This window comes from Salvelinus alpinus, chromosome 14 (assembly GCF_045679555.1).
Source record: "Salvelinus alpinus chromosome 14, SLU_Salpinus.1, whole genome shotgun sequence".
Classification (NCBI taxonomy): Eukaryota; Metazoa; Chordata; class Actinopteri; order Salmoniformes; family Salmonidae; genus Salvelinus; species Salvelinus alpinus.
Window position 1 is genome coordinate 30743884 of NC_092099.1, and position 288358 is coordinate 31032241.

Genomic DNA, 288358 nt, shown 5'->3' on the forward strand with positions numbered 1-288358 from the left:
GTGGCAGCCACTTGCTTATCTTAGTGGCCTTTGGTGTGTGTGTGTGTGTGTGTGTGTGTGTGTGTGTGTGTGTGTGTGTGTGTGTGTGTGTGTGTGTGTGTGTGTGTGTGTGTGTGTGTGTGTGTGTGTGTGTGTGTGTGTGTGTGTGTGTGTGTGTGTGTGTGTGTGTGTGTGTGTGTGTGTGTGTGTGTGAATAAACACTTGCCGGAGGAGTGGGCTTGTGGTCACTGCTGTGCTCTTATTGGTCACTAGGCAGACTGTGTGTAATGTGGGAATGGTAGACACTGCAGCTCCATCTGTTCACACTCACATTGTTCAACCCTCTTGCCTTGGGACCAGACTGCAGCACTACCAAACCTAACATGCATTGAGTTGAGTTGAGTTTGGACCACTGTGCTACAAGGAAGCTTGTTTCACTTCACCATTTTTGGATTTTTTGTCACTTTATTTATTCTCTGCTGGATACAGAGAACCTGGATTTTTATGTACCAGTGTCAAGAAGTCCAACCTTGGAGAAAACTTGACAAAGCTGAGACAGTCCCCCTGGCATGCTGGAACGACCAAAGGTTTTCTGTCAGGAGCATATCTTTAGGACTTCCTTCTGTCTTTGTATTGCTGCTTTACTTTTTCCTTGGAGCCTGTGGTAAGTCTTTTATGCTTTTAATACATTTGTATATAGGCAGTTGCATAGGTTCATATTATAGTTATAGCAGGTGTAAAAATTACATCTGAAATCTCATTGTGTTTTGTGTCTGGTCTTGCAGTAATCCACTGCAGTTTGGTGCACAATTGTTCATTTTTCCCCTCAAACCTTTTCATACATTTTTCAGAATTGATTATGTATGTTGGATGAAATGTTTTTGTTTTCTGAATTATTGGTGGTAAACTAAATCCTAAATTATCCCAGTTTGATGATTTGTTCATTTGATAACTCTATGATATGTACATTGATAAGTAGCCTATAATTTATATACTTATCAATACAAGTATACTATCAGTAAAACAGTAAAGACCTGCTGATTGTACTAAATGTAGCTATATATTTATCTTTGGAGCATAGCAAACACCAGGGAATACACACATAGACATAAAACAGTGTCAGCATAGACAACACAAGATGGTGTAGAAGCTTGTCATTTTGGGCTAAAGTTACAGTTTAGGATTGAAATAGAATTATTGAATCCATCTAGTCAGACGCTTTCAGAGTCATCAGTCTTCATGTTTAATGACAGGGAAAAACAGGTCAGGGATTGCTGCCAATGACAATAAAACTGCACAAGTAATTGTTTTAAATTAGGGAACTTACTGTTGCTAAGTGTGACAGCCAATGCAAGTGAATTGGTTGATGAGTTTTCTAAAAACTCTGTCGAACTCTCGTTAAGGATTGTGACTCTATGTTTTATAGTTATAGAAGTTATAGAATTTTACTTTCACATACAGTAGTCTATGATGCAGTGGATATTTTGGGAACTAATTGTCAAATGTTATCATCTTGGGGGGAAATTAGACAAGGAAAGGAAATATGTTAAAGTTATCAGTGTATTGTGCATATGAAACACACAGAGAGAGAGAATGGGGAGCAAGTCAGAATATAAAGTGAGTGAATGACTGAGCATGGACATGTGCATGTCTGCGCTTACGGGTGAAAGTGAGGTCTACTCCCGGGTCACATGATGGTGATGATATGTATCATCCTCTACTGTTTGCGCTCTGTAGAAGGACGAGCAGGACAGGACACCAGTTGCCGTGGTCCCCTGTGGTTTCAGAAGGCATCTGTTGCCCCTGCTGCCTATACACTCCCCCTCTCCCCATCTCTCTTTCACTCCTCCTACCTCCCCCCTTTGTCCCTGGCTTGGTGCAGACTTCAGAGTGGCATGGCTCAGCATTCTGAGTCTGACGTGGCCAAGGGGACTAGCCCAGGTCAGGTCTGCCCCAGCCCCAGGGGAGATAGCAGGGCCCTAGGGGGCTAACCCTGGCTCTCTCCCTCAGCAGGCTGGGACACTGAGGAGGAGTTGGAGGCTGCAGCATCTGCTCAATGTAGTAGGACCTTAACTCCCACCTCTGTCTCTATCTCAGTGGTCATTTTCATGTCTAGATCTAGCTTGCCCTGTATTCCCATATTTCCATCACATTCTTTATCTTCATTTTTATCTCTCTCACCAGCTCCAGCTCCAGCTGGAAGTCTAGAATTACCTCTACCTCCACGTATTTGCTGGGAGTACAAGAGGGGAGAGCAGGTTTGGAGGTTCTAGGACTGCTAGTGCCTGTGGTTATTGTTTGCAGTTTGGCTAACAGTTGTGTAGATTTTGTGAGTCATTGTTTTTCAGGAGGGGAAGTAAGGGCATTTGGGGAAAATATTGAATAGAAACTAGTGGTAAAGTCATCTGTAAGTACCCCGGTTCCAATCACAACTCATTGAGCTGATATATTAGAGATTACATTTCTTTTTTAGATTTTAGATTTTATTGATTTTATTTTTATAGTGTCTTACATCTTTAGGATACCAAGCACACATGGGATTATAAGACACTGTATTTGTGGTAACAAAATAAAATTATCATATATACCCAAGCTGGGGGTGGAGCCACAAAAAAATCTGAACTCATCATGAGGGGGCGCAGTTGCTTTCCGGTCTGCGTACACACGTTCTGTTTTACAGCTAATTTGCTGCAATTCTACACATGTTTCCATAGGGTGGAGAGAAATGTTTTCGGCTAATTGAGTGACTATCAGTGACGGACATAACACGAGAAAAACTGCTGATGCACAACCACATTTCTAAATTGCACCTTGTGTATTCTACTATTTTAACTTGCAACAGTAAATTGAGACCCCGAATGAGGAACTCAGTCGGGGGGTGGGCCTTCAAAACGACTTCAAAATAGACTTCACCCTTGTCTATTACTGGCCAGTTTCCCATCCCTGATATATACAGTGTATATACACACTGTGTATACCAAACATTAGGAACACATTCGTAAATATTGATTTGCACCCCCTGTTGCCCTCAGAACAGCCTCAGTTGTTGACTACAATACTTCCTACAGTTGTGTCAAGTTGATTGTATGTCCGTTGGGTGGTGGACCATTCTTGATACACACGGGAAACTGGTTGAGCGTGAAAAACCCAGCAGCATTGCATTTCTCGACATAAAACTGGTGCGTCTGGCACCTGCTACCATACATCGTTCAAAAGCACTAACATTTTGTGTCTTGCCCACTCACCCTCTGAATGGCACACATACACAATCCATGTCTCAATTGTCTCATGGCTTAAAGTCCTTCTTTAACCTGTCTCCTCCCCTTCATCTACACTGATTGAAGTGGATTCATCAAGTGACATCAATAAATTATCATAGCTTTCACCTGGATTCACCTGGTCAGTCTATGTCATGGAAAGAGCATGTTCTTAATGTTTTGTACACTCAGTGTTTATGTGCATTTATAAACAGGGTGGTTCGAGCCCTGAATGCTGATTGGCTGATAGCCATGGTATATCAGACCCTATACCACGGGTATGACAAAACATTTATTTTTACTGCTCTAATTATGTTAGTGACAAGTTTATAATGGCAATAAGGCACCTCGGGGGTTTGTGATATATGGCCAATATACCATGGCTAAGGGCTGTGTCCAGGCACTCCGCGATGCGTCACTATATACCACACCTCCTCGGGTCTTATTGCTTAAATAGACAGTGCATTCGTAAAATATTCAAACCCCTTGACTTTTCCCCATTTTATTACGTTAAAGCCTTCTTCTAAAATTGATTCAATTGTTTTTTTCTCTCATCAAACTACACACAATACCCCATGATGACAAAGCAAAAAAAATGTTTTTAGAAATCTTAGCAAATTTATACGAATAGAAAAAACTGCAATATCTCATTTATATAAGTATTCAGACCCTTTACTTTGTTGAAACACCTTTGGCAGCAATTACAACCTTGTGTCTTCTTTGGTATGACCCTACAAGCTTTGCACACCTGTATTTGGGAAGTTTCTCCCATTCTTCTCTGCAGATCCTTTCAAGCTCTATCAGGTTGGATGAGGAGCGTTGCTGAACAGCTATTTTCAGGTCTCTCCAGAGATGTTTGATTGGGTTCAAGTCCGGGCTCTGGCTGGGCCACTCAAGGACATTCAGAGACTTGCCATGAAGCAAATCCTGTGTTGTCTTGGCTGTGTGCTTAGGGTTGTTGTCCTGTTGGAAGGTCAACCTTTGCCCCAGTCTGAGGTCCTGAGCGCTCTGGAGTAGGTTTTCATCAAGGATCTCTCTGTACTTTGCTCCGTTCATCTTTGCCTCGATCCTGACTAGTCTCCCAGTCCCTTCCCCTGAAAAACATACCCACAGCATGATGCTGCCAACACCATGCTTCACCGTAGGAATGGTGCTAGGTTTCCTCCAAACGTAACGCTTGACATTCAGGCCAAAGAGTTCGATCTTGGTTTCATCAGACCAGAGCATCTTGTTTCTTAGAGAGTCTTTAGGTGCCTTTTTGCAAACTCCAAGCGTGCTGTCATGTGCCTTTTACTGAGGAGTGGCGTCCGTCTGGCCACTAATATAAAGGCCTGATTGGTGGAGTGCTGCAGAGATGGTTGTCCTTCTGGAAAGTTCTCCCATCTCCACAGAGTAACTCTAGAGCTCTGTCAGTGACCATCGGGTTCTTGGTCACCTCCCTGACCAAGGCCCTTCTCCCCCGGTTGCTCAGTTTGGCCGAGCGGCCAGCTCTAGGAAGAGTCTTGTTGGTTCCAAACTTCTTACATTTAAGACTGATGGAGGCCACTGTTCTTGGAGACCTTCAATCCTGCAGAAATAATTTGGTACCCTTTCCCAGATCTGTGCCTCAACACATTCCTGTCTCGGAGCTCTACGGACATTCGACCTCAATGCTTGGTTTTTGCTCTGACATGCACTGTCAACTGTGGGACCTTATATAGACAGGTATGTGCCTTTCCAAATCATGTCCAATCAGTTTAATTTACCACAGGTGGACTCCAATCAAGTTGTAGAAACATCTCAAGGATGGTCAATGGAAACATGAAACATTTTGAGTCTCATAGCAAAGGGTCTGAATACTTATGTAAATAAGGCATTTCTGTTTTTATTTTGAATACATTTGTAAACATTTCTAAAACATGTTTTTGGTTTGCCATTATGGGGTATGTAGACCGCTGACAATTTTTTTTAAAGGTAATCCATATTAGAATAAGGTTGTAACGTAACAAAATGTGGAAAACTTCAAGGGGTCTGAATACTTTCTGAAGGCACTGTATATATACACTCATACGAAAAACAATTGAAAAACCAAAACCTGCAATTTTAATTATATACTTTATCTTGTCGTATCTTCTTCCATGCTTTGAAAATACAGTTTGCAACCAGGATCTTATTTTCTAAATAATCATTAAAGTTTCTCTTTATATCTAATCCAGAATAGTTCTGGTTTCTGTTGTTGCATTTGATCAAATAAGGTCAAATAAGGCTTAAATCATCATATAAAGTACAGTAAAATAAAGAAGCAATGGACACAGTCCTCTATATACGAGTCAAAGGACCAAAGGGTGTTCATTGATCTGATCGCAAAGCCTTGAACCTCGCTACATTCTAATATCAGTTCAGTGTCTATTCAGCCGTGGTCTTTCACATCTAACTATAGTAACATCACTGGACTGTGCACTGCACTGCACTGCTTATCTCAAAGACGATTTTGCATATCTTCTTACTGATACAATTTCTCTCATATTTATGCAACTTACAGAAATAAGTCTGTCCCAGGAAGTTATAGGGAGAATGTGTAGATCTGACCTCATTATCCACTGGTTGTGGAAGATTTTAATCGTGTCTGTGTTTGTTTGGAAGATTGTTTGTGTTACAAATTGTAGGTTGTGTGTTTATGCTACAAAAGAGAATAGGAATGTGTGTGCTTGTGTTGGTATACGTGTATGTGTGTGTGTGTGTGTGTGTACATGTGAGTGTGTGTTGTATCATGTTTAAACACTTGCGAAATCAGTCTGGTGAGCAGTGACTCGGGCTCACACCAGTACGTCTGTTCTGATTCTAACAGGGTCGTTGAGTGCGTGTGTGAGTGTGAGTGTGAGTGTGTGTGTGTGTGTGTGTGTGTGTGTGTGTGTGTGTGTGTGTGTGTGTGTGTGTGTGTGTGTGTGTGTGTGTGTGTGTGTGTGTGTGTGTGTGTGTGTGTGTGTGTGTGTGTGTGTGTGTGTGTGTTTGAATAGCCCCAGCCTCCGTCTGTGTGCGCCACACGGCCTGCGGAACAATGCTCCGTCGGAGGAGTCCAGATTGGGATGGCAGCTGCTTTATTTGGGGATGGCAAGCCAGACATACTTTAGCCCCCCCATATTGCCCACCACCCCCAGCCCCTGACCCCCCTCACACACACATATGCACACACTGTCGCTTTCTTTGTGCCCCTTTCTGTTGTTGGAGGGTTAAATTATTCCATCTCTCTTGTTGCATTAATGAGGAGCCACAGTGAGGCAGCAGCTTGGTTCTGAGAGGCAGGTCAATAGGGGTACTGAGACTGGTAATGAGACCCTACCTTTACCCTACTTATACATGCATGCAGACACACACACACTTACACACACTCATATACCAATCCAGAAATTCCCTCAAGCTTTGATGTGCAGTAGTTTGGTGTAACTTAAAATACATGGCTATAGGACAACTGTTTGTGCGCATTGATGAAATAAATCAACCCAACTGAATTAAGCAAGTGCTGGCCTCCTTATATGCCCATATCATGGGATTCTTCCTTTCATGTCTTATTATAAACCATTTTAAACACTGTGTATTGAGGAAATAGACTAAAGCACATTCCACCCTTGTCTCTTACCGTCCACATTCCACCCTTGTCTCTTACCGTCCACATTCCACCCTTGTCTCTTACCGTCCACATTCCACTTAGTCTGCAACACAGTGAACACAGCACACACATCCTAGCCTACATAACATGCTTAGATATACAGTAGAAATATATATTTTAATACAGTAAGTAAGTGAAGCCCATGCCTGTAAAGCAGGAGCCCTGGGCCCCCAGATTAGTGTGTCACTGTGCTCTGATGATGCTGGGACACATGTCCTTTTTAAAGGGGTCACTGAACAACTAGGAGGCAGGTCCATTAGAACAGTTCTTTCTCTGTTTCAGTCAATCACAAACCCCTGCGGGGACTGCAAGCAACACCTGATCCTAGTTTAAATATCAGGTGGTGGATGGTAAGAGTTCCCCCCAAAAAAGCATTCATACGGCATTCTCCTGTATGGGTGTAGGTGCAATGTAGAGTATATTATTGTGGGCCAAGTCAGCTATGTTTGTGTCTTGGCACGGTGTGTTGTTATCACCAACGTTGTTTGAGAGCTTTTCTGACGGCTGAGCTTAGCACTGCAAAAATGCAAATCAGTGGAAGTGAACAATGGAGATTGTGGTTTTAAACTTGCCTTTTTGGAAATGCTTGTGGTGTGTCATTCAGCCTAATACTTGAGAAGCTCTATTACAGCTCAGGTTACTCACTAAGAGCAATTTTGTTCCACTTTTAAGGTTACCCCCTGCAGCATGGGTGTTGGAGGGGAGGGCTGAGTCCAGTGATTGACACTGGCTGTTATAAAGTAGCTCAACAAGTTAGAAAATGTGACTTAAATCACTTGGGGGCTAATTGTAGCATTATGAAATGTTCAGGTAGAAAAACACACATGTGGAAACCAGTCTGACCAATGGGGTAACTTTTTTGCCCAGCCCTCTCCACCAGGCTTCCGTCCCAGGACTGGTCAGAGAGCAGCCCATCAGCAGCAGTGACAGTGGGGTTGTCCAGGGTCATCTGAGGTCAGAGGTCCGGGGTCAGAGGCTGGATGTATAAGACGGCTTCATGGGCCTGAAGGACCATCTGGAGGATGGAACAGGCCACAACTTCAATCTGGGGCTGGATTTGGACTACCTCCATGTGGAAGGCACCGACCGCCAGGCCAGCTTGAGTGCCACAGCCGGCACCCACTCAGGAGTTTTGGAGGGGGAAGAGGCACAGGTGGGAGGCACCCATAGCAGTGTCAGTAGTAGCAGCATCAGCAGTAGTAGTAGTAGCAGTAACTCCTCTGAAGAAAGTGCTGCGTCGGACAGCGAAGATGAGCGGGGGGTCCACCATGGCTCTGGTTCTGGCGCTGAGACCCCCCATCCGCACCCCTGTCACCCTACTGGAGTGGGCCTGCCACAAAGCCACCCCCCTAGGGACCCCAAACTCCCCACCGACCCCCTCACAGAGTATCGCTCCAAGATGGAATTTGCCCTGAAGCTGGGCTACTCTGAGGAGCTGGTTTTGCTGGTGCTGAGGAAGCTAGGGCCTGACGCCCTCATCAACGACATACTGGGAGAACTGGTCAAACTAGGCACCAGGACAGAGACGGAGGAGGCAGGGGACTCTACCGCATCCCAGTCGTCCTCCTCCTCCTTATCCTCCCCCTCTCTGGACTCCTGCAGACTGGACTGCTCCTCCCAGCTGCTGTTGGATGACAAGGAGAACATCAGGCCTGTGGTGGTGGATGGGAGTAATGTAGCCATGAGGTGAGTCAACACAAACTGCTGCTGCATTCAGAAACACTTTACTCAGGTTCCTTTTCTATCTGCAAGACCTCATACACTGCTCTTTTGATCTATAGTATTATACAAATAAACAAAAACACATTTGTGTGCGTTTCTCCACAGTCATGGGAATAAGGAAGTGTTCTCCTGTCACGGCATCCAGCTGGCTGTTGATTGGTTCCTGCAGCGTGGTCACCGTGACATCACTGTGTTTGTGCCCGCCTGGAGAAAGGAACAGTCCAGACCGGACGCCCTCATCACAGGTAAACCAGCGCTTCCATGTCCACCCCCAACATCCCCCCTCCAAACCCACACCACCTTATTTTGTTCAAACCCCACCCTCACACCTGTTCTAAATCACCTCTTTCTCCCAACATCTGGGTCTTCTCTTAACTATCAATGACAATAACACCAATAATACATTTTTGGTAATTGAGGAGGCTCAAATTTAAGGTCATTAACCATGAAAAAAATATTTACTAAAGCGACATGATTAATCAATTTGCTCACAATGTAATTTCCCTTCATTTAAATGGAGTAACACCAATGAATCTTTGTATTTAGACATACCAAATGATCAATGGAATCCCTTAAATTCTGACATACTAAAATGGTCTAAGATTTGGTACTGTAGGTTACTTTCTAAATGGAATCTGTTACAGTTACTAGTTAGTTACCTGTCCAAAATTTGAATCAGTAATGTAATTTTTGTATTACACAAACTCAGTAACGTAATCTGATTACTATCAGTTACTTTTAGATTACTTTCCTCTTAATAGGCGCAGGTTAGTAGCTGGCACAGCCACAAAGTCATAAAATCTGATTTTAAAGCTAACCCTAACCCTAACTTTAACCACACTGCTAACCCTAATGCCTAACATTAAATTAAGACCAAAAAGCTAATTTTTGTTTTCACAAATGTTTACAATATAGCAAATGTTTACTTTGCAGCTGGCCCATCTAGCAAAAATCGCTCATCCCAATAAATGTCAACCTGCTTAAGAGGCATTAGAATAAGACAAAAATGTATATTACCAATTGAACATCTATTGCAAGATAAATCAATGTTAGAGTTTACATAGCTGGCCATAAATGGATGTTCCGTTTTACTTTATGGGTTGGTTATGTAGGCTTCTACTTACCCATTGATGTCTACTACATATAATAATATGATTAGGATATATCTTTACATAAAAAACAACAACAGAGTCTGTCAGATTTTTAGTCATTCCAATTGATTTAATAGCCATTTATCTTCAAAAATAGGACTTGGAAATATGGAAATCTTGATTAGACAAATTGTTTAACCTGAGCATAACCCAAAAACTAAGGACTAATTAGCCTAGTCTTTTGTTTATGATTTCTTTTGTCATGGAGGACTCATTGGGCTCATTGCTTCAAGTTGAAAAATAAATATTGCTCTCAGATTGGCATGCTTTGAGCACAACAGAAAAGTGCTATTTGCATGTGAAAAATGTATTCCATATGTTGCATTTGCTATAGGCCTATTGTTTATGTTTTTGTTGGTGATCATTTGCAGCGGTTTAAAGGAGTAGTTCACTATTTTAGTTTAATGGCTTTTTTAAGGAGTAGTTCACTATTTTAGTTTGTAATGGCTGTTTAAAGGAGTAGTTCACTTTTAGTTTGTAATGGCTGTTTAAAGGAGTAGTTCACTATTTTAGTTTGTAATGGCTGTTTAAAGGAGTAGTTCACTATTTTAGTTTGTAGTGGCTGTTTAAAGGAGTAGTTCACTATTTTAGTTTGTAGTGGCTGTTTAAAGAAAACTGAACCATGGATTATAGTTTCTCCTGAGTGGCGCAGCGGACTAAGGCACTGGATCTCAGTGCAAGAGGCGTCACTACAGTCCCTGGTTTGAATCCAGGCTGTATCACATCCGCCCGGGATTGGGAGTCCCATAGGGCAGTGCACAATTGGCCCAGCGTCGTCCGGGTTTGGCCGGGGTAGGCCGTCATTGTAAATAAGAATTTGTTCTTAACTGATTTGCCTAGTTAAATAAAGGTTCCATTCTCCTGGCCCATAGACTACTTTCATTGTGAGGAACCATCTAACATCAAGTTGTAAAATAGTAAACTACTCTTTTAATCCCATCAAAAGTGTGCAAGTTTGAGAATGTCAGTAAGGTTTATAGAATTTTCTTTTTGAATCAGCATTCATGAGATTGAGCAATAGGCTAAAAGCCCATTCTTAAATGAAACTTGTTTTTGACAGTATGGAGCACAATAACACGAGGGAGTTTAGAAGGGAGGAATTCAAACTGTTATTCCATAGGCTGTGATCCATACTATGCAGCTGTTCCAAGAGAACATTTTTCACTGGCTGTCCACTGGGTCGTAGGCTATTCATTACGTCGATTCTGTTGCAAAACATTTCTTAAATGGAAGCAAATGGAACGAAATGTGGAGGGACCAACCTGAATTTGTCCAATAGAAACTCTTGTTTTGCTCTTTTTGCTTCGATTTGGTAAACGGTAAACGGTTTCCGTAATGAATACACCCCTGGTCATAAAAACAATGATTGATAGGCAGCTTATATTTCTTCAATTCAACCATCATTGGGTTAAAATACACATATTCACATTTGTGAACAGCCATCCACAACAACCACAATCCCTAAGGCGCAAATAGCTAAATGAGAGAGCAGCAGTGTGTTTCACATCAAAGCCTTTTCTTTTGGGGTGTTGCTATAGGCCACCAAGTGCTAACAGTCAGTATCTAAATACTGTGAAATGCTTGATAGTGTATGTGATGTAAACACAGAAGTCTACTTTCTTGGATACCTGAATTTTGACTGGTTTTCATCAAGCTGTCCAGTCAAGGGGAAGCTTCTCCCTATAACCAGTGCCTGTAATCTGGTTCAGGTTATTAATCAACCTACCAGGGTGTTTACAAACACTACAGGAACAAGATCATCCACATGTATCAATCACATTTTTACTAATACTGTAGAACATAGTTCTAAAGCTGTATCCGTAACCATTGGATGCAGTGATCACAATATAGTCTATATCCAGGAAAGCCAAAGTTCCAAAAGTTGGATCAAAATAGTGTAAAAGAGATCATACAATTTTTTTTGCTGTGACTCTTATGTGGATGATGTTAAAAAATATGTGTTTGTCTGATGTGATTAATAAGGAGCATCCAGACGCTGCACTTGATGAATTTATGAAATTGCTTCTTCCAATTATTGATAAACATGCACCTGTTAAGAAACGGACTGATAGAACTGTTAACCATGGATTGATGTGGAAATGAAAAACTATATGATTGACGTACCAATTTCATGGCACATGGTTTATGAACTTAGATGCAAAACGACATTGGATTCAAAACTGAATTTTTTTCAATTTGAATTATTATACAGACTTTTTGCAACCAATGTAATGTTATTTATATGGGGGATACAACTTTTTCAGCTCTACAGATTTTGCTGCGAAGAGGCAGAATCATTAGATCATTTGTTTTGGTACTGTCCATATGTAGCTTGTTTTTGGTCACAGGTCCAGGAATGGCTGAAGAATTGTAATATTTACCTGGAGCTACCTCTGCAAATAGCACTACTGGGCTTTCTGAAAAGTCATAGTCAATCAATCAACAATATAACAATACTTTCAGCAAAAAAATGTATTTTCAATTTACAATCTGTAGAAACAATAAGAATAGACAGTTCAGAACATTTGTGAAACATCACAGCACAGTTGAAAAATATATGGCAAATAGAAATCCAATGTGGATGGTGTTAAGAGATAGATGGGAGGGGTTGAATGGAGCTGAAGGTTGGGATTAATAACAACTAATAACAACAAGATTACTAATGTAAAACATACTGTGCCCTTAAAACCTATATAGGTTAAGAAACTTTTTGTAAGAGCACAGTTTGAAAGATATGGCAAATAGAAATCAAAACGGATCGTCATCATAAATATATGGGAGAGGTTGAGGGTAGAGGAAGGACAAGAGTAAAAACAAACAAAAAAAAACTATTGTAAAATTGGCTGTGTCCATAAAATGTATATAGTATGTATATAGTATGCCTAAGCTTTGTTTTTCACTATTTTCTCCAATTGGGGGAGGGGGGTAGGGTTGGAGGGTAGTAAAGGAAATATATATATTTTTTAAGATATGTATACAGTATGTATATGTATTTATATCTGTATGTATCTGTATGTATGTATATGTATATAAAAAAAAATATTTATATTTATATATATATATATGTATATATATATATATATATATATATATATATATATATATATATATATATGGGGGATTGGAAGTGATGCAGACAATAACATTGATGGAAGCTACAATCTATCTGCAATATTAAAGCTGATCTACCCCCTAAACTTTTGGTAATGATGTGACTCAACTTAACAAAAATAAGAAGAAACTGTATTGTGAAGCCAAGATCAATGATATAAAGAATGATGGAAAAAACTTTGGAGTACTTTAAATAAAATTATGGGCAGAAATACAAATTCAACTCCATCTTTCATCGAATCTGATGGCTTATTCATCACAAAACCATTTGATGTTGCCAATTATTTTAATGATTACTTCATTGGCAAAGTGGGCAAACTTAGGCAGGAAATGCCAACAATGAACAGTGAGCCATTGTATTCATGCATAAAAAAGAAAGTTGGAATTTTGTAAAGTTAGTGTGGGAGAGGCAGATTTTTTGTTTGTTATCGATCAATAATGACAACCTCGTGTCATTTACAACTTAGATGGAAAGCTACTGAGGATGGTAGCTGACTCTATAGTCATATCTTTAATCTGAGCCTAGAGGAAAGTCTTTGTCCTCAGGCCCGGAGGGAAGCCAAAGTAATTACGCTACCCAAGAGTGATAAAGCGGCCTTTAATGGTTCTAACAGCAGACCTATAAGCTTGCTGCCAGCTCTTAGCAAACTGTTGGAAAAAATTGTGTTTGACCAAATACAATGATATTTCTCTGTAAACAAATTAACTACAGACTTTCTGCATGCTTATAGAGAAGGGCACTCAACATGTACTGCACTGACACAAATTACTGATGATTGGTTGAAAGAAATAGTTAACAAGAAGATTGTGGGAGCTGTACTGTTAGATTTCAGTGAAGCCTTTGATGTTATTCACCATAACCTGTTGTTGAAAAAACATATGAGTTATGGCTTTTCAACCCCTGCAATATCATGGATTCAGAGCTATCTATCTAAAAGAACTCAAAGGGTTTTCTTTAATTGAAGCTTCTCTAATGTCAAACATGTAAAGTGTGGTGTACCGCAGGGCAGCTCTCTAGGCCCTCTGCTCTTTTCTATTTTTACCAATGACCTGCCACTGGCATTCAACAAAGCATGTGTGTCCATGTATGCTCAACTATATAGACATCAGCAACCAGAACTAATGAAGTCACTGAAACCCTTAACAAAGAGTTGCAGTCTGTTTTGGAATGGGTGGCCAGTAATAAACTGGTCCAGAACATCTCTAAAACTAAGAGCATTGTTTTTGGTACAAATCATTCCCTAAGTTCTAAACCTCAGCTGAATCTGGTAATGAATGGTGTGGCTGTTGAACAAGTTGAGGAGACTAAATTACTTGGTGTTACCTTAGATTGTAAACTGTCATGGTCAAAACATATAGATTCAATGGTCATAAAGATGGGGAGAGGTCTGTCCGTAATAAAGAGATGCTCTGCTTTTTTCACACCACACTCCAAAAAGCAATATCTTGATTATTGTCCAATCGTGTGGTCGAGTGCTGCAAGGAAAGACCTAGACTAGTTAAGCTGCAGCTGACCAAGAACAGAGTGGCACTTTTTGCTCTTCATTATTTGACCTAGATAGTCAAATAAAATAAAATGTTATTTGTCACATACACATGGTTAGCAGATGTTAATGTGAGTGTAGCGAAATGCTTGTGCTTCTAGTTCCGACAATGCAGTAATAACCAACGAGTAATCTAACCTAACAATTCCACAACTACTACCTTATACACACAAGTGTAAAGGGATAAAGAATATGTACATAAAGATATATGAATGAGTGATGGTACAGAACGGCATAGGCAAGATGCAGTAGATGGTATAGAGTACAGTATATCCATATGAGATGAGTAATGTAGGGTATATAAACATAAAGTGGCATATTTTAAAGTGGCTAGTGATACATGTATTACATAAAGATGGCAAGATGCAGTAGATGATATAGAGTACAGTATATACATATGAGATGAGTAATGTAGGGTATGTAAACATTATATTAAGTGGCATTGTTTAAAGTGGCTAGTGATATATTTTTACATAAATTTCCATCAATTCCCATTATTAAAGTGGCTGGAGTTGAGTCAGTATGTTGGCAGCAGCCACTAAATGTTAGTGGTGGCTGTTTAACAGTCTGATGGCCTTGAGATATAAGCTGTTTTTCAGTCTCTCGGTCCCTGCTTTGATGCACCTGTACTGACCTCGCCTTCTGGATGATAGCGGGGTGAATAGGCAGTGGCTCGGGTGGTTGTTGTCCTTGATGATCTTTATGGCTTTCCTGTGACATCGGGTGGTGTAGGTCTCCTGGAGGGCAGGTAGTTTAACCCCGGTGATGCATTGTACAGACCTCACTACCCTCTGGAGAGCCTTACGGTTGTGGGCGGAGTTGCTCTTATATTCAGTAGTTCCTCCCGACTGTATGTAATGAAACCTAAGATTACCTGGGGTACCAATGTAAGAAATAACACGTAAAAAAACAAAATACTGCATAGTTTCCTAGGAACGCGAAGCGAGGCGACCATCTCTGTCGGCGCCGGAAGTAGTTAGTTTGTGAGTGCTTTTGGTGACAAGCCGAATTTCTTCAGCCTCCTGAGGTTGAAGAGGCGCTGCTGCGCCTTCTTCACAACGCTGTCTGTGTGGGTGGACCAATTCAGTTTGTCCTTGATGTGTACGCCGAGGAACTTAAAACTACCCCCTCCACTACTGTCCCGTTGATGTGGATAGGGGGGTGCTCCCTCTGCTGTTTCCTGAAGTCCACAATCAAGTGTGAGGTTATTTTCCTGACACCATACTCCGAGGGCCCTCACCTCCTCCCTGTAGGCCGTCTCGTCGTTGTTGGTAATCAAGCCTACCACTGTAGTGTCGTCCGCAAACTTGATGATTGAGTTGGAGGCGTGCATGGCCACACAGTCGTGGGTGAACAGGGAGTACAGGAGAGGGCTTAGAACGCACCCTTGTGGGGCCCCAGTGTTGAGGATCAGCAGGGTGGAGATGTTGTTACCTACCCTCACCACCTGAGGGCGGCCCGTCAGGAAGTCCAGTACCCAGCTGCACAGGGCGGGGTCGAGACCCAGGGTCTCGAGCTTGATGACGAGTTTGGAGGGTCAGATAAAGTTCGTTCAGGGCCATCGATGTGTCTGCTTGGGGGGGAATATATACGGCTGTGATTATAATTGAAGAGAATTCCCTTGGTAGATAATGCGGTCGACATTTGATTGTGAGGAATTCTAAGTCAGGTGAACAGAATGACTTGAGTTCCTGTATGTTGTTATGATCACACCACGTCTCGTTAATCATAAGGCATACCCCCCCGCCCCTCTTCGTACCAGAAAGATGTTTGTTTCTGTCGGCGCGATGCGTGAAGAAACCGCTGGCTGCACCGACTCCGTTAGCGTCTCTCGAGTGAGCCATGTTTCCGTGAAGCAAAGAACGTTACAGTCTCTGATGTCTCTCTGGAATGCTACCCTTGCTCGGATTTCATCAACCTTGTTGTCAAGAGACTGGACATTGGCGAGTAGTATGCTAGGGAGTTGAGCGCGGTGTGCCTTTCTCCGGAGCCTGACCAGAAGACCGCTTTGTTTGCCCCTTTTACGGCGTCGTTGTTTAGGGTCGCCGGCTGGGATCCGATCCATTGTACTGGGTGGAAGGCAAAACACAGGATCCGCTTCGGGAGAGTCATATTCCTGGTCATAATGATAGTGAGTTGACTATAAGTTGCTCTTATATTCAGTAGTTCCTCCCGACTGTATGTAATGAAACCTAAGATTACCTGGGGTACCAATGTAAGAAATAACACGTAAAAAAACAAAATACTGCATAGTTTCCTAGGAACGCGAAGCGAGGCGACCATCTCTGTCGGCGCCGGAAGTAGTTAGTTTGTGTGTGTGTATTGATATGTAGGCTAGCTGTGCCTTTTGCATTTAATTTTGTTTTATGTAGTTCTGTCTTTCAGCTGTTGTCTATTAATGTTCTGTATTACAATATGTCATGTTTCATGTTTTGTGTGGACCCCATGAAGAGTAGCTGCTGCTTTTGCAACAGCTAATGGGGATCCTAATATGGGGATCCTAATAAAATACCAAATACCAATACCAATGTGTTATGTAGCCTATAATAGGCCTGTGATACACCACATGGCCAAAAGTATGTGAACACCTGCTCATCGAACATCTCATTCCAAAATCATGGGCATTAACATGGAGTTGTTCCCCCCTTTGCTACTATAACAGCCTCCACTCTTCTGGGAAGGCTTTGCACTGGATGTTCGAACATTGCTGCCGGGACTTGCTTCCATTCAGCCACAAAAGCATTACTGATGTTGGGCACTGATGTTGGGCGATTAGGCCTGGCTCGCAGTCTGTGTTTTATGGCGTTGAGGTCAGGGCTCTGTGCAGGCCAGTCAAGTTCTTCCAAACTGATCTCGAAAAAACATTTCTGTATGGACCTCCCTTTTTGCCTCCCTTCTAGTCATTGTCACAATGAAACAGGAAAGGGCCTTCCACAAACTGTTGCCACAAAGTTGGAAGCACAGAATCCTCTAGAATGTCATTGTATGCTGTAGTGTTAAGATTTCCATTCACTGGATTCTAAGTGGTCTAGCCCGAACCATGAAAAACTGCACAAGACCAATATTCCTCCTCTACTAAACTTTACAGTTGGCATTATGCATTCGGATAGCTAGCATTCGCCTGGCATCCGCCAAGCCCAGATTTGTCCGTCGGACTCCCAAATGGTGAAGCGTGATTCATCACTCCAGAGAACGTGTTTCCACTGCTCCAGAGCCCAATGGAGGTGAGCTTTACACCACTCCGGATGACGCTTGATATTGCGCATGGTAAACTTAGGCTGGTGTGCAGCTGCTCGCCCATGGAAACCCATTTCATGAAGCTCCCGAAGAACAGTTACTGTGCTGAAGTTGTTTCCAGAGGCAGTTTGGAATACGGTAATCAGTGTTGCAACCGAGAACAGACAATTTTTACGCGCTTCAAACGTGTGCAGACAGGAAGACGCATTAATCTCAGTTAAAGCATCCGAGCGAGCGAGACAGCGCCCTCTCTCTCAGTATGTGTAGATCATGTATCTGATGCTGTCTGGACCATAACAGTATGGCATGTCATACTATACGGAACAAAAATATAAATGCAACATGTAATGTGTTGGTACCATGTTTCATGAGCTGAACTAAAAGATCGCAGAAAAAGCTAATCTCTTTCAAATTTTGTGCACAGATATGTTTACATCCCTGTTAGTGAGCATTTCTCCTTGGCCAAGATAATCTGTCCACCTGACAGGTGTGGCATATCAATAAGCTGATTAACTTCTCTGCGCTACGGATCCCTTTAGTGGGATAATTTTCCTAAACAACCGCTGAATTGCAGGGCGCAAAATATTACTAACAATATTGATAATCATGCAATCACAAGTGAAATATAGCAAAACACAGCGTAGCTTGTTGTTAATCCACCTATCGTGTCAGATTTTGAAAATATGCTTTGCAGCGAAAGCAATCCAAGCTTTTGTGAGTGTATCAATCAATGCTACAACAGCTAGCCCCAAATTAGCATGGTCACGAAAGTCAGAAAAGCAATAAAATTAATCGCTTACCTTTGATAATCTTCGGATGTTTGCACTCACGAGTCTCCCAGTTACACAACAAATGTTATTTTTGTTCGATAAATATTACTTTTATAACAAAAAAACGCCATTTGGGTTGCGCGTTATATTCAGAAAACCAAAGCCTCGTTCTGTTCGACGAAAATTCCAAAAAGTATCCGTAATGTTCGTAGAAACATGTCAAATGTTTGTTATAATCAATCCTCAGGTTGTTTTTAACAAACATAATCGATAATATTTCAACTGGACCGTAACCTATTCAATAAAAGAGAGAAAGAAAATGGAGAGCTACCCCTCTCGCGCGCAGGAACTATTCAGAGGACACCTGACTAGTTTTGAAAAATCTCGCTCATTTTTCAAAATAAAAGCCTGAAACTATGTCTAAAGCCTGGTCACAGCCTGAGGAAGCCATTGGAAAAGGAATCTGGTTGATACCCCTTTAAATGGAAGAAAGACGGGCCAGGAAATACAGATACAAAAAATAAAAAAAATCACTTCCGGGTTAGATTTCCTCAGGTTTTCGCCTGCAGAATCAGTTTTGTTATACTCACAGACAATATTTTGACAGTTTTGGAAACTTTGGAGTGTTTTCTATCCTCATCTGTAAATTATATGCATATTCTAAGATCTGGACCTGAGAAATAGTCAGTTTACCTTGGGAACGTTATTTAAAAAATAAAAATACAAATCTGACCCCTAGCGTCAAGAGGCATGATCATTACACAGGGGCACTTTGTGCTGGGTACAATAAAAGGCCAATCTAATGTGCAGTTTTGTCACACAACACAATGCCACAGATGTCTCAATTTTTAAGGGAGCGTGTAATTGGCATGCTGAGTACAGGAATGTCCAACAGAGCTGTTGCCAAATAATTGAATGTTAATTTTTCTACCATATGCCGCTTCCAACGTCGTTTTAGAGAATTTGGCAGTCCAACCGGCCTCACAACCGCAGACCATATGTAACCACGCCAGCCCAGGACCTCCACATATGGCTTATTTACCTGCGAGATCATCTGAGACCAGCCACCCGGAGATGAAACTCACAAGTATTTCTGTCTGTAATAAATGTTGTCGGGAAAGACTCATTCTGAATTGACTGGGCCTGGCTCCCCAGTGGGTTGGCCTGGCTCCCAAGTGGCTGCGCCACTGCCCAGTCATGTGAAATCCATAGATTAGGGCCTAATTTATTAATTTCAATTGACTGATTTCCTTCTATGAACTGTAACTCAGTAAAATATTTGAAATGATTGCATGTTGTATTTATATTTTTGTTCAGTGTATTTCTGTCCAGACAACATGAGATACATGGGCTAAATATAGAGGGGGGCTGTTTCACATGCTTGGATACTTTCTCCGGTGACATAGTTTCAGTAGAGAGGAAGAGGCGAAACGAGATGGCTCACTCTCGCCAAAATCTGTGCAGAGTAAGCCCAATGCGTTTCTATGGGCATAATTTGGACACTTAAGCTTGTCGCCTGCCTTCCGCTTTTGGTACAAAGACTCCAATTGTTAGGGAGGAGACATCATCTCGTCATTATATACAGATCTCTGGTTTCAGCCTCTTGCAAATTGGAAATGAAAGTTGGCAGGATCACAGTGCATTGTTAGGATGCTGGATTCCCATAAAGTAAATTGATGTTATGACAAAAATGATAGGCTATAATTACTCCTATCTAAATAATATAATATAATTCAACTTCACTAGGGAGCATGATTTAGCCACAGATGATCGTTAGCTTATTTTTTAATTGGCTGTGGATTGTTTCAAATCACAAGTGTGTAGGCCTATGCATATTTGGGAGGCCCGCAATTTGGGTGTTGTGCATGGCAATAAGTCTAGCTGATTGAGTTGCGGCTTTCAGTGATAAGTATCTAAAATATGTGTGAGGATAATGTGTCTGGAGTATAACTTAAAATGTTGCAACAAGAAGAAGGGGAGGTGTGTGTGGTAAATATCTGGCGTGTCTCTCTCCAGAATGCAAGCACTCAGTTGTCTCCTGCCAATTCTTGGGCATTCATTGTGTGAATTGTTTGCCCTTTGATTTTTATCAATTTCCCCTTACATATATCACCAGTAGGTCTAATAAACGTACCGTTCATCCCCCATCATTTGGTTACATTAATTTCTGTTAATGCATGTATTATTTACTGTCATTTATCGTTCTCATTCTCAGACTGGAAACGTTGTTCACGGAGTTCACAACCTGCCACAATTGTGAGAAACAAGTTGAACCATTATGAGTTTTGTAAATTTGTTTGTTCATTGTCTATTGTTTGTAGTACTCCATGTGAGCAATGAACATGTGTCTGAGCACGCCTGAGCACACACAGAAGTAGGCCTACCTGGCCTTCTGCGTGCAAAAGTAGGAAAGCTCCCATTTGGCAATGTCTGATTTGTGATTGTTATAATTCACCACGTCCACCACTAATAAGTTGAGCTTCTCAGTCATTTTGACTTCACCTCACACAGTAAGTCAACAAAGTCAGTTATTTTTAACATTCATTGCGAATGATAGTTCCTCAGTACTTTAAAAATCTTTTCAACACTTCCGGCCTCAATAATTATCAAGTCTCGGGTGTGATAGAGCTAAATATAATGATCTGATGATTCCATATATCCAGTGGAAATGTCATAAATAAACAGCTGTCTGTCCCGACCTCACTGGTGCTGGAAATTCTGAGGGCCCAGAATAGGCTAGTTGATATAATGTTGCATGTTTGCTAGTGACAGCTTCGGGCTGACCCAGTTGAGGATTTGATACAATGTTGAACTTCACTATAAATAGCTCAAGTCAAGACAGAAAGAAAGGGAGGCAGACAGGCGGAATAGAGGGATGAATGTGAATAATTTTCTACTGGTTTTATTTGTCGGCTTTAGGCTTATGTATTTGACTTTGTTGACGAAGAAGTATTAGGCTTACTGCTCTGAGTTCTCTGAGTTCTATGCGCTCATTTCTTTAGCCACCAACGGATCACAGTGCATCAATGTGTCCATATGGCAGAGTCTGGTGCTCTCACCTTAGTTACATTTTAACTTTTACATTTTTATCGCTTTACTTCGGATTTTTAGGATTAACCACGTGATAATGATGTTGAGAAACAAAAACAATATTTCTATAATGAAATTGTTCCACGAAAATGTGCATATAATAATAAATAATCATAGCTGGCACGCAAATCTGCTGAAATGTTAGGATAAATTGTAAGCTTCCCCAAACTTGAAACTCACGAGCTGCCTATGGTCTTTACTAAAAAAAAAGATAAAAATGCATCTTATGGAACAGCGGGGACTGTGAAAAGACACACACAGGCGCAGACACACATACACATGATAAGACACATACTATACACACATGTACACATGGATGTTGTATTGTAAATATATGATAGTGGAGTGCCTGAGGATACACACTAAATGTATTGGGTAAAGTGTTATGAAACGTAATGTCATTATAATATTTTAAATTGTATTTAGCTGCATTAATGTTGCTGGACCCCAGGAATGGGGATCCTTAATAAATACAAATACAAATACTATAACACCCATTAAAAAAATTGTGAACATGCAAGCGTACATAGGAGGTCCCGTGAAAGAAACGTGCCCACCTATAGAAATCAAAGGCCCGTCCAACTGATTTGTTCTGGTTCCAGCCCTGCATAGTGGTCTCTGACTTGTGGTCAGACTTGCTCAGCCGGAACAAAACTTGTGCCTTTTTTCAATGCTGATTTGAATGTCATTAAGAAAACAGAAAGGAGTTAAATATTCTTTGGGCAAACATCCTTTCTAAATTTAAAAGTAATCCTAGAAGTAATAGTTTTTAAAAAGTATCTGTAATCTGACATACAATATTTTTTGTTGGTAATGTAACGGATTACATTTACAGTTTTTTTTGTAATTCGGTGCTCAGCAACCCGGCTAATTAGATTTTTTTTCCTCCTAAATATAGACCCCAATAACAGTTTGCCACTGGAGGGAACGCTGAAGGTCCTTGTCTTTGTAATTACTAACACCAATGACATAAAATGCATGGCTCTATTCGATCTGTATGGTGGAAGTTCAGCATCACAGCTTAATTGAAATTTAAAGGCAATGTTCCCACGATATGCTGCATGCAGTAAACACTGCATAGGTCTACAGGTATGTTGGCTCAATCTGAAATGACTTTTGCATTTCTAGCTTGCAATCTGTAACACTTAGGTACACATGTTATAGTCGTTGACTTTCTAGTACTTACCTACTGGGCACAGACATCAGTTCAACGTCTACTGTAGTTTTGATTTACATTTTGTTGAGTTGTCAACTAACGTGAATTCAACGTGAAATCAACCAAAATGTCACCCTGTAATTGGATTTAGGTTGAAAGCTGGGTGAAAAAAACACGAAATTCTCTTATGCTGATGTCTTTTGCAAATTCAATCAGTTTTCCACGTTGATTCAATGTCATCCCATAAAAGTTTGGGGTTGAAATGACGTGGAAACTCTTGATCGAAACAGTTTTTGACCAGTGGGTACTTTCTTTTCGTTTACATTCAAAATTATAGATAGATATCTAAACATTTCCAAAACATGTCACTACAACTCTACTCATTACTACTGAAACAAGCCAATTTGCTTGCCCTAAGAACTTTAAACAATTAATCAAATGTTCTGCAGTATAAAGACTTGTATTACATTCAATATAAACAAAAACATGTATGATGAGAAACTCTTTGTAATTTTTAAGTGTTTTTCATGGTTGCAAAGGCGTGTGACGCAAATGACAACTCAATTCAAGAACAACCCTGTTGCCACTCTAGACTGTATATACTTGTTTAACATTTAACCGATATCATGTCTGATTTTCATATTGGTGGAAATTACATTAATCTTTTCTAAAGGCAAAAGTAGAGCCTGGTTTTAAATATTGTTAAGAAGAGACACACACACACCTTAAATGCTGGAGGGCTTGGCTCATGAATTCATTGGTTTTACATGTCTTACCCTTACCCAGATCTCCAAATTCAAATACACTGCAGGTGTCAGAGAATATTTCTGCCGGCAAAATGCATGCCCCGTCTCTCTCTATCTGTCTCTCGCCCTTTCTTCCTGTTCCCCCCCTCTCTTCTCTCTCTAGACCAGGAGATATTGCGACGTCTGGAGAAAGACAAGATCCTGGTGTTCACTCCGTCTCGTCGGGTCCAGGGCCGCCGGGTGGTCTGCTATGACGACCGCTTCATCGTCAAGCTGGCCTACGAGTCTGACGGCATCATCGTCTCTAACGACAACTACCGGGACCTGGCCAATGAGAAGACAGAGTGGAAGAAGTTAATTGACGAGCGGCTGCTCATGTACTCATTCGTCAATGACAAGTAAGGTCCCACCAAGCCTATAACTATTAGTATCTGGAGTTGTTTTTCCCCGGGGATTGATATGTGGATGTTGAGTGGTTATCTGACTGTGTGTCTGGTATGTGGTTGTGTGTCCAGGTTCATGCCTCCTGATGATCCTCTGGGTCGCCATGGTCCCAGTCTGGAGAACTTCCTGAGGAAGAGACAAGTGATCCCAGAACACAGGAAGCAGCCCTGCCCCTATGGTAACACCTAGCCATCCTCTTATACATTATTCATCCAGCCTCCTCTGGCTTGTCTCATGATTGAGAGTTAACCACCCTGTATTCTCTAAAGGGAAGAAGTGCACTTACGGCCACAAGTGTAAATTCTACCACCCTGAGAGAGGCAGTCAGCCCCAGCGCTCTGTGGCCGACGAGCTGCGTGCCAGTGCCAAGAACTCCTCTTCCTCCTCCACCTCTTCCTCCAAGATCCTGGGCTCTGCTCTGCTGGTGAAGAGCCACAGCATGTCCAGCAGCTCCAGTGCAGACGGGCTCCCAGAACCCCACCGAGCCGCCCCAAAGAGGCGGTCGGACCCCGGGCTGTGCACCCCCTCCTACAACGACCTCCTGGAGGAGCGGCTGGGCGGGAGGACCAAAGCAGAGGCCCGCAGAGGTAGTAGCAGCAGCAGTAGCAGCAGCTGTAGCAACAACCTCCTGGTCCCTGCCCCTGGGGGTCCTCCTTCCAGCCAAGGCTTCTCTCTGCAGGATTGGAGGGACCACAACGCAGGGAGGAACGGCTCCTGCAAAGCTCCAGGGCTGTTGGGGCTTGGTCACTCTGAGTCATATCCCACCTGTGAGTCCCCAAAGCTGGGCTACAACTCCCTAATGAGGGCGTACTCCAGCCTAAACCTGGTGGTGCCACGGAGCCCCGAGCGGCTGTTCCCAACTGACCTACGGACGGGCTTGCTGGCATCTGACTGCAGCAGCGAGGGCAGCATGAGCTCTGACTCCTTCTCCCCTGACCCCCTGCTGGAGGATGGCCTCAAATGCCACCACCCCCATCACGACCACCATCACTGCTCCAGCCACTACCCACACCACACCAACCACCCGCCCCCTGGTCTGACCCTGCACCCACATGGAGGCTCCCACCATAGCTACCCCCTAGCTCAGAGCATGGGGAGGCCACAGGTTTTCAGCTTGGAGGATCATCCCTCCTCCCTTCACCACTTCAAGGCCCATCTTACCTACCTTTCTCCCCATCTTCAGCACCCATCTGTGGGGAGCAGCTCTGGCTGTTCTGAGGACTACCCTCCCCAACCTCCACCCCAGACCTCCAGCCCCCACTGCCACTCTCACAGCTCAACTCTGGGGCATAACCTGGGGGGCTCCACCTGGCAGGAAAACAACAGCCTCCAGAACTCCCGGCTTTACGAGCACTCCCCTGTCCGCCCCAGGAGGACCTACCCTGGGATGGGACAGGAGCAGCGGCTGGCCAGCTGGGACCCCCACTACCAGCAGCTCCTCCAGCCCTGCTACGAGGCCTTCAACTTCCAGTCCCAGCCTGAGGGCCACAAACAACCCTGGCACTCTTCCTGGCCCAGGGGGACACACTCGCCCCATCCTCAACCCCCTTCCTCCTCCCATCCTCCACCCCACCCCTCCATGGATCCCCAGCACCAGGGGGGAAGATGCCAGGACGTGAGGGATAAGGTGTTTGTCAACCTATGTAACATCTTTCCTCCAGAGCTGGTGAAGGTGGTGATGGAGAGGAACCCCCACGTGATGGACGCCCAGCAGCTGGCTGCAGCCATCCTGGCTGAGAAGTCCCAGGCTCGCTACTGAGTACTGACACTACTGTAGTAGAGGAAAGAAGTGGCGTACCCAACTCTATAGTCCACCCAATACATCTACGATGCAGGGGGAGATGTTTTATTTTTTACATCGAATTATATTTTTTAAGGAAAATCCGAGCTACCTTATTGTTGTCCTTTACTGTTGTGCGGTATGAGACCACCTCAAGCACTTAAGGTCAGGATTGTTTATGGTGTGTGGGTAGGAGTGAACATGTGTGTCAGCGTTATTTCAGGAGACTCTTTGAATGGCATGTGTTGCTTAAATGTATTTATTTTGTATGTTTTAAATTATTTTTATTGTCTTTATATTTTGTTATGACACTTTTCGTTGCTTTTTTTTTATCAACATGTTACATTTTTGCCAATCATATCATAGGGGGGTTCAATGCTTCAGGGTGCTTCAGATTTAGGAAAAATCCTGAGGTGTCAACACGGGGTGAATTCTGGGATTCCAAATCGAAGGTATTGTTTGTTGTCATAAACATGTTACTTCCAAACATTTCAAACTAAAAGACAAAGCAAATTCATAAATCTAATCTACACTGATTTAGTTGTATCCCTGTAATTTGTTCATTAACGATTCATAAAAGCAGGTGGTGAATTGAATAGCGTTGTTGAAATATTTGATGAAATTCCCCTTTAGAGAAGTGAAGCGCAGGAACTCCAGCTGTTAAAGGCCTGGTAAAGTCCATGTGAAAACCCCAGAGCATTGTTTACTCTAACAGACAGGAGCTAGTTCCTCTCTGGGGAGAGCTCTGAAGCTTACTTCACAGCTTGAGAGATTGCGATATTGATTTTCGCTTTCTTTTTTTAACCACTTTTTTGTCCTCCAACAACCATTCTGGCCATTGAAATCAGATGGTTCTTAAGGATATGCAAACTAGTGCAGGTGCAGGTGTTTATCTTAACGTTTTTATTTAAACATATGAATGTGTTAATTTATTATTGTCCCTTTGTCCTTTTTGTTATGTGTGAGATTATTTTAGTTGAAGGGGGTTTCTGTTGCTAGGGTTTCATTACAAGAGAAGACATCAGGTGTAACCATCCAGACAGACAGATGGTGCTGTACTGTAACTGTCTATGTACTTAACTCTGTGGACAAGGTAATTCTAGCCTCTACCTCCTGGCTTAGAATCCATTGTAAGTTGCCACAATCGCTCAGTGAATAGAAATAGTTAGGCAATGACACCGTGTTGGGAAATGCCTTGCTCACACACAGCAGGGACTACATCTACCCATTACAGTCCAAAACACTGGACGTGTGTTGCCAAGGTAACCTGACCACTACAAACTTTAGTGGCCAAGAGAATCCCTCTCCTCGTTGATACAAATTGTATCCTATTAACTTAAACCAGATCATTGTTTTATATGAGAATATGTATACAAAAATATTTTGAGATTTATGTGCCGTAATTGGTCACATTTGTTAATGTTCTAAAATATATTTTGGGAAATGTTGTGTGTTAAGAATTATTAGGGAAAGAAAAGGCATCAAATGCAATTTCTTCCAACTACTGTACTGTGATTGGTGATCAACAGACAGATAAGACAGAAAATATTGGTTGTTGTTTTATTATCACTGATCTGAAAGTGTGTTTTCTCATTGGCTGGTCACAATCTAACTCAGGTCACAGTCATGTGAGTGTGACTGTGGGGGTCAGCTTTATGGGGAAGCAGAGAATTTTTTCTTCCCCATCAGCCCCTATTGATGGTCATGATCTTTCACTTAACATGTTTTTGTACCGTAGTTCTCAGCTCTCTCATTAAACTAAGCCTATCCCTTCAGAGGATCAGTGGAACACTGCTCACTTGACAAAGACAATACTTACTCTCTGGAACCAGTTTCTCAACATGACAACAGCCAAAAGGTTAAAATATGTTTGTTTTTTGTTTTTTTACATATAAGAAACCATGTCCATTCACACAGTAGTATTACATGGCAAGTCACTGAATAGCAGTGTTCTTTTCTGTTCCCCTGAGTTGGTTGGCATATTAGTTTTGAGCTGAGTGAGCATGTGACATTGTGGCCGAATAAAACCGCCACCCAAGACTTGACGTCTAGCACCTTTCTAAAAGAAGAGCCTTCTCAGGAGCTGCAGGGCACTGTGTGCCGGGGGTGGGCAGAGGAGTAAATGCCTCTACTTTATTAAACACATCCGATGATAGTCTGAACCATGTTCAGTTAAACATTTATTTTTCCATGTCCTGATTTTTTAAAGAGGTGATTTTGGAATTATTTGTGATGTATTTTTAAAAATCAGCATTAAGACATTTTAGGGAAATTGTTTGGGTGGTTTTCCTCACCGTCACTGGATATAGGCTGTACGGTACCGTTCACCTTTTGTATAATGAATCACCCTTTGATGACGTGAGGTTCAGTTTGAAGACAGTGTATGTATATGTGCTGGGTTTTGGATATAGTACTGGGTTGAATTTCTTCCACCATGGACATTTTTTGGTCATTTTGGAATTTGGATCATAATTGGTTTTATGTCATTGGTCTGACTGGTTGACTTCTTATTCTATTTGACTGCTAACTGTTTGTTTAATTTGGCCAGTCTGCATCCAGGGCCTACAATTCAAGCAAAACAAATAGATTTTAATGTGTCAAACTTTCCAATGTCAAGTATAATTTATTTTCATATTCATCACTGCTGTGCTTTAAATCCAACATAATTTGTGCTACAATAAAACTGTTAAATATAATAAATGTCTTACAAATGATTGTTAAAAAAAAATTATCCACAAAAATAAGGTTGGGATTCGGGTATTCTGTATTCTGTCAGGGACCAAAGCAATTGGCAAAATAATTGAGGGTTAACTTATGTTTCTGAATTATGATGCTGCTTTCTTCACAGGTCAACATGGGTCATTTCAAGCCAAAATGGAATCTGGGGAATGGAGAACAAGAACTGTGGCCTGATGTGATGTTGATGTTTTGCCTTAGTGACTGTACTGTACTGTATGTGAATGGGAGGAAACACATGTTGCAACAATGAGCTTTAGGTACTGGAACCCCAGAGCATGTGACTCTCTATGACACTCTGGCCTGTAGCAGACTTACATGCCAATTCAGGGAACTGTGGCCAAATGGTATATGTTGACTCCTTCATGTTGAGATGAATAATAAGAGCAATAAAGACCTATTCAAGCTTTCAGATGATGACGTGTCTTCATTTTTGGGGATGGGATGGGTGTGCTGCTAAAATGGTGCTCAGGTTCATTAAGATAGGATGTTGATGAGGCGAGTGTGTATCATGTGACTATGATAGTTCAATGATCTAGGGTATATGTCAGATAAGTGTATTGTAGCCTACAGTGAATGGGTTGACAGGAAAATAATAGTAATTAACTAAGGAATTTAAATAACACTTAAGAAGCCTGTCATGTCAACATCGTTGTTTCGATAATAATGCTAGGCTTTACTGTACCTTTAAATGTCAAATCGAACCGGCCTAACTCAAATATTTTTTCTTTCTTCAAATATACTATTTCTTCCTCCCATAAGCATTGTCGTACTGAAAATAATGTCTGAATATGATCCATACATACAGTGCCTTCGGAAGTATTCAGGCCGCTTGACTTTTTCCACATTCTGTTACAGCCTTATTATAAAACACACAATACCCCATAATGACAAAGCGAAAACAGGTTATTAATTTCTTTTTGAAAATGTATAAAAAATTAAATACCTTGAATACAGTACTAGTCAAAAGGTTGGACACACCTACTCATTCAAGGGTTTTTCTTTATTTTTACTATGTTCTTCACTATTACAGAATAATAGTGAAGATATCAAAACTATGAAATAACACATATGGAATCCTGTAGATAGCAAACAAAGTGTTAAACAATTCAAAATATATTTTATATTTGAGATTCTTCAAAGTAGCCACCCTTTGCCTTGATGACAGTTGTGCACACTCTTGGCATTCTCTCAACCAGCTTCATGAGGTAGTTACCTGGAATGCATTTCAATTAACAGGTGTGCTTTGTTGAAAGTTAATTTGTGGAATTTCTTTCCTTCTTAATGCGTTTGAGCCAATCAGTTGTGTTGTGACAAGGTAGGAGTGGTACACAGAAGATGGCCTTATTTGGTAAAAGACCAAGTCCATATTATGGCAAGAACAGCTCAAACAAGCAAAGAAAAAAAACAGTCCATCATTACTTTAAAAACATGAAGGTCAGTCAATTCAGAAAATTTCAAGAACTTTGAAAGTTTCTTCAAGTGAAGTCACAAAAACCATCAAGCGCTATAATGAAACTGGCTCTCATGAGGACCACCGCAGGAAAGGAAGACCCAGAGTTACCTCTGCTGCAGAGGATAAGTTCATTAGAGTTATTAGCCTCAGAAATTGCAGCCCAAATAAATGCTTCACAGAGTTCAAGTTAAATACACATCTCAACATCAACTGTTCAGAGACTGTATAAATCAGGCTTTCATGGCCGAATTGCTGCAAAGATACCACTACTAAAGAACACGAATATGAAGAAGAAACTTGCTTGGGCCAAGAAACACGAGCAATGGGCATTAGACCGGTGGAAATTTGACCTTTGGTCTGATGAGTTCAAATGTAAGATATTTGGTTCCAACCGCCGTGTCTTTGTGAGACGAAGAGTAGGTGAATGGATGATCTTCACATCTGCGGTTCCCACCAGGAAGCATGGAGGAGGAGGTGTGATGGTGTGGTGGTGCTTTGCTAGTGACACTGTCAGTGATTTATTTAGAATTCAAGGCACACTTAACCAGTATGGCTAGCACAGCATTCTGCAGCGATACTCCATCCAATGTGGTTTGCACTTAGTGGGACTATCATTTGTTTTTCAACTGGACAATGACCCAAAACACACCTCCAGACTGTATAAGGGCTATTTGACCAAGAGTGATGGAGTGCTGCATCAGATGACCTGGCCTCCAAAATCACCCGACCTCAACCCAGTTGAGATGGTTTGGGATGAGTTGGACCGGCGAGTGAAGGAAAAGCAGCCAACAAGTGCTTAGGGTATGTGGGAACTCCTTCAAGACTGTTGGAAAAGCATTCCTGATGAAGCTGGTTGAGAGAATGCCAAGAGTGTGCTCAGCTGTCATCAACGCAAAGGGTGGCTACTTTGAAGAATTTCAAATATAATGTATATTTTGATTTGTTGAACACTTTTTTGGTTACTACATGATTCCATATGTGTTATTTCATAGTTTTGATGTCTTCACTATTATTCTACAATGTACAAAATAGTACAAAATAAAGAAAAATCCTTGAATGAGTAGGTGTGTCCAAACTTTTGACCGGTACTGTAAGTATTCAGACCCTTTGCCATGAGACTCAAAATTGAGCTCTGGTGCATCCTGTTTCCATTGATCATCCTTTAGATTTTTCTACAACTTGATTGGAGTCCACTTGTGGTAAATTCAATTGAATGGACATGATTTGGAAAGGCACACGCTTGTTTATATAAGGTCCCACAGTTGACAGTGCACGTCAGAGCAAAAACCAACCCATGAGGCCGAAGGAATTGTCTGTAGAGCTCAGAGACAGGATAGTGCCGTGGCACAGATCTGGGAAAGGGTACCAAGACATTTTTGCAGCATTGAAGATCCCCAAGAACACAGCACCCTCCATCATTCCTAAATGAAAGAAATTTGGAACCACAAAGACTCTGCATAGAAGAATGGGAGAAACTCCCCAAATACAGGTGTGCCGAGCTCGTAGCGTCATACCCAAGAAGACTCGATGCTGTAAATCGCTGCCACAGGTGCTTCAATAAAGTATATTTCAGTTGTTTTAATTTGTTAAAATAAATTAGCAAACCTGTTTTTGCTTAGTCATTATGGGGTACTGTTTGATGAGGGTAAAAAACTATTTAATACATTTTAGAATAAAGCTATAATGTAACAAAATGTGAAACAAGTCAAGGGATCTGAATACTTTCCCGAAGGCACTCTGACATCTGAAATGTAAAATCAAACGGATGTTACACTTACTGTGGTGATAAAGTTGAATGAATAGCCTATAATGTGTCGTCATCTTTCGACAACCCTATATGAAAGGTAATATCTCTGGAAAAGTTACTACAACATTACATTTTTATTTTTTAAATGTTTTTAACTAATGATTAATGGGTTGAAAGTTATCTCAAGATGATAAAGGTTAGTAAAGTACATAAGGATAAAACTATTGATATTTACAATTTAATAACTGTTTTTTCCTTTCAGCAGAAACACCAGTTGTAAATTCAAGGAGGTGGCTGACCTGATCATTCCTTACATAACCTTGATTTAGAAAACCAACGTGGCTAGGGCGGTTTTGTGGTTCTTTTATTTTCCCCATTCTTACATGTCTGGAAGGTGATGAATCTGGAATGTTCAAAATAAACAGTTCATCATATCACTCCATCCATATAATATTGGACTGCTGCTTCCCTCCCATTTGGTTTTACCTCATTCAACCTGGGGATGAACACTGACTGACTGGAAATAAGAAATATACATGGAATCTTTATTGTGAACGAAAATAAATAAATGATAAATGCTTCAATGGACGATAAACGACACAAAGGTATAGGTCAGAACGAACAGATAAACGCTGTTGTCAAATTCTGGAGGAATTAAACCACTGGTTCAACACCAGCTGACCCATGACTGACTAGAGAACAGCTAACTCACCACAGTTAAATATGAAGCCGAAATTAAATGAGGCAAATAAGGCTGTTTTGTTAAAAAAAGAAAACTATTAGAATTCTTCATCTAATGGCAAACAAATAAACGGTAAGGTACGGTATTTAAAGCTTTACATACAAGCTTGCCAGCGACATCAAAAAGTTAAACTGCAATTGTTCCCTCTCAATAAAAGCAAGATATCAACCAATTTCTCTATCCATTCTTACATCAGACATGCAAGCATTAAATTACCCTTTGCTCATGGAGAAGTTCGCTTCGACAGTATGTTGCTTGCCATTCCAGATTAGGCGATTCCAGATGTGGTTAGGCAGAGCTCTAAGCATGGAGCAGTTTGATTGGCCATCCGCTAGTGGGCAGAGCTTTGGCAAGGCATAGTTAGCGGGACATTGAATCCACACACCTCTGGCCTTTTTGCAAGTAGGGATTTGGGGGAATGGGACGGGAACGGGCAGGTTTTGCTGTACACAAAAACAAGCCGTTGTCGTGGCAATGCAAGGGTGGGAGGGCGAGGTCTCTCACATGGACTCAAACTCGTCGATGCGCTGCTTGGTGTTGCCCTGGCGGATCTGACGCAGGGTCTTGTACTTGTCCCTCCCAGCCTTCACGTTCTCCGCATGTAGCATGTCATTCTGGGTCTTCTTGGTGTCGTCCCTCGCCTGGGCCAACTCTGAACTCAGAGCCTGACAGAGGGAGAGGGGAAGAGAGAGAACACTTCATTTTGATAGTTGCAGACAGGGTCTATAGTTCAACAAATTATCAGCAAATTGTTGATCCATTAACCCAAACACTTGGCCTAACCATAACCCTAATTTTTTTTGCAGTTGATAGTTTGAGCTTCTAGGGGTCTATCCATCCTAATGGCATCTTAGGCTTCTGCACACTCCTGGATTGCATCCTACCTGGCAGGTCACTACTACCAGGTGGCGTTGAGAGGATCTGTGTCTGCACCACGTGCTCTCACTACTGGTGTTCCCGTGGGCTCGGTTCTAGGCGCTCATCCTCTTTTCACCAAGTTTTTTTTCTCTTTACATCATCACCATTCTCTTTACACCAAGTCTCTCAACAGTCATATGACATGGTCATGGTCTCTATGATGATTGCTATGCGGATGACACTCAACTACTCTTCTGCTTCCCTCCCTTCTGACACCCAGGTGGCAACACGCATCTCTGCCTGCCTGGCAGACATCTCAGCTTGGATGTCTGACCACCACCTCAAGCTCAACAAAACAGAGCTGCTCTGGGAAAGGCCTGCCCGCTCCATGACCTCTCCATCACGGTTGACAATTCCTCGGTGTCCCCCTCCCAGAGTGCAAAGAACCTTGGCGTGACCCTGGACAACACCCTGTCGTTCTCTGCAAACATCAACACGGTGACACGCTCCTGCAGGTTAATGCTCTTCAACATCCATAGAGTACAACCTTTTCTCACATAGGGGTAATTCCAGGAATTGAACCCACTATCTTGGCGTTGCAAGAGCCATGCTCTACCCACTGAGCTACAGAGGACCATTGTGATGTATTGTTGCCTCACCTAGCTATCTGAAGAGGAATGCACTAATTGTACAGTAAGTCGCTCTGGAGAGAGCGTCTGCTAAATGACTAAAATGTTAAATGTAAGTGAGGCCATGTCTTCATTAGCCTACCTGCAGCTGTTCCTTGACGCGTTCGTTCTTCTGGGCCTCTGTGATACGTTCCTCCTCGCTGTGGTGGCTGGTGACCCCATCACTGTGCAGCTCGGTGCTACCCTCAGCGTTCGTCTCATCCTCCTCATCGTGCTCTGGCGCAGGGGGTGATGACATCACAGACTTCAGCTCCTCTTTAGTCTTCTCCAGGTCCTCCTGGGCTGAGATGGCCTAGTGGGGAGGGGTTAATGTGGTTAATGTGCGAAATACTGTCACTTGGCGTTCAATAAAGTGCTTATCTATTGTATCGTATATAACTATCACACAGTACTGACACATTTCAATACTCTATTTGGATCCACAACAGGTAGAACAAACACTCTTGCTTTCACACACAAACTCATACACCAACACATTTTAAGATACATTTGCCAAAAGACAGGGACATCTGTATTTAAAGGTAATGCACGTGTAGGGCCTGAGCAGGCCAGAGACTTGTAAAAAGCAGTAAAACATTCATGCACACAGTAACGGGTTAACATGCAAATAAAAAGGACAGACACACACAATGAAAAAAAATCCTCTCCCACAATTTCAACCTCAGCTCCCACACATACACAAAACTTTTTGAAGTCATTTTATGAAAGCTGTTATATGATTTGGTTTGAGGTCACAGACACCCACACATTTAGACACAGAGACCATTATAATAATGCATTAGTTCAGTAAGCGCAGGGGGCATGCGGGAGTCAGGGAGAGGTAGAGGAGGTAACTGTTACTTTGTGTTGCCATTCTGTCGCTTCCTCTTCCTTTTTCCTTTTGGCCTCCTCAAGCAGAGCGATTTTGGCGGTGAATTCTCCTAGCTCAGCGGCCTGCGAGCAACAAGCACAAGACACCCTTCTGTCACACACACACACCCCAACACACTGGCCACCAGACTGCAAGAGTTGGCCATGGCCCACTCTCCTCCACATTAAACTTAATGACCAACCAATATCAATATAAATTGACAAATGGTTCTGTGGTGACTACTGTTATCATGGTATACCACCTATGAAATATTACCTGGAATACCAGAGAGAGATAGGCTGGTGAGAGGATAGAATTCCCCCCATTAACAACTCAATCGCACATATCTGTCAGCACTCTAAAAAGGTTACTGCCTCAGGGCCTTCCAACACAGCATCAAACCAAATGCATCAATGTTATTTCCCTACGCATAAAGAGATAGTTCGCCCAAATTACATTTTGGTTTCCTTACCCTGTAAGCAGTCTATGGAGAAGGTGTGCCAGCAATTCATGCTTCGCTATTGTTTACCTGGCCACAAATCAAATCAAATGTATGTCCAAATCATCTACTTGCAACTTCATTGAGCTATACAATACATTTTTTGATATTTTAGGATGATTTGGACATGACGTGCATGACTTGCATTGGAGTTGTGCCACAATGGCCAGAAACAGTAACCAGGTAAACAAAATCAAAGCATGGATTGCTGTCATACCTTTGCCATAAACTGCTCACAGAGTAAGGAAAGCAATATGTTATTTTGTAATTTGGGTGAACTATCCCTTTAAACCAATGACTATCTCTAAATAAGACAATAATCAGTCATTTGGAGCTGAAGCACAAAGTTGAGCTATGCGTTGGGCTTAGGCATGTCAAGTTAAATACCAAGATGAGGAATAACCAAATCACCTGTGGAATGCTAGTAAAACCATCCATAAAATCTAGTGTGACCAGAGGAGGTGTTTACAAAAGTCAGTCTCACTTATTTACATACAACTGTATGTATTGACATGGTGATAATAGAGCAGGGACAGGGTTATTACAGTGATGATATGTCTAAGCAATAAGGCACCTCAGGGGTTTGTGGTATATGGCCAATATACTATGGTTAAGGGCTGTTCTTAAGCACGACGCAACGCAGAGTGCCTGCATACAGCCCTTAGCAGCAGTATATTGGCCATATAGCACAAACCCGAGGTGCCTTATTGCTATTCTAAACTGGTTACCAATGTAATTACGGCAGTAAAAATAAATGCTGTCATACTTGCCTAGTTAAATGAAGGTTAAATAAATAAAAATACCTGTGTTATTCCGTCTGAAATAACACGGCTGTCAACCAATCAGCATTCAGGGCTCGAACCACCCAGTTTATAATGTAGAATAGAGAATTTACAACTGTTTTAGTGTGATAATTGCACAATTCAGAGGAGATTGTTGACTTAGAGAATTACTGTATACCTGCCTACAGTAGGTATATTTACATGGTTAACTACACTAAGACCTATCCTTCCTTGACGTAATCAATAAATAGAAAGCAGAGTAAGGTGTCTTATCATATTGCATTCACTAATCATTTCATATAAGATCAGTGATTTTTTTTCAAGGAAAGAAGTATGCACTGAAAGTATGTTCAGTAAACGGGGCCCTGATCCAAAGCGTGACCCAGACTGGTGATGTGATGTGTTACCAGTTGTTCCTGGTTCTTCATCTGGTCAGCAGCCTGTTGAACCAGCGCTGCCTTGGCCTCCTCTGCTGCCTGTTTCTCTTTCTCCAACCTCTCTGCCTCCTCCTTCGCTCTCTTCCTCTCCTGGTCCAACTCCAGGGCCCTGCGTGTCTGATCCTCCAGCTCTGTATGAGCATGCACAGAACGACACAGACAGAGACAGACAAAGATACACACACAAAGGACAACAATTTATGACAAATATACTCCGATCTGAGCAAGAATCGCACCCATCTTTCCTGACATACATTCACACAATCTATATATGTTATGAAACAAGAGGAGTACTCAAATAATCTCCAATGGAATGACAGTGTTTACCTGAGAAAGGCCTCATCTATATTATAAAAACAGATTTCTAGAGGCACCATAATGTCGGCACTACAGCCTCAATGGCTAATACTTGTATGCTATGTCCTGTCCTAACAGAAAAGCTGTGGTGCAACAAGTCAAGGGCCAACAATAGAGAGAATGTTCCCGTAACATGATATAACAGCTGGCAGTGTCATCCTATGCCCATCTCTAACTGATATCCCATTCCTCACTCCTCCTGATAAGAGGCTAGGATGCAAATTGTGTAGCTGTGAACTTGTTCTGTGGTAATTGAGTGTCTGAACACCAGTTGTGTACTACATTGGGTGTTAAGGCGTCAGCATGCTTCAGTTCGGCTGGCGCCTCAGCTAGCTGAACCGAATGAATGTGCTCGCATACTCCCTTAAAAGACCTTCCCTTGAAAAACTATAAAAAGGCGTCCATTTTGAGACGCCGTAGACAGTATACATTTCCTAAAAATAGTCAGAATTAATCGAAAATAACTCTGTCATATAACTCTGTCAAAAAATAACTCTGTCAAATAACTCTGTCATAATCTGTCATTAATTTTGACATTTTTGACAAGGAGATCTTAGTAGTGCAATTTTACATCTAACTAAGTTGTTTGGTGCAGTATTATTATTTTTTCAGTGTGGCAGAACAGCCGAAAAAAAGTCTAGAATGAACAAAAATGGCACAAAATGTCGTCATAATATATATACAAACTCTTGAGAATTGTTTCGGCTTGGAAGCACGCGGACTCCTTTAGTGTAACACCAAGGTGTTGCTTGCAAGGTTAACCTATGACATTTAAAAGTAAGTGAGAGAATGCAAATCAGTAATTTTTCCTCTGAAGTTGTATCCTTAGCGTGTGTGTGTGTGTGTGTGTGTGTGTGTGTGTGTGTGTGTGTGTGTGTGTGTGTGTGTGTGTGTGTGTGTGTGTGTGTGTGTGTGTGTGTGTGTGGATACCTTTCTGGGCCTTTAGCGTCTGTTCCTCAATCTGTCTGAGTCTCTCGATCAGCTCATCCTTCTCTTTCTCCATCTTCTCCCTCTCTTTCTCTGCGTGCGCTCGTTTTTTCTTCTCGTTTTCTAGCTGGGCTCTGTAAAACAAAAGACGATGAACATGCCTGGGCTAATAATATATTCTAATTAATTAAACTAATTGTAGAATATATATATATATAAATAATATTCAATATCAAACTATATTTTTATGTATAAAATATTATCATCACAAAACAGGTACAACATTCTGAGATGCTTTACAAAAAGACAAGACACACAAAAATGCACATAACAGTATTGGAAAAACTACTAAATTGTCATACTTGAGTAAAAGTGAAAAAGTAAAAGCTATACATAAAATTCCTTATATTAAGCAAACCAGATGGCACAATTAAAAAATATATGTTTTTATGAACAGACAAAGGCACACTCCAACACTCATACATTAATTACAAACACAGTATATATATTTGTGTTTAGTGAGTCCGCCAGATCAGGGACAGTAGGGATGACAACGCGTTATATTGATAGGTGTGTGAATTGGATAATTCTGTTCTGTCTGAGCATTTGAAATTTAACGAGTACCTTTTGGTTTCAGGGAAACTGTATGGGAGTAAAAAGTACATATTTTCTTTCGGAATGTAATGAAGTAAAAGTAAAAAGTTGTCAAAAATATAAATAGTAAAGTACAGATACCCCCCAAAACTACGTAAATAGTCCATTAAAGTATTTTTACACCACTGCATACAGAGATATGCAGTCTGAAGACCATCCTGATCTTCAGAGAGCAGCTGTCAGGATAGTAGATCAGACTTGTATCTCATTTTCATTTCATTTCCCCGTTTGGGAATCAAATAAATACAGAGATTTACCTTTTTCGTGGTTCTAATGCAGACCAGACATATTTTAATACAATGCTGCCCCTTCTGGTCAGAATCACAACCACATGTCTGCATGTGTTCGCCCAGTACTGTACCTCTCCATCTGTTTGTGGTGTTTCTCCTCCCGGGCCTGGGCCTTCATCTGCTGCACCTCGATGGTGTCAGGCTTCCTCCTCCTCATGTACAGTTCGTGGTTCCCCATGCACAGCGCCAGGACACGCTTGTTGATCCGCAACCGTGGCGCGTAGAACACAAAGTCCTGCAGGGAGAGGAGGAGGGGAGAACAGGGAAGAGGAAGGGGTTAACTCAATTTACAGGTCATTTACAGACAGTGCAAGGTGGAGAACAGGGAAGAGGAAGGGGTTAACTCAATTTACAGGTCATTTACAGACAGTGCAAGGTGGAGAACAGGGAAGAGGAAGGGGTTAACTCAATTTACAGGTCATTTACAGACAGTGCAAGGTGGAGAACAGGGAAGAGGAAGGGGTTAACTCAATTTACAGGTAATTTACAGACAGTGCAAGGTGGAGAACAGGGAAGAGGAAGGGGTTAACTCAATTTACAGGTCATTTACAGACAGTGCAAGGTGGAGAACAGGGAAGAGGTAGGGGTTAACTCAATTTACAGGTCATTTACAGACAGTGCAAGGTGGAGAACAGGGGTGGACAACTCTACTCCAATATTATTATTATATTCTCATTGTTTATTGTACATTGTGTTGTATTATTTCCTCCCACCGTCCCCTACCTTCCCGGTAGACGGATCCCCTACCTTCCCGGTAGACGGATCCCCTACCTTCCCGGTAGACTGATCCCCTACCTTCCCGGTAGACGGATCCCCTACCTTCCCGGTAGACGGACTTACTGGGGCTTTCTTGTCGATGGGTTTGATGACAAACTTTTTGTCGTTGAAGGAGATGTTTCTGATCTCGCTCCAGGGGAAGCCAATCTTTGGTGTCAACCTGGGGAGGAGGGAAGGGAAAACACAGACTGTCTCAACACTATGCTAGTACAGTAATATGCAATGGGAAGATAACTACCTATCTACAGTACATTACTTGTTACTTTTATTTCTTATTCTTATCCGTATTTTTTTAAACTGCGCTGTTGGTTAGGGGCTCGCAAGTAAGTATTTCACTGTAAGGTCTACACCTGTTGTATTTGGCGCATGTGACTAATAACATTTGTTTTGATGTCAGAGTAGTACAAAACGAAACTAGAGGTACCATCCATGGCCATCAGAGGGCGATAGTGTCATGGAGTATATCAAATAAATAAGTGGACAAATAATTATTCCACATTGTATAAATCAGTATTGCGTACTTGTCCTCATGTTCGTAGATATTGAGTCCCAGTGCATCCACACCCAGCCACAACTCGGTTCCCTTCTTGTTCTTGATCTCAAAGTAGTTGACTCCATACATTTCCAGGTCCTGGGCTATCTTCAGATACTCCATCACTGAGTCCTCTCTGTGTACACAAACACACATTAGAAAGTTATAACTTATGTAGAGGAGAAAGTGTGATACAAACACCCTCATACAAAGCCACACACACACACAGACAGAGACCCTCATACACAGACCTACCTGAGCATGCCTGTGTGTTCCTCATGCCAGGTCTGTATTCTGTCCTCCCACTGTTCCTTAGTCAACTTATGCTGCTCCAACACTCTGCAGAACACACACAGGGTTATTCAAACAGAGCCACAGTAGAGGCCTGGCATCAAAAGACCGAACAGATTTATTGTGAGGGAGTTGAGCCACTTTACTAAAGAACAGCTCATTTAAGAAAGAACACACTACCTCTGAGGGGGACAGAGAGGGAACAGAAAGGGAACAGAGGAATGGGTATGAGGTACAGACCTCTGTGGCAGCAGGCGGTCGGAGGTGAGGTAACCAGGCTTGTGGACGTCTCTGTTGTAGTCTGCATACTTGGCCTGGACAGAGTAGGAGGCCAGCAACACGGCAGTCTCTGGAGGACAGTAGTTCTCATCGTTCAGGATGGCCTCCTTCACCTGGAATGGGCAGGGAACACACACATGCTTGTTTGAATTCTTTGTTTGGATCTGCAATGTACATTGTGAGTACAAAGGACACACTGTAGAACTGTGTGTGTGTGTGTGTGTGTGTGTGTGTGTGTGTGTGTGTGTGTGTGTGTGTGTGTGTGTGTGTGTGTGTGTGTGTGTGTGTGTGTGTGTGTGTGTGTGTGTGTGTGTGTGTGTGTGTGTGTGTGTGTGTGTTACCTGCAGGAAGAAGAGTCTCTGCGTAATCTCCTGGATGAGTTCCTCAGACACGTCCTCAGGGAAGAACTTGGCTCTGAACTTGAACTGCAGAGGGTTCTCCTTCTTTACATCCTGCTGCGTCACCTTCTTATTGAGTTTGAGCCACGTGCTGTAACCTTTACTGTCTGTGTACTGCAGGCCAAAGAACCACACCTCCCGGAGGCCCACTGTCTTCACCACCTGAAAACACAAAATGCATCAATGATTAGCAGGCTATCTATAGGTGGGTTGTGTGTGTGAGGTTGAGGGTGGTCTTCTCTGTGGGGATGTATGGAATGGGGCCGAGGTATTCAAGCAATGTTGAACTTTGTTTGGAAGGCCAAGTTGGCAATATGGCTAACAAGAAGGAACCAGGGGCAACAAACCCAGAGTTATCATTAAAATCAAATCTTATTGGTCACATACACATATTTAGTAGATGTTATTGCGGGTGTAGCGAAATGCTTGTGTTCCTAGCTCCAACAGTGCAGTAGTACCTAACAATTCACAACACACAAACCTAAAAAGTAAAAGAATGGAATTAGGAAATATATAAATATTAGGATGAGCAATGTCGGAGTGGTACTGACTAAAATACAGTAGAATAGAATACAGTATATACATATGAGATGAGTAAAGCAGCATGTAAACATTATTAAAAAGTGACTAGTGATCCATTATTAAAGTGGCCAGTGATTCCATGTATATAGGGCAGCAGCCTCTAAGGTGCAGGGTTGAGTAAACGGGTGGTAGCCGGCTAGTGATGGCTATTTAACAGTCTGATGGCCTTGAGATAGAAGCTGTTTTTCAATCTCTCAGTCCCAGCTTTGATGCACCTGTACTGACCTCGCCTTCTGGATGGTAGGGGAGTGAACAGGCCGTGGCGCGGGTGGTTGATATCCTTGATGATCTTTTTGGCCTTCCTGTGACATTGGGTGCTGTAGGTGTCCTGGAGGGCAGGCAGTGTGCCCCCAGTGATGCGTTGGGCAGACCACACCACCCTCTGGAGAGCCCTGTGGTTGCGAGCAGTACAGTTGCTGTACCGGGCGGTGATACAGCCCAACGGGATGCTCTCAATTGTGCATCTGTAAAGGTTTGAGGGCCTTAGGGGCCAAGCTAAATTTCTTCAGCCTCCTGAGGTTGAAGAGGCGCTGTTGCGCCTTCTTCACCACACTGTCTGTGTGGGTGGACCATTTCAGTTTGTCAGTGATGTGTATGCAGAGGAACTTGAAACTCCACTGCGGTTCCGTTGATGTGGATAGGGGCATGCTCCCTTTGCTGTTTCCTGATGTGCACGATCAGCTACTTTGTTTTGTTGACGAAGAGGGGGAGGTTATTTTCCTGGCACCACTCCGCCAGGGCCCTCACCTCCTCCCTGTAGGCTGTCTCGTCATTGATGGAAATCAGGCCTAATACTGTTGTGTCATCTGCAAACTTGATGATTGAGTTGGAGGCGTGCGTGGCCACGTAGTTATGGGTGAACAGGGAGTACAGGAGGGGGCTGAGCATGCACCCTTGTGGGGCCCCTGTGTTGAGGATCAGTGAAGTGGAGGTGTTGTTTCCTACCTTCACCACCTAGGGGTGGCCCGTAAGGAAGTCCAGGACCCAGTTGCACAGGGCGGGGTTAGTATGGTGTTGAAGGCTGAGCTATAATCAATGAACAGCATTCTGACATAGGTATTCCTCTTGTCCAGATGGGATAGGGCAGTGCAATGGCATCGTCTGTGGATCTATTGGGGCGGTAAGCAAATTGAAGTGGACTAGGGTGTCAGGTAAGGTAGAGGTGATATGATCCTTGACTAGTCTCTCAAAGCACTTCATGAAGACAGAAGTGTGTGCCACGGGGAAAGAGTAATTTAGTTACCTTTGCTTTCTTGGGTACAATGGTGGACATCTTGAAGCAAGTGGGATGGTCACTGCGCGATGAACAGTGTGGAGACATTTCGGGAGGTATGGGGGCTCAGGGAGAGAGGAGGCTGGAGAGGAGGGGTTGGATGTACAGTTGTAATGTGGTGCTTGCTAGTGTATTGTACTGTGTTTGTTGTGTAATGTGATTGTGTGGAGGATCGCAATGTATTTTTATAGGGGTGGAGTGGGGGGCTGCTCAATCTGAGAAAATGTTGTATTGTTGTCCATTTAACAGGATAAACAGACGTAACCGCATGACTGCCCGGCTGTCCCATCTTCAGTCATCTGTTCATTCCACCCACCCACACACACAGTGTATTCGGAAAGTATTCAGACCACTTGACTTTTTCCACATTTTGTTACATTACAGCCTTACTCTAAAATTGATTAAATTGTTAATTTTTTTCCAAATCTACACACAATACCTAATAATGACAAGGCAAAAACAGCTTTTTATAAATTTTTGCAAATTTATAAAATATCACATCAAATATACATAAAATATCACTGAAATATCACATTTACATGAGTTTTCAGACCCTTTACTTAGTACTTTGCTGAAGAAACTATGGCAGCGATTACAGCCTCGAGTATTCTTGGGTATGACACAACAAGCTTGGCACACCTGTATTTGGGGAGTTTCTCCCATTCTTCTCTGCAGATCCTCTCAAGCTCTGTCAGGTTGGATGGGGAGCATCGCTGCACAGCTATTTTCAGGTCTCTCCAGAGATGTTCGATCGGATTCAAGTCCAGGCTCTGGCTGGGCCACTAATGGACATTCAGAGACTTGTCCCGAAGCCACCAATGCGTTGTCTTGGCTGTGTGCTTAGGGTCATTGTCCTGTTGGAAGGTGAACCTTCACCCCCAGTCTGAGGTCCTTAGCGCTCTGGATCAGGATCTCTCTGTACTTTGCTCCGTTCATCTTTCCCTCGATCCTGACTAGTCTCCCAGTCCCTGCCGCTGAAAAACATCCCCACAGCATGATGCTGCCACCACCATGCTTGACCGTAGGGATGGTGCCAGGTGACGTGACACTTGCATTCTGGCCAAACAGTTCAATCTTGGTTCCATCAGACCAGATAATCTTGTTTCTCATAGTCTGAGAGTCCTTTCGGTGCCTTTTGGCAAACTCCAATCGGGCTGTCATGTGCTTTTTACTGAGGAGTGGCTTCAATCTGGCCACTAACATAAAAGGCCTGATTGGTGGAGTGCTGCAGAGATGGTTGTCTTTCTGGAAGGTTCTCTCATCTCCACAGAGGAACACTGGAGCTCTGTCAGAGTGACCATCAGGTTCTTGGTCACCTCCCTGACCAAGGCCCTTCTCCTCCGATTGCTCAGTTTGGCCAGGCATCCAGCTCTAGGAAGAGTCTTGGTGGTTCCAAGCTTCTTCCATTTAAGAATGATGGAGACCACTGTGATCCTGGGGACCTTCAATGCTGCAGAAATGTTTTGGTACCCTTCCCCAGATCTGTGCCTCGACACAATCCTGTCTCGGAGTTACACGGACCATTCCTTCAACCTCATGGCTGGGTTTTTGCTCTGATATGCACTGTCAACTGTTGGACCTTATATAGACAGGTGTGTGCCTTTCCAAATCATGTCCAATCAATTGAATTTACAACAGGTGGACTCCAAGTTGTAGAAACATCTCTAGGATGACCAATGGAAACAGGATGCACCTGAGCTCAATTTCGAGTCGCATAGCAAAGGGTCTGAATACTTCTGTAAAAGTTTAGTTTTAATACATTTGCAAACATTTCTAAAAAACCTGTTTTCGCTTTGTCATTAAGGGGTATTGTGTGTAGATTGATGAAGAATTGTTTTTAGTTCATCCATTTTAGAATAAGACTGGAACGTAACAAAATGTGAAAAAAGTCAAGGGGTCTGAATACCTTCCCGAAAGCACTCTCTCAACAAATGGATCCTAAATAGCAGAAGTGGATGAGTATGTGAAGTAGCTATGTGAATAATAATATTGATGCATATCACCATGATGCCTATTTTTGTGCTATAGGAAAAACAAGTAATATTCGATTAAATATGTTATCATTGACGTCATGAAATTATCAAATGAGTCTTCTTTATTGTGCTCATTTTACTATAATTCAGAAATGCAAATACACACACACACTACAAACCACTCCGTTGCACTCAGCTCTGCGGACATACTCTCTCTCAAAAAGAGTCTCTACACTGGGCCAACTGTTGATCCTAGTCTGACTGGCGTCCGTATCTAAGCACACATGCACACACTGCTCCTGTCTTTGTATTTATAACACACACTCTGACAGACAGAAAGCCTGACTCACCGGATCTCTATGTCTCTCTGTGTATTTGTCAGTCACCATGGAAACCAGCTGTCCAACACTGACTGAAGCAGGCCCGATGTGCTCCATCAGCAGCGAACAGCAGTTGGTGGAGATGTTTAACTATACCTGTGGGGACCAGCAGTTCCCACAAGAATAGTAAACAAACAAAAATTGGACCAACTGGTAACATTTTGTGAGGTCAAATGCTATTTCTAGGGGGTTTAGGTTAAGGTAGAATTGGTGTCAGAATTAGGTTTAGGGAAAAAAGGATTTTGAATGGTTATAAATTGTTAAACAAGTGTGTGTGTGTCTGCACGCACGTGCATGCGTGTTGTAGTGAGCATGACCGAGTGTGCATGTGAAAGTGTAAGTTAAGGTCAATGGGGTCCAATGACTGAGTGTCGCACACACTCTGATGAGCTGTGAGGGGAACCAGCAGAGCCCAGTCAACAGAAGAGGATTCCTGTTGAGTCAGAGCTGGGTTCCCTTCCAACACTACAGAATTATCTAGTCGCATTGGGGAGAATTGTCAGACAATCTTTGGAGTGGAGCCGCAAATGACTACTCCACTCCACAAATTTCTTGTTAACAAAGTATAGCTTTGGCAAGTCGGTTAGGGCATCTACTTTGTGCATGACACAAGTCATTTCTCCAACAATTGTTAACAGACAGATTATTTCACTTGTAATTCACTGTATCACAATTCCAGTGGGTCAGAAGTTTACATACACTAAGTCGACTGTGCCTTTAAACAGCTTGGAAAATTCCAGAAAATGATGTCATGGCTTTAGAAGCTTCTGTTAGGCTAATTGACATAATTTGAGTCAATTGGAGATGGACCTGTGGATGTAGTTCAAGGCCTACCTTCAAACTCAGTGCCTCTTTGCTTGACATCATGGTAAAATCAAAAGAAATCAGCCAGGACCTAAAAAAAAAATTGTAGGCCTCCAAGTCTGGTTCATCCTTGGGAGCAATTTCCAAATGCCTGAAAGTATCGCGTTCATCTGTACAAACAATAGTATGCAAGTATAAACACAATGGGTCCACACAGCCGTCATACCGTTCTGTCTCCTAGACATGAACGTACTTTGGTGCGAAAAGTGCAAATCAATCCCAGAACAACAGCAAAGGACCTTGTGAAGATGCTGGAGGAAACAGGTACAAAAGTATCTATATCCACAGTAAAACGAGTCCTATAGCGACATAACCTGAAAGGCCACTCAGCAAGGATGACAACATCATGTGGGGGTGCTTTGCTGCAGGAGGGACTGGTGTACTTCACAAAATAGATGGCATCATGAGGAAAGGAAAATTATGTGTAAATATTGAAGCAACATCTCAAGACATCAGTCAGGAAGTTGAAGCTTGGTCGCAAATGGGTCTTCCAAATGGACAATGACCCCAAGCATACTTCCAAAGTTGTGTCAAAATGGCTTAAAGACAACAAAGTCAAGGTATTGGAGTGGCCATCACAAAGCCCTGACCTCAATCCTATAGAAAATGTATGGGCAGAACTGAAAAAGCGTGTATGAGCAAGGATGCCTACAAACCTGATTCAGTTACACCAGCTCTGTCAGGAGGAATGGGCCAAAATTCATCCAACTTATTATGGGAAGCTTGTGGAAGTTCAACAATTTAAAGGCAATGCTACCAAATACTAATTGAGTGTATGTAAACTTCTGTCCCACTGGGAATGTGATGAAAGAAATAAAAGCTGAAAGAAATTATTCTCTCTACTATTATTCTGACATTCACAAAATAAAGTGGGGATCTTAACTGACCTAAGACGGAATTTTTACTCGGATTAAATGTCAAGAATTGTGAAAAACTGAGTTTAAATGTATTTGGCTAAGGTGTATTTAAACTTCCGACTTCAACTAATATATATATTTTTTTTTTCTCACACACACAGGCTCTTAACTAGACCAGTCCAGCTCCCAGCCTTGTTGACACTCAGTAGTGTGTGTTTGTTGTACGTTAACCCCATGCTTACCTGGTCATTAAGCTAGTCTGTAAGTGAGTATCGTGAGTGAGAAGTAAATTAACCCCATGCTTACCTGGTCATGAAGTTAGTCTGTATGTGAGTGAGTGAGCATGAGAGGTGAATTAAAACCATGCTTACCTGGTCAAAGAGCTGTTTGCCGGTGGTGTTGGGCTGAATGGCAAACTCCAGCTCTGCATCCATGGTGGTGACACGCACATTGATCTATACACAGACACACATGTTAACGTCCCCAAAGAAACGTTTATATGCGTCACAAAGCCCACGTGGCAGGCTGCTTCTTTACTTTACTTTACTTTTACTCAAGTATGACAATTGGGTACTTTTCCACCACTGCGTGCACGAGGAGAGAGGATCTATCAGGAGTGTGCACAAGGAGGACATATCAAATAAAATGTTATTTGTCACATACACATGGTTAGCAGATGTTAATGTGAGTGTAGGGAAATGCTTGTGCTTCTAGTTCCGACCATGCAGTAATATCTAACAAGTAATCTAACCTAAGAATTTCACAAGAACTACCTTATACACACACAAGTGTAAAGGAATGAATAAGAATATGTATATAAAAAATATATGAATGAGAGATGGCATAGAGTACAGTATATACATATGAGATGAGTAATGTAGGGTGTGTAAACATTATATAAAGTGGCATTGTTTAAAGTGGCTAGTGATACATTTATTACATCCATTTTTTCATTATTAAAGTGGCTAGAGATGAGTCAGTATGTTGGCAGCAGCCACTCAATGTTAGTGATGGCTGTTGAACAGTCTGATGGCCTTGAGATAGAAGCTGTTTCAGTCACTCGGTCCCCGCTTTGATGCACCTGTACTGACCTCGCCTTCTGGATGATTGTCACGACAATTTTCAATCCCAATGATAATAACTAACAATTATTTAAGCTTTGACTAATCCCAGAGGTTTGTAAGACCCTGGGTTTACAATTAGGCAAAGACTCAGCTTATGCAAAAGGTCCGTAAAGTTTATTCACGAGAAAGTTCTAAAATCCATAATACAAAGACATGCCATTTTATAACTCATACGTACATACACACAAACAGTAGGTTTTCACTTCCAAGCTGGCACTTCCAAGCAATCACTTCCAACTGGCAGTTCCACCCTCCCGAGATTAGAGGAACCTTGACAGGACTCCCTGTCCTGTCGTAAGTTTCTCAGAGTTCTAACCAGGTCAGGTCATAAACAGTTTAAATTGTTCTCTGTGTTTTCTTAGTCACACACACACACACACACATTTCTACTTGTCTCGACCAAACATTATTAGACTGAAGTTTATCATTTTAATTCATTATACATGTTACATAATGAATAATTAGACAAACGTAATTATTAGATTATATACGTTACATAATCTCAAGGGTGGAATTCTTTAGTCATTACCTTAAACATATAAATTCCCTTATCAATGATAGTGGGGTGAACAGGCAGTGGCTCGGGTGGTTGTTGTCCTTGATGATCTTTTTGGCCTTCCTGTGACATCGGGTGGTGTAGGTGTCCTTTGCCCCTGGTGATGCGTTGTGCAGACCTCACTACGCTCTGTAGAGCCTTACGGTTGTGGGTGGAGCAGTTGCCGTACCAGGCGGTGATACAGCCCGACAAGATGCTCTCGATTGTGCATCTGTAAAAGTTTGTGAGTGTTTTTGGTGACAAGCCGAATTTCTTCAGCCTCCTGAGGTTGAAGAGGCGCTGCTGCGCCTTCTTCACCACACTGTCTGTGTGGGTGGACCATTTCAGTTTGTCCGTGATGTGTACGCCGAGGAACTTAAAACTTTCCACCTTCTCCACTACTGTCCTGTCGATGTGGATAGAGGGCTGCTCCCTCTGCTGTTTCCTGAAGTCCACGATCATCTCCTTTGTTTTGTTGACATTGAGTGTGAGGTTATTTTCCTGACACCACACTCCGAGGGCCCTCACCTCCTCCCTGTAGGCCATCTCGTCGTTGTTGGTAATCAAGCCTACCACTGTAGTGTTGTGTGCAAACTTGATGATTGAGTTGGAGGCGTGCATGGCCACGTAGTCATGGTTGAACAGGGAGTACAGGAGAGGGCTGAGAACGCACCCTTGTGGGGCTCCAGTGTTGAGGATCAGCGGGGTGGAGATGTTGTTACCTACCCTCACCACCTGGGGGCGGCCCGTCAGGAATTCCAGGACCCAGTTGCACAGGGCGGGGTCGAGACCCAGGGTCTCGAGCTTAATGACGAGTTTGAAGGGTACTATGGTGTTAAATGCTGAGCTATCAGGACGTGAGGAGAGATGCGCTATGCTAGAAGAGCATGAACAATTAGAATGGCTGCTAAAGAATTGCAGTAGGTCAGGTATTATTAGAGGATGTTGACATGGTGGTGGGTCAGTGAATGAGCAGGTCAGGACAGAGCTGTCGGAGTATTAGCGGGTTACGGGTTTGGTGTGTATACACAGTACTGTGTCTATGTTTGTGTTGTGGATGTTAGATACGGTTAGGAGAGGCTGTATGAGGGGCTAGTGTATACACAGTACTGGGTCTATGTTTGTGTTGTGGATGTTAGGGTTAGATACGGTTAGGAGGGGCTGGTGTATGGGTCTATGTGTTTTGTATGTTAGGGTTAGGAGGAGGCTGTATGAGGGGCGGGTGTATACAATGCCTTCGGAAAGTATTCACACCCTTTGACTTTTTCCACATTTTGTTACGTTACAGCCTTATTCTACAATTATTATTTTCCCCCCTCAATCTACACAATATGCCCCATAATGAAAAAGCAAAAATGGGTTTTTAAAAAGTTGTGCAAATGTATAACAAATAAAAAAAATGGAAATATCACATTTACATAACTATTCAGACCCTTTACTCAGTACTTTGTTGAAGCACTTTTGGCAGAGATTATAGAATCGAGTCTTCTTGGGTAAGACGCTACAAGCATGGCACACCTGTATTTGGGGAGTTTCTCCCATTCTTCTCTGCAGATCCTCTCAAGCTCTGTCAGGTTGGATGGGGAGCGTTGCTGCACAGCTATTTTCAGGTCTCTCCAGAGATGTTGGACCGGGTTCATGGCAAAGAGGGACTTTGCAATTAATTGCAATTCATCTGATCACTCTTCATAACATTCTGGAGTATATGCTAATTGCCATCATACAAACTGAGGCAGCAGACTTTGTGAAAATTTATATTTATGTAATTCTCAAAACTTTTGGCCACAACTGTATATAGACCTGATAGAGCTCCTGTGGCCCAGTCAGTACATCAAATAATACACACACACCTGCACGTCTCTGGCTCTCTTTCTCAGACCATACCACTGTTGTCTTCAACAGTACACTAGGATAGACACACACACACACGTCAGAGCATCATCTGATGGTCTGAAGCTGGACTGTCTGAGGCTGGTCAGAGAGAAAAGCCTCTTAACACAATCACAGGTACACCTTGTTCATGTCCAGACTGCTGTCTAGAAGAGACAAGAACTGGGTTCAGATGTACTGTATGCACTGTGTCTGTGTGCTTCACTGGTGGGCAACAACGTGGCAGACACCTTGCGGGATGGTTTAATGTAAATGTTTAAAAACCTGCCCCACACCACTAAACCAGGATTTAAACACTGACGGGGGCACAGAAAACAATTTATGTAGGATTAACCTCTTAGGCTGTGAGATGAATAACACTGCATCATTAACACGATGGACCACAATGACACTGAGGAGTTCTGACATTGGAGCTACAGGACCTCAAATCTTGCATGTAGACCACTTTTTCCCCTTCAGCACAGTGGTCCAATTGAACACGACAGTTCTATGTATTGTATACATAGAATTATGATCTGGCGTGGATGCTGGTTTTGGAGATAATTATGATGCTCCACAGGGGAGACAGACTGAGGGTTAGGGAGGTATGGAGCTTTGTAAATATCCTTTCCTTTGTGTCGTAGCAGTGACACCCATCCTATAGCCAAAAATAGCTATTTCTGTGAGGAAATAGTTTAATATGTTCGCGTGTGTGCGCAATCGAGACCAAGAGAGAGCGAGAGAAACTGAGCAGGAGACGAGAGAGACTGACAAAGGAGAAGAGCAGACGGAGCAAGATGTCTCAGAAGTGATAGGAGCTAATCCCAAACTGACAAACCACATGGAGCGCAGAGCAGTGCACAGTGAATACTAGAAACCCTCATTCTCTGACTGCTATACATACAGTAGCCACGTCTGCTAGCTAGGGTCGGGGTCAATTCCGTTTCTGTTCAGCCAATTCAGGAAGTAAATTGGAAATGGGTTAGAAAAATCAGGCAGAAGAACAGATACCATCTCTATGCAAGCAAGTTTGTGTGTGTGTTTTCGTTCAGTACCAGACAGGCCTAATTAAATGCACAGCTGTTTGTTGCTAAGCCGGTCACCAGGGGCTTTAAGGCAGAGGACCAGACTTGGGCTTTACTCCTTTTCACCACTCATCCATCCTCCTCCGGCACACCCTTCACCTTCCCATCATCTACTTCCCCCCACTATAACTCACCACTCCTGTCCCCTCTTCCTTTCTCCTCTCTGCCTTCCTCTCACCAATCCAGTCCTTTCTTTTCATCGCCTTTCCTGTCCACTTCTTATCTACCCTCAGGCCTCTCCCGTCCTTCCCCTCTCCATCGAGGCAGTCCCATTATCTCCAGGTCCAACAGAGCTAATCCCCACAGCCTGGGCCAAAGAGACATCCTCCTAACTGAAAGGTGGAGGACAGAGAGAAAGAGAGAGAAAGGAAGGAGAGAGAGCTGGCCAGAGAGACTAGGAGAGGAAGACAATAGAAAGGGGAGGACTATAAGCACATCAAAAGGTAGAGAAAATAAGGAGCACGGGAGAGCGAAGGTAGAAGTGGGGAGTGGAGGATTATGTAGAGCTTACGTTTTACTATGTGTGTGGGCTAAGGAGAGGTGGAGGGAGGGAGGGGATGGGTGAGTGAACTTCACACCTGATAATTAGATTTAGTGACTTGGATAATTCCCATTATATTAATGAAAACGGGGTTATGAAATATTTAAAGCCTGACTGTGTGTGATTATATTAATGAAAACTGGGTTATGAAATATTTAAAGCCTGACTGTGTGTGGCATGGTCGGCGGGCACAGGCGTGCTGGTGTGGAGCAAAGAGTAGTGAGATGAACCAGAGGGGCAACCTGCAAAACGCCTCAATAAATCAATAATGCATCAAGTCCCACTGCACCCCACACCATAGCTCTACAATGGTGATACATGCTTACAATCCACGCACTTGCAGTATACAGATCTAGTCACATCCTAGTTAAATAAAGGTTAAATTTTAAAAAAGGTACAAAAAATGTATCTAATAGAAAAATATCTAACAGTGATATTTACACTAACAGTGAAATGCTTACTTATGGACTCTTCCCAAAAATGCAGAGGGGGAAAAAAAGGGAAATAGAAAAATAATAAACGAGGAATAAATACACAATGAGTAATGGCTTTATACACTGGGTACTAGTACTGAGGCGATGTGCAGAGGTACGAAGTAACTGAGGCAGATATGTACATATAGTTAGTGATAAAGTGGTTAGGCAACAGGATAGATGTGCAGAGGAATAAAGTAATTGAGGTAATTATGTACATATAGTTAGTGATAATGGTTAGGCAACAGGATAGATGTGCAGAGGAATAAAGTAATTGAGGGAGACATGTACATAAAGGTAGTGATAAAGTGGCGAGGCAACAGGATAGATTTGCAGGAGTACGAGGTAATTGAGGTAGATTGGCAAAAGTGATAACTAAGTGGCTCGGGGAAGTCGGAAGTTTACATACACCTTAGCCAAATACATTTAAACTCAGTTTCACAATTCCTGATATTTAATCCTAGTAAAAATTACCTGTCTTAGGTCAGTGAGGATCACCACTTTATGTTAAGAATGTGAAATGTCAGAATAATAGTAGAGAGAATGATTAATTTCAGCTTTATTTCTTTCATCACATTCCCAGTGGGTCAGAAGTTTACAAACACAGTATACTGTATGGTAGCATTGCCTAACTTGGGTCAAACGTTTTGGGTAGCCTTCCACAAGCTTCCCACAATAAGTTGGGTGAATTTTGTCCCATTCCTCCTGACAGAGCTGGTGTAACTGGGTCAGGTTTGTAGGCCTCCTTGCTCGCACACACTTTTTCAGTTCTGCCCACAAATGTTCTATGGGATTGAGGTCAGGGCTTTGTGATGGCCACTCCAATACCTTGACTTTGTCCTAAAGTCATTTTGCCACACCTTTGGAAGTATGCTTGGGGTCATTGTCCATTTGGAAGACCCATTTGCAACCAAGCTTCAACTTCCTGACTGATGTCTTGAGATGTTGCTTCAATATATCCACATAATTTTCCTTTCCTCATGATGCCATCTATTTTGTGAAGTGCACCAGTCCCTCCTGCAGCAAAGCACCCCCACAACATGATGCTGCCACCCCTGTGCTTCACAGTTGGGATGGTGTTCTTCAGCTTGCAAGCATCCCCCTTTTTCCTCCAAACATAACAATGGTCATTATGGCCAAAGAGTTCTATTTTTGTTTCATCAGACCAGAGGACATTTCTCCAAAAAGTACAATCTTTGTCCCCATGTGCAGTTGCAAACCGTAGTCTGGCTTTTTATGGCGGTTTTGGAGCATTGGCTTCTTCCTTGCTGAGCGGCCTTTCAGGTTATGTCAATATAGGACTCGTTTTACTGGGGATATAGATACTTTTGTACTGGTTTCCTCCAGCATCTTCACAAGGTCCTTTGCTGTTGTTCTGGGATTGATTTGCACTTTTCGCACCAAAGTACGTTCATGTCTAGGAGACAGAACGCGTCTCCTTCCTGAGCGGTATGACCCATTGTGTTTATACTTGCATACTATTGTTTGTACAGATGAACGCGATACTTTCAGGCATTTGGAAATTGCTCCCAAGGATGAACCAGACTTGGAGGTCTACAATATTTTTTCTGAGGTCTTGGCTGATTTCTTTTGATTTTCCCATGATGTCAAGCAAAGAGGCACTGAGTTTGAAGGTAGGCCTTGAACTAAATCCACAGGTACACCTCCAATTGACTCAAATTATGTCAATTAGCCTATCAGAAGCTTCTAAAGCCATAACATAATTGTGTCATGCACAAAGTAGATGTCCTAACCGACTTCCCAAAAGTATAGTTTGTTAACAAGACATTTGTGGAGTGGTTGAAAAACGAGTTTTAATTACTCCAACCTAAGTGTATGTAAACTTCTGACTTCAACTGTACATATAGGTAGGGATAAAGTGGCTAGGCAACAGGATAGATAATAAAAGGGTAACAGCAGCGTATGTGATGAGTCAAAAGAGTTAGTGCAAAAATGGTCAATGTACAGTGGGGCAAAAAAGTATTTAGTCAGCCACCAATTGTGCAAGTTCTCCCACTTAAAAAGATGAGAGAGGCCTGTAATTTTCATCATAGGTACACTTCAACTATGACAGACAAAATGAGGGGAAAAAATCCAGAAAATCACATTGTAGGATTTTTTATGAATTTATTTGCAAATTATGGCGGAAAATAAGTATTTGGTCACCTACAAACAAGCAAGATTTCTGGCTCTCACAGACCTGTAACTTCTTCTTTAAGAGGCTCCTCTGTCCTCCACTCGTTACCTGTATTAATGGCACCTGTTTGAACTTGTTATCAGTATAAAAGACACCTGTCCACAACCTCAAACAGTCACACTCCAAACTCCACTATGGCCAAGACCAAAGAGCTGTCAAAGGACACCAGAAACAAAATTGTAGACCTGCACCAGGCTGGGAAGACTGAATCTGCAATAGGTAAGCAGCTTGGTTTGAAGAAATCAACTGTGGGAGCAATTATTAGGAAATGGAAGACATACAAGACCACTGATAATCTCCCTCGATCTGGGGCTCCACGCAAGATCTCACCCCGTGAGATCGGGTCAAAATGATCACAAATGATCGCAAAAATCCCAGAACCACACAGGGGGGCCTAGTGAATGACCTGCAGAGAGCTGGGACCAAAGTAACAAAGCCTACCATCAGTAACACACTACGCCGCCAGGGACTCAAATCCTGCAGTGCCAGACGTGTCCCCCTGCTTAAGCCAGTACATGTCCAGGCCCGTCTGAAGTTTGCTAGAGAGCATTTGGATGATCCAGAAGAAGATTGGGAGAATGTCATATGGTCAGATGAAACCAAAATATAACTTTTTGGTAAAAACTCAACTCGTCGTGTTTGGAGGACAAAGAATGCTGAGTTGCATCCAAAGAACACCATACCTACTGTGAAGCATGGGGGTGGAAACATCATGCTTTGGGGCTGTTTTTCTGCAAAGGGACCAGGACGACTGATCCGTGTAAAGGAAAGAATGAATGGGGCCATGTATCGTGAGATTTTGAGTGAAAACCTCCTTCCAACAGCAAGGGCATTGAAGATGAAACGTGGCTGGGTCTTTCAGCATGACAATGATCCCAAACACACCGCCCGGGCAACGAAGGAGTGGCTTCGTAAGAAGCATTTCAAGGTCCTGGAGTGGCCTAGCCAGTCTCCAGATCTCAACCCCATAGAAAATCTTTGGAGGGAGTTGAAAGTCCGTGTTGCCCAGCAACAGCCCCAAAACATCACTGCTCTAGAAGAGATCTGCATGGAGGAATGGGCCAAAATACCAGCAAAAGTGTGTGAAAACCTTGTGAAGACTTACAGAAAATGTTTGACCGCTGTCATTGTCAACAAAGGGTATATAACAAAGTATTGAGATAAACTTTTGTTATTGACCAAATACTTATTTTCCACCATAATTTGCAAATAAATTCATAAAAAATCCTACAATGTGATTTTATGGATTTTTTTTCCTAATTTTGTCTGTCATAGTTGAAGTGTACCTATGATGAAAATTACAGGCCTCTCTCATCTTTAAGTGGGAGAACTTGCGCAATTGGTGGCTGACTAAATACTTTTTTGCCCCACTGTATATAGTTAACCAATAACTACCCGGACTAACTATTTAGCAGTCTTATGGCTTGGGGGTAGAAGCTGTTCAGGGTCCTGTTGGTTCCACCTGGTGTAGAGGTCCTGGATGGCAGGGAGCTCGGCCCCAGTGATGTACTAGGCCGTACACACTACTCTCTGTAGCGCCTTGCGGTCAGATGCCAAGCAGTTGCCATAGCAAGTGGTGATTCAGCCAGTCAAGATGCTCTCAACGGTGCAGCTGTTTAACTTTTTGAGGATCTGAGGACCGATGCCAAATCTTGCCAAAGAGATGTTGTCATGCCCTCTTCACGAATGTGTTGGTGTGTGTGGACCATGATAATTCCATAGTGATGTGGACACAGGAACTTGAAGCTCTCGACCTGCTCCACTACAGTCATGTTGATGTGGGCATGCTCAGCCCTCCATTTCCTGTAGTCCACAATCAGCTCCTTTGTGTTGCTGACATTGAGGAAGAGGTTGTTGTCCTGGCACCACACTGCCAGATCGCTGACATCCTCCCTTTAGGTTGTCTCATCGTCGTCGATGAGGCCTACCATCATCATGTCGTCGGCATACTTAATGCTGGTGTTGGAGTCATACACGGCCACACAGTCATGGGTGAACAGGAAGTACAGGATGTGACTAACCAGGCACTCCTGAGGGGCCCCCATGTTGAGGGTCAGCGTAGCGGATATGTTGTTGCCTACCCTCACCACTTGGGGGCAACCCGCCAGGAAGTCCAGAATCAAGTTGTAGAGAGAGGTGTTTAATCCCGGGTTCCTTAGCTTAGTGATAAACTTGGAGGGCACTATGGTGTTGAACGCTGGACTGTACTCAATGAACAGCATTCTCACATAGGTGTTCCTTTTGTCCAGGTGGGAAAGGGCAGGGTGGAGTGCAATAGAGATTGTGTCATCTGTGGATCCGTTGGGGCAGATGGTGTTGATGTGCACCATTTCATGGCTACAGATGTAAGTGCTACGGGCCGATGGTAACCTGTCTAAATGACTTTGGCGTTCTTGGGCACAGGGACTATGGTGGTCTGCTTGAAACATGTAGGTATTACAGACAGGGTCAGTGAGAGGTTGAAAATGTCAGTGAAGACACTTGTCTGCTGGTCATCGCACACTCTGAGAACGCGTCCTAGTAATTTGTCTGGCCCTGGGCCCTTGAATGTTGACCTGTTTAAAGGTCTTACTCATATCAGTTATGGAGCGCGTGATCACACAGTCGTCCGAAACAGCTGGTGCTCTCATGCATAGTTCAGTGTTGCTAACCCCAAAGCGAGCATAGAAGGTATTTAGATAATTTGGTAGGCACGTGTCACTGCACTGCTCATGGATGGGTTTCCCTTCCTAATCCGTGATAGTTTGCAAGCCCTGCCACATCCGACAAGCGTCAGAACCGGTGTAGTAGGAATTTGATCTTGGTCCAGTATTGACACTTTGCCTGTTTGATGGTTCAGGGCATAGCGGGATATCTTAAAAGCATCCAGATTTGAGTCCCGCTCCTTGAAAGCGGCAGCTCTAGCCTTCAGCTCAGTGCGGATGTTGCCTGTATTTCTTGGCTTCTGTCGGATATGTAGGTACGATGCACTTATTAATGAAGCCGGTGACTGAATACCGGAACATATTTCAATCTGTGATAGCGAAACAGTCCTGTAGCTTAGCATCTGCTTCATCGGACCACTTCCGTACTGAGCGTGTCACTGGTACTTCCTGTTTGAGTTTTTGCTTGTAAGCAGGAATCAGGAGAATAGAGTTATGGTTAGATTTGCCAAATGGAGGGCGAGCTTTGTATGCGTCTCTGTGTGTGGAGTAAAAGGTGACAAGTACACACACAACAAACAAACAAGTACTCACTCACACACACAGAGAGAGAGAGAGAGAGAGACACAGACAAAGAGACAAAGACACTGCTAACCAAGCAGAGCCATTGAGAATATTATTCAGCCCCTAGACTCCCTGCTGTGTCCTCCCATAGGTTGTCCCTCCAAATCTAGTTAACAAGGAACCCCTTTACAGCAGACAGAAAAACAGGCACACCTTTGGACACCTATTGAGTGATGTAAGAGGAATAATCCCCCATTAAAACATGCCCAGAAGAAAGAAAGGGTCCTACACAGAAACCCACTGATTTAATGGAGTGCCCCAGGCAATCTAGAGAGGCCAGAGGTCCCTATATCCACCCTTTTAAGAACACAACAGACCCGTCTGCCTCGCTCCCCCAAAACACACTGCAATATGATGGAGGCATTATTTACTCTCACCATGTCTTTTTGTGGAGTGTATCTGGAGGGGTCACTTAGACAGAACCTCTTACAGTAAGTGCAGACAACAAAACGTCTGAATGACAGGCCACGGTATTACAATGCATTTAGTCTAACAATATGTTAACATATAAAAATGTTTGATGAACATCTTTCCCCTACGGGCATCTTGGGGATTAGTTGGATAATGTATTGCCCAATCAGCAAAATGTGAACAAAGGTCTCTCTATCAATCTCTTCCTCTCTCTCCATCTCTCATTCCCTTTCAGTCTTTCGCTTTCTCTATCCATCTCTTTGTCTCTCTCACTCTGAGTCTCTGTCTCCCTTTCTCTCTTTTGTTCCCCCTCCCTTTATCGCTGTGCTTTCCATCCCGTTCTCTCCTCTTCCCCTTTCCAAGAAGTGGAGGTGGCCCCATTCTAATTCCTCTCCAGTGTGTGTATGTGTATGATGGAGTAGCCATGTCTGTAGAGTAGAGGGTTTACAGTGCTTATGTAAGATCTAGACCACAGGGAGTCTGTCTGTCTGTCTGTCTGTCTGTCTGTCTGTCTGTCTGTCTGTCTGTCTGTCTGTCTGTCTGTCTGTCTGTCTGTCTGTCTGTCTGTCTGTCTGTCTGTCTGTCTGTCTGTCTGTCTGTCTGTCTGTCTGTCTGTCTGTCTGTCTGTCTGTCTGTAAGCTCTGAGCCTGTTAGAGACACAAGAAGCCTGTGTGTGTTGTTCAACAGAGTAGAAAGAGGGCTTTGTGTTTTCTACAAACAGGTCTGAAGTGGGTAATCAGGATTGTGTTTGTACTTGGTGTGCGTTTTTGTTTGTGTGCTTGTTTGGGGGGAGGGGGGTGCGTGCATGTGAGCATTTGTTACAGTTAGGTTAGATGTGTTTTAACAAGTGGCTGTGATTCCTGCATGGTTTGACTGATACTTTGTGACAAAGCCTCAGGTGTTGAGGTGGAAAATACATTGTGAAATCTCACAACATAACCTGAACATTCACGTCTCCCGTGAATATTATTATATTCCTTTATACATCTTTATTTGTATCCTTTCTCCTGAGGTGAGTCTTACCGGTTTGGGCATCTTTGTCCTCTCTCCAGCCTTGCCCTTCCGCTGAGAAAATGCAAACAAAAGGTCCTCCGCCTCGTTGCCTCACCCTGGGCTCCACCGCCTGGAGGAGTGAGCAGAACCGTTATTATTAACACACACACATATATATATATACATATATATATATACATATATATATATATATATATATATATATATATATATACATATATATATATATATACATAACAGAGACCCACATGGAAAAAATACTACAGTTTACTATAGAATATTACAGTACTTACTATAGAATTATATAGTAAACTGTAGTATACTAAACTACACACTGTAGTAAATACTACAGTAATGTTTGTAAAAACACTACTTTTTAAAACTATAGTAAATACTACAGTATTCAATATACCCTGCCCATTCCCTTTCCCCATATCGCAATTTGTGCCACCTGAGAGTGAGAAACTTACAGAAAAGTACATACCATACATTGTGTCCCTACAAGATATAGAAAAGAGCTGAAAATCTGAACTATTCATTAAGACCCAAGTCCTACCTGCCTACAGGTTATGGGGGAAAATATATTTTATTGACCTGTGACTTCACCACCCATCTCAGGGCAGCCATAACCTGTGACTCTGTGAGGTCATAAACTAGCATCTTGTGCCAAACACAGGTACTCCCTGTAAAGCCAACTCACTCAAACTTGCCTGGCAGAGAAAATATATAATGTGTTACCTGACCCCTCTATTCACCCAAAGCCGGAGGGTCACTCTCAAACGGATACAGCTTCCAGGTCACCATTCATGCAGAAACAATGAGGCTCTGCTCTCCACACACACACACACATACAGTGGGGAGAACAAGTATTTGATACACTTCCGATTTTGCAGGTTTTCCTACTTACAAAGCATGTAGAGGTCTGTCATTTTTATCATAGGTACACTTCAACTGTGAGAGACGGAATCTAAAACAAAAATCCAGAAAATCCCATTGTATGATTTTTAAGTAATTAATATGCATTTTATTGCATGACATAAGTATTTGATCACCTACCAACCAGTAAGAATTCCGGCTCTCACAGACCTGTTAGTTTTTCTTTAAGAAGCCCTCCTGTTCTCCACTCATTACCTGTATTAACTGCACCGGTTTGAACTCGTTGCCTGTATAAAAGACACCTGTCCACACACTCAATCAAACAGACTCCAACCTCTCCACAATGGCCAAGACCAGAGAGCTGTGTAAGGACATCAAGGATACATTGTAGACCTGCACAGGGCTGGGATGGGCTACAGGACAATAGCCAAGCAGCTTGGTGAGAAGGCAACAACTGTTGGCGCAATTATTAGAAAATGGAAGAAGTTCAAGATGACGGTCAATAACCCTCGGTCTGGGGCTCCATGCAAGATCTCACCTCGTGGGGCATCAATGATCATGAGGAAGGTGAGGGATCAGCCCAGAACTACATGGCAGGACCTGGTCAATGACCTGAAGAGAGCTGGGACCACAGTCTCAAAGAAAACCATTAGTAACACACTACGCCATCATGGATTAAAATCCTGCAGCGCACGCAAGGTCCCCCTGCTCAATCCAGCGCATGTCCAGGCCCGTCTGAAGTTTGCCAATGACCATCTGGATGATCCAGAGGAGGAATGGGAGAAGGTCATGTGGTCTGATGAGACAAAAATAGAGCTTTTTGGTTTAAACTCCACTCGCCGTGTTTGGAGGAAGAAGAAGGATGAGTACAACCCCAAGAACACCATCCCAACCCCGTGAAGCATGGAGGTGGAAACATCATTCTTTGGGGATGCTTTTCTGCAAAGGGGACAGGACGACTGCACCGTATTGAGGGGAGGATGGATGGGGCCATGTATCGCGAGATCTTGGCCAACAACCTCCTTCCCTCAGTAACAGCATTGAAGATGGGTCGTGGCTGGGTCTTCCAGCATGACAACGACCTGAAACACACAGCCAGCCAGGGCAACTAAGGAGTGGCTCCGTAAGAAGCATCTCAAGGTCCTGGAGTGGCCTAGCCAGTCTCCAGACCTGAACCCAATAGAAAAGTCCGTATTGCCCAGCGACAGCCCCGAAACCTGAAGGATCTGGAGAAGGTCTGTATGGAGGAGTGGGCCAAAATCCCTGCTGCAGTGTGTGCAAACCTGGTCAAGAACTACAGGAAACGTATGATCTCTGTAATAGCAAACAAAGGTTTCTGTACCAAATATTAAGTTCTGCTTTTCTGTTGTATCAAATACTTATGTCATGCAATAAAATGCAAATTAATTACTTAAAAATCATACAATGTGATTTTCTGGATTTTTGTTTTAGATTCCGTCTCTCACAGTTGAAGTGAAAAATTACAGACCTCTACATGCTTTGTAAGTAGGAAAACCTGCAAAATCGGCAGTGTTTCAAATACTTGTTCTCCCCACTGTATATATACTATCTCTCTCCCTTCCCTCTGCCTTTCTCTCTCTCTCTCTGATACAATAGCTTAACAGAACATGGCATATAGGGCTCATAAAATGAATGACATGCTTCACAGTAACAAGCCTCTTCCAGACCCTGTCTGTGTACCCCTCACAAATCATGTTTCCCTCCTCCCTCTTCTTTCACACTTTCACTGCAGTTGTACAAGCAAGAGCAAAGAGGTTGCTAAACACATGTGCCAGTGGGTTTAGTGTGCATTTGTGGTGTATGTGTGTTTACAGAGCTGATGGCAACATCTCCAGCTGTGGTGTGAATGACACTACATAGGGTATACAGACAAATGATATGTTGCACCATTACAACAGCTGTGACAACAACTGTACTAGGCTCTCCTTATGAGGCATTTCAACTTCTGGAAACTTGTAGGAAAGGCTCACATGAGTGACAACGTGTAAGGCCTAATTCAACCCCCTACTAATACAGCCATAGGAGAGCAGAGTCTGGTGAACCATCCCCTACCTATTTAACCATAACAAATAGTGTTTTATTGTAATATCCTGTATTGTCTGGTTCATTTCCTGATTAATACAGTTCTTTGTTTCAGGGTTATCACGTTGGAATGACAGGGATGAGATTTCCCTGAGGCCGCTGGGAAACCAAATGCATCGCCAAGGTAACCAGATAGTATCAGTCTGTGACCCTGCCAGAGATGTCAGTCATGCTGGTTCAGAACACCCTGTACAGACTGTCACAGAGCAGGGCCTTATCTTTGCTACCTCTATAGGTTTACTGTACAGTGGTGTGTGAGGAGGCACACATGTGGAAGAAAAAGTGTCTGACATTTGAAATTGAACACATTAAATACAAGTATACTATCAGTGTTGTGTTCAGTTGCATAACCATGAGAAAAATATGGTTATGTATAAATGTTTAATGTATAAATAGTAAATGTACTATAGTCTTCCAATATTCAACTGGAGGGCAGTGTCCATGTCCAAGACTTCCGCCGGCACAGGATTATTCAACACACTATAGTACTGGAAGAAACATAAAACCTGCAGTAAAAAGGATCATGTTGGTAAGTCCTTTCTTAAATGAGTTGTAACCATAGAGAATGATGGAGGCCTCTAGTGGCCAAAAGGCAATTTTAGCATGAGCATGAGAGCTTCCAACATGCTTCCACTATTTTAAAGTAGTCAAAGTAGTAAACTGGGTGGGAATTGCTATGTGTTGTAGGCTCAATGGAGCTGCCCATGCTGACACAATCCATAATGGCACAGACAAAGATGAGTCCTCTATCTATTTCTATGGTTGTAACGCAGCCCCACAGGAGGGATGAACTGAGCAACAGGAGGGTTTGAGTGACAGGGGCAATGGCCAATAAAATATGGTGTCCCACTGTGACATGCCTAATTAAAAGCGTCGTCATAGCATCTGTTTCTGCCAGATGGTTTTACAAGCACCGTTATATGCTGCCAGGTCGCGCACTTCGAGTGGTGATATTCAAGGTCATGTTTGCCCCCCAAAAAATACATGAACCCATATTGTCCTTTGTAGAATCTGAAGTATTTGTCGCTGAGCGGAGACACGTGGAATTTGAATTAAGCTACTACCACAAAACATTTCTAAAACCACAGAAGAACTCCACTGGCCACCTTGGGGACCTGGTCGCGAGTGCGCAAAATAGGCTACAATGTAACAAGAAACGGTTACAAATACTGCACACGTATAATCAGCACCTGCAACAAAGTTGCAAACCGTTGTTTTTGTTATGGCTCAAAGGAGGGCATGTAACAGTTGTCATGAAAACAAACCAGGTAGTAGCCTACTTTCATTAATCTCATAGATTAAAAATATCCTAAATTAACACTGAACATTGAAAGCCTTATCTATGATAGCCTAAAGTGAATTAAATGTAACGTTAAGGTGAATGGAAATTACCAATTAGTTTGATGTTCGGTCACAGACAACTGTAGTGACATTTAACTGGTAACTTAGAGAACTTTTGAAATGTTTAACACTTAAAAGTTGTTCTATGGTCGATGGACCGTATGATCAGTAATGTCCTTGAATTAAACATTGAACATTATACCAAATGTTTTCACAATTACAAAAAGACGGGCTATAGAGAGAGCACATATATTATAGTTTACTGGAGCGGGTTTATCTTGGTAACAAGTCTACATTACGACAGCTATGGTCGACCACAGAGCAAATTCCCTTTATTCTGAGCTGTTTAGGAGCCACCAGCGAATAAATTCACCCGTTAAAAACTCACCTCAGTTGATCAGTTGAACTGCGTTCTGAAAACGGTAAACTGTCTCCCCGGGCCCACTGGGTAGCCTACTTTAAATCCCACGCGACCAAAATAGACCGGGTTGTTTCCCGTTAGACACCCCGCTATGTATGAAGCGACTGAGCCAGTTTCACCGCGGAGGAGGAGATGCTTTCAGTCAATATGGCCGTCGGACTTTTACGGTGCGGCGCGAGGCGTGGTTCATTGATGGAACACGCTCACTTAAAACTGGGTTGAGAGAGGAACATACACAAGCACAACATAAATGTGATAAGAGTCAACTTCAAAATGTCTAGCCTTAACTTAACCTACAATAACCTGAAGGTAGCCCATAGAAAGATGGACTAGAGACAACATTTAAAATATTTCTGAACAACTAATGCTTTTATATAAGTTGTGTTGAGATCAGTTTCAACGCAGTGTTTCTATGAATCACATTTTTCAAGGGGCAAAATGTCGTAAATGTATCTTTTAATTTAGGGGTTTCCGGGGATAACATATCTGGGGACTGCCAAGATCTGCTTGTGAGGATGAGACTTTAGAAACATAAGACCTATCAATTTAGACACTGACGTATTGTTGTTTTTCATGAATACATTACTGTATTACCAAGGAGGGTGTCAACAGGAAATGTGACTCACAGATGCTTCAACATAAAGCACATACTAATAATGAGAAAATATGACTGCAACCGGACTTCTCTGTGTATCTAGGCCAAGACACCTATCCTCACACCCTTCTGAGAATACAATAAGCCCACATTTAATGCACATATTTCAAACATGTCCTGGTTTACACACACTCTTCTCCCAATCACACAGTCTCAATTCAATTCAAAGGGGCTTTATAGGCATGGGAAACATGTTTACATTGTTTATTGTTTATTTCACTTGCTTTGGCAAAGTGAGAAGAAACAAAAAACAACAAAAAAAATTAAAATAAATGTACAGTAAACATAGCACTCAAACGTTTCAAAAGGATGAAGAAGTTTCAAATGTTATATTAGCAGCTATGTACAGTGTTTTTAACAATGTGCAAATAGTTTTAGTACTAATAAATATTGGTTTTATTTACAATGTTTGTGCTCCACTGGTTGTCCTGTTTTCATGGCAATGGGTCACAAATCTTGCTGCTGTGATTGCACGTTGCGGCATTTCGCCTAACAGATATACTGTAGGAGTTTATCAATGTTTCATTTGTTTTCAAATCCTTTGTGGGTCTGTGTGATCTGTGGGAAATACAGTGCATTCGGAAAGAATTCAGACCCATTCAGTTTTTCCACATTTTTTTTGTTCTGTTACAGCCTTATTCTAAAATAGATAAAATATTTTTTTCCTTCATCAATCTACACACAATACCCCATAATAACAATGCGAAAACAGTTTGTTTTAAATGTTTTCAAATGTATGAAAAAAATACCTTATTTACATAAGTATTTAGACCCTTTGCTATGAGACACGAAATTGAGCTCAGGTGCATCCTGTTTCCATTGATTATCCTTGAGATGTTTCTACAACTTGATTGGAGTCCACCTGTGGTAAATTCAATTGAATGGACATGATTTGGAAAGGCACAAAACTGTCTATATAAGGACCCACAGTTGACAGTGCATGTCAGAGCAAAAACCAAGCCATAAGGTTGAAGCAATTATGCGTAGACCTCCGAGACAGGATTGTGTCGAGGCACAGATCTGGGGAAGGGTACCAAAAAATGTCTGCAGCATTGAAGGTCCCCAGGAACACAGTGGCCTCCATCATTCTTAAAAGGAAGAAGTTTGGAACCACCAAGACTCTTCCTAGAGCTGGACTCCCTTGGTCAGGGAGGTGACCAAGAATCCGATGGTCACTCTGACAGAGCTCCAGGGTTACTCTGTGGCAATGGCCGAACCTTACAGAAGGACAGCCCACTTGGAGTTTGCCTAAAGGACTCTCAGACCATGAGAAACAAGATTCTCTGGTCTGATGAAACCAAGATTGAACTCTTTGGCCTGAATGCCAAGTGTCACGTCTGGAGGAAACCAGGTACTGCTCATCACCTGGCCAATACCATCCCTATGGTGAAGTATGGTGATGGCAGCATCATGCTGTGGGGATGTTTTTCAGCATCAGGAACTGGGAGACTGGTCAGGATTGAGGGAAAGATGAACGGAGAAAAGTACAGAGAGATCCTTGATGAAAACCTGCTCCAGAGCTCTCAGGACCTTAGACTGGGTTGAAGGTTCACCTTCCAACAGTCAAGACAACGTAGAAGTGGCTTTGAGACAAGTCTCTGAATGTCATTGAGTAACCCAGCCAGAGCTCGGACTTGAACCTGATCGAACATTTCTGGATACACCTGAAAATAGCTGTGCAGCGATGCTCCCCATTAAACCTGACAGAGCTTGAGAGGATCTGCAGAGAAGAATGGGAGAAACTCCCCAAAAACAGGTGTGCCAAGCTTGTAGCGTCATACCCAAGAGGACTCAAGGCTGTAATCGCTGAAAAAGGTGTTTCAACAAAGTACTGAGTAAAGGGTCTGAATACATACAGTACCAGTCAAACGTTTGGACACACCTACTCATTCAAGGGTTTTTCTTTATTTTTACTATTTTCTACATTGTATAATAATAGTGAAGACATCAAAATTATGAAAAAACACATGGAATCATGGGTACTATTTAATGAAGCTGCAAGTTGAGGACTTGTGAGGCGTCACAAGCTAGGCGTCACAAGGTCTCTCAAACTAGACACTCTAATGTACTTGTCCTCTTGCTCCGTTGTGCACCGGGGCCTCCCACTCCTCTTTCTATTCTGGTTAGAGACAGTTTGCGCTGTTCTGTGAAGGGAATAGTACACAGCGTCGTACGAGATCAGCAATTTCTCGCATGGAATAGCCTTCATTTCTCAGAACAAAAATAGACTGACGAGTTTCAGAGAAAGTTCTTTGTCTAGCCATTTTGAGCCTGTAATTGAACCCACAAATGCTGATGCTCCAGATACTCAACGAGTCTAAAGAAGGCCAGTTGTATTGCTTCTTTAATTAGCACAACAGTTTTCAGCTGTGCTAACATAATTAAAACCTGTTATGGCTGCAGGGGGCGTATTGGAAAAACTGGAAAATATGTGCCAATTTTCAAACGGCCTCTTAATCAATTTTTGCTCTTACAATATGCATATTAATATTAATATTGGATAGAAAACAATCTCTAGTTTCTAAAACCGTTCTAATTTTTTCTCTGAGTGGTACAGAAGTCATTTGGCAGCACTTTCCCTGACCAAGAAGTAGAATGTCAGAAATCTATGCTCGCTTCAACGTTATGCCTATACATGGTCATTATACGTAAGACCCTACGTACACTCCGTACGCCTTGCTCTGGGTGTCAAGAGGGTATGAGAGAAGAAATTTAGTGAATATCTTGTTCAGAGGTTGAATAAGAGCTATTTCTTTGACGTGACCGGAAGTGATATTGTCTGAATATAGTCTGAAGCGCGCGTCTTGGGAGTGATATTGTGTTCTGTTTTGCTGCTGTTTTGGACGGGAACAATCTCCGGCTGGGTTTTTATTTGATAAATGAGACCACATCATCGTAATGTATGTTTTTTCAATATAGTTTAATCAGATTATTTGAATTTTTTTCGGGAGTTTTGCGTGTTCCGTTCTCTGACTTTTTTAACGTTGGACAAATCCGTGCCAGTCGACCAGTGCCAATGCTAAGTGAGAAGGGACAGTTGCCATCCTGACTCCAAACAACGACTCATCTGGACAAAGGACACCCTGATCAACATTCTGATGAAAGATCAGCCAAAGTAAGACCCAATTTATAATGTTATTTCATATATCTGTCGTGCATGTCAACTGGTCGTGCGCGCCCAAGTGTGTCTGGCTATTGTGGCTATGCTAACATAGCGCTACATTTTGTTTTCGCTGTAAAACATTTAATAAATCGGAAATATTGTCTGGAATCACAAGAATCCTGTCTTTCAATTGCTGCACAGTATGTATTTCTCAGATATGTTTTATGATGAGTAATTAGTTATTTGACGTTGGTGTCTGTAAATGTTATGGCTGCTTTCGGTGCAATTTCTGATTGTAGCTGAAATGTAATTTATGATTTATACCATAAATATGCACATTTTTCAAAAGAAACATATGCTATACAATTAATATGTTATCAGACTGTCATCTTATGAAGTGGTTTCTTGGTTAGTGGCTATATATACTTTATTTGGTCGAATTAGTGATAGCTAGTGACGGAGTAAAAAACTGATGGAGTTAGAAAAGTGCTCTCTTTTGCTGACGTGGTTAGCTAATAGATTTACATATTTTGTCTTCCCTGTAAAACATTTTAAAAATCGGACATGTTGGCTTGATTCACAAGATGTCTACCTTTCATATGCTGTATTGGACTTGTTAATGTGTGAAAGTTAAATATTTAAAAAAAATTGATTTTGAATTTCGCGCCCTGCACTTGAAATGGCAGTTGTCATAGGTGTACCTGTGTGGGGATTGCAGCCCAAACAGGTTAAAAAAATAAATTCTAATGATCAATTGTCCTTTTAAAATGATAACTTAGATTAGCTAACCCTTGCGTGCCATTGGAACACAGGAGTGATGGTTGCTGATAATGGGCATCTGTCTATGTAGATATTCCATAAAGAATCTGCCGTTTCCAGCTACAATAGTAATTTACTACATTAACAATGTATACACTGCATTTCTGATCAATGTGATGTTATTTTAATGGACCAAAAAATTTGCTTTTCTTTCAAAAACAATTAAATTTCTAAGTGTCCCCAAACTTTTGAACGGTAGTGTATATTTAATATTTGAGATTCTTCAAATAGCAACCCTTTGCCTTGATGACAGCTTTGCACACTCTTGGCATTCTCTCAACCAGCTTCATGATGTAGTCACCTAGAATGCATTTCAATGAACAGATGTGCCTTGTTAAAAGTTTATTTGTGGAATTTCTTTCCTTCTTAATGCGTTTGGGCCAATAATTTGTGTTGTGACAAGGTAGAGGTGGTATAGAGAAGATAGCCCTATTTGGTAAAAGACTAAGTCCATATTATGGCAAGAACAGCTCAAATAAGCAAAGAGAAATGACAGTCCATTATTTAAACATGAAGTTCAGTCAATACGGAACATTTCAAGAACTTTGAAAGTTTTTTCAAGTGCAGTCGCAAGAACCATCAAGCGCTATGACGAAACTGGCTCTCATGAGGACCGCCACAGGAAAGGAAGACCCAGAGTTACCTCTGCTGCAGAGGATAATCTACCAGCCTATTAGAGTTACCAGCCTCAGAAATTGCAGCCCAAATAAATGCTTCACAGAGTTCAAGCAACAGACACATCTCATCATCAACTGTTCAGAGGAGACTGCATGAATCAGGTCTTCATGGTCGAATTGCTGCAAAGAAACCACTGCTAAAGGAGACCAATAAGAAGAAGGGACTTGCTTGGATTAAGAAAAATGAGCAATGGACATTAGACCGGTGGAGTCCAAATTTGAGATTTTTTGTTCCAACCACGTGTCTTTGTGAGACGCAGACTAGGTAAACGGATAATCTCCACATGTGTGGTTCCCACCGTGAAGCATGGAGGAGGAGGTGTGATGGTGTGGGGGTGCTTTGCTGGTGACATTGTCTGTGATTAATTTAGAATTCAAGGCACACTTAACCAGCATGGCTACCACAGCATGCTGCAGGATACTCCATCCCATATGGTTTGTGCTTAGGGGGACTATCATTTATTTTTCAACAGGACAATGACCCAACACACCTCCAGGTTGTGTAAGGGCTATTTGACCAAGAAGGAGAGTGATGGAATGCTTCATCAGATGACCTGGCCTCCACAGTCACCTGACCTCAACCCAATTGAGATGGTTTGGGATGAGTTGGACCGCAGAGTGAAGGAAAAGCAGCCAACAAGTGCTCAGCATATTTGGGAACTCCTTCAAGACTGTTGGAAAAGCACTCCAGGTGAATCTGGTTGAGAGAATTCCAAGAGTGCTCAAAGTTGTCATCAAGGCAAAGGGTGACTACTTTGAAGAATCTCAAATATAAACTATATGTTGATTTGTTTAACACTTTTTTTAAGTTACTACATGATTCCATATGTGTTATTTCATAGTTGTGATGTATTCACTAATATTCTACAATGTATAAAATAGTACAAATTAAGAAAAACCTTTGAATGAGTAGGTGTGTCCACATTTTTGATTGGTACTGTACAGTCGTGGCCAAAAGTTTTGAGAATGACACAAATATAAATTTTCACAAAGTTTGCTGCTTCAGTGTCTTTAGATATTTTTGTCAGATGTTACTATGGAATACTGAAGTATAATTACAAGCATTTCATAAGTGTCAAAGGCTTTTATTGACAATTACATTGTAAGGGCTGTTGTCCTCCTCTTCCTCGGACGAGGAGAGGAGAGAAGGATCAGTGGACCAATACGCAGCAGTAGGGAAATAAGCCATCTCTTTATTTGAAACGACGGCAACACGAAAACAAAACACTTACAAAATTACAAAACAAGAAAACTACGTAGACGAAAACCTGAACATGAACTTACATAAAACGTAGAACTCACGGACAGGAACAGACTACATCAAAACGAACGAACAGCCAAACAGTCCCGTATGGTACAGACATGAACGAAACAGGAGACAATCACCCACAAACAAACAGTGAGAACACCCTACCTAAATATGACTCTCAATTAGAGGAAAACGCAAAACACCTGCCTCTAATTAAGAGCCATACCAGGCAACCCAAAACCAACATAGAAACAGAAAACATAGACTGCCCACCCAAAACTCACGCCCTGACCATATACACATACAAAAACAACATAAAACAGGTCAGGAACGTTACAGAACCCCCCCTCAAGGTGCGAACGCCGGGCGCACCAGCACAAAGTCCAGGGGAGGGTCTGGGTGGGCAGTTGACCACGGTGGTGGCTCAGGCTCCGGACGCTGTCCCCACACCACCATAGTCACTCCCCGCTTCTGTATTCCCCTCCCAATGACCACCCTCCAACTAAAACCCCCTAAATGAACGGCCAGCACCGGGATAAGGGGCAGCACCGGGACAAGGGGCAGCACCGGGACAAGGGGCAGCACCGGGACAAGGGGCAGCACCGGGACAAGGGGCAGCACCGGGATAAGGGGCAGCACCGGGATAAGGGGCAGCACCGGGATAAGGACCGGCACCGGGATAAGGACCGGCACAAGGACCGGCACCGGGATAAGGACCGGCACCGGGATAAGGGGCGGCACCGGGATAAGGGGCGGCACCGGGATAAGGGGCGGCAGGTCCCGGCTGAGAGACCCTGGCAGATCCCGGCTGAGGGACTCTGGCAGGTCCTGGCTGAGGGACTCTGGCAGGTCCTGGCTGAGGGACTCTGGCAGGTCCTGGCTGAGGGACTCTGGCAGGTCCTGGCTGAGGGACTCTGGCAGGTCCTGGCTGAGGGACTCTGGCAGGTCCTGGCTGAGGGACTCTGGCAGGTCCTGGCTGGACGGCTCTGGCAGGTCCTGGCTGGACGGCTCTGGCAGGTCCTGGCTGGACGGCTCTGGCAGGTCCTGGCTGGACGGCTCTGGCAGGTCCTGGCTGGACGGCTCTGGCTGGTCCTGGCAGGACGGCTCTGGCTGGTCCTGGCAGGACGGCTCTGGCTGGTCATGGCAGGACGGCTCTGGCTGGTCATGGCAGGACGGCTCTGGCTGGTCATGGCAGGACGGCTCTGGCTGGTCATGGCAGGACGGCTCTGGCTGGTCATGGCAGGACGGCTCTGGCTGGTCATGGCAGGACGGCTCTGGCTGGTCCTGGCAGGACGTCTCTGGCTGGTCCTGGCTGGACGGCTCTGGCCCGACGGGCAGCTCAGTAGGGAGGAGACGGAGAGACAGCCTGGTGCGTGGTATAGGCACTGGCTGCGCTGGAGAGGAGGAAACAGCTGGAGAGAGAACCCGGAGAGACAGCCTGGTACGGGGGGCTGCCACCGGAGGACTGGTACATGGAGGTGGCACCGGGTATACCGGACCGTGAAGGAGGACACGTGCTCTTGAGCACCGAGCCTGCCCAACCTTACCAGGTTGAATGGTGCCCGTAGCCCTGCCAGTGCGGCGAGGTGGAATAGCCCGCACTGGGCTATACTGGCAAACCGGGGACACCATTCGTAAGGCTGGTGCCATGTATGCCGGCCCGAGGAGACGCACTGGTGGCCAGATGCGTTGGGCCGGCTTCATGACATCCAGCTCGATGCCCAACTTAGCCCTCCCAGTGCGGCAAGGTGGAATAGCCCGCACTGGGCTAAGCACGCGTACTGGGGACACCGTGCGCTTTACCGCATAACACGGTGTCTTACCAGTACGACGCCTTCTCACTCCACGGTAAGCACGGGGAGTTGGCTCAGGTATCCTACCCGACTTTGCCACACTCCTCGTGTGCCCCCCCCCCCAAGAAATTTTTGGGTCTGACTCACGGGCTCCCAACCGCGTCGCCGCGCTGCCTCCTCATACCAGCGCCTCTCTGCCTTCGCTGCTTCCAACTCCGCCTTGGGACGGCGATATTCCCCTGGCTGAGCCCAGGGTCCTTTACCGTCCAGGATCTCCTCCCAAGTCCAGAAGTCCTGGTTGCTCTGTTGAGCTTTCCCTTGCCGCTTGGTCCTAGTTTGGTGGGTGATTCTGTAAGGGCTGTTGTCCTCCTCTTCCTCTTCCTCGGAAGAGGAGAGAAGGATCAGTGGACCAATACGCAGCAGTAGGGAAATAAGCCATCTCTTTATTTGAAACGACGGCAACACGAAAACAAAACACTTACAAAATTACAAAACAAGAAAACGACGTAGACGAAAACCTGAACATGAACTTACATAACTAAACGTAGAACTCACGGACAGGAACAGACTACATCAAAACGAACGAACAGCCAAACAGTCCCGTATGGTACAGACATGAACGAAACAGGAGACAATCACCCACAAACAAACAGTGAGAACACCCTACCTAAATATGACTCTCAATTAGAGGAAAACGCAAAACACCTGCCTCTAATTAAGAGCCATACCAGGCAACCCAAAACCAACATAGAAACAGAAAACATAGACTGCCCACCCAAAACTCACGCCCTGACCATATACACATACAAAAACAACATAAAACAGGTCAGGAACGTTACATACATGAAGTTGATGCAAAGAGTCAATATTTGCAGTGTTGCCCCTTCTTTTTCAAGACCTCTGCAATCAGCCCTGGCATGCTGTCAATTAACTTCTGGCCCACATCCTGACTGATGGCAGCCCATTCTTGCATAATCAATGCTTGGAGTTTGTCAGAATTTGTGGGGTTCTGTTTGTTTGTCCACCCGCCTCTTGAGGATTGACCACAAGTTCTCAATGGGATTAAGGTCTGGGGAGTTTCCTGGCCATGGACCCAAAATATCGATGTTTTGTTCCCCGAACCACTTAGTTATCACTTTTGCCTTATGGCAAGGTGCTCCATCATGCTGGAAAAGGCATTGTTCGTCACCAAACTGTTCCTGGATGGTTGGGAGAAGTTGCTCTCGGAGGATGTGTTGTTACCATCCTTTATTCATGGCTGTGTTCTTATGCAAAATTGTGAGTGAGCCCACTCCCTTGGCTGAGAAGCAAGCCCACACATGAATGGTCTCAGGATGCTTTACTGTTGGCATGACACAGGACTGATGGTAGCGCTCACCTTGTCTTCCCCGGGACAAGCTTTTTTCCGGATGCCCCAAACAATCGGAAAGGGGATTCATCAGAGAAAATTACTTTACCCCAGTCCTCAGCAGTCCAATCCCTGCACCTTTTGAAGAATATCAGGCTGTCCCTGATGATTTTCCTGGAGAGAAGTGGCTTCTTTGCTGCCCTTCTTGACACCAGGCCATCCTCCAAAAGTCTTCGCCTCACTGTGCGTGCAGATGCACTCACACCTGCCTGCTGCCATTCCTGAGCAAGCTCTGTACTGGTGATGCCCCGATCCCGCAGATGAATCAACTTTAGGAGACGGTCCTGACGCTTGCTGGACTTTCTTGAGCGCCCTGAAGCCTTCTTCACAACAATTGAACCTCTCTCCTTGAAGTTCTTGATGATCCGATAAATGGTTGTTTTAGGTGCAATCTTACTGGCAGCAATATCCTTGCCTGTGAAGCCCTTTTTGTGCAAAGCAATGATGACGGCATGTGTTTCCTTGCAGGTAACCATGGTTGACAGAGGAAGAACAATGATTCCAAGCACCACCCTCCTTTTGAAGCTTCCAGTCTGTTATTCGAACTCAATCAGCATGACAGAGTGATCTCCAGCCTTGTCCTCGTCAACACTCACACCTGTGTTAACGAGATAATCACTGACATGATGTCAGCTGGTCCTTTTGTGGAAGGGCTGAAATGCAGTGGAAATGTTTTGTGGTGATTCAGTTCATTTGCATGGCAAAGAGGGACTTTGCAATTAATTACAATTCATCTGATCACTCTTCATAATCTTCTGGAGTATATGCAAATTGCCATCAACTGAGGCAGCAGACTTTGTGAAAATTAATAATTGTGTCATTCTCAAAACATTTGGCCACAACTGTATGTAAATCTGATATTCATTTTTTTATAAATATGCAAAAATTTAAAAACATTTTTTTTGCTTTGTCATTGTGGGGTATTGTGTGTAGATTGTGCCGGGAAAAACTAATTTAATCAATTTTAGAATAAGGCTGTAACGTAACAAAATGTAGAAAAAATCAAGGGGTCTGAATACTTTCAGAATTCACTGTATGTGTCTCTAATATGGTCATGCCTTTGGCAGGAGATAAGGAAGGGCAGCTCAGTTTCCACCTGATTTAGTGGGCAGAGCCAGGTCTGCCTATGGTGGCCTCTCTCAATAGCAAGGTTATGCTCACTGTCTATACATGGCCAGGGATTTTCTTAATTTTGGGTCTGTCACAGTGGTCAGGTATTCTGCTACTGTGTATTCTCTATTTTGGGGCAGATTGTATTCTGGTTTGCTTGTTTTTTTTGTGTGTCAAAAAGTTATATTTTTGTTTTCTCATAATTTGGTTGGGTCTAATTGTGTTGCTGTCATGGGGCTCTGTGGGGTCTGTTAGTGAACAGAGCCCCAGAACCAGCTGGCTTAGGGGACTCTTTAGGTTAATTTCTCTGTAGTTGAGGGCTTTGTGTGGCCATTGCTTCCTTTTGGATAGTTGTAGAATTTAACAGCTCTTCTGGATTTTGATCATTAGCGGGTATAGTCCTAATTCTGCTCTGCATGCATTGTTTGGGGTTTTGAGTTGTACATGAAGGATATTTTTGCAGAATTCTGCATGCAGAGTCTCTATTGGGTGTTTGTCCCATTTTGTGAATTCTTGGTTGGTGAATGGACTCCAGACCTCACAACCATAGAGAGCAATAAGTTATATTTTAGCCAGATCCTAATTGGGATGTCGAGTTTTACAGTATGTTCCTTTTGATGGCAAAGAAAGCCCTTCTTGCCTTGTCTCTTAGATCGTTCACAGCCTTGTGGAAGTTACCTGTGGTGTTGAGGTTTAGGCCAAGGTAGGTTTAATTCTTTGTGTACTCTAGGGCAACTGTGTCTAGATTGAATTTGTCTTTGTTGTCCTGGCAACTGGACCTTTTTTCACATATAGTCTACACATTCTCATTATTAGTCAGTCTCTGTTTACTGACGGTCCCTCACACTCCCACCACATCGTAACTGTCCCCATTCTGTATCGATGAGTCTTACCTAACTACTGATGTGGTTACTTTACACTCCATTACCACAGCCGTATTATGTGACTCAGTCTGTTTCTGACTCATTCATTATCTCAGTTTGTAGCTTGGCATCACTAGGCTACTTTGACATCACTAACTCCCAATACCAACTGCACTATCGCCATCTAGTGGGAATTTATGGCAATGTCATCCTACACTGCAGGTAGGCACTGCAGGGGAGAGCTACTGTAGCTGTCTATTGTGGTTGGTAATTTGTCAAAGAGATGACAAGAAATTGAGTTCTTGCTCTCTCTTTCTCACTCTGCCTCTCCCTCTGCCTCTCTCTCACTGGCTCATGATCTCTCTTGCTTTTCTGCTTTTTTTGCTCTTTTTTGTTTGCGCTCTTCTTATTAATCAAATCAAATTGTATTTGTCACATGCGCCGTATACAACAGGTGTATACTTTACAGTGAAATCCTTACTTATGAGCCTCTTTTCACTAATCGTAAAGCTGTTCTGAGTTTAGATAAACATCTAACCCTACGGCCATGAGCCAGACTCTTCTCATTGACTCAGTGAGGTTATTATGTCTGGGAGAATCTGATTCCATTCAAATCTTGTGGACGCCACAACAATCCACTGAATGTTCTTAGTGCAGTGGCCTCACTATTGGATTGTAGCTCAGTGTGTCAATATACAGTAGCCTACATCTATAATGAAATCTCTGCATTATACTTCCATGATGATGAAAGCTATGCATTGTTGCATGTATAAGACATCTGACTATAATATTGTATACTCTAGTCTAAGTATAATGACAAAGACATGAGGTGTATCTGTAATTTTTAGACATCTCAGCTGCAGTCCCTGGTAATTGTCTAGTCTTTTTATAGTATTGGGACATGGGGTGTGGCAAATGGGATTACGATCCCTCTCTAATCTGTCCCTGATCTTTGATTAATCCGTCCTCTCCTCCCCCCATCCACTCACTCAGTCTTCTGATTTACCTCAGTAGGTATAAAGCTACCCCTAGACACTGACCTCTGGTCAGTTTAGCAATTTCCACCTAATAGTTAAATGTGGGATTATGTGAGGGTAAACTGATTCTAGATCTGTGCCTATGGCCAAATTCTATCCAAAGTATAACGCTAATGCGCAGTCATACTGTATAAATTGACTTGAGGATTAATTGTTATTTAAACTGAAATCAAGGTTGCATGAGTGAGTTTAGCAAGTCTATGATTAAGTAAAGTCAAGTAAGTGCTTTGTGATGGGATTCATTGATATAGGCCTACAGTAAGTCGATTATATGGGCGGTAGCTGGTTAAGAGTATTGTGAGACCATGGGGCTGAGGTCAGTGTGGGGGAACAAGCCAAGATCTATGATCCTATTACTGAAGTGGAGACAGGAACAGGGTTGGGGAGTAACTAATTAGGCCTACATGCAATCAGATGCATGTAATCTGATTACAAAAAAACCAAACTAATCTGTTATGTTACCAGCTAAAATATTGTAATCAGATTACAGATACTTTTGAAAAAGTAGATGATTATCTTGGACTACTTTTACATTCAGAAAGGATGTTTGCAGGGAAAAAAATTAATTGACATCTTTCTGTTAACAGCTCTTGACATTCAATTCAGCATTGAAAAAGGCATGCGTTTAAGTTTGTTAAACCTGAGCGAGTCTGAAAGTAATCAGATTACGTTACTGAGTTTGGGTAATTTTAAAGTTGCGTTATTGATTCAACTTTTGGACCGGTAACTAGTAACAGTACCAGATTCCATTTAGAAAGTAACCTACAGTACCAAATCTTAGACCCTTTAAGTATGTCAGAATTTAAGGGATTCCATTGGTCATTTGGTATGTCTAAATACAAAGATTCATTGGTGTTACTCCATTTAAATGAAGGGAAATTACATTGTGAGCAAAATGATTAATCATATCACTTTAGTAAATTATTTTTTGGTTAATGACCTTCAATTTGAGCCTCCTCAATTACCAAAAATGTATTATTGGTGTTACATTTAGAAAGTAACCTACCCAACCCTGGACAGGAAACATAGAAATGAAGGGCAAGAGCCAAACTGCTCCACAAAGACAGGCATAAAGCCCCATATTGTTCCATAAGTAGAATTCTCAAGGTGTGACAGCGGGCCGTAGGCAGGTGAGGTTTGTTGGATACCATCTGTTTATGTAGTAATGCACAACATTACACACATTTACAAATACATTGATTAGGCCTAACAATAGAAATAACCAGGTTAAGAAATAACATGCAAAATGGTAATTACATTGTAAACATATTAATTCGTCTACAGGTTTGTTTCTTATGGATTACATTTTAGACTTAGACTTTGACCTTTTTTAGAAAATAACCATGAACTAAGGAGCCTAGTGTTTTTAATGAATCACGTAACCTATCTGGCACAATCCATGCTCCACACACACATAAACCCTGGGTCCCCTTATGCCCTATTGAGCAATTCCGAGGGAGGGAGGGAGACATCCACTTAAGGGTTGCAAGTGGGGTAAATGTTTTGTGGTGCTTACATTTCGCTCTCGCCTGGGTACATTGATACACTCCTGAACTTGCATCAATTGCTATAATTTTGGTTATTTTACATCGACGTTGGGGCAACATGTCGGTTGCGTCTGCATCAATACAGTTTTTTACTCGTTTGTTACGATATCGAACGAAATGTGCCGTTCCGTTTCACGCAGCATCTAGGATTTTAATATCACCATACCTGCCCCAGGTCTTTGGCGGTAATAAGGTGCTACTGGGCACCAGTGCACAGCCACTCAGGTAGGAAAATGTGACGTATAAATGTTATTATTTAGCATTCAACACTAGCCATGCCATAGAAAGACAGATTAAACTATTTTTGCATGTCAACTGAATGCACCTGATACATTTCAATTGGGCTATTCAACTTCAACATAACTTTGATCATATTTTATGAATGAGAAAGTATCCGATTATGGTCAGCAATATTTGTTCAGCATGTAACGTTATAAAGGCAGGATGCGTGGAAGTCCTGCTGCGTATATATGTGGCACACTTGTGCAGTCTTCAGATCTTTCCTACAGAAAGAGTAGAAATTGCTAAATGTTAGCAATTTGTAATCTTTCTTTAGGAAACATCTGCCGACTGCACACTTTGGGTAGCCTGCCCTGCTGTTGTATGATCTGCTTCCTGTTTTTTTATATTTTTTTTCTAAATTACGCTTGTCCCTTTGCCTGGTTATTAAAACTCCTTGCTTCGGCCAAACGCTACGCACACGCCTCGATCATACTGACAGTATTTTGCATTTTGGGACACCAGAAGTACATTCATTTCCAATGGAACGCTGCATTTGCCTTGCCGAGGTTGTTGTTGTGCGTTCTGTGTGGTGCATACGTTGGATTTATCGAACGTATGTGTCTACTGTATGTGTTGAAGGCTTGACAGAATTACTAGCAGAAGGTGAATGTTGAACTTTTGTTGCACACATATCCAGATGATACTGCGTACCATTTTGCGTAAAAAAAACAAATATCGGTATGATCGAAGAGTAGAAGTTTATTTTTCGAAATTAAGTATTTAACGAACATAGAGCAGCGGAATAATTCATTTTGTGTCGTCAGGCAATTTGTCCCCAGGGTTAAGCTTTATCCAATCACGGCGCAACAGTTTTTTTCTCTCCCTTTGTGCACGTGTCACTTGCAGTGCTATACAATCTCACAAGTTTTGAGGCCTAGCCTTGCAATATCAAAAACAGAGCCGTGTGCACAGCTCGCCAATAGGGCAAAGGGCCTAGCATGAAAGTGAAAGTGCCATGCTTTAAACTCTAGTAGAGAGAGTGATCAAGTGCACAATTCAGGGAGAAGGGATCGAGACTCCATACCAACATTGTCTTCTCACATATAGACACTAGAGGACAGCAACACATCACCATAAACCACTGTGTACTGTGGAGAGACTTCTTTCCCTTGTGGTTGAACTCACTTGGTTTAGTATTGCATTTTATGTATTTCATAACTATTTCTAGTTGTAGCCTATGCAGGGCCGTGCACAGACCATTCGGGGGCAGGTATTCAAAATGGGGGGGGAAATGCTTTCATAATTCAAATCTCCAAATTCATAAAATACCAAATGCCTCTTTAGCAAAAATTTTTTTTTTTTTTTTTTTTCATGAGGACTGCCACAGGAAAGGAAGACCCAGAGTTACCTCTGCTTCAGAGGATAAGTACATTAAAGTTACCAGCCTCAGAAATTGCAGCCCAAATAAATGCTTCACAGTGTTCAACAGACACATCTCAACATCAACTGTTCAGAGGAGACTGCGTGAATCAAGCCTTCATGGTTGAATTTCTGCAAATAAACCACTGCTAAAGGACACCAATAATAAGAAGAGACTTGCTTGGGCCAAGAACACGAGCAATGAACATTAGACTGGTGGAAATCTGTCCTTTGGTCTGATGAGTCCAAATGTGATATTTCTTGTTCCAACTACCATGTCTTTGTGAGACGCAGAGTAGGTGAACAGATGATCTCTGCATGTGTGGTTCCCACCATGAAGCATGGAGGAGGAGGTGTGATGGTGTAGGGGTGCTTTGCTGGTGACACTGTCTGTGATTTATTTAGAATTCAAGGCACACTTAACCAGCATGGCTATGACATCATTCTGCAGCGATACGCCATCCTATCTTGTTTGCACTTAATGGGACTATCATTCTTTTTTCAACAGGACAATGACCCAACACACCTCCAGGCTGTGTAAGGGATATTTTACCATGAAAGAGAGTGATGGAGTGCTGCATTAGATGACCTGGCCTCCACAATCACCCGACCTCAACCCAATTGAGATGGTTTGGGATGAGTTGGACCGCAGAGTGAAGAAAAAGCAGGCAACAAGTCCTCAGCATGTTTGGGAACTCCTTCAAGACTGTTGGAAAAGCATTCCAGGTGAAGCTGGTTGAGAGAATGCCAATTGCGTGCAAAACTGTCATCAAGGCAAAGGGTTATAGTTATATTTGGTTTGTTTTTAATCCCATCCTTCAGCTACCATCAACCCCTCCCATCTATCTCTGAACACCATCCAGTTTGATTTATATTTTGCCATATTTTTTTAACTGTGCTGTTTCACAAAAGTTCTGAACCTATACACATTTTACGGACACAGTATATTTTACATTAGTTATCTTGTTATTAATCCCATCCTTCAGCTACCATCAACCCCTCCCATCTATCTCTGAACACCATCCAGTTTGATTTATATTTTGCCATATTTTTTTAACTGTGCTGTTTCACAAAAGTTCTGCACCTATACACTTTCTACGTACACAGTATATTTTACATTAGTTATCTTGTTATTAATCCCACCCTTCAGCTCCACTCAACCCCTCCCATCTATCTCTGAACACCATCCAGTTTGATTTATATTTTGCCATATTTTTTTAACTGTGCTGTTTCACAAAAGTTCTGAACCTATACACATTTTACGGACACAGTATATTTTACATTAGTTATCTTGTTATTAATCCCACCCTTCAGCTCCACTCAACCCCTCCCATCTATCTCTTAACACCATCCATTTTTTTTATTTCTATTTGCCATATTTCATTAAAGTTCTGAATCTTTCTATTCTCATAGTTTCTACAGATTGTAAATGAAAGATAAACATTTTTGCTAAAATAATTACTATATTATTGATCAATTGACTATGACTTTTCAAATCACCCAGTAGTGCTATTTGCAGAGGTAGCTCCAGATAAATATTGCAATTCTTCAACCATTCCTGGACCTGCGACCAAAAACAAGCTACATATGGACAGTACCAAAACAAATTATCTAATGATTATTCGCACAAAATCTGCAGAGCTGGGATGGTTGTATCCCCCATATATATAACATTCTGTTGGTTGCAAGAATTTAGTACAATAATTTAAATAAAAAAATCAAGTGTTAATCAAATGTTACGCTGCTGTGGCGGTACTGTTGATATTGTGAAAAATGGTACGCCGCATAATTTGGATATGTGTGCAACAAAAGCTCAACATTCACCTTCTACTATTTTTGTCAAGCCATCTTCGATATATCCAAGGTATCCACCACACATAATGCACTGCAACTGCCTCTGCAACGCAATGTTGCAAGGCAAACGCAGCGTTCTAATGGAAATGAATGTACTTCTGGTGTACCAAAACGCAATGACACTAACGATGTGATCGAGGAGTTAAACTAGGTAGCTAGCTATACACACTCGACCGGTGACCACATCTCTCAAGCCATGCATGTTCAGTGGGTGTGTGGGTAAAATCTCAGGGAATGCCAATCCATATTACAACCTATGTGTTGTGGTAATTGCGTTGTTTACTCTATAACCTGCTAGTTCATATGCTTTAGCATCGTGATATACAGTATATGCCTAAGGCCGAGACAATAAGAAGACACAGTGGCAGAATGAATTCAACCACACCTTTTGTTTCATTACAAAACCAGAGAGCAAAATCTGTCTGGTGAAGTCCACAAAACATATTGCATGTAACAAACAGTTAAATGACCTACAGCATGCTCAAGCGAGGTAATGTTTCCGACTCACCCTATTTGTATAGAAACGCCAATGCCATCCTCCTCTTTCATGTTGCCTAAATGCTCTTTGATTTTGTCATACAGTACACACTTTTAGTTTTTGGTGTCCTAGGCTACCTGGCTAGAATTCTTGCTCGCTAGCCTAACTTCCTTTCATGGGCAACGATACGCCAGGCCAGCTAGTTAACATTAGCATACTACATCAAGCTACATGTTGAACTTCCATCCTCTCAGGCCAAGGGCACAATGTATGGATTTATGGTTGGATCTGAATCGCGGTTATAATCATTGGCCAGTATGGAGAATTAAGTAAAACTACAAGTCCAAATCTCCATCCATGACTAATTTAGGAAAGCCACCAGAGGACAACAACACAAGGAGATGCAATAATCTGTTTGGGCGGTATGCAAATTAGAGTGGGTCTAGGGTTTCTGGGATAATGGTGTTGATGTGAGCCATTACCAACCTTTCAAAGAACTTCATGGCTACGAACGTGAGTTCTATGGGTCTGTAGTCATTTAGGCAGGTTGCCTTTGTGTTCTTGGGCACAGGGACTATGGTGGTCTGCTTGAAACAACATGTTGGTATTACAGACTCAATCAGGGACATGTTGAAAATGTCAGTGAAGACACCTGCCAGTTGGTCAGCACATGCCCGGAGCACACGTCCTGGTTATCCGTCTGGCCCCGCAGCCTTGTGTATGTTGACCTGTTTAAAGGTCTTACTCACGTCGGCTACGGAGAGCATGATCACACAGTCGTCCGGAACAGCTGATGCTCTCATGCATGTTGTGTTGCTTGCCTCAAAGCGAGCATAGAAGTGATTTAGCTCGTCTGGTAGGCTCGTGTCACTGGGCAGCTCGCGGCTATGCTTCCCTTTGTAGTCTGTAATAGTTTGCAAGCCCTGCCACATAAGACAAGCGTCGGAGCCGGTGTAGTACGATTCAATCTTAGCCCTGTATTGATGCTTTGCCTGTTTGATGGTTCGTCGCAGGGCATAGCAGGATTTCTTGTAAGCTTCCGGGTTAGAGTTCCGCACTTTGAAAGCGGCAGCTCTACCCTTTAGCTCAGTGCGAATGTTGCCTGTAATCCATGGCTTCTGGTTGGGGTATGTACGTACATTCACTGTGGGGACGACGTCCTCGATGCACTTATTGATAAAGCCAGTGACTGATGTGGTGTACTCCTCAATGCCATCGGAAGAATACCGGAACATGTTCCAGTCTGTGATAGCAAAACAGTCCAGTAGTTTATCATCTGCTCCATCTGACCACTTTTTTCTAGGCCGAGTCACTGGTGCTTCCTGCTTTAATTTTTGCTTGTAAGCAGGAATTAGGAGGATAGAGTTGTGGTCGGATTTACCAAATGGAGGGCGAGGGAGAGCTTTGTATGCGTCTCTGTGTAGTGTACAGGTGATCTAGAATTTGTTTCCCTTTGGTTGCACATTTAACATGTTGATAGAAATTTGGTAGAACTGATTTAAGTTTCCCTGCATTAATGTCTCCGGCCACTAGGAGCGCTGCCTCTGGGTGAGTGGTTTCCTGTTTGCTTATTTCCTTATACAGCTGACTGAGTGCTGTCTTAGTGCCAGCATCTGTCTGTGGTGGTAAATAAACAGCCATGAAAAGTATAGCTGAAAACTCTCTAGGCAAGTAGTGTGGCCTGCAATTTATCACAATATACTCCAGGTGAGCAAAATCAAGAGACTTCCTTAGATTTTGTGCACCAGCTGTTTGCAAATATGCACAGACCACCCCCCCTCGTCTTACCGGATTGTGCTGTTCTATCTTGCCGGTGCAGCGTATATCCCGCTAGCTGAATATCCATGTCATCATTGAGTCACGATTCCGTGAAACATAGGATATTACAGTTTTTGATGTCCCGTTGGTAGGATATTCGTGATCGAACCTCGTCTAATTTATTGTCCAATGATTGCACGTTGGTAAGTAGTATTCGACTGTAACGGCAGCTTTCCCACTCGCCTTCTCCGGGTTTCGTTCGCTCGGATGTGTTTTCTGGTGAGATACATTCAGCATCTTGTGAATTGAAGGACAATTACGAAACACAGAGAGACTAAATTTTTTTGGGGGAAGCCTGGCTTCCCTTGAAAACTATGAATACACACCATTGTGAATGTTTGGAAACCGAGTGCAATCTCTGTACAGGGCAGGCTGGAGAATTGTGTAGAATTGCAGGAAATTAACTTTAAAACAAAAAACTCTCCACCGTCAAGAGGGGAGCCAACCAAACAATTCTTACGTTGGTCCCCCCCAAAAGGCTCGAGCTGGCCCTTATTGTTAGTGACAGCAGCATTAAACACTTTGATCTTAAGACTAAACCAAGTTGCCTGGTTACAATGAAGACTGTTTGCTTTAGGGGGGAGGACCATAGACTGATATGACCATTATTAAACTCTTGGTTTTACCGCTGTTAAACCCTATGACAGTGATTCATCATGTGAGAGTAGTAACGGAGAAAGTGTGTTGTTCTTATTGTCTAACTCTATAAACCAGAGCCTCTGGCCCACACAGTACAGCACACAGAAACAACCTTGTAAAAGTATTATGTGGATGGTGTTTGGATGCTGTGCTCTGGCAACCAAACTACTACACTGTTGGATGCTTAACAGACAGTGTTGCTTTCCTCAGATAATGAAGTAGAGTGTTAAAGAAGTTCCTACAGTATAAGATGAAGGGATACTGTGACCAGACAGAACTATAGCAGCACCATGGTTGGACCACCATCCACTAAAAGCCTACATAGCAGTGAAACTTTGTTTTTGTTTTTCTAGTAAAGAAAGTAACTGAAAAAGAAGTGAATGATGTGTGTATGGGTAGCATTACCTCACTGGTATACCAGACACCTTCCCAGCCCCCGAAAGGTGGGGGTGCCCACGAGCTCTGGAGGGCCCATGCGCCTGTCATCAATGTAACCCTCAAAAGTAATAGTACATAATTTCCATATGTACTAGGAATCTAGGTGTTTGTTTCTTGGGCTTCAGGAATGTGACTGAAAAAGTGACTCAGGCCTTGGTTTGTAATTTTTTTCTACTGATTGAACGTTTATTTTATATTATTTACCCTTTTTTTCTCCACAGTTTCGTGATATCCAATTGTCTCATCGCTGCAACTCCCGTACGGACTCGGGAGAGACGAAGGTCGAGAGCCGTGTGTCCTCCGAAACCCAACCAAGCCGCACTGCTTCTTGACACAATGCCCACTTAACCCGGAATCCAGCCGCACCAATGTGTCGGAGGAAACACTGTACACCTGGCGACCGTGTCAGCGTGCACTGCAGCCGGCCCACCACAGGAGTCGCTAGTGCGCGATGGGACAAGAACATCCCTGCCGGCCAAACCCTCCCCTAACCCGGACGACGCCGGGCCAAATGTTTTTTATTTTATATCACCTTTATTTAATCAGGTAGGCCAGTTGAAAACAAGTTCCCATTTACAACTGCGACCTGGCCAAGATAAAGCAAAGCAGTGCGACAAAAACAGATTTACATATAAACAAACATACAGTCAATAGCACAATAGAAAAATCTATGTACAGTGTGTGCAAATGTAGAAGAGTAGGGAGGTAAGACAATAAATAGGCCATAGAGGCAAAATAATTACAATTTAGCATTAACACTGGAGCGATAGATGTGCAGATGATGATGTGCAAGTAGAGATACTGGGGTGCAAAATAGCAAGAAGATAAATAACAATATGGGGAGAGGTAATTGGGTCTGCTATTTACAGATTGGCTGTGTACAGGTACAGTGATCGGTAAGCTGCTCTGACAGCTGATGCTTAAAGTTAGTGAGGGAGATAAGTCTCCAGCTTCAGTGATTTTGCAATTTGTTAGTCATTGGCAGCAGAGAACTGGAAGGAAAGGCGGCCAAAAGAAGTGTTGGCTTTGGGGATGACCAGTGAAATATACATGCTGGAGCGCGTGCTACGGGTGGGTGTTGCTATGGTGACCAGTGAGCTGAGGCGGGGCATTACCTAGCAAAAACTTATAGATGACCTGGAGCCAGTGGGTTTGGCGACGAGTATGTAGTGAGGGCCAGCCAACGAGAGCATACAGGTCGCAGTGGTGGGTAGTATATGGTGTTTCCGTGACAAAACGTGTGACACTGTGATAGATTACATCCAGTTTGCTGAGTAGAGTGTTGGAGGCTATTTTGTAAATGACATCGCCGAAGTCAAAGATCGGTAGGATAGTCAGTTTCACAAGGGTATGTTTGGCAGCATGAGTGAAGGAGGTTGTTGCGAAATAGACAGCCGACTAGATTTAATTTTGTATTGGAAATGCTTAATGTGAGTCTGGAAGGAGAGTTTACAGTCTAACCAGACACCTAGGTATTTGTAGTTGTCCACATATTCTAAGTCAGAACCGTCCAGAGTAGTGATGCTAGTCGGGTGGGCGGTGCGGGCAGCGATCGGTTGAAGAGCATGCATTTAGTTTTACTAGCATTTAAGAGCAGTTGGAAGCCACGGAAGGAGTGTTGTATGGTATTGAAGCTCGTTTGGAGGCTTGTGTCCAAAGGGCCAGATGTATACAGAATGGTGTCGTCTGCATAGAGGTGGATCAGAGAATCACCAGCAGCAAGAGTGACATCATTGATATATACAGAGAAAAGAGTCGGCCCGAGAATTGAACCCTGTGGGACCCCCATAGAGACTGCTAGATGTCCGGACAACAGGCCCTCCGATTTGACACACTGAACTCTATCTGAGAAGTAGTTGGTGAACCAGGCGAGGCAGTCATTTGAGAAACCAATGCTATTGAGTCTGCCGATAAGAATGCAGTGATTGACAGAGTCAAAAGCCTTGGCCGGGTCTATGAAGACAGCTGCACAGTACTGTCTTTTATCGATGGTGGTTATGATATCGTTTAGGACCTTGAGCGTGGCTGAGGTGCACCCATGACCAGCTCGGAAACCAGATTGCACAGTGGAGAAGGTACGGTGGGATTCAAAATGGTCGGTGATCTGTTTGTTAACTTGGCTTTTGAAGATTTTAGAAAGGCAGGGCAGGATGGATATAGGTCTATAACAGTTTGTGTCTAGAGTGTCTTTGAAGAGGGGGAGACAATCTTTAGGGATCAATCTTTAAGATTCCAATCTTTAGGGATCTCAGATGATACGAAATAGGTTAAATAGGCTATTAATAGGGGTTTCAACAATTTCGGCGGATAATTTTAGAAAGAGAAGGTCCAGATTGTCTAGCCCAGGTGATTTGTAGGGATCCAGATCTTGCAGCTCTTTCAGAACATCAGCTGTCTGGATTTGGGTGAAGGAGAATCGGGGGTGGGGCTTGGGCATGTTGCTGCAGGGAGTGCTGAGATTTTGGCCGGGGTAGTGTCACAAGCCGGCTCATAGCCTGTGACAAAAATGAGGGGACACGAACAGGTATAGGCCAATTAAAAGTTTTCTTTATTATAAACAAAACTATTAACTTTAAACTAAGAAAAAGGAATGAGGTGTGGAAGTATCATAATGTAAGGTGTATGTAAAGTGCATGGATGTGTGAATATGTGTGTGTGAACATGACTGAGTGAAAACTATGCAAAACTACAAAGGAACAAACAAAACAGGATCATACCTGGAGGAGCAGAGAGAGAGAGAGAGATTAGTGAAGCAGCAGTTTAAATACCCTGAGCCCAGGTGACTCCAATCACTAATGACCCTCCTCTGCCTGCAGGAGGAACCACCCCCTGCACTGCAGAGGGGTCGTGACACCCCCTCCTTAAAATGAGTGTCCCACCCTCAACCCAACTTCCTCCAACATATTCAAAACAATCCAAATTTCCCCAAAATCAAAAAAGGATACCAGTCCCGGCTCCTAGCAGTAGCCCCGTGTCCCCCAGCTGACTGTCCGCCCCTCAAACTCGGCAGGCCTGGTACCTGGGGAGCAATTTAAGAGGAAAGAGGCGCAGACAGCCCGTAGGGGTCAGCAGAGAAAAGATACAAGCTAGGTTAAAGGAGCACGGGACAGAGCATCAGCAATGATATCCTTACCACTAATGTGTCTAATATCAAGGTTGAATGGTTGCAAGAACAAAGCCCAACGCATCAGGCGCTGGTTGGGATTTTGCAGGGACCTCAGAAAAACAAGTGGGTTGTGGGCAGTGAACACAGTTAAGGGGGTCAACCCAGAACCAACATAGACCTCGAAGTGCTGTAAAGCCCAAATGAGACCAAAAGCCTCCTTTTCAATTACAGAATAGTTTCTGATACTTATTACATTTCCGGGAGAAGAAATGTATTAAATTTCCGGGAGAAGAAACTGACTGGACACTCAACATTGTCATCATTCTCCTGGAGAAGCACAGCCCCAGCACGGATTTGACTGGCGTCTACCTGCAATTTGAAAGGTTTCCCAAAATTTGGTGCTGCCAACAAGTGCCAAACACAAAAGAGCCTTAACTGCATCAAATGCCTCTTGACACTGGGTGGACCAGATACATTTAGCCTTGGCCTTCAACAGATTGGTCAGTGGGGACACTACTACCGAAAAGTTTACAAAAAGCACGGTAGTACCCCGCCATTCCCAGGAAGCGCATCAGTTCTTTCTTTGTGTAGGGCTGTGGGAACTGCTTCACAGCCTGTACCTTGGCTTCCACGGGACAGACAAATCCCTGACCAACAACAAACTCACATTTTGCCAAATCAACACCATTGTCCAACATACTGCACCTCTTTTTCCAATCTCTTCTCAGACACACGATAAAATCTGTTTGATAGGCTTAGCATCTCCGATGTCTATATCATGCTCAATTAAGTGGGTTTGCGATGGAGTGTCTTGTAAGACCTGGTTTGGCTTACTTGTGCGCTGACAAGTTTTAATAAACTGAGCTACATCCCGCTTTAAACGTGGCCAGAAAAAATAACGAAGTATGCGATCATACGTTTTACGAACACCCATATGACCTGCCACATCACCATGTGAAGTTTGCAACACTTTATTTCGCAAAGTAGTAGGTACAACTATTTGAAAGACTGGTTCTCCTAGACCCTGATCATAGTGTGGAACCCATTTCCTGACCAACAGCCCATCAAGAAGAAAATAACACTGAGCACTATTCCTCACCACTGAATCAGGACCCACTTTATCAAACAGATCAGCCAAAGTAGTATCGGCCTTTTGCTCAGCCATCAATGAATCTCTAGAACTAGTCAACTGTTCTGTCTGGAGTTGACTGGCAACTCAAGACTTTCTGGCTTACTCTCAATCTCCTTACGAGAGGCTGCGCGGGTAACCGCACAAACTGGAAATACCTCAGGAGACAGTTTTGATCCGGAGATTCCCTTGCAGGGGACACTGAAGGTTGCTTCTTACAGATGTTTAGTTTGCCATCTGCCCACACCTTACTACCTGCCAAGTCATTCCCCAAAATCATGTGGACTCCCTCTACTGGCAACTGGGGTCTAACCCCAACATCACCCTCTACTAGACCACATTTTAGGGTAACTTCATGTAAAGGACAAGAGAATGGAACTAAACCCATACCACATACCATTACACAACTGCCAGTATCAGACTCTTTAGAGAACGGCAAAACAGATTACAGAATAAAAGAATCTAAAGCTCCAGTGTCTCTTAAGATCTTGATTGAAACATTTGTTGCCATCTACCAGGGACACTACACCATCTGAAATAAAGGCTGAAAAATCATTGGGTCGACTGAGAATCAAACTCAACTAGTGGCTGAAACAGCTCACCCGGATGGTCAGATGCTGTAACAGGAGCTGCCATCACAGCACGTTTAACTTGACCTGACTGTTTTGATTTAAGCAGAGGACAATCTTTCTTCTAATGTCCTTCAACTAAACAGTAGCGACAGGTATTAGCATTAACCGGTGCTTTAAGTCCTCCAGACCCAAACTTCTGCTGAGGCCTTAGGAAAGAAGCTCCAAAAAAAGGTGACCTACTATTCCTAGGAGTAAAGTTTTTTTTATGGTACATGTCACTGTTTGACTCAAAATGGCTTTTATGTGTTAGCCTGTACTCATCTGCAAGGATTGCTGCATCACTTGGGGACTTAACTTTACGTCCATTCATGTATGTAGCAACCTGGTCAGAAACAGAATTTTTGAACTGTTCTAACATAATCAAATTAGACAGACCCTCAAAAGTACTAACTTCAGAAGCTGTACACCAACGATTAAATGCAGAAGTCAAATCACGAACAAACTCAGAATAGGTTTGTGAATCTAACTTTTTCCTGTAACGAAAACGTTGACGATATGCCTCTGGCACAAGCTCGTAGACCTTCAGAACTGCTGATTTAACTTGAGCAAAAACTTTACTGTCAACCTCACTCAGTGCTGCAAAAGCCTCACATGCTTTACCTGTAAGTACACATTGCAACATAGTCATGTCCAAATCTGACCAAGCTCTAACTTCCGCAATACGCTCAAATAAAGTATGTGTCTGGATCTGACTCATCAAATTTAGGCAACAAACAAAGATTCTGTGAAACATCAAACTGTTGTAGTCTTTCTGGTCTATTAGCATTTCTCAATCGCTCTCTCTAACTGTATTTGCAACAGTTCCCTCTGCTGCTCAAAAGTTAATGAAGGGCTAGACTGAAAACTTGCACCCTCACTACTAGCAGACTGACCACCAAAAACACCCATTTCCTTAAGACCCTGCTTTAATCTAGTTAACAGTCTTTTTTTTTTTAATTAACAATCTCAATCTGATAATGTTAAGCAATTTCAATTAACTGCTCCTTAGTACACAACTAAGGCTACCTCGGAAGGAGCTTGAACAAAACTACTCAAAATGGAAGACATTTTCCTCAACCAATACAACTCTTACAAATGCTCCAAAAAACACAACTCACCTGCTGTCAGTCTGGGTTAAAGGACAGGAGCCACACCCCACTATCCTCCAAAAACAAACTAACTGGCCCTGGTCTTCGTGCAGTCACATGTCGTGGGGTTTTATGCACACAAAACCAGTGGAGTGGAAAAGACAACCAGAAACTGGCGGCCCTCCCATAACCACGGAGGTGCTCCCGAGCCGATGTAGGGGAAAAGGGAAAGGGATGCTCTACCCACGTTCACTGCCACCTCAAACAAAAACACCACAAGCCTCCTATTGACACTTGCTGATAAGCCTGAACAGGAGAGGACTCCCACCTGAACAAAACCCAGAAAAACACAGAGTGAATTGCTTAGCTACCAAGCTAACTGAACCAAAAGAACACATGGCTCTCAACGCTCTCTTCAACAAAATTGGCCCAACCAAAACATCCCCTCTGCCAATTTTTTTTTGTTTATCTGAACTAAACTAACCCAAGTTAACTACTATCCCGGACGAGCCCCCACTTGTCACAAGCCGGCTCATAGCATGTGACAAAAATGAGGGGACACGAACATTCTTTATTATAAACAAAATTATTAACTTTAAACTAAGAAAAAAGAATGAGGTGTGGAAGTATCATAATGTAAGGTGTATGTAAAGTGCATGGATGCGTGAATATGTGTGTGTGAACATGACTGAGTGAAAACTATGCAAAACTATAAAGGAACAAACATTCGATGCTAATGCAGAACGCCACAGGATGTTTTTGTGCTAATCAAGGGCAGTCAAGTCTGGGGTGAACCAAGGCTATATCTGCTCTTAGTTCTACGTGTTTGAATGGGGCATGCTTATTTAAGATGGTGAGGAAAGCACTTTTAAAGCGCAACCAGGCATCCTCTACTGACGGGATGAGGTCATTATCCTTCCAGGATACTCGGGCCAGGTCGATTAGAAAGGCCTGCTCGCTGAAGTGTTTTAGGGAGCATTTGACAGTGATGAGGGGTGGTCATTTGACCGCGGACCCATGCAATGAGGAAGTGATCGCTGAGATCCTGGTTGAAGACAGCAGAGGCGTATTTAGTGGGCAAGTTGGTCAGGATAATATCTAAGAGGGTGCCCATGGTTACGGATTTAGGGTTGTACCTGGTAGGTTCCTTGATAATTTGTGTGAGATTGAGGGCATCTAGCTTAGATTGTAGGACGGCTGGGGTGTTAAACATGTCCCAGTTTAGGTCACCTAACAGTATGAACTCTGAAGATAGATGGGGGCAATCAATTCACATATGGTGTCCAGTGCACAGCTGGGGGCTGAAGGGGGTCTATAACAAGCGACAATGGTGAGAGACTTGTTTCTGGAAAGGTGGATTTTTAAAAGTAAAGCTCGAATTGTTTGGGCACAGACCTGGATAGTAAGATAGAACTTTGCAGGCTATCTCTGCAGTAGATTGCAACTCCGCCCCCTTTGGCAGTTCTATCTTGTCGGAAAATGTGGGGATAGAAATTTCAGGATTTTTGGTGGCCTTCCTAAGCCAGGATTCAGACACGGCTAGGACATCCGGGTTGGCGGAGTGTGCTAAAGCAGTGAATAAATCAAACTTAGGGAGGAGGCTTCTAATGTTAACATGCATGAAACCAAGGCTTTTATGGTTACAGAAGTCAACAAATGAGAGCGCCTGGGGATGGGATTGGTGCTGGGGGCAGCAGGGCCTGGGTTAACCTCTACATCACCAGAGGAACAGAGGAGGAGTAGGATAAGGGTACGGCTAAAGGCTATAAGAACTGGTTGACTAGGGCATTTGGAACAGAGAGTAAAAGGAGCAGATTTCTGGGCGGCAGTTAAGAGGCACCAGTTAAGCCAGGTGAGGTCACCGCATGTGTGGGGGGTGGAACAAAGGGGCTAACTAGGGCATATTGGGCAGGGCTGTGGGCTCTACAGTGAAATAAGACAATCACTAACCAAAACAGCAATAGACAAGGCATATTGACATTAGGGAGAAGCATGTGTAGCCGGGTGATCATAGGGTTCAATGAGTAGCAATAGATTATTCAGGAAGCCGATTCAGTAGTTGCTACTATGCTAGGCGAGCTAGCGGGCCGGCGCTAGCAGATGGTCCTCCGGTAACATCCCAACGGAAGAGACTGATTGAGACCACCTCGGAAGATCATGTCAGCAGACCAGTCGTGATGAATCGGCGGGGCTCCGTGTCGGCAGTAAGTAGGCCAGGCCAATTGGCAAAAGAGGTATTGTATCCCAAGAATTGGCTGGTGGACCTCTTCGGCTAGCCGGGAGATGGGCCTAGCTCAAGGCTAGCTCAAGGCTAACTGGTGTTTGCTTCGGGACAGTGACGTTAGCCAGGAGTAGCCACTCTGATTGCAGCTAGCTAGCTGTGATGAATCGGTGTACAAGTTCAGAGCTTGCGGTAGGAATCCGGAGATGTGGTAGAGAAAAAGCAGTCCGATATGCTCTGGGCTGATATCGCTCTGTGCAGACTGGCAGGTATTGACCGAGCTGAGGCTTGCTGTTGTCTGAGTTAACGGTGAAGACCGCTAGCAGTGGCTAACTGACTACTAGCTACATTTTACATTTAAGTCATTTAGCAGACGCTCTTATCCAGAGCGACTTACAAATTGGAAAGTTCATACATATTCATCCTGGTCCCTCCGTGGGAATTGAACCCACAACCCTGGCGTTGCAAGCGCCATGCTCTACCAACTGAGCCACACGGGACCGCTAGTTAGCTGGCTAGCTAGTTAGCTGGCTAGCTTCTGATGGGGGTTCCGGTTCTAAAGTATTAAAATAGCAGATCCGTATCACATTGGGTGAGGCTGGTTGCAGGAGAGTATATTCGGTACATAAATGGAAAGTAGATTTAAATATATATGGAAAAAACTAGATTTACATGAGACAAGACAAAACACACTTCCGACTGCTACGCCATCTTGGATTAATGTGCGCCGCGCCCCATGGGTCTCCCGGTCACGGCCGGCTGTGACAGAGCCTGGACTCGAATCCAGAATCTCTAGTGGCACAGCTAGTGCTGCGATGCAGTGCCTTTTTTAGACCACTGTGCCACTCGTGAGGCCCTACTGATGTTTAAAGGGATATCGGTGAACAAATACCTTGGTCAAGGCTATGATGGCGCCCGTGCGGTGAGTGGAGATTACTCAGGTGTTCAAAAGCCCATATCAGACCGAGACCCTAATGCTTCTTAGGTAGGTCTTTATGAGTTCAAGGTTTTAGTTTAGAAAACGATCTCTCTGCAGAAGTGACAGTTACAGGGATGGTAAAAACAGCTTGATTGTTGTAGCAACATCAGGGAAACTTGGCAGAAGGGTGTTTCAAATACAAATTCCGCAAAATCTTTAATTGAGCCTCTCATTCTCCTTAATGACCGGCCTCAACACGTTACGAAAAGAGATTAACTGTATAGGAAGCTCTGGGGACAGGTAGTCTGGATACTGGACAGCCAATAAATTGGCAGATTCAAACAGATGATCATCTTTAGCGGATAACAGTTCTTGAGGGCTTGAACAAAAAAATAGATTTCGTTCATACTGGTGAACCGGCGTTTGAGTTCTGTGGTTGCAATATCAACAGTCCCTTATCTCTGGTATATACTATGTGTACAAAATATTATGAACACCTGCTCTTTCCATGACAGACTGACCAGGTGAAAGCTATGATCCCTTATTGATGTCACTTGTTAAATCCACTTCAATCAGTGTAGATGAAGGGGAGGAGTCCGGTTAAACAATTATTTTTAAGCCTTGAGACTATTGAGACATGGATTGTGTATGTGTACCATTCAGAGGGTGAATGGGCAAGACAATAGATTTAAGTACCTTTGAACGGGGTATGGAGTAGGTGCCAGGTGCACCTATTTGTGTCAAAAACACAGCAGGGTTTTTCATCCTGATTCGTTTCCTGTGTGTATCAAGAATGGTCCACCACCCAAAGGACATCGAGCCAACTTGACACAACTGTCGGAAGCATTGGAGTTAACATGGGCCAGCATCCCTGTGGAATGCATTCGACACCTTGTAGAGTCCATGCCCTGACGAATTGAGGCTGTTCTGAGGGCAAAAAGGGTGGATGCAACTCAATATTAGGAACATGTTCTTAATGTTTGTACACTCAGTGTATGTTGGCATGCATCAAATCAAATTGTATTTGTCACATGCGCTGAATACAACAGGTGTAGACTTTACAGTGAAATGCTTACATTACAAGCCATTAACCAACAATGTAGTTTTAAGAAAAATAAGTGTTAAGAATGTATTTACTAAAATAAACTGATGTAAAAAATAAATAAAAAATACGTTTTTTTATTTATAATTAAAGAGCAACAATAAAACAACTGTAACGAGGCTATATACAGGGGGTACCAGTACAGGGTCAATGTGCAGGGGCACAGGTTAGTCAAGGTAATTGAGGTAATATGTACATGTAGGTAGAGGTAAAGTGATAATAAACGGAGAGTAGTAGCAGCGTAAAAATGGTGGGGGGGAGTCAATGCAAATAGTCTGTGTAGCCATTTGATTAGCTGTTCGAGAGTCTTATGGCTTGGGGGTAGAAGCTGTTAAGAAGCCTTTTGGACCTAGACTGTGCGCTCCGGTACCGCTTGCCGTGTGGTAGCAGAGAGAACAGTATATGACTAGGGTGGCTGGAAGGCTTTTTAGGGCCTTCCTCTGACACCGCCTGGTACTGTAGAGAGGTCCTGGATGGCAGGAAGCTTGGCCCCAGTGAAGTACTGTGGCGTACGCACTACCCTCTGTAGTGCCTTGCGGTTGGAGGTCAAGCAGTTGCGATGGTGCAGCTGTAGAACTTTTTGAGGACCCATGCCACATCTTTTCAATCTCCCGAGGGGGAATAGGCGTTGTCGTGCCCTCTTCACGACTGTCTTAGTGTGTTTGGACCATGATCAAATCAAATCAAGTTTATTTTATTTAGCCCTTCGTACATCAGCTAATATCTCGAAGTGCTGTACAGAAACCCAGCCTAAAACCCCAAACAGCAAGCAATGCAGGTGTAGAATTACGGTGGCTAGGAAAAACTCCCCAGAAAGGCCAAAACCTAGGAAGAAACCTAGAGAGGAACCAGGCTATGAGGGGTGGCCAGTCCTCTTCTGGCTGTGCCCGGTGGAGATTATAACAGAACATGTTCAAGATGTTCAAAATGTTCATAAGTGACAAGCATGGTCAAATAATAATCAGGAATAAATGTCAGTTGGCTTTTCATAGCCGATCATTAAGAGTTGAAAACAGCAGGTCTGGGACAGGTAGGGGTTCCATAACCGCAGGCAGAACAGTTGAAACTGGAACAGCAGCAAGGCCAGGTGGACTGGGGACAGCAAGGAGTCATCATGCCCGGTAGTCCTGACGTATGGTCCTAGGGCTCAGGTTCTCCGAGAGAGAGAAAGAAAGAGAGAAGGAGAGAATTAGAGAGAGCATACTTAAATTCACACAGGACACTGGATAAGACAGGAGAAGTACTCCAGATATAACCAACTGACCCTAGCCCCCCGACACATAAACTACTGCAGCATAAATACTGGAGGCTGAGACAGGAGGGGTCAGGAGATACTGTGGCCCCATCCGATGATACCCCCGGACAGGGCCAAACAGGAAGGATATAACCCCACCCACTTTGCCAAAGCACAGCCCCCGCACCACTAGAGGGATATCTTCAACCACCAACTTACAATCCTGAGACAAGGCCGAGTATAGCCCACAAAGATCTCCACCACAGCACAAACCAAGGGGGGGCGCCAACCCAGACAGGAAGATCACGTCAGTAACTCAACCCACTCAAGTGACGCACCCCTCCTAGGGACGGCATGAAAGAGCACCAGTAAGCCAGTGACTCAGCCCCTGTAATAGGGTTAGAGGCAGAGAATCCCAGTGGAGAGAGGGGAACCGGCCAGGCAGAGACAGCAAGGGCGGTTCGTTGCTCCAGAGCCTTTCCGTTCACCTTCACACTCCTGGGCCAGACTACACTCAATCATATGACCTACTGAAGAGATAAGTCTTCAGTAAAGACTTAAAGGTTGAGACCGAGTCTGCGTCTCTCACATGGGTAGGCAGACCGTTCCATAAAAATGGAGATCTATAGGAGAAAGCCCTGCCTCCAGCTGTTTGCTTAGAAATTCTAGGGACAATTAGGAGGCCTGCGTCTTGTGACCGTAGCGTACGTGTAGGTATGTACGGCAGGACCAACTCGGTAGGAGCAAGCCCATGTAACGCTTTATAGGTTAACAGTAAAACCTTGAAATCAGCCCTTGCCTTAACAGGAAGCCAGTGTAGGGAAGCTAGCACTGGAGTAATATGATCAAATTTCTTGGTTCTAGTCAGGATTCTAGCAGCCGTATTTAGCACTAACTGAAGTTTATTTAGTGCTTTATCCGGGTAGCCGGAAAGTAGAGCATTGCAGTAGTCTAACCTAGAAGTAACAAATGCATGGATAAATTTTTCTGCATCATTTTTGGACAGAAAATCTCTGATTTTTGCAATGTTACGTAGATGGAAAAAAGCTGTCCTTGAAACAGTCTTGATATGTTCGTCAAAAGAGAGATCAGGGTCAAGAGTAACGCCGAGGTCCTTCACAGTTTTATTTGAGACGACTTTACAACCATCAAGATTAATTGTCAGATTTAACAGAAGATCTCTTTGTTTCTTGGGACCTAGAACAAGCATCTCTGTTTTGTCCGAGTTTAAAAGTAGAAAGTTTTCAGCCATCCACTTCCTTATGTCTGAAACACAGGCTTCTAGCGAGGGCAATTTTGGGGCTTCACCATGTTTCATTGAAATGTACAGCTGTGTGTCATCCGCATAGCAGTGAAAGTTAACATTATGTTTTCGAATAACATCCCCAAGAGGTAAAATATATAGTGAAAACAATAGTGGTCCTAAAACGGAACCTTGATAGTTTGTTGGTGACGTGGACAAGCTCTCAACCTGCTCCACTACAGCCCCATCGATGAGAATGGGGGCGTGCTTGGACCTACTTTTCCTGTAGTCCACGATCATCTCCTTTGTCTTGATCACGTTGAGGGAGAGGTTGATGCTGTCTCATCATTGTCTGTGATCAGGTCTACCACTGTTGTGTTGTCTGCAAACTTAATGATGGTGTTGGAGTCGTGCTTGGCCATGCAGTCATGTGAACAGGGAGTACAGGAGGGGACTGAGCACTCGCCCCTGAGGGGCCCCTGTGTTGAGGATCAGCATGGCAGGGTTGTTACCTGTTTAGTCCCATGGTCCTTAGCTTAGTGATGAGCTTTGAGGGCACTATCGTGTAGAAGGCTGAGCTGTAGTCAATGAATAGCATTCTCACGTAGGTGTTCCTTTTGTCCAGGTGCGAAAGGCAGTGTGGAGTGCAATAGAGATTGCGTCGTCTGTGGATCTCTTGGGGCGGTATGCAAATTGGAGTGGGTCTAGGGTTTCTGGGATAATGGTGTTGTGAGCCATGACCAGTCTTTCAAAGCACTTCATGGCTACATACTTGAGTGCTACGGGTCGGTAGTAATTTAGGCAGGTTACCTTGGTGTTCTTGGGCACAGGGACTATGGTGGTCTGCTTGAAACATGTTGGTATTACAGACTCAGTAAGGGACAGGTTGAAAATGTCAGTGAAGACACTTGGCAGTTGGTCAGCGCATGCTCATAGTACACGTCCTGGGCCTTGACCTGTTTAAAGGTCTTCCTCACATCGGCTATGGAGAGCTTGCATGCATCATTCAAGACTAAATTGTGTGTAGTTTATTAGGTACACCCATCTAGTACTGCGTCGGACCCCCCCCCCCCCCCCCCACCATTACACCATCAAAGGACCTAACGAGTGCCAGGAAAACATTCCCCCCACCATTACACTACCACCACCAGCCTGTACCGTTGACACCAGACAGGATGGGACCATGGACTCATGCTGCTTACGCCCTGACCGCTATTAGCATGACGCAACAGGAACCGGAATTCATTGGGCAAGGCAATGTTTTTCCACTCCTCAATTTTACAGTGTTGGTGATCACGTGGAGCCGCTTATTCTTGTTTTTAGCTGATAGAAGTGGAACCCGGTGTGGTCGTCTGCTGCAATAGCCCATCTGTGACAAGGACCAACAAGTTTTGCGTTCCGAGATTCTGCTCTGCACATCACTGTTGTACTGCGCCGTTATTTGCCTGTTTGTGGCACGCCTGTTAGCTTGCACGATTATTGCCTTTCTCCTTCAACCTCTCATCAACAAGCTGTTTTCGCCCACAGGACTGCCGCTGACTGGATGTTTTTTCTTTGTGTACCATTCTTGTTAAACCCTAGACACGGTCGCGTGTGAAAATCCCAGGAGGCCATCTGTTTCTGAGATACTGGAACCGGTGCACCTGGCACCGACGATCATTCCACATTCAAAGTCACTTAGGTCACTCGTTTTGCCCATCCTAATGTTCAATCGAACAGTAACTGGATGCCGGTTTGCCTGCTTTATATAGCAAGCCATGGCCACGTGACTGTCTGTAGGAGCGAACCATTTCCGTGAGCCTAATACCTAATAAACAGGCCACTGAGTGTAATACACAATGTCTCAGGAAAGACTGTCTGGGTTGGCAATACTCGGTATAGAAAAGAGTCGGTCCAGCAACCTGGACATTCAGGCCATGGTGAAAACATTTACACACAAAATGAGGACTTCAGGAGACCAGGGGAGTCTCTCAAATTGGATTTAATTTGATTTAATTAAATTTACCTTGAATATTGCAGGCCATTTGTGTAGGCTGTACGTTCAACAATAAATAGTGGCTGAATTTATCCTCAAACCGACTACTCTTTTCCTCATTGTTAGGCTATTTGATGTGTAATTCTTATAAAAAGTTTATAAATAGCAGCTAAATACGGTAAGCTAGTGTTTTGAGGGTGGACTGACTGTATTATTTGCCATTAATAGACTGGTTTTACACACAACAACTTTTTATCCAAACTGGGAGAGAGTGAGAGGACGGCTCATGTCATGCAGGTTCAGGTAGCCTATAAAGGACAGTTTTATATTCAAAAAAATCTATTGGTAGCTGATTAGTATGCTGTTGCATCGGACATTTATTTTTACAATCTGAAATGTTTCAATTTCCAACTTCATTTACTGAAAAAGTAATTACATTATTGCCGCCAGCCAACAGTCTAAAAATGGCAGCATTGCGACACAGTGTATAGCTTTGTGAACCAAATAGGCCTACCAATAAATATTTATCCATTGCCCTGGCACCACAGAAAGCCTATCATCAATTCAATAGGCATGTAACCGCATAAACGTCAAAATTTCAGCATCTTTGACAGCGATTGGTAGTCTATACTTTGAGTGACTGTCAGGGTCCAGTGAAACTACGTTACGCCAGTGCATTACCTGCATACTTTGTTACCTTTTGAGACTTCAAAGGTAACAAAATATCCTGGCAACTCTAACATACGTCATGCAAACTCATTTTTAGTTGGGTTCAAAGGCAAGCCAAAATATTTTTATCCTGTGATGGTTTTGTATTATGTTATTCTTGGCTCACCTGAAAAGAACCCTGGTTCTCTCTCTCTCTCTTTCTCTCTCTCTCTCTTTCTCTCTCTCTCTCTCTTTCTCTCTCTCTCTCTCTCATTCTGTCTCCATTCACTTTCTCTATCCTACTCTAGGTCAGAGGAGAAGGTGACTGTCTATTTCATCAACCGCAATGGGCGGAAGATCACCACTTCAAGTGCCAAGGGCAACAGTCTTCTAGACCTGGTGGTCGAACAAAACCTAGATATTGAAGGTTTTGGTAAGTGTGGTGTACCTAGGGCTGTGATGGTCATGGAATTTTGGATGACATAATTGGCCTGCCAAATGACTGCGGTCAGTGTAATTTTTTTATTTTTACGCACATTATGCCGTCATAGAACTGGCGTCCCAATTCAAGTCAATGATAGCATAATGGGTGGACTGGCGGCCATTGCGAGGATCAAAGCAGGAATCGTACCCATTAATATGTGCTGTGATTCATTGATTCAACTCAACTGACATTACCAAATATTCCATTGCATGAGCCAAATCTGCATAATTTTAATGAACATTCTACACTGAACAAAAATATGAATGCAACATGTGAAGTTTTGTTCCCATGTTTCATGAGCTGACGTAAAAGATCCCCGAAATGTTCCATACACATTAAATGCTTATTTCTCTCAAATTTTGTGCACAAATTTGTTTATCCCTATTAGTATTTCTCCTTTGCCAAGACAATCCATCCACTTGAAAGGTATGGCATATCAAAAAGATGATTAAACAGAATTATCATTACACAGGTGCACCTTGTGCTGGGGACAATAAAAGGCCACAGTTTTGTCACACAACACAATGGCACAGATGTCTTAAGTTTTGAGGGAGTGTGCAATTGGCATGCTTACTGCAGAAATGTCCACCAGAGCTGTTGCCAGAGAATTAATGTTCATTTCTCTACCATAAGCCGCCTCCAACGTTGTTTTAGAGAATTTGGCAGTACGTCCAACCGGCCTCTCAATCGCAGACCACGTGTATGGCGTCGTGTGGGTGAGCGGTTTGCTGATGTCAACGTTGTGAACAGAGTGCCTCGTGGCGGTGGAGATATGGTATGGGCAGGCATAAGATACGGAGAACAAACACAATTGCATTTTATCGATGGCAGTTTGAATGCACAGAGAGATACCGTGACGAGATCCTGTGGCACATTGTCTTGCCATTCATCACCTCATGTTTCAGCATGATAATGCATGGCCCCATGTCGCAAGGATCTGTACACAATTCTTGGAAGCTGAAAATGTCCCAGTTCTTCCATGGCCTGCATACTCACCAGACATGTCACCCGCTGAGCACATTTGGGATGCTCTGGATCGACGTGTAAGACAGCGTGTTCCAGTTCCCGCCAATATTCAGCAACTTCACACAGCCATTGAAGAGGAGTAGGACAGCATTCCACAGGCCACAATCAACAGCCTGATCAACTCTATGCGAAGGAGATGTGTCACACTGCATGAGGCAAAATGCCTACCTTTTTTTTAAGGTATCTGTGACCAACAGATGCATATCTATATTCCCAGTCATGTGAAATCCATAGATTAGGGCCTATTGAATTTATTTAAATTGTCTGATTTTCTTATATAAACTCAGTAAAATCTTTGAAATTGTTGCATTTTATATTTTTGTTCAGTACACATTACCATGGAAATTATTGCATCACAATACCAGGCAGCCATTGCAAGTGTACCCATGAGTTTACCAGTCAAATTGCCAGGGTTAGCGGTTCCAAGCCTGTTCTATTCATTCTATTTCGAGGTGTGCTGCTGCTGCAGGGAGGGGGCTGTTGCATAGGCAACTGAAGACTTGTTTGCTACAACACCTTCCTTGTTTCAGCAAGAAGCAACAAAGTTTCATCACGTTGTTAAGAGTCCATGTTACCGCAGAAATGGACTCAACCACATGAATGCCCAGCCATCCCATCTTCAGTCAGTCAAAAAGAAACGGTTATGACGGTCTTCATCCATAACCGTCAGTTACACTGTTATACACTGTAGACTGCATGCTTATGGATACTGTTCGCATCCTGGCAATTGCCAATGTGGGTCCATATTTCTGATGCTGTGTTTATTTGATAAGATCCAATATACATTTCCTACAAGAAGCTGATGAAGAAGCCAGAGGATGACATGGCATTATTTCCATATTAGGGCGTGTAGTTAGACTGTCACTCTCTCACCAAGAGTGGCACTTTAACATGCTGCCCAGTTACCTCTGGCACTTCTACTAAATGTTTCCATGGCTTTATATGGATGAGCCCCAGCATCAAGCATTCTATCTAGACAGAGTGAGAGAACCGAGGGAGGGAGGGAAAGAGAGGGGGTGAACACAATATGCGTCAGCAACATCACCTTTGATGTTTGCAAGGCTTTCTTTCTCGCACTCTTTCCCTCTGTCTTCTCTGTCCAGCTCATTTCTCCTGCACGTCTGTCCTATTTAGGCATTGACATGATACAATCTGGATCCCTGAAAAAGCGCCATGGTAGAAAGAGGGGGAAAACCTGTCTGGGGTTCTGTCCTCCCCTGCAGATGTCAGGACTCCTCATCCTCCTGTCTAGAGAGAGGGGGAGAGAGCAGTAAACGAAGGCCACTGGAGGTGGAGGTCTATTTCTAGTCTCTAGTCTTGGGCGGTATACCGTATACCTGGGGTATTGGGGAAAAAGCCATGGGATGGTTTTTCAATACCGTTACGACTATTTCTTTGAATTTTTTCAAGTAATGTTCAGATTTGTAGCTACATTTTAAGTAAATACCAGCAGTCAACTTGTGCAATACGTTAGGAGATGAAGCAGATTGCGTTCTTCATTTCACCTTACCGTAGTTCCCAGTTGAGCCAGTTACGTGTTTGTTTGTAAATAGCATAACGGGAGAAAGCAGGAGCTGGTGAGTCCATAGTGTTCTATATCTATCTATTGGTGAGTCTTTATTGTAAAACGCACATGAGGTGACTGAGTGGCACAGTGGTCGAAGGTGTCACTACAGCCCCTGATTTGATCCCGGGCTGTATCACAACCGGCCGTGATCGGGAGTCCCAAAGGGCGGCACACAATTGGCCCAACGTCGTCCGGGTTAGGGGAGGGTTTGGCCGTGGTAGGCCGTCATTGTAAATAAGAATTTGTTATTAACTGACTTGCCTAGTTAAATAAATATATATATTTTTCTGCCAGAAGTTAGAGTTCTGGATGAGTTCTGTACAGCTGAAATGTTTTCCCTGTGCTTTCTACTACTGTTTTCTTCCCCCCTCCTCCGTTCTTCTCCCATCTGCTTTGTGTACACATGCTGGTCTTCCTTCAGAAAACCATGAATCACAACTTTGTTCATTTGCACAATTTGTCTCGTTCACTTTCGCTTCTAAGTAACCACACTCACTGAAAATTACATTGGGTAGCTACTAGCTATGCTTGTACAACTTGAGCTGGATTTGCCTGTCTTTGCAATTAGTTGGTTAGTTTTAGCTCGTTAGCATTTAGCTAATGGCATCTATGTGATTTGGCTATTACCTGTGCAAATTTTGTTAGCATTCTGGTAATAGACGATCAATGGGCTTTTTTTGCGTTGTTTGCGCCCCCTCATTTTATGTATGGGTTGCCCCAAGATTCGAACCCACTACCCTCGCGTTACAAGCGACATGCTCTACCAACTGAGCTACCAATGCGTGAACCCGCCTCTCGCAGAAGGAAGTCAATCCTGAATGGAATGTGCTTTTGATAGGCTGAACTGATTTTTGTAGTGTTTCTGGGCAGGTCCGTGGGTTGGGCTGGTGTAAAGCTTTCTCACAACCTCTCACCTCTTCCTCTCTCCTCACAGTAAAAACTGTTCCATGCATTAGAGTAGACATTAATCCAGTGAGTGCCTTCAGAACTTCATCCTTACATATCCCATAATGTATTTATTTTTTTCTCTCTCTTTCCCCCCCCCCCCCAATGTGTACATCCTGTGGTTTCAATCATATGAATGGAAAGTCAGTGAAGTCATTCCCCTCTAGGACTGGGCTGTTCTCTACTGATAGATCCTGATATACATCATCCCTTAACAGTTTGATTTTAAATGTGTGTTCCCCAGGTGCGTGTGAGGGGACCCTGGCCTGTTCCACCTGTCATGTGATCCTGGATCAGAAGGTGTATAACCAGCTGGGGCCCATCACTGATGAGGAGAATGACATGCTGGACCTGGCCTTTGGCCTCACTGATACGTGAGTCACAGACATACACGCACATTCCAAAACACACATTGGCGGGAAGATGATTCTGGCATATTAAAGGCCTCACAGACAAATGAGTGACACGCTTGCTGATGCATACACATCACATAGTATGTACTCTCTCCCACACACACTCACACATAGAACACCTATGAACATGTTGAGCCTGGCCCACGGCTTAACCTGCTGATAAATCACATTATTTCAGGTAGGCTTCCAGCCAATAGAGATCAAGAGGTTCAGTTGCCGGGTGAGATGAGCAGATTAAAGATAACCACAGTTTGATTAATATAAGATAATTGTTTCTTTCCTATTCACTTCACATTAGAATATAATTAGTTAGGTATGAAAAGGGTACTAATTCCACTCAGGTGACAAATCAAATCAGTACGATTATAATGCATATCAAATGTGTGTTTTCTCCCTCACATGTGCTCAGTCTCAGCAACGTGATGCTCTCAGCCACCTTGTATTTGAGACTCTTGTTTGTCTATAACATTTAACCTGGTCAAGACCAGAGTTTTCCCCTGGCTGACCTTTCACATATCTAACATGGTTTTCTGGAACACATCAATACCAGATACTGACTGTGGGTTTCTCTACTAATGAGGATGTGCTTCTCCCACATGACTCCCATCCCAGTTTAAGACTAACAGTTTACACAGTAACTCACACATTTGGAATGATAACATAACATGTTACGTAAGGTCTATTCACATGTGAATGTGAACATAGTGTATGTGCGCTTCTTATGCTAGTGTGATATTTATTTTATTATTAACCCCTCCACCACAGACTTTTAAGACTTGGTGTTTGCTTTAACTGTCTGTAGCATCAGATTAGATTTTTGTAGATTTTTATTTTATAAATGATTTTGTCACAAAGTGCATGAGACCAGCCTGGGCCTTAACCACAAAAGAGCCAAACCAAGGTGCTAGTGGGAAGGGAATAGATTGGACAACATGGTTCCCTGTTAATAAAGTGTGTGTAATGACCTTGTCCCTGTACCTGCTGTCTGCGGTCCTGCAGGTCTCGTCTGGGTTGTCAGGTCTGCCTATCCAGAGATCTGGAGGGCATAACGGTCCGTGTGCCAGACGGGGTGAACGACATGCGGCGATCTGACGATGCTGGACCTACACTGTAAAGCATCTTGTTGTTTTTACAGTATTATACAAAACTAACAGTAAAGTACTATATTAATGATTAATTGCCCTAAATCGAAATGCAATCTGGGTGGTTTTAGGTCTAACTGATTAATTGATACTATACAATTCCAAAGAAACTTGGTTTAACAGTACATTCCTGTTAAAAAGTGCTATATTTCCAATGGTACTGTAATTCCACCCCACATAATACTGTACCCTTCCCTGTAGTGGTTTCATGTTATTGTTGTTTTCATTAACATATTATGAGGTGTGCCTTGTAAGAGGCTGCATTTGTTCCACAGGTTAGTGAGAGTGAGGTACCAATTTAACTGATACAGTATGTGGTGGTAGTAGTGCCTCAACAATTGAATGTGCATACAGTAGGGGACAGATTGGAGTGGCAGCAAGTCTTAAACCTTTAATGGTTTAGTATTTGCCATGTTCTTTGGTCTGTTTTGCCCTGTATTTTCTGCCAGTTTAGAAACCTTTGTTAAGGCCTCTAGAAGTGCAAGTGGTATACAGTACCAGTCAAAAGTTTGGACACACCTACTCATTCAAGAGTGTTTCTTTATTTTTACTATTTTCTACATTGTAGAATAATAGTGAAGACATCAAGACTATGAAATAACACATATGGAATCATGTAGTAACCAAAAAAGTGTTAAATATATCAAAATAGATTTTATATTTGACATTCTTCAAAGTAGCCACCCTGTTCCTTGATGACAGCTTTGCACACTCTTGGCATTCTCTCAACCAGCTTCATGAGGTAGTCACCTGGAATGCATTTCAATTAACAGGTGTGCCTTGTTAAAAGTTCATTTCTTTCCTTCTTAATGCATTTGAGCCAATCAGTTGTGTTGTGACAAGGTAGGGGTGGGTATAGAGAATATACCCCTATTTATATATATACACATTACCGTTCAAAAGTTTGGGGTCACTTAGAAATTAAAATAACATCAAATTGATCAGAAATACACAGTATAGACATTGTTAATGTTGTAAATGACTATTGTAGCTGGAAACGGCAGATTTTTTTTGAATGGAATATCTACATAGGCGTACAGAGGTCCATTATCAGCAACCATCACTCCTGTGTTCCGCTAGTAACCTACAGTAAATAGCTAGTAACCTACAGCAAATAGCTAGTAACCCACAGTAAATAGCCAGTAAGCGAATGTCAAGTTTTGTTTATAGATCAAATATTTAGTATTGTTGAAATGCTGAAATAAAATAGTTTTCCTAATTATTAAGATCAATGCATCCACTCTGTATTTTATTTTTTACCTTGTCATTCTACCTTGTGTCACCCACGTTCAGGTAGGCCTAAGCTATAATACTAACTTTACAAAACATTTCACATTTATAATCTCTAACATTCTGAGCGTTCTTCCCCTGTGTTCAGCATCTCTACACTGTTGCACTCTTCTCATTTTGACAGACTCCTCCTTTCCCCCCTGAGAAATGTGTGTTATGTTGCCTCCGCTTTCCACTAGTTCTAATTGAGACAACTCAAAGATGGATTGTGTGGAATGTGTTGTCAGACTCAGAGGGGTTATTAGTGGGAGCAGTGGAAAAGTGGCTTTGGCACACTCAGTCACTCATCTGAGGTGTCTCTCAGTGATGACATCATCTTTGTTCTGAGAGAGCTGCTGACAAACACATCAATCAACTGTCACTCAGAGAGCAAGAGAGAGGGAGGTGGAGAGACCGGAATAAAGGGGTGAGAAAGGGTAAGACAGGCAAAGGTATGGAAAAAGGGGTTAGGTGACAAGGGTAGAAGGAGATGTGAGGACAGGGTTGACAAATAGAAACGTGGAGAGAGGTTAGCAAAGAGGTAGTAACGTCAGGGGATTGGTGAGATGGGGGCTCATGGGTAGGTACAAGTGGAAGGAAATATAGGTTAAACATATTCATACATGAGTCAGGATGAAATAGGGAAGATTGATTTACAGTTGAAGTCTGAAGTTTACATACACCTTATCCAAATACATTTCAACACAGTTTTTCACAATTCGTGACATTTAATCCTAGTAAAAATTCCCTGTCTTAGGTCAGTTAGGATCACCACTTTATTTTAAGAATGTGAAATGTCAGAATAATAGTAGAGAATAATTAATTTCTGCTTTTATTCCTTTCATCACATTCCCAGTGGGTCAGAAGTTTACATACAAATCAAAGTTTGTCACGTGCGCCGAATACAACAGGTGAATACAACCTTACAGTGAAATGCTTACTTACAGGCTCTAACCAATAGTTAAAAAAAGGTATTAGGTGAACAATAGGTAAGTAAAAAAAATAAAACAACAGTAAAAAGACAGGCTATAAAAGTAGCGAGGCTAGATACAGACACCGGTTAGTCAGGCTGATTGAGGTAGTATGTACATGTAGATCTGGTTAAAGTGACTGCATATATAATGAACAGAGAGTAGCAGTTGCGTAAAGAGGGGGTGGTGGGACACAATGCAGATAGCCCGGTTAGCCAATGTGCGGGAGCACTGGTTAGTATTTGGTAGCATTGCCTTTAAATTGTTTAACGTGGGTCAAATGTTTCAGGTAGCCTTCCACAAGCTTCCCACAATAAGTTGGGTGAATTTTCGCCCATTCCTCCTGACAGTAATTGAGTCAGGTTTGTAGGCCTCCTTGATCGCACATGCTTTTTCAGTTCTGCCCACAAATATACTATAGGATTAAGGTCAGGGCTTTGTGATGGCCACTCCAATACCTTGACTTTGTTGTCCTTAAGCCATTTTGCCACAACTTTGGAAGTATGCTTGGTGTCATTGTCGATTTGGAAGACCCATTTGCGACCAAGCTTTAACTTCCTGACTGATGTCTTGAGATGTTGCTTCAATATATCCACATAATTTTCCTGCCTCATGATGCCATCTATTTTGTGAAGTGCACCAGTCCCTCCTGCAGCAAAGCACCCCCACAACATGATGCTGCCACCCCTGTGCTTCACAGTTGGGATGGTGTTTTTCGGCTTGCAAGCCTCCCCCTTTTTCCTCCAAACAGAACGATGGTCATTATGGCCAAACAGTTCTATTTTTGTTTCATCAGACCAGAGGACATTTCTCCAAAAAGTACAATCTTTGTCCCCATGTGCAGTTGCAAACCGTAGTCTGGCTTTTTTATGGCGGTTTTGGAGCAATGGCTTCTTCCTTGCTGAGCGGCCTTTCAGGTTACGTCCATATAGGACTGGTTTTCCTGTGGATATAGATACTTTTGTACCCGTTTCCTCCAGCATCTTCACGAGGTCCTTTTGCTGTTGTTCTGGGATTGATTTGCACTTTTCGCACCAATGTATGTTCATCTCTAGGAGACAGAATGTGTCTCCTTCCTGAGTGGTATGATGGCTATGTGGTCACATGGTGTTTATACTTGCGTACTATTGTTTGTACAGATGAACGTGGTACCTTCAGTCATTTGGAAATTTCTCCCAAGGATGAACCAGACTTGTGGAGGTCTACACTATTTTGTCTGAGGTCTTGGCTGATTTCTTTTGATTTTCCCATGATGCCAAGCAAAGAGGCACTGAGTTTGAAGGTAGGCCTTGAAATACATCCACAGGTCCATCTCCATTTGACTCAAATTATGTCAATTAGCCTATCGGAAGCTTCTAAAGCCGTGACATAATTTTCTTGAATTTTCCAAGCTGTTTAAAGGCACAGTCAACTTAGTATATGTAAACTTCTGACCCACTGGAATTGTGATACAGTGAAATAATCTGTAAACAATTGTTGGAAAAATTAATTGTGTCATGCACAAAGTAGATGTCTTAACCGACTTGCCAAAACTATAGTTTGTTAACAAGAAATTTGTGGAGTGGTTGAAAAACGAGTTTTAATGACTCCAACCTAAGTGTATGTAAACTTCAGACTTCAAGTGTGTGTTTGTGTGTGTGTATATATATATATATATATTTATTTTTTTAGAAAATTGATTTGGTACTGTCACTTGTACTCCCTCTCCGGCCTCTAGGTCACCAGGCTGCTCCTTATGGCGCACACCTGTCACCATCGTTACGCGTACCTGGGCATCGTCAGACTCACCTGGACTCCATCACTTCCTTGATTACCTGCCCTATATATGTCACTCCCTTTGGTTCCTTCCCCAGGTGTCATTGTTTCTGTTTCATGTGTGTGTTGTTGGAGGTTCTTGTTTTGTATTACGTTTATTTTATTACAACACAACACTCATTCCCTGAGCTTGCTTCTCGACTCTCAGCGCACATCGTTACAGGTGCTAAGGAGGGAAGGACATGAGTCATAGAGTCTTTGAGGTACTTTAATAAAGACATCTTGTTGCCATTCCTAGAACAGAATAATCCTTTACAATGTGGACTGGTCTGTACATTGTAACAAATTACTCTGTTTAGTTACAACAACACTGTTCTTCTGTAGATCCCTTTCCATCCTGAACTGTACCAAAGGTTGGAGTGGAGATTCATCTCTGTCAGAAGTAAAGGATTATTGGAGGCTGTGCAGCACTGTTATCATTATATTGTACTGTAGCTACAGATTTAGGATCTTAATTTGACCAGTTTCAGGAAAATAATCCTGCAGCAACAGGAAATGTTAATTATTGTGTGGATTATAATTAATTTACATTTTTGTAGAGGTTGAAACATTCTTTGTTAGGGCAAATCAAGTCTAAAATTGTAAAGTGGAAATTACAAACTTTAGAAGCTTTTTAAACCTTGAATACACTAAAAGTGATCAAATTAAGATCCTACACCTGTAAGTGTATGCCTTGACACAAATGTACAGTAAACACAGAACCTTGTGTAACTGAAGAGTTACCCCTGAGTTAGGGTTCAAAGGTCAGCATAATAATAGCCACCCACTCCATCACATGTCTGACACACACACACACCCCTTCGTTCCATCTCTCCCTCGCAAGACCCATTGTCTGCATCTAGTGGTCACAGGGTTCCCTGGAAACTGGTTAGGTCTTTGTTATGGTCTTGAAGTTACATAAGTGTGTGCACACGTGCATGCGTGAAAGTGCAGGTCATAAAAGGTTTAGTAGGTAATTGGAAGAACCGTCCATTCTGAGTTATAAATCACACACACAGGTGAACGCAGGAAGAGGGAGGCGAAGGTGTCAAAAGTTAGGGTTGTCTTGTGCTCTTGGAACGGCTAACCATGAATACAGTGTTATAAAGATTTGTGTGTGTGTGTGTGTGTGTGCAGACGGACAGGGTCCAGGGGTATGTGAGCACACAAGTCTTTGAAGTTTCCAGGACATGTTCAGAACACAGCAAGATCAGACAGGGTTTCTGGGGACCTGTTCAGAACACAGCAAGATCAGACAGGGTTTCCGGGGACCTGTTCAGAACACAGCAAGATCAGACAGGGTTTCTGGGGACCTGTTCAGAACACAGCAAGATCAGACAGGGTTTCTGGGGACCTGTTCAGAACACAGCAAGATCAGACAGGGTTTCCGGGGACCTGTTCAGAACACAGCAAGATCAGACAGGGTTTCCGGGGACCTGTTCAGAACACAGCAAGATCAGACAGGGTTTCCGGGGACCTGTTCAGAACACAGCAAGATCAGACAGGGTTTCTGGGGACCTGTTCAGAACACAGCAAGATCAGACAGGGTTTCCGGGGACCTGTTCAGAACACAGCAAGATCAGACAGGGTTTCCGGGGACCTGTTCAGAACACAGCAAGATCAGACAGGGTTTCCGGGGACCTGTTCAGAACACAGCAAGATCAGACAGGGTTTCCGGGGACCTGTTCAGAACACAGCAAGATCAGACAGGGTTTCCGGGGACCTGTTCAGAACACAGCAGAGGCCAGGTGCCAAGAATGTACCCCACTGAGTACAGAGACATCAGTGTCACTGAGCGTTCCAGAAACGTTGGATCAACCCAGATTTCCATCACTGCTTGGCTGTTCTTCTGAGACTATGTGGCTAGTCCTGTCTTCCCCTCCCTCTCTTCTTCTCTCTTTCTGACAGGTGTCTTCCGCTCTCATATGCCCATAACCATCTCTACCTCGCGAAGCCTTGTGTCCACCTCAGATTCAACTCCTGGGGATTTGGTGTCCTGACACATTTTTCCAAGGCCTGTAAGTTTGCGGTATTTAGACACAAAGATCTCAAAACCCCTTTAGAAAATGACAAGTTTATCTCTTAATAATATGGTATTGTCCTACATTTTTGTTTTAAAACCTAAAGTGACCAGCCTGTAAGAATCGCCTCAATGGCATTTAACTTGGTCTGAAAACTATGAGAAATATTAGTTCTATCTCCTTTTTTTGACAAAAGTATGATATACTCAATGACTGCAATAATAAATATAATTAGTCTTAACATATTTAGAATGATATAATATGACACATATTGTCATAGTATCTCTCCCCTAAATGAACATCATATGCTGGGTCCCACAGCACATTACGTAGTGGGTGACTCATGCCTGCTTCTCATTGTAACAGTGTAACAACACCAGTATGTGTGTCAGACAAACAATAGCTGGGAGATTTATCCGGATTTCTGTGCAGGGAGGTAACATGTTATTCTGCGTGGGTCAAGAGTGCAAAACGAGGGAAAAATACTGTTAATGGCTGTTTTGACTGGGATTTGTAAGAGAGCCAGATAGTATCAACTGTGACTTCATCAGAGGGCCGTGAGCCAGCCAAGACACCTCACTGAGCAGCTCCCCACCCCGAACCCCCACCACCATCCTCTTAACTGGACCCAATCAAAACAAAAAGCAAATTCACTGTCTACAAGGAAAACAGAGAGGAACCGGGCGTGTTGGCTGCACCTGCGCTACGAGCAACGCCCCCCATAAAAATCCACAAACCCAGAGTGGAAAGAGTGTAGACAGGCGAGAGTTGCTGTCAAAATACCACCGCACAGATGCTCAGTGCCTCAGTGTATCGTTACAGGGTGGAGAGTTCAACGGCTCATTATATTGCCTTGGAATTCAACAATGGTGCCAATCAGAGGATGTTGTTAATAAGTGTGTCTGTATGGATGGGGTAGCCACTCTTGCGTGATGAGAAACATTGCCAGAGACCTGACAACTTTCGTTAGCTCTCCAGTCCCCAAGCTAATGTAGGCTTTAGCCCAGCTGGCCAACACAGTCTTATGACGTGCAAGAGACCGGGGTTTAGGCCCAGGTGGTAAAATAAAGCTGCACAGGGACCTTGTCAGAAGCCCTGTCATGACTCTGGCACATTCTGTCCTCTCCAAGGGCTCACAGTGTCAGGGAGAGTAGATCACTCACGTTTATTACAAATTGTTAGAGCCTCTCCTCTCCAAAATGTGACTTCTGAGGCCGGTTTAACTTAACAGACTCCCAGCGCATCAACAACATAGCTTCAAGGGTCAAACTTAAGAGTTTGCGTTTCCAAAGAACATGCTCTTGTACTAGCAGTGAATTCTAATGTGGTATGTTCTAGATAACGAGGGCCATGAGTTTTTCTTAACCTCCCTAGTTATAACTACTAATAACTCCATCAAGCTCCCTCACAAAAAAACCTGATTACTAAACCAACCATTCCTGCTTGTACTACTTCCCCACCTAGTTTAGCACCCCTGCAGAGGTGCTAGAAACAGACAAGCAGGCAGAATCAGTTGACTTCAAAATCCATCTAGTAGGCTTTACCTGACTCCTGACCTGAGAACTACACAGAGCTTGTGTCAAAGATGATCTATTATACTGACAAGATGGTCCCGCGATCAGGTGGGAGCATTCTAGCCAATGAGTGGGCAGATACGCATGTGAACAACAGGCACAACTCCGATATGAAGTTGTTTTTTTTCAAAGTTGCCAAAATGCCACATGCATCCACTTATATTGGTGCATTCGTAACAACCTAAACATTACGAAACTTCTATTCGATCAAATTAGCAATTACATTTTTTGCTGACCAAATTGGACAATCTCACTGACCTCCATACAAATATTCCTCACTTTATGGTCTTATTTTCATGGACCCCTCTCGCTTCGCCTCTTCCTCTCTGGTGTTAACTTGGGTCAACCTGTGTTAACCTGGGTCATGTGGGCCAGCATATAGTACCTTTTAGATTAGAGACTTAACACTTAATACTGGTGGAGCCATACAAAAGTAGTGTCATCAAAGAGGGGACACCACTGGTGACAAAGTGTGTGAGTGTGAGAGAGCAGGACCTGCAAACACAGAAATTGGTATAATCCTGAGAGTCAAAGTAGCTGTTAGATTTGACATATTTCCTATTCACAGCAACTGCTGATCATGACAAAAGCCTTTTTATTATGTCCTTCTATAATTGGAGAGAAAAACCTTTATCAAAATTCTACCACAGACTAGGGAAGATGGGCGGCACGTTTTATATCACAGCTTGTAGTGTTTATAAGTCTCTCAATCACCATAACAATAATATAGAAAATCTGAATATTTATGTTAACAATCAGCATCCAGCCCTACACAACACGTGCACATGTGCAGTCTCTCTCTCACTCACCTTTTGAGACAGGTCCAAGAAGGTGGGCCAAACCCGTGAGGTTCATGGCTCTGCCGCCATTATATAATTAGCTGTGTTTGGACTCTGTCTCCCTGTCTGGCTGACTAACTCTAACTCTAACAGACCTGTCTGTCCTCTGAGAAGCAGCACCTCAGTGTGAGTGTGTGCATGTGTGTGTGGACTCTGTCTCTACCAGACCTGTCGGTCTATCCTCTTAGACCCAGACCTACGTCACTCTGACACCAGAGACCATTACAGATGAGTTATTCATGGGAAATGTGATGTTTACATCGCACTGTGAGTTTGATGATTAATGCTAAACAGGTGTAAAGAGTTTACATTTTAACACTAATACAGTACTGTGCTTTTAGTATGATACAGTGTCCTACTTTATCAGTTCTGCAGGGTCGTCCTCCAGAACATCACCAAATAAGGCACAAAATAATAGAGAACCAGAAATTCCAAATTTTTGCCCTTTTTTTTTTTTTTTACAAAAACTCCATTCACCCAAGTCATTGAATGTTCTCTGTACTACCGCACGGCAAGCGATTCCAATGCACCAAGTCTGGAACCAACAGGACCTTGAACAGCTTCTACCCCCAAGCCATAAGACTGCTAAATAGTTAGTTAAATAGTTAAAGCTGCAATATGTAACTTGTCAAGAACTGCAATGCTGCTGGGTTTTCACACTCAACAGTTTCCCATGTGTATCAAGAATGGTCCACCACCCAAAGGACATCCAGCCAACTTGACACAGCTGTGGGAAGCGTTGGAGTCAACATGGGCCAGCATCCACGTGGAATGCGTTCAGTAGCCTGTAGTGTCCATGCCCTGACAAATTGAGGCTGTTCTGAGGGAGACGGGGGTGCAGCTCAATATTAGAAAGGTGTTCCTAATGTTTGGTATACTCACTGTATGTGAGTAGTGAGACACAGACACAATATGTGTTATGAACAGAATGCAACCTTTAAAGCTGCAATCTGTAACTTTTTGGGTGGTCCGACCAAATTCACATAGAAATGTGTGTTATAGATCTGTCATTCTCATTGAAATCAAGTCTAAGAAGCTGTAGATCTGTTCTATGTGTGCTATTTCTATGCTTCCCATTCTTAAGTTTTGTTTTTGCATCTTTCGGTTTTGTACACCAGCTTCAAACAGCTGAAAATACAATATTTTTGGCCAAGGAAAATATATTTCACAGTGGTGGTACATTGATTCTCTAAGATATACTTGCTTGTTTTGTCACAAACTGAAATTAGGTGAACTATTAGAACTTCAGCAACCAGGAAATGGCAGAGCAATATCTGCATATTGCACCTTTAACCTAACAGCTACCTGAACTATCTGCATTGACCCTTTTTGCACTAACTTTTTTGACTCATCACATACGATGCTGCTACTCTTTATTGCTAGTTATATGTACATATCTACCTCAATTATCTAATACTCCAGCACATCAACTTTATTACTTTTATTATTACATGTTTTACTTTTCTATTATTTCAACAATGTCTTTCTCTCTGCATTGTTGGGAAAGGCCTGTAAGTAAGCATTTCACTGTTTGTCTACAACTGTTGTTTACGAAGCGTGGTTCGAATAAAATTAGATTTAGATTATTTGATATAAAGAAAAATGAAGAATCTTGTTGGTACATAAAGATACTTTCACAAGAGCAATGTTTTATTATAATCCTGATCATTCATTTTCATAAGCATTAGACATCAGATATACCGGTAACTGCCAAAATACCAACATAAAGTGTCTTAATAGGGCGTTGGGGCACCACAAGCTGCCAGAACAGTTTCATTGCAGCTTGGCATAGATTCTACAAGTGTCTGGAACTATATTAGAGGGATGTGACACCATTTTTCCATGAGATATTCCATCATTTTGTGTTTTGTTGATGGCCACCGCTCCAGAATCTCCCATAAGTGTTCAACTGGGATGAGATCTGGTGACTGAGACACACACTCTAAGCTCCTTTGAGTCTCCTCTTTCAAAGTCACTGAGATCTCTTTTTCTAGCCATGGTATCCAAAATAATAGGCAACTGGGCATTTTTATACATCACCCTAAGCATGATGGGATGTTAATTGCTTAATTAACCCAGGAACCACACCTGTGCGGAAGCACCTGCTTTCAATATACTTTGCATCTCTCATTTCATCAAGTGTTTTCTTTATTTGGCAGTTACATGTACGTACATAATATACAAATGGTGCATTCTGTAGCAAATATACTCTATAGGACAGCAGCAGTATTGGCATCATGTACAAAAATACACATTTGATTTCTTACAGCTCGCACAACACTATATGTAAAGCATATGAACATAAATATAGACCTATACCTGTCGTTGATTCCCAGAGATATGGAAGAAAATCTCCAGCACAACCAAACAACTGCATCTACCATGACCAAGGGAAAATAACTGTACATATATGACAACATAAAAACGATATGCTACAAACATTGATCAGCCAAATAAAACAAGCCCAGAGTCTCTTAAAAGTCCTTTTAAACGTAAGACTCCTCTGCAAAGAACATTTGGTCAAAGTCGTCAACGCAAGGGTCGCTACACTTCCTGCTTTGCCACTCCCTCTTCCCCTGGACAAGGGCCAGAGCGACCTCCTGACTCCTCTGCAGGCACGCGCCTGAATCCGCCCGCACCTGTGAGGAAAAGTAGTCCCTCACTGCCCGCGTGGCGGAGGGAGAGAGGCAGAAGCGTGGCTCTGAGTTTGGGCCTGCTCCGTTGCGCTGCGGCTCAATGTCAGACACTCTAAGTCCGCTCTCAGGGAGCTGCTGACCTTTGACCCCGTGGGTCTGGGACTTGACCCAGGGCCTTTCCAGGGTGAGGCTGGAGGCCGCGTCTGTCACCATGGAGGGCTCAGAGGCTCTGCGAGGCAGGGTGAGGACCTTGCGGCCAGCCTCCATGGCCAGGGTGAGCGAGTGAGACTTCTGCCTCTGGAGGGTTAGTGTTGAGCCACTCTGTCCATAGAACACATCCTGGGGAGGCTGGATGACCTCACTTCCTGTTCCAGTGGGCCACTGGGTGACGTCACGTCCTGTGGGGGGTCTGTGGGTGGCATTGCAGGCCTGGTCATGCAGCAGCTGTAGCTCTCTGACAGTAAGGGGTTTCTCTGTGCCTCTGTAGAAGGGAGACCTACTCTTCTGCAGCTGTAGGATAGCCTGCTGGTAGGATGGAGGGCTGCTGGACCTCCTCTTGGTGGTCAACTCTACACCTTTACCCTCGGATGCTTTTGGGAGACTAACCCCTTTCCCCTTCCCCACTTCCTCCTCCAGGTGTCCATTGTCGGGTTGCCGTAGTGACAGTCGGAGGTTCCTCTTGAGCCAGGTGTTGGGGTGCAGTCCGTGGTGGGTAGAGGGTGTCCGGGAGGAATGAGGGGGCTGACTTTCACTCCAGTCCACTGTGTCTCTCTTTGGGGGTGAGCACTGGGGGGAGCGGGGTGAAAGGGGGGAGCGGGGGCAAGACTCAGCCAACAGGAAGCCGGCGCTGGTGACATAGTCTGTGGAATACTGGGAGAAGGCGGAGTCTAAGGAGCTGAGGGAGGAGCCTGTGGGGGAGGTTGCTGGGGAGGACAGGCTAGAGCAGCTTGCGTCCAATCGTAAAGGAGAGGGTGGGGTGTGTTTCAGCTTCCTCTGCCCGAGAGTTCCAACCCCTCCTCTTTCTCCACCTGCGATCACTTTGTCTTTCAGCTGCAGAGCCCTGAGCCCCTGAAACACTTCATCCTCCTCTTCCTCTTCCTCTTCCTCTCCCTCCATCGACGCGTCATAGCTCGCTTTACGAGACACCAAATGGTGCTTATCCGATTGGATGATCAGAGCTCCGGGGGTGTGTCCGATGGCAGGCTCTGAGCTGCGTCGTAACCTCCGAGGGCCCTGTGATTGGACATAGCACTGGCGTGGGCGTGGTTGCCGTAGGGCGGGGGTGAACTTTCTGGGTCTGGCAAGTGGGGTAATATGTAGGAGGTCAGCCTCAGCCTCAGGGTCAGGGTCGGGGTCACAGTCACTCAGGGTGATGACAGAGTCTCTGCTGCAGCTGTCAGGCTTGGCCTTGTCTCTCAGAGGATGGGACTCCTGGAAGGGCGACTCTGGGTCCTCGTTTAACTCGTTCTCCAGACTGTCATAGGACGAGTCATTCATCTGGAAAGAGGACACGTCTACGGAGGGAAGGAGAGAGGAAAAGAGAGAAGCGGGGGGAGGGAGAGAGTTAATATGCTAAAATGATTGTTATGACATGCGGTCCATTTTGATTATGTTATGGATTTCATATATTCCTATGTCCTTGCTTTGGAAATGTTGGAAATGTTGCACTGACTGACTATCATGCCAATAAAGCTGGGGTGGAGGGAAATGGAGAAGGAGAGAGTTTGAACAAACCTCCATTTCATTAGATAGACAAAGGGTTTGAAAACAAGCGCAAAGTGCTGTCATAGTCCCTAGCATACAGCTGCCTTCATAGAGGTTGGTTTAGGTCATAAAGAATGATAGAGGCCTCTAGTGGCCAAAGGCTGTTATAGCATGGGTGCCATTGAGGGATTTCATCATTTTCAACCTGGGGTGAGTTTTTGGTAATAAAAATACTTTAAAATCACCAGGAATTTATCTAAAAATGGGTTTAATTTAGGAAATAGGTTTCCAAGTATTCCCACAAATAGAAAAAAATACATTATCGTGTGATCTCTTTTTGGGCTAGGTTGTGGTCAATTTGCAGTGTACAAATTATTATAATTATGCTCCGCCACCAACCAGCCGCTCCAACAAAAATTGGTCCGTGGCTGAATCTAGTTGCCTATCCCTGGTTTAGGGGAGAAGAGGAAATTTACTGGTGTGTTAATGAGTGTTTGAGAGTGTACTAATCACTTTAATGAATGAGGTCAACATAGTGACCCCAATCAGCAGACCTCACAGAGACAATGACTTATGGAGAGGTCTGAGAGAACACTCAACGCACGCACACACACACACACACACACAAGCTAGTCAGGGTTAATCTACTCTATAATGATGATAATGTCTACAATACACAGAACCACTGTCTTGCCATAAACACACACACACTCATTAACTTTCTAAACCCTTGTGAAGACCCGTGGCAAATTAAACCACCTCTGTGTCGTTTCAGTTCTGCTTGGTTTGGGACCTCTCTTCCTCCCTCTCCCTTTGTCCCTATCCAACTTTATCTTATGACGTTTTCTCCAACCAAAACGAACAGCATTTGTTTAGAGCACTGTACAATATAATTTGCAATTAGATGTTGTTATTTCTTCAGTGAATACATTAAGACTTTGTTTACCTGATCCATGGTCGCTGCTATTGCTCTTCTGAGGGAATCCACTAAACAGAGAGGGGACGTCATCTCCCAGGACCTTCCTGCAGTTCTCAATCAGGAACCGAACAAGCTCACAGACCTAGGAACAGATCATAGACCTGGTTACACCTCAGTCACACAGGTCAATGACTGGTCCTAGATTAAGGCTCCGACTGCAAGTTAAAGGTTATTTCACAGGTAGTTTCCCTGGTATAAGAGATGTAAAGTCTTGCCAACTTTCTTACTGGCCACATATAGCTGATCAAAATTGACATAATGTAAATCGTCTGAACTCCTTTTTCTAAGATGAGAATCACAATTTAAGGAGAATTCAGAAAACAAAATCTGAGAAAGAATCTTGTCTGGTCCCAGATGTTTACAAACATATCAAACATTAATTAAACCCAAGTTACACAGTATAAACCTCCAAATCTGAAACACAAAATGTCAGTCATACTCCCAAACAGTCAGTTCCAGTCTGGGATTTGAACGTTTCCCTAGGGCAAAGCTGACTGTTTAAAAAAGAGTGATTATAAATGTGTTGTTTTTGTTAGCTTCTCTTATGGAGAGTCTACAGACAGAATGAGGTTATGGAAATATGAAGGAGACAAACATGGGGCCTATCTGTGTGTTGTTGGGCCAGATGTGTGTGTCATGGTTTTCACCATATGTCTGTCAGTCTGTGTTACACGCCTGTGTTCAGAGGGCTATGGGAGTGAATGGACTGCTAGAGCTTGGCTACGAATTTCACAAGCTAGTCCAACACAACGGAACTCCAGCAAGGGAAAAAGGCTTCTCTCGCTCCCTCCTTCATTGCGTCTCTCCCTGTATTTAGCCTGGTTCTGTCCATCAGAGGGGATGCCTATTTAACCCACTGAGGAAACATCTAGAAACTCACTCATTCATCCAGAACCTGTCAACATCTATGAAGGTGTAGGGGGACTTTTTCTGGGGTAAGCTTTTCTCAATCGTTCAAAAGCAAAGTTAGTATGTGTATCTCAGCCACCTTTTCTGACAAACACAGCACACAATATTTACTCAAGCCACTCATAGACTAACATGTCTGTAGGAGCCACAAACATCTAAATTAGAGCTGTGGTGGAAAAGGGAGCGGAAGTGGAGGAAAATAAGGGTTTGCATGTCAAGCGGAAGGAGAGCAGTGTTCCAGACTGCCCAGTGCCGTTAGAGACCAGACCCACGCCGGCCCAGTTTGACTTGGCTCCTTGTGAGACCACGACCAACCAGGGGAATGTCGAAATATCACATTTTTCCCCTTCAGAGGCGCTGGGGCCACGCATACAAACAAACAGAAAAAAAGTGTGTGTGTGTGTGTGTGTGTGTGTGTGTGTGTGTGTGTGTGTGTGTGTGTGTGTGTGTGTGTGTGTGTGTGTGTGTGTGTGTGTGTGTGTGTGTGTGTGTGTGTGTGTGTGTGTGTGTGTGTGTGTGTGTGTGTGTGTGTGTGTGAAGACAGAAAGGAGTGTTTTAGCGTAGCGGGTTTGTGAAAACACACTCGCCCTCAGGAATCTGTAGGAAATGCTTTGGATTTTTTCCCAGTGAACCTCAACAGCCTAGCCTCACCAGAAACAAACACACATTTGACAAGGAGAGAGAAAGATCTGGAAACACCCAGATTGATTGTGTTTCAACAACAATGTGTCCAAATCGACCATAAAATTAGAGACTAGTAAAGACATTGTGACTTATTCTTGCTTATTATTAACTTACAATACATCTGGGGCCACTGGTGGTGAACTCAATCATTTCAGGGCTAGCATGGTTGGCTACAGTCTTGTAGTCTTGTGGTAGGGTTAGGACTGTGAACTCGTGTGTCAATTCAGATATTTACAGTCTCCTTGTGAGTAAGTTATCATAAAATTTCAAGCTTTTCTGTCAGGGTACGAATTTCACATTTGTTATGTGTCACCGTGATCTCAAGCGTGTGTGTGTCAGTACAGAGATTGAAAACCTGTGACTAGAGAAATGTAAAAGGAGTAGGTCAGTCCAGGTTTAAAGAGGAAACGTATATAGTATAGCCCAGCATGCGGCTCCTGCTGTAGCAGGAGGTTGACACACACTCTACTCTCTAACTCCTCACTGATGTTTGTTCTTCCATTGAACATCCTGCTTCGTCAGACAGCTAGGTGGCAACAGTATATCTTTCCTTTACACCCTGTCCTGGTCCCTAGCCTCAGCCCGCCAGACCCTTAGGTGTACAGTATGTATGTATGTATGTATGTATGTATGTATGTATGTATGTATGTATGTATGTATGTATGTATGTATGTATGTATGTATGTATGTATGTATGTATGTACAGTGGGGAGAACAAGTATTTGATACACTGCCGATTTTGCAGGTTTTCCTACTTACAAAGCATGTAGAGGTCTGTAATTTTTATCATAGGTACACTTCAACTGTGATAGACGGAATCTAAAACAAAAATCCCGAAAATCACATTGTATGATTTTTAAGTAATTAATTAGCATTTTATTGCAAGACATAAGTATTTGATACATCAGAAAAGCAGAACTTAATATTTGGTACTGAATCCTTTGTTTGCAATTACAGAGATCATACGTTTCCTGTAGTTCTTGACCAGGTTTGCACACACTGCAGCATGGATTTTGGCCCACTCCTCCATACAGACCTTCTCCAGATCCTTCAGGTTTCGGGGCTGTCGCTGGGCAATACGGACTTTCAGCTCCCTCCAAAGATTTTCTATTGGGTTCAGGTCTGGAGACTGGCTAGGCCACTCCAGGACCTTGAGATACTTCTTACGGAGCCACTCCTTAGTTGCCCTGGCTGTGTGTTTCGGGTCGTTGTCATGCTGGAAGACCCAGCCACGACCCATCATCAATGCTCTTACTGAGGGAAGGAGGTTGTTGGCTAAGATCTCGCAATACATGGCCCCATCCATCCTCCCCTCAATACGGTGCAGTCGTCCTGTCCCCTTTGCAGAAAAGCATCCCCAAAGAATGATGTTTCCACCTCCATGCTTCACGGTTGGGATGGTGTTCTTGGGGTTGTACTCATCCTTCTTCTTCCTCCAAACACGGCGAGTGGAGTTTAGACCAAAAAGCTCTATTTTTGAATCATCAGACCACATGACCTTCTCCCATTCCTCCTCTGGATCATCCAGATGGTCATTGGCAAACTTCAGACGGGCCTGGACATGCGCCTGCTTGAGCAGGGGGACCTTGTGTGCGCTGCAGGATTTTAATCCATGACGGCGTAGTGTGTTACTAATGGTTTTCTTTGAGACTGTGGTCCCAGCTCTCTTCAGGTCATTGACCAGGTCCTGCCGTGTAGTTCTGGGCTGATCCCTCACCTTCCTCATGATCATTGATGCCCCACGAGGTGAGATCTTGCATGGAGCCCCAGACCGAGGGTGATTGACCATCATCTTGAACTTCTTCTATTTTCTTCTATTTTCTAATAATTGCGCCAACAGTTGTTGCCTTCTCACCAAGCTGCTTGCCTATTGTCCTGTAGCCCATCCCAGCCTTGTGCAGGTCTACAATTTTATCCTTGATGTCCTTACACAGCTCTCTGGTCTTGGCCATTGTGAAGAGGTTGGAGTCTGTTTGATTGAGTGTGTGGACAGGTGTCTTTTATACAGGTAACGAGTTCAAAACAGGTGCAGTTAATACAGGTAATGAGTAGAGAACAGGAGGGCTTCTTAAAGAAAAACTAACAGGTCTGTGAGAGCCGGAATTCTTACTGGTTGGTAGGTGATCAAATACTTAAGTCATGCAATAAAATGCAAATGAATTACTTAAAAATCATACAATGTGATTTTCTGGATTTTTGTTTTAGATTCCGTCTCTCACAGTTGAAGTGTACCTATGATAAAAATTACAGACCTCTACATGCTTTGTAAGTAGGAAAACCTGCAAAATCGGCAGTGTATCAAATACTTGTTCTCCCCACTGTATGTATGTATGTATGTATGTATGTATGTATGTATGTATGTATGTATGTATGTATGTATGTATGTATGTATGTATGTATGTATGTATGTATGTATGTATGTATGTATGCAACGTTCCCTCTAAATTGCACGCGTGTGCGGACGCGCAGTAGCCCCGGGACTGCCGAGCAGAAATATCAGCCCATAGAGAGGAGAACAAGATTGAATTTCACTAAACTTTCTAGAGCAGTGGTCACATGTTCCTTTTTTTTTTTTTTTTCTTCTCGGGCTGTTATGGGTAGGTGCATCAAATTCAGCTGCCCTGCGCGCCGGGTAGGCAAACTGTTGCCATTTTGAACCATTTCATCTGTTTGAAGGTACAAACTCTGCCTTCCTGGCAGGCCAAGAGAGTAAATCAAGTGCACTATAGGCCTACCGCTGGCCAATCAGATGGCTCAGATGACCGTGTCTTCTGTAACATAGCAGGCATGAAAGAAAGCTACAGCAAAGTTGATACTGTGCGGTAGATATTGGCTTGCCTTTTGACTCAGAAAGTGATCTTGACTCCGAAAAGGTTGCTGAGCACTGTTCTAGAGTTTTCCCTGTTAACACTATCAACATTTCCCTTTACTGTGGCAATTGTGATAGAATCAATGTAATATTAGCCACTTTCAAACAAAACAAAACTAACTATGCAAGAGAGTTTGTTGTAGGCAGAACGCATCTGAGTAGGATACGATTGCATTGACACACTACTCAGCCCCTAATATATACAGACCGGTGAGTCACAAACAATCAGAGCTGCAGTAGGCCTATATGGAAATAGATCATTACCATATATGGATCTGTGCCATTTACTTTGAAATGGACTGTGTTTACAGCATGAGCAGTCATGAGTACTGTAGATGCGCTTGTTTTGAGATCAAAACGAAGGCTGCATGTAGCCATGTGTGCACATTTTGTTCATATCCTTCGCTAGTTAGTCAGTTATTAGCCCAGTTATAGATCATTTGTAGTCAGCAATAAGGGAGTGATTGCATCCTACAAGAGCACAAAACATGTACATTTCTAGACATTGAAAAGGGAGTCAGGTAGAGCTTTTTTTGTCTTAAAGGCAGTGTTGTCTTTTGAGAGCTAAGTAGCCAAAAGGCAGAGGGTAGAATAATGTGTCTGATTCTCTGTAATAATAGTATGATAATAATAATGAATTTTATTTTGTAAAGTGGTTTCTTGCATCAAACAACACAACAGCATTTTTAGTCACCTTCTTGACTGAAGGACAAGTGGATAAACAGGTGAATGTCAAGCCCTGCATATTTCTTTTCAAAAGCCTCATGGAATGTAGGCCTACATTGAACAACACACATTGGCTGCTACTGTAGACTGAATGACAGAACAGCTATTTCCATGTTAAAATGTTATGGGATGCATTTTCTCCATTGTTTTTGATGGTAAGCCACTCTGGTAGACCTAGATTGTGATCAAATAGCCACAGTAGCCTACATGGTCACTGTTAAAACTGTAATTTAAAGGGGGTACAGCCTCAGCAGACCTGAAATTTGCTCAGTGCCGGAAAAGATTTGAGGGAACATTGTATGTATGTATGTATGTATGTATGTATGTATGTATGTATGTATGTATGTATGTATGTATGTATGTATGTATGTATGTATGTATGTATGTATGTATGTATGTATGTGTGTATGTGTGTGTGTGTGTGTGTGTGTGTGTGTGTGTGTGTGTGTGTGTGTGTGTGTGTGTGTGTGTGTGTGTGTGTGTGTGTGTGTGTGTGTGTGTGTGTGTGTGTGTGTGTGTGTGTGTGTGTGTGTGTGTGTGTGTGTGTGTGTGTGTGTGTGTGTGTGTGTGTGTGTGTGTGTGTGTGTGTGTGTGTGTGTGTGTGTGTGTGTGTGTGTGTGTGTGTGTGTGTGTGTGTGTGTGTGTGTGTGTGTGTGTGTGTGTGTGTGTGTGTGTGTGTGTGTGTGTGTGTGTGTGTGTGTGTGTGTGTGTGTGTGTATGTGGCCCTTGTCCTTAACTAGAAAGGTATTTGGAAGTACACTTGAGAAACTCACTTTCACCCAAATCTCCTATTGACATCAATACATGATATAAGCAAAATTGTTATGTAGTAATACACATACACTTTGAAAGTATGGTACAATTATGTGTTCGAAAGAAGACATTCAAATAAAATGAAGAAATATAAAAAGTAACTTAACAGAGAGGGAAACCTAAAAAATAGTTTTTAGGGTCCAGTCTCACCTTCTTGGTGGCCTCCCCCTCTGGGCTACAGGGGGCCAGGGTCCACAGCATGCTGGGAGCGATGCACACCGACAGGTTGAAGGCATTCATCTGGTTGTCGTCTGCGTTGTCTTGAATACAGTGGAGCACGGCAACCACATGTCTGAGTAGCAACAGGTTCTCACTGGGCAGAAGATGGACCAACCTGAGGTGGGGGGTGGGGTGGGGGGGAGTGGTGAGAACAGACAAAATAATCAGTGATGAATACACAACATCTAGTAAGACTTTGAATGTGTCAGACACACACCCCCCCCCCTCTCACAAACATTTACATTTAAGCCATTTACAGTAGTACGCGCATACATTTTCATATTCTACACACACAAATACATTGCTACATCCTCTGAGAATCCAGCAGATTGTGGAGTTTGTCACATTCCTGGGGACAGTATCTTTCCAGAGAAGACATCAGATGAGCTGTGTCATGTTATTGTTTGTCTAAGAGTCTTCTGGAAAATAATTCTTCAGATTTTCATTGTTTCTTATGTGTCCTTTATTTCCTCTTGGCCTGAGAAGGACTTTATTTTCATGCCTCTGGATCAAAACAGCTTTTCCCGCCCATTTTCTTGCCACCCCTACACAGCAGCTTTGTTTTTGCTGTGCGTATGTGTTTGTAAAGGTGCGTTACAGGGAATGCCAGTACCTGTGGATGGCTTGCATCCTCTGCTCTTCCTCCTCTTGTGCCATCACTGCAACCCACTGCTCATACAGATTCACACACAGCAGACTGCCCGGAATGTTCCGCAGGAAGTCCTGTTGGGTCACAACCACAGGGACACATTATATGTTAGAACACCCTTTACCATCACCACATATGCTTCTCTTCAGTGGAGTTAATACGGATCCTGAAAACATGGCATGTAAAATAGAATTTGAATGCCATGAAAGAGGCTGTGTAACTCAATGTGTTTTTACAGAAGCAATCTAGCCCTTTTCACTCGTTTGTTTGTCAGCTCACTTGTTATTAGTTTGTTGGTTGGAGTGGGTATAGTAATATAGCTAACTGAACAGCAACATGTGTTCTCTCTCTCTCTGTGTGTTCTGTTCTACCTGATCTAATACAGCTACAGGTTTCCAGTAAAGCCATTGGCACCAACCTTCCAACATGTGCATTGAATTGAGTGTTTTTCTACCTGAGCTTTCTCTTCGCTCCAATCACTTCATTTCTTTCTGTCTGTCTAAGACGTTCTATGGGGATTTCGAACACACACACACTAGATACTGTGGTGAATATGTGTATGTGAGGGTGCAGCTGTGTTAGCTCTGTGCAGTGAATTATTCTGATGTGTATCGTTGAAGCAGGATGAAACCGATCCTTCAAACCTCCTCTCTCTGATGTCTCAATATATCTGATCTGACAAGCCTGGCTAGAACCTTTGAACTCTGATTAATCCACACGGACCCTGGCGTGTGCGTGTGCGTGTGTGTGTGTGTGTGTGTGTGTGTGTGTGTGTGTGTGTGTGTGTGTGTGTGTGTGTGTGTGTGTGTGTGTGTGTGTGTGTGTGTGTGTGTGTGTGTGTGTGTGTGCGTGCGTGCGTGCATGCGTGCATGCGTGTACTGTCCTACCTTGAAGACTGCAGCAGTGACAAACACAGACTCGTGTGTAAGTGTGTGTGTGTCCTCTGTCCCATTGTCCAGTCTGTCTCTCAGCTCTCTGCAGGCTTTGGCTCCTGCAGAGCGACGGAATATACCCCTGGTGTAGGGACCCTCCTGGTACAAAAACACCAGCATGTCCATGACAGGTTTGGGCAGGGTGTGGTCAGGAGGGCAGATGGAACTGAGAGACCGTCCGAACAGGCATCCCAGGGTAGGGGACAGGGAGGTGGGGGACAGGGGGACACTGTCCAGCTGGCTACTGGAACCCCTCCAGAAGGCCCAGTTAATCAACGGCCTCTTCCTCTTAAAGGATTTCTGGCCTGGCTCTGCAGAGAGAGGGGGAGGGAGGTTATTCCAACATTTAAGACATTATTTCAACATTAATTAGGGCCTACTGCTCAATAAAACACAACGAGAGGAAGAGAGGGGGAAAGAGTTGGAGAGTAGAAGTTCTTTGGAGAGAGCAGAGGAAGGGAAAAAGACAGAGAAGGAGAGAGAGTGAGAGCGTGAAAGAGAGAGAGAGAGAGAGAGAGAGAGAGGAAGAGAGAGAGAAAGAAAGAGGCATTGATTCAGAAAGAGACATGGCTAGAGAGGGGTCTGAAGGGTGGGGGTGGGGAGGTCTGTCTGGAGAGAGAGAGAGTGTGTGTGTGTTTAGTAAAACCATGTTTCTGAGACTGGGTAGATCATGTTAAGAAGCTGTCGGTCTGTGAGTGTCCATATGTTATGTACTGTGTGTGTGTGTGTGTGTCTGAAAGACTAAGAACCATTTGTCTGTGTGTTTGTTTGAGTTACGGTGCAGACATGATGTCTGTTCTTACGTTGCTTGTGTGTGTGTGTATCTGTTTGTACCAGTGTGTCAATGTGTGTGATGTACAGCTTATGCTGTGTTTGTGTGGGTGGGGGGGTGGGCAATAAAAAGCCCTTCCACATTAGTGGCACAACACCCCTAGCTGCCCAGGGACCTATCTGATCAAAACTGAATATTAACAATCCACTGTAGCTTTACACTCAATTACATTTTGGAAGCCAAATCCAAAACAACATTGTAGCAGAGCCACTCCAACATTATTTAACTGGCCCAAGTTGATAAAGTTGTAAAACACGCATTGTGTCATTATACGCCAGTGTGAGACATCTTGGAGGGGGGATATTCTGAAGAGAGAAAGGGAACGAGGGAGGTAGAGAGAGAGAGAGAGAGAGAGAGAGAGAGAGAGAGAGAGAGAGAGATAGAGGGCTGGTTGTGTGAGCAATGTTTTGATCCTTTTATGGAGTTGAATGGATCCATGTTGGGTTGTTGCTAAACAGATGCCATATTTCTCTCCTAGCCAATAAAAACCTCTGGTTTTTAGATGTATCAGAAAACAACGATGGTGTTATGACAGAATTGACCCCCAAATCTATCAGTGACACCCTCAGTCTAGTTGGACACCCTCTGACACACCCTATTAGCATACACACACGTGCACACTTGTAAAACTAGTGCTAAGCAATTAACCCAAATTTTATATTAAACAACTAATTGTCCAAAGTCGGTTCAATTATTTGAATTCCATTTGGTTAGTTTGTTTTCAGTGAGCTCAATGCACACATTGCACAGTTTCTCTAGAGATAAATCAGATCAAGCCCGAACTGTGCGATGTAGTAGGGAGTTGTCGTTTCCAACAGGCCAATATTCTACATAGTTTAGCGCAGAAAACGTGGTAATTAAATACAATGACCATAATCCATTGCGCGCCTACTTGTCTGGTCTGTGTGTTTCGTTTATGCCTGCTATGTTATGTTAGTGTGGGGCAGACATGGAGATGGAGAAGAGACAGAAGAATGTGTGATGGAGAGGGAGAGAGAGCAGTTGGTATTCAACAGTCATAACAGTATGCTTTATTTACTTTGAAGAACTACTTTGAAGAACTACTAAAATAGTGATTTTGTCAGACAGCAGCTCTATAGAGATGAGATGACCTGAAATGAAATAATAAAGTCATCAAAATAAAACATATGTAAACAACTGAAATATTTTCTTAAAGAAAAGTAATGTGAAGAATGGGCAGTCACTACCATCATGGGACTTTTATGCATTTTTTTATTTTGTGTTGTTACATCATTCAATCCACATCATAATTTTATTTATAATCAAACCCGAAATGGAACCAACCTCAAAAAGCACTTGTTATATTGAAATAATTAGGCTGATGTAGCGGGTAGGGGAGGGTATTGATTTTAAATGGAGGAGAACTTGAGAGGAATCTAAAGGAAGGCGTGTGGTTGATTCAGTGGAGCCTCTTCAACGATCCTCGTGGAAAACACTCTCACACACACTCTCTATGTTCACTCTCTCACTCTTTCTCTCACTCTCTCTGAAACTATGGAATAAAAGACGTTTGAGGCAACAACAAAAAAAGGAGGTATGAAGTAAACAAGGGCAAAGGGGTGGGGACACATTTTTTTGAAGGAAACGCAACCCTTTCTTTCTGTTGAGTCGGTCACAGTGTGTAAAGGGGCACTTACCTAAGAGCAGAGCCTGTTTGGGACCCACCCGGCTGGACTTGAGGATGAACTGGCATTGGGTGTCTGGAGGGAGACACTGGTCCAGCAGCATCGCCCCCTGGCCCTCTGGAGAAGGAACTGCATCCTTCCCTCCACCACATCCTCCATCCCGAATGTGACTCATCTTGATACTGAAAGGAAACTCGTGCCCTGTGGGGTTATAGATGAGAGGGTCAAGATGTTAGAAGTCAGGGTTCATGAGTCTCACTGGAGGTGTGACCAGGCCAGGTTTACAGTACGCCCAGCTAGTCTCTTATCTACCTCATCTTTATGTCAATAACGGGAGGAAAATACCTCTTTGAGTAACAAAACAAAACTCCAGAGTAAAAGTGAGAAGGTACAGTGGCATGTGTTCATGGATGCCAAGGGAGGCCAGGCTTCCAGAAAAAAATATAAATAATGTTTTATATTTCGTTATTTCGTTTCATAATTGTCCTTCTATTTCAAGAGGCTGAATGTATCTCTCACAGGAGAAAGCATCAGAGCGAGCGAAACAGCATCCTTCTGTCTCTCTGCGTGTAGGCCATCTATCTGATGCTGTCTGGTCCAAACGAGTATGACATTGTTGCCACCTATCATAGCATTGAAGGCAAGGAAAGCTTACGAGCATCTTGCCTGCCTTGACAATTTATTTTAGATTTTTTTTGCCAATAAGCGTTGAGCTAAACTGAGCAAGCTCAACTGTGAATGGTCCTGGCGCACCAAAAACAGTGTCAAGGGAAGCCAGCTTGGATTTGGCATTACTCCTGTTAAATCCCATTGAGAGAATACATCAGTGACATAAAATGTGAATTGTTGCATCTCGTTGTGTTGTTGTCCTCCGGTGGCAACCTAAAATTGTCCCTTTCCTAAATTAGCCATGGATGGAGATAGGGATTTGGACTTGTGGTTTTACTTAATTCTCCGTAATGGCCAATGATTATAACGCCGATTCTGATCCAACCATTAATTCATACATTGTTGTGCCCCTGGCCTGAGAGAATGGAAGTTCAATATGTAGCTAGATATAGAAGGCTAATGTTAGCTAACGTTGCCCATGAATAGAAGCTAGACTAGCGAGCAAGCATTTTAGCCAGGTAGACTACGACAACAAAAAATAAAGGCGTGTACTGTATGACAGAGTGATAGACCGTTTCTTCAACATGAAAGACAGGATGGCATTGGTGTTTTGCGGGTACTATTTAATGAAGCTGACAGTTGAGGACTTGTGAGGCGTCTGTTTCTCAAACTAGACACTCTAATGTACTTGTCCTCTTGCTCATCTGCGCATCGGAGCCTCCCACTCCTCTTTCTATTCTGGTTAGGATTAGTTTGCGCTGTTCTGTGAAGGGAGTAGTACACAGCGTTGTACGAGATCTTCCGTTTCTTGGCAACTTCTCGCATGGAACAGCCTTCATTTCTCAGAACAAGAATAGACTGACGAGTTTCAGAAGAAAGTTATTTGTTTCTGGCCATTTTGAGCCAGTAATCGAACCCACAAATGCTGATGCTCCAGATACTCAACTAGTCTAAAGAAGGCCAGTTTTATTGCTTCTTTAATCAGAACAACAGTTTTCAGCTGTGCTAACATAACTGCAAAAGGGTTTTCTAATGATCAATTAGCCTTTTAAAATTCTATGGATTAGCTAACACAACGTGTCATTGGAACACAGAAGTGATGGTTGCTGATAATTGGCCTCTGTACGCCTATGTAGATATTCCATAAAAAAATCTGCAGTTTCCAGCTACAATAGTAATTTACAACATTAACAATGTCTACACTGTATTTCTGATCAATTTGATGTTATTTTAATGTATAATTTTTTTAGCTTTTCTTTCAAAAACAAGGACATTTCTAAGTGACCCCAAACTTTTGAACGGTAGTGTAAGTTGAGTAGGTACTGAGTATGTATTGTAGAAGTTTCCCTTGACCAATGACTAGGTTCAACTTGTACCGTAAACTAAACAAGAGAGATATGGCTGGGTTTAAGGTGAGTGTAATGGGTTGTGGGGTAAAGGAGTTGAACTCACCAATGAGCGGGTAGGGGGAGTCATCTTTAATGGAGCTCACCCACAACTGGTGGTCTTTCACACAGCCCGAAATGCCAAACTGCTGTAGTGCCATTTGGATGACATCAGTGGTGCTGTCTGAATTACTTACAGCTAGAGTCTTAGCCTGGGGGAAGACAAAAACATTAGAAAAATGCACACACATGACGGAACACACACACACACCTGCAACCATACATAAACAGTACTTACATAAGCACAATTCCCAATGTCCTTTGCAAATATCTTCAGAGGAATGGTCTTGGGGTCATCCTTCTCTTTCTCTTCATTTATTCGACTAGAGGAACGAAGGAAGAAGTTAGCGTGAAAAACAATACCTTCTTTAACACAAGCAAGACTAAACACATTATTCAAGCTACTGAAGTCAAGCCATAGACTATTAGTATCAGAGGAAGTTATGAACAATATCGTCATCCGTCATTTCTGGTTACCTTTTGATGAGAAAAAGCCACTTCTCCTTGTGCTCCACAGAACTGCAGACAGACAGAGAGAGAGATAGAAAATTAAGTCGGGTAACCAATATTATTTTTCTCATCTTCTCTTACATAACGTGTCCCTGTAAAACTGCATTTCTTTCCCTATGAATTCCTGGTGTCAAGGCATATAGTGTGTGTGTGATATTTTATAACGACTGGCTCTCTGTGGTCAGAGTAAGGGGGGTTTTACGACTAGGAATATGACTCTGGTTGTGGTGCGGTGTTGGGATGATAATTTACTGTTCTAGTGGTTGTTCCTTTTTCTGAGACAGAATAACAAGTCCTGTACTGTATGCTAAATTTCCTTTCGTACGGTACCCGGAGGCAAAGTCATTAATATCCGTCCGGTGATTGGCTGAGGATTCTTGGGTGCGTGACGTCACTCTGACCCCTTACCAAAACATGGCAAACAATTTCTTTCACCTCGGGTCTGAAACCAGTAGTAACCACGACATTGAATGACAATTAACATAAAAATTACATATGAATCTGAAATTCTAACGCCCCAATAACATTGTCGCAGAGGAGGGCTTGCTATCAGCCATTTTCTTATAAAACAGCTTAGATAGCAAAGTGCTAATGTGCGGCGCGGGCTACCTAAAGTTAGCTAGACTCGGGACCTCATGGGAACATAGGCTTCAGGAGCCAGTGGGTTAGATATTATTCCACCATGGGCAACAACAACTGGCTACTAGCTTGTTTTCAGCCAAATATGTTCAACTCATCCAGTGACCAGCACATTTAGAAGGATAGCTATTGACTGAAATGTAGCTAGCTTACTGGCTAGCTAGCATGCTCGCTCACACTGGCCATGCAGTAGCCAACTAGCTAGCTAGCTCACTAATCGTATATGCCAAGACACAGCTATCTAGACTTGGGAGCTTATGGGCACATAAGCTACATTAGCCAACTGGTTAGACATGATTACACCATGGGCAACAATAACTGGCGACTAGTTCGTATTCAGACAAATAATTTCAACTCATTGTTAGTTTACACACTGACCACCGCATTTAGGAGGATAGGTAATTACTGAAATGTAGCTAGCTATATCACTGACCAGGCAGTAACTAATTGTGGACGCATTACCTATTCTTTGATACATTTTGGTTAACTTGCTCATATCAAGCAACACATACCAGACCGTTTGTGGAAAGGTAAAAATAACCATTTGTGAGCTTGTTTTTTGAATGATCGGACAGTGAAACTAAAATAGGTTGGTCACTAGCTGGTGAGGCTTTCATTTATTTCCCAATTAATTTGGTGATCAAGCTGACGCTGCATTTCCCAAGTCGTTTGGTCAGTGCTAACTGCTCGTGCCGGCAGCTAGCATGAATATTCATGTCCTTGCCCAGCCTTCCTATGGAAGGAAATTTTGCGTACATACTACATACTACATACTACATACTACATACTCAATGAGGATTTATTAAAGGGACATTCTCACTATAAGAGTACAGAGTATACAGTAAGCATATGTGTGTGCACGTGCACGTGTGTCTGCATGTGTGTGTGTGTGTGTGTGTGTGTGTGTGTGTGTGTGTGTGTGTGTGTGTGTGTGTGTGTGTGTGTGTGTGTGTGTGTGTGTGTGTGTGTGTGTGTGTGTGTGTGTGTGTGTGTGTGTGTGTGTGTGTGTGTGTGTGCACGTGCATACCTGAATGTGGCGACACAGTTGAAGGTAGGCCAGCCCATGACAAAGCTCCTGTCTAGACTGGTGCTACTCTCACACACCTCCTCCATACAGCCTGCTGTCCACATCTCACACACACGCACCTGAGCCTTCAGTTTGAAGTGTGTGGATGACCTGCAGCAAACACGAGAGGGTCAAACACAGTTTAACACACCAGCACACACACGCGCGCTGAATCACGTTTCTGAGCACATACATTTATTAATAGCCATGGTGGAATTCTCAACATTCCTACAGCAAACCTGCTGTACACCTGTCTATGTCTGTGAACACCCCCGATACACACACACCTTCCTATCATACACTTTTTAACCCAGAATGTAATAAAGCCAAGTATAGCCGTCTCCACTATGTATGGGTCAGCTCCACCCAGAGGCACATGATGTTGAATATACAGTTGGTTGGAGAGAGAGGCCCTGTTTTGCTGCCACAACATCACAGCAATGTTGCATCAACACCCTGAAAATATCTGGAGCATTGCCTGAAAGTTGTGTTCTGGGTGGGGAGCCCCTCTGGCCCTGATGAGTGGTCTCTGATCTGGGCATGGCCTCAGATGGATTTAATTGGCTGAGAGGTAATTATAGGCCGGATAGGAACGAGGAGGGGAGGGAGGGAGGGATGAGGGAGGGAGGGAAGTATAGGGCTCACAGTCCCGGGAGACAGGGTTTTTAGACTTGAGTAGGGAAGAGAGGGATGGAATGCAGTTTTTAGCAGTTGCCTTCCGCTCTTTTGCTCCCCCTCTCTCTCTCTCTCTCTCTCTCTCGCTCTCTCTCTCTCTCTCTCTCTCTCTCACAGACACACACAGACTCACTTGGCCTTGGCGATGAGGAGTGTGTCAGTGAAGAGGAAGAGGTGTCTCTCCTGCGTCTGCAGGCCAGTCTTCAGCTGGGTGTGGGCGTGGGCCAGGAACACCCTGCCTGGGGAGAGGAACGCCTGCACCAGGGGACACGTCTCTGGGCTGACCGGAGACAGGCAGTTTTCCCTGTCAACACACATACACATCACACACTGTTAGAATAACCAGGTAAACACATCACATGGTGTTAGAACAACCAGTTCAACATACAGTAGAGGTTGGCTCCCAATGGGCCAACGGGTCAGGAGGATTACTGTTTGGGGTCAGAGGGAGAGGAAGTGTGGGTCCCTTTAGTTGTGTTAATGAATGAACCCAGTACTCCCTATAGGCGTTCCCAATGACCTCCTAGTCTCATTTTAACAAGGTTATCCACTTCCTCAGCTAGGGGCTTACATAGCCTTACAGCCCTGGTGTATGTATAGAGTGGCGAGCTGAGCTGTGACATTAGTCGGATGGTGTTATCCTCGTGTGGCTGGGATAATGTAATTATTTTTGGAATAAGAAGAGTTGTAAAAAGACCAAGGCACTTCAGACAGTCAGTCTTCCATTAGTTAATTCCTTACAGTACGTAACTGATTAATTACACAAGTCAATGGGAAAGGTACAGTATCTGTGTTTTTGAATGACTATGCATGTGGAGGGATATTCCATGGCAAGCTTTTGGTGCTTCCCAACTGTTTGAAGGGAATTCTCTGGGGTTGGGGACTAAGATTTATTTTATTTGAATTTTTTACCTTTATTTAACTAGGCAAGTCAGTTAAGAACAAGTTCTTATTTTCAATGACAGCCTAGGAACAGTGCTGCCTTGTTCAGGGGCAGAACGACAGATTTTATCCTTGTCAGCTCGGGGATTCAATCTTGCAACCTTTCGGTTACTAGTCCAACGCTCTAACCACTAGGCTACCTGCCGCCCCTAATGGGTGATGATGGGTGTGTGTGCACCCGTTTGTGTGTACATGCGTGTGTGACCGATTTGCTCAGTTGGTAGAGCATGGTGCTTGCAACGTCAGGGTTGTGGGTTCGATTCCCACAGGGGACCAGTATGAGAAATGATGAAAATGTATCCATTCACTATGTAATTCGCTCTTGATAAGATTGTCTGCTAAATACCTACAATGTAAATGTAATGCTGGCAAAGAGGAGGGAGTCAATCATCTCCTTCAGTCTTTATTAAACACAACACATTTTGCATGGCTAAACACAGGACTGCTGTTAAGGTACACTACATTTCCTGCTCGTTGAATATCTCATTCCAAAATCATGGTATTAATATGTCGTTTGTTCCACCTTTGCTGGTATGACAACCTCCACCCTTCTCGGAAGGCTTTCCAATAGATGTTGGAAGATTGCTGCGGAAACTTGCTACCATTCAGCTACAAGATCATTAATGAGGTCGGGCACTGATGTTGGGCGATTAGGCCTGGCTTGAAGTCGGTGTTACATTTCATCCATTTAAATGTTTTTTTAGAGTAAAGTACATCGAAAAAAAATCAAAAGAAAACTGCAAACTGAATAGGAGACCAAACAAGCAGCAAACAAAGAAGAAAGGCTTTTGAAAAAGTAACCATTTTTCATAAAATTATACCGTTTTCTTAGCTAGCTAAGTTGTTTACCTGTTGCTAGGCAGTTGCTAGGGACATTCCTGAAAGAAGCTAGCTAGCTAACAAGGAGTGTCTAGTTGGCAGAAGAGAACAAGGGACAAAGAAGGGACAAAGTGGGACAAAATAAGGACAGAAGAAAAGGGAAAGGGGACATTAAGGTGAAGCAGTCCTCTAAAGACACAAAAGACAATAATACAAGAAACAACACTTCTATTGCCTCTCCCTCTACGATACGCACTTCCGGTTTGGTTTGGAGCGAGTAGTTGCATTCCGCTTTGCTCCACAGGTAGTATTACAGGTAGTATTACATTTCATTTCATTACAGTACAACAGTTTGATTTGTTTGATCTTAGCTGGCTACATAGCCGTCTTTGTATCCAAGATAATTGTGTAGTCTAGAGTAATTGTCGAGGTTACCTAGCCAGCTACACTTTCAAACAAAGTCAACAACGCAGCCACTGCTAGCTAGCCTATTTCACCAGCCAGCAGTACTATATCATTTTAGTCAATAAGATTTTTTGCAACGTAAGCTTAACTTTCTGAACATTCGAGACGTGTAGTCCACTTGTCATTCCAATCTCCTTTGCATTAGCGTAGCCTCTTCTGTAGCCTGTCAACTATGTGTCTGTCTATCCCTGTTCTCTCCTCTCTGCACAGACCATACAAACGCTTCACACCGCGTGGCCGCTGCTACTCTAACCTGGTGGTCCCAGCGCGCACGACCCACGTGGAGTTCCAGGTCTCAGGCAGCCTCTGGAACTGCCGATCTGCGGCCAACAAGGCAGAGTTCATCTCAGCCTATGCTTCCCTCCAGTCCCTCGACTTCTTGGCACTGACGGAAACATGGATTACCACTGATAACACTGCTACTCCTACTGCTCTCTCCTCGTCTGCCCACGTGTTCTCGCACACCCCGAGAGCTTCTGGTCAGCGGGGTGGTGGCACTGGGATCCTCATCTCTCCCAAGTGGACATTCTCTCTTTCTCCCCTGACCCATCTGTCTATCGCCTCCTTTGAATTCCATGCTGTCACAGTTACCAGCCCTTTCAAGCTTAACATCCTTATCATTTATCGCCCTCCAGGTTCCCTTGGAGAGTTCATCAATGAGCTTGACGCCCTGATAAGTTCCTTTCCTGAGGATGGCTCACCTCTCACAGTTCTGGGTGACTTTAACCTCCCCACGTCTACCTTTGACTCATTCCTCTCTGCCTCCTTCTTTCCACTCCTCTCCTCTTTTGACCTCACCCTCTCACCTTCCCCCCCTACTCACAAGGCAGGCAATACGCTTGACCTCATCTTTACTAGATGCTGTTCTTCCACTAATCTCATTGCAACTCCCCTCCAAGTCTCCGACCACTACCTTGTATCCTTTTCCCTCTCGCTCTCATCCAACACTTCCCACACTGCCCCTACTCGGATGGTATCGCGCCGTCCCAACCTTCGCTCTCTCTCCCCCGCTACTCTCTCCTCTTCCATCCTATCATCTCTTCCCTCTGCTCAAACCTTCTCCAACCTATCTCCTGATTCTGCCTCCTCAACCCTCCTCTCCTCCCTTTCTGCATCCTTTGACTCTCTATGTCCCCTATCCTCCAGGCCGGCTCGGTCCTCCCCTCCTGCTCCGTGGCTCGACGACTCATTGCGAGCTCACAGAACAGGGCTCCGGGCAGCCGAGCGGAAATGGAGGAAAACTCGCCTCCCTGCGGACCTGGCATCCTTTCAATCCCTCCTCTCTACATTCTCCTCTTCTGTCTCTGCTGCTAAAGCCAATTTCTACCACTCTAAATTCCAAGCATCTGCCTCTAACCCTAGGAAGCTCTTTGCCAACTTCTCCTCCCTCCTGAATCCTCCTCCCCCTCCTCCCCCCTCCTCCCTCTCTGCTGATGACTTCGTCAACCATTTTGAAAAGAAGGTCGACGACATCCGATCCTCGTTTGCTAAGTCAAACGACACCGCTGGTTCTGCTCACACTGCCCTACCCTGTGCTTTGACCTCTTTCTCCCCTCTCTCTCCAGATGAAATCTCGCGTCTTGTGACGGCCGGCCGCCCAACAACCTGCTCGCTTGACCCTATCCCCTCCTCTCTTCTCCAGACCATTTCCGGAGACCTTCTCCCTTACCTCACCTCGCTCATCAACTCATCCTTGACCGCTGGCTACGTCCCTTCCGTCTTCAAGAGAGCGAGAGTTGCACCCCTTCTGAAAAAACCTACACTCGATCCCTCCGATGTCAACAACTACAGACCAGTATCCCTTCTTTCTTTTCTCTCCAAAACTCTTGAACGTGCCGTCCTTGGCCAGCTCTCCTGCTATCTCTCTCAGAATGACCTTCTTGATCCAAATCAGTCAGGTTTCAAGACTAGTCATTCAACTGAGACTGCTCTTCTCTGTGTCACGGAGGCGCTCCGCACTGCTAAAGCTAACTCTCTCTCCTCTGCTCTCATCCTTCTAGACCTATCGGCTGCCTTTGATACTGTGAACCATCAGATCCTCCTCTCCACCCTCTCCGAGCTGGGCATCTCCGGCGCGGCCCACGCTTGGATTGCGTCCTACCTGACAGGTCGCTCCTACCAGGTGGCGTGGCGAGAATCTGTCTCCGCACCACGTGCTCTCACCACTGGTGTCCCCCAGGGCTCTGTTCTAGGCCCTCTCCTATTCTCGCTATACACCAAGTCACTTGGTTCTGTCATATCCTCACATGGTCTCTCCTATCATTGCTATGCAGACGACACACAATTAATCTTCTCCTTTCCCCCCTCTGATAACCAGGTGGTGAATCGCATCTCTGCATGTCTGGCAGACATATCAGTGTGGATGACGGATCACCACCTCAAGCTGAACCTCGGCAAGACGGAGCTGCTCTTCCTCCCGGGGAAGGACTGCCCGTTCCATGATCTCGCCATCACGGTTGACAACTCCATTGTGTCCTCCTCCCAGAGTGCTAAGAACCTTGGCGTGATCCTGGACAACACCCTGTCGTTCTCAACTAACATCAAGGCGGTGACCCGTTCCTGTAGGTTCATGCTCTACAACATTCGCAGAGTACGACCCTGCCTCACGCAGGAAGCGGCGCAGGTCCTAATCCAGGCACTTGTCATCTCCCGTCTGGATTACTGCAACTCGCTGTTGGCTGGGCTCCCTGCCTGTGCCATTAAACCCCTACAACTCATCCAGAACGCCGCAGCCCGTCTGGTGTTCAACTTTCCCAAGTTCTCTCACGTCACCCCGCTCCTCCGCTCTCTCCACTGGCTTCCAGTTGAAGCTCGCATCCGCTACAAGACCATGGTGCTTGCCTACGGAGCTGTGAGGGGAACGGCACCTCCGTACCTTCAGGCTCTGATCAGGCCCTACACCCAAACAAGGGCACTGCGTTCATCCACCTCTGGCCTGCTCGCCTCCCTACCTCTGAGGAAGTACAGTTCCCGCTCAGCCCAGTCAAAACTGTTCGCTGCTCTGGCACCCCAATGGTGGAACAAACTCCCTCACGACGCCAGGTCAGCGGAGTCAATCACCACCTTCCGGAGACACCTGAAACCCCACCTCTTTAAGGAATACCTAGGATAGGATAAAGTAATCCTTCTAGCCCCCCCCCCCCCTTAAAAGAGTTAGATGCACTATTGTAAAGTGGTTGTTCCACTGGATATCATAAGGTGAATGCACCAATTTGTAAGTCGCTCTGGATAAGAGCGTCTGCTAAATGACTTAAATGTAATGTAAATGTAATCCCAAAGGTGTTCGATGGGGTTGAGGTTAGGGCTCTGTGCAGGCCAGTCAAGTTCTTAAAAAAAAAAAAAAAAAGTTCTCAACCACTTCGCAGCTGAGCAGTTATTGCTCCTAGATGTTTCCACTTCACAATAACAGCACTTACAGTTGACTGGGGCAGCTCTATCCAGGCAGAATTTGGAAGAACTGACTTGTTGGAAAGGTGGCATCCTATGACGGTGCCACGTTGAAAGTCACTGAGTTCTTCAGTACGGGCCATTCTACCGCCAATGTTTGTCTATGGAGATTGCACATCTGTGTGCTCGATTTTATACACCTGTTAGCAACGGGTGTGGCTGAAATAGCCAAATCCACACATTTGAAGGGGTGTCTACATACTTTTGGCCATGTTGTGTATATACATGTACGTGTGAGTTAGCCACAGATCAGTAGATAGGGTTTATCAAATACACCCCTTCAAATTAGTTGATTCGGCTATTTTAGCCACACCCGTTGCTCAAGCACACAGCCATGCAATCTTCATAGACAAACAGGAGAAATAATGGCCTAGGGCTGTTTTTCATGGTTCAGGCTATTACCCCTTAGTTCCAGTAAAGGGAAATCATAACGGTACAGCATACAATGATATTCTAGACGATTCTGTGCTTTCAACTTCGTGGCAACAGTTGGATGCCCCCGTACACAAAGCGAGGTCCATTCAGAAATAGTTTGTCAAGAACAGTGTGGAAGAACTTGACTGGCCTGCACAGAGCCCTGACCTCAATCCCATCGAACACCTTTGGGATGAATTGGAACGCCGACTGCGAGCCAGGCCTATTCGCCCAACATCAGTGCCCGACCTTACTAATTCTTATTAGTTCTTGTGGCTGAATGGAAGCAAGTCACAGGCAGCAATGTTCCAACATCTAGTGGAAAGCCTTCCCAGAAGAGTGGAAGCTGTTATAGCAGCAAAGGGGGTACCAACTCCATTCTAATGCCCATGATTTTAGAATGAGATGTTCGATGAGCAGCTGTCCACATACTTTTGGTCATGTAGTATATATCCACTTGAACAAGAGAATAACTTTTCCTGGATATTATTATTATTAGAATTTCAAGATGTGTGTGTTAACTTTGGAAGGGACAACTTGTCCAAGTGCGGGAACAGAACAATGATAGTCATCCGATCATGAAAAACACAGAGAAACACAGAGATATAACCACTGTATCAGGTTCTAGAGATAGATACATCTTCCTGAATGATGTCAATATCTGTCATGGGCAAGTACAGCAGATGGAAAAAGTTGGCATTTTTACGGGGAACAAAGGAAATCGTTGCAGGGCTCTGTCCTTTCCTGTTTACATCAGGCTGTGAGATCCGATTCTCAGCTCACATTCAAGAGATAATGACCCTGTACACACACGCGCACACACACACACCCATCATCTTGACCCCCAACCCCAGAGAATTCCATTCAAACAGTTCCCTCCCAACACTTGGAAGCACCAAAAGCTTGCCATGGAATATCCCTCCACATGCATATTCCATAGTCATTCAAAAACACATACCTTTCCCATTGACTCATGTAAATAATCAGTTATGTATTGTAAGTAATTAACTAATGGAAGACTGACTGACTCTGAAGTACCTTGGTCTTTTTACAACTCTTTTTATTCCAAAAAGAACGAGGGAACTAGAAAACCAATTAAATCACAGACTAAGGTCTTCAGTTTGCTATTGATTCATTGCTTCTGGATGACTCTTAAAAGGCAGAAACCATGATTCAAAACCAGGGTGGAATTTGTAGGAGGGAAAATTGGGGAGGTTCATATCCTCGTACCCCCCTAAAAATTCTGGAATATAACCGTAATTAACACCATAATTTTTATTTAACCTTTATTTAACTAGGCAAGTCAGTTAGGAACAAATTCTTATTTACAATGACGGCCTACCAAAAGGCAAAAGGCCTCCTGCGGGGACGGGGGCTGGGATAAAAAATATATATATATATACATATATAAACATAGGACCATATAGAAGACCTCATCACCTTCTTCTCTACATGCTTTTCTTAATATATCTGGGAAATGCCTGTCATAGAGCCCCCACACACACAGAACACCTTCCTGTAATATCTCTCCCTCGCTCTCTCCCTCTATAAAGACACCAGACTTCCATATTCAGCCCCCCTCCCCCTGAATGGTTGATTGGCAGCTGAGCTCCTGGTCCACTGAAGCTGATCGATGACTGACTAACGATCCCATTGTGTCATGTGATGTTGATAAATTGGGCATAGAGGCCGTTTGCATCTACACACCACATATACACGGCCATCTTTGTTAGGGAACAGTCCTGTGGAGTGAAATGTTGACTTTTCAGACACAATGCTTGTTGTTTATTCTCGGGGGGCTGCTGTGGGATAAGGTCTCTAAACCCAACCCTGGGAGACAACAGCACAACACAGCATACTAATGTCCCAGCATGCCTTTAGGGAGAGAATGGTGAATATTGATGAGCCCTCCATCACTATATCAGGCCTACTAGCCAAACAGAATGCCTAATGAGTGGCACCACCCTCTTATCTAAGGCTGGTAATCACAATACGATATTATCAATAGATTCTCACGATTGACATGATTCTGTATGTATTGAGATTCGATCCTGCGATTTTATTGTGATTTGATGTTCCATACATATTGCTCACTATATGACTGCTGCAGAGAGACAAGAGGGAGCATGGTACTTTTGGGGGGCTCAGTCATGTTGGCTCACTATTTAAAAAGAAGATGGAGAACAAGCTATAGGATGAAAAATACTGGCGTTTTGGCGCAGGTACAGCCGACTATCTCAAGCTAGCGCTATCTAGCAAAATCAACAACTACAAATCGATACTTGGAGTAAAAGTATCTATATAATATTGTCCAAAATAATATCACGATATGTAAATATCACTATTCACCTCCATTACTACTTATCCTGATTATGGTCACACTGGCTTTCTGTAGTCTCTCTCTTTCTCACACACACACGGAGGTGGGGTGTGTCAAGGTTACTGGAGGCTGCTGCCAAGAGATGAGGTCACCCTGGTCCAGATGTGTGTTGTAACCAGACCAAGAGGACATGTCCCTCAGATGACACACCCACCCTGTTCTAACAACATCTTAACTCCCCTTGTGTTTTGAAGGGACGAAAATTTCCTGTAGCTCAGCGAAAAGCTCTAGAATGACGCTCGTGCACTGCATCCCCTAGGCAGACATTATACATCCATATATAACACTGTCCTTTTGCTTTGCTCTAGTTAACATATATATCTGTCTCTGTGTCTCTGTGTCTCTGTGTGTGTGTGTGTGTGTGTGTGTGTGTGTGTGTGTGTGTGTGTGTGTGTGTGTGTGTGTGTGTGTGTGTGTGTGTGTGTGTGTGTGTGTGTGTGTGTGTGTGTGTGTGTGTGTGTGTGTGTGTGTGTCTCTGTGTGTGTGTCTCTGTGTGTGTGTCTCTGTGTGTGTGTGTGTGTGTGTCTGTGTCTGTGTGTGTGTGTGTGCGTGCGTGCGTGCGTGCGTGCGTGTACTGCTGTCTGCCTGTCGTCTCCACTCCAACAATGATTGGCCAACAGCTCTCCTGCATATTTCAACTAATTTGTTATTGAGGCCCATCGACCAATATCTTTTAATTTATTAAAAATTTGTCTGCACCTGTCCAACCCCAAGTAGTGCTTGACTTCTCTCAGGGGCACAAAAGGTTTTGTAGTTTATGACAACAATCTAAGGGAAAATAAAATTAATTGCAACCCCTTGTCAAGAGACAGGAAGGGGGAACTTTATACAAATCTAATTGACTTATGTAATGTTTGAACTTTGACCGGGTGATAAAATCAAGCAGTGTGTTTGGACCTGATGGTGTGTGTGTTGTGTCTCAGCAACAACTATTAGCAATAGCTTGACTTCTCCTCCAGTCAAACACTGTCCAGACCAACTCCAGTGACACTCTGCGAAGTGGTGTGATTGACGGCGCAGTGTGTGTGTGTTAGCCGTCCTGTCAACCCATGGTGAAAGACCTAAGTCGAAGTGCACACGGCACCAATACACTGCTGCCAACTCACCATGGTTACGTCATGAATGAAGACATCACTACTGACATGGATTTATAATCCACACTTTATCTGACCGAGGGGACTACACTCACTTCTCAAACACACACACACACACACACACACACACACACACACACACACACACACACACACACACACACACACACACACACACACACACACACACACACACACACACACACACACACACACACACACACACACACACACACACACACACACACACACACACACCTCTTCTGTTCACAATCTTTCCTTATCTAATATGAGTCATCTAGTGTATCCAGTGACTCATAGAGTGGACCCCGTAGCAGGGGAGATGGGGGTCTTGTAAAAATAACATCAGTGTGTTCTTTCCAAAACTCACTTCATGGTTTTAATGGAAAGCAAGGGCAACAGACCGTGTCTCTCATACATAGGGTAGAAGGAGTTCTGGAGGGTGCCATGGTTGTTGAGAATGAGGGGGTAGCATATGGAAGGACAAATGGAGGCATGTACTGTACATGCATAAGTTCTAGTGTGGACAATGACCATAGTGAATGTGTATAGATTTCATATAACTCCAGCGGTATAAGGTAGTAAAGGATTACATGTTATTGGGAATAATAACAGAAATGAAGCCCTGTCTTATAAAACTCTCCATATCAGGAAATGTCTCCTGCATGGTGACACAGTGGCTGGTGGCCATTAAAAACAGGGTCATTATTGCTAAAACTACATTTAGTTTCTAATATTCCCCTCCTCCCATATCCATTTCACTGCTGCAGGCCATATTGTACTGTGCCTCAGTAGGGACTGTCTGTAGCCCTGGAGTGGTAAAGCTGGAGCAGAGTGAGGCGACTTCTAGATGAGGTGAAAGGGGGGAGGGGTGGCGTAAGTGCCTGAGCGAAAGGACAGAGTCACCACACAGCAACTCTAGGCTTGATGATAAAAGCAGGCAGGAATCACCTGGGCCAGCAAATAATTTATAGCAGAGTAGTGTGTGTTTCCCTGAGGAAAAGTAAATCATTTGGAGAGAGAGACAGAAAAATAGAGAAAGAGAGAGACCGAGAGAAAGAGAGACAGACAGACAGAGAGAGAGAGACAGACAAAGAAAGAGAGAGGGAATGCGTAGAGTAGTGAGTTGGAGACAGAGAGAGAGAGAGAGAGAGAGAGAGAGAGAGAGAGAGAGAGAGAGAGAGGGGTAGAGAGAGAGGGGTAGAGATGTCTTCATCTCATCCAACACGCCTCGCTTCCCTGACCTTTAACTTCTCCCCACTGTGAATCACATGATAGCACCATGCCACCTCTAGCACCATGCCATGCTTTTTAGACAAGCCCTTCCCTGGAGAACCCCCTTGACCCTGGTGACCCCCGTCGTTCTCTGCACCTCCTGACGAGGAGTTAGAGGTCAAGGCTTAGAGCATTAACCCCTTCGCTCCTGAGAATGTCTCCACCACAGACACTCTCACTAAGTGTCTACCATTCGCTTTCTCTCTCTCTCTCACACACACTCACTCTTTCTCTCTACACTCTCTACAGACACACAGTACCTCCAGCCATGAGAGCAATGAACCATTAAAGCGTCAACAGCGTTCAGCTCAACACTCCTATGTGGTCCAGTTTCACACAACACGCTCCAGCTCAGCCTACACTAACTGAGTAAACAGTTAGCACTAGAAAACACATAAATATGTCCAACAACACCAGGACAGGACAAGGTTTCTCCACTCTAGTCTCTCTAACTCTGCAGTAATGTTAGTTTGATGTGTAAGAGATGACATCTTCAAGTTCTAATGTCACATACATAAGTACAGTGAAATGCCTTTCTTGCAAGCTCTAACCCCAACAATGCAGTAATCAATGACAATGTAATACTAAAAATAACAAGGTAGGACAAAAACACACAAGAAATAAAAAATAAGAAGAACATGATCTGGTAAGTAAGCATACCATATTATACAGGGTCAGTTCCAGTACCATATTTTTTATTTATTTATGTATTTATTTTACCTTTATTTAACCAGGTAGGCCAGTTGAGAACAAGTTCTCATTTACAACTGCGACCTGGCCAAGATAAAGCAAAGTAGTGTGACAAAAACAACAACACAGAGTTACACATGGGATAAATAAAAGGACAGTCAATAACGCAATAGAAAAATCTATATACAGTGTGTGCAAATGTAGTAAGATTAGGGATTTAAGGCAATAAATAAGCCATAGTGGCAAAATAATTACAATTTAGCATTAACACTGGAGTAATAGATGTGCAGATGATGATGTGCAAGTAGAAATACTGGGGTGAAAAAGAGCAAAAAAAGAATAATATGGGGATGAGATAGTTTTGTGGGCTATTTACAGATGGGCTGTGTACAGTTGCAGTGATCGGTAAGCTGCTCTGACAGCTGATGCTTATAGTTAGTGAGGGAGATATAGGTCCCCAGCTTCAGTGACATTTGCAATTCGTTCCAGTCATTGGCAGCAGAGAACTGGAAGGAAAGGCGGCCAAAGGAGGTGTTGGCTTTGGGGATGACCAGTGAAATATACCTGCTAGAGCGCGTGCTACGGGTGGGGGTTGCTATCGTGACCAGTGAGCTGAGATAAGGCAGGGCTTTACCTAGCAAAGACTTATAGATGACCTGGAGCCAGTGGGTATGGCGACGGATATGTAGTGATGGCCAGCCAACAAGAGCATACAGGTCAGTGGTGGGTAGTATATATGGGGCTTTGGTGACAAAACGGATGGCACTGTGATAGACTACATCCAATTTTCTGAGTAGAGTGTTGGAGGCTAATTTGTAAATGACATCGCCGAAGTCAAGGATCGGTAGGATAGTCAGTTTTACGAGGGTATGTTTGGCAGCATGAGTGAAGGAGGCTTTGTTGTGAAATAGGAAGCCGATTCTAGATTTAAATGTGGATTGGAGATGCTTAATGTGAGTCTGGAAGGAGAGTTTAAAGTCTAATCAGACACCTAGGTATTTGTAGTTGTCCACATATTCTAAGTCAAAACCGTCCAGAGTATTGATGCTAGTCGGGCGAGCGGATGCGGGCAGCGATCGGTTGAAGAGCATGCATTTAGTTTTACTAGCATTTAAGAGCAGTTGGAGGCCACGGAAGGAGTGTTGTATGGCATTGAAGCTTGTTTGGAGGATTGTTTACACAGTGTCCGAAGAAGGACCAGATGTATACAAAATGGTGTCGTCTGTGTAGAGGTGAATCAGAGAATCACCAGCAGCAAGAGCAACATCATTGATATATGCAGAGAAAATAGTCGGCCCGAGAATTTAACCCTGTGGCACCCCCATAGAGACTGCCAGAGGTCCAGACAACAGGCCCTCTGATTTGACACACTGAACTCTATCTGAGAAGTAGTTGGTAAACCAGGCGAAGCAATCATTTGAGAAACCAAGGCTGTCGATAAGAATGCGGTGATTGACAGAGTCGAAAGCCTTGGCCAGGTCGATGAAGACGGCTGCACAGTAATGTCTCTTATCAATGGCGGTTATAATATCGTTGTGATGTCTCTCTGGAAGGAGATCCTTGCCCTGAGCTTGTCTACTTTATTGTCCAGAGACTGAACATTAGCAAGCAACATAAGCGGAAGCGGTGGATGGTGTACTAGAAGTCCAGTCTGAAAACCTCTTCTCCGTCGGCAGCGTCTTAGAGCAGCCTCTGGGATAAGTTCAATTGCCCTGGGGGGTACGAACAAAGGATCCAATTCGGGAAAGTCATATTCCTGGTCGTAATGCTGGTGAGTTACCGCTGCTCTGATATCCAAAAATTATTTCCGGCTGAATGTAATAACACAAAAAACTTTCTGGGCTAATAATGTAAGAAATAACACACAAAAAAATTAAATACTGCAAAGTTTCTTAGGGGCTAGAAGCAGAGCTGACATGTCTAGTGATCTGGCCTACCGTGGTGTCGTCAGCAAACTTGATAATGGTGTTGGAGTCATGTGTGGCCACAGTAATGGGTGAACAGGGAGTACAGAAGGGGTCTAAGCTTACACGCATGTGGGGCCCCTGTGTTAAGGGTCAGCGTGCCAGAGGTGATGTTGCCTACCCTCACCACCTGGGGTCGGCCCATCAGGAAGTCCAGGATCCAGTTGCAGAGTGAGGTGTTCAGACACAGAGTCCTAAGCTTGGTGATGAGCTTGAAGAGGACAATGGTGTTGAATGCTATGCTGTAGTCAATTAACAGCATTCTCACATAGGTATTTCTCTTATCTAGGTGGGTCAGGGTAGTGTGGAGAGCAATTGAGACTGCATCGTCTATGGATCTGATGGGGCGGTATGCAAATTGGAGTGGGTCTAGGGTGGCTGGGATGGTGGAGTTAATGTGCGCCATAACCAGCCTCTCAAAGCACTTTGTGATTACAGAAGTGAGTGCTACAGGGCGGTAATCATTGTGGTATGAAACCTTAGAGTTCTTAGGAACAGGAATGATTGTGGTCATCTTAAAACATGTGGGGATTACAGACTGGGATAAGGAGGGGTTGAAAATGACTCTGAATATGCCTGCCATCTGTACTGTGCATGCCCTGGAATACCGGCGGGGCCCGCAGCCTTGAGGGTGTGGACCGCATTAAAGACCCTTCTCACGAACCCTCACTGTGGGTACAACGTCGCTGATGCATTTTCTAATGAAGCCAGTGACTGAGGTGGTTAGCTCATCAATGTTATCGGCGGAGTCTCGAAACATATTCCAATCAGTGTTAGCAAAGCAGTCATGTAGCCAGTGTTGTGTTCCAGACCATTAAAAGCGAGACCGATTCAAGACCAAGACAGGAGCAAATCGAGTCCGAGTCCAGACCAAGACCGGAGGGGGTTTGCAGTGGCTGCATCAGGTGTTATCAAAGAGGATGTTGTTGCTAATTTGTTAGCGTCTCCCTTTACAAGAATAACTTTCAATAAGAAGTTACGTTTTAAATGATCATCATCTGGTGAGTGGAACTGTGTTTTTTATTGCAGCGCGCTTGCTGTTGTTAGCCATCTCTTTGAAAATAACTGGTGTGTGAAACATTGCTGCATTTAAAATGGAACTGAAAGCATTTTAGCAACATTAAATCTTATTCAAATCTGTTCATATACACCCCCAGGAAGAATATGACACTTTTTAAAACATTTCCTGACAAGCGACCACTTAGATTTGGTCATTTTCACGTTTTCATAAATTCATAGAATGATTGGGAATTATGTATATTAAGGCATTTGTGAAAATTCTATAGTAATATAGAGTGGAGAAAGCGGCCGTGCGTTTGGAAAATTAATAGACACTGTAGTAAATAAAACAGAATAAAAACAGCTGTCTTGTCCTGGACTAGAGTCTACACAGACCGGTGAGCTATAGCCAATCAGAGCTGGAGTAAGCCTTTATACAAACAAGCCGTTTGCCACACGGGCCTGCCTTCATTCACTTTGAACTGGACTGTGTGTTTACAGGCAGTAGGCCCTGCCATCATTCACTTTGAACTGGACTGTGTATTTCCGGCAGTAGCCCCTGCCTTCATTCACTTTGAACTGGACTGTGTGTTTAGAGGCAGTAGGGCCTGCCATCATTCACTTTGAACTGGACTGTGTATTTCCAGGCAGTAGGCCCTGCCATCATTCACTTTGAACTGGACTGTGTGTTTCCAGGCAGTAGGCCCTGCCATCATTCACTTTGAACTGGACTGTGTGTTTCCAGGCAGTAGGCCCTGCCATCATTCACTTTGAACTGGACTGTGTGTTTCCAGGCAGTAGGGCCTGCCATCATTCACTTTGAACTGGACTGTGTGTTTCCAGGCAGTAGGCCCTGCCATCATTCACTTTGAACTGGACTGTGTGTTTCCAGGCAGTAGGGCCTGTCATCATTCACTTTGAACTGGACTGTGTGTTTCCAGGCAGTAGGGCCTGCCATCATTCACTTTGAACTGGACTGTGTGTTTACAGGAAGTTGCAACAGCGCAACTTTAGATCATTACAACGCATTCGCCAAAAGCCACAAAATACACCTGAATTAATTTCTACAAATACTATATGTAAACACCACGGTAGTCCTCTTACATTTGGTAACTTTACAGTCCTATTAATCAAACGACCATGAAAAGGTAGGCTGTCTCTCCCTCAGTTATGCACATCAACAACAAAATCAACAACTAATGCTAGCCAGAGCAAGATGAGCTCAAATATAACAAAGGAATATTAGATAAACCCTGTCAAACTTTTTCTTCTAGTTGGCCATCAAAACGATGGGGAATTGTCCTTCTGCAGCTTGCCTGCCAATGCATGCTTGTCCCAACCAAGCACCCAAGCTAACTGGCTAAAGTTGGCTAGCTTGCTAGCTAGCTACTTCCAGACATAAGTGAGAGAACACCTCACTCTGACCATTTTACTCATCGTAGCAGTGCTGGTTAGGCTGTTTACATGTTATCTAGAGCGTTCTTGACTAACTATTACTTTTTGTGCCTAAGTTTACTGACATTGGTTATATTCAGTGGGTATTGCGTGTTTGTAAATTCATCAGTTGTTCTGTGTTCTGGCACACTCAGATGAGAGTGCTCTGAAATCGGAGTAGATAGCCAGAGTGAATTTGCGAACGCAAGAGATATGCTAACTGGATAACAGTCGTTCAAGTTCTTGCTATCTAACTTAATGACACCTGCATCTCTAGCTGTGTATAGCAACCGAAAAAAGATGAGGGGAAAAAGTCAGTCACTCACCCACTCCTCCAATGGCATGACATCCTCCTAGCAGCTAGCTAACATTAGATTCTGTGGTTTTAGCTTGCTACAGACATTTACATTTACATTTAAGTCATTTAGCAGATGCTCTTATCCAGAGGGACTTACAAATTGGTGCATTCACCTTATGATATCCAGTGGAACAACCACTTTACAATAGTGCATCTTACATTTGGACTCACCGGATGGGTGACAGGTTCGTATAAATGTATTTTACTTTGTGATAAAAATAAAAATACAGTACATTAATAGATATGCTATCCTAGTAGCCACGCTATGACTGACTTGTGATCATTTGATTTGTTTTATCTGACCTTTATTTTAACTAGGCAAGTCAGCTAAGAACAAATTCTTATTTACAATGACGGCCTACACCTGCCAAACCCGGACAACGCTGGGCCAATGGTGCACCGCCCTATGGGACTCCCAATCACGGCCGGTTGTGATACAGCCTGGATTCAAACCAGGGTGTCTGTAGTGACGCCTCTAGCACTGAGATGCAGTGCTTTAGACCGCTGCGCCACTCGGGAGCCCATGCTAGTTTGATTGTATTGACATTCCCAGCCTTAGTTACATTTGTCAGTTTTTTCCAGAATATTGAGTCATTGAAAACTGAAACAGTGCATCCCGAATGGAGGCCGTAAACAATGTACCAGGCCAGCTGTGATTTACAACCTGATATTAATATTTGTTGTACTACCAAGAAATGTATTGGTGAATTATATGAATCCTACATTGAACTGCATCCATCTATTCTGCCAACAATGTCTTAGTGTACATCATGGAACATTGAGTCAAATATAACCTATTTTTAAAACCTCTTATCAAGTTAGTTTGTAGCATAAACTGTGCTAAATGTGAAATGGTTTTTGCAATGGGAAGTAGTAGTTGTACATTTCGATTAGGGAATGCTTAAAACTTCTTATGGCTGCAATCCCGGTAACAGGATCGATATGACAACAGCCAGTGAAAGAGCAGGGCGCCAAATTCAAAAAACAGAAATCTCATAATTAGAATTCCTCAGACATATATGTGTCTCATATCATTTTAAAGGTCATCTTGTTGTTAATCCCACCAAAGTGTCCGATTTCAAGTATGCTTTTCAGCGAAAGCACTACAAACGATTATGTTAGGTCACACCAAACCACAATAAGCACAGCCATTTTACCAGCGAAAGATAGCAGTCACAAAAAGCAGAAATATAGCTAAAATGAATCACTAACCTTTGATGATCTTCATCAGATGACACTCATGGGACTTCATGTTACACAATACATGCATGTTTTGTTTGATAAAGTTAATATTTATAACAAAAAATCTGAGTTTACATTGGCGCGTTACATTCACTAGTTCCAAAAACATCCATTGATAGTGCATAGCCACATCGTTTCAACAGAAATACTCATCATAAATGTAGATGATAATACAAGTTATACACATGGAATTATAGATATACCTCTCCTTAATGCAACCGCTGTGTCAGATTTCAAAAAAACTTTCCGGAAAAAGCAAACCATGCAATAATCTGAGACGGAGCTCAGAACAAGAGTCAAATTAGCCGCCATGTTGGAGTCAACAGAAACCAGAAATGACATGATAAATATTCCCTTACCTTTGATGATCTTCATCACAATGCACTCCCAGGAATCCCAGGTCCACAATAAATGCTTGATTTGTTCGATAATGTCCGTTATTTATGTCCAATTAGCTACTTTGGTTAGCGCGTTTGGTAAACAATTCCAAAGTCACAAAGCGCATTCACTAAAACGTGACGAAATGTCCAAAAGTTCCGTAACAGTCAGTAGAAACATGCCAAACGATGTATTGAATCAATCTATCTTTAGAATGTTGTTAACATACATCTTGAATAACGTTCCAACCGGAGAATTACATTGACTTCAGTTGAGCGATGGAACGGAGCTGCCTCTCACGTGAACGCGCGTGGTCAAAGCGTGGTCACCTCATGGCAGTGGTTACTCATTCCTGTCTCCTTCGGCCCCCCTTCACTGTAGAGTCATCAGACAAAGTTCTATTGACTGTTGACATCTAGTGGAAGCCGTAGGAAGTGAAAACTCATCCATATCTTGCTGTAATTTCAATGGGAGCTTGGTTGAAACTTGACCAGCCTCAGAAAAAATCCAAACAGGAAGTGGAACTTCTCAGGTTTTTGCCTGCCATATGAGTTCTGTTATACTCACAGACATAATTCAAACAGTTTTAGAAACTTCAGAGTGTTTTCTATCCAATACTAATAATAATATGCATATATTAGCAACTCTGACTGAGGAGCAGGCCGTTTACTCTGGGCACCTCTGTGCACCTTTCATCCAAGCTACTCAATACTGCCCCTGCAGCCATAAGAAGTTAATGGTTGTGTTTTTGTATTCTTATGATTGGGACCTACTGGCTTATTATGTCCGAGTTTATGGACTGCTTATATTTTAACATCATGCTGTGTGTGAAGTGGGCATCCTCAAATTTTGGCCTGTTTTTTAAATGAGTTTTCCTATAGATTTTCAGATTTTCACTCTCAAAATCAGACTTTTGTTTTATAGAAAATAGTGACACATTTGATGGTCTAAGTCCACAACAATGCTTAAACCACATCAATCTGATTGGGTGGGCCTGTCAGTGCCTGGCTCCCCAGTGGGTTGGCCTCTGTCAACCCAGGCCCATCCATGTCTACACCCTGATGCAAGCGGTGCATGATGACAATTGCGCATCACAAATAGCCTACTAACCAACATTTCAGACTGAACTTTTTCAAAACCTGGTTTGCATACCCATTGTTGCCTTAGTTAGCATTTACTGATAGATCTCATAAGTTTAAACATCTTTCCTACCCTACCGACTACCGATGACATTCTTCTGTGAACTGCTCCATGCCAAAACCAGTTGAGAGCTGCATACTCTTGCTGCCTGCAGATGATATTCCGCTGAAACAAGGCTATGTTTGCGGTGTGCCTGTGAATATATTTCACGTGCTTTGTGATTGTGTAGGCTACTTTGTGCATGATTTCTCTATACAATTGATAAGTCATATACCTCCACTACACTACTTTGATACACATCAGTAGAGATTAAGAAGTGAGTATAAGCAATGCCCGCTGAAACAAAAGTGGGTATAAGGCTTATACCTGCGTATACCCTCTACTCCACCACTGGCCCTTTGTGTTTTCCCTTCACCTTAATCTCACCAGGATCCCCCCTCTCTTGCCTCTGTAACGCCGGTGTTTCCTCTTGGGTAGCCAAAAAATTGTGTTGGAATTACAGAGAGAGCCCAGCGCAGATTAGTCTAAGCAGATCATGGAATTGGGGTAAGTAACTGCCATTCTGATGTTCTAGAGTTCTTATCGGTTGTAAGAAATAATAAAGGATACGTTTCGTGAAAATTTCATGACCGCCACAGCCCTACACATACCTGAGATCCGTGGCAATTACCTCAGGCTCAACCCACATCAGAGACAAAAGTCTGAATTTAGGACCCAGACCCACTCGGGTCCCAGGTCAGTTCTCAGAATTTTGTGTCTGTTGGACATGTGAAAACCTCTATTAGGGACTACACATAGTGATAGGTAGCAGTTTAGTTGAATAGAGGTATCTGATAGGCTGTTACTGTACCTGGACATGCTTCGTGATTTGGTAAGTGCTTTGCTGATGACCAGGGAGGGGGCAGACTGTCGTCGATGGGCCAGGGTCTTCATCTTCTATGGAGAGAAAAAAGGGAGGGAGAGAATAATGGGTGAACTGGTCATTATTTATATAGTCTAATGTTATTTACTGTAGTAAAATTTGCAGCATCTACATCCTGAGTCATATACCACATCTGTAAATGGTATTAAGGAAGGGAGGAGAAAAAAGAAAGAAAGAAAGAAAGAATGAAAGACAGAATGAAAGACAGAAAGAAAAAGAAAGAAAGAGAGTGAGAAAGAGAAATAGAAAAAAAGAACAAACAAAGAGAGAGGGAGAAGTATGTAGTGTTTGGTTTGTCATCTCTCTGTACTGTCAATGTTTCTAAATAAATCATCATCTCTCTCAATGTCAGGAATTTAGTAGGCCACCACAGGAATTAAATGTAAACTTTTTTTTACATTTACATTTCCCAAAAAACGTGAATTGTAAAACTGTCTCCGCCAGTGTCTTGGGTAACATGCATACATTAATTCAACAGACAAATGTCTGTGAGAAAAGTCACAGACAAAAATCAAATAAGGTTGGCTTAACAACCTCTTTTCAACTTGCCCTTTAAGTTAAGTCAGCAAGTTCCTACCTGTTATCCCCTTTGATTTCTCACCACATCATTTAATATGGCAAATCTAATGACTATGGGAAAAGGTTTCACTCTCAAAATAGCTTGGTCAGGCTGGTGGCCTTGTTACAATATTACATACATTTTTCATGATGTTACATGATGAACTGCAACCAGTGGTGTAAAGTACTTAAGTAAAAATACTTTAAAATACTACTTATGTAGTTTTTTGGGGTATCTGTACTTTACTATTTATATTTTTGACAACTTTTACTTCACTACATTCCTAAAGAAAATAATATACTTTTTACTCCATACATTTTCCCTGACACTCAAAAGTACTAGTTACATTTTGAATGCTTAGCAGGACAGGTCCAATTCATACATATCAAGAGAACAGCCCTGGCAGCTCTACTGCCTCTGATCTGACGGACTCACTAAACACAAATGCTTTGTTTGTAAATGATGTCTGAGTGTTGGAGTATGCCCCTGGCTATTTGTAAAAAAATAATAATAATAATAATAAAATTAAAAAATGGTGCCATCTGGGTTGCTTAATATAAGGAATTTGAAATTATTTTCTTGATACTTAAGTATATTTTAGAAATGACATTGACTTTTGATACTTAAGTATATTTAAAACCAAATACTTTTAGACTTTTACTCAAGTAGTATTTTACTGGATGACTTTCACTTTTACTTGAGTCATTTTCCATTAAGGTATCTTTACTTTTACTCAAGTATGACAACTGGGTACTTTTCCCACCACTGACTACAACTAAAGGGTTAGTTTTAGAAGTCTTAGAAGATGCCATTGAAGTGCAGTAGCCAAATTCAATGAATTGATATTCAATTCACCTATCACCAGTCCTGCAGAATAAGATTTGACTGATTCGTATGGAGATATATTTCCATCAAAATGTTTAATATACACTGAGTAGACAAAACATTAAGAACACCTACTCTTTCCATGACATAGACTGACCAGGTGAAAGCTATGATCCCTTATTGATGTCACTTACTAAATCTACTTCAAGTCAGTGTAGATGAATGGGAAGAGACAGGTTAAAGAAGGATTTTTAAGCCTTCAGACAATTGAAACATGGATTGTGTACCGTATATACACCATTCAGATGGTGAATGGGCAAGACAAAAGATTTAGGTGCCTTTGAGCCGGATATGGCAGTAGGTGCCAGGCGCACCGGTTTGTGTCAAGAACTGCAATGCTGCTGGGTTTTTCACACTCAACAGTTTCCCATGTGTATCAAGAATGGTCCACCACCCAAAGGACATCCAGCCAACTTGACACAGCTGTGGGAAGCGTTGGAGTCAACATGGGCCAGCATCCACGTGGAATGCGTTCAGTAGCCTGTAGAGTCCATGCCCTGAAAATTGAGGCTGTTCTGAGGGAGACGGGGGTACAGCTCAATATTAGAAAGGTGTTCCTAATGTTTGGTATACTCACTGTATGTGAGTAGTGAGACACAGACACAATATGTGTTATGAACAGAATGCAACCTTTAAAGCTGCAATCTGTAACTTTTTGGGTGACGTGACCAAATGATCATAGAAATGTGTGTTATAGATCTGTAATTCTCATTGAAAGCAAGTCTAAGAATGAGAACTTGTTGAGAACTTGTTCCCAACTAGCCTACCTGGTTAAATAAAGATGAAATAAAATACATTTAAAAAAAATAAGAAGCACTAGATCTGGTCTATTTCCACTATTTCTAGACTTCCCGTTCTTAAGTTTAGTTTTTGCGTCTTTTACACTGAACAAAAATATAAACGCACCATGCAAAAATGTAAAATATTTTACTGAGTTACAGTTCATATAAACAAAATCAGTCAATTTAAATAAATTCATTAGGCCCTAATTTATGGATTTCACATGACTGGGAATACAGATATGCATCTGTTGGTCACAGATACCTTTAAAAAATAATATATACAGTATATATATATTATGGATGTGGGTCAGAAAACCAGTCAGTATCTGGTGTGACCTCCAAATTAGCTTGTGCAGCATGACACATCTCCTTCGCATAGAGTTGATCCGGCTGTTAATTGTGGCCTGTAGAAGGTTGTCCCACTCCTCTTCAGTGGCTGTGTGAAGTTGCTGGATTTTAGCAGGAACTGGAATAGGCTGTCGTACACGTCGATCCACAGCTTCCCAAACATGCTCAATCGGTGACATGTCTGGTGAGTATGCAGGCCATGGAAGAACTGGAACATTTTAAGCTTCTAGAAATTATGTACAGATCCTTAGGACATGGGGCTGTGCATTATCATGCTGAAACATGAGGTGATGGCATCGGATGAATGGCACAACAATGGGCCTCAGGATCTCGTCACGGTATCTCTGTGCATTCTAATTGCCATAGATAAAATGCAATTGTTATCCTTAGCTTATGCCTGCCTATACCATAACCCCACCGCCACCATGGGGCACTCTGTTAAAGCTGACTTTAGCAAACAACTTGCCAACACGACGCCATACACGCTGTCTGCCATCTGCCCGGTACAGTTGAAACCGAGATTCATCTGTGAAGAGCACACTTCTCCAGTGTGCCAGTGGCCATCGAAGGTGAGCATTTGCCTACTAAACTGCAGTCAAGGAAAGACTCTGTTGAGGATGACGAGCACACAGATGAGCTTCCCTGAGACGGTTTCTGACAGTTTGTGCAGAAATTCTTTGATTGTGCAAACCCACAGTTTCATCAGCTGTCCGGATGGCTGGTCTCAGACGATTCCGCAGGTGAAGAAGCCGGATGTGGAGGTCCTGGGCTGAAGTGGTTACACGTGGCCTGCGGTTGGGATGCCAGTTCTGCCAAATTCTCTAAAACAACGTTGGAGGAGGCTTGTGGTAGAAAAAATGTACATTCAATCCTCTGGCAACAGCTCTGGTGGACATTTCTGCAGCCAGCATGCCAATTACACGCTCCCTCAAAACTTTAGACATCTGTGGTATTGTGTTGTGTGACAAAACTGCACATTTTAGAGTGGCCTTTTATTGTCCCCAGCACGAGGTGCACCTGTGTAATGATCATGCTGTTTAATCAGCTTCTTGATATGCCACACCTGTCAGGTGGATGGATTATCTTGGCAAAGGAGAAATGCTTACTAACAGGGATGTAAACAAATTTGAGAACATTTGCGAGAAATAAGCTTTTTGTGTGTATGAAACATTTGGAGATATTATATTTTAGTACTTATGGTTTTGTACACTGGCTTCAAACAGCTGAAAATACTATGTTTATGGTTATAGAAAATATATTGCACAGCAGTTTAGATGGTACAATGATCTTCACACTATACTTGCTTGTTTTGTCACATCAACTGAAATTAGGAGAATGATCCTAATTTTAGCAACCAGGAAAAGGTGGAGCGATTTCTGCATAGTGGATCTTTAAATAAAAATCACAGGCTGTAAATATGCCAATACAGTTTCACAAACGTACAGTGGGGCAAAAACGTATTTAGTCAGCCACCAATTGTGCAAGTTCTCCCACTTAAAAAGATGAGAGGCCTGTCATTTTCATCATAGGTACACTTCAACTATGACAGACAAAATGATTTTTAAAAATCCAGAAAATCACATTGTAGGATTTTTTATGAATTTATTTGCAAATTATGGTGGAAAATAAGTATTTGGTCAATAACAAAAGTTTATCTCAATACGTTGTTATATACCCTTTGTTGGCAATGACAGAGGTCAAACGTTTTCTGTAAGTCTTCACAAGGTTTTCACACACTGTTGCTGGTATTTTGGCCCATTCCTCCATGCAGATATCCTCTAGAGCAGTGATGTTTTGGGGCTGTTACTGGGCAACATGGACTTTCAATTCCCTCCAAAGATTTTCTATGGGGTTGAGATCTGGAGACTGGCTAGGCCACTCCAGGACCTTGAAATGCTTCTTACGAAGCCACTCCTTCGTTGCCCGGGCGGTGTGTTTGGGATCATTGTCATGCTGAAATACCCAGCCACGTTTCATCTTCAATTCCCTTGCTGATGGAAGGAGGTTTTCACTCAAAATCTCACGATACATGGCCCCATTCATTCTTTCCTTTACACGGATCAGTCGTCCTGGTCCCTTTGCAGAAAAACAGCCCCAAAGCATGATGTTTCCACCCCCATGCTTCACAGTAGGTATGGTGTTCTTTGGATGCAACTCAGCATTCTTTGTCCTCCAAACACAACGAGTTGAGTTTTTACCAAAAAGTTATATTTTGGTTTCATCTGACCATATGACATTCTCCCAATCTTCTTCTGGATCATCCAAATGCTCTCTAGCAAACTTCAGACGGGCCTGGACATGTACTGGCTTAAGCAGGGGGACACGTCTGGCACTGCAGGATTTGAGTCCCTGGCGGCGTAGTGTGTTACTGATGGTAGGCTTTGTTACTTTGGTCCCAGCTCTCTGCAGGTCATTCACTAGGTCCCCCCGTGTGGTTCTGGGATTTTTGCTTGATTTGTTTGATTTTTACCGTTCTTGTGATCATTTTGACCCCACGGGGTGAGATCTTGAGTGGAGCCCCAGATCGAGGGAGATTATCAGTGGTCTACAATTTTGTTTCTGGTGTCCTTTGACAGCTCTTTGGTCTTGGCCATAGTGGAGTTTGGAGTGTGACTGTTTGAGGTTGTGGACAGGTGTCTTTTATACTGATAACAAGTTCAAACAGGTGCCATTAATACAGGTAACGAGTGGAGGACAGAGGAGCCTCTTAAAGAAGAAGTTACAGGTCTGTGAAAGCCAGAAATCTTGCTTGTTTGTAGGTGACCAAATACTTATTTTCCACCATAATTTGCAAATAAATTCATTAAAAATCCTACAATGTGATTTTCTGGATTTTTTTCTCTCGTTTCGTCTGTCATAGTTGAAGTGTACCTATGATGAAAATTACAGGCCTCTCTCATCTTTTTAAGTGGGAGAACTTGCACAATTGGTGGCTGACTAAATACTTTTTTGCCATTATCAAAAACAAATGATGATTAGCAAATAAATATGCAAGACAAAATGTTTCCTGATTAACACGGCACATTTTACAAACATATGTATTGCTTTGCAAACAGTGGTCAAATATGTTTTTGTAATTGTAACAACATTTGTGACTCCATGGATTACATGTGACAGGCATTTTACATATTTGTGACTTGTATGACATTTGTGAGTTGCTGCAACGTGTGCGCTGGGAGTTGGGAAGCAAGTTCAGGGAGTGCATAATTTAATAAACAAATGAACAAAACAAGAAACGCGAACAACACACAGACAGGAAACTGAAACAGAAACAATGGGACCTGGGGAATTAACCAAAGGGAATGACATATATAGGGCAGGGAAACAAGGAGGTGATGGAGTCCAGGTGAGTCTGATGACGGGCAGGTGCGCGTAATGATGGTGACAGGTGTGCGCCATAATGAGCAGCCTGATGACCTAGAGGCCGGAGAGGGAGCACACGTGACAGTACCCCCTCCCCGATGCGCGGATCAAGCCGCCGGACGAAGACCAAAAAGACGATCCCGGGGATCAGGAGCGGACCGGTCACCCCTGCTGATGCGCGGGAACCTGTCGCCGGTTGGGACGCAGGAACCTGACGATCCGGTGGAAGCAGGGGACCCTGGCGATCCGGCGAAGGCATGAAAGCCCAACGAGCCGGTGGAAGCAGGGGAGCCTGGCGATCCGGCGAAGGCATGAAAGCCCAACGAGCCGGTGGAAGCAGAGGACCCTGGCGATCCGGCGAAGGCATGAAAGCCCAACGAGCCGGTGGAAGCAGGGGACCCTGGCGATCCGGCGAAGGCATGAAAGCCCAACGAGCCGGTGGAAGCAGAGGACCCTGGCGATCCGGCGAAGGCATGAAAGCCCAACGAGCCGGTGGAAGCAGGGGAGCCTGGCGATCCGGCGAAGGCATGAAAGCCCAACGAGCCGGTGGAAGCAGGGGAGCCTGGCGATCCGGCGAAGGCATGAAAGCCCGACGAGCCGGCTGAGGCAGGGGAGCCTGGCCATCCGGCTGAGACGTGAGATGCTGACCATCCGGCTGAGGTGTGAGAGCCTGGCCATCCGGGCTGAGGCGTGAGAGCCTGACCATCCGGCTGAGGCGTGAGAGCCTGACCATCCGGCTGAGGCGTGTCACGCCTGACCATCCGGGCTGAGGCGTGAGAGCCTGACCATCCGGCTGAGGCGTGAAAGCCTGTAGCGGCTTCCGAACCCGACGTCATTCCACCTGACACAAAAAAAACACTCCCTGATGCTTCCCTTAGGTGACGCGTTATTCTGTAATGATGTGCGCTGAGAGTCAGGAAGCAAGTTCAGGGAGTGAATGTTTCAATAAATAAACGCAACTAAATACAAAACAATCAACACAAACAACACACAGACATGAAACAGAAACAATAACGCCTGGGGAAGGAATCAAAGGGAGTGACATATATAGGGAAGGTAATCAGGGAGGTGATGGAGTCTGAAGACGTGCAGGTGTGCGTAATGATGGTGACAGGTGTGCGCCATAACGAGCAGCCTGGTGACCTAGAAGCCGGAGAGGGAGTGCACATGACAGTTGCTACATATTTGTGAGTTGCATTTTATGGATCAGTTTGTGCATAATTAATATACGGCATCCAGATTAGGACATCCTCAGTTCTCATAAAAATAATATAAAAATGAATATATCACAATTACATCTGTTTGGTATCCTAGCTTCCTTTCCTATCTTAATTTCGTACTTAACTAGTTTCCTTTCAGTGATCCCATCCCATCCCTTCCTTTCCTCCCCTCCTTTGCTTTCCTTGCTCTCTATCCTCCTTACCGAACTCCCTTTCCTTTCCTCATTTCATATCTTCCATTCCTACTTTCCTAGCTTCAGTTCCGTGATTCCTTTCCTATCCACCCCTCCTTTGCTTTCCTAGCGCTCTTTCCTCCTTTTCTTGCTCCCTTTTCTTCCCTCTCCTCCTTTCCTATATCCATTTCCTCCTTTCCTAGATTCCTTTGCTTCCTTTCCTTCTTTTCCTCCCCTGCTTTGCTTTCCCCATCTTCCATTCCTCCTTTAATTTCTTCCTTTCCTCCTTTCCTAGCTTTATTTCCTCCGTTCCTTGCTCCCTTTACTTCCTAGTTTATTTTCTTCTACTTTCCTAGCTTCCTTTCCTTCTATCCTATGCTTCCCTTCCTTCCTTTCTTCTCCTTTCTAGATAACTTTCTTACTTTCCTAGCTCCCTTTCCTGCTTTCATTGCTTCCATTCTTCCCTAGCCTCCATTCAGCTCCTTTCCTAGATCCCTTTCCTCTTTTCCTAAATACCTTTCCTTGGAAAGGAGGAAAGGGAACTAGGAAAGGAAAGTTGGAAAGGAAGCTATGAGTGGCGGAAAGGAAAATGAGCTAGAAGACGATTAGGAAGCTAGAAAAGGAATGTGGGAAGGGGATCTAGGGAAGGAGGAAAGGAAAGGGTGCTAGAAAAGGAAAGGAAGAAAGGGGGCTAGGAAATGAAGCTCAGAAAGGATAAGAGGATAGGAGCTAGGAAAGGAAAAGAGGAAAGGGTCCTGGGAAAGGAAATGCGGAAAGGGAACTAGGAAATTATTAAATAAAGCTAGGAAAGGAAGAAAGTAAAGGAAATTAGGGAAGGACCAACAAAAAGAAGAAAGGAAGCTAGGTAAGAGGAAAGGAAAGAGAGTTGGTTAAGTATAGGAGGAAAGAGAGCGAGAAAAGCAAAGGACGGGAGGAAAGGAAGGGATCAAGGAAAGGCAGCTAGGAAAGGAAGATAGGAAAGACCAAGGAAAGAAGGAAAGGGAGCTAGAAAAGGATAGGAGGAAAGGGAGCTAGGAAAGCAGAGGAGTGGAGGAAAGGAAGGGATCAAGCAAAATAAGCTATAAAAGGAGGAAATTAAGTTAGAAATGCATCGGTTTTGTATCCTTTAAGTAATTATTTGATATATTCATTTTTACCTTATTTTTATGAGAATTTAGGATGTCCTATTCTGGATGCCGTATTTTAAATCTGCACAACTGGCAAATATGTGAGGCCACTCACAATATGTGGAGCAACTCACAAATGTAATGCAAGTCACATATTTTACCACTGTTGTGTTTTCAAAGCAAGAACATTTTTCTAAAATGTGCTGTGTTACAAAAAGACTTGTCTTGCATTTATTTGCTAATCGTCATTTGCTTTTGTTAATTATGACTTATTTGCTTTTGGACCATGACATATGTTTGTGAAACTCAATTGGCATATTTACAGACTATGATTTTTATTTAAAGGTTGCATTCTGTATTTTCAAAACACATATTTTGTTGGTGACTCACTACTCATACAGTATATTAAACATTTTGATAGAAATATATCTCCATAGATTTACCCAGTGAACTCAATCATGAGGACAACCTGTATGGACCTTTCCAAACGATCCTTTTTTCATTGGTTGCACGCATTTAGAGGGAAACCAATGAAAAGAGAACTTCTCTCATAACCATATCTGAGAACTTCTCTCATAAACATAACTGTTATGAGAGAACAGTTTAGAATAATAGAATTGTTAGAATGGAAATTTGTCTTCTGCCTTTCCCAACACCCCCAGATAATGCTCCCAAATGAGCTTTATGAAGGTAAGAACCAAACCTTTCCACACCTGTTGGCCTCTCTCTGGTCTCCTCTCAACCACGTTGTCTGTGGATGTTCACACACACACACACACACACACACACACACACACACACACACACACACACACACACACACACACACACACACACACACACACACACACACACACACACACACACACACACACACACACACACACACACACACACACACACGTGAAGCAGCACAAGGTCAGCCGCAGTGGAGCACCACTCCCCAGGGCCGTAACCAGGGTCTGCGTTTTAGTGAGGTCCGAAAGTTAAAGCTCATTTACTGCATTTCTATACAATTTAAGTACTGCTGTATCTTCATTCACCTTTCTTTTTTTTCTTTTTTTTTTAAATATTTTCTTTTTGCATTTTCCAATTAACAACATTCAAGACAAACGTGAAAAGATATTAGACAACAATAGGACAAAGTGACAGTAACAGATGAGCGTAACAAAGAAAGTAAAAATCAAACAAATTATAATTATATATACAAACAAACATACAATAAAAAAAGATTATAATGAGACCTTGGATCATATGGTCACCTGCCGTAGGCTACATATTATACATTACGTGTGAAACATTATATAAGGATAATATAGAGATTCATTCAATGTGATGTGGGGGGAGATTCTCCATATAGTCAATAAAAGGTTGCCAAATTCTGTAGAATGTGTTTAACTTATTCCTCAAGCGGTAAGTGATTTTCTCCAGTGGGATACAACTATTAACTTCTGATAGCCACATTGCAACTGGCAGGGGGGAATCCAATTTCCATTTCAAGGCAATACATTTCTTGGCAATCGCTAGCAATATTTCTGTTAGCTTTATAGTATGGCTTTGCCTAAGATTGGTGTTAGTAAAGTTGCCCAGTAGACAGAACTCCGGGTCTAAAGGGAATGCAACCCCATGAATTGAGGATATGGTGTCGCATACCCCCTGCCAGAAACCGTGTAGTTTTGAACACTGCCAAGTGGAATGGAGGAATGTTCCTTCATCTGAGCCACATCTAAAACATAGGGAGGAGATATCAGGGTTGAACTTGTGCAGTCTAGATGGCGTGATATAGAGCTGATGGAGGAAATTAAACTGGATCAGTCTGTATCTGGAGTTCAGTGTGGATGTAACACCATTCCTGCATAGGTCACTCCACAGACCCTCCTCAAGATCAATACCCAGATCTTTTTCCCATCTAAGTCGGGGTTTATCTAGCCCAGGCAGTGTTAGTCCTGACATAAGAGCATCGTAAACACGGGAAATGGTCTTGAACAGTGGTTGGTCTGCGTGGCAGAGTTGTTCAATAGGTGACATCTTAGGTAGGTTCCATTGTCCCTTGAGAGACACCCTAATAAAGTTTCGTAGTTGTAGGTAGCTAAAGAAGTCCCTGTTAGGCAAGTGGTATTTCTGTTTCAGCTGATCAAAAGACATAAGAACTCCCTCCTCGTAACAATGTTCCAGAAGAGTGATCCCCTTATCGGACCATGGTCTAAAGTTACTATTCTGGAAAAACATAGGAATCAATCTATTGTTCCATAAAGGGGTTTTAGGGGAAAGGAATCCCCCTCGTCCGAACAGCTCTTGCAGTTTGCACCATGTCAGGACTGAATGTATGATTAAAGGGTTGTCTGTGATGGTTTTTATAGATTTTCTGTCCCATTTGTAAAACAATTCTGCCCCAGTGTCATCGTTTACCTCAAGCTTTTCAATGTTCAACCATGAGGGAGAGGGAGCCTTATCAAACCTCTGAGCCAGAAACCTAGACTGTGCTGCCCAGTAGTACATTCTAAAATTGGGGAGGTTTAAGCCTCCTTGACTGTAATCCAGGGTCAGTTTATCCAGGCCAACCCTAGGGGTTTTGCCGTGCCAGATAAACCGTCTGGTCATCTTGTCGAGAGAGGAAAAGAATGCTGCGGGGACAGGGATAGGGAGAGATTGAAACAGATATAGACATCTGGGCAGGACATTCATTTTAATTACATTGACTCTACCCAGTAGAGTGAGAGGTAAGTCCATCCATTTACAAAGGTCACCCTCCACCTTTTGTAACAAACTGGCCAGATTGAGTTTATAGAGGTTGTTCAAGTTACCATCCACCATTATGCCCAAATATGTGAAGCCCATAGGCGACCATCTAAAAGGAAACTTGTGCTTGATGGTATGATGGTCAAAGACAGACAACGGTAAGATTTCGCTTTTATCTAAATTGACCTTATATCCAGAGAAAGAACTATAACACTGTAGTAGGATCTGCAAGTGAGAGAGGGAGTGTTCTGGGTTTGTTAGAAATAAGATAAGGTCGTCCGCAAAGAGTGATAATTTATGGGTATGGGGGCCCACCTCAAAGCCATGTATGTCATGGCACGTTCTAATAGCCTCAGCCAACGGTTCGATGGCGAGGGCAAAGAGGTGGGGGCTAATTGGGCAACCTTGTCTGTTCCCCCTATAGAGAGGGAAAGAGGAGGAAGTAATCCTAGCTTTAGGAGATTTGTAGAGTGATTTTATCAAATTTACAAACACGGTGCCTAAACCAAACTTTTCCAAGACGCGGAAGAGGTATGGCCATTCAACCCTATCAAAGGCCTTTTCAGCATCGAGGGAGACTGCGACACTAGGTATTTTGTTTTTGTTAGCAAGGTGAATTATATCAAAGAACCTTCTGAGATTATTGGAGGTCAATCTATTAATTATGAAGCCAGTCTGATCTGGGTTGACCAACAGGGGAAGACATGACTCCAGTCTCTTAGATAGCATCTTGGTGACCAGTTTACAATCTGTGTTAAGGAGAGAGATTGGTCTATATGAGGCACACTTTAGTGGATTTTTCCCTTTCTTGTGGATTACAGTAATTACTGCTTGAGAGAAAGACTCTGGAAAGTAGTTGTCTTCCCTGGCTTTTTTAAGTACCTCCATAAGGTAGGGGACCAACAGCTCCCTAAATTCTTTATAGAACTCTGGAGGGAAGCCATCCTCCCCAGGAGATTTATTAGAAGGTAAGGATTTAATGGCCTCCAACAATTCAGGAACTGAGAAGTGTTCACTCAGGCGCTCGCTGTCTTCCCCTGACAGGCATGGGAGGTTGAGAGAGGCGAGAAAGGAGTCGATCTCTGATAGATCATCGCTTGATTGGGAAGTGTAGAGGTCTTCATAGTATTTCTTAAAAGTATTATTAATTTCAGTAGGGTCGAAAGATATCTCATTAGTAAGAGTTTCTATAGCATTAATTGTCCTCTTACTTTCCTCTGCTTTCAGTTGCCATGCCAATACTTTGTGAGCTTTCTCTCCAAGCTCGTAATAACGCTGTTTTGATTTAGTGATGGCCCTCTCAGCTTGATATGTGTTCAGAATATTATATTTCAGTTTTTTATTTACCAAAAGCCTGTATAGATCTTTAGTCGGGCCTCTTTGGTAGGTTTTCTCTAGCTCTGAGATTTCAGATTCAAGGGCACTCAGTTCCGCACCGTGTTTTCTCTTCAGCCCTTTAGTATAGGAAATGATCTGTCCCCTCAGATAGGCCTTCAATGTGTCCAAAATAATGAAACTGTCAGGAGTGGAGGGTTTGTTTGTCAAAGTGAAAATATTGATCTGCTCTTTGATGAATGCACAAAATTCAGGTTGCTTTAGGAGTGTAGAATTTAGTCTCCATCTATACGCTCCATTTACCTTGGTAGGAATGGAGATTGATAATACCAGGGGAGAATGGTCACTAAGCAATCTGGGGAGATAATCGACATCTAACACTCTATGAAACAGTTGTGTCGATATTAAAAAGTTATCTATGCGTGTGTGTGTCTTGTGTGGGTGTGAATAAAAAGAGTAGTCCCTATCCTGTGGGTGCAACTGTCTCCAGATGTCTAGTAAATTGAGATCTTTCATGAATGACATGGTGAGCTTGCTGGCTTTGGTAAGAAGTGAGGGTTTATCAGAGGACCTATCAAGAACTGTATCTAAACAAAAATTAAAATCTCCTCCAACCAGTAGCCATCCTGGTGGTGCTTGAGCAACCTGAAGGAAGACATTCTGAATAAACATATGGTCATCGAAGTTAGGAGCATAGATATTCAATAGGGTCCAAGACTCTGAAAACATATGCCCCTGCACCAAAACAAACCTGCCAGAGGGATCAGAGATGGTGTTGTTGACGCAGAAGGGGATGTGTCTACTTATCAAAATTGCAGTTCCTCTTGCTTTGGAGTTAAAAGAGGACGCAACAACTTGTCCTACCCATTCCCTCTTCAATTTCTTGTGTTCACTGGCTGTGAGATGTGTTTCTTGTAAAAACACAATGTCAGCCTTTAATTTCTTAAGGTATGTATAGACTCTCTTCCTTTTAATCGGGCTGTTAAGACCTTTTACGTTGAATGTGACATATTTTAGTGGATTAAGCATAGTTGGGTTTCAAGTATGTAACTGAATGGAAATCTATCATATGTAGATAGTTAGGAAATGTTTCAACTTTGGTTTTAACACAGAAGTGACCTATGTGTCTCTTTAGGGAGGAAACAATAAACATAGAAAAAAGGGGAAAAAAATAAAGAAACCCACCCACCCCGATTGTTAGACTAAAACCACAATCCCAACAATCAAACATGAATACACTTGTAGAGATACGTTGCTGCTCGCTTTCCATCTTGCTCTTACTAGCTAAACCTTGGCGTAAACTAAAACCTGCGAGCTCTCTAAATTGAAAACAAACGTTGTGAATAGACATTTATGGCTGAAAATTTACTGCCCACGGTAAGGGCTGCTTGAGTCTCTTTTCGAAAGATTAACATAAATGAGGGGGAAAGCAGTGGGCCTAAACCCACTTATTGCTTCGCCCAGCGATATGGACTAAACCAAAATATACTCTCCTGTAAGTGTAATAGAACTCACCCCGGAAAGGTACGGTTAGTTGAAAATGTACAAATCAATTATAGCGACCGGAGGATATCAGCGGTTCAGTCCGGATAAGAGAAAACAAACAAACTGCATCTTATCCCCCAAAGAGACCGTCCTGGCTCAGACGTTGCTCAGTTCTTTGAGAAAAGTGTACACTTCTCCCGGTGTGTTGAAGAGATGGCTTCGGCCTTTGTACTGAACTTTCATCCGCGCAGGGTGGATGAGGTAGCCGATGATGTTCTTCTCCTTCAGTGCTTTGGCGGCAGGTCTGAACTGCTTGCGACGTCTTGCGAGATCCGCGCTCATATCCGGGAAAAGGCTGACCCTCTTGCCATCAATGGTTATGTCCCCTTTGGCTCTTGCGAGTTGCAGTACCTTCTCTCTGTCTTGGAAACGGAGGAACCTGATCAGGACGGCCCGTGGGGGCTCATCTGGCCGGGGTTTCGGCGCTGATGTTCTGTGGGCGCGTTCGATTTCCAGTGGCTTGGTGAAGTTGATTGTGCCTAGGACATCCGGGATCCATTGATTGAAGAAACGGACCGGGTCACGGCCCTCGCTGTCCTCTTTCAATCCCACCACACTGATATTACTACGTCTGCTCTGGTTCTCCATCTGATCTACCTTGTTTTTTAGGTAGGCATTGTCCTTTTGCAGTTGTATCAAGACCTGGTCATGTCGAGCGATGGTGTCTTCAACTGTGCTAATGCGCAACTCTGCCTCAGTCGTTCTCAAAAGGAGATCATTCATGGAGGATTTCAGGTCGTCAATGGAAGAATGGAGTTCAGCCGTTTTCTTATCGATTTTCATAGAAAGGCCTTTGTTACCATCCTGAATTTCCCGGAGGAGAGTAGCCAGCATGTCGGCAGGCTCGCAAGAGGCCGAGCGCAACAGTCTGGAACTGTCATTTGAGTTATGAGGGCTAATGCTAATCTTGCTAGCTGTAGCGTTATCGTTATCTTGGGAATCAACCACGTTTTGGTCGTCCTTCTTGCCTCTCGGTCGGAGGTCCATGGCTCTTTGGGAAGGTAAGTACTTGAAAATTTATCAGCCGATGTTAGAATATTGTTTCAACGTTGTTATTTAGGTAATAATAGAATAACTTTGAAGAGCTCGGTTTGTCAACGTCTGCTCAGCTCCGCGGCATCACGTGCTCTCTCTCATTCACCTTTCTTTTGCCCTAGGACTATACAGCTGATTTAAATCATCAAAGCTTGGTGAAGAGTTCATTATTTGAATCAGCTGTGTAGTGCTCGGGCAAACAACTAAATATGCAATGCTTGGGGTCCCCAGGACCAAGTTTGGGAAACGCTGACATAGCCTATTAGCTATAAAATTAGCTGCTACATATTAACTCACATTAACTCAGCAGGAAAAGTATTTTATTAACAAAAAGTAAACAAATTAGTTTGCTTTACAGATTTTGGTTGTTGTTGCCGTTTTAAAGCTAATTTCTGGCAATTCTACAAATGTTGCCATGACTTATGTCATGTTAATATATCCGAGTGAGATTGACTAACACAATCAAATGGGGGGCCACATGGAGTTTAGGGCCTCTGGGCACATGTAATTCAGACATGATTACTACAAGTTTGGAAAGCTAGCCAGACTAACTAGACTAATTTACCAAGCTAAAAAACATTAACTTACATGGGCTAATTGAGTGCATGTCAGTGATTGACATATAACAAAAGGAAAACTGCTGATGCACAACTAAGTTTCAAAATTGCACCTTGTGAATCCTACTATTCTAACTCAACAGGAAGTTTAGACTCTGACTGAGTTCCCCCCCAAAATAAAACACACACACATATACACACACCTACTCATTACGGGGTCTTTATTTGTACTCTTCTCTACATTGTAGGATAATAGTGAAGACATAAAAACTATTAAATAACACACATAGAATCATGTAGAAACCAAAAAAGTGTTAAATCAAAATATATTTTATATTTGAGATTCTTCAAAGTAGCCACCTGTAAGAACCAACGCTGGAGATGAGAAGCAGACACGAAGTGTTGAACATTTCATTTAGCACAGACATGGAACAGCGTCAGAACCAGGTAATACACAGACAAACCATACATATTCATTGATTAATTATTGTTGGCTCAGAATTTATTATTATACGTGATCTTCCTGTCTGGGTTGGCGCCCCCCCTTGGGTTGTGCCGTGGCGGAGATCTTTGTGGGCTATACTAGGCCTTGTCTCAAGATGGTAAGTTGGTGGTTGAAGATATCCCTCTAGTGGTGTGGGGGCTGTGCTTTGGCAAAGTGGGTGGGGTTATATCCTTCCTGTTTGGCTCTGTCCGGGGGTATCATCGGATGGGGCCACAGTGTCTCCTGACCCCTCCTGTCTCAGCCTCCAGTATTTATGCTGCAGTAGTTTATGTGTCGGGGGGCTAGGGTCAGTCTGTTATATCTGGAGTACTTCTCCTGTCTTATCCAGTGTCCTGTGTGAATTTAAGTATGCTCTCTCTAATTCTCTCTTTCTTTCTCTCTCTCGGAGGACCTGAGCCCTAGGACCATGCCTCAGGACTACCTGGCATGATGACTCCTTGCTGTCCCCAGTCCACCTGGCCGTGCTGCTGCTCCAGTTTCAACTGTTCTGCCTGCGGCAATGGAACCCTGACCTGTTCACCGGGCGTGCTACCTGTCCCAGACCTGCTGTTTTCAACTCTCTAGAGACCGCAGGAGCGGTAGAGATACTCTTAATGATAGGCTATGAAAAGCCAACTGACATTTACTCCTGAGGTGCTGACTTGCTGCACCCTCGACAACTACTGTGATTATTATTATTTGACCATGCTGGTCATTTATGAACATTTGAACATCTTGGCCATGTTCTGTTATAATTTCCACCCGGCACAGCCAGAAGAGGACTGGCCACCCCTCATAGCCTGGTTCCTCTCTAGGTTTCTTCCTAGGTTTTGGCCTTTCTAGGGAGTTTTTCCTAGCCACCATGCTTCTACACCTGCATTGCTTGCTGTTTGGGGTTTTAGGCTGGGTTTCTGTACAGCACTTTGAGATATCAGCTGATGTAAGAAGGGCTATATAAATACATTTGATTTGATTATTATCAGTAGTAATCACCAACACATTAATTGCATACTACAGTGCCTTCAGAAAGTATTCCCACACCTTTACTTTTTCCACATTTTGATGTTACAGCTTGAATTTAAAATTGATTAAATGTAGATTTTTTCTGTCACTGGCCTACACACAATAGCCCATAATGTCAAAATTGAATGATGTTTTTAACATTTTTACAAATTCATTAAAATGACAAGCTGAAATGTCTTGAGTGAATAAGTATTCAACCCCTTTTTTATGGCAAGCCTAAATAAGTTAAGGAGTAAAAATGTGAATGACTACCTCATCTCTGTACCCCACACATACAATTATCTGTAAGGTCCTTCAGTCGAGCAGTGAATTTCAAACACAGAGTCAACCACAACGACCAGGGAGGTTTTCAGTGCCTCGCAAAGAAGGGCACCTATTGTTAGATGGGTAAAAAAACTGAAAAAAATACATTGAATATCCCTTTGAGCATGGTGAAGTTATTCATTACATTTTGGATGGTGTATCAATACATCGAGTCACTACAAGGATACAGGCAACCATAACTCAGTTGCCAGAGAGGAAGGAAACCACTCAGTGATTTCACCATGAGGCCAATGGTGACTTTAAAATGATTACAGAGTTTAGTGGCTGTGATAGGAGACAACTGAGGATGGATCAACAACATTGTAGTTACTCTACAATACTGTACAGAATAAAAAATATTCCAAAACATGAATCCTGTTTGCAACAAGTCATTAAAGTAATACTGCCAAAATATGGTAAAGCAATTAACTTTTAGTTGTGAATACAAAGTTTTATTTTTGTGGCAAATCCAATACAACACATTACTGAGTACCACTCTCCATATTTTCAAGTATAGTGGTGGCTGCATCATGTTATGGGTATGCTTATAATCGTTAAGTACTGGGGAGATTTTCAGGATAAAAAACAAACGTAATGGAGCTACAGTAAGCACAGGCAAAATCCTAGAGGAAAACCTGGTTCACTCTGCATTCCATCAGACACTGGGAAATTAATTTACCTTTCAGGAGGACAATAACCTGAAACACAAGGCGGAATCTACTGTACACTAGAATTGCTTACCAAGTAGACAGTGAATGTTCCTGAGTGGCCGAGTTACAGTTTTGATTGAAATCTACCTGAAAACCGATGGCAGGACCTGAAAATGATGGGCAAATTATGCAAAATCCAGGTATGGAAAGCTTTTAGAGATTTACCCAGAAAGACTCACAGCTGTAATCGCTGCCAAAGGTGCTTCTACAAAGTATTGACTCAGGGGTGTAAATATTTATGTAAATGAGATATTTCTGTATTTCATTCTCAATAAATGTACAATCATTTCTAAAAACATGTTTTCACTTTTTCATTATGAGGTAGTGTGTATAGATGGGTGAGAAAAAAATATTTAATCCATTTTGCATTCAGGCTGTAACACAACATAATGTGGACTAAATCAAGGGGTATGAATGCTTTCTGAAAGCACTGTATACTACAAATACATATTATGTGTTAGGTTTGTTTATGTGTTAGGTTTGTATAATAAAGTTCCTTCTAATGGTGAAGAGTAGCTGCGTTGAAGGAAACATCGTGATATTTGCACTGAAACTGAAGCTATTTGCAAGTCTAAAGCAATCATATTTATACCATGAATTCTGTGAATTAACATTAACTCAACTAAAACTAAATGGGATTATGCTGAGCGGGGCGAAAGGCCAGACAGTAGGTCCAACTATTGACTCCCAGTGAGTGCAGAGCCCCTCGAACACAGCGCCACTCTTGTCTATCTGGTGATTATCATTCCCAATTGATTTGTGATCTAGAGCAGATTTGTGACTACAGCCACGCATTGTTCATTTGCTTCCATATTGTAACATTTTTAAGTCGAATAGGTCTACTGTATATGTCTGTAAACTGTAACCAATCTTTAGCTCATCAAACTTTGAGGAGACTGACTCAGAGGAATGTAAATATAGATGAAATGGAATGTTAAACATTTTTCAGAATATGCTCTCTTTATTTTTATCTTGGCCTATTGATTATCTAATTGTTTGCCGAAATTTGCATTGGGTGGCATGCGTAATTTTATGTATGCGTAATTTACACAAATTTAATAACTAATCAATTTCAAATTAGCCTGGATTAGGCTACAAAAATGGGTCTTATCATTTTCTTATAACGCATTATAAACGATAATATAATTACGGAGCAGTTGTCTGAAATTATGAAATAAACCAAAAATAAACAGTAATAAGTAACCTTGTGAAATACTATTTAAAGTTAAAGCGCAGGAATCCATCCATGAAACCAAGTGGCACAAAGAGAAGACCCAGATTGAACCAGATGGAATCATAGATGACAACATACCCTCAAAACATGACCAGTAACTCTCAATAGCATATGTGAATAATGCACACAACCCAGATTAGGCTGGAAGTTTAATGATCATGTCAAATCCCATTGAACCTATACTGTGTCAACAATAGCCTACCACAGCAAACATGCAGGGCATGCTACCAGGAATTAGATCATATAGAGTTGAGCAAGTGGCAAACCCAATGACAAACCCAAAAGAAGATCAGTAATTCAGTACCATCCATGCCGTACAATCCAAAATCCACATTACCTTTTTGCTGTCTGGCAGCGCGCAGAGCTTGCTGCCCCCTGTCAAAGAACCAGACCTATTCTGTCCGATAGTTCCCTGCTGTGGCGACATGGTTTCCATCAAGGCTACTACAGTAGATCGACTTGGAGACTGCTGCTGCTTCAAACCACAGCGCACGTATTCATATTCCCATTGCATCCAAAGTTATCCAGCGACAGGACCAAACGAATAAAGAGGTAAACCGGTGAGAAATTCATAATTCACGGCAATATAACGGGTAAAAAGGAAACAATACGCGTTAAATAAACCTGGACTGAGTTCATCACTGAAAGCTCAAAGAACGCACTGACAAATTATCATTTCTAATCGCTGTCAACGAGATCCACACGGAGTCTTTCGGTCTGAAGCAGTGTAGTCGTTTCGGCTCAAACCCATGCGTAGGTTTGCCTCTACAGTCTGAACTGAGGGCGGTCCTAGCGCCGCTGGGTGCCTAAACATGAACATTTGCTCTAATAGAGAGGTAACTGTTCTAGCTCATAAATCACATGCAAACCGTTTGCAGACCAGGTGAAGGAATGCGCTCTGCATGCCAAGAATAACATGACTAATGCAAAATCATTTACGAAGTATGAATTTTCTACTGTATATACATGACACAGTCCACCCCACTCTCTGTATGCACACCCAATAGAGTTGGTCTGTTTGCCTTCAAACAACCTGTATACATGTCTCATTTTACTATGAAAAACTGCGTGGAAGAGGAAAAATATAGTCACAGGCCTACAATAAGTTGATACATTAATTTATAACTGCTCAATTAAGCCAAACCTGTAAAACAATACTAAACGTACTGTGCCATTTAATACAATGTGTGAGATATGACACACTAGTGAGGACTGCCACTATTTATCTTTAACCAAAACGTTGGCAGGTGGCTGATTTTTACAGTATGTTTTAACTGGAACTTGTATTCTGCCTCGCCACGCTAGCTTCACCCTCACGTGCTAGCAAGCAATTACTGTTCCAAAAGTAATAAAAATAATGTTTTTTTCTGATCTTTTACCTAATGGTGGCACTATAAACATACGCAAATTCCAAATTCCAACGTGCCATACCTTCATTTTTCGTGTTACAGGAAGCATATACACATGACCCGTTTCAGGAATCTAGGCGTATGTTGCAAGTCACAACTTCACAGGAGAGCCATTTGAACGTTTTAAATGTTTTTTGAAATTGCATTTTTAACAGAAATGCCTTCTGGAACATGTGAACTTTCATGTGTCTTAATAACAAATGTTTATGCTATCTGTAAATACGAATACAATTGTTAAATTACGAGCCTTGTTGGTTAAGCCACAGAAAAAGTCAGCAACCTTCCCACTAGCCATGCTTGGCTGAGATAATGAGTGGGCTGGACATGCCGAGAGAGGAGTGCGGATTGGTCTGCAATATAGAAGTCTTCTGTGTATTTGAGCCGGTCAGTCTGTGTTGGTAATCCTGTCGAATGTGGCTTTTTAAAAACTAAGGGCAACCGTAGCATAGCATTCGTGACAGTGAGACGCGTCCATCATGCATGATGCTGTATACAGGTAAGATAGTGCGGCGTTAGCTAGCTACATTTACAGATATTACACGTTTCTAATTTTGACAGAAAGTGGTTTCATTTCAAGCTAAAGTGTACTGTTAGCTAGCTAGCTAACGTTAGCTGGCTGGCTCCCTAGCTGACGTTATTATTTGTATCCCAGAGCTGTTTGCTTGGACAGTTAGAGCCTAATGTTAGCTAGCTAACATTGAACTTGGTTGGTTAGCTCCCAGCATATTCATGCAGTGTAGTAACTACATTATTTGGCACTATGTTCATTGTTGTTTAACTAGCTAACATTAGCTGGCTGGCTCGTTAGCCAACGTTACGTGACGTGTGTGATCTTACACGTTGCTTACATAGCTAGGTTCATTGTTTACTTAGCTAGGTAGCTACATGTCTTAAGCTAAAGTGTACAACACCTGTTGAATATGGCCAGTGTCAGTAAGCGTCTGCAAAAAAAGCGTAATGAAATTGTTGCCAGCAGAACTGGTTAGTCTGTTTTCATGTTATCCATAGGTAAACAAATCATCAGCCAGAGGGTCATGTTTGCGCTCTGAATGCTCCGAGAGGAAAACGAGATGGGTGGGGCTAAAACTTAAGAGGGTGTGAACGATGCTGAATGGGTGTAGACAAAGAAGAGCTCTTCACTAAATACCAAAACATTCAAAGGACATTTTCTCAAAAGTGAGTTTACAAGTTTATCAACTTTCAAAGCAGAATTACTTTCCCATTATTCCTCAAAAATGCAGTGTATGATATACCATTTTGTAGCTATACACCAAGTCACTTGGCTCTGTCATATCCTCACATGGTCTCTCCTATCATTGCTATGCAGACGACACACAATTAATCTTCTCCTTTCCCCCCTCTGATAACCAGGTGGTGAATCGCATCTCTGCATGTCTGGCAGACATATCAGTGTGGATGACGGATCACCACCTCAAGCTGAACCTCGGCAAGACGGAGCTGCTCTTCCTCCCGGGGAAGGACTGCCCGTTCCATGATCTCGCCATCACGGTTGACAACTCCATTGTGTCCTCCTCCCAGAGTGCTAAGAACCTTGGCGTGATCCTGGACAACACCCTGTCGTTCTCAACTAACATCAAGGCGGTGACCCGTTCCTGTAGGTTCATGCTCTACAACATTCGCAGAGTACGACCCTGCCTCACGCAGGAAGCGGCGCAGGTCCTAATCCAGGCACTTGTCATCTCCCGTCTGGATTACTGCAACTCGCTGTTGGCTGGGCTCCCTGCCTGTGCCATTAAACCCCTACAACTCATCCAGAACGCCGCAGCCCGTCTGGTGTTCAACTTTCCCAAGTTCTCTCACGTCACCCCGCTCCTCCGCTCTCTCCACTGGCTTCCAGTTGAAGCTCGCATCCGCTACAAGACCATGGTGCTTGCCTACGGAGCTGTGAGGGGAACGGCACCTCCGTACCTTCAGGCTCTGATCAGGCCCTACACCCAAACAAGGGCACTGCGTTCATCCACCTCTGGCCTGCTCGCCTCCCTACCTCTGAGGAAGTACAGTTCCCGCTCAGCCCAGTCAAAACTGTTCGCTGCTCTGGCACCCCAATGGTGGAACAAACTCCCTCACGACGCCAGGTCAGCGGAGTCAATCACCACCTTCCGGAGACACCTGAAACCCCACCTCTTTAAGGAATACCTAGGATAGGATAAAGTAATCCTTCTAACCCCCCCCCCTTAAAAGAGTTAGATGCACTATTGTAAAGTGGTTGTTCCACTGGATATCATAAGGTGAATGCACCAATTTGTAAGTCGCTCTGGCTAAGAGCGTCTGCTAAATGACTTAAATGTAAATGTAAATGTAGCTCTGAGTCTTTACTTTACACTTTGTTGCTTTTATGAATTTTGTCTTGCTGCTTTTTGTTCTATGTTGCTCTGTCTGTATGCTACGTCTTGATTGTCCTATGTAGCTCTGTCTGTATGCTATGTCTTGCTTGTCCTATGTTGCTCTGCGTGTGCTCACTGCTCAATGATTGTCTATATTGTAATTGTTTTTAATAACCTGCCCAGGGACTGCGGCACTTCTACTAAAATGTTGATTAATGTGCACTGTCCCTGTAAAAATAAAATAAACAACTTTTATCCAATGTAAAAAACACAATTTCAAATTTTGCTACATAAGACCGAATCCAGGTGGTGAGTCACATACGAGGAGATAGCTGAAGTCTCTACGTATCCATTGATGTAAATATATCCTCTGTCTGATTACCAGTTTGTCCACTAGATAGCAGTAGGAGATCACGTGACATCTCTTGGCCACTTGAAACCAGTTGCGTCTGGTTTTGGTAGTGAGTCACTGTGCCAAACGGATTTTCAAGCCTGACATCTTAAAAGGACCATAGCAATCAGGGCTTTCAATTACATTGCCAGAAGTAAGATTTGAGTTCGATTTCCAAAAAGACAAGGTCTGTAGCTTTCAAATGATATGTCACTTTCGATTTTCTGATGTATTTGTTTTTTGGTGTGGAGGTGCCCCCCCCCAAACTCACCGGACCCTGTACAGGGCCCAAAACAACCACTCAGAGTTTAACAGGTCCTAATTCTCCTAACCTGCTATGTTTATTCTCCTAACCTGCTGTGTAAGTTCTCCTAACCTGCTATTAAAAGTCAAATCTGATGTTAATTTGACAAAAGCTGGATCCCTTCTAGCCATGAACCGCTCCTTCGTCCATGCTTGCGTCACCCAATGGTCCACCCGATCACTTCACTTCCCTCCATTGAAAATGAATGGCACTCTGTTGTTTCATCGCTCCCACCTTGTTATGTGTAAATGAACTGTCAGACCAGAGATAGCGCTCACTCAGTCCCTTTGATCATCAGTCTGGTGGTCTGCAATGGCGCTCATGTGGATGTCAGGTGAGCAGATGGACTTTCCCTGGAACCCACCTTGACAGACAGATTCACAAAAATGCCACATTCATTTGTTGAGTAAATTATCAATTTCTTGTCACAAAAGAGTGGCCAACTCATTTTTGTTCTTGCTTCCAAACTACACTTTAATTTCCTTGTTTATGGTTTCTCAGACTTCCCATGAAAAGCATGTCTCAATGGATAAACCAAAACTACACAAGTTTGGGTGTGTCAGAAATGTGGTTTGAGTTGCCAGTGGCGGACCATGTTTTGGTGTGGCATAGGCAATGTGTTTCCCCATATTTTCAACTCACTCATGAGTCGTGACAGTTGTTTTGAAAGACTAATGAAGCAGTAGGCCTATGGCGCTGGTATAGGCTAGTCACTTGAGTCACAGAATAGCCTATGACTATTAGGCCTTGATATCGTCCCAAAATTAAGCCTTTTTTGAAGATACCACATTTGCAAGTGTTGCGGCTGACTATTTATCATAATGTCTAGTCTAGTTCCCTAGTTGGCACAGCAACAATGTGATATACACCTCATGGTCTGTGCCTCCCTCGGTCATTGTCAGTTCAAGGGGAAAGGGAGTTTAATTGCATCAGGGATTCTCCCTAGAAACAAGAATCAATATCTGTCTTCTTGAATGTCATCTGACATTTGCTTTGAAGAGCGACAAAGACCATTCTCCGTCAAGGTCTGGCGAGTGTTTGGAAACCAAACCTGGGGAAGGTATGGAGTTGAACAATTATCTATTTCAGTGAGGGAAAATTACTATTGACCTGGTATTTTTTCCAAGCCTGACATTCTTTCTATATAAACCAACTGCTGGCATACGATCTTATCTCATCTTATCGTTTATAAGCAATGATTAAAACAAGACAGCATGTTTCTTAAATACCTGCCACATAAAAATATGTAATTTTATCTTATCAAATACTTCCCTCGACATCCACACCCTTACTATCAAGTAGGTTGATGTTACAGAATTGGATCAGAATGTTGACACTAGACCTGATGACATACACACACACACTTCTCAGAGAGGGGAGAAAGGAGAGGAAAGGTTGGCCTGGCTGACATACAGGAGAGGATGAAAGGTTCAGAGGTTGTTTTTTAGTGTTTGGGCAGAGAGCAGACGCTGGGACCCGACAGACAGACAGACAGCATCCGCTTTGGGAATGGGAACTCTCCACTTTGGAAAGCTCTGAATCCCCATCTCAGTCCCAAAAATAGGGATATTTTCCCCTCAATCATTCCTAGTCTGAAACCCCAGTGACAAACACCGGGAAGAAAATGAAAGGCAGAAATGTCAACATCACCCTGCCGCAGTCTCTATTTCTCTCTCGGCCTCTTAATGCTTCTTTAAACATTGTGGCCGAGAAGCCAGGATAAGAGTTAGTCATGGGAGATTTGGAGGAGAAGGATGTAGAGACAGACTGAGAAGGAGAATGGAGACTGAGGGAAAGACAGGGCTCGTGGTTGAAGTGACCATAGAGGAGGCAGAGATACACACAGAGACAAACAGAACAAGACAGAGACTGTGGGTTTATGAGTCTGTTGGTCAAAAACAATACTCTGGGAGAAAGGGTCTCTAGGTTTACCATGGGTTAGCCTCTTACAGACAGATACAGTGCATTCGGGAAATATTCAGACCCCATGACTTTTTCCACATTTTGTTACGTTATGGCCTTATTCTAAAATGTATTAAATATTTTATTTTTTCATCAATCTACACACAATACCCCATAATGACTAAGTGAAAACAGTTGTATTTTTATTTTTGCATTTTAAGAAAAAATAAAAACTGAAATACCCTTTTTACATAAGTATTCAGACCCTTTGCTATGAGACTCAAAATTGAGCTCAGATACATCCTGTTACCATTGATCATCCTTGAGATGTTTCTACAACTTGATTGGAGTCCACCTGTGGTAAATTCAATTGATTGGACATGATTTGGAAAGGCACACACCTGTCTATATAAAGTCCCACAGTTGACAGTGCATGTCAGAGAAAAAAAACCAAGACATGAGGTCAAAGGAATTGTTCGTAGAGCTCCGAGACAGGATTGTGTCGAGGCACAGATCTGGGGAAGGGTACCAAAACATGTCTGCAGCATTAGTGGTGGCAGCATCATGCTGTGAGGATGTTTTTCAACGGCAGGGACTGGGAGACTAGTTAGGATTGAGGGAAAGATGAACAGAGAAAAGTACTCTGTGCTGCCACCACCATGCTTCCCGGACATGCTTCCCGGACCGGGCATGATGACTCCTTGCTGTCCCCAGTCCACCTGGCCTTGCTGCTGTCCCAGTTTCAACTGTTCTGCCTGCGGTTATGGAACCCCTACCTGTCCCAGACCTGCTGTTTTCAACTCTTAATTATCGGCTATGAAAAGCCAACTGACATTTATTCCTGATTATTATTTGACCATGCTTGTCATTTATGAACATTTTGAACATCTTGGCCATGTTCTGTTATAATCTCCACCCGGCACAGCCAGAAGAGGACTGGCCACCCCTCATAGCCTGGTTCCTCTCTAGGTTTCTTCCTAGGTTTTGGCCTTTCTAGGGAGTTTTTCCTAGCCACCGTGCTTCTACACCTGCATTGCTTGCTGTTTGGGGTTTTAGGCTGGGTTTCTGTACAGCACTTCGAGATATTAGCTGATGTACGAAGGGCTATATAAAATAAACTTGATTGATTGATTGATTGATTGATGCTTCCCCGTAGGGATGGTGCCAGGTTTCCTCCAGACAGGATGCTTGGCATTCAGGCCAAAGAGTTCAATGATGACAACCTGCTCCAGAGTGCTCAGGACCTCAGAGTGGGTGCGAAGGTTCACCTTCCAACAGAACAAGGACCCTAAGAACACAGCCAAAACAATGCAGGAGTGGCTTCGGGACAAGTCTCTGAATGTCCTTGAGTGGCCCAGCCAGAGCCCGAACTTGAACCCGATAGAACATCTCTGGAGAGACCTGAAAATAGTTGTGCAGCGACGCGCCCCATCCAACCTGGCAGAGCTTGAGATGACCTGCAGAGAAAAATGAGAGAAACTCCCCAAATACAGGTGTGCCAAGCTTGTAGCGTCATACCCAAGAAGACTCAAGGCTGTAATCGCTGCCAAAGGTGCTTCAACAAAGTACTGAGTAAAGGATCTGAATATTTATGTAAATGTGATATTTCCGTTTGATTTCTAAAAACCTGTTTTTGCTTTGTTATTATTGGGTATTGTGTGTAGATCGATGATACAGTTTTTTTTATTAATCCATTTTAGAATAATGCTGTAACATAACAAAATGTGGAAAAAGTCAAGGAGTCTGAATACTTTCCAAATGCACTGTATATATACAGGAAACAGACAGGCATACTTACAGAGAGAGACAGAGGGACACAGGCAGTCTGCCCAACAGTCATAGACAGAGACACAGAGGGACAGTCAGTCAGAAACACAGGGACAGGGAGAGTCAGACAGTCTTAGCCTGTCACATCTGCTCTCCAGTGGACACACACACTCTGCCCCTCACCCAGCTAATCTGATAAACTACACTACCTAGAGAGCTGGCTATTCTAATTACTGACTGTGCTCATTGGTAGAGAGCATCCGTGTGCGTGTGTACACTGCACAGACCAGAGAGGACAGGCTCTATGAGGATGCGGTGACTCGGTTTATGTCATCCCCTAGGGATGGAATGGCCGACTGTTTTTGTTTCACAGAGGGGTCAACCTGGTGTTAGAGGAGACGGATAAACGGAACAGGGGATAACCCAGGACCTGTTGTGGGTGTGATGATTTAGTTGACTAAATGTAAGCCCGGAGGTCCTATGTTTACTGTAAGGGAGCAGCCTCTGGGCCACAGAGTGGAATTAACCAATTAATGAGGTAATGCAATCATTGGTTTTGGGAAGCAAGGTAGAAATTAAATGGGGGCTGGGGGGAGGGGAAAGTTCAGGAAATGTCCTCTATATTGCTATTGCTACACCAAACACCAACAAAGCTGTAGCACTATCTGTCCTGGCATGTCACTGACAGTAGATTGACCACAGAGGTTTTCATCCAGCCAGGTATGCATGACCGCACTTTCTCTCTGTTAGGATGGTCAAGACAAGTAGCCAACAAAGTCAGGCTAATCTTGACCATTTAGAAGAGGGAGGATTTTGGAGGAGTGTGTTTATCTATGGCAGGCTGGCTTATCACTGGTGATGGCTTTGTACGTCAGTGCTAACGTTTGAGCACTATGTGTGTGTGAGCTGCCATCAGCGCCAGGGACCTCTTATCATCCTCTCAGGGGTGAAGGGTCAAGCCCTGCATTCCAGCAGGGGTCAGGATCATTAGACAAAGGTCACCCCTGACTTCACTCAGAGGACAGACGGTGGAAGGTTTGGTGAAGTGGTCAGGCTGAGTGGTTGGCTAAACGTATCCATACTCTTTGGTAAATGTACGCCAGGGTTGGACAACTAACACACCTTCTTCTAACTGAAGGATGAACCATGAATAGTTGATTATTTTAAATCAGTTGTGTTAGTGCTGGTCTGAAAAAAAAACTTCACATAATATGGATACAGTATATCGAAGTGGATACAGTATATCTAAGTGTATACAGTATATCTAAGTGGATACAGTATATCTAAGCTGTGGCACTGTGTACAGGACAGGAGCAGAAAGAATCACGTTCAATGGTGAGGGAGCGGTTCTGAAGAGTTGTAATTTTACGGCAGTCTGTTCCGTTGTGGGTTTGTTAACCAGCAAGAGGAGCGGGAAGGCGTGGTTTGGATGGTATTAAAAGGCATGGTGTGTGTGTGTGTGTGTTTTAATGAGAGTGCACTGCTAGCCTTGCCCATTTACTGTGTAGGGACAGAAATAAAAGCAGAATTACAGTGTTGAAGTTTTTCCATCTTACATCCCAGAACCAACCCTCTCCAATGTAATCACACACACACACACACACACACACACACACACACACACACACACACACACACACACACACACACACACACACACACACACACACACACACACACACACACACACACACACACACACACACACACACACACACACACACACACTCACAAAACATGTTGTGTGGACTAAAACAGCATAAAACATGGTCAAATGAATTAGCCAGGTACAGTCATTTTTTTAAACATTGAGAACTAGGTTGGTCAATTTTTGGGTCAAATTAACCAGTTATCTACACTACCGTTTAAAAGTTTGGTGTCACTTAGAAATGTCTTTGTTTTCCATGAAAACATACATGAAATGAGTTGCAAAATGAATAGGAAATATAGTCAAGATGTTGACAAGGTTATAAATAATGATTTTTAATTTTAAAAATAATTGTGTCCTTCAAACTTTGCTTTCGTCAAAGAATCCTCCACTTGCAGCATTCTAGTTGTCAATTTGTTGAGGTAATCTGAAGAGATTTCACCCCATGCTTCCTGAAGCACCTCCCACAAGTTGGGCACTTCTTACGTACCATATGGTCCAGCTGCTCCCACAACAGCTCAATAGGGTTGAGATTCGGTGACTGTGCTGGACACTCCATTATAGACAGAATACCAGCTGACTGCTTCTTCCCTAAATAGTTCTTGCATAGTTTGGAGCTGTGCTTTGGGTCGTTGTCCTGTTGTAGGAGGAAATTGGCTCCAATTAAATGCCGTCCACAGGGTATGGCATGGCATTGCAAAATGGAGTGACAGCCTTCTTTCTTCAAGATTCCTTTCACCTTGTACAAATCTCCCACTTTACCACCACCAAAGCACGCCCAGACCATCACATTGCCTCCACCATGCTTGACAGATGGCGTCAATCACTCTTCCAGCCTATTTTCATGTTGTTTTCTCCTTCTCATGAATGTTCTTCTTTGTGATCCGAACACCTCAAACTTAGATTGATCTGTCCATAACACTTTTTTCCAATCTTCCTCTGTCCAGTGTCTGTGTTGTTTTGTCCATCTTAATCTTTTATTTTTATTGACCAGTCTGAGATATAGCTTTTTCTTTGCAACTCTGCCTAGAAGGCCAGCATCCCGGAGTCGCCTCCTCACTGTTGACGTTGAGACTGGTGTTTTGCGGGTACTATTTAATGAAGCTGCCAGTTGAGGACTTGTGAGGCGTCTGTTTCTCAAACTAGACACTCTAATGTACTTGTCCTCTTGCTCAGTTGTGCACCGGGGCCTCCCACTCCTCTTTCTATTCTGGTTAGAGCCAGTTTGCTCTATTCTGTGAAGGGAGTAGTACACAGTGTTGTACGAGATCTTCAGTTTCTTGGCAATTTCTCGCATGGAACAGCCTTTATTTCTCAGAACAAGAATAGACTGACAAGTTTCAGAAGAAGGTCTTTGTTTCTGGCCATTTTGAGCCTGTTATCAAACCCACAAATGCTGATGCTCCAGATACTCAACTAGTCTAAAGAAGACCAATTTTATTGTTTCATTAACCAGGACAACAGTTTTCAGCTGTGATAACATAATTGCAAAAGGGTTGTCTAATGATCAATTATCCTTTTAAAATTATAAACTTGGATTAGCTAACACAACGTGTCATTGGAACACAGGAGTGATGGTTGCTGATAATAGGCCTCTGTACACCTATATAGATATTCCTTAAAAAATCTGACATTTCCAGCTACAAGTCATTTACAACATTAACAATGTCTACACTGTATTTCTGATCAATTTGATGTTATTTTAATGGACCGAAAAGTGCTTTCTTTCAAAAACAAGGACATTTCTAAGTGACCCCAAACATTTGAACGGTAGTGTACCTTTGATAGCTTGCTAGCTAGTTAGCTGCCATGCCAATTTCAAGTCTTTCTAAACTAATATCTGACTAACTTGGAAATAGTTTCAGAAGGAAAGTTACTTGGCTAGCGCATCATGCTTTGTGACATTATGTTAGCTAGCTATCCCCAGTTAAATAATGTGTTTTCACTTATTGCATCTGCATGCTTGTTGAGCTCTCCCTTTGGCACTCATTCATTTGTGACGTGAGCTGGCTGCTCGTTCTAAATAGTATAATCTAATCTGTTCAAAACAGTGGCAGCATGTGCAGCAGTGAGCATTCGGTTTATGACATGCAAAAGTGAAATAGATTTATTTATTCAGTTGTTCAAATGAACAGATCGCTTTATATAAAGAAACTATAGATAACAAGTTAGAAAACTTGCCATCATATTTCTGTCATGCTGCTTTGTTGACAACTCCAACCAACCAATCAGCGGCTGCCACTGGACAGAGGTTTAAAAAAGGGATGTAGGCCACATGAGTGTTTGAAACAGACATGATTGTGTGGAGTGAGAAGAGTGGCCGTGTCCGAATACCCGTACATGCGTTCTAAATAGTTTGCATTTTGGGTATGCGAAAACAGAATGTTTTTGGTATATGAAATATAGAAAATTGAGTATGCTTTTGTGGCGTATGCAAAAACAGAATGTTTAATAGTATGTGAAATTTCAAAAATGTTGTATGCTTTAAATGTCAGAACGTCATAATCTTTTCATCTTTTCATGTAGTTGAATTTGCTGCACACTATTGAGGAAGATCGTATTTTCAGATCCACATGATAATGAGATGGGGACGCTGTACCAAAATGAATGAATGGCGGGAAACAACGTAATTACGCATTAGATGACGCATTCTCCGTATGGGTGAGTCTAGTATGCTGTTATTTGTTGCTTAGTACATACATTTTTACTAAACAGTATGTTCTAAATAGTGTGTAGTATGATTAGTACACTGAATGCAGTTTTAGTAAGCAGTAGGAAAGACAGGTTTCGTACACGGCCATTGTGACTGGCTTATGTGAGTCAGGCTTTTCAGGAAGAGGGATGAATGAGAGGTCAGACACAATAAACTCCATCAGTCAGTGTGTGTGTGTGTGTGTGTGTGTGTGTGTGTGTGTGTGTGTGTGTGTGTGTGTGTGTGTGTGTGTGTGTGTGTGTGTGTGTGTGTGTGTGTGTGTGTGTGTGTGTGTGTGTGTGTGTGTGTGTGTGTGTGTGTGTGTGTGTGTGTGGAGCACATTTCTCAGAAAATCTGCTGAGAGTGCAATCTAGACATCTAAGAGGTTTGTACAGTAATGTCATTACTTAACCTCCTCCGCCGCTTCACCATCATCATCATCTTCCTTATCGTCTTGAATATGGTTCAAAACATCATCACTTCCCTGAAAATGACTCATGGTTTTCTTTCTCAAGTAATGTGGTTGCACGCTGCATGGTGGCAGTCGAAACAATAATGTGTGTGGTTCACACTTCAACAGTGTTAAGATTTAGAAAAACCCTAGCCTCTGCCATGTCCCAAACAACCGGATGTTCCAGTTTTCAGGGGAAATGAATAGAGGGCCTTGTTAATGCTTTTGGGCATTAACAAGGCGACACTCCATCTTAACTCCTCCTCCACATTTACTGAATTGGTTGAAGAGTGCAGAAGAGAACCTCCCAACTGTTTTTTATCTTCTCGTCAAGACTGTTACGTTAGGTTAGAAAATCCCTAATCTCGGTTAACCCAGAACTAAAGTCTTGTGTAATTGGTGAGATGCTCGATTAAGTTCTGGGTCCATATGTGTTAACTTTGGACTAGGGGGCAGTATTTTAACGTCTGGATGAAAAGCGTAAGTAAACTGTCTGTTACTCAGGCCCAGAAGCTAGGATATGCATATAATTGGTAGATTTGGATAGAAAACACTCTAAAGTTTCTAAAACTGTTAAAATAATGTCTGTGTGTATAACAGAACTCATATGGCAGGCAAAAACCCGAGGTCAAACCATCCGGAAAAAAACAAATATTCAGCCAATGGCTGTCATGTTTAATATGAAGAAAAAAACTCCCAGGTTGCAGTTCCTAGGGGTTCCACTAGATGTCAACAGTCTTTAGAAAGAGTTTCAGGCTTGTTTTTGGAAAAATTAGCTAGAATTTGTAGTTTATCTAAGTTGCTCCCATTTCGGCTGTAGTGTTTTCATGCGCGTGGATGAGAGCGCGTTCTTTGTTGTTTATCTCCGGTAAAAACAATAACGATTCTCCGTCTTAAATTTGATTGTTTATTTACATATTAGGGTACCTGAGGTTTGATTATAAACGTTGTTTGACTTGTTTGGAGAAGTTTATTGGTAACGTTTGGGATTCATTTTGTATGCGTTTTGAAGGAGGGAAACCGGTGGATTATTGAAGGAAGCGCACCAGCTAAACTGAGTTTTTGGGGATATAAAGAAGGACTTTATCGAACAAAAGGACCATTTGTGATGTAGCTGGGACCTTTTGGAGTGCCAACAGAAGAAGATCTTCAGAGGTAAGGCATTTATTTTATCGCTATTTCTGACTTTCGTGGCGCACCTGCCTGGTTGAAAAATGTTTTTAATGCTTTTGTGTGTGGGGCGCTGTCCTCAGATAATCGCATGGTGTGCTTTCGCCTTAAAGCCTTTTTGAAATCTGACACAGCGGCTGGATTAACAAGAAGTGAAGCCTTTTTCTGATGTATGACACTTGTATTTTCATGAATGTTAAATATGACTATTTCTGTAATTTCGCCCTCTGCAATTTCAACAGATGTTGTCGAGGTGGGTCGCTAGCGGAACGCCTGCGCCAGAAAGGTTTTAAGAGAAGAGAGAGAACGAGGATCAGAACCGGAACAAATAGCTCCATCCCCTCTTTTTGCAAGTTGCGGGCAAGTCTATGGGCCAAATGTCCCCTCCACTTCCAAAATTTGAAAGATGCTAACACACCTGCGAAATCATGATTTGTCCAAAGCACCGGAACTAATGCTACTCGTTAGCTCACGCATCCATTTGTATCATGACATGTATGTTTACATAGTGTGTCCACGAGAGATAAGAAAAACCCCAATGACTGAAGAGTGCCAGACGTTATTTTATTTTTTTTATTTTTTATAATGAATTATTCTTTATTTGATTGTCCATTGACTGTGTTGTGTTTGTTTGTTACAGTTAGCACTGTAATCAATGTGTCTATCAGTAGGGTCAAAGATTAGTAATGCTCTTGATGGATGGATCAAAAGGTTTGGTTTCAGAAAAGGAGCTTCTGCTTCCAAAGAGCAACCTGCTACAGCTTCTGGGAAGACTTAAGAGGTGGTGATATCCCTTGTTTATCAGTTAAGAAAAGATAGAGTGGGAATTTGAGATGGATTCACTCAGAGCACCTTGGAATGTGAATACAAGATGTGTCTTTCTTTGCGTTTAGAATGTGTGAGTGTGTTGCCTTTGGTGCTGCAGATTAATTTTATGGGGGTGTGAGCAGAAGAGACTGTAGCACCTAAAAGCCTACACAGATGTATTTGGGTTCTGATGGGCATGAGTGGGTCTCTTATATACAGTACCAGTCAAAAGTTTGGACACACCTACTCATTCAAGGGTTTTTCTTTATTTTTACTATTTTCTACATTGTAAAATAATAGTGAAGACATCAAAACTATGAAATTACACATATATAATCATGTAGTAACCAAAAAAAAAGTTTTAAACAAATCAAAATATAGTTTAGAATTTTGATTCTTCAAAGTACCCTCCCTTTGCCTTGATGACAGCTTTGCACACTCTTAGCATTCTCTCAAACAGCTTAATCTGTAGTGCTTTTCTAACAGTCTTGAAGGAGTTCCCACATATGCTGAGCACTTGTTGGCTGCTTTTCCTTCACTCTGCGGTCCAACTGATCCCAAACCATCTCAATTGGGTTGAGGTCGGGTTAATTTGGTTAAGAGAGATTATGCGTTCACCTACTCTGCGTCTCACAAAGACACGGCGGTTGGAACCAAAAATCTCAAATTTGCACTCATCGGTCCAAATTACAGATTTCCACCGGTCTAATGTCCATTACTCGTGTTTCTTTGGCCAAGCAAGTCTCTTCTTATTATTGGTGCCTTTCAGTAGTGGTTTCTTTGGAGCAATTCAACCATGAAAGCATGATTCACGCGGTCTCCTCTGATTAGTTGATATTGAGATGTGTCTGTTGCTTGAACTCTGAAGCATATATTTGGGCTGCAATTTCTGAGGCTGGTAACTCTAATGAAATGATCCTCTGCAGCAGAGGTAACTCTGGGTCTTCCTTTCCTGTGGCGGTCCTCATGAGAGCCAGTTTCATTATAGAGCTTGATGGTTTTTGTGACTGCACTTGAAGAAACTTTCAGTTCTTGAAATTTTCCTGATTGACTAAACTTCATGTCTTAAGGTAATGATGGACTGTCATTTCTCTTTGCTTATTTGAGCTGTTCTTACCATAATATGGACTTGGTCTTTTACCAAATAGGGCTATCTTCTGTATACCACCCCTACCTTGTCACAACACAACTGATTGGCTCAAACGCATTAAGAAGGAAAGATATTCCACATGAACTTTTAACAAAGCACACCTGTTAATTGAAATGCATTCCAGGTGACTACCTCATGAAGCTGGTTGAGAGAATGCCAAGAGTGTGCACAGCTGTCATCAAGGCAAAGGGTGGCTACTTTGAAGAATCTCAAATATAAAATATATTCAGATTTGTTTAACACTTCTTTGGTTACTACATGATTCCATGTGTTATTTCATAGTTTTGATGTCTTCATTATTATTCTACAATGTAGAAAATAGAAAAACACTTGAATGAGTAGCTGTGTCCAAACTTTTGACTGGTACTGTATGTCACGTTTGATTCTTGTAGAAGTCAGGTAGTATTAGTTCAACTCCATAGAGTGAGTCCAACCTCTCTCTGCCTTTATGTGTGGGCTGGTGAAATCTAACAGTGGGACTCTTTGAAGATGGTCACAAGAGAGACTAATGGACAGTTATATTTATTAGTGGGACTCATGCCAAAAACACGCACGCTAATGCTTGCGTGCATGCACACACACACACACACACACACACACACACACACACACACACACACACACACACACACACACACACACACACACACACACACACACACACACACACACACACACACACACACACACACACACACACACACACACACACACACACACGAGAAGTTCTAAACATCCACATTTAATGAAATCTTTTGTTGCCATAGCAGGAAAACTGGTCCTGAGGAGAAATAATGGAGCCACATAACTAACCTTCACATGCTAAAAATAGCTCTAATAATCAGAGGGAGGCCCCTATGTTTCTCTCCATATTCTCTTTCAAAAGAGAAGCAGGGCTTCTTTCCCTCCCTCCCCTCAGTCTATCTCTGCCTCCCTCAACAGATGAGACAGACTTGTGGAAAGACTATGTGCTCTCTGTTATCATGTAGTGATGATAAAGTGAAAATGCAGCCGGTTGATAGGCTTCACAGTGCTCAAATTCCTATCAGATAAAAGTAATGACAGAAATCCATGTCACATATAGGAGACAAGAGACACATACAGTGCCTTCAGAAAGTATTCATTCTCCTCGACTTATAAAAAAAAAAAAAATCTCCCATCTACACACAATAACCCATAATGACAAAGTGAAAACATGTTTTTAGAAATCTAGCCTGTGCTTAGGTCCATTCTACCTGTAAGATTTATGGGAAGATTGTTCCATTTAATTAGATCTGCTTTCATATTGTTGTGTAATGGGATAAAGTTATCTTTATTCATGTTGTTTGTTGTCACTTATTAAGCATTCTAAGTATTTAATATTTTTGTGGTCCACTTAAAGAATAGCTGTAGATCATGAGTTATTCTATTTATTTTTTGTGTTGCCATTATTTAAATTTTTTCCATGTAGATTTAATATCCTGCGATTTTAGAGTGTTCTGAAACTAGGACATCCCTGTCTTGTGCCCCTTTCTAAAGCAAATTCATCAGATAACATATTATTTGTGTATTTTTGCTTAAGTATATTTATATAATGTTTTTATGAAATCTATTATTTCAGCTGAAAAGTTGAAGGCTTCCAACGTTTTGAATAGAAAAGGCCATTCAAGACGATAAAAAGCTGTTTCGGCATCAACGGCAATTATTGGTAAATCTACATCTAGTTTTTTTGCATATTGTATTATACTGAAAATGTTCTTGTATTTTTTTGAAAGCTTCTATTTTTAATAAACCCTGTTTGTTTAATGTGTATCAAGTCTGGTAAGACTTCTTCCATTAAGTTATTTACACCACCTACCTCTCATAACATTAAAGAAATGAAAAGACAGAAGAAAGAGGGAGATGAGAGAGGAGGTATTAACCAAATAAATGTAATTCTCTCTTTCTTTGGTGTGATGGTGTGTATGTTATCTTGTGTCTGGATGTGAGACGAGGGTTTGCTTTCTGCCACTTCTCTCCAGAGAAAGACACGAAGGGACTGTGCTGCTGCCCTGATGACACATGATATATCTGTCACAGGTCAGGTTCTCCCTTGAGTGTACTACCTGAGGTTGCCACTGGAGAGCACCCTTGGGTTCCTTCTAGTATCCAGGTGACCCTGATTGGGCTTATTGGGATCACCTGCTGGATGACTATTTAGGTTCCTCTGTGGACTGGGCCAGCTGCTCAGGTCTCATGTTTTGTTCAGTGTTCTCATGTGCCCTTGCTTTGCTATGAAGACCTTAAGTAAATATTCTGGATTTACCCTTACCTGTGCATGCTGTGTTTCTCTGCACCTGGGTCCAAGTTCGTACTAGCACCATTGTCACAGTAGACCTGAGCCACAAAATGGATGGAGCAGAGATTTCTCCATCGTCCGAGGGACACTCCACCACTTACGGTCGGCTCTCACTCACCATGGAACAGTGATTGGGCTGAGGACATTGTCGGAGGATTTAGGAACTCTTGTGTACACTCTGCAGACAGGACAGACAGGAGTAATTGCTGCTGCACCTGTGGTGGTTTCTAACTCTCCACTTCCTACCAGCTCATCATCTTCCTCCCCTCAGGAGCCTCATCTCCCAGCACCGGAGCGCTATGAGGGGCATCCTGGGAGGTGTCGTGGGTTCCTGCTCCAATGTTCGTTGGCCTTCGAGCTGTAGGCATCAACCTTTCCCACCGAGCGTTCCAGAGTGGCATATGTCATCTCCTTGCTCTCAGGACGTGCTCTGGCCTGGGCCATGGCTATCTGGGAGCAGCAATCAGACATTTGTTTCAATTGGCAAAGCTTCACCCAGGAGATGAGGGTTTTTGATCACCCCATCAGTGGCAGAAACGCTGCTCAAAGACTCATTGCGATTCGGCAGGGCAGCCGGAGCGTAGCTGATTACGCCATTGACTTTCGGACGCTAGCCGCTGAGAGCGGTTGGAATATAGAGGCACTTCCCTCAGTCTTTCTGAATGGACTCAGCAAGGTTCTCAAGGACGAACTGGCTTCCTGGGACAACCCTGACACTCTGGAGGGGTTTATCGTTCTGGCCATCCAGATTGACAACCGACTTCGGGAACGTCGTCATGAGGACGGAGGGGTTCCTAGTTGGCTCCAGTGTTTCCGGCCCCGCTGAGGGAGTCGATTCTTCAATTGTTCCACTGCTGTATGCTGGACCTGCTTGTCTTGTACCCCGTCAGGGTTCTCAATTCGGCTATGGTTCTCCTTCATTTCCTTCAGAGGAGCTGATGCAATTGGGAGGCAGCAGACTTTCCGCTCTGGAGAGTCAGATACAGTCTCCTGCGGTCTCCTACGCAAATACAGATGCAGTCTCCTACGCACCTTGCTTCCGGCCAACCTGCGGTGGGACAATGGACAGTTGGATATTCCTGCTTTCATAGACTCTGGGGCTACTGGTTATTTTCTGGATCTCACATTAGCTCGCCAACAGAGGCTGCCACTCACTAAGCTGGACATTCCGTTGTCGATCACTGCGCTGGATGGTCAACCCCTAGGGTCTGGGAAGGTGAAGCAACTCATCATGCCTAGTCAGCTACGAGTTCTGGATGACCATGTGGATCTTATCCAGTTACATCTGGTGGACTCTCCTGAGCTTCTCCTGGTTCTTGAACATCCATGGCTTTCCACCTATAATCCTCAAATTGACTAGCCTTCGGGAAGAGTTCTGAGTTCTGTTCTCGTGTGCCCTTGCTTTGTTGTTTTGCTATGAAGACCTTAAGTAAATCTTCTGGATTTACCCATACCTCTGCCTGCTGTGTTTCTCTGCGCGTGGGTCCGAGTTCGTACTAGCACCATTGTCACAATATCTGTACATTTTAAATTTGCCTGTCAGTAGAAGAACTGACCATAGGATTTATCTGCAGTGTCAATCAGATGACTAAGAAGAGAAGGGGAAAACCAACAAATATTAAACCATGGCACAGTACAGGGATTATTTGTCAAATCGAGACACTGTTATGTTAGCTTTCAGAGATTGAATTGACATCATGACACAAAGCACCCCGATACAAAGCAACTTGCTTTTACATGCTTTGAAAGCAAATATTAATTACAGCAAAGTAATTAGTCATATAGCATCTCAGCAAGCAACTGTCCATGTAAACATAAAACTGTCAGCAATATGGTTCTAATGAATTAATCATTGAACCGTTGAAGGAATTATAAACCACTAGTGTTGTTTGCTTCAGACTCTGAAACAAGATTTCCCTCTCCCACAAAATGTTCCTGTGTTCTCTATTTTCTTCTTCCCGCTGTCCTGTCTGTCATGCATCATCTGCCACATCCCAAAATGGAACAGTATAGCCAACTGGATGAACCAGATACTATAGTGCTTGAAGGAAAACTTTATTCTCTGCTCTCTCTCTGAATTCTGCAAAAGTGCACATGAAAGTCAGTTATCTTTATTTTTTTATTTTTTATTTTATTTTTTTTGACACTGAATGAACCGCCTTCTAGGCTGGCCAGGGAAGTTTCACACAGCGGGAGGTTTAATGCTTAAAACAGAATTATTATTATTTTTACTACCGTATTCCCCAGCCAGGAGTCCCAGTTGCAGAAGCCACCGTGGCCCAACCAACCTAATGACCTAATTGCTTCATGGATGGCTTGGGAGGCAGAGCAACCCAGAGAGCCCAACTCAAACCAGCTAATGTAATTGGCCATCTTGAAGCAGCTTGGCTCACAACATTCCAACTACGATGTGGAAACAATCCCACCGACATCGGCCGCAGAATAATATTTCCAGAGCAACAGATATAGAAGACAACTGTGTGATTTATTGAAACCAAACCACAGTTATAAACATCTTACCCCTCTTCCTCATTCTTCAGTGTCTAATTGTTCAATCTGACCTCTAGATCATGTTGCAAAGAAAGAATGAACGGTTGGTACCCCAACTCTGGGTCTCAATTTAGTGTTGCGAGTTAGAATAGTAGAATTCACAAGGTGCAATTTCGAAATTTGGTTGTGCATCATCAGTTTTTCTGTTGTTATATCAGTCACTGATAGTCAATTAGCCCATGTCAGCAAAACATTTTTAGATTGCTAAATTAGCTGGCCACTAAACTATCTAAACTTATCATGGTCGAATTACCAGCCGAGGGGCCACCATTGATTTTGATAGTCAGTCTCACTCAGATATCATATTAAAAATGTAAACATTTCGCTACATCCTATGGCAAAATGTGTAGAATTGCAGCAAACTTGCTTTAAAACGGCAACATTTTCTTTACAACTCATTTCAAAATTTGTAGAACTGCACTCTCCGCTGTCAAGAGGTCGGCCACAAAAATGTGAGGTGGGGGGTGGATGTGGGCACTCAGACCCGTAAGCAACTGCGGCCCCTCATGATAAATTCAGATTTTTTGTGGCCACCACCCCAATTAAAGTTGCCCATCACTGGACTGGATAGTATGAGACAGCCTGGAGCACAGACGTTCTACTTCTTTATCCATTTCTCCAGTGGACTGTGTCACAACAAGTAGTCATGTTGACTCGTGTTGTCTTCAGGACATCTGTGAGGGAGCAGAGGGAGGTCCTCTCCCACCCCCCCCCCCCTCCATTCTCTCCCCTCTTCTTGTCCCTCTCTCCCTCTACTCCCTCTATCCGCTCTCTATCCTCAGAGTCCTCAAAGTTGTTGTCCAAAAGTTGTCAGAGCCCATTTCATCATTAACTCTATTTTCCCTCCATACCTCCATTGTTCCCATACCTCCATCGTTCCCCTCCTCCTTAAACTGAAAACACAGGGTCATTGAGACCTCTAAACCACATACACATCTAATGTGTTATATTCTCCTACATTAGTGTTTCCTTTCAATTGGTATCAAGAATATGCATGTCATTGCTTCAGGTCCTGAGCTACAGGCAGTTAGATTTGGGTATGTCATTTTAGGCGAAAATGTTAAAAAAGGGGCGGATCCTTATTAACAGCAAAAAGTAGCCAATCTGATGTTGAAGAGAGATAATAAAATATGTCTAGTGAGATCTAATGTAAATCCACGGTGAGATACAAAATTACCATATATGGGAAATATTTGTTACAGTATTAGTGTTAGCCACCTGTTGATTAGGCAACAATTGGACCCCCCCATAGACTTTGCTTGTAGTGTGTGTGTGTGTTTGTTTATGTACACACATTAGGCTGTGTGTGTGTGTAAGATAGAGAGACAAGGCACATGCATTAACACATGCAATCCACACTTACATTTACTTTATAGTAAATGTTTACTGGAATGTAAAACGTATGGAAGACCTATAGCACGTTCCTGTTTTATGCCCCCCAACACTCCTGATCAGTGTTATACTGTTATAACTAACATGGTATCAATATATAGCTAATCCATTCCAAACCAAAACTTCTACAGCATGGTTTTGACATTATAGGTCTATCATGTTTCATTACCAGCATTCCCCCTGGTTCTACTCGCACACACACACACACACACACACTCACTCACTCACTCACTCACTCACTCACTCACTCACTCACTCACTCACTCACTCACTCACTCACTCACTCACTCACTCACTCACTCACTCACTCACTCACTCACTCACTCCTAACCGTCTGCTACCAAGCACAATTGAAGGCGGCTGACGCTTTACTGTAACCCTGTGAACTACCATCAGAGAGACCGCCATAGTTATGGGGCTCTGGGTAAATGTCTGCACCGGCACCAAATCGGTCACATACTGTACATATAGTCATATACACTCAGCGGACCGTTTATTAGGTACACCCATCTAGTATCATGTCGGACACCTCTTTGCCCCCAGAAAAGCCTGGGAATTGATTCTACAAGGTGTGGTGGTATTCAAGGGTTGCTCAATTGGTATCAAAGGGAAAGGGGGATACCTAGTCAGTTGTACAACTGAATGCCTTCAACTGAAATGTGTCAACCGCATTTAACCTAACCCCTCTGAATCAGAGAGGTTTGGGAGGCTTCCTTAATCGACATCCACGTCTTCGGTGCCCAGGGAACAGTGGGTTAACTGCCTTGCTCAGGGGCAGAACGACAGATTTTTACCTTGTCAGCTCAGGGATTCAATCCAGCAACCTTTCGGTTACTGGACCATCGCTCTAACCACCTGCCACCCCATCAAGGGACCTAACGTGTGCCAGGAAAACATTCCCCACACCATTACAACACCGCCACCAGCCTGTACCGTTGACACTAGGCAGGATGTTGTTTACGCCAAATCCTGACTCTGCCACTAGCATGACGCAACTGGAACCGGGATTCGTCAGACCAGGCAAAGTTTTTCCACTCAATTTTCCTATGTTGGTGATGGCATGCCCCTGGGGCAACTTCCTCTTGTTTTTAGCTAATAGGAGTGGAACCCGCGTGGTCGTCTGCTGCAATAGCCCATCCGTGACAAGGACCGAAGAGTTGTGCGTTCCGTTATGCCGTTCTGCACACCACTGTTGTACTGCACCGTTATTTGTCTGTTTGTGGCCTGCCTGTTAGCCTGCACGATTCTTGCCGGTCTCTTTCGACCTCTCTCATCAATGAGTTGTCACACCATTCTCAGTAAACCTTAGACACTGTCGTGCATGAAAAGCCCAGGAGGCCGGCCATTTCTGAGATACTGGAACAGGCGTGCCTGACACCGACGATCATATCACGCTCAAAGTCACTTAGGTCACTCCTTTTGTTCATTCTAGTGCTCAATCGAACAGTAACTGAATGCCTTAATGCCTGTCTGCCTGCTCTATATATCAAGCCATGGCCACGTGACTCAGTGTCTGTAGGAGTGAACCATTTTCGTGAACATGGTGGTGTTCCTAATCAATTGGCCACTGAGTGTACATCGCAAGGTCACAGATTGTCACAAGGAACACAAAACCACATATTACAGTGTATGGCAAAGATATATGTATATGCCACTCCAAATATTAATTGAGGCTGACATGATGTTATGGATATCAAGTCTATAGGCAGAAAATAGCCAAAGCCATCTATCTGAAATGAACAAAGTACTTCACATGATAACTATGTTAACCCAAAAGAAACACTACAAATTCCAGAGCTAGTGAGCCACACTGGATCAACAGGTTTCTTATTCACGACACGCGTCATCTAAAAACACATCCCTGAGCCCACATTGCCAAGGCCCCTGCCACCATTGTTGAATTATACCCCATTACGAAGCATGAACAAGTTTGTCCAGAGGGTAGAAAATAACAGTTAGGTAAGGTAAGGTAGTCTGGTTTTTGACTCACTTTAACCTGGTAGAACTCTACACAGCTCCCAGACCTGTCCCTCTTGGGATCTTCAGGATTGCCGTCTCCCAGTAATAGCTCCATGTCAAACTTTTTCTGTCCCAGTGGCATCGCCGCTGGGTGTATGTCTGAGTTTCTGTGTGTATAGACACCGGTTCAGTCACAGGTAAGTTGAGATTCAGCGAGTTTGAGGTTCAGTCTGTCTAACTTGACTTCTGTATCCCTCCTCTCTTCTTTTTCTCTTTCTCACCTATCACCTCTCTCCTTCCCTCTCGGTCTCAGACGTGCCCTACCCACACATTCACATCAACAAGTGTCTGGGTGCTGCCTCAGGTCCTGGTAGCAAACAGATAGAGAGAGGATATCTGAAGCTGAGCGGTATTACTCAGTCTTCCATTTGTAGATGGAGAAAGCCTGGCTAATCTAATCACTTCTCCGCTCTTTGGCTGGCCTAGCTTTCTCCTGGCTGCTCCATGCATGTTGTCCCATCCAGAGTAGCCCCAGTGTGGATGGGTGAGTCAGGCATCGTGCTCCTCTGTACAGGCTAGCTCTGTCTGTCCCTCTCAGCTCAGCATTCTGTCAGGTGGAAGATCTGCTCACACACACAGGCCAGGGGGGAGGGGTAGGGGAGGGGCTCAGGGGGTAGGGGGTGGGGTTTGGGGCATCCTCCATACAGATTTTAAAAAGTAGGGAAGCAGGGAGAAAATCATCACAAATCCCCAACACCCCCTCCCTTCGCCGCCCCCGCCCTTCGTTGCCCTGTCGCCCTCCCCAATCTGGTCAGCAGAGTTGTGGGGTGATGATTGTGCATGTGAGAGGGGGGGGGGTTAGTGTGTGTCACTGTTTTGCAACCTACACACGCACAGCATACACAGCATACACACACACATAGACACGCTTTATCATTGCAGATATCTGTTTTGGATGCTGTCACTTAACATATTACTCTCTATCTCCAAATTCCACGTTACTCTTCTCCACCTCTGGGTGAATCTCATAGAACTCCTCTATAGCCAGTCAGCTCTTCAATCACTCGTCTCCCCTCTCTGTGTCCTCTATTCCCTTATCTCAACCTCTCCTCCCGTTTATGCTTGTAGATGAGAGAGGACAGAGAGAGGAGAGGGAGTGGAGACAGTGGATCACTTAAGCCTCTTTGTGGTGTCCAGACTAAACACTGCAGTCAGACAGTCCAGTGCTGCGGCAACCTAGACAGACTGACGGCTAAAGGCTGAGGTCAGAATAACAAACAGTGTAGACTGAGTCTGTCAGTGTCACTCGGGGCTGCTCCCTGTCCATGGGCTCCTTCACACCAAGCACTGATTCAATGCCCATTCAAATTCAAACTGTCTATGTTGACATTAAAATAAATGTCATTGTTTTGTCCCAAGAAGCACAAAACTCATGATAGTAAAGACAAGCAGTGCTTGTCTTCTGGTTTGGCACTGCCCACTCTTTCATGCAAGTCACACGTGTTGGGCTGAGAGTATGCGCTTTGTGTCTGTCTGTCAGGTAGTGTGTGTACTGTACAGAGTATACCATACATTAGGAACAACTTCCTCATATTGAGTTGCACCACGCTCTTTTGCCCTCAGAACAGCTTCAATTCGTTGGAGCATGGACTCTACAAGGTGTCGAAAGCGTTCCACAGGGATGCTGGCCCATGTTGACTCCAATGCTTCCCACAGTTGTGTCAAGTTGGCTGGATGTCCTTTGGGTGGTGGACCATTCTTGAAAACACACAGAAAACTGTTGAGCGTGAAAAAACCCAGCAGCTTTGCAATTCTTGACACAAACTGGTGCGTCTGGCACCTACTACCATACCCCGTTCAAAGGCAACTTAAATATTTTGTCTTGCCCATTCACCCTCTGAATATACACACACATACACAATGTCTCAATTGTCTCAAGGCTTAAAAATCCTTCTTTAACCTGTCTCCTCCCCTTCATCTATATTGATTTGGATTTAACAAGTGACATCAATAAGGGATCATAGCTTTCACCTGGATTCACCTGGTCAGTCTATGTAGTGGAAAGGGCAGGTGTTCTTAATGGTTTGTATACTCAGTGTGTGTGTGTATGCGTCTGTCTCCAGGTACTGTATATGTGTGTGTGTTTACATACATGTACTATACAATACAGAACGTTGCAATGTCTTACAGAACATGCGCCAGGTCGGACAGCCAGTCTGTTGGCACAGAAACAGGGTAATAAAACACATCCTGTGTCTGTAAACCTGTCTGTCAGCAGAGAGGATTAGGGGATTCCACCCCTTCCTGCCTACCACCAACAAAATATCAGACTGACAGCCATGGTTAAGGAGGTTTGGTGTGGAAACCAAAACACACTGAGAAAGGTATAGGAAACCATCCCTGTAGAGTGCAGTCAAAAATTTGCTCTCCCTCATCTCTCCCTGCTTACCCTGTCTTTCTCCCCCCCATCTCTCTCTATCCCTCCATCCTTACCCCTTCTTCTCTCCCTCCTTTGCTCTGCATCCTAAAATTGATGTATTAAGATGATTATATGCAGGGGTTTTTTTTTTCAGTTATTGTCAGTTACACTGTTATACGATAATTATTGCAGCCCTAGGCAGGAGTTAGGAAATGTGTGTCAGGGTTCAACCTCATTTGGATTTTATGGCTAACATGCTGACTAGACCGCACGTGCGCCATCGTGCGCATGTTGATTTTGTCCACCCACACCAGATGCGATCAGGACACGCAGGTTGAAATATTAAAACAACTCTTAACCAACTATATTAATTTGGGTACAGGTCGAAAAGCATTAAACATGTATGGTAATTTAGCTAGCTAGCTTGCTGTTGCTATCTAATTTGTCCTGGGATATAAACATTGGGTCGTTATTTTACCTGAGATGCACAAGGTCCTCTACTCCGACAATTAATCCACAGATAAAAGGGTAAACCAAGTTCGTTTCTAGTAATCTCTCCTCCTTCAGGCTTCTTCTTCTTTGGACTTAATATGGCAACCAACTTTAAGGTGCATTACCATTACCAACCGGACTGGAGTGTGGACCTCAGTTCATCTTTCAATCACCCACGTGGGTATACGCTCCTAAAAACCAATGAAGAAGAGGGAGAGGCGGGACTTACAGCGTGTCAAACTTCACAAATAGAACTAAGTTCTATTTTAGCGCCTGGCTATGCAGACGCTCATTGACGCGTGGGTGCAATGATTGAATAACATGTACATATGTGTACATTTATTTTGGTGTGGTCAACATGTAAGAAGGTTTCGGCTGGGGGAAAGAGCTGCATGCCACACTTTATGCAAGCTTGAGTGTCAGATATGTGACAGAAAGAGGCTGGCTCTAGATATACTGTAATTCTGTCACACAATAAAGCTATTTATGATAGCAGGCTTTTTTTTGTTAGTGTGTTGTCATGATGCAAACATACACACTGACATGACTATGTAATTATATGGTAATGAAGCCAAGGTTTCTAACTCTAGAGCCAAGGTCCCCCTGACAACACTGCACAATGAACATGGAGGGAACGTTTGCCAAGACCACCTGAGTATCTGAATAATATTCACAGTTCATAACGTTTCTCAATACAGAAACCATACATTTGAATGAACTGAAAGTACACTAGTCAAAAATAACCAAACACTTGGCCTTAACCAGTCAGTCTTTGCAGGAGTTAACCTCTTCTCTGAGAGAGATGTTGCAAGAGAAAAGGTCTCTCTGGGAAAGACGGACATATTTTGATGAAACGTGAGACTACTTAGTTCTATGTATACTTTGTTGATTAAGTACCATTAGTGTTAGCAAACTTATCACAACATGCATACGTTTATGTTCTCCAATTTCAATAGTTTATGAAAGCAATGAGTGTGTATATGTAAGAATTTAACTCCTATCAGCACGCTAAGAGGCAAATGTATTTGTTTATGTAGTACATTTATGTAGATTATGTAGTCATTTATCATGATGGGGATTTTCTCTACCTTAAGTTAGGACAGAGTTTCACCAAATGCATGGAATTATGTTAAAAAATATATCCTTACACACACATACACACAAAACTCAATCTAAACAGCCTCGTAATCTAGCAGCACGAGCCGCCCCTCACACCACATTTTAAAACAACAACCTTTGCTCTCGTCTTCTTTGCTAATGGGATCATGGCCTACTGAAGCTTTATTAATCCCTAGCAGCCAGCTGACAAGTCATGCTAACAATGAGGTTAAAGGGAGAAGGTAAGAATACAACCAATTAGAGATCTGTTTGTCTGGGCCAACCAGGGCCCACAGTCACCCCACCCCACCACCCCACTGTGTTTTTACTTAAAACTCCTAATTTATTCTAATTATTTTCCCGCGGGAGAGCTAGAGCGTGTACTCAGGCAACACGGTGATTGTTTGAGTAGCACGAGGCTAGCCAACCTGATTAGCACATCATGAGAGGAGCAGGCAGGGCTACAAGGGATTTTAATGAATTTCTGACTGCTGTTGAAACCTACGGATATGAACAAGCAGCTAGCTAATAGAGAGTAGAGTAGAGAGTGGAGTATTACTTCATTAATCCCAACTGGGAAATTGTTTTATCACAGCATGCATAATAGCAAGCTAAGCTGCTAGCTAGGCTAACATCTATTGTTTCTTGCTTCATCTCACTCTCAGAAAAACTCAAACTCAAAATTCCTCCCCTATGTCTGTCAGTCTTTGTGCATGTGTGTCCTTTGGGGACAAACATTTATTGAATATCATCTTTCACCCTATACGCTCAGGGTTTAAGGGGGCTGTGTTGGCTTTCTGCCATATCTGTCTGAAGCTATAAAGCTCTTCTCTCACTCCCTATGTCTGCCACTCTCCCCTCTCACCCTCTCCATCTCCCTTCGTCTACCTCTCACCCTATCCATCTCTCTAACTTGTTGATGTCCATCTGTAGGATGAACTCTTCACTGTCCCTCTGTCTCCTTCCTAAAAGTGTTTATCCATCACTGAAGTTTTATGGCCCCGCAAAATGAAAGGAAAAATCATAAATCTTTTGATATGGAACCAGCAATGACTTTTTTGTCTGCTATCCAGGCAGTAAATATAACATAACCTATATTCTTGACATGCCAGAGTTAATCTGCTGAGGGAAAGTTTATAAAGATATGTGGTTTACATGTAAGTACCATTAGCCTGTGAGTCTCTGCTCATGGGTGTCTGGTTGTTGTTATGCCCAGCCTAGGAACTGGAAGAGGGCAGGTGACAGGTTGAGTCATATAAAAGACAAAAAGGTGAGGTGAGTCACTGCCTGGACACGACAGACAAAAGGACAGGACTCATCACTCAGTCACATGGGGATCAAGATATTATCACTGCTGTGTGTTTGTGCATTACTGGGTTACACACAGGTTGGTATGGGCTTACAGTTGAAGTCTGAAGTTTACATACACTTAGGTTGGAGTCATTAAAACTCGTTTTTCAACCACTCCACAAATGTCTTGATAACAAACTATAGTTTTGGCAAGTCGGTTAGGACATCTACTTTGTGCATGACAAGTAATTTTTCCAACAATTGTTTACAGACAGATTAATTCACTTATAATTCACAGTATCACATTTCAAGTGGGTCAGAAGTTTACATACACTAAGTTGACTGTGCCTTTAAACAGCTTGGAAAATTCAAGAAAATTATGTCATGGCTTTAGAAGCTTCTGATAGGCTAATTGACATCGTTTGAGTCATTGGAGGTGTACCTGTGGATGTATTTCAAGGCCTACCTTCAAAAATCAGTGCCTCTTTGCTTGACATCATGGGAAAATCAAAAGAAATCAGCCAAGACCTCAGAACAAAAATATTGTAGACCTCCACAAGTCTGGTTCATCCTTGGGAGCAATTTCCAAACACCTGAAGGTACCACGTTCATATGTACAAACAATAGTACGCAAGTATAAACAACATGGGACCACGCAGCTGTCATACCGCTCAGGAAGGAGATTCTGTCGTTCTGTCTCTTAGAGATGAACGTACTTTGGTGTGAAAAGTGCAAATCAATCCCAGAACAACAGCAAAGGACCTTGTGAAGATGCTGGAGGAAACAGGTACAAAAGTATCTATATCCACAGTAAAACGAGTCCTATGTCGACATAACCTGAAGGACGCTCAGCAAGGAAAAAGCCACTGCTCCAAAACCCCCATAAAAAAGCCAGAATACGGTTTGCAACTGCACATGGGTACAAAGATCGTACTTTTTGGAGAAATGTCCTCTGGTCTGATGATACAAAAATATAATTGTTTGGCCATAATGACCATCATTATGTTTGGAGGAAAAAGGGGGAGGCTTGCAACCCGAAGAACACCACCCTGACCGTGAAGGACGGGAGTGGCAGCATCATGTTGTGGGAGTGCATTGCTGCAGGAGAGACTGGTGTACTTCACAAAATAGATGTCATCATGAGGCAGGAAAATTATGTGGATATATTGAAGCAACATCTCAAGACATCAGTCAGGAAGTTAAAGCTTGGTCGCAAATGGGTCTTCCAAATGGACAATGACCCCAAGCATACTTCCAAAGTTGTGACAAAATGGCTTAAGGACAACAAAGTCAAGGTATTGGAGTGGCCATCATAAATCCCTGATCTCAATCCTATAGACAATTTGTGGGCAGAACTGAAAAAGCGTGTGAGAGCAAGGAGGCCTACAAACCTGACTCGGTTACACCAGCTCTGTCAGGAGGAATGGGCCAAAATTCACCCAACTTATTGGGGGAAGCTTGTGGAAGGCTACCCGAAACGTTTGACCCAAGTTCATCAAGTTATAGGCAATGCTACCAAATACTAATTGAGTATATGTAAACTTCTGACCCACTGGGAATGTGATGAAAGAAATAAAAGCTGGAATAAATCATTCTCTCTACTACTATTCTGACATTTCACATTCTTAAAATAAAGTGCTGATCCTAACTGACCTAAGACACGGAATTATACTAGGATTAAATGTCAGGAATTGTGAAAAACTGAGTTTAAACGTATTTGGCTATGGTGTATGTAAACCTCCGACTTCAACTGTATGTGTTTGGCATGTTATTGTGTCTGGTATGTTATTGTGTCTGTCGCCCTATGCAACAATATATTGATACTGACGTCAAAATTAGACAAATATTCAAAATTATTGTCTCCCACTGTTAGAGGCTAATATTCCCCATGGTGCTACCCCTCCACTTCTGACGTGCCTCAGAAAACAGTCTGACCTGTGTATCTCCTTATGGCCTCTCCAAGGAGACCCTATTTTTACGACATAATGGTCATTACCTGCTCTTAAGAAAATGCGTTTAGTACCTACAGCTTTATTATGTTAGAGAGGGCGGGGGGGTGAGGGCAATATACCAAAATTACACTCAACCCAGGGCCAAGAAAGAGTCAACTTTAGGAAGAAGAGGACCACTGTTGCTAGGCATTGAAAGTATATATGCAGTGACCAAAAAGCCTTCATGTATGTACACTTCAACCATACATACACACTCCACCAGTTTATATCGCTGGCTTTCCATTGGTCAGTTGGAACAATGGGGCCGTCTATTCCCTCTGACAGGTGTCCTGACCTCCTCTTGGCCATTCGTCATCTACAACGCTCCAGGTTAACATTCCTGAGTTGTGATTGGGTGGGGAGAAGAGGAGGAGGGAGTCAGGGGTGCAGTCATCCAGTAAGGTATGCCGTCAATCAGTTGGCTATGCTATAGAACTGTAGTGGGGTTATGAAATGTTTATGTAGCTACAGGCCAGTGGTCCTATGTCTCTTTAGAATTGATTAAAGAACAAGTAGACTGAACAGTTGTCTGTATACTCTGCAGAGATAGGTTGACAATACCTTATGATTTAGTGCTGTAGTCTATAGAAAAGTTACGGACACAGCTTTGGTAAAACAAGTGACCTACAAAAAAGAACGAAACATATCAGTCCTTCAATCGTTCTTTAACCAGGCAAGTGACCTGAGGGAACCTTGAAAAAGAGCAGGTGAGGAGAGAAGAGAGCGAGAAAGAAAGTGTGTATAATCTACCCACTCATTAGTCTTCTGAGTAATCTTGAGGGGTGTTCTGCATAAAAACAAAAGCAGTCGTGACTACTGACTGTTGTGCCTATTGTTTGGTACAGGGCACGCAGCAGGCTGGCACCGGCAGTAATCACACTGATTCATATCAACTAGTTATCTGCTTCTGTTGTCAGCACTCCCTCTCACACATCTATTAAGAACATACATACATTATGTCCCCAAGCAGTAATTTGTGTTAAATTATCGTTAGGAACACCACTAATCTATCACATAAAATTACAAATTAGAACACATTTAGTTTTCCACGATCCAGCATGTAATGTACTACCAAGAATCTTAGAGAGACTATAAACCCTAGCGTCTGATCTCGCCAGTAGCCAATAAGCCAATAAGTCCAATCACGCATGGCCTTTGGAAGCTGACTCCATGCTCCTGCTCTGACTCAGTTTCCATTGACCCATATTGGGTTTTATGCATGCTAAAGTTATCACCATCATGATTTTATTATCTGTTTAAATTCTCCCTAAGCTGCATGCTGCTAGCGTGTTGCTGACCTAATTCTGGGACTGTAGATGCATTTCTGTTGGGTTCAATCCTCTCCATGGCTGACATATGATGCAGGGTCTCGTTAATCTAATCTATCTATAACAGCCATCATGATGCCGCAAATTAGCCGCCTTTGTGATAGAGGCTTCAGTGCTAATGGGAGAATTGCCATCATCTGTTAACTTGGCTGGCTCGAAACGCTAATCAGGGCTATTCATCTGCAATGGAGACAATAGCCTAGCATGCTAAAGCCAGGCGGGCAGCCATCAATAATCAGTAGGGGAGAATATCAAATCAGCTGGCTAACCCAGCGTGATTGGTCATTAAAAACATCACAAATGTCAAAGGTGAAATTACCTAAGCATACACATACTGATACATAACATTGCTAGTTATCTTTTGAAGAAACAAACTGATAGTTGGGTAGTAGTACACTTTGGTGTGGACAAGAGACACATGGCTTGTCCTCACAACATCTAGTAAATGTCAGAAGAAATGGGTCAGAATAGGTTTTTCATCCCAATCTTGCTGATACTGGGGAAATAATTTGATCCCAATTGACCTGAAATAGTTGAAGCAAAGTCATATATGAGAGAGAGAGGAGAGAGAGAGGGAGAGAGAGAGAGAACTTAAATAAGGAAAAGAGGGGCCCAGTCCCTTTTGAGGAATATTGCGCGTGTGTACAGTATTGTGTAGAGGTTTCTCTATGACAGAGGCACATAAGCCCAACCAGCCAGGCATGAGGCTGATGATGACTCATTTCTGCTTGGAGGGCCAGCCCAGCACTCCTTCTCTGTCAACTGCAATCCTCCTCTCCCTGCCAGCACCTCGCATGGCCCCTCACTCCGATTCTCTGGTTCAGGGAAATACTCTGGAAATACCGTTTCTTGTGCTGTGGCCTATTTCAAAACATCACTGCCAGCCATTCCCCCAATACAGCAGCACTCTGTCAGGCTAGCTGAAGTAAACTTGTCATGAATGGACATAAACTTGTTTACAGTTTTCAGATGACTGTACTAAAAATCCAGACATTTGTTTGAATCGTTCGTGTAGCAGCAAATTCATAACATTGGACATTTTGTGTTATTTGAAAATAGATGTAACGGGTTTGTTTGCACAGTGTCAAAGTTGAGTAATGGTTTACCGCCAAAAATGTATTTCACTCTGATGTAGAATTTCCAAAATCCTGGTAAAAAAAAAAAACGATTTATATTATAATATAAATATTATAACACTATAAATCATTATAATGTGGTTAACCTTAAAAATCGAAATGAAAATTATTCAAATCTAAAAGTTAAAATTCAACCAGAGAGCGCTCTTAGATCATGGGAAAAGGCCTTGACTGTTGCACTTGAATCATTCCCAAGGTGAATGGCTGAGCCCTTTACACTATGAAACCACACATTATTGCACAAAATTTGATATTACCGGCCGCAATTGTTATGGTCAAAACAATGTGTGGGGAGCCAGCAGAAGAACAGAAACTCACATCAATACCTTTGTCAGATCACACTGTGAAACTAAGAATTGATGCTATAGCTAGCAATAAAGTGGAAACTGACTGAACAACTCAAACTCCCCAGCTTATGCTCTCAAAAAGTACGTTAGCTATGAGAGCTGAGATGCCACGCATTGACATTTGTTGGCTACATGTCGGGGGATGCAATTCATGAGGACATATTGTTCTGTCTCACGATTCCCGAGCATGAAACGGCACAGGGGATGTTCAGTGTGCTGCGTGGCTACTGTTTAGTGACGAAAAACACATTCCATGGGATCGAATGGTGGGCTTTTGCACAGATGGGGCTCCATCTATAACGGGACGTGGGGCAGGCTTCTGCACTCTAGTTATGAATGTGTCTCCCTCTGCCATATGGACGCATTGTATGATACACCCACTGAGCTATAATGGATACACCGAGAACAACTGGCAACAAAACAGCTGAGCACAGAACTCAGAGATATGCACCAGGTAACTTTGATTGTAAACTACATTGCATACGCCTGTTCACAAAACTATGTGGAGATATGGGATCAGATCATAACAATGTTCTCTTTCATACCGAAGCTTGGTGGTTATCGAGGGGGAATGTTGGAAATCTTTTTTCCGCATTGAGAGAGAAACTGTTGTCATTCGCAATGGATGTAAAAAACAGACTTTGTTGACTTTCTGTGTAATGAAAATAAAACGTGTCTCCTTGCCTATGTAACAGACACATTTGGGAAACGAACTGAACGCAAGCATGCAGGGGAAATACAAAAAAGAAATCTACAGATGAGTAGTAAGTGAAATGGAACAGCTGACTGAGCTGTCATGTGACTGAATGCAGCAGACAACTCATTTATGGGTCACTATGGAGGAGTTTTGGTTCCTTATTCAAAGGGAATACTGTGCCGTCTCCCTCCGAGCATTATAACTCATGGTATGCTGGTTCAGTGTTCTCGACTGCATTAAAAACAAATATCTATCCAGGTTGGATGTGACAGGAGAGTTGCAGTGCGCATTGTCGACCACACCCCCGAAGTTATGTTAGACTAATTAGCAATTATTGTCATAGCCCCACATTAAAAATATATGATGATGAGTTGAGAATACAATCAGAAATACTGTTAGAATGTTTTTCAATTGGGCCTCCTGAGTGGCGCCGTGGTCTAAGACTGCATCGCAGTGTTGCGGCGTCACTACAGCCTGGGTTTCGATCCCAGGCTGTGTCACAACTGGCCGTGACTGGAAGTCCCATAGGGCAGCACACAATTGGCCCAACGTAGTCCGGGTTAGGGGAGGGTTTGGCCGGGGGGGCTTTACTTGGCTCATTGCACACTAACGACTCCGTGTCGGGGCCGGTCGCCTGCAGGCTAACTTCAGTCGTCAGTTGAACAGTGTTTCCTCCGAAACATTGGTGCAGCTGGATTCCAGGTTAAGCGAGTGGACCTTAAGCACAGCTTAGCGGGTCATGTTTCGGAGGACGCATGATTCAACCTTCGCCTCTGCCGAGACCGTTGGGGAGTTGCAGCGATGAGGGGTAGAAATTGGGGAGAAAAAGGGGTTACAATCTTTTTTTTATATAAGAATGTTTTGCAATTGACTGCCAAATTATTTTCACATGGTTGGGGTTGTGGGCCGAAGAAGTTTGGGAATCCCTGGTGTAGATGAAGGGGAGGAGACAGATTTTTAAGCCTTGAGACAAGTGAGGCATGGATTATGTATGTGCCCCGTTCAGAGGGTGAATGGGCAAGACAAAATATGTAAGTGCCTTTGGTATGGTAGTAGGTGCCAGGCGCACCGGTTTGAGAGTGTCAAGAACTGCAACGCTGCTGGATTTTTCCACGCTCAACAGTTTCCCGTGTCTATCAAGAATAGTCCACCACCCAAAGGACATCCAGCCAACTTGACACAACTGTGGAAAGCATTGGAGTCAGCATGTGCCAGCATCCCTGTGGAACGCATTCGATACCTTATAGATTCCATTCCCCAACGAATTGAGGCTGTTCTGAGGGTAAAAGGGGTGTGACTCAATATGAACACTCACTATGTTGAAGTGTATGTTTAGGATGATTAAACAGCCAGCAAATACCTCAACACACTAACCTCCCTTACATCACATTTACGGTACCTTGATGTACGGTAAAAACGTAGGCCATAACTGAAAATATATTATTATAATTCTGTAATGTCCTACTTCAACACTGTCTGTTCTGTATGACAGATTTACATGCTGCTCTCGAGACTCAAGAATAATGTGATTTACCTGCATGTATTCCAGCAGTTTCTTTGATGATTTCGATGTGGAAAAGGGGGCACTCGCATGCTCATGGTCAAATAAATACTTCATCCACAGTAAATTATTCTCAAAAGGCATAGGCCTATAGAACTCTTCACTTACGAAGGAACATGCAACATCTTGAATTATTGTCATAAATCTGTTATTCAGACTACTACCCAGAACATAGAAAAGTTGTGTTTTGACTAGAAACACTATGGATATCAATAATAAACTAGGTACCCACTGTGGTCCAAAACTGATGGGTACAAAGGCTGTGGATGCTGGTTAATAGAAAATGGCTCTTCAGTGACCTACTATATATAGTATGAGGTATTTGTATTTTACGGCATTACTCACATCATTGGGTTTTCATTATAATGTTATTAATAATGATATACATTCAACATTCCCTATAGCACCCTTGGACGTCAGTCTTTTGCAAAAGTGTGTGTGTATGTGTGTGATGATCCAAAAGCAACGGCTCATCCAAACACTATCTGTTTTATTAGACGAGGCAGCAAAGGCTTTTGCCATATATGGTCATAAAAGCATCACCTCGGTAGCAGTGTTCTCTCATTATGCTGTCTGTCAGTGTAGTGAGAGCTAGCTAGCATTACAGCTCTATCACCACCCATCTGCCTCACAGCATAAACTTCATCCATGTTCAGGGTATTGCTGTTATCCCTTTTGAAGAGTAACAATTGCATGCTCCTGTTTTAATGCTCCCAAATGAGCTTTATGAAGGTAAGAACCAAACTTTTCCACACCTGTTGGCCTGTCTCTGGTCTCCTCTCAACCACGTTGTCTGTGGATGTTCACACACACACACACACACACACACACACACACACACACACACACACACACACACACACACACACACACACACACACACACACACACACACACACACACACACACACACACACACACACACACACACACACACACACACACACACAGTCTTGTACAGCTAACCTTGTGGGGACATACAATTCAGTCCCATTCAAAATCCTATTTTCCCTAACCCCTAACCCTAAACCTAACCCTAATCCTAACCCGTACTCTTACCCTAACCCTAACCTTAACCCTAACCCTAACCCAAAAACCTAAACTTTATCCTAACCCTAAACCTAACCCTAGCTCCTAACCCTAACCCTACAACTAACCCTAGCTCCTAACCTTAATATTTAACTTAATTCTAACCCTAACACTAATTCTAACCTTAACCCTAAACCCCCTAGAAATAGCATTTGACCTTGTGGGGACTAACAAAATGTCCCCAGTTGGTCAATTTTTACTTTGTTTACTATTCTTGTAGGGACTTCTGGTCCCCACAAGAATAGTTAAACACGTCCACACACACACACACACACACACACACACACACACACACACACACACACACACACACACACACACACACACACACACACACACACACACACACACACACACACACACACACACACACACACACACACACACACACACACACAATTAACAGGAGAGCCTCTGAGACTCAGAGAGCAGATCAGGCAGGATTTCTTCACCCTATCCCGCTAGTAGCCAAACCCAACACACAGATGTTGGGCAATGCCCAGGAATTCCTTTGGGACTGGCAGCGAACCCACCACTAAGCTATGTGTGGCACCAGGACCTTGCTTTACCCAACTCTAAAAATATCCCTATGTCCGTAATGCTCGCTCTGAAGTGCATCCACATAATAACCTTGAAAATATTTGCACTACATTGAACGAAAATGCTGTAGGTTGCTCTGTATGAGGTCCTTGAAGATGCCATTAGAAGAAGTGTAGTAGGATCATTGGGATTGCCTGGTGGAAACAGTCCACTACTTTTAAAGTCTTCAACTACTATAAAGCTTTTTTTCCAGCAAAGCCCAGACCAGCCAGACCTAGCCCAGGCTGAATCCAGTCCCCTTACCCTCAGCACAGTAGACCCCAGATGGGGAAGCCCTGAGCAGGAGAGGAGGGTAGTGAGGTCTGGAGACCTGTGTGTATCATGGTGAAATAGAGCAGATCTAATTCACCCAGGGGGAGGGAGGGAGGGAAGGGGGGATGGGGGGAGTACAGGAGAGGGAGAAACTCAGCCCCATGTTGTTGTTGTTTATGGTGGCTGATGATGATGTCTCTAGACAGAGTCTACGTGGCCATGGTTATGTATAGCCCCCCCCCCCCCCCTTTCTCTCATCTGCTAACACCACACTCTTCTCAGTATAAACGGTTGAATGTGTACCAAATGCATTTAGATGGGTCCCTGGATAGTTTGTTAAATACCAAGTCTCCATCAGCATATGAGCTCTCGGTTATAGCAAGTATGCTACTGTTGCTATACATTATACATAAAACTACCACAAAAATGTATAAACCAGGAGGCACAAAGATCTTTTTATAAAGCAATTCCCTCTGGTTTCGGAAGTGTCAGTGGTATGTTGGGCTCTCTTTACTTCTCTTCTCTGCATTTCTGATGTGGCTGTATTTTGGGTGTGTTGCAGGGTATATATAGTCACATACATCCAGAAGGCACCAATCAAGTTAACCACAATCCCAAACTCCTCCAGGAAACCCCAACATGTGGCCACTCCAAAAACAGCTTGTTGATTGGCTGAGAGGGTAGCTAAAAACAGCCCACTGATTGGCTAAGAGGAAGGCAGGAGTAGAAAGGACAGAGATGCAAGTTAGAAACGACTGCACTAATTAGGATAAGTGACGGTGGGACCAAACACAATCTTAACTGTGGTTTCAAGCAAAACATTGCCTATGCATGAAGGAAGACATTTTGTTATGTAACATCCAAGTCACATTCAACAACATCACACACACACAGATGCTTTCTCCTCATGGGGTAATGGCCTTAGCCATCTGATGTTATTGTTTTACAGAATGGGTTGTGAAGACACCACCGACGGGCAAATACATAGATGAATACTAAAAGAAACACAGAGTGTAAGTCAAACCTCTGAGTCAATATGAAAGCAATGGAAGGGGATGACATACTCTGACAAACAACCATAAAATTCAAAGGTGGTAAGCCACAGCAGAATTGATGACTGAGGGGAGTCCAATATAGGGGGTGGCTGTATGGCGCCAACATAATGCTGATGGCACATGCTTACATGATCATGATGATGACTGCTCATGTTTAGCTAAAGAAAGTGTTATTCACTGCTTCTACAGATGTAGAGGTGTTCACTGCTTATGACAGTGTTCTTTGACTCTCATGAAGGTGTTATGTTGTTTATCTGTCTTTTTTATTTGACCTTTAACTAGGCAAGTCAGTTAAGAACAAATTCTTATTTTCAATGACAGCCTAGGAACAGTGGGTTAACTGCCTTGTTCAGGGGCAGAATGACAGATTTGTACCTTGTCAGCTCGGGGATTCGAACTTGCAACCTTTCAGCTGCTAGTCCAACGCTCTAACCACTAGGCTACCCTGCCGCAAAGCAGGGTAAGTAAATATTGCAGAAGCTCTATGACATAAACAGCATTCCTCCCTACAGCAGTGTTTGTGTATGTACTATTGTACTGTACGGTGGGTCAGCAGGAAGTGGCACTAAGGGATGAACAGAGGGCGCTGAAACATGCTGTTCTTTTCCCACCATCCCCCAGCCTGAGTTTAAAAACATATGGCGACTGACCGGACTCCCCTACTGTGTGCCCTCTCGACTCTCAAACTCCCACAACCCTTTGCCCTGCCTTGGCACCGCCACAATGTATATGTATAGGTTTGTTTGTGTGTGTGTGTGTGTTTTTGGTTTTACTATCCTTGTGGGGACCTGAAGTGCTCACAAGGATAGTAAAACAAGGAACATTCTGACATTTCACCGGTCCCCACAAGGAAAAATGCTATTTTAGGATTAGGGGTTAGGGTTACAATTAGGCAGTTACGATTATAATTCGGGCTAGGGGTTAGGGAAAATAGGATTTTTAATGGTAATCAATTGTTTAGTCCCGATAAGGATAGTAAAACAAATGTGTGTGTGTGTGACGTGCATGCATGTGTATTAGTGCATGTTAGTGTATGTGTATTGGGATCTTGCCAATTTTCTCCCAGTTTCAGTAGCCTGCAACAAAGGGCCATTAAGGGACAGTATATCCTCCTATGCCCTCTCTCTACGCAGTTACATAAAGCCTCCCCGTCCAAACCCCTCATAGCTAAATATGTGGGAAATACAATCAGCTGTATATCCACCCATTACCCAACCAGTACAGTTCATCAGAGTTAGAGGCAGAAAGGAGATCAGCTGGGCCGTTTCCCTCCTCAACTAAATTCATTCTAAATGTCTCGGCTCTGTGGCTGAAACTAGCCCTCGACTAGGAGTTAGCGGTGCTTAGCGTAACATAGAGCTAACCTCCACCTGTCTCCTCTCCACAAGATCCCCTCAGGGACCCTGGCTGCTGCCGCTACATGAAAGCAACCTCCGGTCAAGCATGAATGTCAGAGGAACTGTCACGCCCTGACCGTAGATTGCTTTGTATGTTTCTATTTTTTGTTTGGTCAGGGTGTGATGTGGGTGGGCATTCTATGTTTGTATGTCTAGGTTTTGTATTTCTATGTTTTGGCCTGGTATGGTTCCCAATCAGAGGCAGCTGTCTATCGTTGTCTCTGATTGAGAACCATACTTAGGTAGCCTGTTTTCCCACTGGTAGTTGTGGGTGGTTATTTTCTGTTTCGTGTTTGTATCACCTGTCAGAACTGTTTTCGGTTATTCCTTTTGTTATTTTGTATTTAGTGTTCAATTTCGATTAAATAATATGAACACGTATCACACTGCACCTTGGTCCGCACCTTCTTCCGATGAATGCCGTTACAGGAACATTGTGAAAATGTGTTAAAGGGGTGGTAAAGTGGAGTTCTGTGGTTTGAATTGCTGAGAAATGTTGTTTGTTGCTGAATGACAATCACCCAAGAGGGAACGTGTGCCTCATGAAGTCCTGTAAGACTATCTAGATATGAATAATCTAACAGCAGATTGTCCTTGCATAACCTACGTCAAAAGTTGAGAGACCCAGGGTTTCTAACTTAAAGTATTCTAGTAATCTCCTACCCGGAGCCAGGTTGATTGTTTTCCCAAACCTCAATTGCAATCACAAGATTAGGTCATAAAAAAAAGGATTAGGTTAGAAACTACTGGATTACATTACAGTATATACCACATGAACTGACATCCTTTCATAACAGAGGAGATTTTTGTCTTGAATCCTGGGAAAACAAGAAAATAGGAGTTTACTTTAATAGAGGACTTTGATTTGTTTCTTCCATAATGTAACCGTTACGTGGGCCTGAGGGTCGGCAAACAGGGTGCATACTTGGACTACAGAGGCTGCCAGAGAGCATTGTGCAGAGACGGTGGAGTCCGGTCTTACAATGTAGTGTTCCTCAGACTTCCCATTTTGACCGATCAACCATTTTTCTAACACTTTATTTGAAAACAACCATAGACATCACAACCTTGTTTACACACACAAACAGAGCCAATGTATGGTGACTAGTTAAATGCTTGTCCTCATTCTAGTCTTCGCAGTTGGTCAACAACAAACACTTATCAAACAGCAAATTCCTTAAAGCAGGAAAACAAAAACAGATGGACGTGATCTGGCTGAAGCTGTCCTCAGATATGCACGTACATTATAAACATATATGAGGTCTATACACACACATGCACACCCACACTACCCTATAATGACAAAGGGAAAACATGTTTTTAGAAATTTGTGGAAATCTATTGAAAATGAAATACAGAAATTGCATTTACATAAGTATTCACACCCCTTTGCTATGACACTCCAAATTGAGCTCAGGTTCTCAAGCTCTGTTAAGTAAAATGGGGAACAGCGGTGAACAGCAATCTTCAAGTCTTTCCACAGATTTTCAATGGAATTCAAGTCTGGGCTTTGGCTGTGCCACTCAGGGGCTTCACATTCTTATTCTGAAGCCATCCCAACATTGGTTTAGCTGTATGCTTGGGGTCATTGTCCCGAAGCAGATTCTCATCAGGGATTTGCCAGTGTATGGCTCCATTCATTGCTCCCTCTATCCTTACCAATCTCCCAGTCCCTGCCGCTGAAAAGCCTCCGCATAGCATGATGCGGCCACCACCCATGCTTCACAGTAGACATTGAGTTAGATGGGTGATGAGCTGTGGCTGACTTTCTCCAGACATAGCACTTTGCATTCAGGCCAAAGAGTTACATTTTTGTCTCATCAGACCACAGAATCTTTTGCCTTATGCTCTCAGTCTTTCATCTGCCTTTTTGTAAACTTCAGGTGTGCTGTCATGTGCTTCTTTATCAGGAGTGGCTTCCGTTTGGTCACTCTCCCATAAAGCCAAGATTGGTGAAGTGATGAAGAGACTGTTGTCCTTCTGACAGGTTCTCCCATCTCAGCCAAGGAACTCCGTAGTTCTGTCAGAGTGGTCATTGGGTTCTTGGTCACTTTCCTGACCAAGGCCCTTCTTGGAAACTTTCAACACTATAAATTGTTTTATACCCTTCCCCAGGTATATGCCTCATCACAATTTTATCTCAGAGATCTAAGGACAGTTCGTTGGACTTCATGGTATCCTTTCTGCTCTGACATGCACTGTCAACAGTGGGACCTTATATAGACAGGTGTGTTTCTTTCTAAATGTCCAAACAATTTAATTGGCCACAGGTGGACTCCAATCAAGTTGTAGAAACATGTCAAGGATGATCAATGGAAACAGGATGCACCTGAGCTCAATTTGGAGTGTCATAGCAAAGGGGTGTGAATACATATGTAAATGAAATATTGATATTTCATTTTTCAATAAATGAGCAAACATTTCTAAAAAAACGTTTTCACTTTGTCATTATGGGGTATTGTGTGTAGATGGGTGAAGAAAACAAACAATTGAATCCATTTTTAATTGTGTCAGTGATTGGGTCAGTGATGTTTCACACTTGCTTTAATCCAAAAAAGGCCACCGACTTCATCAACACTTGTTGGCGCTCTGAAGGAAGGGACCTGAGTCACACAAACTCACAACTAAACAATGTTACCATCACGTCATGTTTAACACACTTTCAACAAAATACATTTTCAAGAAATTTGCCAACGGCATGGGCCTAAGCACTTAACCAGTGTTGACTGGTATAGTGATTTTATATTAAGCAGATTCTACAGCTCTTTTTAAAATCAAGCAATATGTTATGACATGATATTCCGTCATTTAAATTAGATTCCAAAGTCTTCATCGGCATCAAGTTACTGTTCACCAATAAGATCCCTGGACACTACTTTACTGAAGGGCGGAGGCCAACAGTTTCATAACATATCAGCCAGTAAACACACACAACACATCGCACACAGCATGCATGCATGCACATGCACACACACACACACACACACACACACACAACCTGTGTACAAAATGACAGCACTGGTCACGTCTTTTACCAATTAAGGAAATGGCTGTCATTATGAATGAACCATTAACATCAGGGTTGGGCTATTCTCTTTATTTACAGTTGATTTACAATTAACAGAGATTGGTTTGTTCTATTTACAGACTCATCTTTGTGCACCTTTGCACATTGATAACCCATTGAGTTGAATGTGTGGGGTAAAAATAAACACCCACCTACAGTAGCTAAGACTGCAAGAGAAGAACACTGAATTCCTGGAGTCATGTAGACAAGGTTGAACCAGGTCAAACAGAAAAGAAATGTGTGTGTGGTCACCCCTCTACTTCCCACAACAAACAGTCTCCCCTGCCTCCTCTCACCTCATCACTAACTGTCATTCAATGGCTGTGGTGTAAAGTACTTAAGTAAAAATTACTTTAAAGTACTACTTAAGTAGTTTTTTTCAGTATCTGTACTTTACTTTACTATTTATATTTTTGACAACATTTACTTTTACTTCACTACATTCCTAAAGAAAATAATGTACTTTTTACTCCATACATTTTCCCTGACACCCAAAAGTACTCGTTACATTTTAAATGCTTAGCGGGACTGTAAAATGGTCCAATTCACACACTTATCAAGAGAACATCCCTGGTCATCCCTACTGTCTCTGATCTGACGGACTCACTAAACACAAATTCTTCGTTTGTTAATTATATCTGAGTGTTGGAGTGTGCCCCTGGTTATCCGTAAATAAATAAAAAACAAGACAATTGTGCTGTCTGGTTTGCTTAATATAAGGAATTTGCAATGATTTATACTTTTACTTTTGACACTTAAGTATATTTAAAAACAAATACTTTTACTCAAGTAGTATTTTACTGGGTGACTTTTACTTGAGTTATTTTTTATTAAGGTATCTTTTGCTCAAGCTATCTTTTGCTCAAGTATAACAATTGAGTACTTTTTCCATCAATGTTCTGATACCCATCTAAGGGCTAGCTTAAGCAAGGAATTATGTAAAATAATTCTGTAAGTTACCCTAAACACCTAGCACTTCTATGGTATATCCCATCTCTCTCTCTGTCCCTCTCTTGCGCTGTCCATTCCGATTCAACCTGCACCAATTTCACAGTCCTAATTCTTCTCATACAGTACATATCTCCCCTAATACAGCTGTTTGAAGTTCATCTAGAAATGATGTGCACAGGGCTATACACAGAGTGCACAAAATATTAGGAACACCTTCCTTATATTGAGTTGCACCCCCTTTTCCCCTCAGAATAGACTGAATTCGTTAGGGCATGGACTCTACAAGGTGTCGAAAGCAGTCCACAGGGATGCTGGCCCATGTTGACTCCAATGCTTCTCACAGTTGTGTCAAGTTGGCTGGGTGTCCTTTGGGTGATGGACCATTCTTGATACACATGGGAAACTTGAGCATGAAAAACCCAGCAGCGTTGCAGTTCTTGGCACACTGAAACCGGTGCTTCTGGCACCTACTACCATACCCCTTTCAAAGGCACTGAAATCTTGTCTTGCTTATTCACCCTCTGAATGGCACACATACACAATCCATGTCTCAATTGTCATCCACTTCATCTACACTGATTGAAGTGGATTTAACAGTTGACATCAATAAGGGATCATAGCTTTCACTTGGATTCACCTGGTCAGTCTAATGGAGAGGAAAGAGCACGTGTTCCTAATGTTTTGTACACTCAGTTTACGTTCATCAGTGTGTCAGGTTTACAGCATGTCACTCTGTGTTAAACCTGAAATAGACCTGTGTGTGTGTGTATATATATCAGTGTGTAATGGAAATAAAGACGGCTCTCTTTAAGCAGCTGAGCCCAGTAATCCTATAAGGCACACATACGTTATGGCAGGGCTGAGGAGGCTCCATATGTGAGGTCTTCATTAAGGCACTTTCACAGGCTGTCAGTGTTCATTAACACACACACACACACACACGTCCACTCTTCCTCATATACACATCACCGACGCTGCTTTCCAACCCATGTGTTGTCCTACGTGCTCGCTCTTCTTCTTTCATTTCCGCTTTATTCACATTTCACACAACTCCCACCTCTGTCAACCTGACATTTCATCCCTCTCTCACTTCTCATCACACCTATTTTCACACTTTAGTCCTTCACTCCACAGTTCCAAAGCTTGATCATAGTGTAAGCATACTTCAGCCGCAGGCTTACGTGTTTTGGCATCACAAATGTAGACAGACCCGTACAGAATATTCTTGTTTAGTAAACAACAAGATAAGATTACTTTGGTCCTAAAATAAATGATATGCTATATTGGGAGACATGCCTGGAACCATAACCATTCTGTAACTTTGCTTAATCTAAAAACGACTGTGGTCAAAAAAAGCAAGCAAAATCCAAACTAATCAATCGAGTCCTGTTATCAGAGACTAGGCCTACTGTACGTGTCCTCCATGTTGGTCTGTGGAAGCTAGGAGCATCGATGCTGCATTGGCAGAGTTCTGCGCTGAGGGGGAGGATGATAAAACATTCTGGAAACATTACAGACATTCTCCAGTGAGCTCATCTAAACACATACAAGACTCATTCTGTAATCAATTACAGCCTGGAGAGAAGAGGAGGGGGGGCATTATTTGGATGAGTAGGGGTGCAGCATCTGCTGCTGAGGGAAGGTTTGAATCAGTAAGCGAAACGTGGCGCCAATGCATGGATGTCCTGAACCTGTGCTCAGCCACGCTATTGGCCAGTGGTGTGTGTGTGTGTGTGTGTGTGGGGGGGGTAACCTGATCAAATAAGATACTAGTGAAAGGGGGGGTGCATGAGAACCTACTAAAGACCCTGGTCGTTGTAGCATCAGCTCTGCTCCGTGTGAAGCCAGGTGTGTTTACTGCATACACGAGGAGTCTCTCTAAAGGGATACCTGCTTTCTGTTACACAAATAACCTAATTCCTTACTAAACTGAGTACAAAAATGAACGCCCTGTATCCGGAGTATGAAAGAGACAGGTACGCATCATCACTATGTGCCCTTGGCACAATCCCCATTTAATAATAATTGTAATTACATGTGTGCAATGTGTTGCCATTCTTCTAAATATTTTAATTGCTATTCTGAGTAGCCTTGATGTTAATATTATCACCATATAAAACTCTGGAACCAGTCAAGCTAGGTCAACAGTGTTTTGGGGTGTTCTTTTCTTCAGCACATGGGTGTTCTTTTCTTCAGAATGATTAAAAACATGATTATGGAAATGGTACCATGTGAGGAGCACAGGAAGACAAGCCCCCATAGCATTGTCTGTTCTAGTTAAAGATTGTCTTAGTCAATCGTTGTTAGTTAATGGCTATTGTCCTGACAATGACGGGGACTGTTCAGCTCTAAGGAAGGCTGCAGTTTTGGATGGGGTCCTGGTTCTGGTCATTATTCCAGCACCAGTCATCCTGGTTAATAATCATCTGTCTAGGCATTGGCACTGAGGCTTGGAAACAATCTGTCCTGGTCCACTAACCAGGCCCTAACATGAGGCCCGAACCAGGAATTTTAGCTTCATTGAGATAGCCATGTCAAATTCTATCCCCCTGGTTAAAGTCTACATCCTGTTATGGTTTCTCCATCAATTCACCTTAACAAGACCTTATCTAACTTCTAACTCATCCAAGTCCCTCCCCATTACTGTACACATACTTCTAACTCTCACTCCCAAGACTCAAAAACAGACATTTATTTTCATTTAGAACTAAAGTTAATCATTAAACACCCACTAGGGCGATGGTATTGTGTTGATCAGGTATGTCGTAATCCCCAGCTATCAACATCGGGGCTATTCTTCTGGCACTGTACATTCTTAACAAAAGGCCAAAAGCTACAGCTAACTCCTCTGTGTGTCAATATCCTCAAAAGTGAACTGGTCTTGATTTCTGCATTGCTGAAGCATACAGTACTGTTCACATATACTGTACATACCTCTAGACAAAGCCCATGAGAACAATGGAGGATTTAAGTCAATGCGCGAAAAGTCACGTTGCCACTTCCTCTTTTGTTGAAAGCACATTCCACATATGTATGGGCATGCTACCTGAATTAATAGATGGTTTTACTCCAATCTTGAAGTTGAAATGAGGGCATTAAGACATTCTGAGCATTGGAATGTGGTCGTACAGGAATCAAGTGAATGGGGCAATGTTTTTATATTATGGTTGGTCTGAAAATATCTTCTGCGCAAACTCCAGCCCCATTGACTTATATTCAAAGAGAGGAGAGCCAGGCAGTGCTGGGGCCAGGCGCAGGCGGTATGGCTGGATTCCCATGTGGCCCACACTCCGCACTGTAAACAAAGAAAAGATACAAAAACGCACAACGCTCAAATATTTAGTCTGACTCCAGCTTAAGAGCTGAAACAGCAAGTAGGATTTGATATAACTTTCTCAGCTTCTCCTGCAAAAGGGCAAGTTTTTTTCCCACCACCATTTTAAATATACTAATCTGATCCACTTGTGTGACATAGTCTGTTTAACAGGAAAGAGCCTATAGAACGCAACCATATTACTTCCTCTCATCTCTCACTCTGAGTTAACTATTCTATTGGCTCTTGTGCAATATCTTAAATATATCTTAAAACAGACAGAAAACCCAGTTCACAGTCATGTTGTTGTGCCTAGACCCAAACGTCAATGACAACCTTTATTTTTCTCATCCAAAATATCGTGCACACTCTTCAACAGCATGTAAACATTTACAGAAAAGTCTTAATGGCCGTCACAGATTGGGCTGCTGCACGACACCAATAAAATCATTTTTTAAGATCACTTTTTGAACGTGATGTCATTTCAGTCCTATCTCACTGGAACTCTCACTGGCCCTTCACTCCTGTAACCAGTCACTGCTAATTAAATCCTGTTCCCCAATAAACTGACAATACCTCAACACGATATCCATGGTAACTGATTGTTTTACAAGATGGTGGCGGGTTCCAACGAACGAGGTCATTGGAGTGGGGAGATTAGTTCCATATGTACACTGAACAAAAATATAAATGTAAAGTGTCGGTCCCATGTTTCATGAGCTGAAATAAAAGATCCCAGAAATGTTCCATACACACAAAATACTTAGTTCTCTCAAATTTTGTTGCACAAATTTGTTTACATCCCTATTAGTGAGCATTTCTCCTTTGCCAAGAGAATCCATCCACCTGACAGGTGTGGCATATCAATAACCTGATTAAACAGCATGATTATTAGCATGATCCCTCACTAGCTTTAAGCATCAGCTGTCAGAGCAGCTCACAGATTACTGCACCTGTACATAGCCCATCTATAATTTAGCCCAAGCAACTACCTCTTCCCCTACTGTATTTATTTATTTTGCTCCTTTGCACCCCATTATTTCTATTTCTACTTTGCACATTCTTCCACTGCAAATCTACCATTCCAGTGTTTTACTTGCTATATTGTATTTACCTCACCACCATGGCGTTTTTTTGCATTTACCTCCCTTATCTCACCTCATTTGCTCACATTGTATATAGATTTTTTCTACTGTATTATTGACTGTATGTTTTGTTTATTCCATGTTTAACTCTGTGTTGTTGTAAGTGTCAAATTGCTATGCTTTATCTTGGCAGGGTCGCAGTTGCAAATGAGAACTTGTTCTCAACTAGCCTACCTGGTTAAATAATGGTGAAATAAAAATAATAAATTATTACACACGTGCGCCTTGTGCTGGGGACAATAAAAGGCCACTAAAATGTGCAGTTGTCACAACACAATGCCACAGATGTCTCAAGTTGAGGGAGTGGGCAATTGGCATGCTGACTGCAGGAATGTCCACAAGAGCTGTTGCCAAAGACTTAAATGTTCATTTCTCTACCATAAGCTGCCTCCAATGTTGTTTTAGAGAATTTGTCAGTACATCCAACCGGCTTCACAACCGTAGACCACGTTTATGGCGTTTTGTGGGCGACCTGTTTGCTGATGTCAACATTGTGAACAGAGTGCCCCATGGTGGCAGTGGGGTTATGGTATGGGCAGGCATAAGCTACGGACAACAAACACAATTGCATTTTATTGCATTTAATTTGAATGCAGAGACACCGTGATGAAATCCTGAAACCCATCGTCGTGCCATTCATCTGCCGCCATCACCTTATGTTTTAGCATGAAAATGCACGGGCCCATGTCGCAAGGTTCCGTACACAATTCCTGGAAGCTGAAAATGTCCCACTTCTTCCATGGCCTGCATACTCACCAGACATGTCACTTATTGAGCACATTTGGGATGCTCTGGATCGACATGTACGACAGCGTGTTCCAGTTCCCGCCAATATCTAGCAACTCCCCACAGCCATTGAAGAGGAGTGGGACAACATTCCATAGGCCACAATCACCTGCCTGATCAACTCTATGCGAAGGAGATGAGTCGTGCTGCATGAGGTAAATGGTGGTCACACCAGATACTGACTGGTTTTCTGATTATTTTTAAGGTATCTGTATTCCCAGTCATGTGAAATCCATAGATTTAGTGCCTAATTAATTAATTTTAATTGACTGATTTCCTTATAGGAACTGTAACTTAGTAAAATCTTTGAAACGGTTGTATGTTGCGTTTATATTTTTGTTCAGTATAAATTACTCAAACCCAGTTGGATGGAGAGACACTTGGTCTATGCTTACATCTGGCTAATATAGTTCAGTATATTACAAGAGGCAAAAAGTAGCCTAATAGCCACATTTAGCGGTATCTTCATCATAACCACCCCTCAAGAGAACTCATGATTTGACAAGCTCTTCATCAGACAGTACACCGAGAACAGCGTCAGTGCGTCTGAGTGTGTGTGTGGGCCCGTATATGAGCACGCCTGTGCGCGTCTCCCTGTTTGGTTGAGTGCTAATGCAGCCTTGCGTCACCCAGAGCAGTGTCTTCTCTCATTAGGAAGTAGTGTGGCGCCTAGAGCTGAGTGATGGGAGCTAACTCTCAGTGAATTAACATGAGGGGACGTCCATGGCCATGGGACTGTTAGCGAGGTTAGTGGTTATGCTAATGCCAGGCAGTCAAAGGGTCGTTTAAGGGACCATATGAAATGTGACTGGGGAAGAGCAATCGGAGAGAGTGAAGAGAGAGACAGGAGGCAAGATAGGGGCAGAGGGCAAGCCTGGAGAGAACAGTGAAGAAGGGTGTAAAAGGAAGGGAGGGACTAGAGGGAGTGCCCGCAGAGGGCATGGGTAGCCCAGCAGGTTGAGGGGGTGACAATGGGCAAAAGGGTGATGGTGGTTGTGAGGGTGTGGGCCGCCAGTCAATTATCACTTGGTTGAACCCATGACCTAGATGAGATACAGCTCTACCAAATATTGATGTCATTCCTTAGAAATCAACAAGCAAACAAGACTATCAAGCACCCAAACCGTTATGTCTCCTTGTGCTCACCATGCAGCTAGCTTAGTCAGAACAGCACAGGCCCTTGGCAGAATAAAATGAACACAGAGAAAGATTGACATATGAGAATACACACCCACTACAGTCTTAAATTGAGCTTTGATAAAGCTTTATCAAACAGAACCTCAATTTGTCGTAGTAAAAAGTATCTAATATCTTTTTCCACAAAACACCTAATTATGGTTGGTTTTATATACAACAATAGCATACCTTTGAAGCTCAAGATTGGGAGTAAGAGTTCTGAGCTGGAGCCAAACATTCTCACTAACTAGAGCTGAAGAGACTTCCTCCATATCTCAGGAAGCTATTCATTAAAGAGGGCATGGAACCTTTTTCCTGTAGATAAGACTCCTCTCTATCCTAAATCATCATCAGACATGACTATAGAGAGAGTAGGCAGGGGATCCATCTTCAAACATCCAATCAGATGGAGCACGTGATGCCGCGGAGCTGAGCAGACGTTGACAAACCGAGCTCTTCAAAGTTATTCTATTATTACCTAAATAACAACGTTGAAACAATATTCTAACATCGGCTGATAAATTGTCAAGTACTTACCTTCCCAAAGAGCCATGGACCTCCGACCGAGAGGCAAGAAGGACGACCAAAACGTCGTTGATTCCCAAGATAACGATAACGCTACAGCTAGCAAGATTAGCATTAGCCCTCATAACTCAGACGACAGTTCCAGACTTCCAGTCTTGCGAGCCTGCCGACATGCTGGCTACTCTCCTCCGGGAAATTCAGGATGGTAACAAAGGTCTTTCTATGAAAATTGATAAGAAAACGGCTGAACTCCATTCTTCCATTGACGACCTGAAATCCTCCATGAATGATCTCCTTTTGAGAACGACTGAGGCAGAGTTGCGCATTAGCACAGTTGAAGATATCATCGCTCGACATGACCAGATCTTGATACAACTGCAAAAGGACAATGCCTACCTCAAAAACAAGGTAGATCAGATGGAGAACCAGAGCAGACGTAGTAATATCCGTGTGGTGGGATTGAAAGAGGACAGCGAGGGCTGTGACCCGGTCCGTTTCTTCACTCAATGGATCCCGGATGTCCTAGGCATAATCAACTTCACCAAGCCACTGGAAATCGAACGCTCCCACAGAACATCAGCGCCGAAACCCCGGCCAGATGAGCCCCCACGGGCTGTCCTGATCAGGTTCCTCCGTTTCCAAGACAGAGAGAAGATACTGCAACTCGCAAGAGCCAAAGGGGACATCACCATCGATGGCAAGAGGGTCAGCCTTTTCCCGGATATGAGCGCGGATCTCGCCAGACGTCGCAAGCAGTTCAGACCTGCCGCCAAAGCACTGAAGGAGAAGAACATCACCGGCTACCTCATCCACCCTGCGCGGATGAAAGTTCAGTACAAAGGCCGAAGCCATCTCTTCAACACACCGGGAGAAGTGTACACTTTTCTCAAAGAACTGAACAACGTCTGAGCCAGGACGGTCTCTCTGGGGGATAAGATGCAGTTTGTTTGTTTTCTCTTATCCGGACTGAACCGCTGATATCCTCCGGTCGCTATAATTGATTTGTACATTTTCAACTAACCGTATCTTTCCGGGGTGAGTTCTATTACATTTACATGAGAGTATATTTTGGTTTAGTCCATATCACTGGGCGAAGCAAATAAGTGGGTTTAGGCCCACTGCTTTCCCCTTCATTTATGTTAATCTTTCGAAAAGAGACTCAAGCAGCCCTTACCGTGGGCAGTAAATATTCAGCCATAAATGTCTATTCACAACGTTTGTTTTCAATTTAGAGAGCTCGCAGGTTTTAGTTTACGCCAAGGTTTAGCTAGTAAGAGCAAGATGGAAAGCGAGCAGCAACGTATCGCTACAAGTGTATTCATGTTTGATTGTTGTTTTAGTCTGACAATCGGGGTGGGTGGGATTCTTAATTTTTTCCCCCTTTTTTCTATGTTTATTGTTTCCTTCCTAAAGACACACATAGGTCACTTCTGTGTTCAAACCAAAGTTGAAACATTTCCTAACTATCTACATATGATAGATTTCCATTCAGTTACATATTTGAAACCCAACCTATGCTTAATCCACTAAAATATGTCACATTCAACGTAAAAGGTCTTAACAGCCTGATTAAAAGGAAAAGAGTCTATACATACCTTAAGAAATTAAAGGCTGACATTGTGTTTTTACAAGAAACACATCTTACAGCCAGTGAACACAAGTAATTGAAGAGGGAATGGGTAGGACAAGTTTTCGCGTCCTCTTTTAACTCCAAAGCAAGAGGAACTGCAATTTTGATAAGTAGACACATCCCCTTCTGCGTCAACAACACCATCTCTGATCCCTCTGGCAGGTTTGTTTTGGTGCAGGGGCATATGTTTTCAGAGTCTTGGACCTTATTGAATAGTTATGCTCCTAACTTCGATGACCATATGTTTATTCAGAATGTCTTCCTTCAGGTTGCTCAAGCACCACCAGGATGGCTACTGGTTGGAGGAGATTTTAATTTTTGTTTAGATACAGTTCTTGATAGGTCCTCTGATAAACCCTCACTTCTTACCAAAGCCAGCAAGCTCACCATGTCATTCATGAAAGATCTCAATTTACTCGACATCTGGAGACAGTTGCACCCACAGGATAGGGACTACTGTTTTTATTCACACCCACACAAGACACACACACGCATAGATAACTTTTTACTATCGACACAACTGTTTCATAGAGTGTTAGATGTCGAGTATCTCCCCAGATTGCTTAGTGACCATTCTCCTCTGGTATTATCAATCTCCACTCCTACTAAGGTAAATGGAGCATATAGATGGAGACTAAATTCTACACTCCTAAAGCAACCTGAATTTTGTGCATTCATCAAAGAGCAGATCAATATTTTTACTTTGACAAACAAACACTCCACTCCTGACAGTTTCATTCTTTGGGACACATTGAAGGCCTATCTGAGGGGACAGATCATTTCCTATACTAAAGGGCTGAAGAGAAAACACGGTGCGGAACTGAGTGCCCTTGAATCTGAAATCTCCGAGCTAGAGAAAACCTACCAAAGAGGCCCGACTAAAGATCTATACAGGCTTTTGGTAAATAAAAAACTGAAATATAATATTCTGAACACATATCAAGCTGAGAGGGCCATCACTAAATCAAAACAGCGTTATTACGAGCTTAGAGAGAAAGCTCACAAAGTATTGGCATGGCAACTGAAAGCAGAGGAAAGTAAGAGGACAATTAATGCTATAGAAACTCTTACTAATGAGATATCTTTCGACCCTACTGAAATTAATAATACTTTTAAGAAATACTATGAAGACCTCTACACTTCCCAATCAAGCGATGATCTATCAGAGATCGACTCCTTTCTCGCCTCTCTCAACCTCCCATGCCTGTCAGGGGAAGACAGCGAGCGCCTGAGTGAACACTTCTCAGTTCCTGAATTGTTGGAGGCCATTAAATCCTTACCTTCTAATAAATCTCCTGGGGAGGATGGCTTCCCTCCAGAGTTCTATAAAGAATTTAGGGAGCTGTTGGTCCCCTACCTTATGGAGGTACTTTAAAAAGCATGGGAAGACAACTGCTTTCCAGAGTCTTTCTCTCAAGCAGTGATTACTGTAATCCACAAGAAAGGGAAAAACCCACTAAAGTGCACCTCCTATAGACCAATCTCTCTCCTTAACACAGATTGTAAACTCGTCACCAAGATGCTATCTAAGAGACTGGAGTCATGTCTTCCCCTGTTGGTCAACCCAGATCAGACTGGCTTCATAATTAATAGATTGTCCTCCAATAATCTCAGAAGGTTCTTTGATATAATTCACCTTGCTAACAAAAACAAAATACCTAGTGTCGCTGTCTCCCTCGACGCTGAAAAGGCCTTTGATAGGGTTGAATGGCCATACCTCTTTCGCGTCTTGGAAAAGTTTGGTTTAGGTACCGTGTTTGTAAATTTGATAAAATCACTCTACAAATCTCCTAAAGCTAGGATTGCTACCAATGGGATTACTTCCTCCTCTTTCCCTCTCTATAGGGGGAACAGACAAGGTTGCCCAATCAGCCCCCACCTCTTTGCCCTCGCCATCGAACCGTTGGCTGAGGCTATTAGAACGTGCCATGACATACATGGCTTTGAGGTGGGCCCCCATACCCATAAATTATCACTCTTTGCGGACGACCTTTTCTTATTTCTAACAAACCCAGAACACTCCCTCTCTCACTTGCAGATCCTACTACAGTGTTAAAGTTCTTTCTCTGGATATAAGGTCAATTTTGATAAAAGCGAAATCTTACCGTTGTCTGTCTTTGACCATCATACCATCAAGCACAAGTTTCCTTTTAGATGGTCGCCTATGGGCTTCACATATTTGGGCATAATGGTGGATGGTAATCGGAACAACCTCTATAAACTCAATCTGGCCAGTTTGTTGCAAAAGGTGGAGGGTGACCTTTGTAAATGGATGGACTTACCTCTCACTCTACTGGGTAGAATCAATGTAATTAAAATGAATGTCCTGCCCAGATTTCTATATCTGTTTCAATCTCTCCCTATCCCTGTTCCCGGAGCATTCTTTTCCTCTCTCGACAAGCTGACCAGACGGTTTATCTAGCACGGTAAAACCCCTAGGGTTGGCCTGGATAAACTGACCCTTGATTACAGTCAAGGGGGCTTAAACCTCCCCAATTTTAGAATGTACTACTGGGCAGCACAGTCTAGGTTTCTGGCTCAGAGGTTTGACAAGGGTCCCTCTCCCTCATGGTTGAACATTGAAAAGCTTGAGGTAAATGATGACACTGGGGCAGAATTGTTTTACAAATGGGACAGAAAATCTATAAAAACCATCACAGACAACCCTTTAATCATACATTCTGTCCTGGCATGGTGCAAACTGCATGAGCTGTTCGGACGAGGGGGATTCCTTTCCCCTAAAACCCCTTTATGGAACAATAGATTGATTCCTATGTTTTTCCAGAATAGTAACTTTAGACCATGGTCTGATAAGGGGATCACTCTTCTGGAACATTGTTACGAGGAGGGAGTTCTTATGTCTTTTGATCAGCTGAAACAGAAATACCACTTGCCTAACAGGGACTTCTTTAGCTACCTACAACTACGAAACTTTATTAGGGTGACTCAAGGGACAATGGAACCTACCTAAGATGTCACCTATTGAACAACTCTGCCACGCAGACCAACCACTGTTCAAGACCATTTCCCGTGTTTATGATGCTCTTATGTCAGGACTAACACTGCCTGGGCTAGATAAACCCCGACTTAGATGGGGAAAAGATCTGGGTATTGATCTTGATGAGGGTCTATGGAGTGACCTATGCAGGGATGGTGTTACATCCACATTGAACTCCAGATACAGACTGATCCAGTTTAATTTCCTCCATCAGCTCTATATCACCCCATCTAGACTGCACAAGTTCAAACCTGATATCTCCTCCCTATGTTTTAGATGTGGCTCAGATGAAGGAACATTCCTCCATTCCACTTGGCAGTGTTCAAAACTACACGGTTTCTGGCAGGGGGTATGCGATACCATATCCTCAATTCATGGGGTTGCATTCCCTTTAGACCCGGAGGTCTGTCTACTGGGCAACTTTACTAACACCAATCTTAGGCAAAGCCATACTATAAAGCTAACAGAAATATTGCTAGCGATTGCCAAGAAATGTATTGCCTTGAAATAGAAATTGGATTCCTCCCTGCCAGTTGCAATGTGGCTATCAGAAGTTAATAGTTGTATCCCAGTGGAGAAAATTACTTACTGCTTGAGGAATAAATTAAAGATATTTTACAGAATTTGGCAACCTTTTATTGACTATATGGAGAATCTCCCCCCACATCACATTGAATGAATCTCTATATTATCCTTATATAATGTTTCACACGTAATGTATAATATGTAGCCTACGGCAGGTGACCATATGATCCAATGTCTCATTATTATTATTGTATTTATTGTATATATAATTATAATTTGTTTTATTTTTTCTTTCTTTGTTACGCTCGTCTGTTACTGTCACTTTGTCCTATTGTTGTCTAATCCTTTCACTTTTGTCTTGAATGTTGTTAATTGGAAAATGCAAAAAATATTTTTTTTTAACATCCAATCAGATTGACTCTGATGATGGATAAATTTATGGAACCAATGGCAATGCCTTCCTTGAATTTGACATACTTCAAGGACTGTCAAAAAAGACTAATCAGGATTTCCATGTGCAAATATGTTTTACGGCTATGAGTGCATGCATGGCACTTTGTCCAGCTGGCCAACATGTGTGTGTATTGTGTTCGTTTCATCACCTAAGTCACATCTTCAAGTGTTTTTACAGCACAGTGTTAAGATGTTTTTACAGCACAGAGCTCAGGTGTTTTCGGCACTTATTGTGTGTGTGAGATTGGCAGGTGTCGTCTCATCGCCTGTAATTTAGGTGCGTAATGTGTGGCAGAGATGGAAGGTCTGTCGGTCTACTCTCAGTGACAGATTCAGTGAATACATAGACTGCATTCCTACTAATTATGGAAGGAAAAGCGGAGGGTCCAATGGCTTTTCAAATGACAAGGCTGACAAGCTAGAATTCTGATAGTGTGTGTATGTGTGTGACCCTCATGTGCATTGGGGACACATCTGGTGTGTGTGTGTGTACTCGTCTGTGTGTGACTTTTTTCCTAGAGATACATCTGTTGTGTCTGTTGCATCATTTCTCAAAAGCATCAGACACTAGAGCTTTCTTCATATGACGGCAGACACACAGTGAACAGTAAAGTTTAACCATTCACACTATAATATCCCAGGAGTGGACCACACAGCAGCTCTGTCTCACACTCTGACAACACTGAGTCCATGTGATGATACACACAAAGCTCATAAGCCATGAGCTTGAACAAGAGTCAATACAGACAAACCATGCCATGAGGATCTATACATTGAGTAACAGCAACAATGTAATGCCAGTAAAGCCATGTGATACAACAAGATGAAGCTGACCCCTTGGTTGAGATTATGATTGGGAGAAGATATGTTGATCCTACATCTGTGCCTGAAGGGAACATCTTCCCAGAGCCATGTGAAGAGGCCCAGACCCACTGGACACAGACATCAGTTCAATGTATAGTTTTGATTTATATTTGGTTGAGTTGTCAACTAACATGAAATCGACAAAAAAGTAACCATATCACTGGATTATTCTTTTTTTTAAATGGGGTGACATCTTTTGGGGGGAAATGCACTTACATTGATGGCTTTTTGCAAACCAAATCAGTTTTCAACATTGATTCAATGTCATCATAGTGATGTGAAAGCAACATTGACTACCAGTTTTTAACCAGTGGGGAGTTTCAATTAGAGACTGATGGATCACAGTAGAGCAGACTATTCCAATATCCCACTGAACCATCTTACCTCACAGGCCTAACAGAGAGCCAGAGAACACAGGACTCCAATCCACTTTGGTTTATACCAGAGCATAGCTGGGAGCTTTAGTAAAGAGACAGTGGGAGAAGGTATATCTCACCTAGAAAAAAAGGGGATTTGCAATCTGCGATTGCTACATCAATTTTATTTATATACATGTATACCTGTTGATTGAAGACAATAACCTATAGATGATTTATTAGCTTAGCTCAACTGTCGTACCCCAGCAGAACACAAAATATACTGAACAAAAATATAAACATGTAAAGCATTGGTCCCATGTTTAATGAGCTGAAATAAAAGATCACAGAAATCTTCTATATGCACAAAAAGTTTGTGTCTCTCCAATTGTATGCACAAATTAGTTTACATCCCTGCTAGTGAGCATTTCTCCTCTGCCAAGATAATCCATCCACCGGCATATCAAGAAGCTGATTAAACAACATGATCTGTTCACAGGTGCACCTTGTGCTGGGGACAATAAAAGCCCACTCTAAAATTTACAGTTTTGTCACAACACAATGCCACAGATGTCTCAAGTTGAGGGAGCGTGCAGTTTGTATGCCGACTGCAGGAATGTTCACCAGAGCTGTTGCCAGAGTATTTAATGTTAATTTCTCTACCATAAGCCACCTCCGAAGTCATTTGAGAGAATTTGGCAGTAAGTCCAACCCGCCTCACAATCACAGACTGTGTAACCACGCCAGCCCAGGACCTCCATATCAGGCTTCTTCACCTGCAGGATCGTCTGAGACCAGCCAACAGGACAGCTGATGAAACTGAGGAGTATTTCTGTCTGTAATGTTGGGAAAAACGAATTCTGATTGGCTGGGCCTTGACCCCAAGTGGGTGGGCCCATGGCTGCACCCCTGCCGAGTCGTCATGTGAAATCCATAGATTAGGGCCCAATTTATTTATTTAAATTTACTGATTTCCTTACATGAACTGTAACTCTGTAAAATAGTAGAAATTGTTGCATGTTGCGTTTATATTTTTGCTCAGTGTACAAGCTTGTTTTCGTCTTTTGTAAACAAACACTGTATAGCCTCAAAACATGGTTAAAACTAGAGGATAACAGGTGACTGACATTTCAACGTCTTCCTCAGACTTCTGTACAATGAATTAAAGGGAGCTAAAATAAATCACTGCCTTTTTTGTTGAGTGCTCCAACTAATTTCTGGCTTGAATTAGTCCTTTTGGATGTTTTTCTTGGTAAGCCCTTCTCATGTTGAAGTAGTGAGTCATTCACTGTGGTGTGAAAACCAAATGATTTGCTTGTCATAAACTGTATTTATGGACCACAATTAAATGGTACAAATCAAATCATATTGGTCACATACACGTGTTTAGCAGATGTTATTGTGGGTGTAGCGAAATGCTTGTGTTTCTAGCTCCAACAGTGCAGTAATATTGAACAATTTCACAACATATACCAAATACACACAAATCTAAGTAAAGGAATGGAATTAAGAATACATGGACGAGCAATGTCAGAGTGGCATAGACTAAGATACAGTAGAATAGAATACAGTATATACACATATGAGAAATGCAAGATAAGTAAACATTAAAGTGACTAGTGTTCCATTTATGAACGTGGCCAGTGATTTCAAGTCTATGTATATAGGCAGCAGCCTCTAATGTGCTAGTGATGGCTATTTAACAGTCTGATGGCCTTGAGATAGAAGTTGTTTTTCCAGTCTCTCGGTCCCAGCTGTGATGCACCTGTACTGACCTCGTCTTCTGGATGATAGAGAGGTGAACAGGCAGTGGCTCAGGTGGTTGTTGTCCTTGATCTTCTTGGCCTTCCTGTGACATCGGGCGCTGTAGGTGTCCTGGAGGGCAGGTAATTTGCCCCCGTGATGTGTTGGGCAGACCGCACTACTCTCTGGAGACATTTGTCTCTGCCAAGTTTTCTAAAGAAATAGTGGTCATATTCATAATATTGATGTAGTGATTCATGCATAACATGGCCTGAGAATTAAACCAAGGATATTATGAAGCCAAACTAAAACTTAATAAGTGCCATACTCTGCACTTAAAAAATATTAACTACAGTAAAGGTTGTGTTTCTTAGGGTACTTATAGTGAATGGAGGCTTTGGCTGACCACCAAATATCTCCAACTCCTATACCTCCTCATCTAGTCCTATCTTCCACCCAGGACTCAGGGCCCACAGAGCCAGGACTCCCATCACAGAGCAGCTGACGGATTATCATAACACATCCACGCTCACACTCCCTTTTATAAACACACACACATACACACAGTGGAACCCTCGGTGGTGACCCACGCCTCGCCCTGAGAATGTGTGTATCAATGCTGAGAAGCAGGTCAAGCATTCTGAAAGTGCAGCAAAGTGAAATAATTGTCACACTGATTTACCCAGACGGTTTAGGGCTTACCACTCAGATACACCCCCACCTCTAAAGGCCCCACTCTCCGGCCCAGTACCATGTCAAAGGCCCCCAATTCAAAGGCAATGGTCCCCGATGGTCTCTGATGAGACTGAGTGTGATGGTTGAGAGTCCCTTTGGGTTTGAAATATGAGGACCTGAAGACCATCTGAAGACAGAAAGCCTCTATTGAGTAATACATGGAACCAATGAGCACATTGAGTAGGATCACTGTATTGTGGGGATACAATATGGTCCTCTGTATATCTCCCATTACATTTAATGTAACAAGGTAATTTCACAAAAAGAGCAATACTGTTTGTCAGTTTATTATTATAATAATATTTTTACATATATTTAACTAAGCAAGTCAGTTAAGAACAAATTCTTATATACAATGACGGCCTACCGAAAGGCCTCCTGCTGGGATTTTACATTTTAAAAACAAAAAATAGGACAAAACATCACAATGAGAGAACACAACACTACATAAAAGAGAGACCTAACACAACATAGCAAGGCAGCAACACATGACAACACAGCATGGTAGCAACACAACATGACAACATGGTACAAACATTATTGGGCACTGACAACAGCACAAAGGGCAAGAAGGTAGAGACAATACATCACGAGAAGCAGCCACAACTGTCAGTAAGAGTGTCCATGATTGAGTCTTTGAATGAAGAGATGGAGATAAAACTGTCCAGTTCGAGTGTTTGTTGCAGCTCGTTCCAGTCGCTAGCTGCAGCGTACTGAAAAGACGAGCGTCCCAGGGATGTGTGTGCTTTGGCGACCTTTAACAGAATGTGACTGGCAGAACGGGTGTTGTATGTGCAGGATGAGGGCTGCAGTAGATGATATCTGAGATAGGGGGGAGTGAGACCTAAGAGGGTTTTATAAATAAGCATCAACCAGTGGGTCGATGCTTATTGCGACGGGTATACAGAGATGGCCAGTTTACAGAGGAGTATAAAGTGCAGTGATGTGTCCTATAAGGAGCATTGGTGGCAAATCTGATGGTCGAATGGTAAAGAACATCTACCCGCCCGAGAGCACCCTTACCTACCAATCTATAACTTGCGTCTCCGTAATCTAACATGGGTAGGATGGTCATCTGAATTAGGGTTAGTTTGGCAGTTGGAGTGATTACGATAAAGGAAACCAAGTCTAGATGTAACTTTAGCCTGCAGCTTTGATATGTGCTGAGAGAAGGACAGTGTACCGTCTAGCCATCCTCCCAAGTACTTGTATGAGGTGACTACCTCAAGCTCTAAACCCTCAGAAGAAGTAATCACACCTGTGGGGAGAGGGGCATTCTTCTTACCAAACCAAATAAACTTTGTTTTGGAGGTGTTCAGAACGAGGTTAAGGGCAGAGAAAGCTTGTTGGACACTAAGAAAGCTTTGTTGTAGAGCAAAAGCTTTGTTGTAGAGCATTAAATCCAGCTGCCCTGGATTTAATTAGAAGATCTGTCTCTATGTTTTATTCACAGCCATTGGAGATATCTACATATATACAATAATGAGTGGTAGAATCACAACAAAATTGTAATACAAATATTTGTTTGTCATTTTGATCATATTGATACATTAAGAGTGCCTATGCACATGGTGGAATCAATAAGTGCTTTTCAGGTCAACAGCTCTTCTTTTTGTGTGCATAGCAATGGGCTTTTAGAGGGGAGGACAGAGGCTGAAAAGGGTAAAGAGACAATTGTTCATTCCTTGCCCCTGCTCTTTTCACCTTGTGACCGAATGGCCCAGAGAGAAGAGGGGCCACTTAGTACCAAACCCCAAGTCTACTGGAGTGTCTGCTGACCTTTTCATGTGTTCCAAGGACAAAGGCCTGAGCAGAGAGGCAGATGCTGTTAGCACACCATACTGGGGGGGGGAAAGGTTTGGGGGAAGGTTTGTAAATGTGAAGCTGCAAACAAAAGGTGATGGTTTCAGACATAACATCCTCCTATCAGAAATGATATGCATAGACCTATAGAAGTGGTCGTGATCCAGAAACAGCTAGAAATGAGGGATAGGCAGTGGCAGCTAAGGTGTATGTTAAACAGCCATAGAGAAATCAAATGCATCTCAATTAATCTTAATTAACCTCCCCAATAAGTGGAAATGGTATGATTCTGTTCTGGGGTGTGTGGGGTATTGTTGATATGAAAAATGGGGGGCGGGGGAATCACCCGAGGATGGTAGTGACCCACATTTCAGGAAAATATATGGGGGGGGGGGGGGGGGGCCCGGTCGATCCCCAAAACCCCCTGTGCAGCCCACCTCATTGGTTCATTACCAGTGGTAAACACGCTTCTCCCCCTGCCAGTTTTTAGTGTCTGCAGCCAGCCCTGGTAAATACCATAGGCCAGATTTCTCCACAGCCCCAGACTCGTATATCGCTCTACACTCTATCCATCTGTCTGATAGGCTAAAGTCAGTAGGGTAAACCCATGCCTCTTTGTTTGCCATGTCTACTCTACCCTCCTCCCTATGCCACTTTGGTTACAGCCATGAAGCAACCAACCAATCAATAATAGGGAAGCTTTTTGGGATCTTAACACACTTTATAAGCGCATAGTCATGCCCATGGGCCATTGTGTTCATGGGCATGAACTGCCTTTTTAGAGATCTATTGAGCAGAAATGTGCATAGTCACACAGGTCTACAGTACACACTATGCCATACCAGACTGAGACAAAGGACTCCTTTCTTTGTCATAACTGGTCTAGGCCTAGGGTCCTTTGCCCTTCACCCATTTGCATTCAAACCAATATTGGCCGTTTACTCCTTTCTACCTGCAGGCATTTTAACACCATCACAAATGTAGTTTCCTTTCACTTTGGATTGTGGCCAGGAGACATATTTCATGTGACAGTGCAACAGAGGTGAGAAATGTATTCTTACAATGTGTGCATCTCAAGCTGTTCTCAGGGCAAAACCTACCAAATACACTACCGGTCAAATGTTTTTGAACACTTATTATTCAAGGGTTTTTCTTTATCTTTACTATTTTCTACATTGTATAATAATAGTGAAGACATCAAAACTATGAAATAACACATATGGAATCATGTAGTAACAAAAAAAAGTGTTAAACAAATCAAAAATATATTTGATTCTTCAAAGTACCCACCCTTTGCCTTGACAGCTTTGCACACTCTTGGCAATGTAGAAATAGTAAAATAAAGAAAAACCCTTGAATGAGTAGGTGTTCTAAAACTTTTGACCGGTAGTGTATATAAAGCTCACCAGCCTCACCTGATTTAATGTACCTCATGCTGGTGGACGCAGGCTGAAGAGCAAAGTTGTTTTATGGTTTACTACATTACCTATGCCATCCGGCCTGTCTGCTCCCGATAAGCTGTCACTTACCATTATTCGGCTCTATTGCACGGCCCACGCTGTCCTCAGGCACCGGGTTTGGAATACTGCAGCTGTGCACAAATCAAAGTGATGCCTCCTCAGCCCCACTGCTGTGTATCAATGGATGTATACTGCGGGATTAAAACTAAAATATGTAATTGTAAATGCATGTAGGCCAATATTTACTAAATCAATCTGACACTAAATCAACTGAGTAGCTTACAGTAGCTGTTTCTCCAAAAATGTGGCTAGGCTAGTAGTAAGTTCAGAAATATGTTAGTGTGACCTACTGGACTATAGTAGCCCCAATAAATACATTTAGCCTTTAAGTACTACTGAATACTACCCTGACCAAGAATGCTCTCAAATGCAATCAAACACAGACAATTGGGCCAAGTTAGGCCACTAATGGCCAAAGCCTCAAAGCCTACTACTTAAAAATGGTTATATTAAATGCAAGTTAAAATAATATAAGAACAGCGGCTGGAATTAAGTCTATACAAAATACATGAAAATGCCAGTTGGTCACAATAATGACATTTAACCAAATCTACTGACATTAGATAAATTAGGGTAACTTACATGTAAAACTATCCTTTCTCACTTTCTGCTCCAAAGAACTTGTTTCACCTATAGGCAATAACATTTACATGATTAACATCTTCATACAACTAATTTTAATAAAATGGATCATTTAAAATAAAGGGTTTAGAATAAGGACACTTAAAACACTGAAACATGTATTGGACACTAAAGAGACAAGGACACGGACAAGGACAAAAGCTTGTGAGTAGGTCCCATAGCAATCTTCTCAAAATGGCTGATTACAGTTGCGTTTTGAAGGGATAGCAGTAATTGATTTAACCCTTTTATTATCGCCCCATAGGTCCCACCTGTTACATTAGTTATAGTAAAGCCAATCAGGTTGAAAAAAAAAAAACGATGCTTGATCTGAGTTCAAAACAATGTCTTATCTGTAGACTAGCCTACAAACATATTTAAAATGCAGGACGTCATCATCACGAACCTACCTGTGCTTGGTCAGGGTGTTCTGTGACCCACCTGTGTGGACCACAGGATTCACAGACTGCATCAAAGTGCAGGTTTCGGGCGGCAGGTCAAGGATTGCAATGCTATGGCGCACCCAAGTGGGGATATTTTGCTTTGCAACCATTTCCATCCTCTCGCACCATCTGTTCGTGCGTGCACGTGACATAATTGGAGCAGAAATTGAGAATTCTTTCAATAGATCATTTGTGGAGTGCACCGGATTCGTCAATTAAAAAAATGTCGAACAGATCGCATCAAGCCGAAACCCGAAATATGCGGTATTGCCTACACTCCACCAGGTACATTCTTATAATTCTCCTTTCCCAGTCCACATAATGTCATTCATGTTGTTTAGAGTTGTAACGTTAGCTACCTGTCATTGCACGCCTGTTATAATTTCGAAACCCAAGTTTTAGTGAGGTAGGTTGGCTAGCTATCTACCCAATATACCTAACAAGTGAAGTTAATTACGGTCCATTTTCTTCAGTAAACAGGCACATTGTATGTACAGTGTAATGCACAAAATGACTAAGCTTGTGAGTTTGGTCCAGACACGTCACGCCTGCATGCCAAACTTGCACGCGCTAACGTTACAGTAGAGTACCACAGTATGAGTCATAATATCCATAACCTAGCGGTCAAACAAGGAAATGGTTCCAATCGTTTTTCCACCATTTTATTTTCCCCATAGAGGATTTTTTAAACACTTAAAATAAGGGCTGTGTTTCGTGTAGGCTTACCCTGGTGTGACGTCTTGATAATCGTGTAAAATCTCTAGGACAAGGTGACCTTTTTTCAATATACCATTTACCTGTTTGACTGCTAGGTTTTATGGGTAGTATGACACATCCACTTTGGGGCTCTATATAGCCTGCCAAGACATTTGTACTGGACCATTATGGCACAGGAAAAATGGGGTTGCTGGATAAAGCACCTCTTTCTCCCAACCTCATCAAACTGCACAAAGTGTAATAAGAGAGACACATTTTCAGTGGTGTAAAGTACTTGAAAGTACAACTTAAAAAGTTTTTGGGGGTATCTGTACTGTACTATTTATATTTTTGACATCTTTTACTAAACTACATTCCCGAAGAAAAATAATGTACCTTTTACTTCATACCTTTTCCCTGACACCCAAATGTACTCGTTACATTTTGACAGGAAAATGGTCAAATTCACACACTTATCAAGAGAACATCCCTGGTCATCCCTACTCCCTCTGATCTGGCGGACTCACTAAACACATGCCTCATTTGTAAATTATGTCTGAGTGTTGGCGTGTGCCCCCGGCTATCCGCCAATAAAAAATAACATTGTGCAGTCTGGTTTGCTTAAAATAAGTAATTTTAAATGGTTTATAATTTTACTTTTGATACTTGTGTACATTTTTGAAATTCCATTTACTTTTAAACTATTTAAAACCAAATACTTTTACTCAAGTATTATTTTACTGGGTGACTTTTACTATGACAATTGAGTACTTTTCCACCACTGCAAATTTTAAATGTCATACTTAATTTTAGAGGACGAAATCATTGTCAAGGTCCTCCTGTGTTCCCACATCTTCTGTGCTCACTGGAGTTCAACAATGTCATTCTGTGCCCTGAACAACACTACATGATATTTATGGTCACATGCATAGCATTTCAAAAGGGGAGAGGCTGTAAATGCAATGGTGAATGTACACACATCTTTGTAAATCTATGGGCCCTATATTTTCACATTTACAGTAACATATGTCAATGCCAATTTATACTACTTACCGGCAGGCTACTTGGCTGCAGTGTAAATGTGTAGTGTAGTTGTAAGATATGAAGTGGTGTCTTGCAGGTTGAGTCCACTCTTCCAGAAGGAGGGGTGGAAGGAATGCAGGTGGACAGAATGATCATCTGCCAAAATGAGAAGGTATACAATGATTTATTTCACACACTCAAAGTCCAGGTAGCAGATAATGAACCCTAACAGATATTTATATATTTGGTGGTGTATATTTAAGCAATAAGGCACGAGGGTGTGTGGTGTATGGCCAATATGCCACGGTTAAGGGCTGTTCTTTGTGAGAATTATTATATAATATTTTTTATAAATTCTTTGTCATACCCTTAGTATTGTAAAGGGTTGCGTCAATCGAATCTGGTATCAGGATAAAATGTGATTCAGAGTCACCGAATATACTATAATTATATTTATTTAACACAAGTGGTAAATGGTAAATGCAAACACCTTCCTAGTCTACAGTGACCTCCATCGTGGCCAAAACGACTCTCATTCGCTTGTACTATCTAAAGTATGACAGCATCTGCAGTAAGTTACCAACAGCTGGCAGAAATGTTTTAATAATGTAATTTAGATGAGACATGAGCTAAATGCGCTATTGCTAGCTAACGTTAGCAAGCTAGATCTTTCAATTACCTGGTTCACTTCCATTCTCACGGTTTCTGCTGGCTATTTGAGCTGCTTTAGAAGTAACGTTATGTAGCCTGTTTTGGTCTCCCCACTTCGGTCCTGAAATCACCATCACCCACTAAAAGTGTTTGCGCTAGTAATGTATCTATTTGTTTACAAATTAGTTATGACATAGCCAATGACTATATAGTGTAGCCGATGTGAAATGGCTAGCTGGTTAGCGGGTGTGCGCCAATAACGTTTCAATCGGTGACGTCTCGTCAATCGCTTTTGTGGAGCGATGTGTCACGATGCTTCGTGGGAGGCAGTTGTTGATGTGTGCAGAAGGTCCCTGGTTCGAGCCCAGGTAGGCGCAAGGAGAGGGACGAAAGCTATACTGTTACAATAGCACAACTTTGGATTTCACCGCCATCACAAAATCAAATGGGTTTTAGTGTTTTTACGGACAGATCCTCTATTGCTTCAGCCATGTAGTGCACCTGGCAAGTGATTGCTCGTTAAGAAATTATCAACTTTACCCTGTATATTTCAAAATGACCATATACACTGATTGTTTAAAGCAAAACTACTGCTGATGGTGAACCTGAACAATAATTTTTATTTTATTTTTGTAAACCCCGTTCAGCAGGTATAGCCAGATGAGTTGTTTCCAGTAGTTTACTTTTATTCCAGTAGAACACTATTCAACATCGAATAGCTATCAACCTAGCAAATTACATAGGTTGTCACTCAACTAATAAAGCTTAATATCACAAGCCATTTTAGCATTTGAATGCTGAAGGTGCAGTACAGATCAGGAACAGGCCGCATGCCTCGAGTTGGTCAGAGCACAAAACTTGGCACAGTGCATGCTAGCAGACATTGCGTTAACAACTTCTTATGGCAGCAATCCCGGTAACGGGATCGATATGACAAAAACTAAAAAAAGTGCAGGGCGCCAAATTCAAAAAAACAGAAATCTCATAATTAAAATTCCTCAGACATACATGTGTCTTATATCATTTTAAAGGTAATCTTGTTGTTAATCCCACCAAAGTGTCCGATTTCAAATAGGCTTTTCAGCGAAAGCACTACAAACGATTATGTTAGGTCACCACAAAACCACAATAAGCATAGCCATTTTTTCAGCGAAAGATAGCTTTCACAAAAAACAGAAATAGAGATAAAATTAATCACTAACCTTTGATTATCTTCATCAGATGCCACTCATAGGACTTCATGTTACACAATACACACATGTTTTGTTTGATAAAGTTCATATTTATATCAAAAAATTTGAGTTTACATTGGCGCGTTAGATTCACTAGTTTTAAAAACATCAAGTGATTTTGCATAGCCACATCGTTTCAACAGAAATACTCATCATAAATGTAGATGATAATACAAGTTATACACATGGAATTATAGATATACCTCTCCTTAATGCAACCGCTGTGTCAGATTTCAAAAAAACTTTCCGGAAAAAGCAAACCATGCAATAATCTGAGACGGAGCTCAGAACAATAGCCAAATTAGCCGCCATGTTGGACTCAACAGAAACCAGAAAATACATGATAAATGTTTCCATACCTTTGATGAACTTATCAGAATGCAGTCCTAGGAATCCCAGGTCCACAATAAATGCTTGATTTGTTCGATAATGTCCGTTATTTATGTCCAATTAGCTACTTTCGAATTGTTTACCAAACGCCCTAACCAAAGTCTCGAGGTCCACTATAACGTGACGAAATGTCCAAAAGTTCCGTTACAGTCAGTAGAAACATGTCAAACGATGTACTGAATCAATCTTTAGAATGTTGTTAACATACATCTTGAATAACGTTCCAACCGGAGAATTACATCGACTTCAATTGACCGATGGAACGGAGCTCACTCTCACGTGAACGCGCCAGTTCAATGCGTGGGCACCTCATGGAAGTGATTACTCATTCCTGTCTCCTTCGGCCTCCCTTCACATTAGAGTCATCAGACTAAGTTCTATTGACTGTTGACATCTAGTGGAAGCCGTAGGAAGTGAAAACCCATCCATATCTCTCTGTATTTTCAATGAGAGCTTGGTTGAAAATCTGGCACCCCCAGAATATATCCAAACAGGAAGTGGAACTTCTCAGGTTTTTGCCTGCCATATGAGTTCTGTTATACTCACAGACATAATTCAAACAGTTCAGAGTGTTTTCTATCCAATACTACTAATAATATGCATATATTAGCAACTAGGACATAGGAGCAGGCCGTTTACTCTGGGCACCTCTGTGCACCTTTCATCCAAGCTACTCAATACTGCCCCTTCAGCCATAAGAAGTTAACGCTAGTTAGCATTGGCTCGCAAAACTACCTCTAACTTCCTTCACACTGGACAGCGACATAAATGGTATCCACTAGTTCAGGTATTCCCAACTGGGGTGGAGGTACGTGCAATGCCGTCGGGGGTACGCCAAATAAATTCACATTTAAAAAAAAATATATATATATATATATATATAAAATGTATTTTTTTTAAATCACATTTTCAAACAGTACATTTATATTTTCCAACGGGGCTATACATTTGGGTGTTTTTTTCTCTCTCGCCTGAGTAGCCTCGTTTCACTGCCAAAATTAAACCGTCTAGTGTTAAGCGAATTAACACAATGTCATACATATATTTAGAAACGAAACATGATAATTTGATAAAATAAGCCACTATACAGACAATGCCTTCATCAAACAACACTTTCACGACAGTGACATGGCAGGAGATGTTTTAACACAATTACTGCTTTGCATACAAGCCAGTGAATTATATGCATTACAGCTGTATGAGTCAACAGATGTGGCGGGCCTGGCACAGCTCCTGGTATATGTCTGTTACGTTTAAGGGGGGTCAATTGAGGAAGACATCCTCTTCTGCAAACCACGACAATATGAGACGATATTTTTAAAGTACTGGACAGCTTTGGAACATCAACTGGACATTGGAGGTCAAGATGTTGGTATCAGTACTGATGGTGCAAAAGCCATGACAGGGAGACATAGTGGCGTGGTAACACCCATGCAAGCAGTTGCTCCTGATGCCACTTGGGTACACTGCAGCATCCACCGAGAGGTTCTTGCTGCCAAGGGAATGCCTGACAGCTTGAAAAATGCTTTGGACACTACAGTAAAAATAGTTAACTTTGTTAAAGCAAGGCCCCTGAACTCTCGTATTTTCTGCATTATGCAATGATATGGGCAGCGACCTTGTAATGCTTTTACAACATACAGAAAGAAGTGCGCTGGTTATCAAGGGGCAAAGTATTGACACGTTTTTTTAAATTGAGAGACGAGCTTAAAGTTTTCTTTACTGACCATAATTTGCAATTGTCTGAATGCTTGCATGATGATGAGTTTCTCACACAACTGGCCTATCCGGGTGATGTTTTTTTCTCACCTAATGGTTTGATTTTAGGATTACAGGGACTTTCCACAACTATATTCAATGTGCGGGACAAAATTGAGGCTATGATTAAGAAGGTGGAGCCCATTTCTGTCTGCATTAACAAGGACAACAGACAGGCCTTTCTTCATTTTTTAATTGTGTGCAAATAAACAAGATTATGGACAATGTCAAATGTGATATAGCGAAGCACCTGAGTGAGCTGGGTGTGCAATTACGCAGGTACTTTCCCGAAACGGAGAACACAAACAACTGGATTTGTTATCTCTTTCATGCCCTGCCTCCAGTCCAGTAACCGATATCTGAACAAGAGAGCCTCATTGAAATTGCAACAATCGGTTCTGTGAAAATTTAATCAGAAGCCACTGCCAGATTTCTGGATAGGGCTGCGCTTAATTTCTTGCCTTGGCAAATCGCACTGTTAAGACACTGATGCCTTTGCAACCACATACCTATGTGAGTGGATTCTCGGCCCTCACTAGCATAAAACTAAATACAGGCATAGACTGTGTGGAAAATTATTTAAGACAGACTCTCCCCAATACAACCCAACTTTGCAGAGTAATATGCATCCTTTCAAGCACACCCTTTTCATTAACCTGTGGTGTTATTCACAATTTTCGATGAAAAAATAATTTTGCCATCTTAAATATAAAACCTTAAGAGCAAAATTATTATATTATTTGTGCACTGGTCCTATAAGAGCTCTTTGTCACTTCCCACAAGCTGGGTTGTGACGACAACTCACACTCATTCTTATGTGTAATAAATGTATTGTATAGTGTGTGGCAGGCTTACAATGATGGAAAAAAACAACATTTGCGAGTGCGCTGACCCTGGTGCAAGAGCTGTAGGTTGAATTATTATAATTTTTTACCCCTTTTTTTCTCCCCAATTTCGTGGTATCCAATTGTAGTAGTTAGTCTTGTCTCATCGCTGCAACTCCCGTACGGACTCGGGAGAGGCAAAGGTCGAGAGCCATGCGTCCTCCGAAACCCAACCTAGCCGCACTGCTTCTTGACATAACGCACATCCAACCCGGAAGCCAGCCGCACCAATGTGTCGGAGGAAACACCGTACACCTTGCGACCTGGTCAGCGTGCACTGCGCCCGGCCCGCCACAGGAGTCGCTAGTGCGTGATGAGACAAGGATATCCCTGCCGGCCAAACCCTCCCTAACCCGGATGACGCTGGGCCAATTGTGCGTCGCCCCATGGACCTCCCGGTCGTGGCCGGCTGCGACAGAGCCTGGGCTCGAACCCAGAATCTCTGGTGGCACAGCTAGACCACTGCGCCACCCGGGAGGCCGAGGTTGAATGTTTGAAGGGGTACTGGACTATAAAAGGTTTTGGAACCACTGCACTAGTTCATCTGACTCGGGGGAAGTAGATGAAGGGCCTCATTGCTAAAATACCGAAGTATCCCTTTAATGTGTATTGGGCTTGACCATATTGGCTTTAATCAGGTCTGATCAAATAGTGAGTGGATGTTCTCATTCCTTACTATGGCTATTTTTCTGATGATGTGAGGTAATTCCTTCGTCAGGAAGTGGGTGCTGGTGGCGGAGCTGACCCACATGGAGCAGCACTTCCCGTCCATCAGGAGGAAGCTGGACGGGTTTGAGGAGAGGATGAGGGTCCTAGACATGGCCAAGCAGGTCAGACAGCACCACTCCCTGGAGAGCTACTGCAACCTGGAGCAGGTACACACACGCACTAAACTTCACCTCCTGGTTGTAGTGGCACTTAAAGGAAAACAATGTGTGTTTGTGTTAAACAGTTGCTGGAGACCCTGCAGGCTCCTGTGTACGTCCAGTCTTTTGACCTGAAGTGTCTGTTTCTGGGCAGAAGTGAGTCGAAGTTGACCTGAATTACAATTTGAATGCCCATACTGTAGCTATGTGGACTGACCTAAACTCTGCTACTATAGCTTGAACTCGCATCTGACCTAAGGCCTGTGTGTTTCAGCTGTACAGTTCAGCAAGATGAGCTGGATAGGAGTCTGAAGATCAACATTCGGAATGCCAAGATTGCTCCCGAGTGGCGCAGCGGTCTAAGGCGCTGCATCTCTGTAGTGACGCATCTAGCACTGACACCCTGGTTCGAATCCAGGCTGTATCACAACTGGCCGTGATTGGGAGTCCCATAGGGCAGTGCACAATTGGCCCAGCATCGTAAATAAGAATTTGTTCTTAAGTGACTTGCCTAGTTAAACATATATATATTTTTTATGTAAGTCCTGTAATTGACCATTTTATTAGGTTTTGTCTTTAAAAAAAAAAAAGTTTTACATGGTTTAAGTGACTTGAGTCTGACAGAGGAGAGCGAGAGAGGCCCAGCAGGAGGCAGAGCCCAACAGGAATGATGAGACCTCCCCCATCCAGCAATAGAGACCCTGTTCCCCCTCCAGGAGCAGGAAAGCTTGTGGCTGACTAGGCCTACCCGGGACCCCTGTCCCAGCCCTGGCTCTCACCCCATCTCAGATTCTGGACCCAACGTCATAATGGAGGAGATTATAGGAGATTGAACAAGGTGACAAAGGGAATTTAAATCCAGCCATCAACTCACCACATCCAAAACCACTGCAGCTAGGTTCTCAACTGGAGGTTAGTGGCAATATCACAGTAACATTTAGAGCAGAGGTCGGCAACAGGCGGCAAGTGTTTGTTATATTTTAGCCTCCCCAAAGATAAAATAAATAAATAATAATATACAGTACATATATTGTTAGGATTAGATTATTTGGTAAAATTCAGCTAAAAATTATTAATTCAGGAAAGCTGTTCCCAAGTAGTCCTACAAATAAAGAGACGTGATTGTGTCTCAATGTAATCAAAGTATGAAATTGTTTATTTTCAAATACAATCTGTTTTTCGTTTTTACTTATGGTCAATTTGCAGTGTACAAATTATGTTCCAACCACCCGCTCAGACAAAAATCGTCCCGCGGCTGAATCTAGTTGCCTACCCCTTGTGTAGAGGGCATGTTAGTGCATGTCTGTTGAGGTAAACCGCACCCCATTATCCAGAGAATAATAATGGTGTTTTTTGGTTCCTGGTTGTAGTTATCCCAGCACACCTGTCTGAGCTGCAAAGGCCACTGAGAGACTGAGAGCCCAGAGGAGCAACAAGAAGATCCAGGAGGACCTCCCACCTGTCAGTCAGGGCAAAGCTAGAGTAGAGGAGAGAAGTATGTCTAGTCTGGACACTGTTGATCTACACAACACACATTTCACATGACAACATACACAACAGTTTCTCTCTTGCGCCGTCTCGCCCTCTGACCTGCGAGCGGTCGCTCCACCTGGACAGCCACAACGTGTGACTTCATCTCCTAAAACCTGACAGGAGTCAAGGTCATAAAGGTGACGCCACATCACACACACCACTGTTGAGTGTTGTGGCATATTTAACACTTTCTCTGTACTAACCTTTCTTCTCTCTCTGAGAACACAGAGCAGCGGTGCCTTCAAAACGGGACACCTGACCCAGAAAACCAGACCCCTTCCTTTGACCGGTTTGTCTCCCCTCCCAAGCCGGCCCCATGTACCAACCCCTCCCCAAATAGAAATGAATAGTTTATCACCATTTGATGTTTTCTGCTTTGAACTGGACAAATTTGACAGAAATGATAAATGAGCCCCATTGAACACAAATTAAGGCCAGGCTAAACACCACATAAGGGACAGAGTTTTACTGTGTGTGTGTTGCAAATGTATTTCTTGCACTTGATGCATGTGTACTGTTTTCCTGTCCTTCTTGGGTTCTCACACATTGCAGTGCTTCTTCTTATTGCTACCGGCTGCAATCTAGAATGATAAACACTTAGTTCAGGAATTTTACTAACATCTCATATATAGTTACAGCAGGCCAAGGTAGAAGAGTCAGACAGACACACATGCAACATAAGTCACACTTCCGGTATTGGAGTTTTTGGTTCTGTGGGTCGGGCCACCAGCATCCTTCTGAATCTTCACGATGGCTGTAGCTGGGGTCCTTGGGAAATGTTGCCTCCTCTGGATTTGAGGTCTTACCAATGCCTTGCTCAGCGCCTCGAATGCGCCGTCTCCGCTGGCGCTTCCCTCTGTCCACCCTTCCTTTTGTAGTATTGTAATCCATTATGGTTTTTGATGTTCCAGGCCACATTCTCCCATCCCTATGCAGCGTAATCATGAGTATCACATTTGCCTTTCTTTGTCACGTAGGACACTAGGGACGTGTCGGCCGTGAACACAAACTAGGCCTGTTCCATGTATTCATCAGCTGAGGTGGGAGCTCTGGCTTTTTTTTCTTTCATACTGTTCCTACCATCTTCAACTTCCTCTTGAGCTCCTGTCCCAGCTTATACGAAGTAAAAAAGTTAAGTTTCACCTACACCCACACTTATTACCCTTGGGTCCTGAACACATATGTAGGAGGGTGCACTCTATGAAAATGTGTTATTTACAGAAAATGAGCCAAGGCCAATAAGTCAATTTAAAAAAAATATATATTTTTATTTTAAACACTGAAAATGGCTCCCACAGACCCGCACAAGGCTACATGTGAAAAAGTAACATTCTCTGAGTAACATAAAACAATCCCCCCTCATTGTTACAGTATGTCAAGTTTAACACAAGCAATATCTTTGGGCTACAGTGCTCATTGTTCACGTTCTGCCTGTGTTGGCATAATTGATCTCTTTCAGGCAGAGCGTACATCTGGCATCCACCTTATCGACAGGGAAAGTGTGGTGTTCCCTTCACCTCTATTGGCATCCATCTTAAGCCAGGCCCAGCTACACTTGATCCCTGTATCCACTTGTTTAACATTTCACAGATTGCCAGGGTCCAGTGAGCAACTAACATTATAGCTTGAACGGCAAGGAGTCGTATACCAGTTAATAATATAGCTAATTGGTTCCTCGATAACATTAGCCATCTGTCTAACTTTGTTGGACAGCTAGTTTTCACACCATAAACTAAGTTCGATAATGTTGCTCAACATTTCTCTGGCTAGTGTTAAGGCTGCGAAGGTTCAACTGAGATAGGAACAATAGCACACCTGAACTTTGTTAAAATAATTGTTTAATTCAATAGTTAATAAATGGCAAATGCAATTTCCGTATATACGGGTTCACTGTAACATCACGCAGGATGAAAACAGAGAAGTCAGCCAACACCCTACCCCCTTCCCCTTTTATACTCCAACAGAGGTAGTTCCTGATTCTGTACAGGCCTGTTAGAATAGAGGCACAGCATGGTTTAAACTCACTGGCCTATCGTTGGTGTTGGCGCTTAAGCTAGTCCTAGCCCCTTAGCGCATGTGACGACTTGTCTTCGGGTGCAGAGATGATCTTCGTGTGTATAGTTTATCTGTTATTGTCCATTGTGCACCACAATCAGCAGTCTCCTGATTCACCCCCCTCCCTCTAAACCCCTCATGTGCCTCTCTAAGATTAGCACAGTTTCGGTCACACGGGGCAGCACCCTTCTCAGCACACACACACATTTCACACTTTTGTTCATATCTTACGGCCTTGTACATTGTTGCATACACACACACACATTTCAGGCTGTGGCCCCATGGTTAGGCTATGAGAACTGTTACTCCTGAGAACAAAGACAAATTGTCAGGCCTACATGAGTCAGTAGCTTAAACTTTAATTAATGTAAAATCCTTCTAGTTTATAGTTATTTTAGCACGCTAAGCCTAGCAAAACCCCACACTAGCTGACGGATAATTCGATCCAGCTACTGTAGCAAGATAACAATTCTTGTTCCACCACACTTGCTCCCTCACCTCAAACTTTCCAAATGTCTGTTTTTTGGTTACAGCTCAAGTATGCTTCTTCACCAAATCAAACTCTCTTTCCAGAGCACGTGCTGATGCAGCAACTAGCAAGATGGTTGGCTCTTCAGTCTCGTGCTGCATTCTGTTATATGAACGATTGGATGGGCCCAGGCCTTGGATACAGACATTATTACTCCAAACACGCATCACTGGTTATCGTACAGCCATTAGTGACCCAAACGCATATTAGACAACAGCATAGCTGTTGGGCTTCGCTGGTCTCAATCCGGTCAGACACGTGGACTGCCCACACACACACCTCACCGTGGACCCAATCCTCACTGGAGATTGGAGCATAAGTAAATCCCATTGACGTGCAAAAGTTTGTTACAGAAAGGAATAGGGCGGCTTTATTTCCTTCCAATTAATCTTTAGTCAGTTTTCACATACGAAACAAATACGCAAAAATAACATCTTGCCTCAGATCCCGGCCCATCTGTATAGATTTCCCTGTAAGGCCATCAAGGTGTGAGTGGCGGGCTTCAGACCCCCGCCTCAAACTGGAGGAGCGCCTGTCCTACCGGCCAGAGTGGGCATGAACCCTGCTGCACCGCATCTGTTACCGTGAACAACTTCTGCCTTAGTTACCACCGTTATATCAGTGTAAATCATAACAAGCTGGATACAATGGCACATTATGTAGTTATTGTAGTGGATTATTTGCATGCCCTGTCACTGGCAACAGTGGCCTCTGCACAACCAGGGTGATAGCAGAAGTCTATGTACTGTGGTTATTCCCCATATACCATTTAGGTAATTGTGAGATCTTGGTGCAGTTAGCCATCTCAATAAAGCATGTGTAGTTTTAATGATAATGGTGTTGTCTCAGGCCACTGAGCTGGCTGTGTTCCTGTATGAGGATGCAGCTCTGGTCTACCTGCCTCTGGTGGAGAAAGGACTGGCTGACACTACAGAAAAAGTCAAAAGGTGGGTTTGACACTCACTTGGGAGTGCTTTTCAAAGAAAGTTTAACATATGTGAACACTGCTCAGTTTGCTAGATTAAACAATGTCAAGTCTTTCTGTAGTCTGCATATGAAATCCAGTACATCTCACTTCTCTCAAGTTCTGAAGAACGTGTCCACATCACAGGAGTTTCCCATTTGTTGTGCATTGAGATTTATGCTGCCAAAAAGATGAAGTACTTTGTGATACATTTTATTTAAAGTTTAGTTTTTTTAGTAGAATGTGTAAAGGGCAGACCACTTTTCTAAATATTTTACATCTGAAATACTGTCTGTATGAAGGGTACAGAAGTATTAGTTTAATTTTAAACTGCTTCAATGTTTTACTCTTAAAACAATACCTGAATGTGCTCACTGATTTGATTAAACATTTATTTTACAAAGAAAATAAATATGGACATTTTTTTTTACAAGTCACTCACTACATTCAACTCAAGCATACTAAAAACCTATGTCAAACAACTCTCACACCAACAGAAATGTTCAACTGTGCTTCAGCTTTAGTTCCCATGGTGATACCTCATATTGCATAAACAATCCTAGGGCCTGTTGTCCATGACAATGTTACCATCCTTGTCTTTAAGTCTGAGGCGTCCGGTGGGGTAGCGGGTCTCCTGTCTGCCATCGGTATAGACTGTTTTCAAAGTGCCATCTGGGTACTCCCTCCTCTTATAGTCTGCTGTGTGGATCTCCTTCTGGCCTGTGTTGAACTGGATCTCCTTACTGCCATCCCTGGAGGAGAACATGAGAACAGTGGTGAAAGATACAAGACAGAAAAAAAAATACAACCACTGACATGATCAGATGCATGCTAGAGTATGTCGGTGACGTATAGCTATATAGACAGGGGCGTGAGCTCTGTGGACTTACAAGTTAACTTGTATGATGGTCCCGTCAGTGAGGACACTCTCCTCCCTCCCATCTGGATAGAGATTCTTGACTGTCTGGTCAGGGAATGTGATCTCCTTACGGCCATCAGGGAAATGCTTCTCTGCAGAAGGAAATGAGGACTTACACACGTTTAAAGCAGAACAGTGATGGCGGGGATAATTTACATTTAATAGTAAAATAACATTACTGTCAAATAAATGCAATCAAGTCTCACCAGTCTGGTTGTTGGGGAACTGCAGAACCTCGATGCCATCAGGATAGGTGGTGTGAGTGGTCTGGGCATCCGCATAGTAGTAGATCTGTAAGAGGACTATATTAGTTGAGACACTTACACGTATATCTGGGATTCATGCAAGTCTAATATCCCATTAACACCACTGAATATGAAAGGTGTTGCCAGGGAAGGGTCACTGTCAATGACTCACCACTCTCTGGTCAGCCATGACCTGCTTGATGTCCCCGTTGAAGAAGGTGACTTTGACTGTCAGTCCGTCCGCTGACACCTCCTTCCTGGTCCCATTGGGAAAGATGATGAGTCTCCCTCCACAGGCCAGAACCCTCTCCATCTAAGACAATAACACATACCCCAGTCAATGGAAAGCACTTTGAGCTCCTGGAAAAGCACTATATAACTCCAATAATACAATCTATTAACGAGACAATAACGGATTTGAGTGACAAACTGAATTCAGAAGTATTTTCACAGAATTTCCTCCCAATCCTCGTTCCCCCTCACCTTTCCATCAGAGTGGGTGAGGACATCCTGACCTGGCTCTTGTTGCTCTTTGACCTCTGTCTCAGTCTGCAGACCTCGAGCCCTCTGTGTGTAAAGCCAGACAGTCTACATTCAGACACCGCAGCATACCTCAAAGGTGGTGTATACACACAGATCCTATTAAATTACTAATAGAGTTGTAATATGTAATTATATGGGTGTATAGCAGTGTTGAGCCATCCCATGGAGGTGCTTTCATTAAATAATCACACTCCAGTGATTTAACTCACAGGGGACAGGTTGTTTGAGTCGTCGTGGCTCTGTGCTGGGTGGTGGCTCCTGGTCAAAGATTCTGGTCTATCCTCTGAGCTGTAACTGTGAGCGGGGCTGGGTGCTGGTGTAGGGCCTGACCTCTTCAGGATGCCCCTGATACCTCCTGTTAGACAGACAATGTAGAACAATAACTCTACCTAAATACAGAATATTTACCTCCCTTTGTTGAATCCATAGTAAATCTCATGATCAGTCCATATTCAGGGATGCAAACTGGTGAGGGCCCAAAAAGGTGACCGTTTTTTGTTGTTGTACTGAAACATGCAAAAAATCCCTGCTTGGGGGAAATGCAGGTTTTACCTAATTGAACAAAGAATATGATCTACATGATCAGTCTGTGTGTAGTGGTTCATGTGAACCAAACTCACTGCTAAAAAATGTAAGGAAAGCATTCCAATGTTATTTGTTGCCTAGACTTTACTGCAAATGACACTCAACTCTTGAGAAAAAAACAATACACTAATATTGTTGTTAGCCATGACAGCCTTTATAATAGCATGCTTGTGACCACACACACATCTAAATATTACACTTGGGAGAAAAACATCTTAAGTAGAAATAGAACGAAAACAGGCATTCTATTTTTGCTCTATTATAGTGGTCACTATAGTCGACATCGATCAAGCGCGCAAGGCTACAGGTGTGCAAAAATAACGTTCACTGAGTAAAAAAAATGCAATAATACCCCCTCACTCACAAGTGTTACTGTCAAGTTCAACACAACAAAAGCAATATCTTTGGGCTACACTGCACATTATTACATTGTACACTTTCTGCCTGTGGACATCTGTTCTACAATGTGCCAGCAGAGCATGATACCGTTTGCTGGCATAATTTCTCTTTCAGGCAGAGTACACCTGGCATACCCTTTTTTATCCACTATATTGAGAAAGCGGGAAAGTGTGTGGTGTTTCTTTCACCTCTATAGTGGCATCCAGCTTAAACCAGGCCCAACTCTAGCTACACTTAACTGTTTAACAATCAACGCCTCATTTTCACTTAATTCTGTCATTCTGAAAATTAACTTAATGTACTGTAGGGAAATAGTTCACAGATAGTAGTTAGTTGTTAGCTAGTTAACATTTCACGCAGATTGCCAGTAAGCAACTAACGCATTATAACTTGAGGAACGGCAAGGAGTCGTACAACGTTGCCAGTTAACACTATAGCAAATTGGTTACTTTCAGTGGCGGGGGGGGGGGGGGGCAGTGCTCCTGTGACAATTTTGTGTAAATGTGGAGTATGAAATAAATTTTACATAACTCATTTTTGCTATCGTTCTTTTTTTACATCCGTTATTAGACAGTGGCAACGATGATGATTATGAACATGGTCTTTTGCCTGCTAATGCCTGCAATGCACTGAAGAAAACGATGACAACAATAACATCTAATGTAACTGGCCCCTCTAACAGTACAACTGGCCCCAGCTTGGCCCCCCCCAGTTGAAATGGTCTAGAACCGCCACTGGTTACATTAGGTTACTAACGTTTGCTCATCTGATGTTGTGACATTAGCTGGCAAACGTTAGTTGTCTGACTTTATTAGCCAGCTAATTTTCACCCCAAACTCAATTATTTGATCAGTTAAGTTGGCTAATGTTGCTCAACATTTCTCTGGCAAGCTATAACGGATAATTCGATGCAGCTAGCAAAATACTTAACAATACTTGTTCCACCACACTTTCTCCCTCAACTCAAACCAAATGCCAGTTTTCGGTTATAGCTCATTAAGTACACTTCATCACCTGTCTCCATGGTCAGAGTTCTCACCTACCTCTTCGTTAATGTTCTGGGGACGCGCTGCTATAAATTAACTGGCAAATTGCCTTTCCACGCCTCTTTCCAGAGCGCACGCTGATGCTGTAACTAGCAAATTGGTTGTCCTTTCTCTCTTCAGTCACGTGCTACATTCTATTATGTGAAAAGTTGGCTGAGCCTGGAATACAGCCAGTATTGCTCAAAACGCGCACCACTCGTTCGGATACAGCCAGTAGTCATCCAAAGCCCCCCCCCCCCCCCCACAAACAAACTTTTCTCATTGGATCTACAGGAATGTCACCTATTTTGGATTCAAAATGGCAAATTTCGCAGAAAGGTGACTAGTTTGTATCCCTGATAATGCAGCTACCTTCCTTGTACCTTGAGTGGTGGGGCTGTGTCCTGATGGGCTGCCTTTAGAGGAGATGCTGCTCTGTGGTTGGCTGCTCCTCACCGTGTCAGGAGGACTCTGAACAAACAAATACACACTGCGTTAGGGTTGTTATCCTGAGTCCGGCACAGGACAGACAATTTAACCACCACCAGAACACAGACAAACTGGAAAATCACAAGAAAGTGGAAGTAGTGAATCTGTAAACTCACTGCCAATTTGAGGCACTTGGCTTCAAGAGCAATGTAACTGTCCAACGGCCTGGGTCCCTCCCTCCCTCTCTCCTTCTCCCTCCTCTCGTTCTCTCTTTCGCTGTCTGTCCCAATCTTCCTCCAGGTGCTGAGGCGTAGTTTCTCCATGGTGCGGACCTCGTCTTTCAGGTTGCTGTTGTCTGAGCTCAGGGAGTCTATCTGCTGCCGGAGACGATTATGTGTGGTGGACCAGCGGCTCTCTCTCCGCTTCAACTCCTCCTGCAGGAAACTCAGCTGCTTCTTCATGGCCTGAGGGCGACAGGGCAGGGTTAATGGGGGTTATAAGAACTCTTCAAAATAAAAGGGGAAAGTATCTCTCACCTGGATCTCGTCACGCTCCCTCTTGTCTGGTATGGCTCTTGCGGCAGAGGCATGCCTCTCAAACACCTTGCGTTCCTTCTGCAGCTTCTTGGTCTCCTCCCTTTTGAACTCCTCAAACTTGGCCAGCTCCTCAGCCTTCCGCTGATCAAACTCTGCACACTCCTTCCTGGAATAGAGACCAAATCTGTTTGTCAGACACTTTTATACCCTAGATGAATCCATTTAATATAAATTTTGTAACAAAGCTTTATAGAGAACCATAGATGGGTGGGTTTTTTAGCAACAAAATTCAGAAAAGAAACGAGGTTGGCTAAAGCCCTATTTGGACAGGATTACTTTTACTGTCGGTCGGATAATGTAATTATGTGCACAAGCAAAAAAACACCACTCCAAATGTTTCCTCTCCAAATGTTAATTGAAAACGTAAATACATTTGCACAATGAGCACTTGTCTCAAATACATCGTTACATTTGTTAGTTGGTTAGCTAGCTAGTTTTTGTTTGTGCAACAAGAGTCAAAGCACCTCAAAACAAGACATTGTATCAATAACAAGATGCAACGAGGTGAAACAAGCCACCTACGATTCCCCACATGGCTGCCTCTTGTCGTTGTTGCTAGCTATCTGACCTTCCAGAATCATAAAACCACACAGCATTCTGCCTCTGCGATGTGTGTGCATTGTTTTTGTGAAGTTGTCAGGCAATCCGTCTATTGAGGGAAACCCTGCCCATTCTAGTTCAGACCAAATGCTTGTTACCGGAGTTTCTCCTGGTTCTTTTCATTCTCCTGTCTGAGTCTGGACAAGGCAGCATTCTCTGTCCTGAAACGTTCGATCTCCAGCTCCAGCTCCACCAGCCTCTCCCTCAGCTGCCTGGACTGCTGCTGGCCTGACCACACACAAAACAAAATAGTTTTATGCTGGTGCTACCATCTTTAGAGAAAGAAGTCAGAGCCCTGCTGTTGACGTACTCCATTGAGTTAAGAGTGTATGCACTGTCTCACCTGATCCGTCCTCAGTCTTCCTAGGTTCTGGTGGAGAAGGGGCCTGGGTTTTGGGCTTTAGTGAGGGGAACAGCCTGGCCATGAGCTGGGAAGCGGGAGGGGGATCTGGCTCCTGGTTGGCTGCTGTGATAACAGACATCCTCTCCAGCTCCGCCCCTTTGGCCACAGCCACCTTTCTCTTCAGTGTCCTCTCTGAGGGTGAAATGTCATTCACTGTTTCTGTGGGAGTGTGTCGGTTTCCTGTTGCAGCGCCTCTTGTTCTGCTGTCGTCCTCAACGATGCTGCCAGCCTCCTCCAGGTCGTTCCAGGTGTCATCGTCATCAAACACCAACAGACTCTCGTGGTCCCCCTCTTCTCTGTCCTCCAAAAGGGTGGAGTCGTCAAGGTCACTCTCCCCACCCTCCTCTGCCTGGCTTGAGCCTCCCTCTCTGTCCTGATATGACCTCTTGTCGTATGGAGGGTTGGATGCAGGGAGCGGGTTTTCCCAGAGGTTGCTGGAAACTGTAGTCTGGTATGACGGTCGGGCTACTTCCTCCCGATCCCTGAATTCAGAGCTGCTGTGGAACAAGATGTCAGAGATTTCCTCATGTTTGCCGTCGCCCACTTCATCTTCTTCCTCCTCATCCTCATCATTGGCTTTGCTGTTTTCCCTCATTACCCCCTTTGCCCTCACAGCAGATACTCCTGGTGATACAGATAAGCTGGTCCCTGTGCCTTGGCCACTTCTACTGGTGCCCCGGCTGTGAACCCCTTTAGGCAGTGAGGGGGATTTGATGGGCGTGGAGGAGAGGCGTCGCGGATGGCTCCCCCTGCTGCCCTGAAGGGGGTGTTGCTGGTCCAGCTGCAGCACCTGTAGGTTTACATTTCAATTTATTAAGCAACAGTGTAGCCTAAATACTCTGTGGCCGGTTCAGTGTTTCCACTGCAATTATTTTGCTGTGGAGCTGCAGCGCGGCAAAATCGTTGACACCACGCGAAAAAATATTTCTGCTGAGGCGCACATTGAAGATGTTAGAACAGTCCACATTTACCCCCCCCAAAAAAACTTTTTTACTTTTCCTCTGCAAACAAAACAAGTAATTTATAGAAAAGTATTCTATTATGGTGTCCGATTTTATCTAGTTGGCTTGTTGTGTGTTATATGCGAGAAATATTCCTCTCGTGGCGCATTCATGTTGTAAGTGCCATAGGGAGGGAAACAGCAACAATTTTTGCAATCTAAAACAAAAGTTTTATTGGCATTTTTCTAAAAAAGAGGGGGAACTGCACAATTTTAAACCCAGAGTTTTTAGCAGTGGCATGGTTAAGCATGTTACCTCTACGCAATTAGCAGTGAGTGCATAGGGGAGACTGGAGCTAAATGTAACACCGGTGAGACAGAAAATATTTTTAGTTGAACAAGAGTAGTGGCAACAAGGGGGAGAAATGGTGATTTGAAGTTTGTGAGAAGTCCAGGCAGGGGACATATTACACCAGGTGGCAAGTTCTCTCAACAGGTATAACTACATTATATTCACTGTGTTTATGCATGATAATAATTAGTTAAAAGATCTAATTTGGGATCTGGCTAATGATTAGCCGAATAGGGTAAATGCAGATAGGCAACCCCATGCTTCAGCCTATTTATTTGCACTTTGCTGCATCTGTTGAGCTACAGGTACATGTTTATTGCTAATGGCATACCTGATAACATGGACCATGCATAGGCTATATACATGGCCCAATATGCTAAAATAATTCAACACAATTTTACAAATGTGTTATTGGGCTCATTCTGGAGGTGGAAATGTATATTTTAGGTGTCAGTTAGCATACTTTTACTTTCATTTTGGCGTAGAATGCCCCCCTCCCCTCAACAACCTACAATTATTTCCAGAGGAAACACTGGGACAGTTTTAGGTACACCACCCTGTTTCACAGAAATGGTTTGCTCCTACAGACAATGAGTCACATGGCTTGCTATACAATATAAAGAAGTCTGACAGGCAGAGGCATTGAGTTACTGTTCGATTGAACTTTAGAATGGGCAAAACGAGTGACATAAGCAACTTTGAGCATGGTATGATCGTCGGTGCCAGCCACGCCAGTTCCAGTATCTCACAAACATCCGGCCTCCTGGGCAATTCACGCACAAGTGTCTAGGGATTACAGAGAATGGTGCGATAAACAACAGTCAGGGGCATTCCTGTGGACGAAAACAGCTTGTTGATGAGCGATCGAATGAGAATGGCAAGAATCGTGCAAGCTAACAGGTGGGCCACAAACAGGCAAATAACGGCGCAGTACAACAGTGTGCAGAATGGCATCTCGGAACACACAACTCGTCGGTCCTTGTCATGGATGGGCTATTGCAGCAGATCACCACACCGGGTTCCCCTCCTATCAGCTAAAAACAAGAAGCGGCTCCAGTAGGCACACGATCACAAACACTGGACAATTGAAGAGTGGAAAAACATTGCCTGGTCTGATAAATCATGCTGATGGCTGAATCAGGATTTGGTGTAAGCAGCATGAGTCCATGGCCCCATCCTGCCTGGTGTCAACTAGAGGTCGACCGATTATGATTTTTCACAATGTAGTCTCAAATAAATAATGAAACATGTTAAATTTGGTTTAAATAATGCAAAAACAGTGTTGGAGAAGAAAGTAAAAGTGCAATATGTGCCATGTAAAAAAGCTAACGTTTAAGTTCCTTGCTCAGAACATGAGAACATATGAAAGCTGGTGGTTCCTTTTAACATGAGTCTTCAATATTCCCAGGTAAGAAGTTTTAGGTTGTAGCTATTATAGGACTATTTCTCTCTATACCATTTGTATTTCATATACCTTTGACTATTGGATGTTCTAATTGGTACTTTAGTATTGCCAGCCTAATCTCGGGAGTTGATAAGCTTGAAGTCATAAACAGCGCAATGCTTGAAGCACAGCGAAGAGTGTGGTAGTTAATGTTACATATAGGGACAGATGTAATACTATAGAGCATACATGTGTTCATCAGACCACAGGAGGAGAAGATGACACTTGGTGCATCTGCTAGCGCTGATGAGGGAAGTACAAAGGCCAAAGACATAGACCCATAAGACAGCTAGACATACCAAAGTCAGAGGGATACACAAAGGAGGGTGCCAGCCAAATGACCAACAGATGGACTATAGGCATAGTAAATATATCATTCTTAGGACATGAAAGGGTCCCGCCACCATTATAACCTAACCGAGAAAACAGATGGACTATAGGCATAATAAATATAGCATTTTTAGGACATGAAAGGGTCCCGCCACCATTAGAACCTAACCGAAAGCAGATGGACTGAGGGAAGTAACTTCATTGGCATGTGGGATGGACTCATATGCTGCATGTGTATAAGAACAGAGCCAGTGCTTAGGGAGATTGGCTGTTCCGCGGACCAGCACGGCTTATGATATTTTGTATTAAAGTCTATATTGAATTCACAAGTTCTTGTAAGAGTGTTATATTTCTGAGACAATTCTCCACGACAAGAGCTGCTGGCAAACGCAGTAAAGTGCTGTTTGAATGAATGCTTACAAGCCTGCTGTTGCCTACCACCGCTCAGTCAAACTGCTCTATCAAATCATAGGCTTATTATAATAACACAGAAATACGAGCCTTAGGTCATTAATATGGTTAAATCCGGAAACTATCATTTCGAAAAGGTTTATTCTTTCAGTGAAATACGGAACCGTTTCGTATTTTATCTAACGGGTGGCATCCATAAGTCTAAATATTGCTGTTACATTGCACAACCTTCAATGTTATGTCATAATTACGTAAAATTCTGGCAAATTAGTTCGCAACGAGCCAGGCGGCCCAAACTGTTGCATATACCCTGACTCTGCGTGCGATGAACGCAATAGAAGTGACACAATTTCACCTGGTTAATATTGGCTGCTAACATGAATTTCTTTTAACTAAATATGCGAGTTTAAAAAATATATACTTCTGTGTATTGATTTTAAGAAATGCATTGATGTTTATGGTTAGGTACATTCGTGCAACGATTGTGATTTTTTCCCAAATGCGCTTTTGTTAAATCATCCCGTTTGGCGAAGTTGCCTGTCTTTGTTAGGAAGAAATAGTCTTCACACAGTTCGCCAGGCGGCCCAAACTGCTGCATATACCCTGACTTTATTGTACAGAAAGCAAGAGAAGTGACACAATTTCCCTAGTTAAAAGAAATTCATGTTAGCAGGCAATATTAACTCGATATGCAGGTTTAAAAATATATACTTGTGTATTGATTTTAAGAAAGGCTTTGATGTTAATGGTTAGGTACACATTGGTGCAACAACAGTGCTTTTTTCGTGAATGCGCTTGTTAAATCACCCGTTTGGCGAAGTAGGCTGATAAATGCCTGTTAATGATAAATTAACAGGCACCGCATCAATTATATGCAACGCAGGACAAGCTACATAAACTAGTAATATCATCAACCATGTGTAGTTAACTAGTGATTATGTTAAGATTGATTGATTGTTTTTTATGAGATACGTTTAATGCTAGCTAGTACCTTGGCTCCTTGCTGCACTCGCATAACAGGTAGTCAGCCTGCCACGCAGTCTCCTCGTGGAGTGCAATGTAATCAGCCATGATTGGTGTCCAAAACTGCTGATTACCGATTGTTATGAAAACTTGAAATCGGCCCTAATTAAATCGGACATTCCGATTAATCAGTCGACCTCTAGTGTCAACAGTACAGACTGGTGGTGTAATGGTGTGGGGGATGTTTTCCTGGCACACATTAGGTCCCTTGATACCAATTGAGCAACGTTTCCAAGAATTCAGCCTGTTCTGGAGGCAAGGTGGGGTCCGCCCGGTACCTAAAACTGGCCACTGAGTGCATGTGAAACATACATAAAATGTTATGCCATTCATTATAAAAAAGACAGGTAAAAAAGCATCACAAACCTTCATGACAAAGGATGAGTTGGAGGAGAAGGAGAGTTCCTCGGCTGCCTGCTCCAGAAGCTCAAACTCCCCCAGCTCCACACTCTCCTTCTGACGGTCACAGTCCCAGTGCTGCAGCTTCTCCTGGAATGACAGCTCAAAGGAATATTCCGGAACACCTGATTTTCCCTCTGCTGCTCCATCCGGTCTCGATGGACCATTTCCATTCCTCTGCAGTGCTCCAGTTCTCTCCTCAAGCCCAAACTGTTTAGTTACAGCTGCAGGAGTTCTACTCACAGGTTGAGAAGTCCCGCCCACCTTGTTACTAATCACCTCCCTTGGCCTTAGACAGTTAGTCATCTCAATGTTCTGTCTCTGATGACTGCCCAGGACCCTGGGCCTCACTGCGGCCGGCTTGTCTGCCTTGCCCTCTGGTCTGACACTGTCCAGAAGGGGTGAGCACAGGTCTCTTGGTCTGTTCTCCTTGTTGAGCACAGCAGTCTTGCGCTGTACGGGGGGGCGCTGACTGACCTTCTGGGTGGGCTCTGAGGTCCAACGGGTGCTGACCTTGGCCCGGGGTTTGGGATCTTTTTGGGGTCCCCCTCTGTTGGGCATAGGGGCTTTGCTTCGGTTGGTGAATCTGGAGAGGCCCTCCCCTCGCCTCAGGAAGGCTCTCTTGGTATTAGCTCTCGGACTGGCTCTCTCAGCTGCCTCTGGGCTCTGTTGGAGAGACAGCTTAGCATTAGCAATGTTCCATGCAAAACAAAGGGAATGGTACTGCAGCTCCAAAGACCACTATACCTTAATCAAACTCAACTTGTCATTTGGTTGAGCTACCATTTTATTTTATCTACAGCCCATTTTTAGTGTAGTGTAGCGAAAATAGGGTTGGTCTCTGACCTGCTGCTGCTGGGTGGTCTTCAGTCTCTGTTCCTCCAGTCTCAGCTGTTCCTCCAGGAGCGCCTCAAACGTCTGCCCCCCTATCCCTGGTTTAATGGGCCTGGAGATGACCATAGAGACATGGGAGCACAAAGCAAAATCAATTATTTGTATTCTGTGCTGTCAGTTGACTGAGAATAGTGAAATAAATCATGTTTATAAATCATTTCCATCTCAAATATGAAGTTAAACATGTACCTGTCCTGTGAGTCTAGTTCACAGTCATCTCCTCTGTATGCTTTGTAGTCTTCAGTCATGGAGGGAGCAGAATGGGAAGATAATGTGACTTCCTCATCCTCACCCCTATCATCAGCATCCCCATTCAGCTGATGACATTTGTGTGGATTGCTCCATGCTTCTGTCCCTGTTTGAGTACAACAGAGGTTAAGTCAATCATGTAAAAGCACCTTTAAATGCGTTTAGGCACCGGAGCACTTTTCCTACCCAGTGTTTGGTCCTTTTCCTGCTCCTGGCCCCTTGGAGGCTGCCGGAATGTAGGTCCCTGTCTCCAGAGCTGGGAAGACGCAGGCCCTTGTGGGGGGCCTATAGGGAAGCTCTTGGCTGCTGGGGGTCTGTGAGAGAGGGGGTAGCCCCCCAATAGAGTGTTATCTCCCCAGTCCGCTCCCGTCGACTTGGAGATCTCTATGTAATCTGTGAGAAATCACACAGGTCTTGTCTAAATCAAGGGTGTCAAATTCAATAACTGGAGCTACCTGCTCCATACAGCCTGCTGAGCAATAACACAGTGAGTGCAAATGTGTTTTTTAGTACCTGAGCCATCCTGCTGAGCCACATGCACCATGCCCAGTAACCTTTGTTGCTCCTCCTGGAGACTGACGAGTTCCTCTAGCTGGTGGGCTTTCAGCTGCTCCTGCATGTGCTGCTGCCACTGCCTCAGCTGTAACACAGCACATACCGTACCCATAAGCACCGCTACAACATTAGACGTAGGCCTACCTATCTGGAAGTGACAAGCCATTCCAAACAGTTATCATGATCTCAAATATTTTATGAAGCCATTCAATACTGGTTTCTTACCCGTTCGAGTTTGAGCATTAGGGGTAGGTCCTGAGACTGCTCTACAAACTTCTCCATACTGTCCATCTCTCCAGGTAATGTCAACCCTTGAGACGCCACTGTCTGCAGTCCAGCAAATTGTCTGTCAGACAAAGTCCTATCCACTGGTAGCTGATTCTGTTTGCTCAATTCTGTCCCGGACTTAGCATCATGGACGAGGGAACTGATACTGAGGGAACTGCTGCTACTGGAGACCGGGAGGGGAACAAACTGAGAGGCGAAGGAGTCATTCACATCCCGGGATCTCCAGACAGAGCTGTGTCGAAGAGACTCAGCCAGGTCCGGGGAGGGGTTCAGGATAACCCCGGCACAGGAGCTGCTCGTCATCCATCGGTCAAGGAACTTTGTTTGGGACTGCTGAGCCTGTAACCCAGCTGGAGATGACATGACTTGCTCTCCAGACAGGGCTAATCACAGATTAGAGCAGATTTTAGAGACAGGTCAAGAGTAAAACAGTGTGCCCCATTCAGCATGCCAGATCAAGTGGCTGGTTACCTAATTTAGCTAATTATACCACGTCACAGTGTGGTTAGGCTGTGCCTACAGAAAATTACAGTTTAAAAGGACAGTTGTTAGCAACAGTTTAACGTTACTGTAGTTTGCTAACAGTGCATTTCCACATCATGACAATTTACAAAGTAACGTTAGTCGCAAGAAGTTGTACATCCCTGAATAGTAAAGTACCTGTAACTGGCTAGTAATATGACATATTGTCAAATAATGACATATGGTTTATAGTGTTAAACTACTTAACAGCAGCTTCGTTAGCAGGCAAACGTTACCTTTCAGTGTATTGACAACGCCTTGGTTTGGCTAACTAACATTAGCCAGTTGCAAACTAACAAGCTTGCAACAACGTTTTAGCATTGCAGGAGAGTAAGACAAAAGTTGTGCTTTGATATTATAATGATAGACACATAGCTAACATACATGACGTACCTTGTTTACAGACAACGAATTTACGTATTCAATGTATTTGAAGTGTTTGAAGACAACAAATGGGAGATTCGAAGTATACCGCCATCCCAAAACAAAGCCCGCGAGGGAGAAAAAAAAGACACGTTGCATTTTGGGTAATGTAGTAGATGGCGTTAAAATCCAAGACCAGGAAGTGGTTTTCAAACAATTTTCATTCGTCAACAGGGCATTTCAAGACGTTCAAAAGTATTTCTGGAGGATGTACTGGAGTCCCTACTAGCGGTCCAAACACTTAAAAGACCCTCAGCCCTCAAATTACGTGGACACTTCTGATGACGTACCATGACGTCTGACGAGTATACGCTTGCATGGCAAAAGCCGAGGGAGGAAGGAATTATTTTTAAATGGACCGCCCTTGCCCGGAAATTCATCCCGTGATGATTGTGTTTTCAGCATGTTTTTTTCCTGCTGCTCTTCCGTCTGTGTGTTTTGCTCCACAGACTCTGGGTCAGTTGTATCTGTCTTAACCTGCCGTTTTCTTTGTCTCTAATTCAAAGACACTGGATCAGTCAGAGCAGCAGGGGGATGGGATCTCCCTCTCCCTGGAGGAGCATCTCAATGCCATGTGCCTCTCCTCCGATCCCTCGGGCCCGACCCCAAAGCAACTGTGTACTCAACTGGAGCAGATTCTCCTCCGATCTTTTCCAGGACACCCACGAGAGCACCAATGTGATGTCAACCGCCCTCTACACCCAGTCTGTCATGGAAAGAGCAGGTGTTCTTAATATTTTGTATACAAAATCATAGATTAAATTTTAACCCCAGGATTATGTCATCATGGTAACCAATTTTCAACAGAGAAACCTTGTATAAAATATGTAGAATTTCAAGGTTTTACTGCAAACCTACAAAGCATTACATGGACTTGCTCCTACCTATCTCTCCGATTTGGTCCTGCCGTAAGTACCTACACTACCGTTCAAAAGTTTGGGGTCAGTTAGAAATGTCCTTATTTTTGAAAGAAAAGCACCTTTTTGTCCATTAAAAGAACATCAAATTGATCAGAAAATATATCAGCAACCATCAGTCCTTTGTTCTAATGGCACATTGTGTTACCTAATCCAAGTTTATCATTTTAAAAGGCTAATTGATCATTAGAAAACACTTTTACAATTATGTTAGCACAGCTGAAAACTGTTGTTCGGATTAAAAAAGCAATTAAACTGGCCTTCTTTAGACTTGTTGAGTATCTGGAGCATCAGCATTTGTGGGTTCGATTACAGGCTCAAAATGGCCAGAAACAAAAGTCCTTTCTTCTGAAACTCGTCAGTCTATTCTTCTTCTGATAAATTAAGGCTATTCCATGCAAGAAATTGAGAAGAAACTGAAGATCTCGTACAACGCTGTGTACTACTCCCTTCACAGAACAGCGCAAACTGTCTCTAACCAGAATAGAAAGAGGAGTGGGAGGACCTGGTGCACAACTGAGTAAGAGGACTAGTACATTAGTGTCTAGTTTGAGAAACAGACGCCTCACAAGTCCTCAACTGGCAGCCTCATTAAATAGTACCCATAAAACACCAGTCTCAACGTCAAGAGTGAAGAGGCAACTTCTAGGCAGAGTTCCTCTGTCTAGTGTCTGTGTTCAAGTGCCCATCTTAATATTTTATTTTTATTGGCCAGTCTGAGATATGGCTTTTTCTTTACAACTCTGCCTAGAAGGCCAGCATCCCGGAGTTGCCTCTTCACTGTTGACGTTCAGACTGGTGTTTTGCGGGTAATAAGTGTATGTTGTGTAGTAAGATGTTAGTAGCCCATGTGCCTCCCCCTGATAATTTGGTCTATTTGCCACTCTTAATTTCGCCTACTGTTCTGACTTGGTGGTGGATATGTAGCCTATAACCTGTTTTAGAGAAATGCAATCATTGAATATTGTAAGAGCTTTCATTGTCAGCTTATATGCCCCCTTTATTTATCCTACGGTTCTGACTTGGTGTACAGGGAGAACACTGTAAGAATGGCCCATGTTCTGATTTCTGTGTCCCTGTACATTTCAAAAGTGCTAAACAAATTGTTATATTGACTACGTCCATCCTAGGTCGCTTATTAATATCTAAATTGAAATTACGAATTGCTTCTTATCCGCTTGTCGTCCCTTTATGCCATAGTTTGTACATCTCAATTGTCATTAGAAACCGTGTTTGTTTAAGCAAGTCAGCCATATCAGCTATGTTTTTTTTAAAGGCAGTAAATGAGGCTGAATTAACTGTTTTGCCGCCAGACAAGGCTCCGCTGATAGCCAGGTGTAGCAGTGGTAAGCTGTTGGGCCAGATTTATGTAGGCCCTAACAGTTTGTGGGCACCGTTTTTCACCGTTATAGTGCAATTACTGTATTGTTTAGTGTTGTGGCTTTGCTGGCATGCATGCATATTTTGTTGCCGCACCAAGATTTACATGCTAAAATTGCCACTGGTCACATGCATGAGCCAGTAATGATCGGTCACGTGAATGAAGCAAGCGTTAATGATGAATTAATTATGAATAAGCTAAATCATGCAATTATAACTTGTCTGTATACAATAAATCTAACGGGACTGCCCCGAAAGAGCTCCTGATTGACATGTGCACTTGGTGCATTGAGTTGGTTGGAACCACTCCAGGGCGCTAATAATAAATAATGATTAATATGAATATTTAATATTGACTTTGAATGTTCCTGTGTAGAATTTCCACAACAATATATTTAGTGCTATCAAAGTCATTTCAAAGAGTAGGTTTATCAGAGCAAATGAAGCGTAACCATATTTAATGAATCATATACAGTTCATTCAGAAAGTATTCATACACCTTGACTGTTGAAGGAGAATGGGAGAAACTCCCCCAAATACAGGTGTGCCTGAATTCAATATATTTTTTCTCACCCATCTACAGTACACACAATATCCCATAATGACAAACTGAAAACATGATTTTAGACATGTTTGCAAATGTATTGAAAATGAAATATAGAAATATCTAATTTATACTGAACAAAAATATAAATGCAACATGTAAAGTGTTGGTCCCATGTTTCATGTGCTGAAGTAAAATGTCCCTGAAATGTTCCATACGTACAAAAAGCTTATCTCATTTTGTGCACATTTTTTTTTACATCCTATAGTGAGCATTTGTCCTTTGCCAAGATAATCCATCCATCTGACAGGTGTGGCATATCAAGAAGCTGATTAAACAGAATGATCATTACACAGGTGCACCTTGTGCTGGGGACAATAAAAGGCCACTCTAAAATGTGCAGTTTTGTCACACAACACAATGCCACAGATGTCACAAGTTTTGAGGGTTCGCACAATTGGCATGTTGACTGCAGGAATGCCCACCAGATCTGTTGCTAGTAGATTTCATGTTCATTTCTATACCAATGTCATTTTAGAGAATTTGGCAGTACGTCCAACTGGCCTCACAATCGCAGACCACGCGTAACCACGCCAGCCCAGGACCTCCACATATGGCTTCTTCACCTGCGGGATCGTCTGAGACTGTGGGTTTGTACAACCAAAGAATTTCTGCACATACTGTCAGAAACTGTCTCAGGGAACATCATCTGCGTGATAGTTGTCCTCAGGGTCTTGACCTGACTGCAGTTCAGCGTCGTAAGCAACTTCAGTGGGCCAAGGCTCACCTTCGATGGCCACTGGCACGCTGAATAAGTCTGCTCTTCACGGAGGAATCCCAATTTCAGCTGTACCAAGCAGATGGCAGACAACGTGTATGGCGTTGTGTGAGCAAGCGGTTTACTGATGTCAACGTTGTGAACAGAGCGCCCCATGGTGAGGTTATGGTATGGGCAGGCATAAGCTACAGACAATGAACACAATTGCATTTTATCGATGGCAATTTGAATGCACAGAGACACCGTGACGAGATCCTGAGGCCCATTGTCGTGCCATTGATCCGCCACCATCACCTCATATTTTAGCATCATAATGCACGGCCCCATGTTGCAAGGATCTGTACACAATTCATGGAAGCTGAAAATGTCCCAATTCTTCCATGGCCTGCATACTCACCAGACATGCCACCCATTGAGCATGTTTGGGATGCTCTGGATTGACGTATATGACGGCGTGTTACAGTTCCCGCCAATATCCAGCAACTTCGCAGCAACTTGAAGAGGAGTGGAACAACATTCCACAGGCCACAATCAACAGCCTGATCGACTCTATGAGGATATGTCACGCTGCATGATGCAAATGGTGGTCACACCAGATACTGACTTGACTGGTTTTCTGACCCTCGCCCCTACCTTTTTTCAAAGGTATCTGTGACCAACAGATGTATATCTGTGTTCCCAGTCATGTGAAATCCATAATTAGGACCTAATACATTTATTTAAATTGATTGATTTCCTTATGAACTGTAATTTAGTCAAATCTTTGAAATTGTTGCATGTTGCGTTTATATTTTTGTTCGGTGTGTATATACTATACAGTACCAGTCAAAAGTTTGGACACACCTACTCATATTTCTCTTTATTTTTATTATTTTCTACATTGTAGAATAAGACATCAAAACTATGAAAAAAACACATGGAATCATGTAGTAAGTAAAAAAGTGTTAAACAAATCTAAATACAGTTGAAGTCGGGAAGTTTACACTTAGGTTGGAGTTTTTCAACCACTCCACAAATTTCTTGTTAACAAACTATAGTTTTGAGCAAGTCGGTTAGGACATCTACTTTGTGCATGACACAAGTCATTTTTCCAACAATTGTTTACAGACAGATTATTTCACTTATAATTCACTGTGTCACAATTCAAGTGGGTCAGAAGTTTACATACACTAAGTTGACTATGCCTTTAAACGGCTTGGAAAATACCCGTAAATGATGTCATGGCTTTAAAAGCTTCTGATAGGCGAATTGACATAATTTGAGTCAATTGGAGGTGCACCTGTGGATGTATTTCAAGGCCTACCTTCAAACTCAGTGCCTCTTTGCTTGACATTATGGGAAAATCAAAAGAAATCAGCCAAGACCTCCACAAGTCTGGTTCATCCTTAGGAGCAATTTCCAAATGCCTGGAGGTACCACGTTCATCTGCACAAACAATATTATGCAAGTATAAACACCATGGGACCACGCAGCCGTCATACCACTCAGGAAGGAGACGCGTTCTTTCTCCTAGAGATGAACGTACTTTAGTGCGAAAAGTGCAAATCAATCCCAGAACAACAGCAAAGGACCTTGTGAAGATGCTGGAGGAAACGGGTACAAAAGTATCTATATCCACAGTAAAATGAGTCCTATATCGACATAATCTGTAAGGCCGCTCAGCAAGGAAGAAGCCACTGCTCCAAAACCCCCATTAAAAAAGCCAGACTACGGTTTGCAACTGCATATGGGGACAGAGCTTGTACTTTTTGAAGAAATGTCCTCTGGTCTGATGAAACAAAAATATAACTATTTGGTCATAATGACCATCGTTATGTTTGGAGGAAAAAGGGGGATGCTTGCAAGCCAAAGAACACCATCCCAACCGTGAAGTATGGGGGTGGCAGCATCATGTTGTGGGGGTGCTTTGCTGCAGGAGGGACTGGTGCACTTCACAAAATAGATGGTTTCATGAGGAAAGGAAAATTATGTGGATATATTGAAGCAACATCTCAAGAAATCAGTCAGGAAGTTAAAGCTTGGTCGTAAATGGGTCTTCCAAATGGACAATGACCCCAAGCATACTTCCAAAGTTGTGGCAAAATGGCTTAAGGACAACAAAGTCAAGGTATTGGAGTGGCCATCACAAAGCCCTGACCTCAATCCTATAGAAAATGTATGGGCAGAACTGAAAAAGCGTGTGCGAGCAAGGAGGCCTACAAACCTGACTCTACCTGGCTACCTGAAACGTTTGACCCAAGTTAAACAATTTAATGGCAATGCTACCAAATACTAATTGAGTGTATGTAAACTTCTGACCCACTGGGAATGTGATGAAATAAATAAAATCTGAAATAAATAATTTTCTCTCCTATTATTCTGACATTTCACATTCTTAAAATAAAGTGGTGATTCTAACTGACCTAAGACAGTGAATTTTTACTAAGATTAAATGTCAGGAATTGTGAAAAACTGAGTTTAAATGTAGTTGGCTAAGGTGTATGTAAACTTCCGACTTCAACTGTATTTTTTATATTTGAGATTTTTTAAAGTAGCAACCCTTTGCCTTGATGACAGCTTTGCACACTCTTGGCATTCTCTCAACCAGCTTCATGAGGTAGTCCGCTGGAATGTCTTGAAGGAGTTCCCACATATGCTGAGCACTTGTTAGCTGATTTTCCTTCACTCTGTGGTCTGACTCATCCCAAACCATCTCAATTTGGTTGAGGTCGGGTGATTATGGAGGACAGGTCATCTGACATCACTGGGGCCAAGCTTCCTGCAATTCAAGACCTCTATACCAGGCGGTGTCAGAGGAAGGCCCAAAAATGTGTCTAAGACTCCAGCCACCCTAGTCATAGACTGTTCTTTCTGCTACCGCGCGGCAAGCGGTACCGGAGTGCCAAGTCTAGATCCAAGAGGCTTCTAAACAGCTTCTACCCATGCCATAAGCCTCCTGAACAGCTATTCAAATGGCTACCCAGACTATTTGCATCCCCCCCCACACGCTGCTGCTACTCTGTTATTTTCTATGCATAGTCACTTTAATAAATCAACCTACATAATTATCTCAATTACCTTGACACCGGTGTCCCCCGCACATTGACCATTGACACTGTACCGGTACCCCCTGTATTTTGACCCGCTATTGTTATTTATTGCTGCTCTTTAATTATTTATTCTTATCTCTTGCTTTTTTTTCTAAAAACTGCATTGTTGGTTAAGGGCTTGTAAGTACGTGCATCAAAGCTAATGGCAAAGCTACCTGTTGTATTCGGCGCATGTGACAAATAAAATTTGATATGATTTAGCACTCCATCACTCTCCTCCTTGGTCAAATAGTCCTTACACAGCCTGGAGGGGTGTTTTGGGTTATTGTCCTGTTAAAACAAATTATAGTCCCACTAAGCACAAACCAGATGAGATGGCGTATCGCTGCAGAATGCTGTGGTAGCCATGCTGGTTAAGTGTGCCTTGAATTCTAAATAAATCACCGACAGTGTCACCAGCAAAGCACCATCACACCTCCTCCTCCATGCTTCACGGTGGGAACCACACATGCGGAGATCAGCCGTTCATCTACTCTGCGTCTCACAAAGACACGGCGGTTGGAACCCAAAATCTCAAATCTGGACTCATAAGACCAAAGGACTGATTTCCACCAGTCTAATGTCCATTGCTCATGTTTCTTGGCCCAAGCAAGTCTCTTCTTATTATTGTTGTCCTTTAGCAGTGGTTTCTATGCAGAAAATTTGATCACGAAGGCCTGTTTCATGCAGTCTCATCTGAACAGTTGATGTTGAGATGTGTTACTTGAACTCTGTGAAGCATTTATTTGGGCTGCAATCTGAGGTGCAGTCAATTGCCAATTTCTGAGACTGCTAAGTCTAATGAACTTATCCTCTGCAGCAGAGGTAACTCTGGGTCTTCCTTTCTTGTGGCGGTCCTCATGAGAGCCAGTTTCATCATAGTGCTTGACCGTTTCTGCAACTGCACTTGAAGAAACTTTCAAAGTTTAGTCATACAGCCACTATTATTCCAGTATTTGGTTGCCATTGCTCCATGTGGACTTATGTTCATTTATCCTGCATATGGAGGCAGATGTGACAAGTTCATCACCCAACACTCTGGCTTCCTAGAATACCTTAGGCCTGGCGATGAAGACAGGAGCTTCACCATCCGAGATCTGCTGTATGAGAGGAAGGGCAACCTTGCCATACCAGCCTTCACTCAGAAAGGAGGCCAGCTGTCTGACAAGGATGTCGCAAGCACAAGGATAGCTAATGTGCGTATACATGTTGAGTTATCAGATGACTCAAGGTGTTCAAAATCCTCTCCCAGACTGTTCCCGTCAACCTGATACACAAAATGGACACGTCCTTAGAATCTGTGCAGCACTTGCTAACCTGCAGGGTAAGATCATCCATGAGGATGCCGAGTGAGCAGTGAGAATGTTCTTACATCTAAAATTTAACTTTATACAATAATTTCATCCACCTGGGATACTGTGTATATATATTTCCTGTTTAATCTGAATATTTTGTTCCTATATTTGAAATGTACTGTAACTTTGCCTGTTCCTGAAAATTACAGGCATCTACTAGGTGCTGCTATAATGCCTTTTTAAATCTATTAAATCTATTAAAAACACATTTTATTCAACACAAATGTCTAACAGACCAAGAGGGAAGACAACTGTTTATCAAGTGCCACACTTTTCTTAATTTGTGCCCTTGAAAACCAAACTCAGAATCAAACTGAAAAACATTTTGAAATTTAGGAAGAATGTGTTAAGTATCAAAGAAAATTTCACAGTGGAATTTCATAATGTTTTTATTTATGTCATAATTCCTCAAGTGCAAGATGAGTTACGGTATGCTTAGATAAGTTAATGAAGCGCCAAATGAAAATAAAGAGCTATACAAGGTACAATTAAAATATTCATAAATCATAAGGAGTTATCCTTAGGCATTAGATAAACATGTATGAAGAGTTGTACAAGGCAAGACATAAAAAACACCAAGAATTATGCAAATATAAATCAGGTAAATGTGCATATGAAGAGAACTGTGCAAGACAACAAAAAACACCAAGAGTTATGCTTAGATAATAAGGCAGAGCTAACAGAGAGATCTTTACAAGGCACAAAATACAAGAACCGTTTCAAAACAAAGTATTAGCCTAGATACCACATAGATTAACATATTTTGAGCACACAGTCTGCCTAACTGGAACTCATATACTACCCTTGGCAGCATATGTAGGAAATAGAATGCCTTCAGTTTAGGGATAACATCAGCACAGAACTTTACATCAATAACAACCAGCTCGGACAGAGCCCAGACAGCAGTTTGCATATCTCCAGTCCTGTGCAGAACATGCCCAATTGCTCCTGCATGTAGTACCCACAGGCTCCATTATGTTGCAGCTGAGGAACTCCATCCACCAGGTTCACGTCAATGAGTTTGCCAGAGACTCACACTTCTCACTCAGAACAGGACATTTGATTTCTAGAAGTTCTTGAGAGTGTAACACTCCATCTGGGGGCTTGCAGAAAGACATGGCTCCTTGACACTCACTACTGTGCCTCTACTCTCCAAACTAAACCCACAGCTCTCCATCCATGTGTAGGCCACCTGCCATATGTGGTTTCTGAGTTTCCATGGAACCTGGGGAAGAGATGCTCCTGCACAAAGTGGTCAGGATTTGTTGAGGTGCACACAGGAACCTTCTTTACTGAGCTTGCAGTGATCTGAAATGTAAGTGTGTCATACCATGCATAGGAGGCACTCTGTGCTTTAGTAACCTCCTCCAAGCTGGCACATTTACACTCCTCCAGCTTAATATAAAAAAGTCATAAAATTACAAGCATTTCTGACACTGTATGTTGATGCCGTGTTCACTGTGAGGCTGCTGCTGGAACTTGATGACTGTTTGGTTTAGCTTTAATGCACTTGTGCAGAAGGCTCCAAGTGGAACATTGGCCCCTTCCAAACTCTTCTTAAGTGCGTTGTGGGAGTGGTACGCAGGGGTTGCAGGTAGAGATGGAGAAGCAGCCGGGGTGCTGTCAGAGAACTCAAAAGATCTCGCTCAACCTTTTTGGAGCTAAATTCCGCTGTGTCCCCAAATTCCACTGGCATTGCTCATCTGTACACCCCTGTCAAGCCTCCATACATGGCATTCTGCACCTTCAATAAAAAATTACTGTTAGAATAGTCAATTACAGTACAGAACACTAGTTTACATGGTGTTCACAGTTCTAGTTCACAGTTTTGATAAACTGATCTGTAAAAAAAAGTCTAACCATTAAGTGTCTTACACAACTAAAAATTTAATTTAAATAAAAAAACATTCTACCTTGAAGCAATGTGTTGAAAAACAATTGTAATATGCAAATTAGTGCATATTTAAGGACGGTTGGCCTCATTTGCATATTTGAATTTTTAAATAAATAAAACTTGTAATACAATAATGTATTGTATTTATGTATACTTTCAACTGGTCAAGTTTCAGTCTGATGAGTAAAGAGAGAAAAAAATCCCTATTAGCCTGTGGTGCCTGGCCTTAAGCCAATAGAAGGCAACACAACATTGTATAAGGGCGTGGCTTGTTAATGGGGGCGTAGTCGTGTTATTCTTCTATACAAGGAAGTTTACAGTTGCTGGTAAAGATTGTCGTACAGTAGCAAAGTACGTGTGAGTACAGTGAATTTACATTATATGTTATCTTCACTGCAAGACAGCCACAGTAACGGACACCTACTTACGGTAAAACAGTTACATATTTTCTTTATAGGTTTGAATGTATAGCATTTTTCCAAAGATATTTATTTTACTGTGACTATTGTCGACAAGTGGGCTATTGTACTCAACTGGTTATGCACTGATTTTAATTTCAGGTAGCTGACTGAACTTCACCAACCAAGTTCATCAGAAACTTCCTTCCCCGTGGAGTTTAGTCAGCTAGTTGCATAGCTGTCTATGACATGAGCTTATTACTGTTTCGTTTTTATGTGCTCACATCCATGTATTTATATAAATTTGATTGATAGCCCACATGTATTACCATTGATTATCCAGGTAGCGAGAACACATACATTTTCAACCTGACAAAAAGCTCAAATATATGTTGTTACACTCGCACTTCCGCATCTTTAACAGTCCAAACATGTTATTTTTTACCCCCACAGCCCTTGCGCTTGTCACTCTCTCGGGAATCCACGTCGAACCCGGATGCAGTTAGATTGCCATCTTAAGTGGAGGCCCAATTCACTAACGTTGCCCCCTCGGCCCTAGATTTAGCTCGAGGGAGCGAGTGAACAACTTTAGTCACTTGCGGGGTCGTTATGACCCACACTTCAATGCAAACTAGTCACATGTCAAACATTGGTGACGGTGAGGTGTCAAATGTAATCAACAAGGCTGCATTTTCGGCATGTCAGAAAAAAGTATGACGCTAGCTTATATATACACACACTGATTTTAGCGTTGGCAAATTTACTTAGTCTCGTAGTGAGCAGCATATAAAACGTTGCTAGAGTCATAAACATTTGTTTGCAATTCTGAAATGTATTGGAATAAATTACTAAACTATAAAACTAGCTAGCCAGCTCTAGGTAACTGTAGCGAGCTAGATACGTTAGCTTCCTAGGTACATTAATAGCTTTAGGTTAGTTGTTTTTAAGCTCAACTTAAAGATTTCCACCAATGACGTTGCATCTCTGATCATCACGCTCCCTTGCTTGGGCAAGGGGCATTTGAGGTACACTGATGTGACGATGTAAAACGTTCAGGGCAGAGGGCTGTTAAGCTGCGTTTCAACTCAGAAAAGTCACACCCTCGTCCACTTACCCACGCCTTATGCCCTTGGGGGAATCCCCGTCACCATCTTGGACGTCGGTCCAAACAAGGGAAGTTCGCAACATAAGCCCCGCAGCCGTCGTTTTTGGTCGATTTTGAGAGTGTACAAATATGTTCATTTCGGGCCTGAAACCCCCCCATAATTCAATTCGCGTTGATTGTACATCCTCTAAGAAAAGTCCACCGAAACGTAAAACGTCAGCATACAAGTGTAAGTAAACAGGTTAGAAATTGTGCTTCTAATGCACATGACGGTCTCATAAAAGTAATGATGTTTTTGTTTAGTTAGCTTTTGGAAATTGTAGAAATAACACATTTTCCTTCAGAAGTTCCAACTAGGCAGGATAACGTCAGCTAATTCATTTTCTAGCTATCATACAGTAGGCGTATATTAATAATTATATAGTTACTATAAGTAGAAATGCAATCATATAATTGACTGTAGAGCATATAAAGCACAAGCTACCAGTGGCTGAAAACAATCATTGCGGGATGAACGAGTGACGAATTTCCGGGCAAGGGCGGTCCATTTAAAAATAATTCCTTCCTCCCTCGCCCCTTGCCCTGCAAGTGTATACTCGTCAGACGTCATGGTACGTCATCAGAAGTGTCCACTTAATTTGAGGGGATAAGGTGTGTCTGTTAAGTGTTTGGAATTTGAAAAGTGTGTGTGTGTTCAAACTGGTCTCAGAGCATTTCGTATTATTCTGTACATGCATCAAGAGACTCCACTTAGTATGTAATGTTTCGTATGGTATATATTAATTTGTTGATGTCCATCACAGATTTTGTATGATATGTTACGAACTGCAATTCGTAATTATATGTTCCGATTTTCTAAAAATGTACAATATGGTACAAATTTGCAAAACGTATGCTATGTTACGAATTCAAGCTAGGTGGCTAACGTTATGATTAAGGTTAGAGTTAACCCTTTAAGCTATTCCTTCCCCTAACCCATCTCCTTAATTTAAGGTTAGGGGAAGTGTTAGTTAACAATGCTAAGTAGTTGCAAAGTAACAAAAAAGTAGGTATTTGAAAGGTTGCTAAAATTCTAAAGTTGTCCATGATTCGATTTGAACTCACAACCTTTGGGTTGCTAGACGTTCGCTTTATACATCCACCACGACCAACAACCCTACTTTTGAAGTAATGTGTCTTGTGTAACGATACCAAAGGTAACATATCATGCTTAATGGAGTGTCTCGGATTTACGTACAGAATGATATGAAATGCTCTAAAACCCAGCTGGTGTGTTTGATAAGACCATGTCATAAAGGTTTTTCTCCTTCAACAGCTATGGCTCTGTTTGACAACTGTTTTGTGGTTTTGGAGCTGAAGAATTTGCCTTATAAGGAGAAGAAGAGGCTGAAGCTGGCAATAACAGAGAATGGGGGCAGCATTTCCTATGTGATCAATAAGCAGGTCAGGTGCACAGTGACACAAACATTTTTGAATTCATAGGCTAGATTCAAACATGTTGGCGGTATTGATGATCTGTCTTTCTTGCTCTCTATTTCTCTCTTGATATATCGCTCTCTTTCTGTCATCCCCACAGTGTACTCTCGTAGTGACGAGCAGTATGTCCAGTCTGAGCTCCAGTAGGGTGCGGAGCATGAAGAAGCATCAGACTCCAGTAGTAGGGGTGGAGTATGTGTCACGCTGCCTGGAGAAGGAAGTCCTGCTGCCTGTAGAGGACTACTGCCTGCCCCCCCCTCCCTCTACCTCTCTCATCCCACCCAGGCCTGCCTCTCCCTTGCCATCGCAGTCAGGTACAAGCCAAACCTTTCCCCTTTCAGTCAAATACAATCTTTCCCAAATTGAAATATGCTTTATTGGTGATAAAATATACAATGTTACACAACAATGTTGCCAAAACAGTTGTCACTAAGGCAATTAAATAGACTCAGTAATGAATAGATGCTTTATCTTTCTCATCTATGCTTTACCTATAAGTAATCCCTAAGTAATAATACTACTCAGCTTCTTCATCACTGTCAGTTTCAGGCATCACCATTCTCTTTGCATGCAGGCTTTTACGTGTGTGTATTTCCAATGAAAAGCTTCTTGCACGTTCAGCAAGCAGAGCAAGGGTTTGTCATCTTTGAGCATTCTCCTCTGACACAATCACAGTGGGTGGTGTCTCTCGCTCTGTTCCCAGCATGTTGACTCATTCACCCAGAGTGGTCTTTTGAGTTAGTCAGTCAGGAGGCTGTTTTTCCCTCACAGTTGTCTTTAACTGACAAAGGCACTGTGTGCTCACTATGGGTGTGTTTCATCGCACTTTTCTCTGTTTGAAGAACGATGCCTTTTTGACGAAGGGGTGTGTGTGTAATATATGGATGTTTTGAATAGAATTGGACTTTGACATAGGGTGTGTTTGTGTGCGTGTTATGTGTGTTAGTGTTGAAGGGGACGAGCCAGCCGGCTGAAGTTCAGACCCAGACAGTGAATGCTGTAAATCAAGCCGAGAGGGCGGGGAATCAGGAGAGTACTTACCTGGGCAAATTCAGGTGTGTACCTACTGTACCACTTACCTGTCAATCACTGCCTGACTAGATGTCATACTTTTCCTTCCTGACTATAATCTGGTCATTGCCCCACATTCGATGACACAGGCCTTATACCGTTAGTACTAACCAGTTGAATAACCTAGGTTATGTCATTGTTGTATGCAACTTATGTAATTGCCCTGCAATAATGTATGTATTTATTTATTTAACCTTTATTTAACTAGCATGACAGTTAAGAACAAATCCTTATTTACAATGACGACCCACCTGTAGTGTAGTAACAAGCTACATGACTCGTTTGTGTTTTCTTTTTTTTTCTTTTAGAGTGTATACTGAAAGTGACAATGATCTTCCAACATATCCAACAAATTTCCAAGTGGCCAAATACTCAATTTTTGGAAAGGTAAGCCCACCCATAGGCAGTACAGTTTATTTATCTCACGTCAGCTTTACTTGTTGATCCTGTTGATTGACACACCTGTCTTTAGTGTGTATATATATATTACTTTTTCTTGCCACTGTGTATATATATACAGTGGGGCAAAAAAGTATTTAGTCAGCCACCAATTGTGCAAGTTCTCCCACTTAAAAATATGAGAGAGGCCTGTAATTTTCATCATAGGTACACTTCAACTATGACAGACAAAATGAGAGAAAAAAATCCAGAAAATCACATTGTAGGATTTTTTATGAATTTATTTGCAAATTATGGTGGAAAATAAGTATTTGATCACCTACAAACAAGCAAGTTTTCTGGCTCTCATAGACCTGTAACTTCTTCTTTAAGAGGCTCCTCTGTCCTCCACTCGTTACCTGTATTAATGGCACCTGTTTGAACTTGTTATCAGTATAAAAGACACCTGTCCACAACCTCAAACAGTCACACCCCAAACTCCACTATGACCATGACCAAAGAGCTGTCAAAGGACACCAGAAACAAAATTGTAGACCTGCACCAGGCTGGGAAGACTGAATCTGCAATAGGTAAGCAGCTTGGTTTGAAGAAATCAACTGTGGGAGCAATTATTAGGAAATGGAAGACATACAAGACCACTGATAATCTCCCTCGATCTGGGGCTCCACGCAAGATCTCACCCCGTGGGGTCAAAATGATCACAAGAACGGTGAGCAAAAATCCCAGAACCACACGGGGGGACCTAGTGAATGACCTGCAGAGAGCTGGGACCAAAGTAACAAAGCCTACCATCAGTAACACACTACGCCGCCAGGGACTCAAATCCTGCAGTGCCAGACGTGTCCCCCTGCTTAAGCCAGTACATGTCCAGGCCCATCTGAAGTTTGCTAGAGAGCATTTGGATGATCCAGAAGAAGATTGGGAGAATGTCATATGGTCAGATGAAACCAAAATATAACTTTTTGGTAAAAACTCAACTCGTCGTGTTTGGAGGACAAAGAATGCTGAGTTGCATCCAAAGAACACCATACCTACTGTGAAGCATGGGGGTGGAAACATCATGCTTTGGGGCTGTTTTTCTGCAAAGGGACCAGGACGACTGATCCGTGTAAAGGAAAGAATGAATGGGGCCATGTATCGTGAGATTTTGAGTGAAAACCTCCTTCCATCAGCAAGGGCATTGAAGATGAAACGTGGCTGGGTCTTTCAGCATGACAATGATCCCAAACACACCGCCCGGGCAACGAAGGAGTGGCTTCGTAAGAAGAATTTCAAGGTCCTGGAGTGGCCTAGCCAGTCTCCAGATCTCAACCCCATAGAAAATCTTTGGAGGGAGTTGAAAGTCCGTGTTGCCCAGAAACAGCCCCAAAACATCACTGCTCTAGAGGAGATCTGCATGGAGGAATGGGCCAAAATACCAGCAACAGTGTGTGAAAACCTTGTGAAGACTTACAGAAAACGTTTGACCTCTGTCATTGCCAACAAAGGGTATATAACAAAGTATTGAGATAAACTTTTGTTATTGACCAAATACTTATTTTCCACCATAATTTGCAAATAAATTCATAAAACATCCTACAATGTGATTTTCTGGATTTTTTTCCCTCATTTTGTCTGTCATAGTTGAAGTGTACCTATGATGAAAATTACAGGCCTCTCTCATCTTTTTAAGTGGGAGAACTTGCACAATTGGTGGCTGACTAAATACTTTTTTGCCCCACTGTATATACATACATGCATACATACAGTGGCAAGAAAAAGTATGTGAACCCTTTAGAATTACCTGGATTTGTGCATAAACTGTTAATAAAATGTTATCTGATCTTCATCTAAGTCACAACAATAGGCAAACATAGTCTGCTTAAACTAATAACTCACAAATAATTATAATTGTTCATGTTTTTATTGAACACACCGTGTAAACATTCACAGTGCAGGTTGGAAAAAATATGTGAACCCTTGGATTTAATAAAAGGTTGACCCTCCTTTTGCAGCAATAACCTCAACCAAACGTTTTCTGTAGTTGCGGATCAGACTTGCACAACGGTCAGGAGGAATTTTGGACCATTCCTCTTTACAAAACTGTTTCAGTTCCACAATATTCTTGGGATGTCTGGTGTGAACCGCTCTTTTGAGGTCATGCCACAGCATCTCAATCGGGTTGAGGTCAGGACTGACTGAGCCTCTCCAGAAAGCGTATTTTCTTCTGTTCAAGCTATTCTGTTGTTGATTTACTTCTGTCTTTTGAGATGTTGTCCTGTTGCATCACCTAACTTCAGTTGAGCTTCAATTGGCGGACAGATAGCCTTACATTCTCCAGCAAAATGTCTTGATAAACTTGGGAATAATTTTTCCGGCGATGATAGCAAGCTGTCCAGGCCTTGAGACAGCAAAGAAGCTCCAAACCATGATGCTCCCTCCACCATTGTTTACAGTTGGGATGAGGTTTTAATGTTGGTGTGCTGTGCTTTTTTTTTCTCCACACATAGTGCTGTGTGTTCCTTCCAAACAACACAACTTTAGTTTCATCTGTCCACAGAATATTTTGCCAGTAGCGCTGTGGAACATCTAGGTGCTCTTTTGCGAACTTCAGACGTGCAGCAAGGTTTTTTTGGACAGCAGTGGCTTCTTCCATGGTGTCCTCCCATGAACACCCTTCATGTTTAGTGTTTTAGGTATTGAAGACTCGTCAACAGAGATGTTAGCATCTTCCATAGATTTCTGTAAATCTTTGGCTGACACTCTAGGATTCTTCTTAACCTCATTGAGCATTCTGCACTGTGCTCTTGCAGTCATCTTTGCAGGATGGCCACTCCTAGGGAGAGTAGCAACAGTGCTGAAATTTCTCAATTTATAGACAATTTGTCTTACCGTGGACTAACTTTTAGAGATACTTTTGTAACACTTTCCAGCTTTATGCAAGGCAACAATTCTTTAATCTTAGGTCTTCTGAGATCTCTTTTTTTTGAGACATGGTTCTTCTCAGGCAATGTTTCTTGTGAATAGCAGATCCACATTTTGTAAATGTTTTTTATGGGGCAGGGCAGCTCTAACCAAAATCTCCAATCTCGTCTCATTGATTCGACTCCAGGTTAGTTGACCCCTGACTCCAATTAGCTTTTGAAGAAGTCATTAGCCTAGGGGTTCACATACTTTTTCCAACCTACACTGTGAATGTTTAAATTATGTATTCAATACAAATACAATAATGTGTGTGTTATTAGTTTAAGGAAACTGTTTATTGTTGTGACTTAGATGAAGATCAGATAACAACATTTTATGTCAAATTTAATCCAGGTAATTCCAAAGGGTTCACATACTTTTCCTTGCCACTGTACATACAGTGGGGAGAACAAGTATTTGATACACTGCCGATTTTGCAGGTTTTCCTACTTACAAAGCATGTAGAGGTCTGTCATTTTTATCATAAGTACACTTCAACTGTGAGAGACGGAATCTAAAACAAAAATCCAGAAAATCACATTGTATGATTTGTAAGTAATTAATTAGCATTTTATTGCATGACATAAGTATTTGATCACCTACGAACCAGTAAGAATTCCGGCTCTCACAGACCTGTTAGTTTTTCTTTAAGAAGCCCTCCTTTTCTCCACTCATTACCTGTATGAACTGCACCTGTTTGAACTCGTTACCTGTATAAAAGACACCTGTCCACACACTCAATCAAACAGACTCCAACCTCTCCACAATGGCCAAGACCAGAGAGCTGTGTAAGGACATCAGGGATACATTGTAGACCTGCACAAGGCTGGGATGGGCTACAGGACAATAGGCAAGCAGCTTGGTGAGAAGGCAACAACTATTGGCGCAATTATTAGAAAATGGAAGAAGTTGAAGATGACGGTCAATCACCCTCGGTCTGGGGCTCCATGCAAGATCTCACCTCGTGGGGCATCAATGATCATGAGGAAGGTGAGGGATCAGCCCAGGACTACACGGCAGGACCTGGTCAATGACCTGAAGAAAGCTGGGACCACAGTCTCAAAGAAAACCATTAGTAACACACTACTGGATTAAAATCCTGCAGCGCACGCAAGGTCCCCCTGCTCAAGCCAGCGCATGTCCAGGCCCGTCTGAAGTTTGCCAATGACCATCTGGATGATCCAGAGGAGGAATGGGAGAAGGTCATGTGGTCTGATGAGACAAAAATAGAGCTTTTTGTTTTAAACTCCACTCGCCGTGTTTGGAGGAAGAAGAAGGATGAGTACAACCCCAAAAACACCATCCCAACCGTGAAGCATGGAGGTGGAAACATCATTCTTTGGGGATGCTTTTCTGCAAAGGGGACAGGACGACTGCACCGTATTGAGGGGAGGATGGATGGGGCCATGTATCGCGAGATCTTGGCCAACAACCTCCTTCCCTCAGTAAGAGCATTGAAGATGGGTCGTGGCTGGGTCTTCCAGCATGACAACGACCCGAAACACACAGCCAGGGCAACTAAGGAGTGGCTCCGTAAGAAGCATCTCAAGGTCCTGGAGTGGCCTAGCCAGTCTCCAGACCTGAACCCAATAGAAATTCTTTGGAGGGAGCTGAAAGTCCGTATTGCCCAGCGACAGCCCCGAAACCTGAAGGATCTGGAGAAGGTCTGTATGGAGGAGTGGGCCAAAATCCCTGCTAAAGTGTGTGCAAACCTGGTCAAGATCTACAGGAAACGTATGATCTCTGTAATTGCAAACAAAGGTTTCTGTACCAAATATAAAGTTCTGCCTTTCTGATGTATCAAATACTTATGTCATGCAATAAAATGCAAATTAATTACTGAAAAATCATACAATGTGATTTTCTGGATTTTTGTTTTAGATTCCATCTCTCACAGTTGAAGTGTACCTATGATAAAAATTACAGTCCTCTACATGCTTTGTACGTAGGAAAACCTGCAAAATCGGCAGTGTATCAAATACTTGTTCTCCCCACTGTATATACATACAGTTGAAGTCGGAAGTTTACTTACACTTAGGTTGAAGTCATTAAAACTCGTTTTTCAACCACTCCACAAATTTCTTGTTAACAAACTAAAGTTTTGGCAAGTCGGTTAGGACATCTACTTTGTGCATGACACAAGTTATTTTTCCAACAATTGTTTACAGACAGATTATTTCACTTATAATTAACTGTGTCACAATTCCAGTGGGTCAGAAGTTTACATACACTAAGTTGACTGCCTTTAAACAGCTTGTAAAATTCCAGAAAATGATGTCATGGCTTTAGAAACTTCTGATAGGCTAAGTGACATCATTTGAGTCGGTTGGAGGTGTACCTGTGGATGTATTTCAAGGCCTACCTTCAAACTCAGGGCCTCTTTGCTTGACATCATTGGAAAATCAAAATAAATCAGCCAAGACCTCAGAAAAACAATTGTATACCTCCACAAGTCTGGTTCATCCTTGGGAGCAATTTCCAAATGCCTGAAGGTACCACGTTCATCTGTTCAAACAATAGTACGCAAGTATAAACACCATGGGACCATGCGTCCGTCATACCACTCAGGAAGGAGATGCGTTCTGTCTCCTAGAGATGAACGTACTTTGGTGTGAAAAGTGCAAATCAATCCCAGAACAACAGCAAAGGACCTTGTGAAGATGCTGGAGGAAACAGGTTGTCGAATTTTTACTAAGATTAAATGTCAGGAATTGTGAAACTGAGTTGAAATGTATTTGGCTAAGGTGTATGTAAACTTCTGACTTAAACTGTATACACATATACATACACATATATATGTGTATCATACTATGCAGTGTGTGTACCTATGTGTTTTCCAGGCTAACAGCAGCACATGGTCGGTGTTGGAGCTGCAGAGTGGCAGCACAGAGGGGGGACAGCAGCAGTTCCGTGTGGTGAGGTACTGGAGAGAGGACCATGGTGCTAAGGTGAGCTCATGTCTTTGGTCACTGATTCACAGGATCCATGGATTCTTGGCTAGTTATTATGTCATTAGGATGAACTATCCCTATTTGGGTGGACTATCCCTACTACCTGTTTGGTCTGCTGTCTTGTCTGTCTGTCAGTCAGCAGCTGTGCAGGACAAGCAGGTGTTCCTCTCCATGTCAGAGGAGGCTGTGGAGGTCTACCAGACTCTCAGGAAGGAGCTGCAGGTCAGAGGACTCACACTGAGGACCTCCCTCCCTCCAGAGGCTCCGGATCTGGGCTCTGCCATCCTGCATCAGGTCAGACACTCCCCCTTATGTATAGACACATAGTTTCTTAAAAATACAGACAGACACAACATATTATATCAGATTTGCCCTTTTTTACCCATCACCTGAGAAATACTCTAATAGATGTTGGCACTCCACTGTAAGATTTGGATTCTATGTGATTCTGTACAGCACTACAGTAATCAGTGCTGTGGGTGCCAGTCAGGGGTTGATTGACATGTCTTGTGTGATTGATAGCTGCTGCTGGAGGAGAAGCTGAGTTGCATCAGCCTATCACAGGAAGTGGGTGTGTTCGTGGAGCTGCTCTGGGCAGAGGCCCTTGGTTGTCTGGACAATGTCCTCAAGGTTCCAATCACCAGCCTCAGTCTCAACGATGTAAGTGAGCTGTGGTTGGCTCGCAGTGTTCATGATGCATACTGTATTAGTCTGTCTTTCTGTTGGTCTCTGAGTACTTGTGCTCATTGAAGCTGTATCGTTGTTGTGTAGGTGAGCAGGGCTGAGGGGCTGCTGCTACAGGTCCAGAGGAAGCTGAGGGCGAGACAGGGGGAGGGGCCAGACACTGAGGTGGCTTCTCTGATGGAGGAGGTCTACACCCTCCTGCCACACAAAACTGATCTGTCCCATCTCCCTCTCCACACTAAACTCATCTCATCGCAACTGGACCTCTGCCAGGTAACACTATGTTATTTTTTAGCAGAATGAACACAGTTTAAATGACATGGGATCCAATCCCAACCCAACCACTTATTGACTTTCTCCCCTCTACATATCTATAGTCCTAGCCTATATCATGTGTGTGTGTGTGTGTGTGTGTATTTATATATATTACATCTATATATATTTACAGTATATCACAAAAGTGAGTACACCCCTCACATTTTTGTAAATATTTGAGTATATCTTTTCATGTGACAACACTGAAGAAATGACACTTTGCTACAATGTAAAGTAGTGAGTGTACAGCTTGTATAACAGTGTAAATTTGCTGTCCCCTCAAAATAACTCAACACACAGCCATTAATGTCTAAACCGCTGGCAACAAAAGTGAGTACACCCCTAAGTGAAAATGTCCAAATTGGGCCCAATTAGCCATTTTCCCTCTCTGGTGTCATGTGACTCGTTAGTGTTACAAGGTCTCAGGTGTGAATGGGGAGCAGGTGTGTTAAATTTGGTGTCATCGCTCTCACACTCCCTCATACTGACTGTTCACTGGAAGTTCAACATGGCACCTCATGGCAAAGAACTCTCTGAGGATCTGAAAAAAAGAATTGTTGCTCTACATAAAGATGGCCTGGGCTATAAGAAGATTGCCAAGACCCTGAAACTGAGCTGCAGCACGGTGGCCAAGACCATACAGCGGTTTAACTGGACAGGTTCCACTCAGAACAGGCCTCGCCATGGTCGACCAAAGAAGTTGAGTGCACGTGCTCAGCGTCATATCCAGAGGTTGTCTTTGTGAAAT

At 42.9% G+C, this 288358-nt stretch overlaps 6 protein-coding genes and 1 long non-coding RNA gene across 21 annotated transcripts in view; 3 read left to right on the forward strand and 4 right to left on the reverse strand.

Moving 5' to 3' along the window:
- The first annotated feature begins 322 nt into the window (after positions 1 to 322).
- On the forward strand, positions 323 to 28779 carry LOC139538758 (probable ribonuclease ZC3H12C). Its single transcript, XM_071341157.1, has 6 exons — positions 323 to 643; positions 7750 to 8568; positions 8710 to 8849; positions 23573 to 23807; positions 23925 to 24031; positions 24123 to 28779. The coding sequence occupies exons 2-6, from the start codon at positions 7880 to 7882 to the stop codon at positions 25610 to 25612; spliced, it is 2661 nt and encodes an 886-aa protein (XP_071197258.1). The 5' UTR covers positions 323 to 643; positions 7750 to 7879; the 3' UTR covers positions 25613 to 28779.
- Positions 28780 to 32103: 3324 nt separating this feature from the next.
- LOC139538759 (radixin-like) lies at positions 32104 to 64280 on the reverse strand. 5 transcript variants are annotated; one of them, XM_071341159.1, is made up of 14 exons: positions 64087 to 64280; positions 59388 to 59487; positions 47235 to 47318; positions 40878 to 41096; positions 40498 to 40649; positions 40222 to 40305; positions 39956 to 40102; positions 39498 to 39594; positions 38729 to 38892; positions 37717 to 37847; positions 36400 to 36560; positions 34702 to 34794; positions 33944 to 34153; positions 32104 to 32979 (listed from the first exon to the last, which is right to left on the reverse strand). In XM_071341159.1, the coding sequence occupies exons 2-14, from the start codon at positions 59397 to 59399 to the stop codon at positions 32815 to 32817; spliced, it is 1719 nt and encodes a 572-aa protein (XP_071197260.1). In that variant the 5' UTR covers positions 59400 to 59487; positions 64087 to 64280; the 3' UTR covers positions 32104 to 32814. The 5 variants fall into 5 exon arrangements, with proteins under 5 accessions (XP_071197260.1, XP_071197262.1, XP_071197259.1 ...); XM_071341161.1 differs by lacking the exon at positions 47235 to 47318; XM_071341158.1 differs by lacking the exons at positions 59388 to 59487; positions 64087 to 64280 and adding an exon at positions 51611 to 51870.
- Positions 64281 to 78276: 13996 nt separating this feature from the next.
- On the forward strand, positions 78277 to 110555 carry LOC139538760 (adrenodoxin-like). Of its 2 annotated transcripts, XM_071341163.1 has the most exons (5): positions 78305 to 78605; positions 100833 to 100957; positions 104791 to 104920; positions 105959 to 106069; positions 110059 to 110555. In XM_071341163.1, exons 1-5 carry the CDS (start codon positions 78439 to 78441, stop codon positions 110282 to 110284), a joined length of 759 nt encoding a protein of 252 aa, XP_071197264.1. In that variant the 5' UTR covers positions 78305 to 78438; the 3' UTR covers positions 110285 to 110555. The 2 variants fall into 2 exon arrangements, with proteins under 2 accessions (XP_071197266.1, XP_071197264.1); XM_071341165.1 differs by lacking the exon at positions 110059 to 110555 and having other exon boundaries at positions 78277 to 78605; positions 105959 to 107333.
- A 6128-nt stretch (positions 110556 to 116683) lies between these two features.
- On the reverse strand, positions 116684 to 199351 carry LOC139538776 (rho GTPase-activating protein 20-like). Of its 2 annotated transcripts, none has more exons than XM_071341197.1 (13): positions 198803 to 199351; positions 155024 to 155109; positions 135245 to 135415; positions 134398 to 134547; positions 132699 to 132740; positions 132460 to 132544; positions 132229 to 132373; positions 130180 to 130368; positions 127645 to 128000; positions 126722 to 126831; positions 126040 to 126223; positions 119856 to 119970; positions 116684 to 118719 (listed from the first exon to the last, which is right to left on the reverse strand). In XM_071341197.1, the coding sequence occupies exons 1-13, from the start codon at positions 198911 to 198913 to the stop codon at positions 117056 to 117058; spliced, it is 3408 nt and encodes a 1135-aa protein (XP_071197298.1). In that variant the 5' UTR covers positions 198914 to 199351; the 3' UTR covers positions 116684 to 117055. The 2 variants fall into 2 exon arrangements, with proteins under 2 accessions (XP_071197298.1, XP_071197297.1); XM_071341196.1 differs by lacking the exon at positions 198803 to 199351 and adding an exon at positions 174855 to 175281.
- A 51680-nt stretch (positions 199352 to 251031) lies between these two features.
- On the reverse strand, positions 251032 to 266484 carry LOC139538763 (centromere protein J-like). 2 transcript variants are annotated; one of them, XM_071341175.1, is made up of 18 exons: positions 266303 to 266484; positions 265325 to 265770; positions 265058 to 265184; positions 264731 to 264937; positions 264485 to 264650; positions 264248 to 264347; positions 263369 to 264067; positions 258443 to 259292; positions 258198 to 258327; positions 257440 to 257605; positions 257080 to 257358; positions 256858 to 256945; positions 254675 to 254820; positions 254406 to 254489; positions 254095 to 254235; positions 253884 to 253968; positions 253649 to 253769; positions 251032 to 253510 (listed from the first exon to the last, which is right to left on the reverse strand). In XM_071341175.1, exons 2-18 carry the CDS (start codon positions 265748 to 265750, stop codon positions 253318 to 253320), a joined length of 4008 nt encoding a protein of 1335 aa, XP_071197276.1. In that variant the 5' UTR covers positions 265751 to 265770; positions 266303 to 266484; the 3' UTR covers positions 251032 to 253317. The 2 variants fall into 2 exon arrangements, with proteins under 2 accessions (XP_071197276.1, XP_071197275.1); XM_071341174.1 differs by having other exon boundaries at positions 257080 to 257367.
- Positions 266485 to 266697: 213 nt separating this feature from the next.
- The window catches only part of parp4 (poly (ADP-ribose) polymerase family, member 4), a 34649-nt gene continuing 12988 nt past the window's right edge, over positions 266698 to 288358 (forward strand). For 3 of the 8 annotated variants that reach the window (XR_011667797.1, XM_071341166.1, XM_071341168.1), the window contains exons 1-9: positions 266698 to 267056; positions 279087 to 279214; positions 279348 to 279561; positions 280194 to 280302; positions 280627 to 280705; positions 286477 to 286608; positions 286747 to 286905; positions 287134 to 287271; positions 287383 to 287568. Coding sequence is in view for 7 of the 8 variants with exons in the window: in XM_071341166.1 (XP_071197267.1) it covers positions 266867 to 267056; positions 279087 to 279214; positions 279348 to 279561; positions 280194 to 280302; positions 280627 to 280705; positions 286477 to 286608; positions 286747 to 286905; positions 287134 to 287271; positions 287383 to 287568 (1335 nt within the window). In the remaining variant the exon portion in view is untranslated. Of the gene's footprint in view, positions 267057 to 276560; positions 276698 to 277890; positions 278001 to 278487; positions 278525 to 279086; positions 279215 to 279347; positions 279562 to 280193; positions 280303 to 280626; positions 280706 to 286476; positions 286609 to 286746; positions 286906 to 287133; positions 287272 to 287382; positions 287569 to 288358 lie in introns of those variants that run through there. The other 5 variants (XM_071341167.1, XM_071341171.1, XM_071341173.1 and 2 more) reach the window with 4 other exon arrangements.
- LOC139538764 (uncharacterized) lies at positions 274746 to 278318 on the reverse strand. Its single transcript, XR_011667798.1, has 3 exons — positions 278256 to 278318; positions 277781 to 277958; positions 274746 to 276118 (listed from the first exon to the last, which is right to left on the reverse strand). It is a non-coding gene; the product is annotated as an uncharacterized lncRNA (long non-coding RNA).

Bases quoted from the DNA above. Each gene is read 5' to 3' on its own strand.
- LOC139538758 (XM_071341157.1), top strand. From the start codon at position 7,880: ATGGGCCTGAAGGACCATCTGGAGGATGGAACAGGCCACAACTTCAAT. The intron at 23,808-23,924 runs GTAAGGTCCCAC...TTGTGTGTCCAG, and splicing joins TACTCATTCGTCAATGACAA to GTTCATGCCTCCTGATGATC. The intron at 24,032-24,122 runs GTAACACCTAGC...TATTCTCTAAAG, and splicing joins GAAGCAGCCCTGCCCCTATG to GGAAGAAGTGCACTTACGGC.
- LOC139538759 (XM_071341158.1), bottom strand. From the start codon at position 51,676: ATGAAAAGAAAGGACTGGATTGGTGAGAGGAAGGCAGAGAGGAGAAAG. The intron at 41,097-47,234 runs GTAAGCATGGTT...TTGTGTTTTCAG, and splicing joins GCAAACAGCTCTTTGACCAG to GTGGTGAAGACAGTGGGCCT. The intron at 40,650-40,877 runs GTAACACACACA...TGCCCATTCCAG, and splicing joins AGAGACTCTTCTTCCTGCAG to GTGAAGGAGGCCATCCTGAA.
- LOC139538760 (XM_071341163.1), top strand. From the start codon at position 78,439: ATGTCGGTTGCGTCTGCATCAATACAGTTTTTTACTCGTTTGTTACGA. The intron at 78,606-100,832 runs GTAGGAAAATGT...ATCCTACTCTAG, and splicing joins ACCAGTGCACAGCCACTCAG to GTCAGAGGAGAAGGTGACTG. The intron at 104,921-105,958 runs GTGAGTCACAGA...GCGGTCCTGCAG, and splicing joins GCCTTTGGCCTCACTGATAC to GTCTCGTCTGGGTTGTCAGG.
- LOC139538776 (XM_071341196.1), bottom strand. From the start codon at position 175,031: ATGCAATGGGAATATGAATACGTGCGCTGTGGTTTGAAGCAGCAGCAG. The intron at 119,971-126,039 runs GTGAGACTGGAC...ATCTGTTCCTAG, and splicing joins AGGGGGAGGCCACCAAGAAG to GTCTGTGAGCTTGTTCGGTT. The intron at 118,720-119,855 runs GTAAACAAAGTC...TTCCCTCCGTAG, and splicing joins TAGCAGCGACCATGGATCAG to ACGTGTCCTCTTTCCAGATG.
- LOC139538763 (XM_071341174.1), bottom strand. From the start codon at position 265,750: ATGTCATCTCCAGCTGGGTTACAGGCTCAGCAGTCCCAAACAAAGTTC. The intron at 258,328-258,442 runs GTGAGACAGTGC...GTGTGTGGTCAG, and splicing joins GAAGACTGAGGACGGATCAG to GCCAGCAGCAGTCCAGGCAG. The intron at 253,511-253,648 runs GTAAGTCCACAG...GTTCTCCTCCAG, and splicing joins ACCATCATACAAGTTAACTT to GGATGGCAGTAAGGAGATCC.